The sequence below is a fragment of the Coturnix japonica genome, chromosome 2, assembly GCF_001577835.2.
Source record: "Coturnix japonica isolate 7356 chromosome 2, Coturnix japonica 2.1, whole genome shotgun sequence".
In the NCBI taxonomy this organism is placed as follows: Eukaryota; Metazoa; Chordata; class Aves; order Galliformes; family Phasianidae; genus Coturnix; species Coturnix japonica.
In genome coordinates this window covers 85646150-85912336 of record NC_029517.1, presented here as the reverse complement: position 1 = coordinate 85912336, position 266187 = coordinate 85646150, and the positions used below count along the sequence as shown (strand labels likewise).

Here is a 266187-nt window from a genome sequence, read left to right as displayed (position 1 = left end):
GGAAGGGAGGAAGGGAGGAAGGGAGGAAGGGAGGAAGGGAGGAAGGGAGGAGGGAGGGAGGGATTAACATTTTTCAAATGCAAGCTAATCTCCGTAGCTATAAAACAAGTAAGATGTCCTTATCATTATGCAAATCATTTCACACTATATTATTCTTATTTAGCAAAGCATTGTCTTTTTTATTGTTTTTCTTTTTGAAAGCATGGAGAATGGCACCTCAGATGGGGTAACTTCATCAGTTTGCTTCTTACAAATTATTTCCCGGATCTGTATGCACATCAGTAATTCAGGAGCTATTTAATAGTTCTACTTATCACAACTGCCACAGCCTTGTAGTGTTAACTGAAGTACAGCTACTACTACTAAAGTATAATTCCTACACTTGTCGAGATTAAACAAAACACTTTGAAGATTGTAGCTGTCTACCTTCCTTTCAATAGCAGTGTATCGAGAGTTTAGAGAAGGTTTTGTGCACAAGATTTATGCCATATGACAAAGCAGACCATATTTTCCTAGGAGTTCTGTAAGCATAGCTAAGCACAGAAGCATTAAAGATAAAGAAAAATGCAGCTAGATGGCCCAGAGTGTAATAACGGCTAAATCTCTCAAGAAATAAATTACCCAAATGCCATAGCAGACTATGGGAAACGAGTAGGAGAGAATATATATCAGTAAATCAGCAGAATTTCAAATGGCTTTACACTGCATATCTAGTTGAAACACAAGTATCTGTCTTACCTATCCTTTACTCAGCTTTATTTTCAGTTGGTGCCAAAAAGATCCTCTCTTTGTTGTTGTTGTTTTGTTTTGTTTGTTTGTTTGTGATTTTGTTTTTACAACAATGTTTCTTGTGGCAATAGAGTGACTTAATGGAAAGGTAAGTAGAATTAGGAATTGGATGGAAAAGCAGTTTTATTCTTAACTTAGTAGGCTTCCAGTGTATCCTTGGTAAAATAACTTCCTGTTCCATAACTCTCAATGTTCATCCAAAATCCAGCCTGTGGATGATTACTACAAATTAATTCTGCCCAGCTTAGCAATGGCACAGACAGTAAAGTTTAATTTCAGTAAGAATGTTTGTCGCCTTTGATGATTTCTACTTTATTAATTTCCACATGTTGTAACTTACTGATTTTTAATTATAAGTTTTTCTCAAAAAATATTTTCATCGTTTGGAGAATATTTACAGAACTTCAGTTTTACATCATAAAATTATGTTTGATAAATATTTTGGTAAGTAAAATATACTTCTTCTGGTTTTAGACATTTTACAACCACTACCTTATCTATTTAACTTTCTTCTCTGTGGTAAAGTCTGTGGATGTGTATGGATATATCTCGTAGCTTCAAGGCTATTACCTCACTTTCCCATTTGAAACAACAACAAAATTGTTGTAAATTTTCAACAAACACCTCAGACAATAAATCTATACCTTATTTCATGTTGATAAATTTAATTTAACTGATTTTAATGTTATATGTTATATAATGTAATATAAGTTAACGTTATAGAGCTGCTGAGATCTAGAAAAATTCCATTGAGGTAATACAGAATAGCTGTTCAAATTAGTCCATAAAAACAGCAGCTGAAAACTCCACCATCTTTCAATCAGAAACACTGATGAAAGGCAGGAATCTAATACATACTTATCTTTTCAGATGAAAATAAATAAATAAAAGCCTAGCTCTCAATATTTCATCTTTTAAGTTATCACAGTAGAAATGTTTTTAAATTATCTATGTAGTAAGTGATTCCAACAGAATAATATTTCTTTTCTTATTATTTTCTAGTTTGTTCCTTTGCAGTGTTTAATAAAAAAAAAAACATCTCAAGAACTCATGAGTACTTCACTAAACCTGCCAGTTGTGCTATCATATTTGTAAGGGGAAAAAAAAAAAAAAAAAAAAAGAAAATGCAATGATATCGTCTACTTAGAAACCAGCTTCTCCAGCTGATGGTACTTGTTAAACCTACAGCCAATGTTTTGAACTTTACCCTCTGGGTTAGGATCGTATAATCTGTGATTTTGATCTTTCTGAGAAAACACTGCAAATACTCTGACTTGAGCAAAATGGCATCATCAGAATTTTCCTCTCACTAAGTGGCCTCAGCATGTCATTTCTATCCTGAAGGGAATAGACTGGCTCCCTGTCAAACATCAAATTGATTTTCAAATTGCTTTGATGGCTTATAAGGCAGTGCAGTTTGAGAAGTGTATATTTATCAGAATTGCTTTCTCTGCATGAGCTCAGTCTCTCTTTGAGATCATAAATAGCAAGTAAATTGGCAATTCTGGATGTACATTGGGGTAAAAACTCAGGAACACAAATTCAGCCGTTTCACAACTCAAATATGTAATTGATTCTTTGACCAGAGTCTGTTATGTGTCTAGATCCATTCATATTTATGTAGCATTTCACACAGATGTAAGTGATCAGTAGCACTTCTTTTTCACTTCATATGTACAGTCATCTAAACTAGTAGGCAAGAGCTGCCCCTGCAGCATACTTTTGAAGAAAAGAATTTGAATGGAAGAAGGCCTCATAGCTGAAAAGGACTACACTGTCTGCTGTTTGCACTGGAGCTTCTACTCCTACAGTTGATCTATGACTGTTCAGAAGTTTTTACATTATATCAGTAAGAAAATAAAGACCACTGAATGTGCCATGCAGAGTTCTTCATATATATTTATAATGTTGTATTTTCAGGTAATCACTCTAGTTCAAAATATAACCCTGTTCTAATTAATCTCCTTTTGGTACCCTTCAGTTCACAGGCTTAAAGTCAAAGAAACTAAGTTCAACATTTACACACATTTGAGATACAGAATGTACAAATAAAAAACCTTTTCTTAAAATAAATATATATATATATAAAAATAAATATATATATATTCATTATTGCAGTAACAGTTGAATAACCATTTGCTCTGGCATACTATGCTAGAAGTTGTTGGCTGTACAATAAATGATAATTCAGACATTAAAGAGTATAGAATGAATACAAGATTCAAAGAACAATAATTGAAAATAAATTACTGACATTCTGTCAGAATTTATAAAGCTAAAAGCATTTTCAAACATATGGCCTCCTCTCAATAGGAAAAGGCTGGTTCTTCAAAAAGCTTTTTCTAAGCCTTTTATCAAAGCAGCTATTTGTTCTCAGTTTTGGATCTAGTAGAACTAGATCCCAAATTCTCCTAAAAGTATGTATTTGATAATTTTTTTTCAACAAAATAAAAAAAATTGTGCTCACAAACTCAGTGGGCTTAGGAAATTATAATGAAATACTAACTATACCTAAATTCCAAAAAAAAAAAACAATCTGAGATACTAAGAGATCTTAGAGATGAAAAGCTGATGATGTCTGTTGCCTAAAGGAATATGAGTGAGTGAGAGAGAAAATAATGAAAAAAGGAAAACAATGTTTAGTTTGGATATGTGTTAAAATGTCAGATATTGGAATACGACTATTGCGTACTTCATTTTTATTACACTGCTATTCATTTATTCCAAATCTACACTGATTTTGTTTTGTTTTGTTTTTTTTAAATTTTCACTAGTTCTAAACCATCCATCATACATCCTGTTATTTTAAGGCACCTTGAAAATATCTTTCTATAGAAAAAAATATTAGTATTTTGTAGGATGCATAGAAAGAATATGATAAGTAAATATGAAATGTTTGTGAATAATTTTACATGATAAATCCAGATTTCCCCATTTCTATACATTTTGATGTGACTTGTAGCCTCCACGGCCATATTCATTTTTTCAAGAGAATTTCAGCCAGTTCCAGATGGCGCATATGTGATGTAACCACATCTAACTGGGTTAAACATAGATCAGACAACTTATTAGGCACCAGTGTTCTCACAGGTCAAATATATGGCAAACAAAGAATAAAGATAATCATGTTCAATTTTAATACTACAAAGCAATTAGTGAACATAAACAACCTGACTACAGTACCTCAATTCTGTTGTTTGATTTAGACAAATAATGTAATTGTAACCTTAGAATAGAATTTATTTATTCCTTTTAAAGTAGGACCCACTGGTAAGTATTACGGAACATTAATTCAATTTTTGAAGATTATTACTTTATCTTTCTTGGATACCATTTATTCAGGTGAAGTATGTTTTTGTGGAGAGAGTATAGCATGGTCACTTCCATTCTTTATGTCAAAATAAAGCTCTCAAAATAGAAAACCTCATGTTAAGTATTTAAAATGTGTTTAAAACTGTTAAGGTAAATTAGGTAAATTAATTGTAAAGAATTAGAAAAACATTGAAAAGTTAGATTTATGAATGAAAACATATACCACCTCATTACTTATTCTCTCAACAGCACAGAAGTTCATGTGATCAAATATGTTGAACTGTAGTTTTGCAATTGAGCATATCTTCTCTGTTTCATAATTTCTCTTCCTTCCTTCCTTCATCTCCATCAACTGGTATTTTTAGAATGTAGAAAAATATTATACAGCTAGCACTATACTAGTGAGGGAATCCATTTTCATAAGAAAGCTTTTTCTAGTCTTGTAAGAGGTAAACTAAATGTGGGAAAATATTTCAAACGAGTTGAAAGTGAGCACTAATTTAAAAAAAAAAAAAAAAAAAAAAAAAAAAAAAAAAAAAAAGTTGAATGTGACTGACCTTAGAACTGAGCTCTGTGAAACACTGCTAGTGTCAGGCTGCCATCCAGATTTAGCCCATTCAATACAACTCTTTAAGCACTACAGTCAAGGCAGCTCATCAGCCAGTATAGGGTGAATATACTTAGATCACAGCAGGACAACTTGTCCAGGAGTATGTCATGAGATATAATATATGATCTCACTGATATACAGAAAGATTACACCCACAACCTTCCCTACATCCACCAAGAAGATGACCTGCAATAGAAAATGATCAAATTACAACAGCTGGACTTTCTCTTTAACCTGATGTTGACTTTACCTGATAATATCTTTGTTTTTAATTGCCTTTCAATATCCTTCAAAACAATGATGTCCATAACTTTCCAAGTGAAGTTAAGCAGCACAGCTCTATAATTTAAACAAAATGTCTCAGAGCCTTGGCTTCATGTCCAATCTTTTGAGAGAAATTTTAAAGTCTGAAGAAATATCCATTTGCTAAAACTGTCTATAATTAAAATGTAAAAAGAGCTAAAAATATCAGAATGAAAACAATGAAACAGAACCTGAATAGCACAGATGAATTGATAGAAACTAATATATATTTCTAAATTATTTTCAAAAGAGCTCCTCTGCTTTATAGCAATTTCAAAATAGTAGTAATTTAAAATAATATTTGACGATATTCAATAACAAATATAATATTTCCAATCCTTTAAATAAAAAAATACTACAAGAATATCACAAAATGAGTTGTTTCCCATGTCAAAAGTACTACAATAACTACAATAAAAACACTAAGGAAAAACAGAAAAACAGATTTCCCTATTTAGTCCAAATTTTGTTCTTACACCCTTAAATACATGAAGAATATGTAAGTAAGCAGGAAGAATAGAGTTAATTTTAATGATAAAGGGCTTATTCTTCAGAACATGCTATATGTATATATAGTCATCCCTAACAATATATAATATTTTTTTTTTCCTTTTTTTCAAACTTAACTGGACATCATCTGCTCATTAAATCAGATTAATAAATGAGGGCTCATAGCATTTGTTTGAGGATGACATATCTAGGGCATTTTTGAAAACAATAGTACTACCGACAAAGTAAGCATATGTTAAGTGTTAAGAAGGTTGGAACTGTCCCATTTTAGGAATAGCATGGTTCATAAAACTGCTTAGGGAAATAACAAAAGTAAGATTTTCTTCTATATATATACAATCATCATACATACTACCTTTCTTCCTTAACAGAAAACAGACAAAAGATACAATTTTATTTCCATATTCTCTGATAACAAAACTGCACTTGATTTTAGTGGGGACAGTTTCTATCATGAATGTAAAATCTGATTTAAAATAGTATTAATTTAACTCCGATTAACAGTTATTTATAGTTAACTAATTAGACTTTTTTTTTTACTGCAGCTACAGGAAACGCAAATATTAAAGTCATGCTGAACTTTATTGGTCTTAATTCAGGGTTTAAATGTATTCAGAAATCTTAAAGTATAATTGTTATTTTCCTCATTTTAGTGGCAGATGTCCTTCAGAGGTCTTGCAGTTTACTATGTTCGTAGTCTTGAGCAAACAAACGCTTTCATATGCAATTTTAAGGCAAGATCAAATACCTAGAAGCAGAGGAAACGAATTCAAGTCTCTAGCTATAGAGCAATCTACTCTAGACAAATAACCTTCTGCAGAGGAAACTCTGGAGAAATTTAAAACACAGGTTAAGTTAAGCATATAGATTCAAAAAAAAACTGGTCACCCATGAGTAAGTCTGTGATCTCATTGTGCACTCATGAGTGCTGAGGGAGCTGGCTGATGTCATTACATGGATACTGTCAGTAAACTTTGAACCATCGTGGTGAACAGAAGAGATGCCGGAGAAATCAAGGATCAAGGATCTTATCTGTTTTTTGAGTCTTAAGAAATGACTTTATTGGTTTGTCCGGTGTGTTTTTTTTAGTATACTTAATATGAGATCTTTCTTATCAAATATGTTTTCTTTTTTGCTAAATGTAACTTTGTTGTTTAGATAGGTCAGAATGGAATATCTAATATTAACTTCATGCTGATGATTTTCAGATCCTGAAAGTAATATTTAATTTCATAAAATCATGCAAATTTATACCAACTGAGACAATATCTCAATTGCATTAAATGCCTACTTTCTTCATGTGTCCATATCCGGCTGAGTGGAGAATGTTAACATGTCATTTTCTGGATCATTATTTTTTTTGCTGGCAGATTTTTTAATTCTCTTATGCATAAGTGAGCATGGCAATACAAACTTCTCAACTCTATAACTTCCCATATCAGAATTTCCTACAAACAGCACCTGAAATCAGCATTTTGATTATTTTCCTTGTAGTTGTGTGCCCCAGTGGCGCAGTGGTAGGAATGCCGCGTTGCAGCACCGGAGGCCTTGGGTTCGAATCCCCCCTGTGGCACAAGTGGTAGAAGTGCCGCTCTGCTACACAGGAGGCTCGAATCCAGGGGGGTTGGACTCGATGATCTCTAAGGTCCTTTCCAACCCGCACGAGACTATGATACTGTGATGATGATGATAGTCAGATGATATTGTAGATTCTCACAGCAGCTTCATATCCTTATACATTTTCCACAGATATCTGGCATTTTCTTCTACTTTATGCTATTGTCTCTTGTCTTGTAAACTGTAGCAGGGCTATGCATTTGCATCCACACTTACCAGCCTTCTGACAACAATTAAATTGGCACATAGAAGCATTCTAAGATAAAATCTTATAATTGACAAACTAATGCACCAGCCAAAGGGGCATATGCTTGGGTGGTCCCTAAGCTGAAACACTGCTGGTTTCTTACTCTCTGAAATTATTGGCAATCTCACAGCCCATATCTAGCAGCTGAGAGGATGCTGTGCCAACTGGTGGTAGGCATCAATACATTTATTAAAAAAAAAAACAACACATCAGTGTAATTGTTATCTTTAATACTGAAAAGCGCTTCAGTGCCATTATGATATAGATATAAACTGTGTCAATAGAAGAGAGTCAGAAGATCCTCGGAAAAGGCATTCAGCAGTTACTATCCATTGCTCATCTGTACTACCTTTAACTAGAATGTTTATAACAAGAAACAAATGACTTTTCATCAAGTCCATACCATAATGGGAAACACCACAGTGAATTGTTCTGGTTCCTTGTCCCACACCACTTCAGGTAACTAGGATGAACCAAGAGGTAGCAGAAGCTAGGATACACAGAGGGAAAACTAGAAAGGTGAAAGGCTAGCAAGAACTTAATCTGTCCACCATTGTTAAAGGTGATAAAAAATGGTTTTAGAAATATCTTAGTTTCAATAGGAGGATCAAAGAGAATCTCCATTCATTTATTGGATGCAGTGGGGAACATTATCACTGAAAATGAGGCTGAAATTCTCAGTGACTTCTTTACTTCTGCCTTTAATAGTCAGGCCAGTTATCCTCAGGGTACTCAGCCCCCTGAGCTGGAAGACAGGGATGGGGAGCAGAATAAACCTCCCATAATTCAGGAGGAAACAGTTAGTGACCTGCTACTCCACCTGGACTGTCCCATGTTCATGGGGCCAGATGGGAGCCACCAGTGGGATACTGCCAGAAGTGATTACCAAGCTACATTCTATCATTTTTCTGCAGACCTGTTCAACTGGGGAGTTTCTAGAAATCTGGAAACTTGCCCATCTACAAGAAGGTTCAGAATGATGATTTGGGGATCTACAGAGCTGTACCGGGAAAGGTCATGGAACAGACCATCTTGAGTGTGATCACCTGGCACATGTGGGATAACCAGGGTATCAGGACAAGACAAACTGGATTCATGAAAGTCAGGTCCTGCTTGACCAACGTGATCTTCTATGACAAGATGACCCATCTAGTGGATGAGGAAAAGGCTGTGGATATAATCACCCAGACTTTAACAAAGGTTTTGACACTGTCTCACACAGTATTCTCCTGAAGACCCTGGAATCCGGTCTAGGAAAAAAAAAAAAAAAAAAAAGGCTGAATAGCTGGGCCCAGAAAGCAGTGGTGAATGAAGTTAAATCCAGCTGATGATGAGTCATAAGAACTGGTGCACAGAAGTCAGTATTATGGCCAGTCCTGTTTAATATACTTATTGATTATCTGGAAAACTGGAATGTGTGCATCCTCAGTTAATTTGCAGATGATACAGGGAAGTACTGTTCTGCATGAGGGTTGGAGGGCCTTACAGGGAGACATGGACAGGCTGGATCAATGGACTGAGACCAGTTCTATGAGCTTTAACAAGACTGAACGTGGAGTTCTGCACTTTGACCACAGCCTCATGAAATGCTACAGACTTGGTGCAGAGAGGCTGGAAAGCTAGAAGGAGAAAAAGAATTTGGGGGTATTAGTCAACAGCTGGCTGAACCTGAGCCAGCAGTATGCCCAGATGGGCAAGAAGGCCAACAGCATCCTGTTTGTATTAGAAACAATACAGTCAGTAGAACTGGAAAAGCACTACTGAGGCCACATTTCAAGTTCTCCTTATTTGATTATCTTAAAGAAAACTAACCAAAGAAACAAAAATCCAAGCCACCCATAATTTAAATTTTAAAATGAAACTATAATAAGAAATACAGCTGTTATTGCTCTTCTGGGAAGTCCCAAATAATGATACTCCCTCCAAATGGTGATCTATACTTTCTCAATTTCTTTAGTAGAAATCAGTAACCAAGTATACATGAGGTTACTTAATATCCTGTGCTACAATAAATCATGAGTGTTATTTTCTTCTCCTCAGTTCCATTAATATCTATTATTTCATTTGGAACTATAAGGCAAAAGCACTTAAAATGCATATTAATATCATTGAGTTTTTAATATTTTTTATGTGTGAACTCATCATGTTATAAGGAGTCTGAAAAATTAAATTATCTTAGAAGAATTTTGAAGATAAATCTTCAATAAAAATAAAATCAGTTTGAAATTGTAAGATCTTGATTACAAAAATAAAAAACAAACCAAACAAAAACAAAAGAAAGAAAAAACAAACAAAAAACTAATTCATTGGTCATTTCAAGGATTTTTTTTTACATATAATATGCCTCCGGACTTCTAATAAAAATAATTTTAGTTTACATTTCAGTGTATTTATTCACTTTGGTGGAATAAAACCACCAAAAAAAAATGAGACCTGCCATAATGTAGGCAAGACAGAAGCTCCTGCTAAAAATTTCTAAAATAATAACCTTATGACTATCTCTAACTGGAAAAATAGTGAAAATTAAATGTAATGGAAAAACAGAAGAAACTGCGTAACTGTCCTGCCTAGTTTATGCAAAATTTATGTGCCAAGACTGATTATATGTGTGTATATGTATATACTTATATGTATAGCTTGATGCAGACAGACAGATCGTGAGTTTTAGTGAAAGTTTTGCCCACACTTGTCTAACTCTGTACATGTGTGCAACCTATATACTAAGAAGTCTTTCTCCCAGTTTCCCTATCATTTTGGAGATGCGTGAACAGGAATTTGCTCATAATTAATAACTTTTATTTCTGCAACCTATGTCAACAAAATTATGAATTGCTATTGCAAGGATTGATGCTCTGCCACAGTTGTGGGACTCAAGAGTTATAAATATATAAATAAATAAAAACAGGGCACCTAAATCATGTTAAAAAGAATCATAAAAACACAAAGCACATCTCTACAAAGGTCAGATTCTGATTATAATTTCTAAACTGCTACATGCAAAAGGAGCTCAGTCATGAATGGTCTTCTAGAAAATATGATAACACATTTAAAAACACATAACATGCAATTTCTGCTGCTGCCAAGAGCACACTGAACTGAGAATAAAATGTTGAATATACTGTGTAACATGGATTTAAAGCCACGGCTGTCTATATGCAACACTGTCCTTTCCCCTGAAAAGAAAAAAATGTTTGTGATGAAGTTTAGTTTGATGGGTCTCAATTAGTTGATTCTGCAAATTGAACAAATGGTTTTATAATAAATATAACATTTCAGAATAAACACAGTTTTAAAAGTAGTGAACAGAAAGCTAGAAGTAAACTAACTGGACAGGATTGAAGCAGGCTATTTATGATCTATGGGTTGTTTTCTCATTCTATCATCTAATCATGCAAACAGTATTAGGCAAATATGAACAACCTGAAAATTTCAACATGATGACTGAAAAAGGTGGAGATAAAGAGAAGGAATATTCTTTCAATTAAACCATATTGTAAGACAGTGGCAACAGCAAAAACAAAACTCCACAAAACTCACAGATCCTGTATCTGCTAAAAAGAGCTGTAAGATTAGATTTAGTTTCACAAATTAACTTCAAGTTTTCAAAGTCTGACCTAGCATAGGAAAGCAGTAGTTATTCAGTAAAGATGAACAGGTAAAACAGAACTATATCAAATAGTCTAATTTATTTTACTAGATTGCTTGCAATAGTAGTAACTACAGTTTTAGTTAAAAGTTGTGTGCCCTCTCTGAGTTGGATTCCTTATTATGACTAAAAGCAGAAGAAGAAGTAGGAAGAAATATTCAAATCAGGGATAAAAAAATAAAATATTGAAAAGGTGTTTATAGCTGAAAAGAAGTAGTCTTTTCACTTTTTCATAATTGTTTCTTGTATACCTATAATGAACGAAAGAGCAAAACAGATAGTGAAGCAAGCCTCTTTCATTGATTTTAGATGCTATTTAAGATATTCATAAAGATCAGGAGTGATGCAGACATTCTATGCATTACTGGCATTGCTGGTCTTACATTTGTTTAGCATGATTTCTGTATTAGATTTCAGAGGACTGAGTCAGAAGGTTACATATTATGATCTCCTCCTCCTCTTTAATCACCAAGTGTGTATGTCATGATGTATATGAAATATAAGATGCATATTTTCTGTCTTTTAAAAAATGCTGGAGAACATGCAGTAAACATGTAGCTCTCAATATAGTTTTTAATAACTATGCTGGTTTTTATGTTGATACATAACAAGTATCTTCTTTGTTTTACAACATATATTTTGGACCTGGAAATTGCTTAATATAACAATAAATACTTGGCATCTAACAATAAATACTCAGCATCGGTGAGGCCTCACCTCAAGTACTGTGTTTAGTTTTGGGCACCTTAGTACAAAAAGGACATGGAGGTACTGGAGCAGGTCCAGAGAAGGGCACAAGGCTTGTGAAGGGCTTGGAAAATCAGCCCTATGAGGAGAGGCTGAGGGAGCTGGGGCTGTTTAGTTTGGGGAAAAGGAGGCTGATGGGAGACGTTATTGCTCTCTTCCACTATCTGAAAGGTGCTTACAGTGAGAATGGGGCAAGTCTCTTCTCACTGGTGACAGATGACAGGACGATGGGAAATGGCCTCAAGTTGTGCCAAGGGAAGTTTAGTTTGGATGTTAGGAAACACTTCTCTACAGAAATAGTTGAACACTGGAATAGGTTCCCCAGGGAGGTGGTCGAGTCACTGTCCCTGGATGTGTTTAAGAGCCATCTGGATGTGGTGCTCAGAGATATGATTTAGCAGAGGGTTGTTAGAGTTAGGGTACTATGGTTGGGCTGAGATTGGACTAGATGACCTTTGATGTCTTTTCCAACCTAATAATTCTATGATTCTATAATTCTATGAGAAGGAAGGAAGGAAGGAAGGAAGGAGAAGGAAGAAGAAGGAAGGAAGGAAGGAAGGAAGGAAGGAAGGAAGGAAGGAAGGAAGGAAGGAAGGAAGGAAGGAAGGAAGGAAGGAAGGAAGGAAGGAAGGAAGGAAGGAAGGAAGGAAGGAAGGAAGGAAGGAAGGAAGGAAGGAAGGAAGGAAGGAAGGAAGGAAGGAAGGAAGGAAGGAAGGAAGGAGGGAAGGAAGGAAGGAAGGAAGGAAGAAAGGAGGGAAGGAAGGAGGGAAGGAAGGAGGGAAGGAAGGAAGGAGGGAAGGAAGGAGGGAAGGAGGAGGAAGGAGGAAGGAAGGAAGGAGGGGAAGGAAGGAAGGAGGAAGGAAGGAAGGAAGGAAGGAAGGAAGGAAGGAAGGAAGGAAGGAAGGAAGGAAGGAAGGAAGGAAGGAAGGAAGGAAGGAAGGAAGGAAGAGGAAGGAAGGAAGAAGAAGGAAGGAAGGAAGGAAGGAAGGAAGGAAGGAAGGAAGGAAGGAAGGAAGGAAGAAGGAGGAAGGAAGGAAGGAAGGAAGGAAGGAAGGAAGGAAGGAGGAAGGAAGGAAGGAAGGAAGGAAGGAAGGAAGGAAGGAAGGAAGGAAGGAAGGAAGGAAGGAAGGAAGGAAGGGAGGGAGGGAGGGAGGGATGGGATGGGGGATGATGGGGATGGATGATGGAAGGAAGGAAGGAAGGAAGGAAGGAAGGAAGGAAGGAAGGAAGGAAGGAAGGAAGGAAGGAAGGAAGAAGGAAGGAAGGAAGGAAGGAGGAAGGAAGCGAAGGAAGAAGGAAGGAAGGAAGGAAGGAAGGAAGGAAGGAACGGAAGAGGGAGGGGGAGGGAGGGAGGGAGGGAGGGAGGGAAGGGGGGGGGGGGGGGGGGGGGGGGGGGGGAGGGGGGGGGGGGGGGGGGGCTGGGGGGGGGCGGGGGGGGGGGGGGGGGGGGGGGGGGGGGGGGGGGGGGGGGTGGGGGGGGGGGGGGAGCGGAGGGAGGGAGGGAGGGAGAAAAGTAAATAATACAAAACCATTTATTTCTCAGATAGGTATGCTATTAACCATTACATGTTAACTTTAGATGAGTGAATGAGTATATCTTTAGAGTAATAGCTACTATTACCCTACTCCTTCAAGTGTCAGATGTTATCTATTGCAAGCCAGAGAAACAAAACAACAATAACAGCAGCAAAAGCACTCATTATTTGTAATGGTGTATAGACAAAGATGAAGCACTCCAAAATAGAAAATTCTAGCAGAAGCCAGTATTTGATATGAAATGGGAACATTGACAAACCTTCCATCAAATTAATTATCTGAAATTCATAAATAAATTGCTTGAAATTATGCAGCTTCTCTCCAGATTAATGATGTCACTCCTTGGTTTTCATGTTTGTAATGTGGGGCTAGTGACTCACTGCCAACATGAATTTGGAAGATAGTCTATGAAATAAGTGCCTTTTTAAGTGACTGGAAAGTCCTTTCAATAAATGCCAAGCTAAAGTTAATTACTTTTTCTGTGAAATTCTATAGCATTTTTCGTAAATGCTGTCGAACTTGGAATATGACATTACTAATAGAGCATCTACAGAAAAGTGTACTCTAAATATATTGACATTTTATATTATGCACCATATTAGTATATTTTTGATTCAAATTGAACAATAAACTAATTTATTTTAAGCCTGGTAAAGCCATACAAGTTGTCTCAATGTCTCAGATAATAATAATAATAATAATAATAATAATAATAATAATAATAATAATAATAAAAGTTCTCATACTTTTACCTTTCCCATTCTCTCCTCTGTCCTACCTGGTGAATGTGAATGGGCATCTTTGTGGAATCTATCTGTCTGTTGGGGAAAAACCACTACATATAGACAGCAAAATCAACCAAGACTGTCTCAGACAGAAGTACTCTTACAAAAGTCTGAAAATTCCCTTGAATTATCGATAGCTGGTACTCTTCATCTTGGAGAAGAGGAGACTTAAAGGGATCTGTCTACACATATCAATGTTAATAAATACCCGAATGGAGAGTGTAAGGAAGATGGAAAAAGGCTCTTTACACTGGTGTCCAGTGACAGGACAACAGACAGAAACTGAAGCTCCCTCTAAACACCAGGCAGCACTTGTGTGCTACATGAGTGATGGAGCTGTGGCACAGGCTGCCCAGAGGCTGTGGGGTTACTTCCTTGGTGATCTCCAGAAGCTGGCTAGATGTGGGTCTGGGCAGTCTGCTCTAGGTGGCCCTACTTGAGCGATGGATTTCAACCAATAATCTACGGAGATTCATTTTTTACCATTCTATTGATGTTGACTAAAGGTTGCAGAGGTCCTTAATGGTGGTTTATGAAGAACTGGAGGGAACCTGAGAACTTTTCCCATAAAACATTTTATATGACAATGTAGATCAATGGCTAAATACAAGCAGTGCTTTACATGGTTTTTATTCTGAAGAATTAATTAAATAATTTTCAAGGATATATTTTTTCCCATTTTTCTTAGTATTATTTTAATAAACAAAAATAAGCAGCAAAACAATAAATAATATTTTAGTTGCATTTTGAAATTTTTGATATTTAAATGTTTTGTTCTTAAAATATAAGGTTACTTTTAAAATCTAAGTATCTAATCTCTTTTAAAAAGAAAATGAAATAACTTTACCAACTGTGTCAGCTGCTTCACACAGATGGTTGATAATATATATCAGACCAAAAATATTAATGTCTTTTCAAAGTAATGCTAATAAAGATGATAGACAGACAGGAGGAAGTTAATATTTAAACCAGTGTTTGAAAACTTATGCTGAGTAGGAGAGAAACACAACAAAACATAGATTGAGACTGGCTTGCTCTTCTCTGACCTTGTTCTGTATTCCACCATGCAAGAAAACTTGAATGTCATGTAATTGTCTCAAATTTTCCTTATTAGTTTAAATATATGTATGGACACACACATATTATATATATGGAACTGATATAACAGCTGCATAACCTCTTACACGGTAAACCTCTGCAAAGAGGATTCATTTCAGTGAAACTGAATGAGAAAGTCCCATCATCTGTAATGTCTGGTGATAAAAATCCTATCACATACTGAACATCCACAATTTCTCAGTCCAACCTGGTGCCCACTCGCCATCCTGGGATTGTAGCCAAGCAACCTGATGGACTCAGTGGACCTTTCATGTACAATTTTGTAAAACACATTAAGGGAATAGGATGTCAAGCATGTAGGAGCCACGACTAGAATTGCCTTACAAGGAATTTTGGAATATTTAGCAGTTATTTTGTTGATTTTTTTTTTAATATATTTTTTTATTATTCTCCTTATGTAATCAGTACAGGCAAAGTTTATCACACTTAAAAGCAATTCATTCTGGAATAATGTTCCGTCTTGCTAACTTTTGGAGTATTAGGTTTGGTTGGCTTAGAGTTTTTTGTTTGTTTTGTTTTTGTTTTATTTGTTTGTTTTGTTTTGAATTTCTTTGCTTGCTTTTTTTTCAAATCAATCATCAACTCTAGCTTACTGTTAGCCAGGCAAACTACAGTGTAGGCACTGGGGTTTATTAAGAAGGTCACACAGTTATCAGACAGCTTGAGGTCATTAAGGCTAAATAATCCGTTTTTTTTTTTCCCAAGTAAGAACTGGAAACTGCTTAATTAATGGACAAAATAATATGCAAAAAGAAGCACAAATCTCACTTTGAAAAATAGTATCTCATATTGAAAAATTTGAAAAATATTATCTCATATCTCACTGAAAAATAGTAAAAAAATAAAAAAATAAAAAATAAAAAAAATCACATACTAAGTACAAGGAAAGATAACCAGTGTTTTTCATACAGTGCTTGAATGTCGAAACATGAAAAAAGTGGTTTTCTTTTTCTTCTCCAGAAAGGGTGAAATTCTCTCTACATAATGAGCAGTAACATGTTACTATTGTGTGCCCCCTAGTGATTTAGAACTCGTATTTGCTTTCCAAACAAATGGTGCTGCGGAGGGCAAGACGTTGCATGTAAGATCAGACTTCAACACCAGTAAAGAGGATGAGCTGAGTACTTCCTGCCACTCCTAAACTCTTCCTCCTTTAAGAGGTTATCTCGCCTGATCGTCTCATCTATAGCTCCTATTCTCTGGCCTCTGCATCTTCTACAGAGACCACTGTACTTCCACTACAGGAGAGCTGTTGTGGTAGAGAAGTCACAGTGATGAAAGCTTATTCCATAACCTCTTTTCTATTTTCATTTAATATTATTAAGAATCTTTTTTTAAAAAAATTATTTTATTTTTTAATAATGCTTTTCCTTTGGTTGATTGCTCAATTTGTGTAGAATTACAAATTTCTTCATTTATAGCATTAACATTTCCCTGTTGGCTTAGATCTCTTATTCTTCACTCTTTTTGTTTATAACAACAATAGAGACAATGAATAATTAAATTAATATATTCAGCTGCAGTAAATTATCTGCCTTGCCATGCTCTGTGGTGAGTAAAAATAGCTGAAGTCTATTTCCTAAAGTGAATGTTTTCAGGCTATAGTCTGCCCAACATGACTACTGCTCAAAGGCAGAATTTAACCTTTGTTCTTTTATGGTTGATTTGAAGTACTCAGCCACTCTCCCACAATTTTCTGCAGTTTTTGACCTCATGTTCCTGTAAGCCTTCTACGACCAATTAATTAGAAAACAGAGCACCACTTGGAGAAACAAGTGATTTATAATGGAAAGTCCACTTTTGCAATTTGCAGTATTATTGTATGTTCTTAAAATAGTTAAATCATAAAATACTCATCTGTTCTCTTGAGAAGCTACCTTTTTGAATTTGACTTCTAATATTATAATAATCCTCACATAACAAGTTAGGGCTAGACTAATGTTACTGTACCTATCTGCAGAAAAATGCGGGCAAGTGGACATAGATTTTTCAGGGCGACCACTTGTAAGCAAGTTACAATTTTGAAGCTGCCCTCTGTAGATGGGTTTAGACCAAGTTAGCATACATGCTTATATAAAAGTATATTTATGTGCTAGAGCAGCCTACACAATTCTTTGTGCTGCATTTGGCATAACTTTAAACAGTATTTTTTTGTGAACTTGTCAATCTTTCTCAAGCCCTTGTGCAGATGTCCTTATTGTTGCACATGCATTAAATAATATACAACTGTTTAAACATGTGGATCAGTATCCACAAGTCAATAGTTTGTTCTTGGACTTAGTTTTATCATGACTTTTAGTACTTGGTGGTGAAAGTGGTTCACATGGTAGATACATGCAGCACTTGGATAGATGGAAAGAGGATGTGAGTTTGAGTAAGCTGTAATTCAATAACATTTATGAGTGTTTCTGAGACAGGATAAGTTATGCAGTTTTGGAATAAATAGGTCTTAAGTACTCTACTGTAGAACAGTATCTTTTTCAAGGAGAGTATCACTGGAAAGCTTCACATACTTTAGCATAGTAATAGTAAGGAGAATAAAAAGTAAAATCACTATTTCATAACCGGAGAGCTCTACAGACTGAATAACCCAGGCAGCTGTTGAGCGACAACTAGTTGGTCAGGTGGGATTCAAACATTAACACTTAGAACTAGATCGGTGGGCTTTTTCTGAGCTTGATTGTTCTTATTTCACTAATATCCCAAAATTAATAACAGGTTTTAAGCCAGTTAGGTAGTTTCTAAAACTGTGACAAGACCTTCTCTGACTTTTAGGTCCTCATTATTTATCCCTTTGCTTCTCTTCCCCTACCCCCAAGATAAGCATGTACAGATAGAACACAAACAGGCTTGATTTGTTTAAATGCAGACAGAGCGTTAACAGTTATGTGTGATACAAGACAAAATTCAGTTGGAGAGAAAATAAATTGTGAATACAGAAGTTTAAAACCTTGGGTGAGTTTATTTTGAAACGAACCCCTTAATAAAGGAAATATTTGAAGAAATGGTTTGTGGGAATCTGTAAAAATAAACAGATGTAGAATAAAGACATTTCATGTGGGAGCAGTGCATTTCAAACCAAAGCATTCAACTGATAAATGACATAAACTTATTAAAACCTGGAATTAAAAATCCCATCCTTCTGCCTCTGAAAAGTTAATCACAGTGTGAAGCTAATCCCGGATATCAGGATTTTCCCACCAATAAGGTCTGTGGTATATAAAGTACACCCTACAGTAGCACATTTATACTTTACATGATATGACTTGAAGCCATATTAACCATCTTAAAGTTAAAAAAAAAAAAAANTTAAAAAAAAAAAAAAGAAAGAAAAAAAAAAAAAGAAAATGAAAAAGAACCACAATAATCAGCATTTAAGTTAATATACGAGCATGAAAGGTTCTATATAATCATCTACTTAGTGGAAGCTGCTTGTGCAGTAATTCTCAGTAATCACTAACTCTTCAGGTCCCTTGTAAAGTAATAAGAATTCACTACTTAAGTAGATGAAAAAAATGCTTTCGGCATTCAGCAGAAAAAATAAATAAATAAATAAATAAAAATCCATGAGAAAAATAATAAAAAAACCCTCAACAGACAGTTTATTAGGATTGTTTCAATAACTTTGTAAAATAAATTCAGTCCAAGAGAACTTTCAGTGCTGGGAACAAGCATATGATAACAATGAGCAGAGGTTCAAAAAGATCTTGGTCTTAGGGGTTTACTTTGATTTTTTGCAGTGAAGTACAGAAAACTGATAGCCAACTTACAGGGTCCTCAATAAAGTTTTTAGGCTAGGTCAGTAGTGCAGAATGGCATCAGAATGAATGGGTTGGACAGATTTATAACAGTAGAATACCAGTCTATAAAACTACTTAGTACTGAAGAGTGAATATAATTCTAATGACCCCATGTGCTTCTTAGATATTCAGAATTTCCAGTACTGTAACTGTTTATTGTGTTGTTTGTTTGTTTGTTTTTCAATAGTCTAAGCAAACTTGCATGAAACATTACCGCCAGTAAGTAGCTCCAATCTTCATTAAGAAACCACATTAATATCCCTACAATTGCATTATTTTAAGCACTTTCTTAATATGGTATAGATAATTAATTGCCCTTACCTGACAATCCTATCTCACTAAAAAGGTAAATACTTTCTATGAAAATCTTTAGGCAGCTTATTACTATTGTTATTATTGTTATTATGAATTTATACTTTTTTTACATAGGATAGGGCTAAGAGTGCATTGGGAAAGCAAATAAGTTTCAGATGATGCCATTTAGAATATGTATTGCAAACTGGATTATTAGCTTTTTAATGAGGATTCATATATGCCTTGAAAAAAAAAAAAAATGAAAGAAAGAAAGGAAAGAAAAAAAGAGGACATCTAAGACAAAAAGAAGGAAATTTTTGTAAGCTGTAATGTCAAATTGAGATGAACTGCTGCCTGGAATATGTCACTGCTCAAAGATTAGCTGTAAAAAGACCTGAAGATAGTACTGAAGAAAATTGTTGTCTATCAGAGAATGATGTTTTTCTACATTTACACTATTTCCACATATGTACTTTTGAAAGCTTAGAATATGGGTCAGGGGTGTAGTATCATTTCAAAACAGTCACAGTCAAAAGAAAATTGATGTTTGTGTCTCAAATTCATCTCTAAAGCTTACCTTTGAAAGTGTTTTCTAGATCTGTAAAAAGTTCTTTACTTGTTTATTTTTACTTTTTGTCCTCAAAGATGGCTTGCGACAGTTTCTATTTTTGGTTTTAAGTTGCACACATATCTTCTGTTTCTTTCATCTCTTCCCATAATCCTCTCTAACAAAAGGTTTTAGGGTTTCCCCGTTAATAGCTAATAAGAAATGCATTGTTAAGAATGTAAGAGCACAAAAAGCCCTTCAGATATAGCTGGATCCAGTCTTTTTTAGGTTATGCCAATTTCTGAAAAATGGCTGGAAGCATTAAATTCTCAGCAAGTCTGGAAATTTACATACATTTTGTTACTTCTAACTGTGATTAAAAAAAAAAAAAAGTAAGCAAGAGGAGTTGGTTTTAGGATGACATTTTTTATCTGTGAGAACATTTTGCATGCTTTATCTGTCTACATATACACACTATGGTATTGGCAAAAAAGAATGAAAACAATAATAATAAAAAAATTGTTTGCACTTCTTAAATCACCAGAAACAAACAAACGAACAATCAAACAGAAAGTGTATACTTTGAGCTCATCTGTGTACTAGATAAACAGACAGTTATGTTATTTATTGTGTACCTGCTTTTTCTCCTGGCTAGAATATTTCTGGATGTAACTATTTGGCAAATATTATCCCTAAATTTTCTAAGACATTACTTTCCTTTCTTAGTTAGCTAAGCAAAAGAGATGACTTAAAATTATTTGAGCATGAGAAATTCCACACTCAAACAGTTTTTGAAATTGCTTGCTCCTCAGTTCCATTTATGAGGGTATCCTTGATGATGAGCTAGTTCTTCAGGACCCTTTTAGTCCTCAGAGAAATATCTGAGCACAAAACACTTACCAGTGTACTGAATAACTGAGATCTCCTCTCCTGCACTTCAAGACCTTTCCTTTGCCTCTTGTTTGAGGCAAGAGTTTTTGCCCAAGGATCTTAGAGCTCTCAAATGGTGACATTAAAGTTGTTCTCATGAATCATCAGGTCTCTGAGTAATTCTTCCCTATTAATAAACACCTTGTTTGGCAGAGAATCTCTGCTACTGGTTTGTCCAACTTGTACATCAATGATTTGTCACCTGGCATGCCAGAAATACAGACTGCTTTTCTACTCTACTGTGTCAGAACAGATGTTGGGGTAGTTGAAGAGCTCCCAATGAAAGCAAATAGGATTTCTGTGTTTTTTTTTAGTGTCTTTTTTTTGTTTTGTTTTTTGTGGTTTTTTTTCTGTGTAAACTGGTATAAACATTTGATTACATTTTCCTTAACACTTGCTCTTAGAAGTTAAAAACAAAAAAAACCTAAAAAACAAAAAACCAAAAAAAACCCAAAAAAACAACAAACAAACAAACAAAAAACCCTGTCAGACTTCAACTGAAAAATTATTAAAATTATTAAAAAGGAAATAATCAAAAAGCAGTTATAAGAGAACTGATCATCTGTATCTTAACATTCTGCTAATGTCTATCTCAGAAATATATTTCTCACTGTTAACTCTCAGCTAAGGGTTACAAACTGAGCTTAAGATAATAAGAATATATATAGAAAACATCTCCGATGTTTTAGTCCTCTGTAACATCAGGAAAGTTTTCACTTCTACATGAGTACTTTGTTGTTCCTGCAAAGGGAGAATAAAGATTCAAATTCTTCCTTTACTAGAGCTTAAGTTGTAGAAATCTTGGAAAAAAATCTATTTCAGACTGCGTTTCAAACTGAATTTTACAGTAGCATTTCCAACAGCTTGAAAATGCTCAGACCAAAAAATGCAAAGCTGTCAGAATCCTACAGTCTGGTAGTTCAGTAAGGAAAAGAAATCTGGAAAGCTAAACTTGATCTGTGTGGTCTCTGGAGTAAACCTAAAATTGAGAATTTCACAAGGCATTTCCAAAAAAGATTTGTTTCCGAGATACTGAAAGGGAAAATTAGAAAGTACAAACAGAATGGACTTCTCTGTGTGTGAAAATATTATTCCTATTCATTTGAACTGTTACTTGGATCTCATCCATGACAGCAACATTAGTAATTGCATCCAAATTACCTGCTTCAACTCCAAGGAATGATATGAAACTCCAATATGATCTGCTACAACAGGTGCATTTGCATTGTTCCCAGAATAATTCATGTTGCAAGATTGTGTGCCCTGGTGGTGCAGTGGTAGGAATGCCACATGCAACACTGGAGGCCTGGGTTCGAATCCCCCCTGTGGCGCAAGTGGTAGAAGTGCCGCTCTGCTACACAGGAGGCTCCAATCCCGGGGGCTGGACTTGATGATCTCTAAGGTCCCTTCCAACCTCCACGAGACTATGATACTATGATATGATACTATGATTCTCTTCCTGGACGGTTAAAAAAAAAAAAAAAAAAAAAAAGCAAACAAGAAGGAACTAAACAAGAAGAGTTTTCTCTGATTTCTGCTATTAAAAAATAAAAAAAAAAATAAAAAAATTTAAAAAATGCAAAAACATTCACTTTTTGAATCACTTTTTGAATATTTTCTTTATAACCATCAGATCCTCATTAACTTTCTCTCCAATGACAATGGGAAATAAATAACAGAAACCAGATATACAAAGTATTGCTTGTGATAATTTATTTTTTTGGTTTTGTTGTTTCATTTTGTTTGACAGTTGTCAATGGAGTGTTTTGTGAACATTTAAACTCTCTCATCCATTTTTGTTTTTCCGTGATTAGCTGTGGAATCTTAGTTATGGATTGTTGTTTATGAAGTAGCTGTAAGAAAGGAGAGGCACCTCCATATGCTAAGGCTTTTCATATATTTTACAGCAAAACATGGTAAAAGTAGAACTATATAAGTTATACAAAATGGAGGAGAAAAAATGTACTTTAGCATGTTCAAGATCTGTTCACAATCAATCTGCCCGGGCACTAGTAGACACTGATACCCTGTTTTGGTCTCTGTTATTGGAGATTTTTGAAGCTGTGCTGGCTCCCAGATGTATTTATTAATATTTACTTTCAGTGCTATATATATGTATGTGTGTGTGTATGTATACATATATATACACACATATACATATATATGTATATATATATACACATATGTAAATTTGCCATTTCTTGAGTCTTGTGCATATTTTTGCCTATTGCTACAATCTGTCTGCCATGGGTGAAATGTTAAATACTTATCTAAGTAATCTGTCTGTATATATATTGTATCCTATCTATAGCTTACTGTTCTTTGGACTCTGGATGTGCTGATTTAGACAGAAATATGATTTAATATGATTTTTTTTTTTTTTTTTTTTTTTTTTAGGAGTGAAACTACTGTTACAAAATGCATCAACTTTTTCAAAATATTTATCTATTTTGTGTTACTTCATAAATTTCTGGTAGATAAATCTTTGTAAGTAGCTACTGACATTTTTCATCTAATTTCTTTTGTGTTTGTTTATATGCTGGATCAAGGATCAAAGGTAAATATATCCTTTGTCAGCATGTGAAGTCATGTAATCTCCAACTTCTGCTCCTAAGAGAGCATACATCATATCTGTCTTAAAACAGAATTCACACTGTCTTGTCAAAAATATTTTATACTCATCTGACAGGGTTACCCCCTACAGCTAAGAATGAGCATTAACCACATTTCCAGTGTTAATTTTAAAAGCAAAGCAAGAAATGTAATGACAGTATCTGTGAGAAAAGACTATAAAAATTATGAGAACTAAAGACTGAGCTTGTCTTATGTGGCAAGCAAGGGAGCTTTTCAGTGTTATAATAAAAGAATGCCTGCATTCTGATATACAAAATGAAAATTAAATGAAGCCATTTTATTTTGCATGAACTAATAAGCAACTCCACCCATTTTCCAGTCACAATCATGAGTATGAAACTGCAATCTCCTATCAAGTGATTTTTTTTCTTATGTTCAGACAGATGAACATTATTTATTAAAATATGCATAGATTTCTTTTTTTTTTAATAAACTAATAACACAGAAGAATGAAGATTATCTGATTATCTTTAGTCATGCATTTGTCCAGTTCTTAACCTGTTACATGGAAAACAAAAACAAAAAGTAAAACCAACCACAGCAAAATCTCTCCAGAGACATTCACATAGAAAACAGTTTGTATAATCTCCTCGTATTATCTCCTCTGACCAGATAACACTTGTTTATATTTGCTCAGGCAGGTCAAGAGCAGCTGAATATATATATATATGCCTTTTTTTACCACATTTTCACTCTTCAGCCCATAATGTAGATAATTTTAGCTATTTCTGAATTTTAAAAGGTAGCAGAAGATTCTCTTAGGAACATCATTACATTACATGGTTTAATAAATCTCATCAAATACTCAGGATTATAACTTATTATTTGTTAATTTCATACTCTTAATTGTTGGAGTCTCTCAAATTTTTTCATTTCCTTTAAGTAAACAGAGACTTCTACAAAACTTTTCTGCAAGTTTTGTTGTTGTTGTTGTTGTTTGTTTGTTTGTTTGTTTTTTCCAGATAAATTAAGGTCAAAATATCAAATGAAATATGAAGTTACATGGTCAGTCCAATGATTCTTTTCTCACATGCGGAAATAAATCTACAAGTTTGATTTAGAATATCAGGAAACTAACAGGATGTGGCCCAGTAACAACTAAGAATATTTTCTTCAGAGACAAACACAGTTTCCCTGTTGTATGAATGTGATCTTGGGGCATTTTGGGTAATGATTATTTAAGAGCTATTGTAGGTCATTGCTATCTTTTATATAGAAGTCGCTGTGTTTGACAAAAGTCTACACTGTTTACAAAAATTGTCTATCATTACAGTTCATTACAGACATCAGAGGAAATTACAGTGTCAGAGGAAACATGATTGGGTATTCAAAGCTACTTCTTATCTAAAGAGAGAAACTGTCTGGATTGAAAAAGGATCAGACATTTGTATCCTATTTGTACTAAATACAACATGAAAGTATGAGGAATTCTATTAAGGCCACCATGGCCATCTGTGGATTTTTTTAGGGTAAAATCTGTGTAAATCTATAAACCTAATACTAATACTGTAGTTCTCACCATCTCCAAACAATAAGGGCACTCTGTTTCTCTTTGCTGCTTGGAGCAAATAATTAATATGCACAATATTAAACAAAACAAATACTTGAGAGCTGAGCACAGGAATTAGAATACAGTGGTAGGTTTAGGTTGGATATTAGCAAAAACTACTTTACATGAAGGGTTGTGAAGCATTGGAATCAGCTCCCCAGGATGGTGGTTGAGTCACCATCCCTGGATGTGTTTAAAAACCACTTGGCTGTGGTGCTCAGGGACATGATTTAGTGAAGGGTTGTTAGAATTAGGGTAGTATGGTTATGGTTGGCCTTAATGATCTTTAAGTTCTTTTCCAACCTGAGTAATTCTATGATTCTTTGGTTCTTTGAATGTCTTCAAGGTGTTTGTAACAACTCATTCATACTGGGGGCCTTTCATGAGCGTGGAGAAAAACAGTTTTTCCTTATGATGCTGCTTATGTGCAGCATTAGGTGTTATGATCCTTCAGTATTTTCGTGTAACTAGGATCACTAATATTTTCTGTGCCCTTCGCAGACTTCACGTTTCATCTCTCTCCTGACTTTCAGACTCCTCCATGTTTTATTTTTAGCTGACATTAATTTGAACTCTACACTGGCACATTTCCACTTAACCTATACCTCTTGCTTTTACTTGGTGAACAGCAATTGTAGAAAACACTACAGAGCTTATATGTTACATGTATTTTTTTTCATTCTTTCATATGTTTTGCATGGCTTTTTCTAATTCAAACGTAATTTTTACATAACAGATTAAAAATGTAATATAAGAAAAAAAAATCAAAAATCTATAAAATAAGAAGCTAATGGAAGACAAATAAGTAAAATCCAAGTGAATCCCTTTTTCCAGACAGATCATTTTGAATATTTGTGATTATTTGATGACTCTTAGATCCAAAACTGCTGCTGAGTAGAGTAAGAGTATAGAAACTGTCTGAGACATCTTTGTATTCACTGTAGATTATGTGTAAAAAACACAGTGGGAAATTAATTGTGAAGTTTTATTTGAGCCCAATAGTATGATACATGATCATTTTCAGAAAAAAAAATGGATCAACATTAAAACATTTTACTATCTTATTATCCAATGTTACACATAAATTTTTATAACCATCAGCTTAGAATTTTAAAGATCTGTAGCACTGTTATAGTGAAATCGATTACTTCAGATAATTTTGTATTTAATAATAATAATAATAATAAAATCTATGGTGATATATCAGTTATATTTAAACTCTTAAATACTTATGCTCGGATAATATTTTGTTATAAATACAGTAATATAGCTTGGTCGATTGCAGTATTTATGTTGAATATTGATTCTAACTTGAACAATTATTTATTTATTTATTTGTTATTATTTTTTTTTCCCCACTATCTGTTTTGCTAAAATAAGTATTGGTTTTATGTATTTCCCAATAGCTCCATTATAGAAATTAGTATGCAGTTGTTGTAACAAGTATTTATTTTTACATTTATAGGAAAGGATATTTATTTTTTTTTTATCATCTTACAAACAATAAATAGATTATTAAGTACTTCTGACAATTGTATTCTATTTTGTCACACAAGCTTATTTATATAATGAAGCATTATACAAATGTGAATATTTAATATTGCTTAATGAATATATTCAACTGTGAGAGCAAAATTCTGTCAACTTTGGAAATACATTAAAGCTTGTGGATGACAGAATATTTACAATAACCATTTATGGCTTATATTCCTCCTTCCGGACTTTCAAGACCTGGATTTTCTTTGCCCAGAATGGAGGTCTTGATATCCAAGGCAGCACAATCTTAGTTTATTTATTTATTTATTCAGATGGAGAATGCCCATTCTCTCAACTAGTGATAGGCCTGGTATGATTTTCCAGAAAATCTCCACATCCAAGACTTAGGTCTTTGTTTTTGTGCTTCAATGTGGTACAACGAGTTGATTTTGGTTACTGAAAATTTATGGAAAAAACAAATGATCAAACAATAACTAATCTACAGTATTTCTTTGGGAAGCATACATGCTTGCAAGCTGTTTAAAGTGAGGTCCCCAGCCTACAAGGTAGTCATAATTTTGATCCATGTCTGATGTATTTGAGCCTAAGGAGCTGAGAGATCCTGCCAAAGAGCCAGTCCCCTCAAAAGCATATGTCTGAAGTGAGTCATATGGAGGAGCACTAGGGTCTGTATTGGCTTCTTCAAGCTTTTCTGAAATGAATTGCCTGAAAATAGCACTGTCAGGACCAACCTGCAGAGACTGTCTGTAGAGGCTGTGAATTTCTGTGTTGATTTTCTTTCGCGGTTTGTGTGTTCTCAAGACAGTGCGTGTCCTCAGTGCTGAAATATCAAAAGCTTCTGTGTCCTCCTCACCACCTCCTTCATCATCATACCTGACAATGTTCTCTCTGAATTCTTCCACTTTCTCTGAAAACAGAGTCTTCTTTCTCTGCTGTCTTATGCCTATAATTGCCAAAAAGAACACTGACAAAACAAACAAAACAAAACAAAATGAAAGTGAGGGAAAATATAAATAGAGACAGAAACTTTGAATGTGGCTGGAAAGCCTTTAAAAATAATAATGTTTCTTATTATCACTGCAATTGCAAAGTGAAGCTATCTTATCAGATTTATACAGCTGTGATTTTTACAGATTTTATGGTTTTGAACTAAGTATAGTATGTGGTGGAAAAACTGCTACAGAGGGACTTATAAAATGGGTGAATGAAATGGAGCAATTCTTTGAGCAGATGAGAGTTGGAAGCAGTGATGGAAACAGATTATGTTTTTTGAAACTACTTTGTTTTATCACATAATATATCAATTTTATATTCAAAATTTAAAGTTTTTAATCTCTCCTTTCACATCAGAGCCTCAGGAAGAACAGATGAAGAATGAGGCAATGAGCAAGATATACTCCTCAACTGGTCAAAAATAATTCAGTTCCATAGATAATGTAGGGTGCAGCTCAATTTTTTATATGGCATTGATTTAGAAATTTGAGGACTCACCCAGAGATTCGGTTAGAAAATCAGAAGTAAAATTACAGGAAATAATTAGTTCCAACTTCTATGCCTTGTGCTAAGGTAAAGAAAACCATAAGCTTGTGGACAAAATGCAGCATATGGGTGATGTTTACTTGTTTAGTGTAATTTTTCTCTAACATTAAAATAATTCCAATATCTGTCTGGGACTTCTTCTTTTCTTGTATTGATACTACAGCAAATCAAAATACTATATCAAAATAGAGTTGCCAGAAATCATTTTCAGTCCTGTTTTCTTATGCTTACTGGTTACATGCTTTGTATGTTGTTAATCTTAGATTAGATTAACTGTATAACAAGGGTAGATAAAAGAATGTTCTTCACATACTTATGCTTGGAAAACAAGAAAAAATGTGTTTACTTACAATTATATTGTATTTCTTTCACTGATATAAAAGTCTAAAAATATTAATACTGTATAATAATTGCTCTTATTAAAAAATATACTAAGAGAATATTTCTCTCTTAAAATTTGTTTCATAAGACAATGAGACTTCTCTTTTTCCAGACATTCTATTTGAGCTGTCAGATAGTTTGTTGCAGTTTTCCTGCCTGTTTTGTTTCTGATTACATTTCTTCCTATTTCTTAGAAGTTTCTGAAAAACAAGTTATGTTAGGTTTATGCAATTTTAAATGATGACTTGATAATAGTGAAATATGGCTTCACCTTCACTTTCTGATGTTGGGTATGTTTGTAGAGTTACACAATTAATTGAAAAATTGTTTCCCTAAGATCTGTCAATTATTTGGTGATACTTCTGGGTATGGTATATCCTGTGTTATTTTATTATAAAGCATAATATGGGTATGACATATTATTCCACAAGTAACAGAAGCTGGAGTTGGAGCTGGAAGTCTTTCCCTGCTGCTTTATTCTCATGAGCTTGAATGACAAAGCAAATCTATCCAGCTCAATCACCTTTATTTCTTTCCTGGCCTCAAACTAACATTTCTTAACCATAACTCAGGCATGGATTCAGGAAGGATAGCTAATCTTTGGTAATTCATTTCTACAATGTGCCTGCTGTTGTGGTATGTCAGTATCAAGTCACTCATCAAACACTTCAGGGATATTGTGCTCTATTTCCTTTTGTTGAAAAAGAGAATATGTAGTAGAGATTGTTGCATGCCCTGCCAACAACAGCAACAAAAGCTGTTTATCTGAGTGGTGTTACTCCACTGTGTCTTACAGCAGCCACAGCCCTGAGCAGGGCTGAAAATGCCAGACTAAACCATGCAGGTCTGGTTTTGTGAGTGTCACTTTCTGACTATGCATAATTGAGACTTCACAAACACATCTCCAATTTGTTTAGGGTGCTTCCTTTTCACTTACATACTTTACAAGGGTAGTGAAGGATAATTTTATGTCTCTTGAGAGGAAAAAGATATCATCATATGACTAAAAGGTAATCTGAAGATGCTGTTATTACAGAATTGCAGAATGGCTGAGTTTGGAAGCTTATCTCTGGAGGCCAGCTAGCCCAACTCCTTCTCAAGCAGGCCCACCCAAAGCCATGTCCAGGCAGCTTCTGTCAAATTCCAAGGAGACCCCACAACCTCCCATCTATCTCTGTACAACCTTTGTTAGTGTCAGACACCTGCATAGCACATGAGTTCTCACCAATGAACAGGGAGAACCTCCTGTACTCCAGTTTGTGACCATTGCCTCTTGTCCTAGCACTGTGTATCACTGAAAAGATCCTGGCTCCATCTTCTTTGCACCTTTCCTTCAATTGTTTTAACACACTGATAAGATTTCCCCTAAGTGTCCTCTTCCCTAGGCTGAACAGTCTGGACAGAGAAACATCTCACTTGTTTCTAGAGATAGGCTTGCTTTGAGAGAATTTTCTTTAATTAAATTGCATTTACCTTAGCTACGCATTTGGCATAACTAAGGAAGAATGAGTATTTCTCCACCAAATGAGAGTCTCTTATACTAACCAATCTCCTTTTGTTACTCAGTCTCAGCTTTGCCTGGGCTCAGTACAGACTTTGCCTTTCCAGACCTTTATTGCTGTTAATGCTGGAGAAATAAGTAGAATCATGGATCAACTAAAGCCAGCTTTTATTGCATTGTGTTAGGATTCAAATTTTATGGAAAACTGGAAAAAAATAGCATTGCTTTAAAAAGCAGAAAAGAAACAAAAGGTCTGCATTGTTACATTTTTTTCCTCAATAAGATAGTATTTCTATTTTTTTCCCCAGTCTAGGAGGCACCTTTGCTACATAATCTGAACTATTGGAGAACATAATCATATATCTTACTCATACTTACCCAGGAGTATTAGTAGGCAAGCCAAAACAGCAACTAAAGCTTCTGTGCTGAGGCCTATGGAATACAAGAAAGCTCCATATCGACAGTATAACATGTTCACTTCAGTATCACAGTCACAGACAGTGACAGTGAGTGTGTTTGTGCTTGTAAGTGGTGGAGATCCATTATCCAGAATTAAGATTGGCAAGAAGAAATAAAACTGTTCTTGTCTACTGAAGCCACTTACTGCTGTGAAAATTCCAGCTGTGTTATCTAGAAGATAAATTACGTGTGATATAAATTTCACATTTAGCAACAATAAAAATGCAGTGGTATCCAACCTATTTAAAATAAATGATAAATATGACTGAAGTTAAGAAAGTAAGTCCAGCTATGGACATGTGTCCTTTACTTGTGTGAACTATGAAAAAATGCATTTATTTTGTCATATATTATTTTCCAGGTTCACTAATCTTTTTTTTTTTATTTATTTTTTTTTTTAAAGCTGTGTTTTTCATGTTTAAAGCTAAGTAAATAAATAAATCCCATTGTTCTGGCCAATTATGTGGTTCTTACAATGATTCCATGTAAATAATCCAGCAAGTCTGCAGATGACATATAGAAACTTTACCAGTGAAAGGTCTCCAAAAGTGTGCCTGATAGCCCACAGAGAGAACATGTGGAAACTGAAAGAACTGAAAGCAAAGAAGTCCACTAAAAATAATCTTTTATTTCTTTAATTCAAAACTTGATCTAGCTGAGCTCCTATTATCTAAATGAAGGAAAAGCTGCTAGAGGCTCTCACCTTGCTTTATATTTAACTATAGGCATTCAGAAACCAGTTCTGTATAAAGCCCAATAAGCAGCTTAAGTTCAGCTTCTGCTGCATATTAATGAGCTTGAATCTGAAACTTGAATCTGCTGCATATCAACGAGCTTGGAAAACAAATTAACATTAAAGAAAAAAGTAAAAAATTGTGACATGAATATTTATATCATGGCAGGGTGAATTATTGTGTGTGTGCATGTATGCAGATACAAAGACGGAACAACAACAAAACTTACACTTTTCTTTCTTTCCATCTTCCTTCCTTCCTTCCTTCCTTCCTTCCTTTCTTTTCTTTTTTTTTTTTTTTTAATCATCTCTACAAAATATTTATGCAACCAATCTACTGATGTTCTTTCATGTTTCTCGTCAAATTTTAGGGAGACAAAATGCTCCAGATCTGTTGATCACATTTCTCATAGAATTCTAGAATTCCTTAGGTTGGAAGGGACCTTGAAGATCCTGCTTTGGGCTGGTTTACCACCCACTGAATCAGACTTCTCAGGGCCCCTTCCAACCTGGCCTGGAAGATGGGAAATTCAGGGATGGGGCATCCAAAACTTCTCTGGGCACACTCTCCTGATGCCTGACCACCCTTCCCCTTGTTCTATCACTATTAAACTGTAAAAAGTCAATCATCTCCCTCCTATTTATAAGCTTCCCTCAAGCACAAGAAGGCTGAATTGAGGTGTCCCCAGAGCCTTCTCACTGAAGTGATGAAGTAACAGATTTGTACTAATAGCAATTTCTCCCTGGCAGTCTTGTTACATAGATAAGCAGTAATGGGATGTACTAACTTTCTTGTTAAAATTGTCTCTTACATTAACAGCAAAAACTCAAAGGAATAACTATATTTTTCATCTGAGATTTTTTTCTTTCCTTGACACAAAATCTTCCATTGCTGTTCAATTACAATAACATTTTCGTTTTAAGTGAATAATTTTCCAATTGCTAATGTGAGAAGAGTTAAATCCATGCATCTCCGTATAGTTTTTAATGACTTTACCTTGATTATCTTTGACAGTAAAATGTGAGTTGTTTGTGGCCTCCTGAGCCAACGAGAAGTAAAATTGGTGGCTTTCTGCTGAATCATCTTTATCCACTGCACTGATACTCTGAATTAGCTGGAAAGAGGTAAGCACAGTTGTTTAAGAATTAAAGTGTCTAACACTCCTAAAATTGTAAAAAAAAAACATATCAGATATAGCCTTAAACTGTTATCGCTAGAAATTAGATTTGTAAATGCATATTAAATACATGCTATGTGCTCACAAATATTAAGGTCCCATACCCAAACAATCAAATCAAGACTGGTATTCTGCAAATATTTTACTTTGTGTTTTTTTTGTTTTTGTTTTTGTTTTTGTTTTGTTTTTGTTTTTGTTTTGTTTTTTTCCCATTAGTTTTGGAGAGATGGGCATCAAAATCTTCAGAAAATATAAGATTTCCTGGACCAAAAGACAAGAGGCAAATGAGATTTCCATAAATGAAAAGAAGCACAAAAGAATCATGCAATTGAATGAATTTTTCTATACAAAATACACTTCCTTTGAGCCCACAAACACATTGACATCATTCATCTGATATATTGTAGCAGCAGCAAGGGAGAAGTTTACAAATTCATGAGCTGAATTGTTGATTTTGAATATTATAACAGACTGATAATGGAATTTCTTGAATCAAAACACTTTGTGTTCAATATATTATGTCTCTGTAAGTAACTAAAAACTTTATATCTAAAAAATTCCATGTGTTTCTGCTAATTAAAAAAAAAAAAAGATGTTTGTTTTTTGGTTGGTTTTTTTTTTAGTTTTTGTGGGTTTTTTTTGTTTGTTTTTTGGTTTTTTTTTTAGTTTTTTGTTTCTTCCACTAGTGGAAGCTACTACAGCCTTCCATCTGTGCCTTTGAAAACTCATTCCTGATCAAGCTTTCTTTCAGTGAAAGAGTTAGGAATTTAATGTTTGTTTTCTTCTAAAGCAAGCTAAGTTTGAAATCCACAAATTTTCACAGTGTGAAGGGTAGTGTATACCCCAGAAGCTTTACATTCTTAGTATTCTTCCCTTTTTATATGTGAAATACAATTCAAACCTGTAATTTCAAAATATTTTATTGTTAATAATGAGAGGAGTGATTGCTCATTGATACATCTGGCCACAGTGTACAAAGGCTGTAGCTTGGACTAAAAGCCAATCAGAATACACTGTGCATACATAACTTTACCATGTTTTAATATTATAAAAGATGTCAATGAGGATATCGCCCCAGCGTTACTCATGCACCCCTAGAATTCAGGTAAAAATTTCCCTTATTTTTTTTTCTATGAACATTTCATTATGTAGGAAAATAATATCGAATGAGTAGTTTTCATTTTTACTGTAACTGATGACTAATTTATTATATGTAAAGCAGTAAGTAAATTAATAGGTTTTTTTTTCTTATCTCAAACTCAAAATGCTCTGCATACATAATTAATAATAAAAATTACTAAGCAAGATGCAACACTGAAGTCATTTTGTATGTGATCTCCAAATTATATGAAGTCAGAATTGCCAGAATTAATGTGCTAGAGAAATTAGCATTAATTCAGTTTGTAGGTGCATCTGGTGCAGCTTGTCTTCAGCTGAGTTTTTACAATAATGAGAAAAATGACTGCTAACTCATTCACACTTACCTGACCAGGGATTGCATTTTCACAAACATATGTTTCATAATATTTAGGGAATTCTGGTGCGTGGTCATTTACATCAAGAACTTGAATATATACATTTGCTTCTGAAATTTTTTCAGGATTTCCTAATGATTAAAAAAGGCAGAAATTTGATGTTATTAATTAACTACTTCTTCAAGGTAATGTAGACATGAGGAAACTTCATTACATTTGATGGAGAAGAAAGTCACAACTGAGACATACAGACACATTATGTATGAAATTGTTCTTAATTATTTTGTTCAGATTTAACCTGTAAAATGATTGAGCAAGTTCTTTTGAAGTAAGAATAAAAAATTTAATCTTAATTGCTAAAAAAGAACAGAAGGTGCTGAGATTTGCATATGCAATTGAGAAGGTTTTTGCAGTGCATTGATGGTAACTTCCTTCTCCAAGTGGCTGAGGAATGAATGAGGAGAGACGCTGTACTGGACCTTATTCTCACCAGCGAAGAAGAGCTTGCTAGGAATGTGAAAGTAAAAGACAGTCTTGTCTTCAGTGACCATGAAATGGTCAAGATGCTTAAGGCAGTTAGGAGAGTGCAAGCTCACAGTCCTGGAGTTTGGGAGAAAAGACAATGGCCTTTTCAAAGATCTGCTTCTTTGAGTACTACAGATCAAAGATTTAGATGGAAGAGAGGTCCAAGAAAGCAGGTTAGTATTCAAACACCACTTTCTCCAAGCTCAGGAGAGGAGGTGGAAGAGGAAGTCAGGTGAAAATGCCAGTAGGCCAGCATGAAAGAACAAAGAGATCCTGGTCAAACTCAAAAAAAAAAAAAAAAAAAAAAATGGGTAGAAGAAAGAACAAGTAACCTGGAATGAATACAGAGATGTTTTCTGAGTAGCCAGGAATCAAATTAGGAAAGACAAAACCTAGACACAATAGAATCTTTCCTGGGACAAATAAATGCTACAAGAAAGACTTCTACAAATACATGGGTGAACACCAACTTGAGCGAAAGTCACAAAGAGTCTGTGACTAATGCAGCTCCTCTCAGTTTTGGAAATGGTAGCAAAGCCTGTTCCTGAGAAATGATAGCGAGCCTTGACTAACTCCCCCCATTTTATTGTTCTATATCATATAGTATAGAATATTGTTTTGGTCAGTTTGGGTCAACTGTTGTGGTTCTGTTCCCCCCTCCCCCCCCCAGCTCCCGGTAGATGGACCCTCTGCCTTTTTGCTGGCAGGGCAGTATGAGAAGCAGGACTATACTGATGTATTACCAACATTATTTTCCATCTAGATCCAAGACACAGCATCATACCAGCTACTGTGATGAAAATTGATTCTATCCCTGCTGAAATCAGGACACACCTGAAACCAACAGAACAAAAAGATCTGCACATACCGAATACCTCTTGGAAGACTTTCATCTATCAGCAGGTTCAATCCACACTTAGATGGTACTAATCATCACTTAGCTCTTAGAAAGGTCTGCTTTCACCCCAGTGTAACACATTACTGCAGGAGGCAAGAATTTTCATGGTAACAGTATCATTCACATTAAGTTATCTATACTGTAGGATAAGGGCCATATGTAAGACATTTTCTAGTGAATGCAATTATTTTTAAAAATTCTGTGAGCCCTAAATATCTGTATGCCTAAATACCTAACAATATCACAAACTGTTCTGTCCAAAAGACAGAATGTTACTTTCAAGAATATTCATTATAGCACTTCATGATGTGTGTTAGCATCACTGCTTCTGATGCATTCATAAGACCTGAAGGAATTTTTATTTTTTTTAATAGTTTAATGGACATTAAAGCGAAAACTTTTTTTTGTCATATCTCAAACTGTAGGATTTGGGTGGTTCTTACATTGCTTTTTAAATGTATAATTATACCTCATCGCTTGCCAATAACTTTTGAGTCTTTTGTCAAAGGAAATGGCAGCAAAAACAACTAACACAGAGAAAAAGGGCTAGATGCTCAGCAGTTTCACATTGCTGTTTCTCCTGTGAAATCATTAGATAATATAAAATCAATGAAGCAATGTTTGGTTTACTTTTTAAAACAAATATAAAAAGCAATGCATATCCCTTTTATAAATGATACAGTGTAGGACTGAATGTGTTTTGCATAGGTCAGAATTACATTGCCAGAGATGTGGCTGAACTTGTACCTAAAGGAAAGCTTAGTGATTCTTACTGGGACACAGGAAATACCTTTGGTGGCTTCATACATACACTAAGTATCATGGGAAGAGCCCAACTACCTCGTCTGATTCCTAACTTGCTTGCACACAATATTCATGTATTCCATATTGATCGACTACTGCGAAATACTTGAACAAAACCTTGCAGAATGGTGCTGCCATTCCCATCTGTTTTCTTTCACCAGTTAACCTATGTACTTCTTTCACCTCATCACTATACTTGTTTTCTCTCTCTCTCTCTTTTTTTTTTTTTTAAAATATTTATTTATTTATTTTTTAACCTCACTGTGTGGTAAATAACAAGAAAGAACATTCCCCACATTTCCATTGGAAAATAACAGTGTGGTAGAAGTCTGTTTTTCATGGAACATGGGGAAAACACTTGAAGTTAGTAAAAATATTTGTGCTTCATAACAGATCATTAGCTTTTTGCTGTTGCACTGAAAACTGATTAATAGTTTCTGCTCCATCCCTGGAGGTGTTCAAGGACAGGTTGGATGAGGCCCTGGGCAGTCTGATCTAGTGAGTGGCAGCTGTGTCCACAGCAGGAGGCTGAAACTACGTGATCTTTCAGGTCCCCCCCAGCCTAAACCATTCTATGATTCAAATCCTTCTGAAATCATAGTAGTTCAATAAAAGGCAATACTGATTTTAACTTTTATGCTTTCTAGAGAAAAATAGTTGTCAGAATCTGAATACAGTTGTTAATCCTACATTAATCTAAAGAACTTTGTCACAGTCTCCAAGAAGAGATCACAACTGGAAAATGAAAGTCTGTAAGAACAGAATATGAAATGCAACAGGCTGGATTCGTGTCAAGGATTAATTTGGTGCTCTAATCACTAGGAATCAAAATAATTTACCAACTTATTTTGGAGCTTTGTGGGGGGGGGGGAAATAAATAAATAAATAAAAGAGCAGTAACAGTCCAGTAACAGTCCAGAGGTACAAAATAGAACTCAGTACTTACAGGGTATTAATAAAGTTTGGGATTAGTATCAGCCAGTAAAAGGAAACTTGTATTAATAAATAATAATAATAGTAATAATAATAATAATAATAATAATAATAATAATAATAATAATAATAAAGCAGATTTATTTGGTCCCTACTTTATCATATACAAACAAATAAAAAGGAAAAATAAAAACAAAACAAAAAAAGAAACAGATCTAAAATGTAAGAAGTCTATCAACAAAATTATATGTGGTCAAAGTGGAATGAAAATTAATTACATGCTCCAAGACTGAAACCTTCAAATAGCTGCACTTTCTGCAGTCGTGCAGTAGTTTTGAAACATATTGTAAATGAATATTTGCAGAACTCTACAGACAAATGATTTGTCTCCTTAGGGTAAGTTCAGGTAAATCTAGCACAGACATATAGAAAAATGATGATCAAAGTAAGCTCAAACCAATTGGTATCACTAGGAACTTTTGTCATTCATCCCTAGTTTGACTGAGATGTTGTGACAGATATTACTCTTTCAAATAATAAATCAATTTTAAAAAAGTTTATCAATTATCAACTGACTTAATTAATTACTGTCAAGCAAATCTGATTACTTAAGGATTTTTTGCTCTCATGCATGGCTAGAGTGCTTCTATTCATTTGTGCTTTGCCCTTCTACTCAGTGGAAGCTAAGTAAAAACAAGAAAACCTGATCAAATTTTACTATTCGTCTTGATCTAGAACCACCTTTTACATAAAGTAGAATAAGACACAATACATTGCAGATTCCCAGTGCCTGAGTTTAAGATCCAGTGAATAAGGTCTGCTTCTGGGTACCTTTAAATTATTCTATCTCAACAACATGAGAATAGGATGATGAAGGCACAAATCTTGAAATAGAAGACAAACTCAGTAATCTCTGATCCTTGTTGTCACAACAGAGGCAGAAGGTTTGGGTCCCGTACAAATTCCAGGACATCAATAGGCCCCCAGGGATATTGCTTCCATAATGAAGTTATGAGTTGTATCTCAACTGGAATTAATAGGTAGTACAGATGAAGGCTAATGCCATTTTGATTTGGCTTCAGTGGAGATATAATGTCATCCACAAAATGTCTCATGCACAGAGTGTATTTTATGACTATACTTCAGGGAACAAAATGCTACAAGTTCATAATATAAATCATTTCAGGTATGAGCGTACCAAGGTGACCTAACTTCAATGCTTTTGAACATACTTTTTATAGACAGTGACCTTATCATCATTAAAGAAATAAAGAATAAGTATATGAAAATAATGAGGGCCCAGTTTCTCTACAATAATTTTCATTGCTATGAAAGATCTACTTTCTCCTGCTGCAGAAGAGACATTCATTTCTAACATTTGATTCTTTACTTTTTTATTGTTTAGCTAAACAGAAAAATCCAGACCAAAGTCATCCTGCTGTGTTTCCATAGTGCTATTCAAGACATGACAAAAATATGCCAGAGATCAGTTTTATCATCACCTGCTAGCTGCCCAGCAACATGAAAAGTAAGATATATTTATGTTTTATAAGTCCCCAAGAAGCTGAAAAGGAAGATAATACTATAAATTCCCCCCCCAAAAAAAAGACTTCAGTGAAAATTGCTACCAGCTCTGCTGCATTGAACTTCTAGCAGTACTATTCTGACGTAAATACAGAGGATGCTTCCTTTTGGGAAAAGTGCAACCAATGTATATATGTTTAAAGTAGATTTATCAATACGTAAGTTTTTACTGAGATTCAGGAACAAACAAACATGCTAAAAATATTTAGAAAATCTGTCTAATCTACTGATTAGCCTCCAGTTGTGTATGTTTCTTATCCCTAGGGGAGAATGTGAAGAATTGTTAAATTCTGTCCCAATAAACCCATTAAATCACTTTGTAAGTCAATAGTTGTTAATTTTCTGGGACATTGTCTCAAAGTTAGGGAAGGCAGATAACCAGAAGTGCACACACAGGCAATTTACATTTGACTTTCAAACAAACCGATAGGTGAAACCTATATAAAGGATGTTTCAGAGATTAAATTGGCACTGAAGAGAAGACTAGCTTATTTCGGCCTTACATTAAGAACTAATTTGAGCCATGGGTTTCTGACTGGTGTTAAATTAGACCCTGGCTAATTTCATGGTAGTCAAAAATCTGGTGTGAAATTAACCAGGGTCTAATTTAACATAAGTTCTTTCACTACAGGAGCAATTCATATGCTTCAATCTAACTTGAAAGCATTACAGTTTCAATCCCATTACAGTTTCTTTATACATGTGTGTGTGTGTGTAATAAGGTCGTCTTTTATGAAAGAGCAGAGGACCTTAGAGCTCAAATATATTCTGCTTCTATTTAAGTAATCATTTTAATAATGCTCCTTCAAGAAGCAAGCAATAGTAATATAAAGACAAGGAAGCATATATTCTTCATTTAAAAGAAGGCATATTCAGAGGACAATTACAGTTTGCAGTATACAAAAACAGCATTCCTTAGAATTCTTACTCACTAGTTTCTGTGGCTGTAACAGTTATGTTGTGCCAAGAAGCTTTCTCTCGGTCCAGAGGTTCAGTTGTAATGATTGTTCCATTGTGTTCATTGATGCTGAACAATCTCTTTAAATGCACGCCTTGGACAATAGAATACCTGAATTTGGAAAGGAAAAAAAAAAAAAAAAAAAAAAAAAAGATATTTCCTAATACTGAAAATCTCCATCAGAAACAGGGACATATAAAGCTACTGTCAGATGAGAAAACAGAACTGTGCATATATACATATAAATGTGTGCAGCAACAACTCAGAAATAATGAAAAATGTACACTTATAAACATTTAAAATTCACTGCTGTCAAGATTAAAGCTCTTCTTTTTATAAAACTAAATATATCTCAGATCTATATTAATGTGAACTGAATCTGAATTGTATTAGTCATTCTTCAAGCTCACAGCAGGTGAATGACTTTGCTGAAAAGAAACAGCGAAAGTGCCACTCGTGAAATGAATAACACTAACAGTTAAGTGGATGTATAATGGTAAATCTATTTTATCATTGTTGACATGCTCTGATGCTGAGGGAATGGGCATTATAAAGAAAGAAAGACAACAATCTATAACGAGGTGTCACCTAAGCAGGGTACAAAATTCTAAAGTAGAAAATGAATGCAAATCAGTCCACTGCTCCTGAGCTGTCACTTAAAATGCTCTGCAGGCTACTTCCATATGCAGACATGCACATGCACATATACATACGTACCATTCAAATTGTTAAAGTCTAACCACTGGTCACAAAACAGAGATGGACTGAAAAAAGATACCAAAAGTATTGGTTCAAATGGAAAGAAAATTTGTAGATATTACTCATGACATTGAAAAAGGACTATGTGTCATGCCTGGTAGGCAATTTCAGAGAAGAAAGGTTTTAAGGATTGGTTCTTATCATTACAGTTTGGAATTCACAAGTTTAATTTTATTTATTTATTTATTTTTCACTTTTAATTTTGCATGATAAAACCTTTTATTTTTGTCATAGAGTCATAGAATCATAGCTTTGTTTTAATTGGAAGGGATCCTTAAAGATCTAGACCAACTCCCCTGCAATGAACAGGCACACTAGCAACTACATCATGCTGTTCAGAGACCTATCCAGCATAACCTTGAATTTCTTCACGGACAGGGCTTCTACCACCTCACTGGGCAACTTGTGCCAGTGCTTCATCATCCTTTCTGTAAAAATATCTTCCTTATATCCAATCTGAATCTCCCCTTTTATCTCTTATTGGCATTTAAGAATCTAGCTTACATTATGTGTCAGCATTTTGATGAGTCTTTAACATTTTATTAATAGCTATTTTTTAGCCTGTTTGGAAAATCAGTAAGAGAATAAATTAAGAAATCTCATAACAAAACCAATTATAGTATTTTTCATTTGAGCCAAAGGCTTACCTTTTGGAAAGTTCTTTTTTAGCAGCTCATAATTCAATATTACCATTTCATATATAGACAGAAGTTATATGAGTATTCCTCATTCTCTGCATCCAAAGATGGATATTGTTGGAGGTTTTCTGACATTGCTTCTCTTGGATTTTTGTTTTATTTTTTTTGTTGTTATTAATCTAACTATCAATAATTGTTAGAAAATCCATGTTGGATGAATTTTATTTTTTTTTTACAACTGATGTATTACTTTTACTACAGCTATTTTTTTCCCCCATGACTTTGCTTTCTTTCTTTACTATAAATATAAACTACTGATACAGCATAGACAGTTTCCTATATTTTAAGTACCTGTCATTGTTCATGATATCAATAGTTTCAAAATTAGATTCATGCCTATGTGTTAAGAGTGGAGTGCTGCATTTTAAAGTAATTCAGCAATGCAGTGTATGTTTTGCTGTACTGGGGCTACTCAAACACACTGACTTCATAGTGAGTTTCATAAAAATATTTCAGATTCATAGTTGCACTCTGCACATTTTACTGTAGATGCTGAAATATCATAGAAACAAGCCATGCCTGTTTTCTTTGAATAAAAGTACTTTTTTTAAAATTCTTATTAAATATATCTTGTTTAATAAGTAGCAGTAATATGAATATGAAAAAATAGCAAATGGTTTTGCCTTGACAATACTTCTGAATATATATATGCATATCTGATTTTGCCATTGGGAACCTAATAAGTTTATCTACATGGCATAAATTATTTTGTATGTAATACATTTGTCCCTTTATGCTAACTTCTTTAAACCGCTGAGTACAGTAATGTCAAGTTACTCAATAAGTAATTTTTAATTATATACCCAGTTTTAAAGATTGATTACCTGTTATCTCCCTTAAGAAATATCTTAATTTGAAAATGATAAGCCTGGGGGATTTTTTTAAAAATTATTATTATTTTTTTTACTTATATCTCTTTGTGATTATAGCAGCAGATGTAGAGAACTGGTAAATTTTGATCATGTTGAGGTGAAAGATGCCAGTGGAGATGTTCTATGTTCTCCACACAGCAATGAAACAATCTCTACATAACTCCAGAATTTTGGAAAATCGACTGGAATACCTCCGTGCACTCACAGGTCTGGCTGTAATGCACATCCTCTTCCAGGCCACTGTTTAATCTGTTGCCCCTTCTGAAAATGCTCTTAAAGACGCATGAAGCTGTTTTATTTTTATTTTGGGTAGGGGTTAAGATTCAACCTAGAATAACCCTGCTCATCACAATGGAAGCATGATGAACTGTAAACAGTAGCCAAAATAAGGAACGTAAATAGCCTTGGGGGCTATTTTTGAGACATTTAGATTTTGAATTAGGTACCTGACTGGGCTGTCATCCTTGTCCAGATCTCTTGCAGATACAATTCCTACCAACGAGCCATTTTCAGCTCCTTCAGCAATCTCCATCACATAGCTCTCCAAGGTGAAAACTGGAGCTTCATCAGCATCTACCACACTTATTTGTACAATAGTTATGTCTTCAAATGGTCCTTCTTTCAGAAAACGATCATCAATGTACCTGTTTACAGCTTTTACTCTAACACTATGTTTCCTCTTGCTCTCATAATCCACTCTCTGTTAAGAAAGAAAATGAGAAGAAAAAATTTTTTTTTTTTTCACATAAGAATTAAAATGCAAATCCACAAGGAAAGGGAAATGAAATCTCAGCTTCTGAAATCTCACCTTTTTTAGTATGATAACTCCTTCCTGAGTATCCCTGTCAGTAATGATGCCAAAAGCATCTGAACTGTCTTCTTCAATGAAATAGTTCATGGCTGCATTCTCCCCTACGTCGCTGTCTTCTGCCAGGAGTCTGCCTACAGTAGTGCCCACAGGAGCTTCCTCAGAGACATTCAAATAGTAGAGTCCTAAGGAAACAAATACTGATACAGTTCAGTGATCCATCACAGTTAACAGTTACTGAGACAATGATGGCCTGGGGCTCTCAGAAAACTGGGGAAAGCCCTCAGCTTTTACTAGAGCAATGTACCTAGTCCAACGATGGATGGACATCAGGGGGAGGGTGAGACAACCTGTCCTCCTAGTCCTCCTGAGTTCCATTTTAGTTGTAAATAAAAGGCTTAGGAGAATCAGCTATAGCAAGGTGAATAAAACAGTGGAGGTGCAGCATTTCCCAGCTATATTTTATTAGTTTCTCCTGCTAGCCCATTTAAATGTTTGCAAGAAACTACCTGTACAGTCACATCGTTTGTCAAAAAAGTTACAGGGCTATGGCAAATCTAAATTTCCCCATGCTTTCAACTACTGTAGCCTGTACTTACTCTGCTGAAATTTGGGTGGATTGTCATTGACGTCAGAGAGGTTGATGGTAACAGTGGCTGTTGCTGAAAATGCTCCTGCTTGTCCAACCATATCTTTTGCTTGGATGATAACCAAATACTGATCTTTTGTTTCTCTGTCCATTTGGGAAGCCATTCTGATGACTCCTTAAAATGAAAATGACATTTTTAGGTCCCTGACCTATAATACTCATGTTTGTCCCAATATCTGATAATATAATATGGGTTTAAAATGCATTTTTCGACACGGTTGTGTCTGTTCTAGGCTATCCTAATGGCAACATCTACGGAATGTAAAAGTTTCATTCTGTATGCTTAGAATTCTCAGAAACAGAACACACCATATACCTCCTATATCATATGAAATCATCTTTCTTTCCCAGAAATCATGATTTTGAAGGGAACATCTATGATTTCTCCAATTCAGAGGTAGAAATAGTCACATAATGAATCTTTGAACTGTTAACCCAGAAGTTTTCCTGGGTCTACTTGTTGGATGAAGTATTCATAATCCAGCTCTTTTCCTTAGCAAGGCAATTTCCTAACTAAATTGATGATTGTCTAAAGAGATATAAATATTGTCAGCTTCAGGGAAAGAAAGTGTTAATTTTTTTTAAAATACAGAAATTATGCAAAGATGTAAAAACAAGGTGCTATCAGTTTATATTTTTGGCTGAAATGAGGAAAGAAATATTTCTTTTCATCCATTTTATGTTAGTTTATGATTTTTCAAGGTGACAAGGTTATTCTTTCATACCTGTCTTTGGCTCCACAGAGAAATAAGGCTGACCCTGAATGAGACTGTAAAGCAGCCGGGCATTATTCCCATAGGAAGGATCATCACCATCTGTAGCTGTTACCTGTGTAACAGAAGTACCTCAAAGGAAAAAAAAAAAAAAAAAAAAAAAAAAAGAGAGAGAATATATTATTCTCTATGTAAAAGGCACAGCAGAATCAATCAGCAAAGACTTCATCTTTGACTGAAAGCTCGCTATATCCTGTAGACAAGAATGACAATGAAATTGTGGGGTCATTAGTAACGACTGCCTTTCAAAAGCAAACATTCATTGTACCATCACTTAACCTTTACTTTTCTCTCTTTTTTCATCACCTAACTTCTGCACAAGTACTCAGATAATCATCAAATCATAGAATGGCCTCAAGGATCCCTAAGTTCCAACCCCAATGCCACAGACACAAGTGCCAACTGCTGGATCAAGTTCTAGATCAGATTGCTATCTCCATCAGGTCTCCATCCAGACTGGCCTTATATACCTTCTGGGATGAGGTGCTCACAACATCTCTGAGAAACCTGTCCCAGAACCAGTAAAAAGCTTCTTGTGAGGAAATCAAGAAATCAAGCTTCCTTCTAAAAACTTTCCAGCAATCATCCTTGTGCTTGTTTCTACTTACAGCTGCAATAGAGCTGTACAGTTTCACTAGAGGAGAAAAGAAGAAATGATGGAGTGCAGGGAATTAGATCTGAACCACCTTTTTTGGCATTTTTTTTTTGTTTTTTTAACCAGTAAAACATATAAATTGAATTCTGAACTTACAGTTGAATAATATTTTCAAATAGAAAGGTATGCTGAACATGAAAAATGAAATGTTTTTATTATTTTCAAAAGTATTCATCCTTTCAACTTACTCTTAATTTAGTCAGCATCACTTCAGGTGGCTCAATAATGCCACCTTCATAATAATGTCATCTTCTCTCAGAGTGGAGATATGATGTTATTCATATGCTAATATGTTATTCATTACTACCAACTTTTGGAGTAATATATCCTTCCAGATAGCTATAGCACCAAACTTCTAACATGCATGTGTTAGCCATGTGTCATATATATGTATATCACTCCCTACTGCTTTGGAGAAACATTAAAATGTAAGACTGTTATTTAATTGAGACACATACACACCTTGGAAAGAGCAGTACTTTTTAACAAAACCAACAAATAAAGTAAATAGAAGTACTCAGCTACACAGCTATTATGTGGAAAATTATTCTAACTAATACTGGAAAGTCAACCTCTAAGGCATGTTATCATGGCTATAATACAGTTGTTTTGAAAGACATGGATTGCGAGGAAGGAATCAAGCACTGTGGATAATAAAGAAGGTATTGCCTGTTGTACAGCCTATAAATTCAGTTTTCTGCTAAAAAAACCCTAAGAACAAATAACGTAGTTCAGAAATCTATTTGTTTACAGCACCCTGTTTAACAAATCAAAAATAAGATGGGACAAAATAAATAATGCAAGACTGCAAGATTATAATTACTTGTTGTATCTCATTCATTTAAATATAGATTTACTTCCTATGGCTTGTATTCAAAGAAATGTTGAAACTAAAATGGCTTTTGCTGCTTCTTTTTTGCTTGCCTATTAACTCTTTGATAGCATCACAGAAGGCAGAAGAATGGTATTTCCTCTGGAGGGCTCAGGGAGCAGGAACAGAAAGGTGAAGGAGAGAAGGGCTGTCTGGTAAAGAGGGAGCTGATTTGGAGGGAAGGAAGAAGATAGGTCTCCTGTATTAGGAAGAAGATGATTGTAAACCTGGGGTGACAAGAGGCCATACAAATTAGGGGCTATGATTTCTCATATTGTTTGTAGACAAACAGTTCATAATTAGTACATAAAGCTTTAAATATTAAGCCACATTTTATTTTATTTTTCCCACTTTTTTGATCTTTCATTACCATGAAGCCCATATTTCTTTATGCAGTTAACTCACATCAAACAAAGCCATTTGCTGAATGAAGCTGTTTTCACATAGACATTTTTATATGGGTGACAGAAATTACAGCAGTAATATTATCTGTCTCCCAATAGCCCTAAAAAAAAAAATTGTTCAGCCATTTAATAACTCCATGTGTGGGAGCAAAATAATCAAAATAAATAATTTCTTAGAAAAAGATCAATTATTTTTTTATCTACAAAATAAAAAAGCCAACTCTTGACATCATAGGTATGAAATTACATAAATGAGAATCTAATTATGATAAATATTGTGAAAATGGATACGAGGCCAGAGACAGCAACTAAATATACTTGTAAGTTTTCAAACATGCATTTTCTGAATATTTGTGTTTAACGCTGGTATAAAGTTTAGCTCTAAATAAAAACTGTATCTACGTACAATTGTCTTAAGATACCTAGTAAACATATTTATGCATTCTGTGCTTTTCATCATGTTCTACCTGATGCAAGCAACATTTTTCTGATTGCTGTACAAGATTTTTCTTCCTATTCCTGCATCCTTTTTATGCCTTTTGGGTAAAATATAATTTTGCCACTAATACACTGCAGCTTATTAGGCAAACTAGAGGGCACTAATATAGAATCATAGAGATCATAGAGTCACAGAATCACAGAATCACAGAATCACAGAATTACCCGGGTTGGAAGGGACCTCAAGGATCATGTAGTTCCAACCCCCCTGCCTAGCAGGGCCACCAAACATACACATTTACTAGATCAGGTTGCCAGGGCCCTGTCAAACCTGGTCTGAACACTCCAAGGACGGGCATCCACAACCTCACTGGCAGCCTGTTCCAGGACCTAACCACCCTCTAGTAAAGAAACTTTCCCCCTAACATCCAACCTAAATCTTCCCTCCTTCAAACTTAAAAACCATTTCCCCTAGTCCTGCTATTTATGCCCTTCGAAGAGTTTACTCCCCTCTCCTGGAGTAAGTTCCTTCAGGTATTGAAGGCTGCAATGAGGTCACCCGCAACCTTCTCTTCTCCAGGCTGACAAACCCAACTCCCTCAGCCTGTCCTCATAGGGAGGGCTTAGCCCCCTGATCATCTTTGTGGCCCTCCTCTGGACCCTTTCCAAAAATCTCCATATCTTTTTTGTACTGAGGGCTCCACACCTGGACACAGTACTCCAGATGGGGCCTCACAAGAGCAGAGTAGAGAGGGACGATCACCTCCCTATCCCTGCTGACCACCCCTCTCCTAATGGAGCCCAGGATCCCATTTGCTTTCCGGGCTGCCAGAGCGCACTGCTGGCTCATGTTAAGAATGGTTTGGAAATAAAGGGACCTTTAAGATCATTTAGTTCCAATACCCTGCAATGGGCTACAATGCAATAGTTACTCTTTTTTTTTTTTCTTTTTTTTCTTTTTTTTTTTTTTTCTCCTAAATAGAGCTTGAAATGTACAAAAACACAATGTACTGATAAATTACTGCATCTGACTCAACCATTCCATCAGATATACTGCATTTGTACAAGTTTAACAGCTACATGGGAGGCACTTAATGTAAAATTGTGCCAAATGCCTGAGGAAAACTGCAGATCTATACTCTCAGAAGGGAGTCCATTTGCTGACACACTGTTCATTTACAGTGACACTTGCATTCAAAATCCTAATAAAATTTATTGCTGAAGATAAAATAGAGGTGAGAATGAAGGAAAATGTATTCTAATTTGTTGTCATTTGTGTATATGTACTGATATTTTTACCTAATTTTAGGTAAAATTATCCATGCCTGTTTTCTGCTTTTCTGTGACGAGTAATACCCAGTCAGCTGTGAATTATTTCTTATTGTTTTCTTACTTCCAGATAAAATGCTCAGTAACTATGGACTGTTTTTCAAGTATTGTCTATGTTTTCTTTAAGTAAATCAGTAAGAGATTCCAGGTCAAGTACTACTAAGCTGAATGGCTGCTGGAGACCTCCAAAACAGTGCAAAATCGATACTCTAAAGAGCTATGTAAACTCTTCCCAATCTGTGGACTTACTATACAGGAGATTACATTTTATTGGAAGAAAAACACTGACATAACAAGCCACTGTGTTACTGATGTTGCAAATTTGGTTGGTTATTGTTTCCATCTGTTTACAGGTTAGAAATTTCCTTCTAAGGATTAATGCCTTAGGATGCATGCCAAAAGAGTTTTCATCTCAGAGGTACAGCAGCCGCCCTTGGAGAAGCGGGGAAACTGCACTCAGAGGTGATTTCATGACATGCCTCAACCATTCCACATATTGGATCTGACCACTGTTAAGGTGCATTCCACTATATGTCACTCCACCTATGTGGAGTCTCACTTTGTGAGACCCCACTTGGAGTACTGTACGCAGTTCTGGGGCCCCAAAACACAAGAAGGACTGAACTAACATAGTACTTGTACTTTAGGAATTTAAACATGTAGTAGATGATAGGAAATTGGCTAAATACTGCTGAACCTTCTATTTTTAGGTTTTCAATTTATGGGCAAATCAAGTCAATACAAACTGAGATGTTGTACCAGTAAACAGCTAATTGTTGATTTTAGGTGAAAAACAGAGGTATATGTGAAAAGAACATTACTATTGTTCTTTGCCATACATGCCATCCTGCCTGCCACCCTTTTTTTAAAAACCTATTTTTCTTTCATGTTATCATCCTTTCATCATTAAGAGAGGAAATCATCAGTAAGATGGGAAGGTAGCATAGAAGACCAGAATTGAATTCTTGATGTAGTTGTGTGAGTAGAGATCTGGGTGAGTGTAAGTTGAGCCATATTAAATTATCAGCTACTTTAAAATCAATTTAATAGCAGACCAAATGCCTTATAAATAACTCATAGTCATTTAAACAAACAAAGTAACAAACAAAAAAGAACAAAAGGCATTATCAGAATTATAAAATCTGTGCAATCCCAGATAAAAACACCCAGATAATTCTAGACAGTGAATTATGTTCCCTAATATTATTTAATCATAGAATGGCTTTGGTTGGAAGAGACCTCAGTGATCATCAGGTCCTAATCCCACTGCCACAGGCAGGGTTGCCAGCCACTAGATCAAGTTCTACATCCGATTGCCCAAGGACCCATTTAACCTAGACTTCAACAATTCAGGAACAGAGCACACACAACCTTTCTGGGCAACCTGTTTTGATACCTCACCCCTCTCTCTAAACTTCTCCTTGACATCTAATTTAAATCTCCTTTCCTTTAGTTTAAAAACATTTCCCCTTATCCTATCACTATCTACCCATGTGAAAAGTTGATTTCCCTCATGTTTATAAACACCCTTTAAATGTTGCAATGAGGTCTCCTCACATCCTTTTCCAGACTGGAAAAGCCCAGTTCCTTCAGAGTATCTTCATAGGAGAGATACTCCAGCCCTCTAGTGATCTTTGTGGCCCTCCTTTGGACCCTTTGCAAAATCTCTACATCTTTCCTGTGTTGGAGGCATTCAAGAACTGTAGAGATGTGGCACTGAGGGACATGATCAGTGGGCAGTATTGGTGGTAGGTAGACAGCTGGACAAGATCTTAGAAGTCTTTTCTAATCTTAATGATTCTATGATTCTATGGTTGGAGGACTCAGACTTGGGTGAAGTACTCCAACTGGGGCCTCATGAGGGCAGAATAGAGGGGGATTGTCATTTCCCTTGCCATGCTGTCCACCTCTCTTCCAATAGAACCCAGGATATCATTGGCCCTCCAGGCTGTAAGCAGACACTGCTGGCTCATGTTAAGTTTTTCATATACCAGGACCCCTACGTCCTTCTCTTGCCTTCCTTCTGCTGCGCTTCTCAGCTTGGTGTTGTCAGCAAACTTGCTGAAGGCTTCAACAGATGAAGAGAAAGCTGAGGTGCTGAATGAGTTCTTCACCTCGGTCTTCACTGGTGGCCAGGATTCTAGTCTTTTTCACGTCCCTAAGTCTTGCACCCCCATACCTCTATGTGGGGACCAAGGAGGTAAATCCCTCCCCACTGTAAGGGTAGAGCAAGTCCGAGAGTGCCTCCTTAGACTGAATGAGTATAAGTCTATGGGGCCAGATGGCGTGCATCCTAGGGTCCTGAAGGAGCTGGCTGAGGTGGTTGCTGAGCCGCTCTCCATCATATTTGAGAAGTCATGGCTGTCAGGTGAGGTCCCGGATGATTGGAGGAAGGGTCACATCACTCCCATTTACAAGAAGGGGAGCAGGGAGGACCCAGGTAACTACAGGCCGTTGAGTCTCACCTCTGTGCCTGGGAAGATTATGGAACAGATCCTCCTGGACAACATGCTTGATCACATAAAGAACGAGCATGTGATCCGAGACAGCCAGCATGGCTTCACCAGGGGAGGTCATGCTTAACTAATCTTGTGGCCTTCTATGATGGAGTGACGGCGTTGGTGGATGAAGGGAAGGCGACCGATGTCATTTACCTGGACCTGAGCAAGGCCTTTGACATGGTCCCCCATCACATCCTCATCTCCAAATTGGAGGGAGGTGGATTTGATGGGTGGACAACTAGATGGATAAGCAATTGGTTGAAAGGCCGCAGACAGAGGGTGGTGGTCAATGGCTCTATGTCCAGGTGGAGGCCGGTAACGAGCGGCGTCCCTCAAGGGTCTGTCTTGGGACCGGTGCTCTTTAACATCTTTATTAATGACATCGATGAGGGAATGGAGTGCACCCTCAGCAAGTTTGCTGATGACACCAAGCTGAGTGGTGCAGTTGATACGATGGAGGGAACGGATGCCATTCAGAGGGACCTTGACAGGCTGGAAAGCTGGGCTTGGGAGAACCTAATAAGGTTCAACACGGCAAAGTGCAAGGTTTTGCACTTCGGCCCGAAGAACCCCAGGCACCTGTACAGGCTGGGAGGAGTTGTCCTTGAGAGCAGCTCGGCAGAAAAAGACCTAGGGGTCCTGATAGATGAGAAACTTAACATGAGCCAGCAGTGCGCTCTGGCAGCCCGTAAAGCAAATGGGATCCTGGGCTCCATCAGGAGAAGGGTGGTCAGCAGGGATAGGGAGGTGATCGTCCCTCTCTACTCTGCTCTTGTGAGGCCCCATCTGGAGTACTGTGTCCAGGTGTGGAGCCCTCAGTACAAAAAAGATATGGAGATTTTGGAAAGGGTCCAGAGGAGGGCCACAAAGATGATCAGGGGGCTGGAGCACCTCCCCTATGAGGACAGGCTGAGGGAGTTGGGTTTGTTCAGCCTGGAGAAGAGAAGGTTGCGGGGTGACCTCATTGCAGCCTTTCAATACCTGAAGGGAACTTACTCCCAGGAGGGGAGTAAACTCTTCGAAAGGGCTGATAATAGCAGGACTAGGGGAAATGGTTTTAAGTTGAAGGAGGGAAGATTTAGGTTGGATGTTAGGGGAAAGTTCTTTACTAGAAGGGTGGTTAGGTCCTGGAACAGGCTGCCCAGTGAGGTTGTGGATGCCCCGTCCTTGGAGGTGTTCAAGGCCAGGTTGGACGGTGCCCTGGGCAACCTGATCTAGTAAAGGTGTATATTTGGTGGCCCTGCTAGGCAGGGGGGTTGGAACTACATGATCCTTGAGGTCCCTTCCAACCCGGGCAATTCTGTGATTCTGTGATTCTGTGATTCTGTGAAGGTACAGTTTTACTGTGAGCACATAAAAAACTGCACAGAATTCTGACAAAATATCCATCTTCTTGCCTCTAATCCTGTGGCAGTGAGGCCACAGGTGCTCTCTGAACCACTAACAAATTATGTTAAAAGTAATTTTAGTAAGAGCTCAAATACAGATTTTTTGAGAAAAACAAAGAAACAATTCTGTCTGAAAGTAGCAGTGAAGAAACAATCATACACCCCAAAGTGATTTAACAAATAGCACATGGTGTAAAGCAGGATTAACAGGAAATAAGTTGATTAAATGGACAACTTTTGCAGCTATTGCTGGTAGTAACTGTGAACTACTGCTTTGTAGCAGGATATTAACTTCTCTTTTAATTAAACTCCAAAAGTGAGTATGCCTGACTTGCAAAATCCAAGTATAGCAGAATCCAATCCAGGATAGCAGAAGATGGTTAAGTTTATAGCTCCTTGTGAAAGATTCACTGAATCTACCATAAAAGTTGGATAGTGCTGAATGAAATATGTATTGTTACCCATTGCTATTAAGTTAATGTGCTCATAAATTCATACAATTTTAAGTAATAAAATATGAGAATTTCCTTTCAATTTTATTTGATTTTATTTGTAATAGAAATAACCAAGAGATAGAAGTAGGAATTTAAAAGATTAGTGTGATTTTTTCAGTAACTTATAAAGAAACTATTTTTCATTTGTTTAAGACAATAGTTATCGAGACAGTTATATAATAGCAATCTTCTTTATGTCAGCTGCTTTCACACAAGTTTATAGATACAGACTCCAGATCTTTTTGACATGTAGATGTGTGGAAGAAGTGATCTGGAGTTTAAGTCATTGCTTTTGACATAAAAATTTCAATTATTTTGCTCATGAATTTGAAATACTACTAAGTTGTCCATCATCTAGTCCAAACAAAGGGAAGCTTACCAATTGAGATAGAGGCTTGGCTGTGGAAATAGGTAGGCATCATACATGATACGAAGGTAGTCATCACATCAGCCCACTTCATTCCTGTTCTGAACTCATTACTTACAGGAAGGAAACTATCCCTATATTTGGGGGAAAATCATGAGTGCTTTGATGTAAGTTTGACTCTTCTCCAATTACAGTACAGTATGATTTATACTACACAGTATAATAAATGTCTATTGTTTAATTAGTAAGCAAAAACAGAAGAGACTGATGAAAGATACAGAGTACATTTCAGCTCATCTGAACTTATATTTATGTGCTTAAAGAGTCAAGCGATATCAAAGACCTTTAAAGTTTAAGTGTATGCTATTTTTCCATCACATTAGTAGAAGTCCGAAGAGCAGACAGGTTGTAACAATAGTCATGTGCTGAAAAATTGTGTAGACAGTAGTGTGCTATCTTGATTAAAAAAGCAGTGAAATCTGTCTGACTAAAATATACCCTGCAGTGCCAGCTGGCTATAGTACTCTACCTATTCTCCTATTCTGAAGTGTAATGCTTTTTTTTTTTTTTTTTTTTTTTTTTTCCCCATTTAAATAGGTATCAGTTTCAAGGCTGAGTCATTATGGAAAGAGCAGTTTTCTATATTCAACCCAAGTATGAATTCAAAATCTGTAAAACTACTCTGATTCATGTAGGTACCTAAATATTTAAAGGCAACCATGTTAATTGAAGTTATTCCAAAAAAGCAGTTTAAACATACACCTTTGTAAATTTGCAAGATTGTAAAATAGCATAGCTTTCTTGTCATTGAAAAGTGGTCTATGAAAAATTCTGTTAGGATTTTAAATGAATATAGCTATTGAAATAATAATAATCAGGAAATAAAAGAATTTAGTTTATAGCACATCGTACCTTCAGGTGACATCTCTGGAACAGTAGCCACATAAGGTCCATCTAAGAACTGTGGTTCATGATCATTGATATCTCGAACTTTGATAATAAATTCTGAATCAGGTTCAATAGGAATTCGAGTTTTCCTGTTGATGACTTGTGCTCTTAGAATGTAGAAGGATTTCTTTTCTCTATCCAGCTTTTGCCTCACATAAATTTTGCCATGTTCATTGATGAAAAAAATGCTGTCAGCTCCCTCCCCTGTCAAAATATATTGTAGGCTGCCATCCTCCTTGTCTAAATCTGATTTCAGCTGTAAGTGAAAAGCAGTAAAAAAAATTAAAATTATTATTTAATCCCCATATTCTGGTAGAAATCAAATTTGATATATTAGTTTTCAGCTTTTTATGTCTTCATTCCACAGTGCACCCCCCGCACCCCCCCCCTCCCCCCCTTCCCCCCTTCTCTCCCTCCTGCCTAATATTTGATAGAGGACATTGTCACATTTTTAGCCAGTTGTGTCTCAGTTTTAAAATATTGATATAGCTGACATATAAATATATGGTAAACCTGAAAAAGTGACTGTGACTCCAGTCACTCTGGAGTGAAAAGAATTAATGTTATGTATACACTTAAGCTCATTGCTTTATCAGCTTTTATAGTTTCTGCTTATAGGTCCTTAAAATTTATCCAAATTCTTTGTTATTAAAAATGTCAAGTGCGTCTTATGATTATTACAGATATATATATAATACTAAGTGTACAATACTAAGTGTAATCATGAGGGGGAGTGGTGTTCCAATTTTATTGTAATATAAGGGATGAAATCCATTCTGAGATTTAGGTCTGTATTATTTATTCTGAAATAAATTGACAGGCATTTTCCATTTCCTTCCAGGATGATCTGCATCCTCTCTTATCTTGATAAGATGAACTTTATGATGATGATTCCTTTGATGAAGCTGAGCCCTTGAGACTGTGGTCCAGCTGCATTTTTTTACATCAATAGAATTGTTCTATTAATATTAACGGTATGCAACAGCACTTTTGTGATGGCAGGGACTGAAATAATTGATATTTTTCGCAGCATTGTTTTCCATCATATCATTATTTCCCTGTTATTTTTTGTTTGTTTGTTTGTTTGTTTTTTAAATTTATTTTGGGTTTTGAATAAAACATGTCAAAATATTTAAGAGGTAGGATAAGTACTGAATAATTCAATGTAATATATGTGTATAGATATATTCAATTGCTTATTCTACAATGTAGCATGTTCTGAAAGTGAATTACATGTCTAGATGTTCTTTTAAATAGCATTACTGTTTTGCTTCTTTCTTTCTTTCTTACCTAACCTACACCTCAGTGTAGACTGCATGTTAGAAAAGAAATAACTGAGACACACTTCCGTATTAGATCTACTAAAAATGTTTTGTGATAACTGCTGATCTTGAAAAAGTTCCTGCTTTTCTTTGGAAGCTGTATTTTGAATTGTATATCTGTTCAATTTTATGCATTAAGTTGACAGGGACACTGCTCTGAGGTATGAGGGACACAGTGCTAAGTTCCTATATTGAATCTTTTCTGAATATTCAGGCCCTAAATTTTCAGTTAATTCCCCTCAAAAACTTGAAATATCACTTTTAGGGTTATGATGATAACATTCTTTAAAATACAAACATCTTAAACTCTGAAATTTTCAACATATTTGTTGTGTTCAAAATGTGGGGTGTAAATAAAAACACAATATAATTAAAGTTGTTTAGAGATGAAAATGTATTATATTTATGAAGTTTCTTGCATGGGAAACTGTTCTCCAGCTATGGGAAAAGTAATGATGATTAAAAAATGAGAATGTCTATACATGTTCTTCCAGAAGTAAGACACTTCTGTAGCAGTTACTTTGGAGGGGATGAGAGAAAGTAATTAATAAATTTTGAGCACCCTTTGGGCCCAATTAAATTTTAGTGCTAGTTAATTAGCAGTTAAACTTATTTTGGTTCGTTCACCTAGAAAGTGCCTTAAAGAAATGAAAACTAGATCTCAAGATTACAATTACTTTTAGTTTACAAAAATAAATAATAATAATAAATAATAAGAAGAAGAGTAAGCAAAAATGGAAAATAAGTAGATAAAGTCTCATTAAGACAATTATCTTAAAGAACATTTCTAAAGGAGGGTGAAAAGTAATTGCTCGTTGTGCTAAAGCTACATTTATCTAATGAACCATGCAGATTCCTGTAGTTTCTCAGTTGTAAAAGGATTTAGTATTAATCTGCTTCATTAAAAATTAATGAGGGATGAATCAGCCGCTACTTAGTGTAATAGAAGATCATGCTAAATACTGTTTGTAAACTACACTGTAATCAGTATAGCTGCTTTGATGGAGTGCCAAAAATAGCACAAGCAAATTGCCAGATGTTGATAAATGGGACCTTATCTTTCATTTAGAAGATAAAAAGGAAATTTTCATTTTGGTACCTCTACCTTCTCTATGCAGTTTTAGTTTCAGTACCTGAGTGAGCGCTGTGTTCCCTTGATTGTAGAGCCAGATGATAGAAGGAACTTGACTACTGCCTCTAGTGCCAGTAGTTCTTTGTTCCCCAATCAGATCACAGTAATGTTACAGTGTTGTGCTGCCCAGTAACATCTGTCTTATGTCATCTTCCTATTTTACTTTATATTTCCTGGTCAGGTGCTAATCAGCATGTTAGATATAACCTGGTATCATCCTGCCATAATGACTTGTCATACCTGTCCAACATACGTAGGCATCGTTGAGGTCTGTTCCTCAGTTACAAAAAGTGGCTCCCATACCCAGCCACGCTTCACTCTTTGAATTGTTGTGTAAGACTGATCTGTGTTTTGAGCACTGAAGTTCTGCGTGGTTGGGTAACAATGTCCAAGTTGAACAAGTGACAGCACAAGAGAGAGGATAGTGGAGCAATTCATGCTGAAACCTCTTTTCAAACGATTTTCATCTGCAGAAAAGGAGAAAAAAGTAAAATAAAATGACAAAGCATCCATTCTGTCTTCCCACTTTTACTTATATATTTTGTGCTTATATAGTAACTGATTCATAATCTTATAACCTCCTCCCCTCCCAAAAAGGAAAGAGCTTAAACAGTCTGCTTCTGCTTAAAACAAAGATTCCTTAAGAGACTCTGGCATGAACATCAAGTGTTCAGCTTCCCTTTTTGAATATCCTGCACAGGGACTTTTTAAGCAAAAAAGGAAAATCATCCTCCAATTAATTCATCTTCCAAATTAAGCTGGGCAATTGTATTGTAGCATAGGAATAATTTGATTGGAATAATTGTATACTTCTGCTTAGACAGAGCTCATTTTGTACTGTAGTCACAGAACTACCTGAAGGGTGAAAAGTAGTGAATAGTAGTGAAAAGTACCTTAGTGTCCCCAACGACTAACAACTGAAACTGAGCAGTGCAGATTGTTTAAAATCTTCTCTCCCTCTTTCCCAGGTCAGCAAAAATGCCAAAAAAAAAAAAAAAAAAAAAAAAAAAAAAAGCCTAGGTGCAAAAGTACCTTGAAGAAGTGGTAAAAAGCACATCTTTCTCCTTTCTGATCTATAGGAATTAAATGTTTTATCTGCTTTTAGCAACTTTTTGCCTTTGATTGAACATAGGATAAATGTATCTTAAAGCCGTATGCTCCTGTAGCTAGTTTAATTTGCAGAAAATACTTTTAGAAAACTAAGGCTCAGCACAAACTATCTGCTATTATTCAAGTGATTTTTGGCACAATAATTAAAACACAGAAATTTAAATAATGTGTAATTCTTAGTTGAGAATCACCATCTCCTAAGTGGCAAAGAGAATTTTGAAAATCCTTACCACATGTTCACAAATTACTAACAATTTTCTTCAAATCTTTATCCACCAAGAATAAAATTTCCTATACAGAATTAAAGTCTGGTTTATGAATTTACCTTATGGTAGACAGACTGTGCAACACACTGAGAAAAATGTATGTATTTGTCCGCTTTTAATTTAGGCTTTTAAAAGCCATAGACCATGGACATCCTGAACATGCCTGTTCAAAATAAAATACACACTAATATGTCTTTTAAAATGAGAATTTAATAATACTGCCATCAAAACCCAGTCTTTTGCCAGCAGGTCAAGATAGGTGACCCTTCCTGTTCTAGCATCTATGAGACTGCACTTGGAATACTGTGTCCAGTTTTGGGCCCTGTGAGGTCTGGATATATTGGAAAGAGTCCAACAGAAGGTCACCGATCAGGACACTGGACTTCTCCTGTGAGAAAGACAACTGGGAGAAGAGAAGGCTCAGTGGGAATGTTAAAAAAATGTATAAACACCTGAGGGAGTGGTGCAAAGAAGATGGAATGAGACTCTTCAATGATACCTAGTGGCAGGACAAGAGGCAGTGGGCACAAACTGGAGGTTCTACATAAACATTAGGAAGATATTTACTGTGCGAGTGATCAAGCTCTAGGATTGGTTGCCTAAACAGGTTGTGAAATCTCCTTCATCTGAGGTGCTCAAAAGCTATCTGGATGTGATCCTGAGCAACTTGACCTGTGTGGCCCTTCCTGAGTAGAGGCTTGGATCAAACAATGTAAAGAGGTCCCTTTTAATCTCAGTCATTGTTTGATTGTGTGATGCATGGCAAAGGTAAAACAATCTAAGTGAAGAAACAAATAGTCAGAGACCTTTCTGAGGAATCATAAAGAAGATTATTTCAAGCAGTATTTAAATGAGGAGACAGGCATTCATACTGGCCTGTAGTAACTACTTCTGATTTTTCTGTTTGTTCTGACACTACATACCTATTTCAACAAGGTATTTCAGGCTCGTAGAGTATTATTTCATGAAGAGTGAACAGCAAATGGAGACTCAGCAAGCTCATCTGACAAGACATTGTTTATGCACATCACAGTGAGGATACAGAATATGACTACACTGACCAACTGCTGAACAGCTTTCAACAGTGCTCTCAGCTGTTAGCCACTGATGGCTACATCAGTGGTAAACAATTTAAAGAGCATAATTAGCATTTGGGTCCATTTCCTTGTCTCTTCATTCCTAGTTTATTTCAATAGCCTATGATACATTTATTCAGTCATCACACCTCTGATTTATTAGTAGTAAATAAGCATTTTCAAATTTGGGGATTTTTCACACAATTTGTTACATGTATAAAGTGACATTCACTTGAAAATGCTGAGCACATTATTGTGGAAAAACATAAGGCTATGTAGTGAAACTGAGAGTTATATGTCTTTCTGGTTTGCCCTTCTCTGCTCAGTCAAACGTGTACAATTTGTTTCAAGGTATTTCAAAATAAATTTGCTTCCAACATCTTTGGATGTTGAGACACTGCCTCCAGCTTCTGGTCAGCAAATTCTTTGTATATCTAATATTTGCCTTGTGAAGCAATCACCTTCTTTCTATTCTCCAGAATCAGTATTCGAAGTAACTCTTGCAAAATATCCAGAAACCTAATTGCTTATTCCCTTCTCTATTTCTAGTCTTTAGTAAACAAACAAGCAAACAAATAAATAGAAGTCAGTATTATTTCTTACTTGAAAAAAAGTGCTCGCAGTTGTTAAAATAGCTCTATGCTGAGAGTGACTCCTGTAACAGTGACAAGTATTGCCTCACTATGCCCTTGCATTCTTCTGTCTTCTCCTATCTATCACTTCTCTTTTGTTGTCCCTTAATTTGTAAGGTCACTGAAAATGAAATGACCTTATAGTTTGTGTTATAATATATAGTAGAAGGGATGATTACTAAAAGCACTGAGTTTTTATGTGATATAGTAATGAACAAATAGATAAAATCTTAATAATGTAATCCCTCATTAAAAAGAAGACAAATGTATTTTTAGAGATGAGCAAATGAGCTGCCACTAATAATTTCCCAAGAGTATGAAAGAAATAGGGACCATATTTCTGCTCCTGTTCTACTCTTCAGGAAATAGTACATCTTCCCTCTCACTTGCATTGGATTGAACTGTTTTAATAAAGACTGATACTTAGAGTAATGAGAACATCAATTACAATTGTAATAAGTGGGCTACAGCTCTTAAAGCATTATTTTCCATTTAGCCTTAATGAAAGTCAAGATAGTCTTGTAGACTAGGAAAAGATTTAAATTTTTGGAACAAAGTTGTGAAGTACTTTGCTTTGTTCTAGAATTGTCTCCAAGTTTAAACCTATCGCCATTTGAAACTAGAGATTAATTTGAGGTGTCCTGGTAGTCTGACTTGGTTTTGAATTCTCTCTATTCTAGTAAGAATAATTTATTATTAATTTTGACAAGTTCAGTACATTACAAAGTAGTACCTTTTGCTGCCTAACAGTTTGTGAGTAACAATAGGTAGAGTAAGATGTTCAAAAAATTGGCCTCTGGAATTTAGTGAAGCATATTGAGTGCTGATGGAAAAAAATAAAAGACTAAGGAAAGGCAAAACAGCAGCATTATGAAGTATTTATGGACAGAGATGATGAGGATAGTTTCTGTTCCAGTTCACATATCTGAAGAATAAGGATAAAGTAACCTAATTTTGTAACAAATTAGTAAAAACAAAAACAACACAACTTGAAATAAGCAAAGTCTTACAATTAGGGACTTACAACATTCCAAAACATGTTAACAAGGTACATACTTCTTAAATAGAGACCCTTAAGACCACCTTATGCTTACTTGATGAATTTTTTGGTTTTGTTTTGTTTTGTTTATATTGCAGAACTTTGAAAAAGTGACTCCTGAGGAAAACAATTCTCTTTGTCCTTTAAAATACTATGCTGAACAAAAAAATACAAAAAAGAAATTCCTTTGGTGTAATTAGGTAATGTCTTTGCTTGTGTTAATAAAATCAAGCAAACAATAACAGAAAAGTAGAACAGTTCATGTAAGCTTATCAGATTCATTAACATGAATCTTCTGAAATGCATTTCTTTTCTCAAGCGGAGGCCTAACATGATCATGTGACTTTTGATTTGTGTGCTTGTGTTGTTAATATTGTCATGAAATTTGTCTCCCCTATAAGCTCTTATCTTTAATCTTCCTTTAATCTTCCCCTACCCTTAGCAAGTTTGCTGATGATACAAAGTTGGGAGGATTGGCTGACACACCTGAAGGCTGTGCTGCCATTCAGTGAGACCTGGACAGGCTGGAGAGCTGGGCATTAAGAAACCAGATGAGGTTTAACAAAAGCAAGTGTAGAGCCTTGCATCTAGGGAGGAGTAATTGCGTGCACTAGTACAGGTTGGGGGATGACCTGCTGGAGAGGAGCTCTGTAGAGTGGTACCTGGGTGTCCTGGTGGATGGCTATGAGCCAGCTGTGTGCCCTCGTGGCCAAAAAGGCCAGTGGCATTCTGGGGTGCATTATAAAGAGCGTGACCAGAAGGTCAAGGGAGGTGATCCTCCCCTTCTACTCTGCCCTGGTAAGGCCCCATCTGGAGTACTGTGTCCAGTTCTGGGCTCCCCAGTACAAAAAAATGACAGGGATCTCTTGGAAAGAGTCCAGCGAAGGGCCACAAAGATGGTTAAGGGCCTGGGGCATCTCCCCTATGAAGAAAGGCTAAACTGGGTCATTTTAGCTTTGAGAACAGAAGACTGAGAGCGGACCTGATCCAGGTCTATAAATATCTGAGGCTCAAAGTGGCAAGGCCAGATTCTTTTCAGCTGTGTGTGGAGACAGGACAAGGGGAAACGGGCAGGAACTGGAGTGTAGGAAGTTCTGCATGAATGTGTGGAAGAACTTCATGAACTTTATGGTTAGGGTGACAGAGCACTGGAACAGGCTGCGCTGGGGGGTTTTGGAGTCTCCTTCTCTGGAGATATTCAGTACCCGCTTGGATGCCTACCTGTGTGACCTGGTGTAGGGAGCCTGCTTTGGCAGGGGGGTTAATCTCAATGATCTCTGGAGGTCTGTTCCAACCCCTACGATTCTGTGATTCTGTGATTCTCACGGTAAAGAAAATGTATTTGTAACTAAAAGAGGTGTATCACTGAGTGTTAGATTGACTGAACAGAAATCTTCCTATTTTCAACTACACATTTGTTCATTTGTACTACTATTTTTCTCACTTTATTTTATATAACTGATTACTATAATACTAGTGGGTTACAATGCTGCTGCTCTATCTCCCTTCAAGCAAAGGTTGCATATGCACTCATTTTTATCTCCAGTTCAGGCTCCACCCAATGTGATAGACACATGGTCAAATTTATAACATACAGTGAAATAATTACATGTATGTATGTATGTATGTATTTTATATTTATATGCATATGTGTATATTATATGCATATAGCATAGTCAGTTATTCAGTGTGTATGCTTGTGGGTTTTTTGTTTGTTTGTTTGATCCTGATACTTAAAATTTATTGTTTGTTTTTGTAACATGGATAAAGCAGTGGTAAAATATTCCTACATTTGCAAAATAGCGAACTTAGTCCTATTCTTGCTACTTTTTACAGCTGCAGAATTTCACCTGACTTTAGGCTGCTCCATCTAAAAAATATACCAAATGTAATTACACTCTGGTTACAAGAGCTAATGTCTAAAATGTAATATCTTCATTCAGTTAATGAGAAATATATCAACAATAGTCTTGCTATTCTAATGCATGCCTAACTATTTTAAAAGCTATTACTTGTCCTTGAGAAGTATCTTTAACGTGTCTTGATATGACATTTGACCAAATCATATTGCATATTAATGCATTAACAGCTTCATGTGTCTCAACTAGTCACCCAGAACTTCACTTACATGGAAGACAATTACTTAGATGCTATGAAAGTGACATGAATTTCACTTTATTCTAATTGGGTCATTATTTTCTTCATTTTGTAAATATGCTATTATACCATTAGGGAAAGACTTCAAACTGCTACATAGGATTGCCACAGTAATTATCTGTCAGTTATACATGAACAAAATAGCTTTAGAAAAATAATTTTTTTAGTTATTAGTGCTTTCACCTCTCTGTATTTTGATCAGTGTAGCTGACTGATTAGAAATCCAGCTATTACTATTGTTTTATGATGGTGTACTGATTATTATTTTAGGTCGTGTATTTACACATATCAACTGATTTCAGCATTTTACTAGTGTATGTACTGCTTTATGGAATATTCCCAGATGCCATTTCAGATTGCAAAGACCTGAGCTTTCAAATCCTGGTAAGCTGTTGGCAGAAATTTATAGATACTAAAGAGATGAAACATTTTTTGAGGTATCAAACTGCGATATTTGTTTCTCAAATGCTATCTCTAATATTAAAATCATGTAGGTATATAGAGAAAGGCAGGTCATTTTTTAATGAGAGGAAAGGTCAAAGTTGAATGATGAGATTTCCTACAGTGACTGAAGACTGCAAGTGGAAGAGCCTTGTTTAGCCCTCAAGCCAAAGGAGGTAAGTCAAAAGATGGAAAGACATATCTGTTTTTAAAATCTTAGGCTACAACATACTTTTGATTCACATTCTGCCTCTGAAACTATTCTAATCATCAAAAGACATAAGTAAATGCATGTGGAGAAATACAATCAGTCTTCATTCTGAATTTAAACCAGTGTGACTACTCATCCTCAAATTCCATCTGGATTTTGACACATATGGCTACCTTTAAAAAGCTAATTTGCTAGTGGCTATGAACACACAAGATGAGAAAGTCATCTTTTGCCCTTTTTGTTCCTGGTGCATCAGTATTTTCAGAACTGAGCAATTGGTTATTGATCTGCAGTTTCCCAAATACACATGCATCTGGAGCCAGTTCAATATTTCTAGGTCTAGTTCATCAAGCCTGTTTGTATTCCCTGTGTGCTAAGAGTCTAAGAATTTTGGAAACAGAAAATGATTATTTCACTCACTTCTGTCAGTTGTACTACATGGACCTGAACATGAACCTTCAAATACTTCAGTCATGTCCATTAGGAGACAGAGAACTAATTTTTCCAGTTGAAGTTCTTTGGAGTTACTTTACAGCTGGTAGTGGCATCTATCCCCAAAATCTGTGGGGGCAAAGAGAGCATCACAGGGCATAGCTCTGTGGGGAGGGGAAAATTTCAGATTGTGGGACTCAGCCCCACTGTCTGAAATTGTGGGGCTTTTGTTCTGCGGAAGTGACATTTTGGAGTGCCAGTTAAGATACAGTAGGATTCTGGAAGATTTTTCGTATTTTTTCAGATGGAATCCGAGGAGTATTAAAATTAAATCTGGGACATCAGAAAGGAATAAAGTAAACTTAAAGGAGTCTTTTGGAGTTTACTCAAATACTTAAGTGGTATCATGGATAATGTCACACTGACACACACAAACTCCCACAGGTTCTCCATAGGTGACTAATCCTTTAAAATTTCTCCTAAGTTTGTGTGGCATCTTCTCCACTTGTGAAAGCATAGCTTCTAAACAAGTTATTAACTAAATAGAAGTTGGTGAACATTTCATAAACACGAGGTATTAATATTCCTACTTTTTTTCTCTCTATTTATGGCAAGAAAATGAAGTAGGAATATCTGTCTTGTTTTCTAAATTTTGATTAATTATATTTTGTTCTGTTTTACAAACTATTCTGCTATGCATTTACATCCTACTTCAGCTGCAATATTTCTGAGATAAAGAAAACTTGAAATTTTCTGTCTGAGATATGTTCACTTTCTGCAGTCATTCAGGAACTTCAGCATATGTGTGACAAACAAACAAACAAATAAACAAGCAAATATGCTGAGATGCCAAAATATTGTTGGGCTGATAGTTGTGATGCACTGCTCTATATACAAATAAACAAATGCTTAGTTTTAATAATAGCTTTCTTTAACTATTGCTACTATTTATTTTTAGCATAGTTTGCAGAATTGAAAATTGACTAAAATACATTATTTATGCATAAATATTTTGCTGACTAAAAAGACCAACATATGCACGCAGGAAAAATGGAAATATTTGTCTTCTACTATTTGCTTTTTATTATAGAGAGGTAGCAAATCAAATTACAAGATGTTTGATTCACTGGGCAAATCCTACTGGAACATCTGCTCTGCATGATACCACTTGGTACTGAAGAACCACTTGTCAATTAATGAAACGTTCCAAAATTCTCTTTAGGTTTCTGGTTACTTTTTTGCTTTCATTCATGATTATTTGTTATAGGTATTAATAACTAAATGAATTCCTGTGTCCCACGTTTCTGAGGAGGTTTAAGCCCCTCAAACACAAAATACACAAGGATAATAAATAAATAAATAACTTGTGGTTATGGCTTTGTAGCCAATTTGCCACATAAAATGAGCAAATCAGAAACACACTTAAATGAAATCATCCAGGCTAGAAAAGAGCTGGACAAACAACTGAAGATGGCAAAATATTCTGTTGTTTCACCATGGTTTCTGTTCTGCATCTTTAAATCATCATTCATTTTTTTTTCTTCTGAACAGTTTTTACCTTACTATGACATTATTTTTCCTCCTCTTAGCCTATTTTGAACTTTTCTTTCATAGGAAGGCACTGAGGCTCGCTACCCACTTTTTTCCTGCTCTACTTTTAAAATCTATTCCTCAGTCTGCACCTAATGTTCATGAATTATGTAGTTACCCACCCATCAGTTCTGTCCCCACAACTGCAGCTCATCTGCTATGTTTACTGCATATTCAGGCAAGATTTTACCTCTATTGAATCTTCATTTGTTATTATCACCCCTTCATCTGTGTGAGGAGCCCCTGTTGCTTCTAATGCAGATTATTTTGATATTTGACTTCACAGAAGCCTACTGCAAAAAATTATCAGTCTTGCATTATGTTGTTAAGTCAGAATCACTGTGGGTCATTCAGAAGGTAATTTTGTTTATTTCAAGAATGCCTTAGCTTTTATATTCCAAACTCAGAATGTGTCCTATTAATGTGATATATTACTATAATGTCAAAATACAGAAATCGAAATATGTAGGAACTGAAGAAATTCAGTGCAATACTCCCATGTCTGGCAGAAAGCAGAAGTAAATATTAGGAACTCTCAGTTGTTTCAAAAGAATATAAAACCTCTGGAAGACAGCATTTGTTATTTGACATTTGTACAGTTCATTGCAGGGTAAAAACAGATTCTCCAGAGTAAAGGGGAAAATAAAAGAGAGAGAAAAAAAGAGGATTAAGAAAATTACAGTCAGAATTGTGATCAGGCCTGGCTGATGAAGTGATATAACACATATTATCAAAGAAGTTTTGCTGTCAAGAAAGGAGCAGAGTTTATGGAAGACAGAAGCCATCTGAGAAAATGTAGAAGATAAATAAAAAACTGTGTAGCAAAGCAGAAGGCTCAGGAATTAACCTCAGGAAAAAACATGAAGCCTTTGCAAATAGCAAACTTAGCAACAGATGATGCATGTTTGAATAGGTAACAGTGCCTAGATTTCTGTGTTTCTTTTAAATAATTCCAAAGATTGTGTAAAGGTGAAATACTATGTTCATGAATAAATTTTCTAATTAAAGAATGAAAATGACAAGGCAAAGCTAAAAATAAAAAATAAAAACTCTCAGAGTGAAACTTGAAAATATGAATAAAAAAGACCTTCTCCAACTGATTTTTCATTTCTTCTATAATTTCATTCTTTCTGATATGCATTTATTTTCTTAATTAGATGCAACTATGTGATAACCAAAGCTTGACATTGGAAATTTACCTTTAAAAACTAGAAAACTCTGTTTTTTTAGCAGGCAAAATAGGAACAGGACTATTTCTGCCATGACTATTTCAGTCAGTTTTATACTTATTTAGGCTGTAACTTTCATATGCCACTAAAATTTTGGCTAGAGACTCATAGAGGAAAAAGAAGCAAGGATCTTATTTCTCATCCCTAAATGTATGTTAGTATTTGTGAGAGAAGTCAGGGTGTAGAAGAGTAAATATGAGCAGCACTACAAATCAAATAACTTTTGTTTGGAAGAGGCAAAAACTTTAATATGGGGAAAAAAATATATATATATATATATATATTTGTAATTTTCAAACATTGTTTTTATATGCATTAATTGACAGAAAAATAAATTCTTAAAATCAAGTAAAAAATGTTCTGAAACTTCCTAATGCCCCTTTAATTTTAAAGACTCCGATTTTTGTTTGTTTGTTAGTCTGTTTGCTTTTGATTACATAGATATTCCTTTCTGTGCATTTCTGTCTATTTAGCACATAATAATGTGTGGGCTTTCTGTGATGAACTGTATGAGGTTAAGGTTCTGTGACCAAATTGTAGAAAGCAATTAACTACACAACAGTGTTCTCTGTACTGATTAGAATGATATCTATTTCATGGATATAGCTATATATATTTCTATCTGTGTGTGAAAATGATACATATGACTTCTTTCAAAGTTTATCCTGTCACATGGATCCGCTCATGAAAACTGGTACCAAGGAAGTTCTTCCAATCCACTGAATTGTGAGGATACATTTCAGGGTACGTTTTTGTCCTGGCAACCAGCATTCCTACTTTGTAGTCAATTCCTGTTCTTATTTAGCCTTCCTCAGGTTCTTATGCAGTTGAGTGGATAATTAACTTCAGTCCGTATAAACATGTGCATGAGCCCTAAAAGATGCTCTAATTCACTATAAGATACTGTTGAAAACTGGCCCCAAATTAAGTTCTTACTGAAATTTGTTTGCATGGATACCTCTGTCCTTCAAACTTCGTTTGCACCATTACCCTTCTTTCAGATTCTTTCAGAGCTGCTGACTATTTAATTCATTACAAGCCAGCTGAAACTGGGAAGTCCATAGCATTGCCATAGTAACTGAATGGACAAAGACTTTATTCATTAGTTTATATAAGTGAAAACTCATATCCTGAAGACAGTAATGGTTATAAATTATGTATGCCTATAACGTCCACTGCTAATGGATTATATATATTTAATTAATAGATGGCAATTCCTTAATAGTGAAAAATGGGCTATGACTTCCCCAGACTCACTCAAAACTAGTTTTGTGTTGGACAGTAAGCCAATCAAGAAGCCAAGGGAAATAAAAAGGAACAAGAAACTGTAGTAGAAGTAGTGCTATCCATGTGTGCTTTTTGTGTTACGAGAAACTATGAATCATACTATTAACTTATAAGTGCTTATTTTGAAGAAGACTCTCAATCTCAGCTGCAAAACTCCATAAAGCTGCATAAATTTAGAGTAACATTTCACTTTGAATTCTGCAAACTGTTGAGAACAACTGACCTGAAGTTGTCATTATTCCCATCCTACTAACATACTTTTACATACATAGCTGGTATAAGAAAGAAATGAAGGAGCAAAACTGATGGAAAATTCTCTTGAAAATAGTTTTATGAATTGTATCACTATGTCATAGGCAATATGAGTTATTTAGGGACATCAAAGTCTGTTGTATTAAAAAAAAAAAAGAAAAAAAAAAAGAAAAAAGAAAAAAGAGGGGTTACATAGTCACCAGCGGTACTCAGTGGGATCAAGATTGATTTCAAGAATGAAAATCTGTTGCTTTAAACTGAATGGAGAACTTCTTCCATCTCTGAGAATAACTGTAGTTTGCTCACATATTCTGCTTTATGCAACATCTATCATCCAGGCAGATTAAAACCAGGCTGCTTGCACTGCAACTTCATAAGCAGCACAGGTAAATATTATGAATACCTGAAAAGTTCTCTGGAAACTTTGAGTAAATGGATAGAGCAGACATTTCATTCACTGATCCTGTCTATAGCTTCAACATTTTATAAAAGGTTTATACAATTTAATCTGCTAGATCAGTGGATTTTGTAGCTCCTTTTCATAAGACTCCTGAGTTAATCTGCTATTCATTTTAATCCCACAATTGTGAAAAGAACAGCCAAAATGCTTATTGATAATACAGCCTTGTTTTATCCTGTACTGCTTTGTTTCATTCTGTTCTTACATTTAAATTCCAGCGGTGGCTTTCAGCAGAATCTAGATCCTGAACATTTTCTGTGCACATTTAATTCAGAGAGCAGACTGACACATATATTTCTTTCTGGGTAGAATTCAATTGCTAGTCATGTTTTTAGATTTTATCTTGAGCTTGACATTTTGTTTCATATCATCTATCTCCTATCATACCAGGTGGTTTGGGTGCATTAGTCAATCCTTGCCAAGGACTTGTGGAATATTTAATAAAGGTAATTTATTGAAATGTCCACCTCTTGAGAGAAGGTAAAACTTCCAGGCTGGAATGCATTGGATAATCTATTCAGTGATGGTTCCAAAATCATATAATTATAGTGTCACAGAATGGCTTGGATTGGAAGGGTCCACCAAGACCAGCTAGTTCTAACGCCTCTGCCATGGGCAGGATGGCCAACCATAGAATCATGACAATGATCTAGTATGCTGAATCTAAGAGAAAACAAATACAACAAACAATAACAACAACAACAACAAAACATGGAATGTGGAGCATTCCTGTGGCCAAACTCTGTGATCTTCTTGCAAAGATGGAGACCTGATCCTACCATTGGAACTGATAAAAAACTTGTTTTCCTTAGCTAGCTGTGAGACAGCAGTTAAAAATATGTTTTTCAGTTAACATTGCAAGACCTTTGTATGTTTGACTGTAGTCACTCAAGCTCCAATTGAAAATCAGAAAAAAGTATAAAAATGGCTTAATAAGGAATTTGAGAGCAGGATATAATCAGAGACAAGCAATGAATATATCATCACAGGCAAGCTGGGATCAGCCAACAGGTAGAGCCTCTCTCCCCTGTAGTAAGGATATCTATTGGCTAAGATTCATAGATTCAGTTATACTGAGTGCTTCCCTGCAAAACTTAGAAATCTCTATAGGTTTATTCCATAATTTCAAGCCTTTGTAGTTGGATATATTATTCATGTTCCTAGTTAACCTCACATGCTTTGCAGACAGTGGATTTATCACTGGCAATCCAAAAGAACCTGTAATCTGTTGCTTTAATAAACTGCACTGTTCAGCTATGAGGATTCTCACTGGGCACAGACAAATTCTGTATGAGTTGTCATTAGAGCCAATTTGAATATAATTAGACAAATTGGGCAGTGAGTTATTTGTGAATTTGTAATCGTGATAGTTCATATATTGAATGTGACTGGACTTATAGCACTGAATTGGGCATCACTCAGAATCTAAGCTCAACCATCCCCAGCCCCTCGGAAGCCTGAAGACAACTGGAACACAAGGAATTTTGCTTTCTGCCAAACTTCTCTGCCCTTTTCACATAACACTTCTAACAGTGTATCAGTTGGATGAAAGGGAACAGGATGCGGAAAGCTATTCAGAGAAATAAAAGATTTTTAACAAAAGGGAAAGAAAACAGGAAACAGATATACCACCACCATAAATTTATTTTGCTATCTCATAAAATAATAGAAGTGATTTCTGGTTTTTTATTTGGGATTGGTGGGGTCTTATCTTTGTTGCTGTTGTGGTGGTGGTAGTTTTTTGTGGGTTTTTGTTGGTTTTTTTTTGTTGTTTGTTTGTTTGTTTGTTTTTGTTTTTATTCTGTGTGTGTGATTTTAGGTAAATTAAGTTCTGCATTTTCCAGGAAGCTCTCATTATCTATAAGATTACATAGGCAACTGCTCTAATAGTAACTTTCCTCTTATTTCCTTTCTCTGTCCTTCTCAGTACAGTATAATAATTTTTTATTTTTAGAGATCTCTTCTGGAAAGTGTTGTTATTAAATGACATCCTGCAATAAAAGGTTTCTGAAAGAAAACCAGTTTCTATGTTTCGTTTAATTTCAAAAAGTTTTTTTGAACATTGAATTAAATATGTTAAACTCTCAACAACATTTGATTTTAATAAAAAGTATCTGGCCTGAGGAAGCTTACACTTGAAGGACTGCTCTGCAAATTGGTGCTTCAGTCTTAGGAATGTATTTAACAGCTTGTACCAACATAATGAATGGAAAAAAAAAAATTCTATTCAGAGTATTTACTGAAGGAAAAATACTTTCATAAAAAAAAAAAAAAAAAAAGAAAAAAAGAAAAAAAGAAACAACTGTAAGAAACATGGCACACACATTCTCCAAAGGAAAAGGGACAAAATGCCAATTGGAACAAGGAGCAGATACATTTTAGGTCTTCTGAACTTTGCTTTCAAGATATCTTGCCATCCTCTGTACACAATACCAGCTAAGCTTTCCAAATGCACACAAATATTAAAAAAAATAAAAATAAAAAAAAATGAGCAATAATATTGTTTTAAAATTAAAATTATCTTGGGAAAAATATATTACCTTGAGAAAATGGGGAAAATCTGAACTGTTTCAAAGTTGAGTTATTCCAAGTTGATCAAATTCTCTGAAATGACACAAAAATATAACTTTCTGTATTAAGGAAAATAATTAAGGAAAAACAAACAAACAACTTTTGTCACATAGATAAACAAATATATAATGTAAACAGAATATGAGAGAATATTTAACTGCAGATTATACCACTTTTTTTTTTTTCCTCATATATCAACATCAAACCGGATGCTAAGATATTTACAGCAAAGATCAAGTAGAGATCAAGAAGGTTTTGGACAAAGGCAATCTTAAAGAAAAATATTATCTATTACCAATATTTTAGCAATTTAATCTATTTGGATTTACTGTGTCACTGTTGTGGAAACACCATTCAGTTCAATATACCAGCCATATAATTCATCTGCAATAAAAGTCCTTCATCTTGAATAGCACTTCCTTCACCAACTATCACTACAATATGGTTTTATATTAAAAAAAGAAATATATATAAATATATATATATTTTACTAAATGGTAAATGAATTGTAAATAGGCTCCTTTTAATCCCACAGAGGACTATCCTGCCCATACACAATCCTCCTAAATCTATCATTTAAAATATTTTTTTTATAACAGCACAGATTCTGACTATCTTTTCCTGCTCTTATATCTATCACTGTAGTCATCTCCTCTAAGTTTTTGGACCTGTGAACTAATAGTTTGCTTGCTGTGAACTGAACACATGTAAAATAAATAAATAGATGGATCAAGAGATAAATAGATAATATAAAAACACAGGTTAGTTTGTACTTGCACCAGAACAACTGAGGAGAACGTTTGAAGTGAGAAAATGCATGTGAAGGTAAGAAAGAGATTGGGATGCTTATGGTATGTTTAAGGATTCAGCTCCTTAGGAAGGTTGTTGCTATTTACAGCTGGGCTTAATCTATTCATATCACAGGGCTTTTTCCTGTATAATGTTCAGTTTGTTGAGCACTTTAATACAATATAAGAACTACTTCAGACTTCACAACACTGCACTTCATAACATTCATAGAACGTCTTCCAAAACAGTGCTTGTTTCCTGACCATAAAGGAAAGAAATGAAAAGAACTGAAAGAAAACTGTCTTTTATTTTGGTAAAATTTTCTAGCTGATACTTAAATATTGTGAGTATTGGCTCAATACATGAATAAGCACAAACTAAACAAAGTATCTGAAATTTCTGACTAAGATTCTTCCTGGCTTTTTCATACTTTATAGAAAGAGATCTTTGAATGTATTGAGTTTAATTTAGTAAATTAACTTCTAGATGTTATTATCAGCAAATGGCAAATTAATTTCAAAACTGGTATTCCAGTAAAAATGTACCCATACGATGTTTGTAACTTGCAGGAAGGATGCAAGAGAAAATCTTTAATTTTATTATTATTATTATCATTATTATTAATTTTAATCATTGATCTAGATTTAGAAGAGTTAGTGGACTATTACGACTACAGAAAAACATAGCAGAAGCCAGATATAGTTATTTCATTTTTAATAGTATTTCAGAAGTTTAATATGTCAAATAAGTTTTCACACTAAGAAGTATGTTTCTTTAGTATGTCATTAATATTACTGATGGAATATCCTAGCATGTCCAGGTTGTCGTCTTATACCTGAGTGACTGAGAGCCATTTGCCCAAGGAGACTGTGAAGTCTTGAAAAGTAAACTGAATGTGGGTCTGAGTGCCATCAAATTCTGTTACCTTCTCATATTTGCAGTTTATAAACTCTAATGTGATTTTCTTCAATACATGATAAAAGATTAATAGTGGTTTATTCATACACCTTTGTGCAAAATTACAGATGTACATAAACAGATAGCTATCTACTAGTGAAGACTTCTTAGTAAACTGCTGTTGAGGTATGCCCTCTCAAGGGCTCTAAGACATTGTGTCTGCAGTGCTGGATCCCTGAGTGATGTTTTTATTTCATCTGATTAAGTAGAAAATAGAAATGGTGGAAATTTTTTTGTGTATAAAAGCGATATAGTGTAACTTTTTGGTTTCACAAAACTCAAAGGAACTTGTTTGTTTTTTGTTTGTAGGAGTAGGAGGATATGTCACTTTAAATTTGAGATTTTTGACTGATTTGTAACTAATCATGAACTAATTTTGAACCATTTTTTTAATCTATAGGTTAACTTCATGAAGCAATACAGGCAGGGCAGAACAACTTGTGAATAATAAACTTTCCACAATTTGCCAGCAATGTAGAAGCAGCCTGCATGCCTGATCTTGGTGGTGTGACTGGCAGCAGGGATGGTCTGGCTTATCATCCCCCACTTAGCTCCTTTGCCCAGCTGCGGGAGGCAGCAAGCCATCAGCAGCTGCTGAGACTGTCACCTATGGTTCTCTCTTGCATCAAGAAATCAATGTGTCTGATGGGCAAATACTTTATATTGTCTTTTACTAAAATGAACTTGCCACCACTTGACAGCATTTCAACCTTTTACACCTATTAAGGAAGGAAACAATGATTCTGTTCTCTTCTCTCTAGGTTTCTCCATACACTACCTCTGATCGTGTCCTAAATGAATCAAGAAATCAATTTGCAGCACCTCTGCCTCAGTTAAATCAAGCTTATTCACAGTTTCTGCTGAGTAAAAATAAATTCAGCTCTTCTCCACAGGTATCTGCTGTCACTTTGACAAGATACATCAGAGCCTTGACCTAAGTTATGATGTCCAAAATGTACCATTTCCCTTATATTTTTTTAGCCTTAATTGTAAACCTTTTACTATTGCATCGCTTTTATTACTAATATATAATAAAATAATTCAGCTCCCAGAATTGGTGCCTATGAAACACAACTACTAAATGAGGTGGAAAAATTAATGCCATCACCAAAAGAATAAAACATAACATGAAATAAAGTCCTAGAATGCTTCCCACATGCAAGAAAGCTGTGTTGGTAGACTATATTTGAGGGCATATTCTTGATTTGATTTTCTCTTTTCTGCTGAGACAACTGTTTTAGTTGCAGGAAATTATTTATTATTTAGTACTTTAAGGACTTAGTATAACAAGAATTGATTATTGGTTTTGTGATGTTTTGTTAATACTGAGTCACTGAGAGCAGTTATTCATTTGCATTGTTTGTATGTTGGTATGTTGGTGGTAGAAGAATGCCTGATAGTGGCTTTTCAGTATTTAAAGGGGTGCTATAGAAAGGAAGGGGACAGATTCACTAGCAGGGTCTGTTGTGATAAAACCAGGGGAAATGGTTTCAAAATTAAACATGATAGATTTAGAATATAAGCTTTCTGTATGTAATGGAAAAGCCTTTTAGAGTGAGAATAGTGAGGTACTGGAACATGTTGAGAAAAGATGTGGTAGATGCTCTGTCCCTGGAGATGGCCAAGGTCAGGGCAAACCAAGGCCCTGGGTGACCTGATCTAGCTGTGGATGTTCCTGGTCACTGCAGGGGAATTGTATTAAATTATATTTAGGTTTTCCTTCCAACTCTAAGGCTTCTATGATTCTGTGATTCTATAAGAACTAACAATCTCTGCTTATGAGAAAAAAAGGTCTCAGAATCTGATCTTGGACTGGCATATGTGTAGGGATACTTGCGTACAAGTAGGAATATTGAAGGGGGAAAAAAAGACCCCAGAGACCCCCATGATTATGGGAATACAAGAAGGACTGTACAAAGCAGCAGCTGTGGACCAAGATAAACAGCATGAGAACCAAGGACACCTCTAGAAGAAGAAAGAACAGCTCATGGCTCTGATTGGATAGGTGCCAGCAAGAATGTTTAAAGACAGTTTGTGGAATGTTCTGTTGACATGTAGGGACAAATGGGAAAGCTAGGGAAAGAAAACATATGAAGGTATATATATAGGTGATGTGAGAACTTGTAATAAACTATTTGGATTGTTCACATTTGAGTCCGTGCATCGGTTGCAATATATAATGGCTTCATCTTAGACTCTGCACAACACAGTGGGAGAAACTGCATATCTGCCTGATCCCCCTTTTCAATGGTACGGTCTCTTGCAGCATGGGACAGAGAAGTCATGTTGCTTGTAAAACTGCATATATTAATTGAATGATTAAAAAATTTGCACATCCAAGCCCCTTCAATTTCCACAATGAATATCAACCAACTTGCTCTTAAGCCATGGCAGTTTTCGAGACTGGCCTCTGTTTTCCCGTAATCTCTTCACGAGACTAAAAAATTGCTGAGTTACAGAGCTGAGTGGAATAATATTACAAGTAAGGCACCAGAAAATGGTCTAATTTTACAACATTTGCACAATCCTGAAAATGCTCATATGAAAAGCCGAGCAATCGACATAGTTTATATCCATATGACATTTCTAAATTCTATTTATGTATTTCATGGGTCAGTCTTTTTACAAAAATAGCTTTGTGCACCAGCTATCTAATGATCTGGCATTTGAAACCAGTTCAATTTATATGTTAAATTTGATGTGAGGGGAAAACCAATACACTTACCACTTTTTTGTGATGTAAGTCTGGATGTCATCTTAATTTGTCTGGAAACATCTTTCTATGTTTCAGGGGTACAACAGGGAATGTAAAGTAACATAAATCATTCTGGCTCATCTACCATTGGGATTTACTGCTAAAGGTAAATTTTGACTCAACCAGTATATATTGCAGAGATTCATAAAAATAAGTACTAGCAATCTCCTAATCTTCTCTGACAGTTTTCTGCATCTCACGAAAGATGAAAGAGTGAGAGATCAGTCACTGGAAGATGAACAGGGCAGTAACTTAAACTAGCACTATTTTCCAATTTACTGGAAAAGAGCTGCAAATCCTTAGACTAGAGCATGTGCAGTAGCAGGGCAGCTTACAGCCTCAACAACTTCAGCTTAAAAGAAGTGCTAAAACTATCATATTTTTATGTGTATTAAACAAAAACAAAAAATACCAAACAACAACAACAAAACACCATTTTAAAATGTAATGACTTTAAATAGTTTTTATCTCTGTTGTCCAAAAGAAAAAAAAGCACAGAAGCTGTATCTACTCCTATTACATGCAACACTGAAGGATAAAGATTCCAGCTTTTACTAGTCTAGAAAACATCCTTTGGCTCAAGATTCCTAACACTGTCACAACAGATGTTGAAAACAATCTTGTCTTTCAACACTATACAGGAAATCAATTCTATACAGGAAAATCTCTCTTTTTGTAGAGTTATGTATTTAAAAATTAATTTATTGTGCTGGTCTACTTAAAGTAATGCTGACACCACTGAGATCATTGTACTAACTAATGGGAAGGAATTAAGGGTCCCTTCTAAACTTTAAATAAACAGGTACACGATTCCTGTACCAACCAACAAACAAACAAACAAACACAACCCACCAAGAAGAATTCCAATTGATTTAAAAAAAAAAAAAAAAAAAAGTTGGCAAAACTCCATTAAATATAATTGCAATTCATTCATTTCTCAACTTTCCAAACTAGACAAAGAATTTTTAGAATATTCTAGATTACATAAACCTTAATGGATTCCTAAAATGGAATGTTTATGAACATTTTTGGCTGTTTTTATGTCCAAGCATAATTATGTTCCCATCTCTGTCCCATGTGGTTTTATTGACACTTTTCCATCCTCATTAACTTCCCCTGTAATGGATATCCACCTTGTCTGCTTAGCAGAGCCCAGAATGAAAGCTTCCACAGTACTTATGGTCCTTCTGGAGAGGATAACTGACCAAACAGCACATGCTTGCTTGTTCATCTTCAGAAGCATGCATTTTTCTGGGGTGTGTATGTTGGAAGGATGGATAAGTAAGACATTCTGTTATTTCTTCTGCTTAGCATTGTGTAGGCTCAGAAGCACTTAAGAATATAGTTGAAATAGAGAGAAAATTAAGAGACAGTGATGGAATAATGTTTTACTGTCAGTGGTAGAAATCAAGACTTTCTGTGACTCGTAATATAAATACAACAAAAATGAATTTTTTTTTACCTATAACAGAACTAATACTCAAGCTCAGAATTATGCCTTTTATTGCTAGATCTACTGGTAAAACTACTAGTTTGTAATTAAACAGATTGTAAGAAGAAAAATCTTTCACACTAGTGCTGAACAAGAATTTTCCATGGGTAATTAAAATCAATATGATGCAAAGGCTGTAGAATGAAAAAACAAAGCAAAACAAACAAACAACCCTTCCCTGCACCCTCCCCACCCAACCGCCCCCCCCACCCACACACAGTATTAAAGAGTTATAAAGGATGGGGGAGAGGAAGGAGTGGGGAGGCAACAGTGAAAAGCAACAGGTCGCCTAAAAGATGAGCAGCATGAAAAATCTGCCTTGTAGCATGTTACATACTACCTTATTAATTCAATATAAAAATGTGTTGATATTGCCTGATAGTTTAGGTTACTAATTATAAATCATTCTGAAACAAGGAGGCAATGTCTTGAGTTTGTTTTTAAATATTAAGTGTTCTACATGTTCTGAATGTAAGATATGCATTAAAACACCATAAATTATCTGAAATAAGGCATAAATCTTTCACATTTGTGCTCTAAAAATGTTTGGATTTCCGTGGTAGGTCTGTAATTTTATTCTTTGATTTTAAGCTTCTTGTCACAGTGTACTTTGTGGGCAAGCCACTTTTTCTTCCTCCCTCCTCTTCACTTAAAAATGAATTCAACAGTGGGTTTTCATTGTCTTCTAGCTCTTACGTCAGTGTGTTTTTCAGACTGTAGAAAAGCATAAATTCTAAACTCCAGACACAGCCACTCATTATTCATTTTATGTAACTGCTTGGTTCAACACTTCTAACTGGAAAATACTGAACATTGAAATGTATCTTTATAACTCTCAGAACTGAATCCACAGACCAATTTTTGCACCTTAGTACAAATGTATCCTCCTACAAATCAGGAGTAGTTTGTCTGAAATGTTTTTTCATCTGCAACTGTCTCTAAATTACAATTTATTAAAAAGTAATGACTTAATTCAAATGCCATTTAATTCTATCAGTTTCCTAGCAAGCTAATCTGTAAAAGTGAATGAATTGACAGATATTTAGCATTTTAATAACCAATGAAAAGATATTAAATATTTCTGGGCTATATTTTAATGCATGCATATCAGATAGAGCCTAATCAAAGAGTTTAAGCATGAAAAATAAATTATAACTATAAATTTTAACAACATACTTAAGGAAGAAACATACGATATAAATATTTTGGTAGAATATGTATTGCACTACTCGATGAAAATATTGTTTATTGACAAATAGCCATTTTTTTCATTTAAGATCCAGTAAAAGTAGAAGTTATTATTATTATTATTATTATTATTATTATTATTATTATTACTATTATTATTTTGTTATCTGAAACATTTTGCAGTTTCTAGATGTAGAATTATAAAGAGTAACAAAAAGAATTATTGTAAAGCTAGGGCTAAGCTGTAATTTAAGAAAATTGATTCTTATTTCTACAGTAAAATGGAGAATAGTAAGAGAAGAAGTATTTCTAAAAGTATTTCTAAGTATTCCTGTAAGATAATAAGTGTTTTCACTCTAACCACTGTAAGCACATTTTAATGGCAATTACTGGCATGAGTGCAGATGAAGTCTTCACTGACAATCTGTCAGTGTTGGGGCTCTTGCAGAAACAGCTTTATAAGCAGCATGAACATTTTAATGTGCAAGCAGCACAGGGACTGCAATGTTTTCACCTGGTAAATCCAACTTAGTTAAATTTCAGCAGCTATAGGAACTAAACAACAAATTCAGAGGAAACAGCAAAAGTTGTTTTCTCCTTCTAGAAGTTTTTGGTGGCTCCTGGTTTTGACTTTGTCTGTCATGGAGTTTGCATTGGAGACACACAGATAATTATTTTCAATTTTATTTTTGAATATAATGAAGAAAAAAATATAAAGATCTTACCTATGTAACCACGGGGCCTTCAAGGTTTGCAGAAGTCCTTAATTTAAAGTCAAATTAAACAACTGATGAGGAGAAGTAAGAAGTTCTTTTTAACTTCACAGATCCTTGAAAAGCTTTAGGAGTTACAGCTTCCTGCCAGTATAAGTCACTCCTGCTTTTATTTTTGAAAACTCACAGTACGACACTGCATACTGCATGCTATTTTGGGTGCCCTGAGTAAAACTATGAACACAGGCACTTTTGTGCAAAACATCATAAGGCCTCTCTGATGTTCATTCAGAGTTCAGAATTAAAATGCAGAAGGCTCTTGCAAGCAAAATACAAGCTGATTTTCTTTTTCCTAGTGGAAAAATAAAGTACTCCCTGGCAAGTAACCAAGGTGGTGGGAAGGTAATTCATTTTGTGTGAGAGTATTTTGCAAGTGAAAAGGATATGCCCTCTGTTTAGAGATTAGTCAGGGAAACAAGTGATCAATTTAGAGTAGTCACAAAAGTTAGTGAAAGAAGAGTTTCTGAAATCCACTTTTTTTTTTCTTTCTTTTTTCTTTCTTTCTTTCTTTCTTTCTTTCTTTCTTTCTTTCTTTCTTTCTTTCTTTCTTTCTTTCTTTCTTTCTTTCTTTCTTTCTTTCTGCACTCCAGCCTTTTTTTTTTTCACCCAAATAATTTAGTTTCAAGAATCATAAAATCTAAACAATGAGAAAGAAACTAAAACAGCAATGCCCAACATACAGTTGAATGTGTTTTCTTTTGTATTTTGACCCCCTTTCTTTCATTTGTCTATAAGGGATGTTTTTCTGTTACCTGGAGTTTGTTTCTTTATGATGATTATTATTTTTTAACCATCTGAAAAAGATAGGAATGGTATAAACATTATTAAAATAATTTAAAAACGTTCAATAGGAATATATTTCTTTCATTGAAATGAAATTTTATGTTACTTAAACTTAGTAAATTTTTAAATACAGTTCACATTCTTAATGTATTCTCCTTACACTCTCAACAGACATTAAGGATACTTTGGGACTACACAAGAGATCCAGATTACAGTAACCCTTTTGTAATGATTATGGTAGATAGGTTTATGGTCAGATAATATTACTGCAGTGTAAGTGTTACTCTAGGCCAAGAGGCTTTTCTGAGAAATCTAAAAGTTGAAATAACAAGCATGGTCTTTTCCAGTCTTAATGTATCCTGCTAAGGATAAAACTATCCAAGTAAATGAAAGCAAGCAAGCACAAACAAAATTATAGGACAGTTTTGGAGTTTTCCTTTATGCTCTTTGTGACTTCAGGAATGACTTCTCCTTTCTCCTTCCTTACTAAGACTAATTTTTAGCATCTATTCCTTTGTGGAAATTGAGAAACTTTTACATGATTATTTATCACATATTTTACATATTTATTTCTAAAAAGGAAGAAAAGTAAGTTCAGCTCTGCATATCTTGCTCAGACATTCAGAAATCATGACTAGAACACAAAAGACAGCATATAAGAAATGTGATTCTTCAGAATATGTAATACATTAGTCTGACTTACTAGCACTGCAGAATAGGTGACATATCATTCTCCAGAGCAGTATTAAGTAGAAACAGGTGAAAGAAAAGGATAAAAGCATTGCTGACATTTGTTAAACAAGGTGTGTTCATTTGCTGAGCATGCTGTCTTTTCACATGATGTAATAATGTAAGATGTGCCATCTGAAAGGGAAATAGACAGAGCAGTAGGAAAGAAAGCAAAAGGGAAAGTAAGTGTTTGCTGAAGAGATTATGAGGCAAATTAGACAGCATAGAGAAGGAGACTTTTAGCAGGGTACAGTTAGTGTGCAGTAGTGAGGAAAAAGAAATTTGCTATGTAGTCTGCGCCTTAAAAGAGGCATACAAGAAATTCCAAAAATTGTGGGGAAAAAAGAAAAAAAAAAAAAAAAAATTCTCAACCAAGAGGAAAAGTAGCATTCTCATATGATAAAGTCTCCACTCCTCTTTGTCTAGGCACCTTGTTTGCAATATGCTTTTTAATATTAACATTGAAGGGATATAATTTTGACTGTCCCATACTGCTGAAAACATCTACTCTGTTAGTTGTTGTGTTTGTTTGTTTTCCTGGCCTTGTTAGACCATGTTGTTTCCTGCAGAGAAGAATCAGCAATATGGCAACTTTCAGGAACCAGCATCATTTTGGCTGTTGACACAGCTTCTATCTAAGGTATGTTAAAAGCTTAACATCATCTCACTCCTCTGGGAACATCTGTTGCTCGCTACCAGTGGAATTAGCAATGCAATCAGAACAAATGGACAGCCCAGTTGGAAGGTAACGTGTGATGAGCTTTGTGATCACCTCAGCAAAATCTTGTTGGAGGTTTGGGAATAGTTGAGTGAACATTAATTTATCCAAATAAATGAGTAAGTTAACATAGAGCTCCTGGAAATAAAATTTTCCCACAGATCTGCAGAGAAGATGGCAGCCACTTTAGCTAAACATCATACAGACTGCAAGTCAGAATTCAGTCATAAATTATTATAAGATGGTGAAGAATAACAAGATGTGTATTTTTTCCCATGTGTTAACTGTGTAGCCCTCATCCATTTTCATTATTTTTTTTTTTTTCACATATATGGACAGCCTGCCACAAGAGTTAAAAATAACTGTTCTGTCTCTGCAGTATATAGATCTATACCTATGGTTGATCAACCTATTGTTCTGATCCATTATAATTTCTTGGGATAAGAACTGATATAGACATTAGTTAGAGAATTTGTCAGTTCAACCTAATTTGGAAAAGACATTTGTATATACATTTCAGTGGCCAAAAAATAACCCTACTGGGTTTGTTCTACAAAACTAAATTAAATATTCCAATTTCAGAAATGTCAACATGTTGTTGTTTTCATGTTTGTGTTTTATTTTTTTAATTAATCCCCATGACATTTTCCTTTAAAGATGCATGACATTAAATAAAACAACAAAAAATAAAATAAAGAATTTTCTGTCTGGAGAATCTCAAAATGTCAGTGCTTTATCCTGCGTTTTACTAGCTAAGGATAAATCATACGTTTGAAATTGATGGCTTGAAAGACAATTGTGTAAAGATAAAAGCCTTTGAGGTGAGCCACTTGGTAAGGAAAAGATCCAACTGTCATCCCTGCTGCCAAGCAGAGCTGCATGGGAAGATGAAAGCAAAAGGACAAAATATTTTCTTTTTGTCCATGGGAACCATGAAGCTTGCACCAGACAAAGTGCCCTTACTCTAATCTCTGTGGACCACCCTTGAACTCTAAATTTCTTTGGCTTCCTAGGTATGGGAGAGGGGAAAATAATAAGAAAAAAATTTTTGGAGGTCTCTTTTTTCTAGAATGAAAGCTAGAATTTTCAACTATAGCCTGAGAAAAAGTCGTTTTCCCAACAACAAAGAAACTAAAATAACCATGCTTTCTTTGATATGCCTTATTTTAGTGGGAGGGGGGTGAAAATTCATCCCTCTTTCTTTTTGTTACTTTAATTCAGGGAAGGGGCAGTTGGGAATTTTTTAATTTTTATTTTTATTTTTTTAACTTTGCCACTAAATTTTTCCATTCAGATTCAATGGCAGACATAAGAGAAGTCAATATAAACTTCACAGATCCATTCCTGGTGCAAGTTAACCTGCAGTATCTGAAAATTAATACTAGCTTATTTTTGTTGTTTTATGTTTTCACCATATTCAAACCTATCACAACTAAAAGAATTTCTGGTTTTGGTGGTTTTGGTGGTTTTTCTTTTTCTTTTTCTTTTTTTTCTTTTTTTTGTTTGTTTGTTTATTTTGTTGTTGTTGTTGTTGAATATATGAGCTAATAATTAAAAGCAGAATTTAGAGTATTCCACCTGCCCATCCTCCCAAAAATAAAGCAAGAGGGCCAAATGAATTACTTCAGATGAAATAAACACTCTGTCTTCTGTAAAATATCTGAAGTCAGGCTTACAATGTTATTTAATTTGCTGTAGTTCTGACAATAATACCCACACTGACAGTCTCCTTTTTGTGTCTGTTGATAAATGTAAATATTAACAGCATATTTTGTTGAAAAGCTAGCTTGAAGCTACAGTGAAGTCAGTGGAACTCCTAAGGCTACCAGCAGATCATTTTTTGTGGGCTAAACTTGAGAATCCTAAATTGTGTTCATAAGCAATAACAAATTTTACATTTTTTGTTTGTATTGCTCTGTTTTAGGAAAACAAACAAAAACAAACAAAACAACATGAAAGAATGAATGAAAAAAAAAAAAGAAAAAAAAAAAAAGGCTGACATAACTGTTAACATGGCGCTATCTCTCACAGATTCATAACTGGCATAAGACAAGTTCACCCTTCCTCTAAAAGGCAAAGACAGGTCAGTTAATACTGAATAACTGCTGGCTGTAAAATGCTCCTGTTTTATCTGTAAACAGGATGGGCAGAAGTAAAGCTTCACTGGTGTGTGGTCTACATCAGAGCACCTGAAGAGGCTGACATTAATATCACATGAATAACAGCATACTAATGTGTTATCTTCTAAGAGGCAGAGGCACAGTTCACCAACAAACAAGTACTTCTAAGATAAAATCTAAGAAAAATCAGCCTGCTTACATTTTATTATTTTATAGTAAAAGTATCCACAGAGTCTGTTTAAACCACTGGGTATATGTTTTACAATTTGGCACCAAGGATATAAGATGTTTGTGTGGAATTAATTCTTGTTAATGTACACTGCTGGTCTTTTTGCAACTGAGTGAGAAGAAAGAATATATGTCTATAGTTTGAAGGGATGTATCTAAATTAAGTACTGCTAAACCATTACAATGCTGAAAATAAAAAAAAAAAAAAAAAAAGTAAAAATATAAAGCTGATACTTTTTGGAAGTGTGTGAGAAGGTTATTTTTATAAAGGAGTAGAGAATAAATAGGAAGGCTGCATAAAGATGGTGAAAGAGATTTTGTGTGATTTCTGAGTATCTTTGAAACATTCTGCTAGTTCCTGGCAAACAGAAAAGAAGGACAGAAAAGAGAGAGAGAGAGAGCGAGAGCGGACCTCCTCTCCAGATTACAGAGAAATTAGTGAAAATTAAATATGTTGTAGATGCAGTAAGTAGACTGGGGAGAGAGGGTAGGAAGAGACTTTGTATTCTAAGTTAAGAACAGTTCATTTGCCTTCCCAGTAATAAACCAGATGGAGAAACTGTGACTTGCACAGCTTGGTCACTAGCCAGGCAGAGGACCAGCTTTTCTGGCAGTCAGGAGAAGGAGAAAGCAATGCTCGAGTAGCTTGACAGAGTACTAGTCAAATGGAGACATGGGAAGCCCAGGAGCAAGGTCAGCCATACCATGGGTGCTGGCCAGCTCACTTGCAGCCAGATGGAGAACAGCTCATACAGCAGTTGGGCCACTGCCTTCAGGAGCCATCCCACCTCCCATGTAAGCAGCAGGGTTGTGAGGTTTCACACAGGGAAGAAGGCTGATAGGAAAAGGAATTATCATTGCCATTCAGTGACTCTGATCTTTGGAAAGGGCTGAGGGATTCAGGAAGCTAAATCCAGTAAAGATACAAAACAGGCTTTTGAATTCTATTTAGTACAAAATGCTCTTTTTGACCTTAGTTAAATATCTTGCCTTCCAAAATGGAAAAGAAATATACTATTTATTCCAATTGCCTGATGCTTTTAGGATCACTATGTTTATCATAGGTCCAGACTCAAATCTTAATGTTCCTTAGACAAAATATTATGGCTACTAGACTTATCAAAATGTTTAATCTTTATTTCACAACAGGAAAAAATAAAAAAAAAATAAAAAATATATATCCAATGTTTACTTAAGATTAAGATTCTGATATAGCTTTCCATGCTATAACTTAATGGTGTTACTCTTGTTTTAATACTGGTATAACAGACATAAATGCTGACATTTCAACCCTATAATAGTACTTTGATACTAGCCAAATTTTTTGTCTGTGTCCTGTTTTATCTATGGGAACATGATCAGATTCAAACAATAATATGGGCAGAATCAAACAAGACGATAAAGCCCTGGGAGTGCAAATGAAGAACACTGAAGCCCTATTAATATGGGCACCAAAGAAAAGTAAAGCATACTAGGAAGTCTGAGCATATTAATTTCAATAGTATATATTTGAAATACAACATCTAATAATTGTAAATGTAATTATATCATTAGACTGCCAAGTCTTTTACTAGAGTAACAAATTTTGATTTTGAATAGATGCATTTTATTTCCTTTGTTTACAATAATTTTTTGGAGATGCAGATTTAGGGGGAATCCAAGAAACCTACTCTTGAACTTGGATACATCAAATTGGTAGTGCATGTATTCATGTACCACAGACTTTTCAGCTGAAAAATATTAAATTCTTATGAGTAGTTATTTATATTGTCTTGTTTGGTTTTCTGAACAAAGCAAAAAGCGACTCCATATAAACAATATGGATATTAAATGAAGTTTGGTTAAGGTATCTGAGAGTAAAATGTAAGAAGACATAAGATATTGGATTTTGCATCTCTTTCTAGATTGAAGTATTTAATCTTCATGTAAGAAAAATATAAACTTTGTGAATGTGGTAAAGAATAAGTTGACAAATGATAAAAAAATTAAGTTCTTCAAAGTACAGAATTCAAATAATTACTATAATAAGTTAAAAGAAAAATTATTTTCTCCTGGCTCATAAAACCTACATGGTGGAGATGTTAACAACTAAAATTTTAAAGTATATGTCAACCAGACTATTAAAAAAAAAAAAAAAATTCAATAAAATCAGAAATATTTTTTTCAGTATAATATCGTAAGATACATTAAACAAGATTGTAGTTCTTTCTTATCTTATTTTTCTAGTGTGGTTACATAACATCAAATTTGCATATCATGGTTTAGTACATTTTTACCTTAAAATTTTACAATTACTCTTAGAATAAGCAATTTATAAGGGAATGTAGAATTATTAAAAAAAATGGTGTTAAAGTTAATTTACTCTATTATGAGGAATAATATTCATTCTCTACAGGTCAATGAAGTGACATTTTATATTCAGACACATTTGACTTTCTAATATTTTTGTTTGCTTCTGAGGCCAACATATTGACACAAACCAACTCACTCTTCATTGCTGCTTCTTAACCACTTGATATCATTTCATAAATCCTTAAATCTATTAGAAAAATATATGCAACCCTTACATAATTCTGTTGAATTAGGGGCACAGCTCAAAAAATAAATTCCTTCATATGTGTTAACCACTAGGGTAATGCTATTATTAGTTTTTCACATTATGTGCAGTAATGTCTAGGAGACTCTAACAGCAATTCATTGTGTTAGGAAACATACAGAGAAAATACTAAGTTTCTTTCTCATAAAAAGTACGTAATCTTAAAAAAAAAATCTTGCTTGTTTGCTCTTTTAAAAAAATGATTATATCTGATATTCAATAAAAATATTTTTATCTGATCTGTTCATTTTAAGCATTATTAGGAAAACATCAGAAAATAGATTATTCTATCAACAGTAATAAAAAGCTTGCAAATGTCTTTACTTTCAGAACAGAACATTTCAAGTACAATGGATTCATCTGTGAATTACCCAGCATTTGTGAAAAGATGGAAATTTTAGAAGAGCCTATATTTGTATAAGATTTTGAATCTCCTTCTTAGTGACTCAAGCAGGTCAGAAACGGGGAAAAAACCTGAAACCTTTCACTTTTGCTATTCATGAAATGTAGATATAAGTAAAAATGAAAACTAGATGCTAAGAGTTTTCTGGATTTTTTTTTAATTGAAAAAATAAAGAATATTTATTCACTTTGTGTTCAGTTACTGGTTCATTCAAATGACTTTCCTTGTCTTTAAGTAAAAATATAAATTAGCTGGGAAGGTTATATTTGCAGAATACATGGGAAAAAATAAAAATTAGGACCTACTTAGTCTTAATAAGCAGTAGGAAGCAGTTAATTAGGAGAACTTTTCACTCAATAAATTTATCCAGAAACAGAGAAGGAGTAAATTGTTATAACCTAAGAGTCTAGCATATAAAAAAGAAACAAAATAAGCTACTGAGTAAAATAGTATTTTATAAAATATAACTGAGTATTAAACCATGGGGTGAAAGTGGGAAACTGTTTTTAAATATGGCAACAAATTAAGAAACAGTTGGTATTTGTAGAGAACAGATGTTAAAGATCATCATAGTAACCACTGGCGATATTGTATCTTCTAATAAGCAATATATTAACACAAAATAGTGCAGGAGGAAAATGAAATCTATGGTGAAAATATTCTCATTTTTTGGAGTGAAAAACTATCTTGATTAATGTTAACTGAGATCTTAAAAATACATTAATACCTTAAATTGTGTGACAAAGTCATGGTCTTCCCATTAAAAGATAATGTATAAATTAGCATGCTTTGTGCAGAAAAGGAATCTATGTGGCTAAATCAGTAAGAAAGTTCATTATACTTTGAATAAAGGCTAAAGCATACACAGTGGGAGTCAAGTCTTATTGTAGAGTGCTAAGAGGGAATGAGCTTCTCATATTTGCAATAGAGCAGATGACAAATGTCATTACTGTGATCAATACCAGCATGCAGGTTATATGCACATTGGAACACTACAAAGGTATTATTCCCAAAAGAGAGCAGGTTGCAGCCTGCTGCTAGCCAACCAAGGAAAAGAACTACATTTCCTATACCCTACTGCGAACATATTGTTTTAGAATCAGTGGGCCATTCAATAGATGTGTCAAAGAAACAACATGAAAAATTAAAGTAGTTGATGATCTACCTCATAGTGCAGATAACGAATGAAGTTACATGTCAGGAAAAAGAATGCACAAACAAAACAAGCAGAAAAATTTCAGAGTTAAAAAAAAATAAAAAAATAGTGTTCTTTCTCGCTTCAGTTACACTGGAATAGATCCAAGGATTTTGTTGTTGTTGCTTCTTTCTCTGGAATTAAAAGCCATCAGAAGCTAGATCACTATGACCTTTTGAAAATAACTTCTGAGAATGGTCTGCCTCAATTTTCCTTCCTTCTTTCTCTCTCTCTGTTGTTTGTTTTGTTGGGTTTTTTTTGGTTTTTTTTTTTTTTTGTTTTGTTTTGTTTTTCCTTTTAGTGTTGATGTTCACTTGGTTGTTTGTGTTTTCATATTACTGATTATTATATTTTATTTGTTCCTTTCCTACTTTCTATTAAAGACACTGATTCGTCAAAGATTAAAAAAAAAAAAAAAAAAGGCAGAACGGGAAAGACATAATGCAGTTCGTACAAAAGTGCTGTAAGTGGCTCATTTAGATATAGTTTTGACATATGGGCCAAATTAAGACTTTAAATAGTGCAATACATCTTTTAATGATAAAGAAAGAGTATAAATGGGACTCAATTAATGAGCGGAAAATGTAAAAGACATACTGGAAAAGCTATAAATTGCTTACTAAAATAAACCAGCAAAATTAATAGGTAATGACTCTTGTAGCTTGCTGTCATGTTCTCTTAGCCACAACATCCATCAGAAAAAATACATGCTTACACCCAGTTATTTTACTTACTGAAGTCGCATGGGTGAACACTGATGAGGATAATTGTAAGGCTTTTCAAATTGCCAACAAAGAAGTAAATCAGAACATTGGATAAAAAGAATCTTAATTCTTCCATCCCAATGTATTCATGCCTGGCTGCCTTCTTCTGAAACAAGGCATCTATTGACAAAGACTTGAACCCTCAAGGTGATGGGATTGCTTCTGCAGATGGATGAGCAATGTCAAAGAAGTCAGCCCAACCATGGAAGAAGGGAAAATATAGAGAAGAGGGGAAGAAGAAAGTCTCTGTTGCAGTTCACTGGCACTGATTTTCTTTACAGGACACAAGGCAGTAGAAAGTGTTATTTTCTTTCCCATAACTGTTGATACTACTACATATTACCATCTTGTAAGATAAACAATTCAGTTCAGGCTTTTTCAATATTATTTTTTAAATCTGTTGCTTTTGACCTACTAGCATAAAGATATTTTCCTTGGTACAACATCATTAATTTTTTCTAAGGCAATCTAACCAAACTGCTAACCAATCAATTTTAATATTAACTTAGATTTAATACATCTTTGTAGATATGTGCTGTTTTGTTTTTTTTAATCTGGTTTCTGCCATAACTTTCTGTTTGTTTCTTCTACTTTCTTTCTAGATTACTAGCATACGCATCATACTTTCTGATTTTTATTTTATATGTCGTTTAATACAGCATTGTTTTCAATGGTTGCTAAGATGGCCTCTTAAAATGCCCTACAGAGTACCTTCTTTATGTCCTCAAATGTTTTGAGCTTCTTTTCCCTGTGAGTTCTTTTTTCTATTTGTGCACTTTACAAACTTAAAAATGGTCATACACTGATATTTTAAAGGAGAGAAGAAGACAGAAATTAAATCAACTTAAATGAAATACTAATAAAACCTATATTCATACTGCAGACTATGATTGAAAGGATCCTTATTCTAATATTCAGTAACTGATGAAGGAGGTCTCTATGGAGAGGAACTGTGAACTCTGGTGTCCAGTAAGCTTCTGATCACAGTAGATATTGGTATCCTTCAAAACATTTCAGATTTCATGAATACATCTTTTCGCTAAATAAGTAATAGGAAAGGTTGAGAATCAGGTTTATTTCTTTTATTATAACTGCATAGGACTGAAATGTTCTCTCTAGTTTATCACAACACGTTTACTTGTGTTATCTTGCTTTGGTCACGTTCCATCATATAAAGCAAAACTGCCTTTCTTTGTTCTGGGATCTGTATGCAACCTATCATAAAAAGGGATGAATGGTGTAAAAATGTAGACACAAGTTGGCAGCATGGAAAATATGATAGTGAGCAATCTCTGAATTGAGAGCGAAATATTTGAAATTTTAAATAAAATGAAAATATGATAAAGGCAATGCTTCAGGAATATTGTAGGTAAATAGGTAAAGAGCATTACATCTTAATACTGTTAAATCACAAATGCAATAAGAGCATATAATAGCTAGGGCAATATTTCCACAGAGTCGATAAAAAGCTGATCATATAGAATATTCTGAAAGACCTACACAGCTATTGTGGTGTTTTATAAATACATTAATTGAGGCAAGGCAGTATATTACAGTATATAACTTAAAAACCCATAATACTCTAAAATCTGCTAAGAATGTAGGTAAAACCAAAAGGTGTACATGAAAGAAAGTGAATAAAGTGTTCACAGTGATTATCATGGTAGTAAAAAACAGTATTAGAAGAATATACATATCTTTTGTCCAACAGTGAGAACAGGCAAGTACTATTTCTTTGTTATAAAATAATAGGTACTATGATAGGAATGATTGACATAGTTAACAATTTTATGTAATAAGAACAGGCTTGAGAGTTATAGAGGTCTAGATACAGAGTGGAAGTTCTAGCATTTTAGAACAGATTATTGAGACAACTGCCAATGATGCTTTAAGTTCATTTGATACTGTCTTTGTGCAATGGAAAATCCCAATAACATAGCAAGGTCCAACCCAGCCCTCATTTCCTATGATTTCAGAGTTCTGGGATATGGTCATCCTAATATCAATTATTTTAATATCAGAATGTTGCCAAAACAATTTGTTTCAAAAAACAGTTTTCAAAACTATAGTAATTATCTTCAGTCAGTTCTTCTGCTTATTATTTTATTATCCATCACACTGACACTTAGAGATTGATTTACACTGACAAGATGAAAATCTTCAGTTTTCGGTGGTTTTTACATCAAATAATTGAAACATGGATCAACTTTTTTGTTTTGTTTTGCTTTTATTTATCTCTATTCTTCTCTGAAATCCTTTAAATCTTTTCTCTTCTTGTTCTTCTTCCTTTAGAAGCTCTCATCAACATCAGATAGCCTGCCATCAAAACTAGCAAGGACGATGATTTTGGTTTGTAGTTTTGACTATAGCAGCTGGGCCTCATTTAAAAATCAGAGCTGATTGCAACATCTTTAAAAATGAAATACTTTCTGTCTTTTCTAGAACATGAAAAATGGTCAAGCAAAGGCTGACTTCCACTGTTATGTTTATATCCAATGTTTTTGAAATTCAGTGAAACAGAACAAGTAATAGCTTTTTTTCTTTCAGATAATTTATTTGACTTCTGGATTAGTATTAATTTATAAACATCCCTATGGCTTCAGTCCCTGGTCAGATAAGAAATTACACTTTTAGGAACCTATCAATTAATATGCCATTTACTACTACACAAAATTAACAAACAATGCCAAGCCAACCAAAGAAAAGAACAAGCTGCAAAATTTGCTCCACATATTCACATAAATGCATATATTTTTATATTGAATATTTGAGAGTTAAGTACTGATTCCAGAATATGGGGCTAACTATTAATATGCAGGTTTGTCAATATTAAATAAAGGACACTGCACAACTTTCAAATGCTTGTTTTTCTTGAAGATAAATTGATCCATTTACAGAATATTCAAAAGTGAATCATCATCAAACATCAGCAAAAGTTACTGTCATAGACATTTGAGTGAATTTTTGCTTCACATTGGATTATTGTTTGTGTCATCCCCATAGACTTATAGATATCTACAACATATTTTCATCAAGATTTAATGGATCATTTCTAATTATTTATAATCTTTTTTCTTTGTATTTTTTTCCAGTAGTAGTAGTTCTGACTACTTAAAATCATATTAAAAAAAAATAATGCACCTCAGCGACATATACTAGAATGTTTCTGAACTGTTAGCAAAGCAATACTTAGGAAAGGATGCCATACAGAGATTGGAGTAGTCTCTATTTTTCATGTAGTTGTATAATAAGAAGTAACATGACAGGGAAGGAGGAAGAACCTTGAAGTGGTAGCTACCTGCCTAGAAATGAAAAATTGAGGAAAAGGAGTTGAGTGACCTTGCTCTGTCATACGTGTCATACTCCCAGATCAATGATCAATTCTAGCAGGACACAGGCAATTGCCTTAGTGACCTCAACTTGCAGTTGCTGGTGGGTGTCAGTTAGTGCTGTAAAGAATAAAAAGAAGCAGTGGACTGGTGATAAATAGAAGAGTCTGGATGGGAGGGGGAGGGGAAAAAAAAAAAAAAAAAAAAAGAAGAAGAAGAAAAAAGAAAACAGTTTGAAAGAAATCTCAAAACAGTATGAATCCTTGGAGAAGGACTGCTGGCATAGCATGTGCTATATTTCTCAATTTTATTTTCTTTCTGTGTGTGTGTGTGTGTGTGTGTGTGCATATGTGTAGTTTCACAAAGCTTCAGTCTCATGATGAGAAGTATATTTCACATTAATGTTTGGCCTGCTATCCTTATGAACTGTAATAATAGGAATGAGTCTGATGAAATATTGGATTCAGAACTTAAATGTCTCTAACACAGAAGTCAAACAAAGCTTAGCAGTGAATGAACAACAGTGCTGCACAAAGAAAAGGAATGTTGCTTTGTTAATTGAGAAGATATCGTATCAGATACAAGCTGAAATAGCCAAACTATTTCATTCTTGGTTTGAGTTAATTGTGTTTCTTTTGTACTGCAAAAATCAGACAGAGAAGTGAATTACTAGCTTTATCCTGAGTTCCTTCATCATCTAATCCATTTGTTGTGGTTTTGATCCAAATCAGAAACCCTAACATATCTTTAATTTGCGTTCTATTTAAAAATCAAAATGGAAACCAAAGAACATCTAAAGGTATGCACATTTAATTGCTTCTTCTGTGTAAATTAAAAAGCACCACAGAATGAGTGATCTAGTTTAACAAATTATACTGTATTAGTATTTTTACAAATATATGAAGATGTAACTTTAGCTACAAAGACAAATAAAAAGATGAGACATAAACCCCACATTACTTCTTTAACATAGAAATTTTTCTTTCCCATGTTTACTTGTGCAAAATCTCATGGGGCAAATTAGTAGAACTTAAAAGTCACTGATAAGCCATATTTTAATGTACAAGACATTAATAGGTTAAAATCTTAAAATCCTCTTTAAATGCAGTTATCTTTAACTTGAATCACAAATGCCTCTCCCATTTTTATGGCTTTTGAAAAGATATAGGAAAAAACTTTATTTTAACATAAAGAAAATCTTCCACTTGAATATTTTATACTGAAAAAAAAAAAAAAAGATTATATAACTGTGCTTGCTTGCCTTGAATATATCCGAGCCAGCTAGGGTAAAAGATCACAATCTATATTCTCGCTGCATTGCTACCAGTACTTGCATCCTCACCAAGCTCGCAAAGGATTTCTAATTTTTCATCTTCTTTTTATAATTATTTTTAATAGTCTTTACTCTGCTTGTGAGTATTACAGTCACATCCTCCTCTATATTCAGTGCTGTGGAAAACCATTTTTTGTCTTCTATAAATAAGAGTGATTGAAATAGATTAGCTGCCATAGACTTGTACATTCCATATACATACACATTTGAACACCTATTTACAACTATAAACTAATGCTCCCAAGCCCTATTACTTCTTCCAGTAAACAGGATTTTCAGATTTCCATACAAACATCAGTTAGTTAAAGACATAGTTTGAAGGATAAGACTAATTAATCACGTGGAAGCTGACTGCCTTTGTCATGAATAGACTGTTACCAGTGCAAGAAGGCATCTGGCTACATTCACTTTGATCTACACATCTGGGCTTTTATAAAAATGTAAACCTGTTTTCCCAAGACAAATTGAGTTACAAATACAATAAACCAAACACTCATTGTATGATACAAACACATGGTGTCAGGATCTTGCTGAAGTAAAAGCCCCATAAGCTATATAGCTTTTGCCGTCCCTGAAATATAGACTCCAAAAACTGAAGGGAAAAATAAAAACCTTTTTCTGTCTGAGGAGAAGCAGCAACAGAAGGTGCAGGGGTGGGGGAAAGAGCAAGCCTGCTGGTGTGAAGATTCATTCCCCCACCCCCACAGAAAAAAAAAAAAAAGCTCAGCAAATAGTGGTAGGTGTCACCCTGACAGGGAAAGTGGCAAGTGGCCATCTCAGTTCTGTTTGTAACTTCTTTCAGAAAAGTCAAGCTGTTTTTCCCACTCCATTCAGCATGTTTGTGAGTGCTTGATTTGTTCAGAAGACAAAAAAGAGCAAGAGCTCCAGGATTCAATAGAAGGTCAGAATGGCAATCTCTTTGACTGGTCAGGCTTCCTTCTGTACCATGACATCTGGTGCTAATACCAAAACAAATTAGAGCAATTCAAACCACCAGCAGGGGAAAGAGGACTCTCTGTTTTTCATTTAGCAGAGACACAAATTTGAGGACAGATTACTGGGGTCCCCAACAACTCAGCGCAGCGCAACAATAGATTTGTGACACTTGTTTTACAGATTCTGACTATGACAAACATAATCAGTGATTAAGTTAAAGATGTCCATCCTTCAGTATACCTCCCACAAAAGGAAGAGAAGAAATAATCGTACTGATGAGCCTGTGCTTCATTTTCAGCCTGTTAGAGCATAAAGCACTAATAGAATGGAGGAGGCTCCCTGCAGAATGCATGGAGTGGCTCCCCTTCCCCCATCTGGCATTTTAATATCTTTGGCTAATGGAATTGCCTTTTTTTTTCCCTGTATTCCAGGAAGTAATAATGCATATTTTCCTTACAGATAAGGGCATAGCCTCCTTGGTCTATCTGCCATTTAAGTAGTTACTCATAGCAAGTGATTCGGAATATTTGGCCTTTTTTAGCTATACTGTTCATATTCTTCCCCATTTCCTCTTATACTTTAATAGAGGTAAATTCCTTCTACCACCCACAAATGGGCAAGCTTCACAGTTAATACATCTTCTAGGTACATTAGCTGCAGGCAAAATAGGGTTTTAAACATGTAATCTATACTTGTTAGTGGTACTTTCTTAAACAGTAAAACAATTTGTTGTGTCAGTTTGGACTGAATCTCACTTTCAGGGGAATTCTGCAGCTCTTATTGTTAAAATATTTTCTTTGTAAGAATTCAGATTTCATTTTGATCATACAAGCTTGCTTTACAACACACACCTTACTGTGATCTTTCATTCAAATAGAAAAAATGGATCTTGATAAGGTTGAGTAAAATTTTTATGTGCAACACCAGGATCCCTTCTCCTTTAATAAGAAACATCAGTGTCTTCATTTCTCATAAATTATACAATATTAACTGTTAACACAGCACTTGTAAAAATCTCCCCTTCAGGCATAAATCTCACTTTTAGTCTGATACCCTATGCTTGACCCATATCTCTGGTGCTTAACTTCTGGGCTGATGGCCTTCAGATGGTGTCTTTCACTTGTGGTACTATATGTGGACAACAAATCCATTGTCGATTCTCTCTCAAACTGTAGACTGTTTGACTGACTGTGCCACTGCTGTACATTTATAGAGGGCTCGGTCACAGATTTATGATATAAAATAAGCTCTTTAAAATAGTTCTTTAACAATACAATGAGTACCCTTGAAACAGGGTTAATGGCTTGAAATGGAAAAACTGCACTCCGTGCGCAATGAGGACTGAAGGATTTAAAGTCTGAATTCTAGTGACATTATAAATTAATCCATCACAAATCAAAAACTAACTGTCCTGACTCTACCACTAATAGGAACTTCTATATTTTCTGGGTTTTGTTTTTTTGTTTGTTTTTCTTTTGGTCATTTTCTTTCTTCCTTTCCTTTATAGCCTTGGAGTAATCCTTAATTTTCCAGAATTGTGATCTCATGAAAATAACATCTATTACTGATTTAGTTCATAGGATCATGGTGCAAACTTTCCACCCTCTGTGTATTAGCTGTTATCTACTAGTGTTTTCTCATTACATCATCTGCTTGCAGACATGATGTTGTTTTGCCAGCACAACCCTTGCTACTTGAGGACATCAGTCATGAGAAAGATCAACAGCATTCTGAAAATCTTTTTGGATACTGGAAAATGTTTCCCTATCATCTAGATAGTTAGAAAAAAGTATTTCAGCACTAGTTATGCAGAAGAATTCTTTAAGATGGAAGCAACACTATGGAGAGACTGTATGTAGAAACTGCAATATGAAACACTGTAATTATTTTGCTGTTGTTGTTCTGCTTTGTTTATCTGCTTTTTATGGAAATCGATAGAATTTTGAAAAGATGAATGCTAGACCATCCTGATGGAATTTTATTGTAAATCCACACTTTATAGCATAATTTTAGGTGCCAATCTATAAAACTACCAGAGCTGATATATTAGACCTAATTAACAGAATTTGCGTTGGTTTTTATATAAGCAAACAAGCAGTAACAACAGCAAAATCCACCACAGTCAATGTCAGTGAAGCTAAACCAACACTTCTGCCTTTCAGTATAGTCTAATAATGTTAGGGTAGTATCTTGATAGAATAAGTCATACTGAGCACACACTTGCAAACACAGAGATAAAACATGAGTTTACACAGATATGACCTTTTTATCCATTCATCCAATGCAAAAGATCACACCACCAAGAGTACTTTAAAAACCAATATATATATATTTCAACACATGTGATTAATATGGTGATGCATCTGAATTATCAACAATCATACATTTCTTTCAGAATTTGGCAAGCACCAGTAGATTAACAAATTTTGAAAGGGTACTCTAGTTTCAGCTTGGTAAAACTCTATGTTAAGGAGGGTACATTTCATTTAGTCCAAGATTTACCATAACCAGAGTTAATTTTAAATGAAATCTAAAAGCAAATGCTATGGATTCTAATGATCATCTCAGTCTAAGTAAAATCATCGTAACATAGTTCATATAGTATATTCATTAATTTACGTTTCTTACTTCTCTGGAAGTAAGCATGTAATCTCAGTTTAGGATCAGTGTTAACAGAAATGTAAGTGGAACTTTAAGAGAGCTGCATTTCACAGAACATATTTTTACCTAGAGGCATTTACTTGATTCCTGGAAATAATTAATGTCAGTGGGTCCTGAGGAGAGAAGAAAAAATATCTAGGGTCTTCTTCATGATAAATCATTTATGAATTTTGACAGTAGCAATTTCCTTGGAGAAACAATGTTTTAGGATACTTGTTTTGTGTATTTATTTCACATTATGAATGACATCGATTTTACTTCTGCTACAAAGAAACCTACCTCTTCCTGAATATGCTGACAGAATGTGAATCACATTCAAGGTTGATAATGCACTTTCCTGTTAAAGCTACCTATCAACCAAGATAGAACTTTATTGAGTTCTTTCATCCATCCTTTCTACTATCTATTCCCCTTTTAAAATGTTTTGTAATTAATGTAAAACTGGACTAGTTAGGGCAGAGAAGGAGATTGTGACATGATCGATATCATCATACTCTTTCTACAGAGATGAATCAAATTAACTATGAAAAGCACTTTCCACTTTCTCTTTTTATAGCTTTCCTCCTTCAGATCTGAAGACAATGAGCAGAAACTGTAATGTGGACCTAAAACAAAATAGTATGACCGTCAATATTCAAGGTTGTCAACCTGAATAGTTTATTACAATCAGTAAAACAGAAATACAGTTCAACAACTACTACATAAACTCAGATGCTGATATTCAAAAGCTGAAACTGAAATAAATGATGCAATTTATAAAAAATAATATGATTTTTAATTAACTTTTACATTAATCTCCTACTAACTGTTTTGCAGAGTTTACTGGAACTTTGTATCATAAGTCATTTTTAGATTGCTTTCATTGTTTATAGTGAATATATTGCTAAGAATGTCTTCCACATTTTTGTTGCCATTACTTACTCAGAGTGCAATGATTCTATAAGGAAAAATCAAAGTTATGTGCCTCCACATATGGAAATGCTTTTCTTATTCACTAGGATGGGTAGTCAGTGTTACTGTTGAGGTAAAGGTAAAGCCTTGTAGAAAGGCAAGGTAGAAAACCTCAGCACAGCTGTAGGTTTCAGCTGACAGATGCAGGTCACTGTTCCAAGGGTAGAAATAAATCTCTCACCCTTAGGACTAGAACAGTTGAGTTTCTTAATCTCTAGTGAAGGGAAACACATTTGCCTAAACAGGTTTGTCTAACCATTTGCTGTAGACAATGACAATAGTGGTTACAAATCTGACTTTCAAAGAGAAAAAAAAATAAATTGTATCTGTAATTCTTTGTTCTGCATGTGCAAAGTAGCAGCTATACACTGTCCTCACAACAGTAGTCTGGCACAAAAACAGCTTAGTTTTGCAGTAAGCTTACAGCCAAACATTTTGTGCAGGCTAACAATAGAAAATGATTTCATAGGCACAGGGTCTGCCCTGAGCTCACCCAGAGGTTTGAAGTCATTCACGCGAGCTTTCTGTTCCACTTGGTCCTTTCTCTCTTGTGCCCTTCATTAACATCCAGAACACAAATCTCTTTGACAAAATCTGATGTTTATACAAAGCTCTGGAAAATACTTCAAAACAGACAAAATGATTTTCTGTGTTCTGGGGCAAATATTAATGATTTAACTTTCAGATTTTAAGTGAATAGAATGGAGGCGCTGGGGGTCATAAAAGAACACCACTAATGTTTTATTTTTCACCTGACAACACACAAAGGTGGAAGCAGTTGTCAAACGGGTTGCATTCCTCAAACATGACCTGTGAGATGTTGCTGAAGGAGATTTCCTTGCTTACTAATATGAACTAACAAGAACTAATAGGAAAACTACAATTTCACAGTTGTTAAAGCACTTATGCACTGTGTATTGAAATATGATACCTGAAAGAATCTGATTCTTCCACACAGACCTTTCTTTTTTGAGTCTCCTAACTCTCTGAGAGTTATGCACTACCCACCTCACGCCAAGGTCTCAAGGGAAACTTCTCAATGATTTCTTTGGGATATAGACAGTCATTTGCTATGCCTGTTGTATTTATGCCTTTCAAGTAAAAGGAGAACTTTTCCCCAATAATAGATAGATAGATAGATTGCAATTAAATATTTTTTGAGATTAATAATTGAATAAAAGAGATACCTAATAAACATTTTTTTCTTCAAAGTTCTACATTCTATTTATGGCCTCAAGTTGCACAAGGGTAAGTTTAGGTTGGATATCAGGAAAAACTTCTTTACAGAAAGAGCTGTTAAACACTGCAATAGGCTCCCCACGGAGGTGGTTGAGTCACCTGAATGTGTTTAAAAATCGTTTGGATGTGGTGCTCAGGGACATGATTTAGTGGAGGGTTGTTGGCCTTAAGGTAGTATGGTTAGGTTGCATTTGGACTTGATAATCTTTAGGGTTTTTTCCAGCCTAAGTAGTTCTATGATTCTACAATTAATTGTATTAACAAGGAAAGCAAACACTTGATTTGAACACACTTTATCTAAAACTTTTGTTCAAAGTAGATTAAGTTTGCAGCTATGGATATGATTCTTGGCACAAGAATGAGAAAAATGTCATAGATCTAATTGATCACAGTTTCTTGAACACTGCAGGACTGTTGCATAAGGTTTTATAGTTACATTCTCATAAACAGTGAGCTTTCCAGTACTGCATATAGACATGTTCTCTCCCTGCATGAGGTACATAACACATGAACTTCTGCCAGTGACTCTGAAGGCTGTGATATCCAAGCCCCCTATGTCTTGGAAATAAGGTTTATTGCCTTCCCCAGGCATCTTAAGTGACTCTGACTGAGGATTAAATTTTTTCATCTTCACATTTTATGATTTCAAGGCTATGTGGCAAATACGCATATTATACATATGGGCACTTTGGTCAGACCTTGCTGTCAGACTATATGAGAAGCAGCAGACAAAAGCAGTATATAACAAAATACACTGCATTGCCTTAGTGATCCTGTTGCTCTGAAACACTCCAGGCTACTTTTGGCAGCATACTCTGACATATCCTCTATATTTCAAGGGTTCTTTAAAGAAGCATTTCTTGTATTCTCTCTCTTGTCATGGCTGGTCATATAGTTAAACCAGAGTAGCATTCTGTCTCCTCTGTACCTTAAGACCATAGCATTTAGAACACAAAAATCAATCATTGTCTTTTGTAAAGAAAGATTATGAATTCTGCCTCTTAATCTTATTTCTACATTAATATGTGTTTTTTGTCATTCTGAGTCTTATAGATTTTTATTTCTGAAGTTCTAGCCTTACTAAATATGTATTTCCTCCAAGACAGACACTTTAATTATCCCTTTGGGAGCAAACTGACACTCAAGGGCATCACTACTGTCTTTTGGGAACCCATGCATGCTGTTTTTTTTTTTTGTTCCTGGGCCAAAAAAAGATTTGTTTCGGCTTCTCTCTGCCAATAGGGGCTTCCAGATTTGCAGAAACATTCAATGATTTATCATAAAATCCACTATCTGGAAGAGAAACTTAATGCTAGAAATCAGATTCTCATTTTTTTAAACTGACAATAATTAAACACAGAAACCTTATAATCGATGTTCTGTTGAACTCTGTCTCTGCAACTCTTTAAATTAAGACTCTTTTCAAAATAAATTGTATAGCTCCACCAGATCCAACAATATTAGGTGACGATGTGAAGTTCTATGATATATATAAGAACTGTTGGAAAAAAAACTGTCACCTTTGCAATTCAAAAGGTCAGATTAAGTTACTACAAAGTCTAATCCAGTGTCTGGAAATTGATGACAGAATAAGAGACCTTGTTATCTTCTTTTAACCTGGTCAGTCTTATCTTTGATGAGAGCTATAAAAGAGACTGCAGAAGAAGCTGTATACACCACAGAAAGAAACATTTATTTGGAGATAATCCAAGATACTATTGAGATTGAAGTGTTTTTGCAGCAAGAGTAATAGCTGTAATGCTGAGATATCATTACTGAAAATATAGTATATGTAAGAAGGAATGTTTTAAATTCATCCAGATTTCTTTCCACTATTGATTTCTAGCTTGTTACAATTCTTAGTTGCTTAAATTTATCTTGGTCTTTCCTGACTTCTATAAGTACCTATTTTTAAATATGTGGGTTGGGGTTTCTTCCTTCAGGAAGGCATCACAGTTTTCTCTATATATGCCGCTTTTCTGTGTGTGTTTGGGCCTATTGTAGGTCTCGCTTAAAAGTAAGTAAGCAAAATACTACCAGATACTGCAAAGGAATGTCCTTTATAAAAATCTACTTTTATACAAAACAATAAATCTTTACATTGGATAAAGGAATCATATTTGTACTCAGCACCTTCATCACTGCTTTTGCTGGTCATTTTGGCAAAGCTGAGAGATCTTTGACTTTCATCCCCTCAAGGGATAGAGGATCTCAGAAGGAGGACTCCCAGCAACCATTCAACTGCAGAAAATCTCTTGGAAACCCATATTTCCCTTAACCTGAGGAAAACAATTTTTAATGTGAATGTTGCCCCTTAGGAGAGTTAAAGCAAACAAAACTGCACTTGTGCACATAAGCCGTGTGTTAAGAATGATTAATTTTTAGGAATATGGTAACACTGGCAAATCGGAATCACAGTGAATAAAAAGCTGGAAGAAGCGTGGTGGCATGCAGATGGTATGAAATCCAGTTCTTGATTCTGAGATTGTTGCCTTTTGTGCAGCTTCTCATTCTTCAGAACAAACCCAAATTCTGCAGCTCAAATAATAACACAAAGTATATCAAGGCAGTATTGTACACTCAAGTATTTTAAAAGTCCAAGATTTAGAATCATAGAATCACAAGGTTGGAAAGGACCTACAAGATCATCTAGTCCAACTGTCCTCCCTCTACCATACCTACAGTAAAACCACTAAACCATATCTCCTAGCTCCATATCCAGATGCCTCTTGAACACTGCCAGGGATGGTGACTTCACAACCTCCCTGGGCAGCCATTCCAGTGCCTGACCACTCTCTGAGAGAAAAAGTTCCTTTGAATGTCCAGTCTAAACCTCATCTGATACAACTTGTGGCTATTTCCCTGGGTCCTGTTTGTTGCCTGGGAGAATGCCCCTCCTCATCACAACCTCCCTTCAGGAAGTTGTAATGTGCAAAGAGGTCTCCCCTGAGCCTCCTCTTCTCCAGGCTAAACAATCCCAGCTCCCTGAACCACTCCTCATAAGACTTGTGCTCCAGACCCCTCATATATATCCCTACACTAGCTACTATTTTTATCACACTTAAACAAGTAGAAGCAATAAATAAATAAATAAATAAATGAGAGAGCAGTTGATGCAGTTGGAGTGCAGTCAGTGAAGAATGCAAATCAACTTCTCATATTACTAATTTATTTTGTGTTCATGATTGAGAATTTTCTGATGAATCTTTCTGTCACATCATCCATCATAGGCTGTCACTAGAGAGACAGAAGATAGAAAAATTAAAAACCTGCTTGTTACTGTAAGCTAAACAGCACTAACAACATCCATCAAAGACAAAAAGATGGTAGATAAAGTGCTAGCCGGAATCAAGAGACTGGTGCTGCTTTTCTTTTAAACATTCATTAAAATGCTCTAAAATCTTTCATTTGCTCAATATTTATTGTTATTTATTTTGTTAGAGACTGAAAACTTCAAATGCTGATAAATTAGTTGTAAAGGTCTGTAATTTTACTCTTCCTTTTATAAATACATTTAGATCTACTGCTGAAGTGCCATTTTTTATTTTTTGAATTAGCAGAGATGCATCCTATTTTGCCTGTTAATAAATATGTCACAAGACAAGGCATCTGTAATTAGGAGAGGACAGATACTACATGGAGGACCTGCTGCCTGCGAAAGTCTTTTCATTGATTCAGTAGGTTTTAAACCATACTACAGACCATTTCTTGTATATCCTCAAATCATAAATATCTGAACTCTTATAAACAAATAAATACAGCAATTTACTTATTAAGAAGTAGGTTGCATACCAGTCTGTTTCCATATTATAGCTAATGCATTCACACCCCAAAATTATACAAAATCAAAATATACATCAGAATCACTTTTCTTTGTAGATAAAATTACAATATGTAACATTTATGATAGCCATCCTGGGCCTCGGAAGCGTGAGAAGTGGTGAGAATGTAAATGCTGGACCATGAAATATAACCACGGTGGGAAATATCTAACAAAGGCAACCCAGATGTGAAATAAATAAATAAATAAATAAATAAAAATTAAAGGTCCTTGCAGAGAGGCAACTCACATAGTTCTACCCAGAAATTACACCAATAAAGCCAAAAGGAATGGATAGGACCACTTTTAGCTACAGGGAAAGGAAAAAAAGAAGCATTTTTGAGGAACTTCACAACAAAAGCATAGATAAAAGAGAGTTAGGAGGCTTGTGGAAAGAAAGTTAAAATCAAACAGTTTGTCAGAAGCTTAGCATGGGCAGATGTTAATGAAAAGCAGGGGGACTGCCTGAAAACAAAAACTGAGAAACATGCCAGGCAATATTCATTGTAGTCCAGAGCAATGCAATGCACCTTCAAAGAGGAGAAAATAAATAAACAAATCTATGTGAAATAATATATTTCAAATTAGTTTTCACCTAGCAGGAAAAACATTTGTGTAACAGCACACAAGCAGCACAGTAATCACAGTAAACTTGACTTCTAAAGCTAAGTAGTAAAAAAAAAAATACAAAGCTAATATTTCTTCTATCCCATTATGAGGGGGTAGAAAAAAATATAGGGAAATGTTTTATTATAGGTTTGACCTGATTTTTAGTAAAGGGTTGGTTTGCACTGCATTATTTCAGTTTTGTGTCAGCAAAGCTCTACTAAAATCCTGTATTATCGTAGTATACAGATAGTCAGCCAGCTGTATTACATTTTGCTTGAAGCAAGAGTTCACCTCTCAGCAAAAGTATATTGGTTGCTGGCATAGCATTTTCAGACTCCTACCTCTGCAATTCTTTTCTCTGCAAGGTCAAAAATGATCCCTACGGTTTCTTCATATACTTAAAAACATGGACCCCGTGGGAAATCTCAAGATCCCTGTTTCTCCACTGGGCCATCAGGTTTAGAATGAATATTCATTTATTAACCCTATTTAACTTTGGTCATCTGATTTAGAAGTTGGCAGGCTACTATGTTCCTTACTGAGTATTGTCATCTTCTGACAAATTTATTAATGTACTCAGTGGGTTGGCTCTATTTTAGGTGCTTAAGCTGAATGTATAAAGTTAGACCTTGTGTTAGATCAGTATGTGGTACAACCACATTAAATTTCTCTGTATTATAGTTGCAGCAGACCAACTCATGCTGTCCACCCTTTACTTCCACAGACTCTGATGAGAATTTTCCTTCAGCAGCAGACATGACAGAGCAAATGTGAGAGGAAGGGTAAGATAACAAAAAGAGGAGATCCTGTATGAAATTAGGAAGAGACGTTGGAGAGGAGAGGGAGAAGAGAATGAGTAGAAAGAGAAGTACACCCTTGCAGCAGCAGAGAACAGTTGGGTCTTACCCGTTGTCTTTGATCTGCATCCTGAGAAGGGATTAACTGTTTTTGGATATCAAAATAACTGACTTTTTTTTTTTTTTTTTTTTTTTTTTTTTTAAAGTAACTTCACAGGTCACATGTCAGATTTTCTGTTTAGAGTTACTTTTACTCAGTTTTAAAAACTCTAATCTGTCAATAGAGAGATGTCTACATTGTGTTTATGTTTACTCACTAGTTCTAAACGATAGGACTTAAAGATAAATGTTCTTCTGCATCTCCAAATTAATGGCATTTGCTAGTTTTATTGTAAACTGAGTTTTAGTTCAGTCGTGTTACTGGGATTACACAGATCCCTAACCCAGTGAGACTGCAGTAAACACATTCGTACACATTCGGATCATATCCATATACCAGTAAAATAGAAAAGAAAGTTTCATTTTGCTGCTTAAAAACTTCCCTTTTCTTTGTGAGGTTTGCTTTGTTCACTTCCCTCATTACTTAGTTTAACTGCAAGAAAATTTGGAGGAGTGCTTTTTTTTTTTTTTTTTTTCCCTGCCTGAAGTGTGAACTCAGGCTTTATCATTGATCTCATCTTTATGCATATTCGCAGCTGGAGACACTTCACTAGAATCAATGAGAGCTTTTAGCTAGAGATAGATGTCCCATGTGGTGTTCTGGATTCAAAATCCAGAATTCAGTTACTGCTATTGCAGTTATTCTTTGACTTTGTATAGAAGTTGGTTTAAATGGATAAAGCTTTGGTTGACACCAGAGTGAAGAGTCAAGATAGGTAAAGGACTAATTTTGAGATTGCCCTTAGCTGTTGGAGCTGCTGTGGATTTCATCAGGGCACTGCAGTAGCCAATGACATCTAGATAACTTCATCAAAATGCCTTAATGCAGACTCAAGCCTAACTCCAGAATGAACTTGTCTTTTTGAATGTGTTTAATTCCTTGTTACTTTGATGAAGTTCCCAAATGATGCTAGTTCTAGCAACGTCTTTCCTAATGCATCCAATGACATCAGCCCTTATAATCACTGCAGTCATTTAACATGTTTTATGGAAGAAATACTAAAAGCGGAAAAATTAACTTCTGTGATCTGTTGATAAAAATCTTTCCATATGTTGGAACCAAGTGGAATTTTCATTCAAACAAAATCAACTTTAAATAAAATGCTATTATATTTAAGTATGTACCTTATCTTTGCAAAGACAGAAGACTAGGTACTGAATTTCTAATATTGAATACTGCCAGTAGCCTCTCTACTATTACATATTTTGTTGCGTAAGTTGAAGGCTAAAATCTGTGGCAAGGGGATGTTTGGCACTTTACTGTTCACTGTTTGTAACCAAACTGCATATGGTTATGCAGCTAGAAAAGTATGTTTATAAGAATATAGTTGAGAAAACGCAATCCTGCTTCGGATGTTGCTATGAATATCTGATGAAAACATAAACTGTGTCTGTGAGACTACAGACCATTCTTCAAATTTCAAGAGGTGAATCAAAATCTAGCTTTCCAACTTATAAAAGAAACTGATATGTGTTGTTGACAGATTTTGAATCTGAAGAACATTTTCCACCACTAACAGCATAGGAGTAAATAGGAAATTGGAGCATGGCTCATATAAAAGATAATAAAACTGTAGAACAAGATACAAGGAAATGAGAATAAAGGAAAGAGTATAAATGAGTTCAAGAGATTTCTGGGACAATTGTTTCTCAACAAGGAAGAGACTGATGGATATGATGAAAAGGTAGGTTGAAATGTGGGAATAAGATAAACCTGGGGGGTGGGGAGGAGTGGAAAGTACACATGCTGAGCTGCTTGGGCACTTTATATTTCAAAAGTGTCTCATGTTCACTAACCTCTGATAGAATTCTTTATCACTTTGATTTGATCTTACTGCAGGGTTTTGCCAGAGCTGCCCATTGCTTCAATGAGAGATAGAAAGTGTGATGCGGTCTTTAATTATTTCCCTTGAAATATGGTGCCCTATTGTGTGTATTGCATATTATTTTGAAATAAGACTCTTGAGCCTCCAAGAAAACCACATGTGGCCAAGTTTAGCTGAGGCAGTCCTGGGTTTTAGAGTGATATTTTAGGGGACATTTTCTCTTTTCCTTTTTACAGAACTATTCATATGATTTCCATTTTGATTTCCATTTTGGTAATCAAAATGCCTATGATGTATCAACTATTAAGTACTTGTTTGTTCAAGTCATATCATCACCCTGAAAAAACAGTGTTTCAAAGCCCATTTTCACCATTTGTAAGTTGGGATAGCTATTATGTAAAGAGAAAATTGCCAGGTTGTTATTAGTTCAATGAGTTTGCAAGCTGGCTTAAAAATAATGAAGAAAATAAGAAAAAAATGGTAGAAAACACTTCTTGCTATTTCTTGCTGCCACCGAGAACAGGTAACTGTAAGCACAGCTCCTTCTCTTCTTCCTGAAAATCTGGGTCTTTCGTCTTTTTCTTTCTTTTTTTTTTTTTTTTTTTTTTTTTTTCCAGTAGACTAACTGGATGTTTTCTACACTAGTAAGAGCCAACAGAAGTTCAAAATTTCTGAATCAGACTATGAAGATAATAATCTTAGTATATAATGCCTCGCTTTCACTTTGTTCCTAAGCTCTCTTTCCTGTTGTTTTCAACTGGAAAGCAGCAGACCCAACATACCACTTATGTGTTATTAAATAGACTGTATTATCTGATTTCAATTGGCATGTGTTCTCTGAGGAGAACACATACACTGTTAAACTTAGAGACTGCTTGTTCTTTTCAGTTGAAGAAGTAACAGAGGCTACAGCTAAAATCAAGAGAGAAATTTGGCAAAGAAAAATAGGGGAAGCTGATTGCATCTCTACTCTTTCACTTGATTTCTTCTGCTTTATCTATGACAATGACCATCCTCAGTCTTTATGTTATATGCATAAGTAAATATCTGAACCTGAGGACGTCAAAGAAGATCGTCTTTTTTGTTTATTTGTTTTGTCTTGTTTTGCTTTATTTTGTTTTTATCAGGTTCCTTTTTTGCTTGTTTGTTCACTCCAACACAGTCATTCTAAGGTTTGTGTGCTATCTCATCCTTCTCAACCTATTCAATCTAGCTACTACATTAACTTTGTTTCCTGAAAGGAGCTTGTATGTAGTTTGTGAGCTCTATCTGGAAACATAGCTAGGATGATGGTTCTCTCAGGTTGAACCTGCATTCATCCAGCCCTGAGCTCTGTGGCTGTGATCCAGAAAAGCATTTAAGTTTAGTTTATCTTTAAGCAGTATCCCATTGAAATAAGTGGCATGACCTATATACTTAAATTTAAACACACAGTTGAGTGCTTTGCTGGATTGCAGCCAGTGACCACAGTGCTCAGCACCTTGCAGGACTGAACTCCCTATCATCTTCAACACTGGCCTAAGGCAAGATATGCAGAGATGTGTGAATTGATGCTCTTTATAGCTGGGAGGTTAAACAGAGTATTATTCTCAGGATTACTTCATATTCCATTCAGTAAAAGACATTCTCTTGCCTCTTGCCAGTTGTACTGAAAGTGAGGATATTACAATTCCAAAAGAATCTCACTGAGCCTGTCATTCTTCTATTCTTCTTTCTTTCTTTCTTTTTTTTTTTTTTTTTTTTTGATCATACCGAACTTCATAACTCAAGAGAATCAGGTCAAGCTGGTGTTCTGAATTAAGGTAATTTGTTAACACACGTTTTTTAAATCCCTGCCATATTCTGCTGACAAAGGCTGATTTAATATTTAACAGATTCAACACATCTCTAATGCAAGTTTACATTTTAAATGAATGGGTATTTTACAGCTTGGACTACCTTGAGCCATTTGGATCTGATTGAATGTCAAGAGCTGCAGGCAGACAAAGTTAAATATTTCTGTACCTGAACAAGCTTTTTTTTAAAGCTGTTTTGAATAGTGAGTACTACTACTCCACTTGAAATATCAATATATTTGAACATTTTCACAGCAGAAAACACAGAAACAGTGGTTGAGGTCTCATGAGGTGTGTTATTGATTTGGGGACATATTTAGTACATTGAATATTCGTAGTTGTAAAAGTATGAATTCATTTCAACATAGCGAAAGAGGTTGGAAGTTTTCACAAAATGTAATTTTATTCTTTTATAAAATTCAAATGTATGTCAAAACCACCCACTGCATTGTCTCTGTCAGATAGAAACAAATGTAATGTCTGCAAATGAAGTGAAATTATTGATGCATATATGTATATATATATATACATATGTATATATAATTTGGCTTTATCACAGTGTATTTAAGGGTAATCTCAAATCAGTCTACTGAGAGTAACTTTGACTATAAATGTGGATTCATTGGAGAGATATTTTTCTCCTTTTTTTTTTTTTTCTTTTTCTTTATTTCCCTTAAGCATCCTCATGAAATTTAAGTCCATATCTTTTATCTAAATATCAACCAATCTGACTTTTTGTCTGCACTGACTAATGATACATTCCAAGTATTATTTACTTGATTATAAATTCTAGTTTGATGGGATACAATCACTTTTCTGTTCTCAGCTACCCACTGAATGGTGACATTACTCTGAATTCCATTTAGATGATGCAAATGACCTAATCGACTTGTCTTCTACAGTGGCAATAACTGAACTCAAATGTCAAAGCAATCATCGTAAACAAAATCTCTCTTATGCAACTGAAATTATGCTAGAGGAAATGTAGGAATATTTACCATAGAAACTTTCCTTTATATTACATAGGTGTAATAGGTGAATAAGCATTAACAGAGTATTAGTAGAAATAGCCAAAATAACTTTTATTTTTTCATACTTTACAATATGAGTCACATGCCTATATCCAAATTTACTTTAAACTGTATAGCTTGATATCAGTTTATAATTAACAGCATTCAGATTGCTGGGAAACTGCTGCCTGTTTCAATTAGAAGGCCTGTACACCTATGGCTGGGCTTGTTGTTGTTCTAATAAGTATTAATTACATGTCTTCTTTCATACATTGCTTACTATATAGGCTTTCACAAAACTGCCACATAAAAGATGGACACTGTCTTAAGGTTTACGAGGTTCCTTTTCAAAAAACAATGCTTAAAACTCCAGCCTAGTCCTCACACACACAGTGATTTGGTGGAACCTTGGCAGAACGTAGCAATAAGAACTGGTGATGTGTGGGCTACAAGACTGTCAAACTTGTTTTTCTATTTGGTATAACTCTTGACTAACTGTGAGTGAAATTTTACTGTTTTGGAACAGTTCTGAAACAATGCAAATATGGTATTGCTGCAAGAGTAAAGTGTAGTATATGCAGCTAGCAGTGTTACCCATACTTTATCACAGCTGCTCCCACTGTCCAAGTTGTCTGTACTTTTGATTTCAGGAAGATTCATATGTAATTCCCTTCCTTTCATAAGATTATCTTGGTGACATGTCCTGTGTATTCTTAAGTTGAAGATGAAGGCTGACGTCTGGTGATCTGCAAAATGAATAATATTTGAGAATTTTTTAGGGAAATCAAGAGTATTTGGTACATTACATTTGTGGCATTGTTGTGATAGATTTGTGGATGAGGGACAAAGATAATAAGCCTACACATATCAGTGTCCATAATAAATGTTTTAAATTCTTGTTGATAAAATTCACAACTGCACAGTCTGTAGCTAAGATACACCAAGCTGGTGTTGCAGAGCTCTCTTGCTTGCAAAACATGATTTTTCTGTAAGAAGCAAGAGATTCTTTTAGACATACTATTTACTGCACCCACAATCTGAATCTAAGATGGAGATGAATGCATCACATTTTAATTAATATTATTTCTTCATATAATCGTAGAATGGCCTGGATTGAAAAGGACCATAATGATCAATTAGTTTCGAACCCCCTGCAGGGTTGCCAACCCGCCTGGCAGGGATGGGGCATCCATGACCTCCCTGGGCAACCTGCTCCAGTGCTTCACCACCCTCTGTGTGAAAAACTTTCTCCTAATCTCTAACCTAAACCTCCCATCTTAGTTTTAAAACCATTCCCCCTTGTTCTATCACTATCCACTCTATCCACTCTTGTAAACAACTGTTCCCCTTCCTGGTCATATGAACTTTTCAAATACTAAAAGGCCACAATGAGGTCTCCCCAGAGCCTTCTCATCTCCAGGCTAAACAAGCCCAGTTCCCTCAACCATTCTTCACAGGAGAGGTGCTCCACCCTTCTGATAATCTTAGCAGGCCTTCTCTGGACTCGTTCCAAGAGCTCTGAATCTTTCTTGTACTGGAGGCCCCAGGTCTGGAGGCAGTAGTCCAGATAGGGCCACACAAGAGCTGAATAGAGGGGGGACAATCACATCCCCCTCCCTGTTGGCCACTCCTAATGCAGCCCAGAACACAGTTGGCCTTTTAGGCAGCAAACACACACTACTGGCTCATATCCAGCTTTTTGTCTACCAGGACTTCCAAGCTGTTTTCCACAGGGCTGCTCTCGAGAGGTCCTTCGCTCAGTCTTTTTAAACACCTTTTATTTCCTTGGCCCAGGTGCAACACTATGTGCTTGGCCTTGTTGAATCTCATTAGGTTTATATGGGCCACTTCTCCAGCCTGTCCAGGTCCTTCTGGATGGCTTCCCTTCCCAACAATGTATTGACTGCACCAGTCATCTTGGTGTCATCTGCGAAGTTGCTAAGGGTGCACTCAATTCTTTAGTCAACTCAGAGAACCAGGCACATACAGAAGTCTAATTTTTACAGGAATCAAAGTCTGAGATCTTCTTCAATAAGGATTACAAAAAATAAAGAAGAGAAAATAGTGAGAAAATAAAAAAAGAACCATGTCAGCATTGGCTGCATTTGAATCACAGCAGTAACATCAAATTTGCATTTTTCATGCAGCTATACAAATCAAATATTAAATATTTAATAAAACAATTAATATTTATTAAATTAAATGTTATCCTCCAGCAGTATATGAAGATATTTACTGTAGTCTAGAATTATTCCATAAAATTAGGAGTTGTATATTATTTTAAGTGTTGTATTTATATCTTTGATCTGACCATAGCTTACAGTTACAGCTATCAGCCCAGATTGTTAACTTATATTTATTCTCCGCAGCCCAAATTATATTTATATTTAGAATTAAAAATTCACCCATAAACATTCTGAGGCATGCAAAGTGTGATAAAATCAACTAAAGACAATTCACTTAAATTGTATTTTATCAATTACAGATGAAAATCAGCCTGAGTATTACTTTTTACAGTACCGAGTATCACTATTTACTGCCTCTGCAGTCTTCTGATATGTATTTATCTTCTGCTCATTTTTTTTTCTTTCAGATTTACATGAAATGATTGTAATTTTAAACTTCCAGTGTGCTTGCCACAACACCCTTTGCAATCAGATGCCTACGATTGGTAAGCCGTGTCGTCAACATTATTTCGCTGCAACTCGATGCTTCTTTTGGCCTTGTATTAAAGACCACCGTGTTTCACACGCATAAAACTATACTGATATCCAATCCTACACACTTCAGCATTCTTTCTCCAGTTTTTCTCATTCTGTAAAAAGAAATAAAATTTACAAAAAAAGCCTTAAATACAGAATGAAGAAATCAGTTAATTTATGTCTACTTGCACAAAATCATAGCTGTATTTTCTACATCTTTAATGAATGTTTCCTGAGTGTTTGGACTCCGCCTGCCAAAGCTTAACAGAATAGGACACTGAGAATATAACGAATCTCTTTTCATTAATGAAGTAAGTACATACAAGTATCTTCAAGACTATTCCCTATTTTTGATAAGTGGGATGTGACTAATTAAATGATGATGAGACCATTTATCTACCCAGTTTAGAGGGGAACAACAAACATGACATCACCTTTAAAACCTAGAATCTCAGAAGGGTTCCAGGCAGCAATGTGGTAAATCTGGGTGTGATGAAATGGCAAACAAAAGCATTTATGGTAATAGATTTTTGTGGGTTTGTTGTTGTTTCTTACATGCTGAAGGGTTAAATATATATTAATTTTGACTACGGCATTAGAACAATCTTTCAGGTGATGTGAATATTTACATACAGAATGTACACACTTTCCATATTCAGCCTAGGCATACTGTGATACTGTGTAACTTTTGCCCACATCTGCAGGAGAGATTTCTAACACTTTTAGAAAACAAAACTTTGCATTGAAAAAGCAAAGATTACTCTCTCTGTTAAATGAATAGTTCACACTGTAAAGTGTTTTATTCATTATAACCTCTATACCTGTGCTAGATACTGAAAGGCTTGGCGTAGCATCTGATTTTCTAGTTTAGTGTGATCTTGGTTTTCCAGTTTCCTACATAAACTTCACGAATTTGCAATACACACACAAACAGAAAAGAGTCAGTATTGATTACATTTGTTTAACTAGTAGTCTGAAGGAATGGATGCTTGAACACATTAAAGCTTGCAAGAATTAAACATGCTAGGAGAGGTACTGCTGTAATTTTCTGTACTGTTTAGTGTATCAGTTAGATACTACTGACATTACGTAATGCATGCACACATGCTTTTATACAGATTTACTTCCACTGCTTTGAGAAATAAAATGAACAAACAAACAAACAAAACAGCATTCCTTAAATGTCACTTCATATAACAAAATGAAAGTTCCGTTCTTTGACTAAAGAATATGTATTCCAAGACAATAAAAGAGATCTTTTAAGCAATTTTGTATGTTGCTAATCCTGCTTGTTTCCTTGGGAAAGCTACTTAGCTCTTTTATATCTAAATCATTAAGGTTTTCTGTGCATTTTTTGTCATATTTTGTCACATTATCTCCATGGAGTCTATGTAATTAACAATGAATTGGTAAGTTTTGATTAAGGCACAGACCAGGAAAGATGAATATGAAAACTTACACAAAGAAAAGCACTTCTAGTACAGAAATGTGATTTAATGGTAAACTTAAATAATAGAAGATATCTGGGATAGATATAGGAAATGATTTCATTTAGGATTGATTTTTATTGCATGAAAGATCAAAGATCATGTTTCTCAATGATATTTGAATATGGGAAGATATCACATGACATCTCTTGGCTGTATAAACAGTTTATTCATTTCTCTTTTGCAGCATATAAGAAGGGTTATAACTGTGGAATAATGGATGAAAGATGATATTACATTGTTAATATGTTGGTGGAATTGTAGCAAAGGTCTAAAAAAAAATTTCTGAGTAAATTTTCATATCATTCAGTCTCTGGGAGAGTTATCATTAACACTCTAATGAAAACTGCCATCAAGAATATATCTGTATTCCTTGTTATCTAGTTCTGATGTAGATAGATATACAGCTACACTTTTGTATGTGTGGTAAAATTATGTAGAGAAAATCCAAAACTTCACTTTTCCAGAAGAAAAAAGAAATCACTGTTAAATTTAATGAACTTATCTGATCTTAAGATAAATTTTTTTTTGTGTTTCATGTGGTTGGACTAGACATTAATGTACAAAATTTCATTTACAATAAAGCATTCAAATAATTTAGTGTAAAAATTTAAATACAAGTGTGTATAAAAATGCATTTAATATTTAAAATGCATACATTTGAAATAATTAACAGTCTTCTTTACAACTGTACTGGTATATAAATTATGTGTTTGTATATATTTTTGAACATTTGGGGAAGATAAATTTATTACTAGGAAGAAGCAAAACAAATCAAAACAAAAACTTCAATCAATCCATAAACAGATTTCCTAACAGGCTCCATTTTTCAAGTACATTGAAAACAAAGAAAATAGATTTCCTATCTATTCAGATTCTTGCATGAATTCCTCCTTATTTGTGGATGGTTGACCTGACTGTCCAGAAAGGCATGATTTCTTTATTTTTGATGTTTCACAACAGTTTATTTCTAGGAAAATAGATGAATAGTTCAGAATTATATACAGAGATCAGGCTGAAGTCTGTTGATAGCTGTATTTTGCCTCTGTAGGAGGAGTGGAATTATATCATATCCACTATGTATGCTGAGACCGAATGCATTGTTCATAAATAACATTGTAGGATCAGTTGTACAGTTATTGTGTACAATAATATACAAAAGTTTCTAGACAGATAAAATTTACAGAGGTACAAGTGAGCCATCCTGTACTTTAAAACACTGATAAAGGTAATAAGAGTCTTTACATCTCTGAAGAGGAGCAAAAAATAAATATTTGTGGGTAGTATACACTCCATAAGTAAGAAAATTGAGTAATTCGAAGGCTAAAAGCAGCTAGGCAGGTAGTGTGAAAAAAGACTGCTTTTATTAAGGAAAATGAAACTCTGCTTCCATCAGAGGGATAGTATCATATTCAGGATATGGAAAACCAGTGGCTAGACTATGAATTATACACTATTAGTTGCCCATTCTGACTTGCAATTTTATAGCACAGGAAAATATGCAAACTGCTCTGCCTACGCTGCAGCAGTTTGTATAGGAATACTTCATGCTTCGTGAGGCAGTAAAGATTTCACTGTTGTTGTTGCTGAATTCCCATTGTCATAATCCTTTTTTAGGCCATCATAAAATTTACTGTGATGAAATGGACTATGCACCACCATTGTGAGAAGAAAACATTTAATGCAGTCTGGACACATAAAAATCTTCAAACCTTTAAGCTCTATGTGATGCAAGGATAAAAATGTGATTCCACAGTAACAACAGGAAAAAATAGACAAAGATACTATTACTCCTCCCTGTTGCCTTCATGATCCTTTCCTGGGGGAAATAACTAAGAGGATTTTTTCCTTCCATCTTCTATATTTCATAACACAAGCCTTTCTGCAGTAAGCCAGGATAGGAAGAGTAATTGGACCAGGTTTTCTACCATGTAATGACCCCAAAGCAGAATGCTGAAGCTTTCTCTTGGTTAGTCACCCTTATTACTGCAGCACAAGAAGTAAATGGATGAATATCCAGTACTCTTCTGTCTCAACAAACATTAGAAGAGTGAAGTATGTCAAGCATGATAAAATTGCTATGATATTTTGCAGAAAGGCCTAAAACTTTTGGTAGAAATTGAACAAAAATATCATGCTGATATTTCCAGGCACTCAAGACTGAAAGGAAAAATATAGGAGTTATTGAGTACAATGCTCTGCCATTATATCTTAACTTGAATTAATCAAATATATCAGTGATATATTGGATAACAAGCCATAGAATAATTCTAAACCCTTTAACTTACTCTAAAATAATAAATCAGTTTAATACATAGACTATCTTCTGATTATTAGTATTGTTCTTCTGGTAACCAAATAAATTACTTTCTGGGCAGTTTATACTTAAATATTGCTGTTCTAAACTCAATGTATTGATAATCAGCAGAGAAGGTAATAAAATGACTTGTAATATTCTATTTATTCATTATAAAACTAAGATAAGAAATAAAGTATATGACAAAATCTAGAAACAATCTTGATTAATTTATTCACTTTCCTACTCTTAGCATTAAACTATTAAAATAAAATAAAATCCCTGGTCTATAAAAAATGAGTTCTAGAAAAAATAAAAATTAAGCACCCACACCCATAAAGACTTGCAGTATCTAACATTTTTAATTATTATTTGATTTTAAAATGTAGGTCTTTCTTGTTTTCCAAAAATGAAATAATTTCCAGAAAATAACATCATTGTAATCAAACAGATAAATCTGTAAAAAGTAAATGTGTAAATAGTTTTGTGCCAGCTGTGAAAATGTTTTAAAAAGACATTTTTTGTATTTTTGGAATCTGTGTATCCTCAAGGTTGAAGGCTGCCTCTTCTGATAAAAAAGATCAACCAAATCTGCACTGAAATGACTGTTAAATGTCCTTACTGTCTTGTGTCAGTCTCAGTTTGTCACACGTTTATATTCAGAATTCTTAGGTTTACAACCTAAGAACAGGATTGAGAAAGGTCTATGATTTCCTTCAAAAGGTCCTCCAATTTTCCTGGTATATGATCAGAGCCTAGTCCAAGATATTACAACCCTTATTGATTCCTTCTTTCACACTCTTGTGCCTCAAAGCTAATTATTATTATTTTTAATTTAATGTTTGCCATATGGTAGTCAGTCTAGATCATAATACATGTGTTTCATCATAACTATGATCTGACATAATTCTGGGCCAAAAACCCCCCCAAACCCTGCAGTTCTTACATGAACTACTGAACTTCTCATAGTCAGGATGAGAGGATGATTTCAAAACCAGGTATTAAAGAACAGAGGGAGCCAAGTTTCATAACTGAAAGGTAATGGCAGAGGCATTCATCTGTGAAGTGTATGTGTGTTTTCAATTAGTTGCAAATGTTCTTTATACAGCTCAATCTATGAGACATGTTAGTTTGTAAAACCCACACAACCTTTCAAACAACAGACACTTTTTAGGACAACCTGGAGTATTTGAAACTAAGGAAAACGCGTGAAGTAATAGAAGAGAGAAGAGGAAAACTCAGTGTATGCTAGCTATTATGATGAAAAAAAAAAAACAAAACAGTAAGTTTCAATGAAAAGCAGTTACTTTCCAACTATCAAACTTATTCTATGAATAAGCACAGAACTTTCGCAAAGGTGCAGGACACTTTTACATGTACTGTGTTTGTGATCAACTTTATCTATACTACCCCTTCCTACACACAAGAAAGTTGGTATTCTGCTGCTTTCGAGACCAACCCCATCTTGGCTCCCCTAAGGGAATCAAAAGCAAGTGTTGCAGTTTAGAGAGTAGACATGCCATTGAAAAATAAATCTCATACCTGTTCTCTTTTTAAAATGAGCTGTGCCCCACTGTCAGGGAATTCCTCTTAAGTTCCTTTTCTCTATGTGTGGTTGTGTCTCAGCATTCACTCCTTTTGTACATCATTTACCACTACCAACGCTGTGAGCTTCACCAGCACATGTAGAATATGTAGCCTGTTTTGAATGAAAGCTCTCCCTGTTACTTTTAACAATGCCTATTGTTCTAAAGCCCCAGCACTTGTCTTTGGTAGTTAGAAACATTGCTGGCTTCAGTGAGAAAGGGTTTTGAATAAACAGACAGCAAACTTACTTCTATATATAATCATTACATAAATTCGTATTTTAAACATTGGAAAGTTTTAACATTCTTTACTTCGAGTGTCAAAATTAGAAGCCTACTTTATAAACTGACAGAAATTGTCTAAGTAAACACCATTTTCATCCTAAACTCCAGTAGAAAGAGTCAAGCACTTCTGATTCAAGATATTGCTGCACTACATGGACAAGTTTGAATTCAGGCTTGAGGGCTCACACTCAAAAGGTTCTCACAGTGTGGATACATTGCAGACAACAATTCATCACACTGGCCTTCTGTAGAAGCAATTTTTTTTTTCCTTTAAAATTACATCCTGATATGATAAAACTTCTGGTACAAATCTGCATCACTCAGTCTTAAGAAGTGTTGGGCATGAGGAAACATTCTGATGCATAGAGAGCTCTGAGTCATCTCTCACCATACTGTCCGAGCAAGCTGTCAGTGGCTGATTCAGCAGCAAGAAAAACATCTGAAATCTATAAGAAGGAGACTTCACAGAATCACAGAATCACAGAATTGTAGGGGTTGGAAGGGACCTCTAGAGATCATCGAGTCCAACCCCCCTGTCAAAGCAGGCTCCCTACACCATGTCACACAGGAAGGCGTCCAGGCGGGTCTTGAATATCTCCAGAGAAGGAGACCCCACCACCTCCCTGGGCAGCCTGTTCCAGTGCTCCGTCACCCTCACTGTAAAGAAGTTCTTCCGCACATTTGTGCGGAACTTCCTATGCTGTACTTTCATCCCATTACCCCTAGTCCTGTCCCCACGCACTACTTGTCTAAGGAACTATGTTTGCTTTCTAGGAGTCACATGCTAAGTCACAAAACTAAGATAGCAAAGTAATTCCTCAATTTATGTTCTGTCTTTGATATTAGTTTCTGGAGCCATCCACAGATAGGAAGTAAAAACACTTCTTTTGGAAGACCAGTTCACAGAGCTGCAAGACGCAATTCCTAAAATTAGATGCTCAGAATCACCGTCATCACAGGAGTTGGGAATGTGTTTCTATCTAGACCAATCTAACCCAACATGGGTATGGTGACTATCAATACAATTAGAATATATAATTTATATCCAATTATTGAAATAGCTATACAAATTTCCCCATCTGTAGTATTTCTAAGCTTTATTGCTGTTCACCAATCTCACTTAATCCTAGTAGTACTCCCTAATACACCAATTTTTGCACAGTTAAACAAATTTTCTGTCTTTGCAGTTGTTGATATTAGTTGATAGGATAGTTGAGTAGTTTCCTGTCCATTCTCAGGCATTGTCCTAGTTAAGGACAGAGAGAAACATGATTTTGGGGGTGCATGCACTTCCTTATGAAAACTCTTTTTAATGTTTCGAAGCCTAGAAATTATGGTGAACACAGTTCTTTCTCGAGTGTGTTATTTCTCTGACTTTCACTCAAATGAAGAATGATTAATTCCAGCATATCAGGAAATCACATGAAAATATTCTGATCATTGAAGCTAAAGTCTGTGGGGAGGCTGGGTGTCAACATGAATATTTTCCTGCTTTCTTTATGATCTTTAAAGCTAACCGATGGCTTTGGCTGTTTGTGGCTTTAAATTTGCAGTGCCAGATGAAGCAGTCTGTTTGTTTTTCTTCTTTTTTTCTTCTTGTTCAAACCCAAAATTGTTCTGTGAAATGTTTAGGAACAGAAGACTGAGCACAGCTTTAGCAAAACTAAGATATGATTTCCCTCACTTATTTCTTTAATAGAGAGATCAATCTACTTGTCATTGCTTTTTGTTTTGTTTTGTTTTCAGGGTTATTTATTCTTATTTTACACTGAGGGAAACTAATAAACAAGCAAGCAAGCAAACCAAACTAAAAGAAGTATTAAACAGCAGAAGAGGAATTACAACCTGCTTCTACTGAAGTGAAACAGTAAATGCAAGTTGTCACAGTAGGGAGTATGCTGTATTTAAAGGTACAGTGAACACTGAAATACTCAAATACTCATTTCCTTGTACTATTTTATAAGCATCTTTTTTTTTTTTTTCCTTTTTTCTTTCTTTTTTTTTTCTTTCTTCTTTGTTGTTTTTTGTTTTTGTTTTTTTTCTAAACCCGTTTACTACATTGTATATAAGGTTCTGGAAAAGTTTTCAGTTTTACATTGCATAACATGTGTGAGACTTGCTCCTACAGTCAGTTTAAATACAGTAAAAAACAGAGCTAATGCTGCCTTGGACACAGAAATGGTAAGTAGTTGTCATGTTTAAGCTGAAGTGGCCTTATTAGTATCACAAATGTTTTGATTGTTGCTGAGAATAGGATATACTTAGGGACAGGTGAAGCCACTCAATGTGGAAAAGCATTTGTCTTTATGTTGCTATAGGAAGGGATGGGTTGGAGGCAGGACAGTTCCCTGAATTAGGACAGCGACTGCTCAATACCACATGACATCATGAAGCAGGCCAGTAACTTCAACCTTGACTATTATCTACTTTCAACTCCATGCCATGGGCAGGGCTGCATCCCAGCAGCTCAACTGCCCAGGGCTTAATCCAACCTGGCCTTGAGGGCTCCAGGGGTGGCACACCACAGCTTCTCCGGCCAGCTGTTCCAGTGCCTCACTGTGCTCTGAATGAAAAATTTTATCCTGTAATCTAATATAACTCTCCTCTCCTTTAGTTTAAAAACATTCCCCCCTGTCTTACTCCTCTCTGCCTGTCTAAAAAGTTTATTTTCTTCTGTTTATAAGCTCTCTTCTAGTAGTTGAAGACCATGGTAAAGTGCCCCAGAGCTGTCTCATCTGCAAGCTGAACAAGCCCAGCTTCCTCAGCCTTATTTTGTAGGATAAGTCCTTCAGTCCTGTGATTATCTTTGTGGCCACCCTGTGGATGCACTTCCAGCAGCTCCATATGCCTGTGCTGGGGGCCCCAGGCTTGGATGCAGTATTCCAGATGGAGCCTTAAAAGGACAGAGTAGAGGGGCACCATCACCTCCCTTGCCCTGCAGCCACCTCTTTTTTGATGCACCCTTCTTCTTGGTTGCTCTCAAGGAATTCTTCTCCCAGGGTGCAAAATCTGTGATTGCCAAAGTTCTATTGCTAGCTGGGTGCTGGGACAGCAGGCTGCAAGTAGCTGCATTATGAAAAAGAAATAAAAATTATATATATATATATGCATATATATATATAAAGAGAGAGAGAGAGAGATTATTGCACTTTTTTTTTTTCTTTTGAGTCTGTTTTCTTTTCCTGTCTTATTAAGTGTTTTTATTTTATCCCACAAGTTCTATTTTGTTTCCAGTTCTCTCTCTCTCTTTCTACTTGATGGAGTGTAAGCAAATGGTTGTGTGGTATTAAGCTGCCTACTGGGTTAAACCATAACAGCACTTTGTGCCTAAACTTTCTGTCTTTTCATTTTCATCTTTTATTTTTCTTTTATTTGATTTGTCATTCAAATATCCCAGATTACTCCGGTTATGCATCCACCCTAAGCTAATGCAAAATGAACCTTATGGTTCATAGAATTGTAGAATGGTATGTGTTGAAAAGAACCAATGCCCCTGCCATGGGCAGGGATACTCCCCACTATACCAGGTTGTACAAAACCCCATCCAGTTTGGTTGGTAAAACCTCCAGGGATGAAGCATCCCAGCTTCTCTGGGAAACTTTTCCAGTGCCTCAGAGTGAAGAATTTATTCTTAACATTTAACTAATATCTAGCTTTTTTTTTTATGTTAAAAACACTAACCTGTCCTTTCACTATTGGCCCTTGAAAAAAGTATCACTCTCTCTTAGCTCCTTCCAGATAATGAAAGGCTGAAATTACATTTTAGGGATATCTCAAGATTGAGGAATTCCAGCTATCTTAGCCTCTTTTCATAGGAGTGATCCTTAAAATGTTCTGTTTTAAGCAACGTATTCAATTTTAAGTTCAATTTGAAGGGTTTTGGTGTTGTGTTGTTGTTGTTTTTTGTTTGTTGTTGTTTTGGTTTGGTTTGTTTGTTTGCTTGCTTGATTTCTGTTTCCTTGTTTTCTGATTGAATTCTCATTAATGCTTTTAGAAATGTTTCATCTCTATGTCTTTTTTTTTCTTTCTTTTCTAATCTCTCTTAAATAAGTTTAGAAATGACCTCTGTTTAATATTAAGTAGCAAATAAATTAAAACAATTAACCCTCTACAGTATCCACCTATTTGAAACTTGTATATTAGAAGACTGTTTCAAAGGTGTTTCCTGATAGTTTGACAGTGATTAATAGGATATGCTATTCAACTATTGTGGATATGTTTACACGTATTGTTAAAATTTACAGGTTTGGACCTTAAGGCTCAAATTTGTAAGTGTCTAGGCTATCTTTCAAAAGTGCTGTTGTATTTGCATTAATTTTATTTTCTAAATACTTCATTACAACTTCATGTATTACTTCCCCTAGCCTTCATTCCACATTAGAAGCCAATAAGTGTAACTGTCTACTAAGCTTACTGCGTTATACCATTCATATTTTCCCAAATTTCCAGGTTTTGAGTTTCTTATTTATTCCTACTTTAGGGGCACGTGAGGTTCTCTATAACCTTCCACTTGTTAGTATGTGAAACAGATTCTGAAAGTACTTCCCTTTCCCCGAGCTTCCTACACTTCAGGTCTTTGTTAAATGACAAACACCTCATTTTTCTAGCATTTCTCACATATCTATTCAGCACCTCAGAGTCAGAAGTAAAGTAGGGAAGTAAGCAAACTTGCTTTCATTTTTAGATTATATTTTCTATTTGTTATGTTGCATGACAGTGAATGAGACTGCTATAACTTTTCTGTACAAGTAATGATGTGCACGTAAACAGACCAGATCATGGATCTGGAAATCCAGCTTGAAAGAAAGATTTGTCTATTGCATTTTGTGAATCATTTGTCTAATTGTACCTTTTTATCTGAGCTAATATTTTTTTTAAGTATTAGGCCTTGATAATTCTCATGTAGAAAGAACAGGAAGATTACTTCTTCAGTTGTAGTTGATTTGTCTTTGGGGTAAGAAGAAGTAAAATAGAAAGGTGTTTTCTGTGCTGCAAATATTTTCTGGCCTCACATGGCCTTCCCTGCTAAGTAAAATAGGTCATGTCTAGTTTTTAGTTTATGTTATTATTATTGAATCTATTATTATTTTCTTGAGTTCACATTTTTTCCTCTGCAATCCTGAAGCAAAGGCAGACAGTTATTCTGGGATAGATAAAATACTCAAGTAGATCTGTGTCTTAAGGAAATCTATCATCTCAATAAGCTACAGTCTCTTAGAAGTAAATTATACCATCTGCATAAATGCTGTTAATAACTTTAAACATATGGCTTAAAGGAAGAGAATGTCATAGTCTCATGGATTGACAATGTCTAAGCAACATTTTTCCTTCATATTCAGTCTGATGGATTTTGGTGATTTTGTTTGTTGGTTTGTTTGTTTGCTGTTTTCTTTCTCATGGAATTCTCATTAATGTTTTTGAAAATATTTCATCTCACACATAAAAGCTTCATAACATGTTGGTTTTTTGTTTTTGTTTGTTTGTTTGTTTGTTTTTCTTCTGCATTTCAGAGGCAATTATTACCATTTTCTATTTGACAGGGTTAGGGATGTCTGCATTCTAGATGCATCATGCTTGCATTTTATATTCCTCTTCACCCCTATCATTTATGCTGTCTTCAAGGTAACAAGCAATCTCCTCTCTTTGCTCTGTTTATTGGCAAGTTAGACTGCTAGTGACAATCTCAGAAACAATAATTAGTCAGCTCAGATATTCCACACAATGAGAACTTAGCTTGATGGGTCATAAGTTCTTTATTGCTTTTGAGTGTCAATACAAAAACTGTTGTAAAAGCGTCTTCTTCTGATTTCCCTGAGAAAGAAAAAATAAAGATAAAAATGTACTTATTTCTCTTTCTTGTGCTATGTTCTCTCAAGTGTGCTAGGATTTCAAGCACAGCAGACTTAACTAGCTTTGCAAATCCACTGTTTTATGAAATTTGCAGAACAAGAGCAATGATTTATAAAAAAACTTTGAAAATCCTAAGTTAGTGAAGGATTTTATTTTCCATTAGCCAAGGAGGATATTTCCTAACAAATACAAATGTTATGTTCATACAGATATGTATCAAAAGTAATTCCTTCAGCTGCTAATTACATACCTCCTTGCCTCCCCAGTATTAGGAGGCATGTCTCTGTTATATGAAGCAGTATTTTCAACATCCTAGCATTTTCAGTTATGTTCCCAATAGTTCAAGCTGAGGTCAACAAGCTTGTTTACAGTTATCTCCTCCTGTTAAGATGATACTCATATTTCTGGTAAACTCTCTGACAGAAATTAGTGTTGTCTTGCATAGTCACACACAGGTCATCCTGGAATTTTTTGGAAATGGGTTGTGATGCTCAAAGCTGGTCAAAGTTCTTTGTAGATTTGTAGAGAGAAAAAATACCAACAAATGCAGAGCAAGGTGAACTTCATATGAACCCTATACTTCCCACTGTCAAGTATTTCAAGAGTTTTCTGAAGTTTGAGGTCTCCTGCTACGTAAAAGGAAAATCACTTACTTCTAATTTTCTCATCACATAAAACAGAAAGGCTAGGAAGTGTCATGCAAAAGTTCCAGCAGATGAACTTCAGGAAACGTGAACTTATGATTACAAATACAGACTGAGCTCTTTCTTATAAATCTGATATTTACTCCTGACACATTTTGCATGGAGATGATGGAAGGGAGTGGAAGTGACAAAACATTTTTTTGGTGATCAGAATGTTTTGTTTATAGATTTTCCTGAAATACTCATTCACTTACTCCTGCTAGAAAACTATTTGCATCTAACAAACATTTGTTTGAGCAACTCAGCTGCCTAAAAACATAGAATGATTACAGCCAGCAGTATCCCATAAGTCAGATAATTTTTCTCCTGTATTTTCAATGCACCCATAAAGCAACTTGTAGTTCCTCTTTGTTGAACAGGAGCCAGAATGTAAATACAAACTGAGATTTCAATCCTTCCTAATACATGAAATTTTAGAGGATAAAAATATTTGTAAGATGCTTTATTTCATAAGAATGCTTCAGTGAATGAAAATAACTACAATCAAGAAACAAACGGGGAAATAGGGAGGTGTCCCTTGAATGGCAGAATTCTTCAGAGAGCAAATACAATGAAAGATATTTCTTTTCTTTTTTTTTTTATTTTATTTTTCAGTTCTTCACCCTTTTTTGTCTTTTTATTGTTGTTTTTATTGTTGTTGTTGTGGTTTTCAAATTGCAGCAGCAGGACATATATCTAAATAATCTTAATTTTTAAAATAATTATAAAGCTGATAATCAGCACCAGTTCTGTTTATTGAGCCTAAAGTAAAACAAACTCCTTATTTGCTGATGCCATAACTTTGGTGCAAATTGTTCAGCTTTGAAGGAAAATATAACAGATATTAAACCATTTGATAGTACTGGAGGTGGAGGGACAATTACAAAGAAGAAAAATAAATAGATAAATAAATAAGTAGATTTTCACAATCCCTTCTTCAGATAGTAGGAAGAAAGAGCACAGTGTCCTTGTAACTGTCCAGCATTTGCATCAAAGCTGAGACAGGAAACATGTAGGTCACCTTAGTACAGAACCAGAAATGAAGAACCCAGCATTGTCAGAGTTATGCATTATTAAAAGGCACAAACACACAGTGCAGTAGACAGAACAACTTTTATGCTTTTTTAAATTTTTTTCTTTTTTTACTAGGAAGTCATTGTTATGCCTCCAACACGTGAGCCTATTTGTCTCTTAGTCTTATGGTTTATTCCAGAACAAAATTACAGTCTCATAAAACAGTATACTGGTATTCTAACTATGTAATTAGACTTCAGTATGAAATATTGTAAACTGTTATTAAGAAGTGACTGTTTTGTTTAATTGTTGATTATAAAAAATATTAAATATTCATTGATAAAACCATTATAAGCAAAACATTGTAAAGATATGTGCAAATAACATACATTTTATAATTATTAAACATAAATATGGGCTTCTATGATCTAATAAATCTTGCTAAGTGTTTGGTCTTTTTTCTCTGACTATATCATAGGCTGTTGCAGCTTCATTAAGAAAACTTGTTGTAAGTACTTGAGGTAATCTCATTTTCAGGGCCCTCCTTGGAAAATATTGTGCTTCAGTTTTTTTTATACCAGACTATCCTCTCATATGTTGTGAAGACTTTAAGGCCAGATAACTCTCAGAATGTGAGGAATGAAGCTTAGCTGTTTGAAAAAAAAAATCTCTATATCCAAATATTTCCTTTATGTAAATGAGAATACTCCAAAGTTCACTTAATTATGTTTTTAACCTTCCTAATATTTCTTAAGACTTAATTAGAAAGTAATTATATATTTTTTTATTTCTTAATCCAGAAAATACAGAGACTAAGTGAAGACTGAAACAAAATTTATCTTGGATATTTAATTTATTCTTGTTTTTCCATAAAGAATGAGTCTCCTTCCTCTTCTTTCTTTATTGCTCATCTCCTATTTGTTAAATGCCTTACTTTAAAATTTACTAAAATATATTCCTTTCCCACACCCAAATTTAAATTTTTAACTGTTTATCAGAAAGATCACATGCTAATAATTTGCTGCATTTTCAGTAAACAGTAAATCCTCCTTTTAGATTAAATTTACATTGTAAATATTTAATTATTTTTTTATTATTTTTTTATTAATCACTTAATCTGTTAGATTAAATAACACATTGTATCAGTAATCTGTATTACAGAGTTTTAGAATAAAATTAATGTGTATATCAAGTATGCAGATAAGAAAGCAGTTTTATTAGCAGATATAATAGGAGTTGAACCAATGATATCCAGAACTAAACATACAAACTTATATTTCTATCACAATATTCAACAAAGTATTACTGGGGGCTATGGAATTTTCTTCCTATGTCTGATGGCTCTGAAGAATACTTTTAATTTGCTCTTATCAGTGGATTACATATTTCCATTACCTTAAAAAGCTAAATATAAACGGAAAATATATCTCTAGCAACTATAATTCTTAGGGCATATATAGTAAATTATGTGCTGATGCTCAAATTTATGAGTTTAAATGAGTTTAAACTTGATGTTGAATTCGACCTTAATTTTGTAACTAAATTCTTCAGAGCATAAGAATGTTGTGGGTTCTATAGAGTGTTCAGTGGCCTCTGTACAGTTCTCTAAAGCTGTGAGGTTTCAGGTCATTCATGAAAGAAAAGCTCTCTCTTACTCAAACTAATGTTTCCTGATATAGCTCTGTAAGAGATTTCAGTCAGCTCAATAAAATTTTGTTGTCAGGAAGAAGTAGATTAGGAAGTAATCTACTGCAACTGAGACTAGGTAGATTTAGCTGTTCTACAAGGAAGGTGAGAAAGTAATTTCAGAGAGAAGAAAAATAATTTGACCTAGGAACCGAAGCAAGGACTTAGGAAGACAGAAAAAAAAATGTAGAAACTCTTTATAGAGCTTATTTTTTTTGCTCAGACTTAGGCACAGGGTGATAGCCTGATTGATTTTTTATAGAAAATATCAGTCATTGTAGTGTTTTGTTTATTTGTTTGTTTATTCATTTCACAGAAACACAGAATGGCCTGAGTTGAAAAGGACCTCAAAGATCATGTGATTTCAAGCCCCCTGCTATGTGCAGGTTCGCCAGACCAGGCTGCCCAGAGCCACATCCAGCCTGGCCTTGACTGCCTCCAGGGATGGGGCATTCACAACTTCCTCAGGCAATCTGTTCCAGTGCGACAGTACCATCTGTGTGAAAAACTTCCTCCTAATATCTAACCTAAACCTCCCTTGTCTTAGTTTAAAACCTTTCCTCCTTGTCCTATCACTATCAAGCCATGCAAACAGGGTTTTGTTTGTTTTTGTTTGCTGATTATCCCAACATGAACTTGAAACTTCTTATTTAGTGAAAGATGGAAGAATCTTAGTCTTAGAACAAGCTTATGATGTAGCTTGTAGAACAAGCTTATGATGTCACGCTGTAAAGTTCCTCCCCTTGGTAAAGAAATGTCTCCAACCCTGTCCACAATTCTCTGAAGTGCTACTATTGTTTTTTGTGGTTTTTGTTTGTTTGTGTATTTTTTAATGGCAAGAGTTTTTACTTTCTAAAGAGATAGTACTGTGCACCTAATCTCCTAAGAGTTATCATGGCAGTGAAATACGTTTGTGACTTACTGTGAATAACTGAGTCAAATTTCTGAAGTAAGCATCAATAGATTTCCTTTTATTTGTTAAGCTCATGCAACAGGCTGCCACCACTTTCTTCATGCCAAGCACAAACAACCTTCTGGGGAAGACTATCTTATCTCACTTTCACTGATTTTGACTGAAACAACAATTGTTTCTACCACATTATGAATCTGACTTATCCAGTATGCAGTCAACATAAGCCACCTGTCCCCTCACCTCTCACATTTCAGTAATATTTGAACTCACTGATTAAGTGAAGACTAATTTGAGAGAGTTGGAGCTCTTAATCTCTTAATGCTCTTTTCCTAATCCTGCATCATCTAGGAGATGTGTCTGTGTGTTTCCTGTTAGTTATTGTCCCTCGAACATCAACACCAGAGTCTTAATTTTCTTGCTCTGTGATTCAGGAATAGTGCAGAATCTTCCTTGACTTTTTCTTTACTTCTCCTTATTTTACTTGCATTTTGTTTGTTAAATTAGTGTTATGTAGTGTCTTACTGTAGAATTAAAACAAAATCAGTCTATGAAAAACATAAGTACAAGTACACTGTGTGAACAATAAAGACCTCAGTGCCATTTTCAAATCAATAAACATGACCATGATAATTACATTTAGAAAATAATTTGTGAAGCAAAACTGTTGCCATTTTATTACTTGTGAGTCTGAAGAAATAAAAAGGAACTGCAGCTCAGATGCCAGAGTTCAGGTAGAGCTGGCAAGAGACAAACAGTTTAAAAAGGTTTTTGTCTATACTTTGAGAATGTTTGATATGAAATTTGCTGGGAAAAGCAGTAAAAAATAGGATCCCTTTAAGCCTTTTTTGAGTCTTAAAAAACATCAGTGGGATATATGTCCCATAGGTAATGCCATTTGTAAATGACTTCTGTAAGAAGTATTCATAAATAAAATGAGTAGAGTTCGGAATAAAAATGATAAAGCTGACATTTTTTCTAACTGAACTTGCCAGTTGGAGGGAAGGATCCCCTAGTGGGCCATCTCTAAGAATGAGAATAACAGAGGTAATCACTAATGAGGATAAATGTATTCGGAGCTTTTTGAAGGTTTTAAGTGCCAATAGATAATCTGCAGTCTTCCTTAACTGCAGGGAAAAAGGGATTCAGATCGATGGGGGAAAAAAGGCTTGAAAATGTGGCACTTTGTCCTTGCTTTAAGTTCTTATATGACCATGCTGGAAAAAAGAAAATTGGCACAAAGGATAATTAAAAAAAAAAATACACCCTCAAGAGGGCAGGTATTTATCCTTTATAATAATCAGAAAGTATGGGCAAGAAAATTTCAACAATAAAATTAAATATAGAGCTATTGAAAAATCAAATAAGGCCTTAGAGTTTATGGTAGTGACCCCATTTCTTTTACAATAACATTTGAAAGCTATTCTGTTCTTAAATCTGATAAGTGATTCTTTGTACATTACAAAATTTCAGTATCCACAAGCTGAAGCCCAAAGGGTTGACAGTACTGGGAGGAGTACTATTTTTATAAAGTGAGCTTTATACATATAACAGGTGCAAGGATTTAAATTCTTGTAAAATAAAGCTTTCCAGAGATATGACTTCCTTTCCCCCATCCCCCACCCACACTCCCTTTTTAAAATTTATTTATTTATTTATTTATTTTAATTTATTTTTATTTTTTTTTTCCCTCTATCACACAGTAGGGGAAGTCTGAACTTTGAAAAATTAATCAAGCATGCAGTAAAAAAAAGTTAAGTAGTGTCATATCCACTTGGATGTCAGCTTTGAGAATTTTTTCTCATCAAGAAAACAGAAGAAAGCAGAAAGTTTATATGAAAGCAGCATGCAGGTTAGGAGACACTAGTGGTCATAAATAATGACAGTGTCAAAAATCTCGTTGTTTATTTCCAGAAGCATTTCACTGTCTCATTGACTTCTATTCTGAGTCTTTCTTTCCCCAAGAAATATGTTTAAATTGTAAAAAGTATGTATGTGTATATTTGTATGCAGAGAATTATGCACACCAATGCATTTAAAATGTTGCACAATTTCATAATCATTTAGAATTTAACAGTAACACACTTAAGTATTAGGTCTTATTCCTAAGCTTCCATTATACTTGTAATTTCATTATACATTTATGAGACCTTAAGACTTGGTCTACCTTTCGGGAATAAAGTAGAGAGACAGAAAATAAAAGAAAAATTAAAGAAATACTAAAATGAAGGAAAAGAATACACATCTAAACAGTTTGAGTCACAATCACAAAATCTGATTTCAACAAGTTTAAACTTGCTTCTGCAAAAGAATATACTTAAGATATAATGGTTATGGGAAAGGGAGAATTTTTTTTAATTTTTATACTTCCTTTGTTTTGCTCCACTTTTTGTTCTAATAAATTATATAATACTGAAAATTTTGCCTTGATTTAAAAATTCATTATGTCCATGAAAGGTTTACTTAAATATTTTCAAGTTGCTAAAAATATTACAGATACATTTGTGACTATGGAAAACCTTAATAATATGTTTTAAGTCACTAACAAAGGGCATGTGAAAAGACTGTTAACTGCCCTCTTATTGTCTTATTGTCCATATGGTGGGAAACAGCAATGAGTTTTTAGTTATCTGCAAATATCAATCAATTAGAATGGCTTTGCTGCATTCCTGAATTGTCCGAGTACTTACTCAATTTTGGATATTAAATGCTATGTAACCCAATTCAGTTTTCAGATGTTATTTGATCTCATACAGCCATGAACCCAAGTATTCTTTTCTCCTTGGAGTACAGAAAGGTTTGATAATGCCTACCTTTATTTTTCTGGCTACTCATCAAGCACTTGGGTCACTCAAACTAAAGATAATCATGAATGTCATTCAAGAATTGAAAGGATCTAAAATCAAAGAAAGAGATATTTAGAAAGTCTTTGATGAATAATGGTAGTATAGATTTTATATATGGAATATCAGCTACAGACTAAGGAGATCACTTCAGTAACTGTCTTCTGATCACCTCAAAAGAAGTTAATGTATTTATGTTGGCTAGGAAAGAAACAAAACACATCCAAGTGACATTTCTATGATATTCAAGCATCCAGTAGTAGCCCATGATGGTAAAGCTCCTTTTTCATCAGCCCAACTTAATCTATTCGGTGGGTCTGTAAACAATGGCTCTTATGAATTTAGGTCTCCACTTTTTCTGCAGAAGTCCATAAAGGGTGTTTATCTTGGCCCACTTCTCCTAACAGGTGATTTCAAATAACAATCATCTGTCCCTTGGGCAATTCCAACCAGTGTCAGAGGTCTCACCACAATACCGACTTCAGGGTACATGAGAGTACACCTGTACCTGAGGGAACAGAATTGAGACTTTCTGAAATCTAATAAAAGAACACTGTTCTCCAGCTACCAATGTCTTCTCACACTCATGGCATTGGAAATGGCTACCAGAGGTCATGGATTTTAGAAACCAGGAAGTCTGTGCTAATTTTTTTCTTTTTTTATTTTTAAACAAAACAAAAACAAACAAACAAACAAATCTGTTTATATTTCTATCAAGTTAAAAACTGTAGCAGCTTTCTTTCAGCTGTCATATGTTTCCATATTTTCAGTCTTGTATGGTCTGCCGAACAAGTAAATGCACTGCAACAAATCTCGTCTGCAAACATGATATTTTCAGAGCTCCTTAGGAGACATTTTGGTTTCTGGCACAGTATTATCTGTCTTTCCCTGCTCCTCCTTCTTCATGCAAATGTTATGAAAACGAATATAAATTAAAGAAAATGAAAGCTCTTATCACTTACCATGTTGTTAGCAGTGACAAACAATTATTTTTTTAGTGTTCAACACTATTACTTTTAGAACCATACACAGAAGATTTTCTGAAATGTCACAGCTTCCCTAACTCTCATGGAAAGTTTGGAGTTTTATACTGTGTTATTTGGTCATTAGATTATGATTGTTTTCATTTAGATTTGTAGAAGCACTACATAAATAACACTAACACAAATAGCAGTAAGGTATAATTTGTGTGTAGCTTATTGAAATGTCTGATGTCAAAACAAGTATTAATGCCATGTGTGCTCAGAAGGAACACCATGAAGCCAAGCTCTGTCAGTTTCCTCGACTTTCAGTAATTCTTGTCTTATCTGCCATGCAGTGTATATATTCCATTGAGTGCTCACTGCATTGGTAAAAGCAATCAAGCATCTACCCTTAGTGATTTAACAGTAACGATCCTTACACAGCAAGGGATTTTCTGGTAGTGAAAATTTCTGGTAAAAAATGTTAATAGTGTCTATTGCTTAATAGTGTAACCAAGCATGTGAGACCGGAAGACAGAAGAAAGGCTTAGCTGTCAGATGACTCCATTCTTGATATCTTGTGCATCTCCAAGTCAACACATAGAGAATGACTTGCATTGACAAGTGAGTACTGGCAATCTAAAGAAATCCTGGTGGCAGGACAGAAAAGATAAGTACTGACAGGAAATGGATGTTCTTTAGAATGCCCTAAGTTCTTTAGAATGCCCTAAGCTTTTTCTTTTACACTGCCAGAGCTTCAGATCAAACCAGCACATTAGGACTTAAATGTAACTTGTAGGCCGAATTTATCTGGAAATTATTTATTTGGAAGAAAAATAAACATAACAGAAACCTATAAATCTCTGACACTCATCTCCTTGACTTTCTTCTGAATATCAAAGGAAAGACTACATCTCTAAGTGAACTGGAAATGGTAGGAAATGTTGAATTCAGCATACTCTTTCATTTCCATCACATGTTAAGATTATTCACCTATTTTATCTCTGCATCTTTGTAAGAAAACAATGAAAAGATTTTTCAAAATTTAATGTACACCATATGTACAGTGATTTAAAATCACCTACAAAAGAACAAAGTTTAATATATAAAATGTCCAAGTAGGTATTTGGTAAGCTTTACACAAGCTCCTCCTTCATCTCAAATGGGTCAAACCATCCAAGAAAACTGGCCAGAGCTCACGTCAGTTTTGTTTTTTGTGTATTGTGCAATAGATGAATTAAAATTATAAACAATTAAATTAATATTTTCCTATATATACAGGAGAATGTAATTTCATCTAAAAAAGCTGCAAATATTTAAAATATTTACATATATTTTTAAAATATTTAATTTTTTTTTTTCTTCCGTAGTGTTCTCCTTGTTTTAAAAACATCAGGGGGAAAAAACAAAGCAAAACAAAACAAAAAACCTATTAATGTATAGATGAATATAAACATTTATATCTAGCTTGAATCTAAAGCAGAAAAGGCATCTACAATGTATTCTCCACTTTTTTTTTTTTTTTTTTTTTTTTCCAGTATGCAATCCCGAGAGTTATTGGTATGATTTTTGTTCATTTGAGGTGTGTTCTACTATTTGAAAGAGTGTATAGAAAGTATGCTCAAGACAAGTAGAGGGCACTGATTAAACGTCATCAATACTATTGAGTTCAAAACCAAGGTTCTTTATGAGTTTTATCCATTATCTAGTCTAATAGTGATCCAGAAATATTTTCAGATTGCACATTCTGATGTGGTTTCATGATCATTTCCCTCATTTTTCAGGACAAATTACTAATTAAGAAGTCTCAGTCTCTGAAGACGGAATATTGACATTTAAGTGCTTGCATTAAAAAAAAATAATATTCTTGCAGGATTTTTTTTTTTAAAAAGAAAATTATATAACATGTAAAGTATTTTAATTAAGTCTTTTAAACTGCAGAAGGAAATGCATCTCTTTCCGATTCATTAAAAGAATTTTAATGATGCCTAGAGTAGGCTATTATTCAACACTGTGAGAATACTGAGTATGCTAAATTAATCTGTTTATTTCTACAATGAAATTGCCATCCTTTTAACCATGGAATAAGAAATATCTAGGAGAACTCAGCCTTAAAACTTTTCATAGTTTTCTTTATGTCAACACTTCTTTATATTTCTAATTCCTTTAAATTTTCATTGATTCCTGTCCTATTTACAGTGACTTTAAAGTTCAGGACTTTTAGAGCTGTATTTGAATTTAATAGAACTAAAATATGATGTCAACAACTGCAAAGAATAGTCTTTCTTTCAGTTTTTTTCTATATTTCAGTATTCTTTGTGTTGTTTAATCATGCTGGACAATCTAAGGGCTATTATGCTTCTTAAAAATCTATGAATATGGTAACTGAAGTGTTACAAATAACAGCTCTATTATTTCAATATGTGCTACATTTCTCATTTTAAGAATTTTATTACAAAGGTCACCATTGAATGAAGAACTCAGAAACAAGGTATTTAACAGAACTATGCATAACTGCAGCAGCTTATTCAAATCTAAGGCTATGGAGAATCTGAGAGAGGCAGCAAGGATAATTTGAAGGACAGGCAAAGGAGTTGCTTTCATACAATCTTACTGTTGCAGTTGTTATTCCAGTATCTAACATCACATTCTAATATGTGATACATTATATTAATATGCTGTCTAATATACACTAATAAATGAGGTCTATTATCTTCATAAATGTGAATATTAAATAAAATTATATATTGACAATAACTGGATGCTGACACAGAAAAACATTTTAAATTGGTAGATAGTTTGACAGAACTTCAGATTTAGAAAAAGGTTGACGATTCCATTTTATAGTTATAAGCTTCAGGAGATGAGGGCCATTTCTGTTTATTTCTAAGTAATCCAGAGATGGAATGGTGAAGTAAAATATTTGACTGTGTCTATCTAACTATATAGATCCCCATGGCCTTATAATACTATTTGAATACTATGACTACACTGTATGTGAAAAGTGAAATAATATGTTGAAATGCTAAAAAAAATATAATAAATATTTAATGAGAATAAAGAAAAAAATGAAGAATGAGGGTTCTTCGGTGACTTCTAAGAAAAATAGCGTACAAAAGCACACATTCTCCACTGAAATAAAATTTTAATATCTAAAAACAATTTGAGAGAGAAAGAAAGAGAGGATTTAAAGGACAATAATGTCTTACTGAAAAGAGATCTGAACATAAAGGGAAAAAAATTAGACACTATTTATATTAATTAATTAAAGCTGTAGTAATATTAGAAAAGGTTAAATCACACTCTTGATATGACTTTGAACAAGTTCAAGAATGGAGCATCCACAACTTCTCTTGAGTAGCCTGTTCCAGCATCTCACCACCCTCTGAGTGAAAAATTTCCCTCTAAGATCTAATCTAAATCCCCCTCTCTTTTAGTTTAAAACTGTTTCCCCTTGTCCTATCACTATCAGACTGCGCAAAAAGCATGTCTCCCTCCTGATTATAAATTCATTTTAAGTACTGGAAGATCACAATGAAGTCTCCCTGGAGCATTCTTGTAACCAGGCAGAATAAACCCAGCTCTCTCAGCCTGACCTCATAGAAGGAGTGCTCCAGCCCTCCAAAAGCCTGACATCCTTCTAGAGCTGGAGGACTCAGGCCTGGATTCAAGACTCCAATTCTTTATCCATCAAATAGTCCAACCCTCAAATCCATCTCTATCCTTTTTAGACATAACAGTGTGGTGTGGGATCATGCCAAAGGCCTTACAGACTTCCAGACATACTACATCAGTTGGATACACTTCCTTTGTCCATCAGTGCTGTCACTCCATCATAGAAGGCCATCAAATGTGTCAGGCATGGTCAGCCCTTTATGAAATGAACTTCCTCTCCAGACACATGATATTTTTTCTTCATTACTTGAAGAATGTTGGAGGCAAACTAAAAACTATAATAATTATACTTTATATACGGCTGCGCTGTAGAATAATTTTGTGGATTTTTTTTTTTTTTCATTACTACTTAACTCTTAACAAGATATTGCATTACTTTTATAGTGAAAGGAGATACAGAGTCAAAAGTGGTGGGGCACACCATAGGAGAACATATGTTGTAAACATGTTTTCAGTATAGTACAATTTTTTTCATAGTAACGTTATTCCTTTAATTAAGCAGAACTGAGAAAAAGAAAAAAAAAAAAAAAAAAAAAAAAAGAGGAAAATTCTTTTTTTAAAGACCCTGACTACAAAGCTGAACCAGCTTTTTCTGTACAACATTTCAGTACCTAGATTATTGCAACATCTTCTCTACTCTTTAATTTTAGATTCAGCAAGTAAAATCGCCCAAAATCTTAGCATGACTCTAGACATTGCTGGAAAGAAGTGGTAAACAAAAATAGTTCTCTTCAATAACACAAACATTGATGCATATCAGAAAAAGGGATGATGAGGCCACTGGGCTTCTGTACAATGTTGTATGTGTGCAAAAAAAAAAAAAAAAAAAAAAAAAAAAAAAAAAAAGGTAAAACTGGAAAGCTTCATGTGTATTTAAAAATGTAAAAATGTACAAAGTACTAAGGTGAAAGTCAAGTCTTAAATTAACATGTTAGGATAACAAAAAGTGATGTACTTAACAGAAAACAGAAAAGCAAGGATAAGTCATTTAGTTCTTTCTCTTCTTTAGCAGAAGTACCAGGTTAGCAAATGGATGGCTGTTCATAAATATTGTCAATACTCAGTCCCAGCACAGAGAATGACAGTTTTCAATAAAACATTCATTGTGATGCTTTGAGGTCTTCAGAGGTACATAAAACAGTTCCCAAACTGCACATTACATGCAGTTTTCCATTATACACTGCACAAAATGTCCTTGACATTCAAGAGTTTGCCATACATATTTTAACATGCATCACTCCAGGGTGTATTTGAAAATACCCTCCACTTGCCTTTAATAATAATGACTTGTCAAGTGGAATCCAGATCTTGGTTAATCTAACATAATATGGACTTGATTACTTTTATTAACTGTCAAATGGAGCCCAATAGCCGTCAGAAACATTTTACCCTTCTGTCATGCATTTGTTCCCAGCATGTTTCATTTCTGACCACAACCGTAAAAGGTTAATAAACTGCAGTATTAAAAGTCATTAATATTCAATATGCATGGAAAGTGAATAGTTTTGCAGATTTTTTATTTTAAAGATATTGGGGCATTAGTATGACTATTCAGCAGCATTACAGAAGCATAGTGTGCTGCATGTAACAGCTAACTTGAAAGCTAAAATTTCTGTGAAGTATCAATGCCTTATTAGACTGTACTCAACTCTATTAAAATTCACAGTTTCTTCTGTATTCTGATTGGTTTATTTTTTTCCAATTCTGTCTCCTCCTCCCCACTTTTCTTTTCTTGCTATTACAAGCTATGATTAATCTAATATTATCTCGTAACATTTTATATTTAAGACATAAAATGACCATGGATAATAAACAGAAGGAGACAATTTTTAAACATCAGTTTAGGTTGCTGTTTTTGCAAGGCTGGTTATCAACAATCATTTTCCTCCACAGTTAGGCTTCTCAAACAAGGAAACCAAGTCAAACCTCAACAAATAGCCTGAGCACCAATTAAGATTGTTAAAGATTCACAAGTCTAGGCTTACAAAGATATTTGTGGTGGAACAATCCTATTCTTACATAATTGTCTGAAAATAGCACAAAAATACACTTACAAAAATTGTTCTAGAGGCATGTTAGTGACACAGGGAACAGATTTTGATAAACAGACTTTCAATAAGATCCAAACTAGAATATAAGGCATAACTAGACATTGCTAATCTAATGAAGCTGTTTAGACAGAAAAAGAAAAAAATATTTTTGTTTTTTGTTTGTAAGTTTTGTTTGGTTGTCTTTACATAAATGCAGTGAATCTAATTTCAGATAATCTCTGAGCTATAAAGGATTTTTTTCTTATTTCCATATTCATAGAAGACAGAATCAAATCATTAACATCATCCTTATTGAGATTTCTGAAAGTACACTTAAACATTTAAAAGTTCATTGTATTTGTGGCTTAGTTTAAACACAATGTTTATTTTAAACTGGGTCTGCTGACAAAAATCACCCTATGAAGGAGAGAGCTCTAGAGGTGAATGACAATTGTAGTGCAAGTAATCATGAAAAGGCATACAGTTGTTCTCTTTAATGACATTCCTACTTCTAGCTGTTCCTGTGTCCTGTGAAGATAAAGAATTTCTTAAACCCTATGAACTTTCAACCCAATGTGCAATTTTCACAGGATATGAAACCTTAGTAATTTTAGTAGATATTGATACACTTTATACTGTTTTCCACACTTTCCCACATTATTAAAATTCATACCCATCTTTCTTAAGTATCTCAAAGATGGTTAACTTTAAACAAAACTAGTAGTAATATATATTTACAGGTGTTAATTACACATAAACAATAAAATTCATCTATTTTGCATGGCTATTCAATGAGATAATTGTACATAAAACTTATTTCCTACTTGGATTACTGCTTAACAAAGAGCATTTTTGGCAGATATAGCAACTCCACACTGCCAATTACTTTCTTTCATATACCATATGGAAAAGAAGATCCTGTAATGATGTTTGGAAGAGTCACAGTAATTATTTTGTTACCAGATAGGGTGGTTGTATTGTATGATATCTCATTGTATTTTTAATTGGTTTGCAGTAACATAAAGAAATCTAATCATGCAATGTGCTTCAAATGTACTGTATTTCCATACATTTGGTCTCATAGTATCACGAAAATTGACTTTTTATGATATTGTATCCAGAACTTGTTGCCAATTCATTTTATTAGAACCTATCTCAGTACTAATATGCCCTCTCTGTAATGAAGAATAAGCCAGAAATTCTTTCTTTGGGTAATAATCTGAAAAAAAATGAGAAAAGGAAGAGTGGTAATGAAAGGAACTGTAATTACTATGTAAGTTGTAAATATGTAAGTGGGGATGAAAAAAACAAAAACAAAACCAACAAACTATTTAACACATACATTTGTTCATCTAGTTAATATTTTGTCTGTCAACCTATATCATTAAACTACACTAAATTTACTTTTTTTGGTAAATCATGTCTATATTTTAAAATAAAATATAAGGCTTTTATTGAAAGAGTAATGTGCTTACTTCTGTATTATTAATTATTGTTTCATCGTGTACAGGATAAAGAGTCTTGCACTGCAGTGACAGGACTATAGCACTGTTGGCAGATGCTAGCTGAGGTCTAACTCAGAGTAGGCACAATAGGAGTTTAAGTGTGTTCACAATACATTACACTGTACACCTCACATCTGCAGTAGGTGATGATACGAATAGCTGATCAAGACCCTACAGATTATATATTAGTCATTAGGACAGCATCTTTTCCTACTTGAATACACAACAGCTCTTTGAAGCCAAGAAACTTATCTTACTGTATTGCAAGAGCGTTACTCTGTATTCCTGAAAAAACGATTAACATTCAGAAGCTCTTTGGAGCCAAGAACTTTCAGCTTCCATCGTTTATCTAAATGCATTTACAGTCACTCCCTTTTTTATTTCACAATTCTGATAATTCTGTGTCCAAACTTCCAAGAAGATTCTGAACTTACTGAAATAGCAGAATGGCCAACAAAGCAGTTATTCCTTTCTCCTATTGCCACTTTCTCTTTGTAAACATGCTTTGTGCAGGGAAAGGCAAATTTCGCTTCTGCTAAATAAATGAATACACTTCAAATAAATAAAATGAACAACAACAACAACAACAACAAAACTGCATGGTTTGAAACAAAAATGTATTTGTGCACACCTTTAATTAACAATATAAATATTTCCAAAATAATAACATTTTTACAATGGCTGTAAGACATTCCAAAATACACACTCAGTGGTAGTAATTCATGCCTAAGTTGCACTGATGTTGACTTATCCTTCAGCCTCATAGCTAGCAGCCAGCACACTGACTATGAATTAATGCAGTTACTATTTACATCCTAACATACCTTACTTCTTAATTAAAAATGAACTACTTTATTAAGCTGGAGAAATGAAGCTTCACCCCCCCTACACACCCGAATGAGTCTTTGAGCAGCACAAAAGTTGCTTTCAACTTTCCTCATTTTAAACCTCTCACAGTAACTATTCACACAGAGATTTGTTGACTGCTTTTGAATACACTTGCTTCTTTTGCACTGTGGTAATCCATGTATTTGAGGATAATGAGTTGTGGGAATGCCTAGACTCTGCACCTCTACCTTTCTTCTAAGCTGTCATCCTGCCATAATAAAACTCTCTAGAAATAAAAAAAGTACTTCTGGTACAGCAATATAACTTTCCCTCAGTATTTTGGAACGAAACGGCACTGCCAATGACTCACAGACCCATGATTTCAAAAGAAACAGTTTGGTTGTTGTGTTTTTTGTTGTTTTTTTTTTTTTGTTTGTTTGTTTGTTCCCCACAATGTTGGTTAGGTAAGGTGTGCCTGAGGCTAGAAGATAAAAGCTATGTGTAGCAATAAAGTTTATACACACTCTACAACATTATTTTGAATCTCACATAAGGTGAGCTGATAAAAAATAGTATACTTGCATTAACCTAGTATTTCAAATGGATTGCAAAGATAAATTCATGTAACTAATAAAGATTATGTTACTACTTGTGTTATTGCTTAGTCACGTTTGTATTCTTTTAAAAGCTTACACTCTCCAATTCTATTATCCTGAAACTGGTTCATTGACCATTTAGATTTTCTATTGCTTTTTGTTGAAGAATTATTTTTCCCAACTTACAGAAGTTTTCATTCTCCTCTCTCTATTGTAAGAATATATTACTTATAATAAACTGTGCTTCCTATGCTATGCTATCCCATTATGGAACCCTATGCAATACTATGCTATACTATGCTAAGTTATCCTACCCTGTCCTACCATATTCTTCAGGGTTTCTTCACTCTGATTCTTAGGAACTGTCAAGAAAAGGTTTACTGGAATACTATCCACAGTTGAGGAAATCAGTCACACAATACACCAATACCTTTACCCATCGATTCTTCATAAAGTAGCCAAATATCCACAAGAGATTTGTTATCTGCCAGCTAGTTATCTACAAATGACTAAGTAGCACCGGAACTACAGTTAGCAAGGATGAGAAATATGATAGCCTCAGTGAGGTTACTACCAAAGTGGAAGAGAGTTTTTCAGTATCATTTTAATCTTTCTAACTCACTGCATCTTCCGCATAAACGCATTCTTCCTTCAATGAAAGGGTTATCCAAACCAGTGAGACTGAAATTTTTCAAAATTATTTCCATAATTATTGTTCTAATATGAAACTTATTACTGCTTTTATACAGTTATGAGTTCTGCTTGTTCTCTTACTTTTATGATTCTAAATATCCATTGCTAAAAGTCTGCCACCGAATAACACTCTGAGTACATTATCAAACCTTTTGGTGATTACTCATTTATTTATTTATTTAAAATTTGCCTATTCAATATCACACATTCCAGTTTTCCTAAATCGTTACCCCTTGTGTGTATTAGAATACAACTGAAGTCTATGAATTTAGCCAACAATTTAAAAAAAAAACGATAATAAAAATATATCAAAAACATTATTGTAGGCAAATGGTTCCATTCTGTCTGAAATATTCTGCAAAAACTGAAGAATGGCATTTGACATTATTTATGGTTTCTCTTAATACATATCTTGGCCCTAGATAATATTAGAGTGCTCAAAATAACTGTCCTATTTGTGGGCATGTGAGGGACAAAATATAGAAATAACTGGAATTAGCAAAGGCATCTAGAAAGCCACATAGCTCCTAGTGGTATGAAATTTCTATTCCATAAATTGCAATTATAGTTGGAGCAGATATTGACAGATAGGATGCAGTCTGGCTAATGCTTCTGGTTCTGAAGTTATGTTCATTTGTTAATAATTTTGATAGACTAGACATTTGGAGTGCATGATGCATCACTTTGCTTACAAGTTCTGACATAAAGAAATACACAACTTCCATACATTTTAGAGTGGTTAGGGAAGAACAAAGTACTTTGCATAGAAAGAAGAGTAAGAATTCATGTTTTTAAGTAACCACAATATTTCTATAACTCATATGAGGTCTTTAAAACAAAGTCCCTTCTTTTGGAACCGTGGATGGCCAAGGGCATCAGTAAACACTTTTTCAAATTACTGCCAATTCTGTCTACTAAAATAGGTTACTCCATGCTTCCATCCCACGTTTCAAATGCATCAATATAACTGGCGTATATTCAGGAAAGAACTGTTAAAGATTTGCTGCTAAATTTTGGAGCTGAGTTGCATGGGGTTCAGAGACAAACGTTTTCTACTTTCTGACACACAAGGGATCCCCAAATAAATAAACAGCTGTAGCCATAACTGAGTTGAACTACTGTTTCACATATTGGACTGTTGAACACAGCTCTGAAAAATGAGACATATATTTCTTCATTATTTAATCACTTTCATGAAAGCTTAAGGTCAATAAGGAAAGAATTAAGACTTAGAAGATAGACAATAGGGTAATTGGTGTGAAAATATTTTAAGAGACGGAGGAATTCTTTTCTCAAAGATCATATCTTAACTGAAAAGCAAGTGAAAAAAAAAAAAAAGGAAAAAAGAATGATCATTAAGGAAAAAAAAAAAAAAAAAGTTGAAGAAGATTTAAAGGAACAGTAAGGTATTGAATCAGCAGAAACCAGCCTTTCCTTTTTGTGAAGACAAGCAAATTAAATTCATGATGAAATCCTGATCTATTTTTGATGTGTTTTAAGCCACGTGTGGCCTACTGAAAATATGTTGGGATAAGAACAGCTTCACTTCCCCTTGGAGTAATCAAACTACTTCAACAAAATGTCTGTGAATGCTTTTGACTATCAATAATTACACTCATGTAGAGAGCTACTCTGATTTATAGTTTTGTTTTTTGTTTTTGTTTTTTTCACATTAATTAGTAATATTTGTATAGGCAAAGGCTTTATATTAACAAGATAAAGAGAAAATGAATTAGTGTGATTTAGCTCAAAACATTATTTTTCAGGTGACTTAATTGGTAGCAGTTTGCTGAAATATGTTTTTTGCTTCCTTTCCAGTTTTTCATCCAAGCAAGCAAGCTCCAGGTTAGACTCTAGATACCTAACCATTTTTCAGTTCTAAGACGTCGCCTTTTGGCAACATTTAAGTATTCTTCTAGGAGTGAGAACATGTGTGTTTCAGTTATTAGTCTAGAAGATATTTCAGATTTGGCATTACTCTCCAGGCGCTCAGCCAATCAATTTGCAGCCTGAAGGTATGAACAGACAGGCTATAGAGGGGATTTACAGAAGTACTTGAACTTCAGTATCGTAGAAAATTCAGTATCATAGAAAACAAAGGAGAGCATAAATAGATGGGACAAGAAAGCCCTGCTAATAATCTACATCACGGAATCGATGTTAAAGATCATTTCAATTTTCTTTTTTTCTGTAATTGGTACCTATTCATAGAGGGGAAAAACAAAACAAAACAAACAAACAAAAAAAAAAAAAAAACAACCCACCAAATAATACTATTTTCTTAGGTATTCCTTTATTACAGTTTACAGAGACTATTTCTTGCAGCATTTGGAAGAACATTTCCTTCCTCAGTCAAACAATATAAAAGATGAATCATAAGCAGTAATCATAATGAAAATAATGTTCTCTAATGTTTTTGAAGTGGAGTTGCTAATAACAGAGTGATTATTGATTACTGTTTTCATGTATTTCTGTAAAGTATTTGAAGTAAGACAGTCTCATTTTCAGTCACATTTTAGTACAGCAATAGTAGATAAAATGATCCTTGCTAAGGAAGATCTGATAACAGTTTGAATGGAATTTGAAGTTATTAAAAAAAAATCAAAGAAGTGCTGAGCAAGGAAATAGAAACTATCAAGGGTCATCTGAGATGAGTGAGTGACATCAGGATCTCAATACCACCTCGATGAAAACTAAAACAGCTGAGACTGCAAACACATGCATGCAGAATAATACAGAGCATGGAAGAGCTCAGAAGCAGATAAACACTAGCTGTATACAAAGACTATATATATATAAAAAAAGTGGCTTAACCTTTCAAAGTTCATTTGATTTTATAACTTTGAGTAGTCAGAAATTCCAAGGAAATGCAAACAAATTTTATTGTTAACCAATACTTAATTATTTTGAAAAACTCCATTTTATTACAACAATGTTGGAAGCCAATCAAATGTGGTGTCCCTCTGGGGTCACTCTTGGGACCGGTGCTCTTCAGCATCTTCTTCTGACACATCATTGACACAGACAATGGCTTCGAGTGCACCCTCAGCAAGTTTGCGGATGATACCAAGCTGAGTGGTGCTGTCAGTACTTTGGAAGGAAGGGAAGCCATCCAGAGGGACCTGGACAGGCTGGAGAAGTAGGCCTGAGTAAGCGTAATGAGGTTCAAAAAGGTCAAGTGCAGGGTGCAGCACTTGGGTTGGGGCAACCCCGGGCATTTATACAAACTGGGGGAAGATCTTGAGAGCAGCCCTGCAGAGTGGGACTTGGGGGTCCTGGTGGACAAGAAGATGGATATGAGCCAGCAGTGCATGCTTGCAGCCTGGAAGGCTAACTGTGTTCTGGGCTGCGTTAAAAAAGGGGTGGCCACCAGGAAGAGGAAGGTGACTGTCCCCTTCTACTTGGCTTTTGTGAGGCCCCATCTGGAGTACTGCATGCAGGCCTGGGGCCCCCAGTAGAGGAAGGACGTGGAGCTCTTGGAGCGGGTCCAGAGGAGGGCCACTAAGATGATCAGACGGCTTGAGCACCTCTCCTATGAGGAAAGGTTGAGGGAACTGGGCTTGTTTAGCTTACAGAAGGCTCTGGGAAGACCTCATTGCTGTCTTCCAGTACTTGAAGGGAGCATATAAACAGGAGGGGGAATGACTGTTTACAAGAGTGGATAGTGATAGGACAAGGGGGAATGATTTTAAACTGAGACAGGGGAGGTTTAGGTTAGAGATTAAGAAAAAGTTTTTCACAGAGGGGGTGGTAACACGCAGGAGCAGGTTGCCCAGGGAGATCATGGATGCACCATCCCTGAAGTCATTCAAGGCCAGGCTGGATGTGGCTCTGGGAAGCCTGGTCTAGTGGTTGGCAGCCCTGCATATGGCTGGGAGGGTTGAAACTTGATGATCATTGTGGTCCTTTTCAACCCAGGCCATTGTGCGATTCTATGATAATGTTCTAATCATGTCTGTACGTTTTTTTTGCTCTCATGTACAAAATGATTATCCTAAAATTATTACATCTATTTGAAGTTCCTTGTTATTATTTTTGTCTTGCAAGAATGTCCTAGGGCACTACAAGGTGAGATAATGTGAATGCTTAAAGTAATTTTCAACTGAATCCTCAAGTATTTTATTAATTTGCCTTTAATGTCACGTGCTAGAATTACCAATGTTATGTTGATAGCATGATTTTTTAAGGTAAAAATTGGCTGTATTTCCACAAGTCTGTAAGTTTCTATGTGACTGCATGGCATAAAAAGAATGAAAAGTCTAATAAAAAAACCAATATTATGAACTACATTTGTATTTGTGGAAATGCATACGTGTATACAAGAATATTTTAAGGAACATATGTATGTGTATTACCTGAATTAAACAATTTGGAATTGACTCTTTTTGGATACTAAAATCAGTATGGAGTACTAAAAATAAGATTCTAATATGGCTTTTCTACATTATCTTCCTTAAATGCATTTTCCCAAAGTCTGACAACAGGAATCTTTTGTATTAAAACACATGCATATACTTGGATGAATAAATATTTCTAAAAGCAATCAGTTGGAATTTAGGAGTCTTGGAGAAGGCTAGATAAGTGCACAGAAATAGAAAAACTCGGTTAAACTATTTTAAGAGGGAAAATATCAGTGTTCTTATCTATATATTGTCCTTAATCCTCTGAATTTGCCAAAAGTAGTGAGTTTTATAACAGCTAGGATTGGAATATTTGGTACTAGTATGATAAGAACAGCATTTTACTCAGGGGGTGACTTTCAAAATGTTTCTCAGTTAAATAATCTGTAACACTTTAAGAGAGTGCAAAACAGACAGATAAAGACAGCAAGAGGTTTATTGTAATTTAGAAAATTGTCTACCTTTAAGTTAAATATTTCTATTACTAGGCAGAATACCAACATTAAAATAATCACCTTGAATAGATATGACCAGACAAACTACAAAAAGCCTCAAGATAAAGCCAATTCCACAGCATCTTTTTCTATTTTTACAATCCAAGGACTTTTAAAAGTGTAAGCATTGGACCTGCATTTACAATGGAGATGTTTTGTTACTGAATTCAGTGAACTGAACTCTGACTACATTCCTGAGCAGTGTTTTTGTAAGGATGTTATCTATTTACCAAAAATATATATTTTTTAATATTCTTTATTCAAAATTATACCTACAGACTGTGATTATAATTCTACCATGCTAAGCTACATAAAGGCAGCTTATATTTGATATTTTCTCTTTTTCTCTTTCTTTTTTTCTGTTTTGTTTTTTTTTTCTTTCTTTTTTTCAGCTTTTATACTCCAAATGTATATGAGGAAAAAACTATTAATTGTCTTTAAAAAAAAAAAAAAATTAAAAAAAAATCTACAGAAAGATACACCTTTATTCACATCTAATGCACTGCTCAATATGAGTTAGAACTTGCTATCACACTTTTATTTAAAATGCAATTATAAGGTACTGGAATCTTGCAATGCTTTTATGTAAATACCTTGAAAATATTATGTAGATGGTTTTCTTCACTTTCAGAAGTTTCATATTTCCCCCAGAGTGAATTATGAATCAATTTATGTTCATTATTTAAGAATTACAAACATACAAACACACAAAACACAAACAAACAAACAAACAAAAAACAACCAACCAAACAAAGAACCTGGACCACTATACAATAAACTGTGTGATACTGAATACTGAACATAAATGCCAAGGTGATATCATTTCTCAAATGTAAATAAGAACTAAACATTGAATGTCCTGCATATAAAGTATATAAAAAAGTATATAGTGGTGTGATTCTCATGTAAAAGAAACAAATAAGTCTTCAAACAAGACTGAAATAAATCCCAACTTTTAACTTGTTGTATATTTGCTGACAAAGCATATCAAATCAAATACTGTGTTAGCATGGGGTATATTAGAAAAGAGGCAGGATTATCTAGCAAAGGTTAAGCATTATCAGCATGCAGGCTTGGAATATTTATGGGAGCTTCCTTGCATCTGCTAGCTTGGAATTCATGTGTAGATATATTCATTGCCATTCTTAAAGAATAAGTGGAATAGTATGCCTGTGTTAAAAACCAGGAATTACTGTTCAATCAGACTTACACTCAAACTATGAAATCACAAGCTTGGGTCAGAGCTCTCTGAAGCAAGAATCTTCTCTCAGGACAAACTTGCTCTTAGTTCGTAAAAGGTCAGAATTGAATAGGCTAAGATTTATTTATTTTTAGATTCACAGAATGGTTGAAGTTGGAATGTCAGCTCTGAAGGACATATGGTCCGCCAAGAACTGCCACCCAGAGCAGGTTGCTCAGGTGGTTTTTGAAGGTCTCCAAGTCAGAAGACTCCACAGACTCTCTGTGTAACCTGTGCCAATGATCAGTACTTACAATAAAAAACTCTTCCCTGGTGTACAGAGGTAACCTTCTGTATTTCAGTTTGTACCCACTACTGCCTCTTGTCCTGTCACTGGGCACCACAGAAAAGAGCCCTGCTCTATCTTCTTTGTGGTTTCTTCTGGTATTTGTAAACATTGATGGAATTCCCCATTCCTGCTCTTCTATGTCAGCCTCTTCTCACAGAAGAGTTTCCCCAGGCTCTAGTCTTTCTCACTCTTCTTTGAGCTCTTTTCAGTATGCCCCTGTCTCTTTTGTACTTGTAAGCCAAGACTGAATTGGATATAGTTCACTTCAGACATAGTCTCACCATTGCTGTGCTGAAGAAAGGATCGTCTCCCATAATCAGTTTTATTTATTTATTTGTTTGTTTGTTTGTAGCAAGGGTACCACAAAACTCAGGTCCTTTCCCCCTCACTTCCTTCCTTAACTCTTCAACTTCACAATTTGTCAACCCAGCTCCTCCAAGACTGCACTCCTCCTAAAGGATAGTCAGCTCCTGTTTCTACTATACAAAGCCCTGTCTATTTTGAAGCCTTTGCTCTACCTCCAACACCTGCCAAGGAAGCTTCTCACTGGTGTGCCACCACTGTACCTGAAACCTAGTGAATCAATGAGTGACCGCCTTTCCCTTTCTTCTGCACAAACTACTGTACCTGCTGGCTGAGCTTTGGTCCTTGTCTTTATTTAGCCTTCTTGCAAACACCAGCAAAAAAAGGTGCATCTCTTCAACTGGGGCAGCTGCAGCAACAGCTCCAGGCACCCTGTGTTGCGGGCAGCTAATCATACTCACTAGAGCTTCCTTGAGCTAAGACACTTAACTGTCAGCAGCAGGCACCCTCACACATCTCAGAGAGTTCCCAGACATTTCCCTATGATTCTGGACCTTGTTGCCAGAGACACAAGAACTCTGGAAACAGAACTTGAGTCTGCAATAGAACAGAGACTGCAATAAGGGAGCCTGTTTAATTGCTGTCCATCATTATTAAATATTTACATATAGAATTTTCCCACAGTTCTTGTTAACAAGTTCTTGATAACAAAGTTTTACTTTCCTCTGTTTACTCTAAAGATCTTGTTGTGGTGGTGTCCTAGTTTCAGCTGGGACAGAGTTGATTTCTTTTTCTTTCTTCATAGTGTCCAGTATGATGCTATATTTTGGCTTTGGGAGAAAAACTGTGCTGATAACACACCGATTTGTGGGCTGCTCCTGCAGGGGTATCCATTGACTGTGCCTTCTTCAGGCTTATTTGGCAGTTTCTGGGCTGACCACAGAGCCACCCCTCACCACTACTGAAACTCTGCCATGTAAACCCAATACACCCCAATTCCTAGGCTACTTGAAATGACTAGTGAAGCACAGCAACAACACCATAGTAGAGTTATGCCAGAATAGTAGGAAAAGACAAGCAATAAAGTTTCTACTTTGATTTTGCAAAGGGAGTAATATCTAAGTGAATGTAAGAATCTATTATATGTGACATTAGAAAAAGAATCATATAAAAAAAAAAAATCATAAAATTGCAGCAACTTTGCCTTCACACTTCCACTGAAGAGTATAATACAACAGTCTTGAAAGTCTGCAGGAGTCGGACCATACTAGGTATGCAAATGCAGCTACTGGCCTGCTCATATCTGACAGCCTAATAGAAATGGATTAAGAGTACAGAAAAGCCTGAAATGAGAATGGCTAGTTGCTGGTGTTACTTCTTCAGGCTTTGCTGTACAAAACTGATCACCTTGCTTTACTGCTGCATGCACAAGTAATGTCAGTGAAAGAGCTTAGCATTTGCTATACGGCTGTTAACTGTGTTTGATTGCTTACTTAAGGACTGGCTATTAAAGCTGATGAATAAAGTTCTTTTGATTTCACTTCCTTTATCTATTTCTTTAGCCTTTCCTTGTTTTCAAATGTATATAGTCAGGAATCTGTTACACATCAATTACTTAATGAGAAATATTACCATCAATACATAGTGGTACGAGTATATTGATAAGAACACTAACCATTTACATGTATTTAACAACATTTAGTCTGTCTGTACTTGGGCTTAAATGAAGATAGCTAATCTTTGAAAACAACTCTGGACAGAAACTGAGGGTAATGGTGTCCTGTGGTGAATGGCAGGAGTTAGCAATTAAGTGAAGGAACTGGAAGCAACTTAGTTTTAATTCAAACTCTGTGAAACTCAGCTGTAAATATTCAAACATTTAGTGAAAGAAAATAAAAAAATAAAAAAAACCCACCTTTATTCTATTTTGTTAGTATATATGCTGCCCTGCTGAAGCCACCAGTGTACAATTATATCATTAGCTGAATTACACTTTCTTAATTACAAGCTTGCTTAATTACAAGATTAAGGCTGCAGTGAAGTAGGAAGCCTTGCCAGAAATACACCTGATGAAAACCCAAATCAGTCACCTTTTCTTCTGCATAAAGACACGACTTATTGGAAAGGAAGGGAAAGATTACAGATTTCTGTTCCTTAGCTCTGTGTATGAGTTTTCTAAGTGACAGGACTCCATCAGGACTGAAGTACTGCTGCTGCAATAAAGCATCATACATTCTTCTCACAATGTGGCTTAACATTACTTCATGCTTACAGAACTGATGTACAAATTTAAGGATGCGCACCATAAACGTCCTCATATAGCACAAAAAAGAAAAATTATCAAGAATATCTTTCTTATCTTTCTTATGCTTAAATCTCGATTTCTGCTTGATTCCTGACTGGTACTTGAATGTGTAATTACTTTCAGTAAGATATATGTCTTGGTAGAAGTCTATTAGTATAAAACAACTGCTGAGATAGGAGAGATTTTTTGGTACAAGTGAGACAAATGTCAGTGCGGTGAGGACGCTTAGACACTATTATATGCATACTGAGAGATCACTAAGCATACACATAATATTTATATGTGGACAGATAAAATACATACAATTAAAAAAAAAAATTATTAAGCAAAATTCTTGTGTCCGCACCTAGGGGTGAGTGAACTTTTGTAGTTATCAGGGCATCATGTAATTTTGAGGGACATTATGCTGCCATTATATTAATGACATTCAATAACACATTCAGTAATGGACAGTATAAAGTATAATTTCCTACACTTTTTCTTCTCCTCCTTTCTATTTTCTTTCTTCCTCTCTTTATCCTTCCCTCTATTCTTCCTTTTTTTTCTCCCTTTTTTCTTCTCCCTTCTTCCTTTTCCGTGTCCTTTTTCCCTTCTCCCTTTTTTCCCATTTCCTCCTCTTTGTGAAGTTTTCTGCAATACAAACTATTCCATTATAGTTATTTCCAAGATGTGTTTACTGAAATGATAAAAAAAAAATTAATAAAAAATTAAAAATGTGTAAAATTATTTTCACATGTTCCTAAAACCTGGCCAATTATAAAAACTGAGTACTTTTATACAGTATCTGTATATCTAGTTAGTCAACCAGTTTCAAGAAAGGGCAGGATAAGCTGAAGACCAGATATATATATCTGGTCCCTGCACTGGGGTACTGTTTCTCTGGGGTCTCTTAATGTCTTTACATCATGAATTCTACACAAGTTTCAAATGTCCTTTTTTTGAATTTCTGGCACTATCAGCTCTGTGGATGTGAATTAGAGGAAGAGGGCTGATACAGTCTGTATCACAGACATGGAAATTAATAGACTACTCAGTGAACGGTGAATTCCTAGTTCTGAGAAAAGCTGCAATTTCACAAATACAAGGATGTCCTTACATAAGGAAAAACAAAAAATTATTTAATATTTCAGTGCTTATTGGAAAAGAAATATTGCTGAAGGAATACATAATGATACTTGAGGTTCACAATGTTATATGAGGAAACATAATTCCCTAGAAGGAAATGAAGCAGTTCTGAATTGTCAGCTAAATTTCAGTTGGCAGAAGGTCACTTTAGTATCACTGTGTTTTCTTGCTGAAGTGTAATCAGAGTGACACCTTAGCAGTTGTGGTTGCATACCTTTATGTTTGAAAGTACAAGAAGTTTTTCATGTTTGTAGTACGAATATTATATCATCTTAGTCACAAAGATGTATTCTTGTGAGATAACTAAGAACAGATCATATTAAGCATAGCTAAACATGATGAATTAATGCTGATCCTGCTACTTCCTATGACCAAAATAAATAAAAGCAAATAAACAAACAACAACAAACACATTATAAGTATCATTTGTTTATGAAATGTGCAATAACAGGAAATTTATTTTTAATCGTTTTTCCTTTACATTTTCAACAGCAAAAACTATGTGCTTTATAAGATTTACTGATTTGCATAGTAATTTGTATTCTTTGGCTTTTAAGAAACAGGTTTTTTTCCAAAAGATTTTTCTTTTTACATTTTTTATTTGAAACCAGTGAACATTAAACTGTTTACTTCTTCAGAAAGGATATTTAATTCATACACAGACACTAATCATTGTACAAATAAATACGTGCTCAGAATAGTAAATGTCCATATTTTTCACTGATTTGCACTCATAAAAATTTATTGCAGTGACTTCACTAGTACAAATATAACAGAAACAAGATTTCACTTATATATGATAAATTCTTGTCAGTAAACATTTGCAGATTTGTAAGCACAATTTTAAACAATTCCCACCTAATTATTAGACTGTTTTTGGATTTCTCCCATTTGCCTTCATTATACTGCAGCTTCAATTTATGCATTGTCTTATGTAAATGCTTACAATTATGACTGCAATATCATTGCTATTGAGTTTTGTCTAAACAGCCCACCTACCTAAAAGCAGACCTGGGCTGTAACTCAAGGCAATGGAGGCTGCTAACGACTTCTATAGTAGCAAGTACTCTGCCTGAATAATAACTGAAAGGACAGTTGCTTCAATATCCTAATATTTAATTATTTGAAAGTAGAAACATTAGTACCACAAAAGGAAATGCATGACCCCAAAACTTCTGCATACTTTATTTTTTTTTAATTTTTTTAATTTTTTTTATTATTTTTTAAATTTTTTTTAGTTATTATTTATCTATTTATTTACTTATTTTTCCCAGATCTGGAAGCAATAGAGCTAGAGAGCACTAGACAGCGTAATAGCATAAACTGGCAATTTTAAGCATGAGCTAAAAATTCCTGTGCCACTCACCCGATCAGTACCGCTTCGGGATCTGCTTCTGTGTTGAGTAAGAGACCTAATGCTCTAACTTGAGAAACAGGGTTGCCTCTGTGCAGAAAACACTTGCTTACAGTGATCTGATTGTTCTGAAAAATTGTAAATTCAAAGAAGCAATTCAAATGTTCTGTTAAACAAACAAAACAGCAACAACAATACCAACAACAAAACAAAAACAAAACAAAGTAACACAAACCTGTTTCTGTTTCCTACTCTGTGCTTTAGTCATGTCCCGTGAAAATACGCTTTGAGTATCCAAATCTTGAGCTTCCTGACCAATAGCTGGACTCAAAAATCTTGAAAAAAACATGTCTAGCTGACATATCCTTATCATCAATGACTGTTCTGAATGTTTTATATTCCTTACAACTTTTTATGTAATTTTGCTTAAGCATAAATTCACTTGAATTATTTGCTATTAAAAACTCTTATACAAATACATAAAATTGATAAATAAAATTTAAATCTTGGTTGTCAGAAATAGTTATGTTTTTTTCTCTGAATGAAAGAGAATATAGAGTTGCAAGAAGTTCTTCCATATCTCATTTATTTCCGCTTTTGAGTAATGTGCTATGGATGCAGGAACTAGAGACTACTGGGAGGTAGACAGAATAGGTGGATGAGGAGATACACCCAGTCTGAACTAGAACATCATTTTTATTAAGATGCTCTGTGGAATATAGACTGGATATATAGAGTGGTAAAACGTCTCCTCATTTGCTCTTTTCCCTTCTGTTTCTATGTCATTATGCCCTCCAGAACAAAAATAAACTAGGGATCAGTTTGTACTTTCATCAGTTTGTACTTAGATCAGCAATTTGGAGGTGAAAAAAATAAAGCTTATTTACAGATTACAAATTCAAATTTATTCCTTATTATCTGAGAGTCAACATAAACCATGTGCAAACTCAAGTCTTTCAATATCATATCTATAATATTTTTTCAGATCTTTTTGCTGTTGCAGACAGCAACAGATCTGTATGCAAGCCTCATGGAAGTCTCCAGTTTAGCTTTTGAGAAAAATACAGTTTTTGTGATTACACTTCAAAACAGTAGGGTTCACTTAAAAATAATAATAATAATAAAAAAATTAGAAAATAAGCTTGCATTGAACTTCTGGTCTTCCACATTGCTAAACAGAATCCTCCAGATGTTGTTTGAACCTGTTCCCCTAGTTCTGGTTGCAGGTTTTTCTGACTTCAGACTGTCTTATGATCATCTTGTATGTCATTCATTTTTTATGTCCTGTTTCTATGTTTTGAAGCCATAATTCTGAAGAGAGTTCATTACAAAGTTCATATGCAAAACTTTCACCAGATTTGGCTTCTCCCACAGTCCACAGTGAAAAAATTTGCAGAGTAGAAAGATGAAGGCCTTATCAGTGTTGACAAGAATATGTTACGTGGAATATCAACATGTGTTAACTTGACCTATGTGACAGGGACATATCTCAGGTTATATACATTAATTGTGGTGTTACAGAGCTTGTAATGTCTCCTGTGAGAGCTAAATAAGACTTTTATTTCCTAACAGCTTGTGAGACAGCTGAGATGATTCTTCAAGTACTTATATTAACCTGTCTTTGTATAGCAGCAAATTCTTGCCTTGGTAATAATAACCTTCCTAATATTTTTTCAAGGAAAATTTAATGAATTAGCAAGAATTTTGTAACAGTTAAATCTATGTCCTGAAAGCCTAGACATTATCTGTTTTCCTCACTTTGGTAACTTAATAAATCACTCCTTCAATCAGCCACATCCATATATTGGGCACTATGACTTAGCTCTTTCTCTTCACTTTAGTATGTTCTTTTTCATATGTACAAAATGTTAATCTCTCATTTAATGATTGTAAATTGTAGCAAGTAGAAATGAATTGGTTACCCCCACCAGGGCAAAGATGTATACCCTGACATTTTCCTTACAGTAGTGAATGCACTATGGGAGGGGGGTTGGGGAGAGCCCCTATCTGTAGAACACTAGCTACAAAAATGACTTAGGGTTCAATTAAGGCTATGGGTTATGTACAGCATACACCAACAACTTTTGCCAAGTGATTAATCCACATAGTGAATCACAGTCAACCTCTTTCTTTGGAAAAGCAAAGAAAACTGAACAAAATTTCCCCCCAAAGTTCTGTACGCTACATAGTCTACAGTCTCCCCATTTGGATTACAACATCTAGTTTAATCACAAAACTCCCTCTAAGTGAGAGCAGAAGAGTGGGTAGAGATATGCAACACATTTGTTTACCACAAAGATTAGGAAGCGAGAGATAGAGGGAACGTAAAGCATTACTTGAAAAATTTACTTCAGTCAGAAAAATTATTTTCTATCAGAAAAATCAAACTGAATAGAAAATTTCAGATTTATTTTTTTATATGCTTCTTTTTCTAATCCAGGTGACTTATTCACAATGTGATACCAAAAATCTATTCTCACTGTTCTTCTCACTACTGAATTTTGATGAAACTTCACAAATTAAAATGCTACTTAGTTTGTGTTAAAAAATCAGTGCTTTCCTTGACAGGTTTTAATCACAGAATCGTATGTTATAACACTCTTTAACTTGGTCAGAAGGAACATCTATTGAATGAATCAAAGCATAGGCTGAATTGGACAAAGATCCTAACAAGAGTTTCAGAAAATAAGTTAATAAACTGAAGAAATACTAAAAGGTGGCTTCAGGAAGTGGGTGATCAGCCTTTACTGATCTTCTATGATGATCCAGAAACTGGAGTATAGGATGTTCCGCACGAATGTGTGCAAGAACTTCTTTATGGTGAGGGTGACAGAGCATGGGTGACAGGCTGCCCAGGGAGGTGGAGGAGTCTCCTTCTCTGGAGATATTCAAGACCCACCTGGACGCCTACCTGTGTGACCTGGTGTAGGGAACCTGTTTTGGCAGGGGGGTTGGACTCGATGATCTCTAGAGGTCCCTTCCAACCCCTACTTTCTGTGATTCTGTGATTCTGTGGTTCTGTGATTCTGTGATCCATCTCTCAGAATTATGTGAAATTTTATCTAATCCTTGGGTACAGTTTCATCCTGAGTAGCCACATGCATTCAAGGGGAATTCAGTTCCAGCTACATTCATGATCTGGACACATGCATTCAAAAGAAGCCGATTATTATTATTTTTATGCAGTCTTTGTTATCTTCCTCTATTTCATCTATATTTTATATCCATTGTTATATATAAAACAGTTTTCAAAGCTTATTCCTAACTGTAAAACAGCTGACTCCCTCTGATAAATTATTTTCTGTCATGAGGAGTTAAAAGCTGTTTAGATTTTCACAGTCAGACTTTATCTTAGCTCTCAAAGGCAATGCATTTTCTGGGCCTTTAAAATAAGGAAAAAATGTAAATTTTGGAAAGAGGAGGGGAGACAAAAAAGGTTAAAAAAAAAAGTTTATTTCTGAAAGGAGGAAAATTTGGAGTCTCTGAAACTTTTTTAGTAAAAGACTTTGTACATGAAAAGTATCCAGGCATGATTATCAGTAGTAGATGTTGCCACTGATGCAACTGAACTAATTTTCCAGGCATTTTAATGCCAGTTTTCTTTAATCGTGACATTTGTTTTATCTGTATCATCTTAGCAGTCAGGCCCTCCCATGAGGAACTACAAACTTAGCTTAGATGTTAGAAGGAAAATCTTTACTCATTGAGGCAATGGCACGATCTGCCCAGAGTTGTAGATACCCTGTGCGAGAAAGTGTTCAAGATCATATTAGATGAGGCCCTAGGCAGCCTGATCTACCACCCGATTTAGTGGTTGACAACCCTGGTCAGGGCAGGGGAGCTGGAGCTAAGAGAACTTTAAGGTCCCTTAGAACCCAAGCCATTCAGTGATTCTATTATGAAGACTTCACAATTGTCAGACAGTTCTGACCACTGCTAGTATAAGACTGGCAGAAACTTATTTTAATTCAGAGCTTTCTACCAATTAGCTCCATAAGTGTTTTAGCTATCACAGTATGACATGACTTTGGGTATGTTGTAAGGAAATCTGTAGACTTTAAAAATGTATTCAGTGTTGAGGGGGGGAGGGGGGGGGGGGATCAATAATAATAAAGTTTCCTCTGTTTTCTTTTTTGTGTTTAAAATTTAGGCATGCTTAAAGAATTAAATAACCTCCAATTCTATGACTTTAAGTCTTTGCTAATCCTTCGGTATTCAGCAAGACTTACAACACTTCTTTAAGACTGTGTTTCTATACACAAGCCTTTCACTACTTTTTTTTATCTATACAGCTTCACTGAATTTAAGGAGGTCATGCAAGGGAACAAAGCAATACAGACTTTGGTGTAATGCCCTTATGAGAGAAAAGCTATACCTGTTTCCATTTAGTCATTGGCAATACTTCACAACAGCTTTACTAAGCTAATACCTTCTGTTTTTCAGTGTATTATGTGTAACAGTAGGAAGCATTAACAAAAAGACTCCCGTAGACCTAGCTCATGAATTTGAACAGTAGGAAATGCTTCCTCCTACTAGTTTTATATCAGCACTGCAATTATTGTTGTATGTGTTTCAGTGTGTCCTAAACTATAAAAAGGACTTCAACACCTGCCTGTGAATTTTATATAAAAATGTCAGCATTAAAAGAAACATGGACTAAGTCTATTTCATGCAAGGAGTGATCTAAACAGAGATACAGGATCACTCTTAAGCACTCTCTTTGACATATGAATTTTTAAAGCAGAAACATTTTTCTTGAATAGATTAGATAGCTCCATTACAGTAAGTCTCTATGTCTATACATATTCAAATCCTTTGCAGATTTGTGGGGGTTCGAATTGTACTGGACTGAATACTGCATAATATTCAAGCTGATGGATAAAAGTATTAGGTTGGATGTATCTTCTGTTGGGCACCATCTCTTCCTTTCACATATATTTAATGAAAGTGTTACTTTATCTATACCTTTGTGTTATGTGAGAATATTCACTAGACCAAGATCATAAGTGTGTGGGAAGTGTGGGGCACCTGACTAAACTTAGGTTGTATGGAGGTGTTAAACTTTGATACATTTCTCAAATCTGGGAAAGGTATGAACACATGCAGAAATAGAATACTATGCAAGAGTAGAACTTTAATAAATAATAAAAAAATAAAAAAATGCCTAGAGGCATCTTTGAAGTAAAGGAGATGCTCAAAAAAGAGGCTTTGGATTGCACTGCTGGATCTATGTAATTTGAATTATCCTTTGAGTTGACTAAATCCTGGTACCACATAGCTCAAATAAGGTTTTATTAATATATATATATATGTATTATATTAATATATACATTTATTTATTTATCTATTTATTTATTTATTTATTTATTTATTTATTTATTTATTTTCTTCAGGACATGTATTTTGGACTACTTCCTTAAGGAACGCAGATTTCATCCATTTTTAATCAAAATTGTTTTCTAGTGCTTTTCTTCTTTATTTCTTTTTAGTTTAGTTCAGCTTGTTAGTTGCAAGGGAGGAAAGTGAAAGAGAGACTGCATTATTGTTCATTGTGTTCTGGCAGTACACCAAGGAAGTGTAATTAAATGAACAGTCTTGGAATACAGCTGCAGTAAGCACCTTAGGCAACAACTTCTAGAGGTGAACTGCAGCTCCAAGGGAGGCCAGAGTCTAGCATACATTGTTATGTTATATGACTAAATGCAAACATGAGAGGGTATGTCCTTGTGAAAGGAAAGTAGAATAAAAATACCGAGTTAACCTACAGTATGTTTATTCTTAGTGGTGGATGTCAGAGGAAAAAGTATTGCAACATGAATTTTGATAAAGAACTAAAAACAGCAAAGAGAATCACTCAAGTTCTTGCTGTTTTTGTGCGTCTCTCCCCTTGATCTTCAGTACATTTTCAGAAGAACAGCTTTCTATTTATTTCTATGGACATTACAATAGCTATAAAAAACACCGTAACACTAATGGAAAGAATTCTCAGCTACAAAACACTGTTTTTCAACATACTCACAACCATTAGCTATTCATTTTTACCAGCAATGAACAAGAGCCTACATACCATGCTTGCACAAAACTGCACAAGCAGCAGTGACCCCGTCACTGTTAACACTGCTGAAATGCGCCACTTGCCTCCTCACTGTGCTTAGATCTACTGTTTGATCTCCATAAAAAAGTTCAGCAATCACTAATGAATGCCAGTGGGTGCAATTTTTTTCCACATGGAGAAATTCAATGACACACCTTTGCTTCACACACACTTCCATGTCACACAGCATTCTGTCAGATGCCCCCTATGTTTCTATCTGTTGCAGGGCGACAAAATGTAACAGAATATTGGCAGAAATGTCCGACCTTTACTGTCATATCACCAAAATCTGCCTCTGATGTTGTGGACTGCCATAATAATATGGGAGGCATTGCTTTTGAAGCAGCCTTCATATATAGGACCATGGCCCACAACTTAAAAGAAATAAATAAATTAATGAAAATGCAAGTTAACTGCTTGATAGTCTTTCACCATCATTTCTTCTACTGCATAATAGGTTGTGAAACTCTGATTTTGATACTCCTTAAGCTAATATATGAAGGTTAGTTTCCTACAACTTTGTGAAATAATTAGTGAAAACTGAAAAAAATTCTTCTTTCCAGCCAGAGTAACTACCATCCTTGGTTTTCCATTGAAATCTTTGTAATAGGACAGTGGGTTTTTTGTTTTGTTTTGGTTTGGTTTTGCTTGTTTGTTTGTTTTTGTGTTGTTTTGTTTTTTCTTGTTTTTTGTTCTTTGCAAAAATGCCTTCATGAAAACACCAAGCTATTAAGCCATTTTCTTTCATAGCTTATTCTAGGTCTGTCAACACCATATTTTTAGGAAAAAGAAGTGCTAAATTTGTCATAAGCGTACAATAATTAGTTCAAAGTGACATAGTATATTTTGCCTTTTCTTCATTTTAAAAGCAAATTCTCAAGAACAGTAGAATTCTTTTGCAATTTAGCTAGTACCTTTAAATTTGCTGACTACCTGGCATTGCTTGAAATTCCCCACATTCTTCAGCTAAAGAGTAGACATGCCAAGGTGTCTGTGGTAATCTCCCATATTGCTGCAATCATATAATTGCCTTCTGAATTCTTTCAAAGCAGTGTTCCAAATTGACTATTGATCCATCTTAAGGGTGAACAGTACACATGCTGTTAAGATCGACTTTGCTATTTGGGAACCAGTATTTTCCCTCACTTTGAACTAGCACTGAGCCCACTGTACATCCAGTAAAATCTACTTCTTCATTGCACTGCTGGAGTTGTCATACATGGCACAGTTCTAAGGTCAACACATGCTGATCAAAGTTATTGGTCCATGTAGATACAATTCTTAAGGTCGTGGAATTTTTTCTGAGTATTCTGCATTAGCAATGGCTTCTAAGTAGCTTCTACAAATGACATTTTCAAAGGCATTTTAAGAGAGAAAAAAAAATTGATCTTTTGCACTCCAACAGGATCTCAGTACTTAACTCTTCTATATTCCTCTAAAAATCCCATTTCAAATATTCTTATTTTTATAGAAAGAACGCATCAATTATCCTTTCAACTTGATGACTAAAGGGAAAAAAAGTGCATTTATTTTAGGTGAATTCTATTGGAACTGATAGTCTGTCTCTAATACTGAATATTCAGTTTCATATATTTAACAGTAAGACGCAATAGCTCTCCTGCCTTCTGAACACCAGCTAGCAGATGTTTTGGATTCCCTGACATGAAAAATCTTTCAGAAATTTAAAAGAAAGATCTTGTGGTAAAAATACTTACGTTTTTTTTTCCCTTATCTATGTATTTTTCTACCTTGTGAGTAGTTTCCAGTTTTGAGTCTCAGTGATATTATGTGGCAATTAGAGAACTAAATCACTTTATCTTAGGCAGAAGAATCATCACCAGGGTAGCTAAGTACAATAATGAACAAATAATGACAAGATACACAGAAGACTTCTGCCAGATACAGAAGTAGAGTCATCTCTATTTTTCACATAGAGGACTGGGGCGCATAAATCCTCACTAGTCTAACAGAAATTAATAGAAATTAAACGCCTAAATTTCTTTAGGACCTGAAGAAAAAGAGACTCAATGATTTGCTCAACACCATTGTCCAGTGAGTTTTTCAGTGAAAAACGTAATCCCCCAAATCCACATTCTTTTGTGTTTTTTATCATGGTACTCCTCTATGTTTTTGACTAAGGCAGGATGAACTAAGAGAATACTCTGGTAATGGCATCATGGTTACTTATGCCATTCCTTCATTTAAGAGGTAATGATGACACATCTTCAAATATCTACAGCTGTGAATAAGTTCTTTATCCTGTGGATGTATATTTGAAGAAACTTTTTTTGTCCTTTTTGTATGTCAGTCAAGAACCTTAAAGCCCTTAAAGCTTCATCTTAAAAGTGAACATAATGCAAACAAGCATCAGCTGTAATGTGTACCAGCAGTACTGAACTGAAATCTGGCAGTAAACATACTGGGTGATTAAGCTTTTCCACAAGCAGCCAAGGGAGACCCACAAGAATAATCCACTCATTCTTTAAAATGTAAAGTATTTTAGGTGGGATTTTTCAGAAGCATTAAGTTAGGCACTCGGATTCTACTAAGATACAGTGGAAAATTGGTCTCTTCTATTTTAAAGGAAGTGTCTTTGGAAAAGCTAAGTTGTAGATCTCTATTTGGGAATCTTTATTAAGGCGTGCATGAAAAGTCAAGAATATGGAAGTAGAGCTTTCAGAAAAGAGTTTACTGCAGCAAATCAATTGTTCCTGCCTTTTTACTGACATCTTTTTATCTCTCTAACTTCTTTATTAGTATACTCCATTTAGTATTCACAGACATGATCTCCTTTAGCCTCAAATTTTGCTGCTATTTTTATTGTTATGGCACTTAGATGGAAACTGAGACAACGAGACTCAATGTTTCAAGCTGCTCATGGAATGTGAGCTGAACCATATAGGCACCTGTATCCTGGTCTGATTCCCCATTTTGTTCCTTTAAAATCAGAACTATATTTGTTTTCTAAGGTAACTTATTAAATTATTTTACTTGTGCTCAAAGCAAGTCTTGATTTATGGATGTGCTTTCTGGCACACTATCAAGAACAAGAAAATCATCCATATAATGGAGGATTGTTGGTGACAGATTGAGTTTCTGAACTATCCAATTTAGATGGAAAAATCAGAGATTAAACAGACAAAGAGCAAAGACACATTTCCTCCCCTATGCATCTGCAGGGACACAAACTGAAAAGCTAGAAAAACTTTCAATAATATTTCTGAAGAATATTGTACGTATATTCAGTCAAAGAATGTTTTACATAGTTTAGTCTTTGCATCCACCCTGAAATTTCACTAGTAGTTACTGCTGAATTTCTTTTCCTTGTCTAATTTACTTTTTCATGAAATATTAACTATTATGAAATTGTTAATTAAAAAACAAAAAGAAAAATCAGATTGTACCACACAACTAAATATGACTGCACTATACTGCCTTTGCAAGGATTTGTTGTGTAGCTTCATTTGGTCTTCTGCTCACAAATATTAATAACTGCTAAAATGTTTTATATATATAGTGTGTGTATATAAAAACATGTATTAATGTATTATTATGTCACAGAGAGGAAAAATAAGAATCCTCCTGCTTTAGAAAATTGCAGATCTCTACATAGAATGTAAGGAGTGCTTCTGTCTCTGTGTGCTTACATGAAGTGCATAAAGCAGCACCTGAATGAAGCAATTTCTCAGAGGTTGTAGAGGCTGTTCTTTCAGCCTAACTCAGATAATAGAGGTAACTTACTAACAGGGCATGCCTTAACTGCATTCACTGTTCTCATGACCATCATCATGGCTTATCCCTTATATCCATTATTTCCTGAGAACAGTTCTTCATGAAAAACAGTTTCTGTGAACTACTGCTATAACAGTATTTCTTTTTCCATGATATTATGATAATCTAACCAAGAGCTCTTTTTGAATAAGAAATATTGTTCCTCATGAAAACAAAGAAACAAAGTGAGTAACATTTTCTTTTGAGAAGCAGAAGCAGATTCTTAAGCAGATAATCATCAGCTGGTATAAATAATTTGGTAATCCAAACTCCAAGTTTTATTCCCATCTTCACTGATGATGTCTGTAGCCTCTTTCCAGCTGGCAGTTTTGAGCACCGGTTTTCCAAATTGTACTTTCATCTTCTAGGGCATGTTCTTGCCCTAAATAGCAACATCCTCACATGAACAAATGTGTAATTAAGAGACAGTGAAAGTGGTGAATATATTTTCTCTTGAGAAACAGTCTTTAAAAATGTGATATTGTGGTTGCATTAAAAAAATAAATAAATAAATATAATTTAAAAATATAAACATATCACAGAATAATATAATGGCTTGGGTTGGAAGGGATATTAAAGCACATCTAGCCCAATCACCTGACATGGACAGGGTTGCCACTCACCGTATCAGTCTGCCCAGGCCCCATCCCGCCTGGCCCTGAATGCCTCTAGGGATGGGGCACCACAACTTCTCAGGGCAGCCTGAGCCAGTGACTCATTTCCCTCCAAGTAAAGAATTTCTTCCTAATATCTAATTTAAATTTCTCATTTTCCAGTTTAAAGTCATTATCCTATCACTATCAGCCCATGTTAAAAAGTCAGTCTACATCTCGCTTATATGTTTTGAATACTAAAATGCTGCAATTAAGTCTCTCTGAAGCCTTCTCTTTTCCAGGATGAGCAAGTCCATATCCTTCAGCCTTTTTCTGTCACAGATGTGCTCCAGACTCTGATTATGCACCTAGTCTTCCTCCAGACATGGTCCAAACAGCTCAGATTGGACTGGGAGGGAGCTTTAAAAATAATCTTATTACAACCCCTGTGCCATGGGCAGGTGCGCCTCTCACTAGACCAGGTTGCACTCATCCCATCCAACCAGACATTGAGCACTTCCAGGGATGGGGTTTCTCTACACAACGTGTTCCAGTGCCTTACCTTTCTCAAAGATGTCTTCCTTTTGTCTATTCTAAATCTATCCTGTAGTTCTGAAACCTGATATGAATGCATAAAATTGAAGAAAAACATTGGGAAAAGGTTGCATATTCTAGAATATATTACTATATATGACTTGCTTAGGAACGTCTATTGTCAGCACACTAGCTGATGACCTTCAAATTACCTTCTAGATAATGTAATTACTCAGATAATTTATCAAGTCATAAGTTTCTTTTTAAGAGAACAGAACTTTATTTTAATCTTAGCAATAGCTAGAAGAATGCATATCTATTTCTGGGTGAAACATAAGAATTGTGTAAGTTACAATATATTATATTGCTGGCATTATTACTGAATAATTTTAGGATAATTATTAGTATTCAAGAGTGCCAGATGTAATTTCTCATGGCTTTTCAAATTGACTAAAAATAACTTTTTTAATTCTCATAATCTGTGATGCTGAAGTCAGCAAAAAGTTGTGCTTTATCTTTTCCAATTAAAGCTGTATATTATTTTTTCAGGTTTAGTAGCAAAGTAATGTTAATGAGCAAGATGCACAGAAGTATCATTCAAATTATAAGTGTCTGTTTCACTAGCTCTTTCTCTGGTCTTGTAATCTAATATTAAGCATTAGAAACAGCTTCAGAATTTCTGGTAAGGAGATGAATGTATTGGGCTTATGTGGCAATGTTATGGTAGCAGGAGGCTGCAGAGGTGAACCCTGTGAGTAGAGCCCAGCACTGCTCTATGTCAGATCTGAGCTCCAGCTGCTCCAACAGGGACTCACCACTGCCAGAGGTGAGCCGTGAGCAGCACTGGCTGTGCATCTGGGAAAGCATAAGGAAAAAGAAAAGGCTGCAAAACTGCTGCTGAGTGTGAGGAGTGAGATATATGTAAGAACAGTCCTGCAGGCACCAAGGTCAGTGCAGAAGGAGGGCAGGAGGAGCTCCAGGCACACAGCAGCAGCTCCCTGCAGCCCAGGAGAGGCCCATGGAGGAGCAGGCTGCCCCCCTGCAGCCTGCGGGCACCACGTGAAGCAGATTTCCCCGTGCAGCCACAGAGGAGCCCGCGGGGCAATGGTGGATGAGGTCAGAAGGAGGCACAGTCTGTGGGTACACCCGCAGGAACAACCCAAGGTGGAGCTGCCACCCATGGGGAACTGTGTGGAGCAGTGCCTGAAGAGTGGGCCCTGTGGTATGGAGCCAAGTTGGAGCAGAGCTATTAATGCTGCAGTCTGTGGGAAGCCCATGTGAAATCAGTGCAGGAGGGATGGCACACTGTGGAACGGAACCACTTGGAGTGAGGCAGAAAGATACCATGGAGGAGCAGCAAGTGTTACAGACTGACCACAGCCACATCCTCATTCCTCTGCACCACTTGTAGGAATGGGGTAGGGAAAAAAAAAAAAAAAAAAAAAAAAAAGTCTCAAACAAAAAAAAAAAAAAAAAAAAAAAAAAGTGTATGGGTGAGGAAGGTGTTTTTCATTTGCTTTCAGTTTCTCACTGCTCTAGTGTATAGGTAGTCTGTACGTAGGTAATAACTTATATTAATCTCCCTCAGTCTGAGTCTGTTTTATCTGTGACAGTTCTTGGTGAATGATTTCTTGGTACTAATCTCAACCACTGAGAAACAGACTTATTTATAACCAGCTTTATTTCTGAAGGTCAAAACTGTTCTTTCCAAACCTTAGGGTTTGAATGACTACTTAACACTGACAGACTACTTCCATCTTCCCCACAGAACAATGAGCACAAGAAAATTTCAGTCTTGGGGAGCTTAAAGGGAATGGAGGTGGAAGGAAGAACACAGGCAGACACACTGTAGAAAACAGTAATTTTGAAAGGTGTCACAAAGTCAGTAAGGAACAGTGGTACTTCTGTGATAGAGTGTCAGAAGTCTATCTATAGACAACAGTCTATCCAGAGAATAGATTATCTCTTCAAGACATTAATATAGCACATCAATAAGTTAGGTAGCATAATATGGACAATAAACTGTAAAAGAAGTTTCATATCACTTGAAAACTATACAACCTACAGAAACATCAAGCTAGGCTGTGATTAGCAAAGCATACAGGCTCTACAATTAACACAAGGTAGAATCATGGAAACTGTGTCAATTGTTCATTGCTATTCATTCTTGGTAGATAAAGTCTTTACAAGAGTTAATTCCAGCCTAGCCACAAGGGCAAGAAAGCTCTCCTCAGTTCTTTATTAAACTAGAGTAGGATCATCTTTTCCACTTTTATCTGAGTACTCATTTCACAAACAAAGCTTGTACATAATTTAAACAATGAAGTAACATGCAATCAGTACAATTAAAAGAAATCCTCTCTCAGAGGAATGAAACATGATCAAGTCATAACTCACTGTGGGAACGCCTTATTGAGATATCAGAAGAAAGGCAGGAAGTTAAAAATAAACTTCAAGTCTCATCCTTCTTGTGTGTACAATCCCAAGAATACTCAAATCAGTAAACTGGAGAGTTCAAGATAGCTAAAGTGACCGTGTGGCCAGCATCCTAAATGAATAATTGACTTTATGTTTAGCACTTTAGGATCCTCTCCATTCTTTCTTAGGACTATTTCTTTAAATTTGTTTTTTCTAAACAATTATTCTTGTATGGTAAAAGATAATTTATGGAGCACTTTAAGAGAAACAAAAGAAAATAAAGATCTAATAATTACACTCAAGCATGGCTACTTTCATCAAAATGAACAAATGAGCAATATATTTAATTTCTAGTCATTTCAAAGACTGTAAATCACACAAAACTAAATACATGCTTACAAACTCTTTTACTGATATCCATGCTTAGAAGACAGTAGAAAACCAATTTCAGAATAAAATTGGCTTAGTACAGAAATTTTGAAATTTAGTTTAAATAACATAAAATATTCCAACGTTATCGAAATTATCTCCTTTTTTAAAAGAGATAAAAATAGAAAATTCTAGCATTTATACTGCATCAGTGTCTAAAGATAATACTGGCCAATATAACTTCATTAAGATCTCAGGTGTGATAGCTTGCAAATTTCCACTGCAAGATGAACTTTACTGATCAAGACAACCGTGACAGCAAGATAGGGCAGGAAGATATTATCTGTTTCACTATGTGGAATTGATGTAGTATAGAAAGGAAATTTGTGAAGAGGAGCTGATGAAAGGCCTGAGATGAAGCACTCTATAGAGAGCATTACAGCTTGCTTGAAAATAGAACTTTATGGCCATTGAACGACCTAACCGACATGAGACAGTTTTGTGATCAACAGAAAAGTTTTGTAAGCTGTCAATACACTGAAGAAGTACTTCAGTGAGTCTCCCCTGAGGAATTTGTTCCCAGCAGACTGCGGTATCTCAAGATTTCCCCTAACATCTTTGATGCATACTATTAAACTATGGCAGAAATCTACTGTCACTCTTACCTAGCTAACTTCTTCCTCTAGCTAAAAATGTGTGGTTTTGACTTCCAAAGTGGATCCTTGAGGACAGGAAAGAATTTTGCTGATTTTTGGAAAACTCACAGTCAGTACATATGACAAAGGGAACTTCTAAACTTCTGTACAACAGCTATTCATGCACCTTACATGTTATAAGAAAAAATGTAATTTTTAAAAAAAAAATTTTAATTTTTTTTTAGCAGATACCTTTTATGTAAGAAATAAGATATTGTTTGAAAAATGTAGGGAAATAATGCAAAAAATCAATTTCAAATATTGTCAGGTGGGGATGCCTTTGCAGTGCCACTCCTGAGGAGAATGAGAAGGAGTGATGGCACTCACTGTGTGATACTTACACTCACATGTGATACTTACCTAGTGTAAATGCATTCTTTTGTGACAAAAATAATATCACACCCTCTTATAAATGAACACAATCATACACATACATGTATACATATATTGCTACAGAACTTCAATACATGTATGTATCCAATAAAGGATAAAAAATAAGGAGGCTGCTCATAAGAGGTTGCTCTTACGTAAAGGTTAGATGGGATGGCATATCTTTGAGACAATTTTGAATTAGAAGCAGCTTCCTTGAATCAGAAGTTATGATCTTCTTAAAGATTTAAAAGGATTAGCAAAATGGTTATCAGCATGAGACTAGAAAGCACTGGTCTCAGCTGCAAGGAATACATTGACAAGCAAAGAAAAGTAGTTCAGGTTCTGTAGAAATGGGCTTTTTTAACCTATTCCAAAATTATATAGAGATTTTGAAACACATAAAAACAAAAAGCAAAGCGTCATATTCATCAATATATAAAATCAGTCTAGTCTTGGGTAATCCCTATGGTAGCTGCAGTGGAAAATTAATTGCTTCTGTATGATGGTATATGCTCCATGAGTACTGCATCAAGTCTTATAATGGATTTGTCCATTACTGGGATTTGACTGAGTGGAGGACAGAACTGATTGTTCCTTCTAGTCACTTGGGAGTTTGCTTCGGATAAAGTAGAACGAGATGCATTACTGTACAGCTATTGTGTTGAATTTACTTAATACTGATAGATGATCTTGTGTTAACTAATGGGAATTAGTAGCAAGTAAATTAATCTTTGTTATTCAATTATTCAAAGTTTTATTTATCTATCTATCTATAATTGAAGGAGTGAGTATAACCTGCTAAGTCCATACCTGAGTCTCTATTTTAGAGTGTAGCATAGCAACCAAACTTAATAACTAAGGATACTTCACTATCCTTAAGGGCACAATTAAATTGCCAGCATTTGTGAGAGTGTTGCATTATTCTCTTGGTGAATTGATCTTTCTTATAGTCTGGTTATGTTAGAGCTCTGAATTTCTTGACATCTGACATATTTGGATGCCACAGTAGTGAATCAAAGAGTGCAAGACTTATCTGCTTTGTTTAAACAGGTTTATTAATTAAACAGATTATTAATTTCCATTGTCTTGTGGACATTTAGGTTTATCAATGTATCTGCTCACACTTGTTCAGTGTATGCTGAGCTGAAACCAGATGTCAAATAAACCTTATTTTATAATTCTGCATGTATTCGCTGAGTAATACAGAAATTGTCTCACAGTTTATTTCTTTGTTTTCTGCAGCATGCATCCTAATTTGTATGTAGATGCTGCTACTTAATTAGTTTACAGATTAGTGATGTGGGTATCTACGATATGCAGGTAATAGTTATAATTTGTGGTTAATTTAAAAGTAATATTTATTTTGCTGTCCACATATTGGATTAGTCAAAATCCACTGACCTGTTTGTAACATTCTAGGGATTTTTATTTTCAGTTTATCTTTTCATGGTGTAATATTTGAGTGTGTGAATATTCTGCATTGACAGCTGCAACTAACAATTATTATTATTATTAAGGACTATATGAAACACTGAATCCTTGCAGATTCAGGTCAGAACTGAATTTTATCTTTTATCATGCTTTCACATAAGTAAGTATATAAATAATTTCTGTGTGAATATTTCACCATTATAAACTTGAAGAAGAGGGAATTAATGAATAACTGTTGTCTATTGGTAGAGAATCTGTAATGTTTCTGAATAATTTTCTTCGAGAACATTTAATAGATACAAGATAAAATAGTGTATTTTATTTGTGGTTGTTAGAAAAATAAAGTTCTTCCAGAAGCATTCAATTCACAAACAGGATATTAAAAAGAATTAGATGAATACTTACAGCTAGAATTTAATACTGCACTAGATCATGATTTATTTTCTAATTAACACAGTTTAATTTACTGTTAGCTTTATTTCCAAGAATGAAATATATTTATCCTTGCTTTTTACAGCAGTAGCTGATCGATTACTTTTATTAGATGCCTGTTGTAAGCTATGACTGTTTTTTGTTTGTTTGTTTATAATCGATTACAGTACTGTTAAGTATGAGTTATACAATACTTCATATAATACCATTGTCCACCATACCAACTGGCTCAATTATGTGTACTGAACAGGTTTTTGGAAATGTGTTAATATACAGAAGGAATTGATAGTGCTCAGCAATTCACTGTTTTTCCTTCTATTTCTCTATTTATTTATTTATTTATTTATTCATTCATCTCTTGAGTTTTATATCAAATAGTTGCCAACTCTTACTAAACTGTAGCATCATTTCTGAAATTGTCAGTAACAGAAATTGTGAATTTAGTATAACTATGACTTGCTAATTTGTAGTAGCAGTAGAATTCCTGTACTCTTTATGTTGGACCTCAGTTCAACTCTACAATCCTTTCATTTTATGAATCATGAAATGCATTGTTGAATGTATAGAATTTATAGAAGTACAAATTGGGTTACATTCACCAAAAGGGACATGAGAAATCACAGAGGAGGATGTGAGTGCTTCCCCAAGATTCACCTTCCAAGCAAGTTACCACCAATTATATTAAATTAAATGTGTCTTCTTCAAATTCATGGTATATTTTTGCCATTCAACTGCTTCAGTACCAATAAATAAATAAATAAATAAATAAAGTTGTACTTTATGTTAGTTTGGTGGTACAAGTACAGAAAATGTAACAGAATGGTTTGTGTTGGAAGGTTATCTTGAAATAAGTTTCTTATTTCAGCTCCAGTCTTTAATCGTGTCAGGTTTTTTATGATGTTTTCACATGCATCAGCACACAGAAGATAGAGATGAAATTTATAAACGAGTTTCTCACATTTATTTTCACAACTACTCCTGCAAGTTACCTTCACAAGAGAATCATTGAACTCTTTGCATTAAACTCTCTAGGCTATACCATATTGTGATATAGAGAAAAAAATATATGAGAAAAAAACAAACAAGGGCACACAAGAATTTTCTTGAACATGGACCTATCTATCTATATGGGACAACTTCTTTAGAAAGCAACTTTCTACGTCCTCTACTTCCATGTCCACCCTCTATGGAAAACTGAGCTGTATGCTAGATGTAAAAGCTTAGGAACTAGCGCACCATTATTATTATTATTATTATTTCTATTAAAATTCCTGGACCTAGTAGGAGTGTTTGCATTCCACACTGCAAAGTAGTACTTTAGGTTATGGAGAGACTGAATTTTTTTTTGGCCCGCAGTGTATTTCACCAAAAAATAGGTGGTCTCTCTTAGCTATTTTTAGAAAATTGTTACAAGTTTGACTGTTTAGGACTCCTTAGTTAAGCAATGCTTGATAAATTATTATAGAGGTCTGGCTAGTCCTTTCTCGTGCTCTTAGTTTCGGAGTGGTTCTTTGGTTCACTGCTGTTGCAGGTAAGCAACATATTTGTTGCCTTTAAGCAAGTACACAATGTTACTATACAGAATGTATACCTTAAAGTAAGGCAGACATTTTAATCCTGGCCAGACAGCTTAGCATGTATTTTCAATTAATTGATTTCAAGATGCAAATTACCAGGAAAATAAATAAATAAATAAATAAATAAATAAATGAAAAATCTTGATAATTTATTGAGTAAAATCTTACTTTAAAATAGAAAGCAGAACAATAAATAACCGTAACCTTCGCTTGGCATAGACATTGGTTATGTGAAGGCCAACACCTTCTCATGGGACTAAAGACTATCTTAGTACTAATTACCATTTCTTATATGAAATGTTAACTGTTTAAGAACTAATGAAACAAATCTTTCTTGTTAATCTAATTCTTCAGAAGTTCTATCATTCTCAAACTTTTCAAGTTGTTCTGTTAATAACCAGTACATTCATGGAGACTTTTAGGCCAATCTGAATGTTAAAGACAATTATCAAGGGATGTGTAAAACTCTGTATGCTTCTCTTTGGATTTCATTTTACTGAGGGGGCATTCTCAACTTGTAATGCTTCTGGAGTTTAAGAACTGACTGACATAGCACTATGAAACAGCTTGGTCTTTGCTCTTACTTACTAAGCCATCAATCCTAACACTAAGATGAGGCACTCAGGCAAGCGTGGAAAATGGTACCTTGTTCCTGTCATAGCTTCTGAGAGTGGGTAAGTTTTGGTAGGCCTGAAGTAATATGTCATTCCCTGGACATGGCCAGACTGCCTGGGAAGTAGAAGGGGCACATTGAATATGTTCATCAATCACAGTGGACTCTACCTCCAAATGCTTTATTGCTTAGAAATACCCAAAGCAATCTCTTCCAACTTTTGAACTTTATACACACAATTAGGTGAAATTTAGTGCCATAACCTGACATCCTTAAAAAAATTATAAAACCTGTCTAGGGAAAGCAGTGGATATTATATTCCAAGGAGCATCCCTTGCACTGTTTGGAAAATTCAGCAGAGATTCTGATTTCCATAGCTCTTTGAAATCTTTCTTTTTTTTTCTTTTTTTCTTTTTTCTTTTTCTTTTCTTTTTTTTTTTTTTCCCTCTCAATTTGATTAGAATCTATGGAGAAACAGGTTTTCAAACTAAGCTGTTATCCAAGGTGGCTTGGTTTTGCTAGTTACATTACAACTTTTATGTCATCTCTTCATGAAAAAATATTGCTTTAATATTATTTTCCTACTAAAGTAATTTGGGAACTTGCTTTCTGCTAAAGTAATTTGGGAAGCTGAAGTGATTGAGATCATATTAACTACTTATTTTAAGGGTGGGATTATGAATGAGCATGAGAGAAGGAGCCTGAAAGACAACTCTCTGTTGTCACAAGTAACAGCAATGAAGAAAACAAAATTTCTGCTAACAAAACAGTACAAAATTATTTGGTTTATACTTGTGTTTAAAAACCTGTGTACCTGTCTAAAACACAGACCATACAACCCCCGCTTGTCAAATAACTCACTGTTGAGGGGAAAAGATAGTGAAGAGGCAGGGAAGGGAAAGGAAAAAGAAAGGTGAACTTATCTCCTATGATTTCACTGACTGTTTCTATTTCAGCAGCACTCAAGCTGAAAAATAATGCATTATATTTGAATTGTCTAGGTCTTTTATCTACCCCTAACCTCAGTAAGCTTTGTGATGTGTTACTAGTAAGCACAAATTGCCCATACTTCAACAGATATCATACAGGATTTGCAGGTGCAATGCAAATTTTTAAAGGAACAGGACTTGAGAGTCCTGAGACTTTTAGTTTTGGTATGGGATGATTTAAATGGGGTTGGGATGATTTTTTTCTATTATATTTACTATACTGAACTTTACTGAAAAGATGGATATGCAGAAGTTCCAGGTACATTGTAATGCCTTCCCTGAATAAATATTTCAACTTGTGTACCACATAACTGTAGTTAAATTAATGCATGTTTCTGTACTGTTGAAGATTATCCTGTACTACAGTTTTTAAACAATGCTGTTTGCAATTTGCCTGAGGCTAGTGATGAAATTTATCCTTTCCTGTGGCATACATGACTATAAAAAGAGAGAAAACAAAACTGTGAGGACAAGAACTATAAAATCCTTCTAAAGAGAGAGAGAGAAAAAAAAATAGAAAATATAATGATCACATAGAAAAGTAAACAAAACAAACAAATGAGGGGGGGAAAAAAAACACACCACAAAGCACATGTTAATTCTTCTGTTTACTAATTTGCCTGTATTTCTTAATGACTTTTCATTGAGAAGTGAGTAGCTAAAGAAGCCCACGAAAGATGGAGCAAAAATACTGGAGGAGAGAGAAGGGAGTTATGGCAAGCATCAGGCTTCATGGGGAGAAAAATCTTGTGCAGAGGATTTTCATTCAGACTAGCAGTCAACAAATAGGAGGCAATAATCAAGTGACAGCTGCTTTATCAGAGTTCAGTTCCATCAGAAAACCTCTTGGAACAGCTTTCCAGCCTACCCTCTCTGGCTTCAGAGGACCTTCACCTTGGGAACAGAGGAAGATAATTCTAGGTCAGAGGTATAAGCCCAACAGAACAATAGAGTACAGTGACTATTCCTACTGCTGCTTCTTGTGTTTTTAAAAGTTAGAGGAGGACACTTTTAGACACCTCCACACCAAGAACAAGATGGGAGATGATGCCCTGTCTTTCCTGTCTCTATGCCTTCCTTGCCAGCTGCTTCTTCAGCTCTTCCAACATGTTCAGATTGCCCGTTTCTTTGGCAATTTATTCAGATGACACCCTGTAACGTAGCTTTAATCCAATAATAAATGGCTGCAAATTAATGGGAATGTATAACTATTTACGTTCATATTTGCATATGAATATGGAACAATCATAAAGACACACCAAAAGAACTACCTCAAATTATCAAACAAGTGAGGTTAGGGTAAGTACTGACACAGTAAGAGGATTAATAATTAGATTTAGGAAGGCAGAAAAAAAGCACTGAGGAAGCATGTCAAGGTGTAATTTGCAAGTAGTCTGGCATAACTATGGTAAAACTGTCATAAAAATGATTTTTTATAAATTGTTTTGAAGACTTACTATGTCTACTTTTTAAAACTGTAGTTAAGATTATTTTGGTACCCACTGAGGTAGAAACTTCCAAAAGTTGCTATTTAAATTCCTGCTGGCTGATGTTAATCACTTGTTGTGTGGATATTTCTCATCTGAAAAGTATCTTTCCAAAAGTTGGGATTTTTCAGCCAACCATTGTATTATGAACAAAATCTAGGAAACATGGAAATTAAATTAGATATTAAGAAAATACTTCAAAGAGCAAGGTCAATTAGAAAGTGACAGACTTTGCCAAGGGAAATTGGTGAAGCAGTCACTGAAGATATTCAAGGCTATCCTAGTAATATATGGGACTAATTATATTGCACTGAGTGCTTCCAGAGTGCTGTACAGACATGAACTAATTAATCTGCTCAATACCCCTCAGAGATGGCAGAAGAAGTATTGCCAGTTTTAGTATCACCTGCCACAGCCTCTGTTAAAAGATAGAAAAAAATGTCTGTCAAATAATCACCCTGTCTTGGACTCTTTGTTTAGCTATGTGCACATGCGTGTATACAAAGTGAAGGGATTGAAGACATCTACAAGGGTTTTTGTTTGTTTGTTTGTTTTTTTTAAAAAATAAAAAATTAAAAAGGAAAATAAGAAAAGGAAGGAAGGAAGGGAGGAAGGGAGGAAGGGAGGAAGGGAGGAAGGGAGGAAGGGAGGAAGGGAGGAAGGGAGGAAGGGAGGAAGGGAGGTGGAAGAGGCAAGGAAGGAAGGAAGGAAGGAAGGAAGGAAACGGAAGGAAGGAGGAAGGAAGGAAGGAAGGAAGGAAAGGAAGGACGGAAGGAAGGAAGGAAGGAAGGAAGGAAGGAAGGAAGGAAAGCGTGTTTTAGGTAAGGAAGGGAAGGAAGAAGGGGGGGAGGAGGAAGGGAGGGATGGGAGGGAGGAAGGAAACAAAGATCCAGTTGTAAGATTTTCATATATTATTATATATTATATATATATATATATATATATATATATATATATATATAATTAGAGAAAAGACAGCAGAAGAATATGCACAGAGCGTATTGATCGTCTCACTGTACTCAGCTCTATTGAGGCCACTGTGTACTGTGTTCTGTTTTGGGAGAAGGGGAAGATTGGGGGAGATCTTACTGCTCTCTAAAAACACCTGGAGGGAAGTTGTGGCAAGGTGGGGATCAGCCTTTTCTTCAGCACAACTAGCAATAGGATGAAAGGGAATAACCTCAAGTTGAGCCAGGTGATATTCAGATTGGATATTAGGAAAAAACTTATTTAAAATAATGATCAGCTACCGGAATGGGCTGCCCAGGGAGGTGGTGGAGTCGCTGTCCCTGGATTTGTTAAAGAAACATGTAGATGTGGTACTAAGGAACATGGGAGCAGGGAGCTGGACTGTTTAGCCTGGAGAAGAGGAGGCTCAGGGGAGACCTGTTTGAACTTTACAGTTTCCTGAAGGGAGGTTGTGATGAGGAGGGGCTTGGCCTCTTCTGCCAGGCAACAAACAGGACACGAGGAAATGGCCACAAGTTGTATCAGATGAGGTTTAGACTAGACTTAAGAAGGAGCTTTTTTTCTCAGAGAGTGGTCAGACACTGGAGTGGCCTGCCAAGGGAGGTGGTGGAGTCGCCATCCCTGGCAGTGTTCAAGAAGCATCTGGATAAGGAGCTAGGAAATATGGTCTAGTAGTTTTCTGTAGGTATGGTAGAGGGAGGACGGTTGGACTAGATGATCTTGTAGGTCTTTTCCAGCCTTGTGATTCTATGGTTTAGTTGCCCACGTTGGTGATAGGTGGACAATTGAATTATATGAGATTAGAAGTCTTTTCCATTCTTAATGTTTCTGTTATTCAGTTATATCTAGATATTGTTCTCATAATTGGCTGTGATCCAAGCATATCCTAAATTCTCAACATTTGAACAAAATAGCATTATTTATGTACTCTCATAGAAGCTACAAAAATGATAGCTCTTGCCCTAAATATGCAGAAGGTACAGTAAATTTTCAGCATCAGAGTTCAACTAGTGTTTGTCTTCTTTCAAATACCACAGAGCACAGAACCTTAGAGAGTTCAGCAGTGATGTACTTGTAATACAGACATAGTAATGATTTTGTCCAGTAAAGAGGATGAGTAGTAGGACTGAACTTAACTGGGGAAGTTATTGGAACTTAACCAGAAGTTATTATAGAGATGTTATATCTGTACATATGTACAATAACATTTTGAATTGTCAGTAGATTAAATTAAGAACAGTTTGACCATTTTGTTCCTGGTTTAGGAAGCCTAATTTATGTGCCATACTTCCTATGGAAGCCTTGAGGAAAGGTTAATCAGAAAGCTTAAGTTGAGCTCTGTCAAGGCTTTTACAATGGATACACTCATCCTTTTAATCTCTGAAGATATGAATCACAAAAGAACAGAGTACTGTTGGTTTGAATTTTGATTTTAGAACCCTAAAGAGAAAGGATGACAGTATCACACCTTTGCTTACAGTGGCTGTCACCAATTTTTTATATATATTTTTAATTGATTTATTGCAGGCCAGTAATTTTACATTATTCAATAAAGAGAATTCACAAATTTCCAAACTTGGTGTTTTTCCATACAGTGTGATTACTGTGTCTAGCAACTAGCTAGTCATGCAATTAGTATGAATCCGAGGAAGTCTCAGAGTATAGTTAATGAGGATTCACAGAAAGATTTTCATTTTCTTTTAAACAAATTTAAAAAGAAAAAGAAAAAAGTAAAAAAAAAAATAAATAATTTTTTTTAAAAAATCACCTAATGCATAATAAAACCATTGAATTTATTGCCCCAAGCTGTATGAGAGGCCAAAAGCTAAGTAGAAGCAAAGTTGCATTAGTTTAGATTAAAAAGTGAATGCTATAAATCTTCTTGCTAGGCACTATCTAATAAGAATTCAGAAGAAATTTTCCCTGTAGGCAGATTTTCAATAGAGATTTTAGTATATTTTTCTGATGTATCCAGTCTTGACTACTGAAGATTAAATAAATGGACAGAGGCTTGACTCGTTATAGCAAATTCTGTATATTTACATGTTCTGAAAGACTATTTGGGCCTTGAAAGTTCAGTCAGACTGGAGGCATTTCAAAATTGCTATTGATGTGAAGAAGGCTACACTTCAACATTTCAAAATGTAAAATAGAAAAATAGAAATAGGGCATATATCCACATTAAAAGTAGGCTAAGTTTGAATGAGAGTATGCTGGCTGCATTCCCTCTTTTTTTTTCTATTTTTTTTTCTCTGCTATATTCTTGATGGATTGTTGTCTGAGTGCTCTAGACGTAACGCATACAGAGGTATTTGATATCCATCATTTGGTCTACTGTAGCCTGCAAAACATTTTACCCTAGAAAGCCTTAGAATAAAGCTTTAGCACATAATGTCAGATCATAGATCTGTCAAAGCAAATCTGTAGTACATGTGGAAATCTGTGTTGTGGAAAATGCTTTTTAAAAAACTTTTCATTTGCATAGCGCTAAAATTTGATCAGCTAAATGGTGTTTTATTTGTTTCCAATTGAAGAGTTAATCATTTTCACGAAGAATATAAAAGTTCAAGTAAATATTATAGAAGCTGTTCATTCTGCTCTGGTTTTTATATTTGCTATTTTTCAAGTAAGAAAGTCCTACTTCCAAATGCATATCAACCAAAGAATTTTCTGACAGTGTATAACTTGGAAAAACAAAACAAAATAAAACAAAAAACGAAAACCCAGTAGGGAAAAAAAAATCAATTTTCTTTATGTGTAATAATGACTGTTTATGTTAATACATACATGCAGGAGTTAGATGTTAAGACGCGCTTTGCAGAGACTTAGGTGGGGAGTATAAGAGTAAAAGCTGCAAGTGATATTCAGAATTATCTGGAGCTTGAGAATGTCTTTCTCCTGTGAAATCTCATGTTCACAAATGTTTTCCTAAAGAAAAAGATGTACTTTTCCACTAAAATGAGTAAGAGATTCTCTCTATAGACAAACTAACCTTCATCCTATTATTAATTCTTCTGAGCATTCTAGGCCCAAATGTAAAATCCCTGCAATGTGAGATTTTCTGGGAGATTCAATGATTTTTTTTTTTTCTTTTTTTTCTTTTTTTTTTTCCCCTGTACCTGAAGGCTTATGTTAATCCAGTCGGCAAAGCCAGGAATTTATTGAGCACACAAGGATGGTAGTCATTTGGGTCGTCTGTGTTTATTCTGCTTTTGTAAACTACATTTAATGGAGAGTGATTTCCTGTGACAGCAACTGTATCTCACTGTAGGAAGTGTGCCATGAAAATCCTCCAGTTTCTTCTGCACAGAAAGGGACAAAGTTACTTCTTAATTGCAGGCTTTTTTCTGCTTATGCTGCATTATATCCAGTCAAAGAAAACACCACATCCATAATGTAAAGCTCTTGAGGGAACATATCCTGGTTTAGAAGAAATATCAACATTATACAGAGAAGGAGGAAGAAAATCTGGTTTGAGAGATGGTGTTTAATAATCAAAAGGTGCTAGTGGTGCTCTGGCAGAGGATGCTAAGTATTTATACTTATTTTCTCAGTCAGTACAGGAGAAGCAGCTAAGACAACTGCAGATAATCCTCTACTTCAGGGACAGAATTCCCATTTTTGAGCTGATGATGAGCTGAAAGATTCACCTAGTGTGGGGTTTTTTTGTGTTTTTTTTTTTTTTCTTTTTTTATCAAGGATTCTGGATGTACAAGGAAAACTAACAAACAGCACACTGTTTGTAAACACTGAGTTTCCATGGAAGGTTAGTGCACATTTCTAATAAGGAGCAAAAAAAATACAATTGTGAATAAAGTGGAAGAGACAAAATAATGTGCAAATACTAATGTCATTATTGTCTGATATGGAGCCTTGGATATCATAAAACATATGTTTACTTATTGCCTAAAAGAAACTGATGTTTAGGATACATGGATGCAAATTAAACCCTGAAATTTCATGAAATATTATCTCAGAAAGTAATGCATTTCTCTAGACAGACTGATAGTAAGGGTGGCAGTCCAAGAAAACTACAGACAAAGTTGTTCAACTTTGACAAAGTGAAGACTTGTAAAAGGTTTTGGAAAATAATTAATAGAACTTCAGTTTCTTTGGAGAAATGCAGTCCTGCAGAAAGGAACCTTAAATGAATCAAGTTCATAGACATTTTCACCTTTCCTGCTTGATGAGTTTATTGGCACAGCTCCAACAGGAAAAACTAAGGCAGAATAACTATTCACAAACTAAATTTCCTAACTAACTTTGATTTATTTTAGACCCAAATCTTAGGATTTATTTCCTGATTAGAGATCTGTTCTGTTGAAGGTACACATTTATTCATAAATACCTTGAAGGAGAGTTTCTGAAAGATTTGTGTAGCAACAGAAAATGGTAAATGAGAAAGTCTTGATCGTGATAATAATTTAATTTTACAGTGTTATGTGTGGGTTATTGCACCCCTGGGAAATACAAAAACAAAACAACAGAACAAAACAAAACAAAAATAAACCACTACAGAGGACGCAAACAAGCAAACAAATAAATAAGCTTGAGGGAAGATGTTTTAGACCCTTAATAAAACTTTTTCAAAGTCTTTCTCATCCAGTAGGTTATATCACACATACTGAGCATTTGTCATACAGTACATAGGTGTGATCTCATGGTGGGTGATGAATGCATCACTTAAGTTCTGCTCTCAGAAATGAGTGATTCTATTCCTTTGCCTGGAAGATGACGGAAGAAGGGATTTTCAACAATACTGTTTTTGCAGACTGAGGTGAGGGTTTATCCAGTAGGATCCAAAGGTTATACATCAAATTGATGATAAGCAATAAAGAAAGTTAGCATTTTGGCAGGGCTAGTTGAAATGGGAAAAGAGGGAAGGGAAGGGAAGGGAAGGGAAGGGAAGGGAAGGGAAGGCGAAGGGAAAGGGAAGGAAGGGAAGGAAGGAAGGGAGGGAAGGGAAGGGAAGGGAAGGGAAGGGAAGGGAAGGGAAGGGAAGGGAAGAGGGATGGAAGGGAAGGGACAGGAAGGGAAAGGGAAAGGGAAGGGAAGGGAAGGAGACGGAAGGGTCAGGGAGGAAGGGAAGGGAAGGGAAGAAGGGAAGGAAGGGAGGGGAGGTGAAGGGAGGGGGAGGGAGGGGAGGGGAGGGGAGGGGTGGGAGAGGGAGGGGAGGCGGAGGGGAGGTTAGGGAGGGGAAGGGGGAGGGGATGGGTGAGGGAGTGTGGTTAGGGGAATGGAGGGGTAGGGGAGGGGTAGGGGAAGGGAGGGGGAAGGGAAGGGGGATAAGGTGAGGGGAAGTGGAGGGTGATAGGGGTAGTGGAAGGAGGGGATAGTGAGGGAAGAAAAAGAAGAAAAGGGAAAGAAAATTAAATAATTAAAAGGGAGCAGAGAACTTTTCCTTTCTTAACTGCATGCTTATCCTGTAAACGAGGGATAGAATCACTTTAAAAATAATGGAATGCTCACTCCTCAACATGCGGTTCTGGGTTCCACCTAGAGATTTAAAACAGAGTTTGAATAAAAGTCCATTTGGTAATCAAATAATAATAACAAAAAAGAAATGATACTGTCTGCTCTTTTCTTAGAGCTTTTTCATGGAAGAATCATATTTTTGGCACACTGGTAGGACACTTGTCTGTACATCTTACTTTGGCAGATCACTGATCTGCTGTTTTGGGCAGATTTAAGCAAGCCATTATGAAATTCAGTTTCTTCTGGTATTTCACATTACTTAAACTTCATTACTCTGCCCTCCTTAGTACTATTTTTCTTTAGTTACTGGATTATTTATTTATTTATTTATTTTAGCTTTATGTAGTGAATCTGCACGAAATTCCATATCCTCTTTCTGGCTAACCTTTGAAGGCAAGCTGTCTTACAGTGATAGCCTTTCTTCAGGCTTGGAGTTCTTTCCTTGAATTTATCGACCTTAGTTGGTAATGTTCAGAGTTACAGTTTTACTGCCATCTAGTGACAGATTTGGAAAAAAAAAAGTCTTTGTAAAAATCCTTTATGTTGTGGTTTGGAAGAGAGGTTAATGCCTGAAAGTGATTCCTGTGTGGGAAGAAAGGAAAGGAAAAAAAGAAAGAAAAGAAAAGAAAAGAAAAGAAAAGAAAAGAAAAGAAAAGAAAAGAAAAGAAAAGAAAAGAAAAGAAAAGAAAAGAAAAGAAAAGAAAAGAAAAGAAAAAAGAAAAGAAGAGAAAAGAAGAGAAAAGAAAAGAAAAAAAGAAAAGAAAAGAAAAGAAAAGAAAAGAAAGGAAAAGAAATAAAAGGTAATATAGTGTGTTTAATAAAGGAAATTCTCAGGCTTTTATTAAACGTTAAGGACAATCAACTACAAAATAAATTACATAATGGAAAAAGATATACAGGATGTGCTAAACTGGCATGTACTTAAACCTGCATTATCTGTTGTTTGCTCATATGCAAATACAACAGTTACTTAATCTGCTAGTAAAATGACAGATGTATGTATTTGGCACAGAAAAACAAACAACAACAGTAAAGAAGAAGATGAATAAAGCTATAACTTTATATAAACACTGTGGAATTTTTAGTTAGAAAAAGCAAGTGAATCTCAGGTGGTAACAAACCATATTATCCCATAAGAGAAAAAAGAGGAAAGAATGAGATAAAATGTTAATTCCAAAACTAAAATGATATGAGCATCTACCTTTACCATAAGCTCTAGGCCCTAAGATCACAGGACCATTAAGGTTAGAAAATACTTCTGATATAATCTAATCCAACCATTCACCTACCACCAAACTAAATCTTGTTCCTAAGTACCACATCTCCACATTTCTTGAAGGCCGCTAGGGATGCTGACTCCACCACTTCCCTGGGCAGCCTGTCCAATGCCTAAACACTTTCTGAGAAGAAATTCTTCCAAAAGATGAATGATGGAACAAAATTCACTACAAATAAAAAGAGAAGAAAAAAACAGAGTTGTGTGTATTTAGCATTTAATAAGAAGGAAATATCAGGGACATTAGCAAACACTGTTAAACTAGTTAAGAAATTTATTTTCATGCCTAGAAAACATATATCACAGCCTATTTTTCGTGTGCTCCTCCTCTGTTATTGGTAGCTAGACTTTGCAAAGCTCTACATAGGTTGTTGTAATGTCATAGAGTGTTGCACTGCAGAAATGCAACGTTCTCACAAATTTCTTTTAGTACTATTGATGGGATCATAATTTCATCTCACTGATACATCAAGTTTATGGTAGCCATAGTGCAGGCAATTTTGATGGCAGCACAAATGGCATTAACAGTAGAAGTGTATTATTTCTGCTTTGACTATAAAATTTACTTTAGAAATACACAAAGCCAGTCTGTGAAAACTGTTGAGGCTCAGCTATTTATGAAAAGCTTGCAAACTTTCAGTGGTAAAGTTAGGGGAATATTGGATAAAATATTCCCATCTATACCAAGAAAATTATTCCTGGCATGAATAGATAAGGTAACAAAATTAAAGAACATGAACTTACTTTGCATACACTGTTACGACACTGTGCATTCTCTAGTGTGAATTTTCAGATGGTTATTGAGAAATACAAAATATATCTGGAAACAAAAACTACTACAACAAATTTTCTGGTTTGTACTGCACAGTAGTCTTGCTGAAAAGTTGTCTTTTTCTTGTTCTACTGTATATTGGCTCTATATTACCTTACATTGCTGGAAAGAATTTCAGAATAACTCATGCCAGATGAATCAATGCTCAAATGAAATTTGATTTGTTAGTATAGAAAAATAAATAGAAAATACAAGGAAAAGTAGAGAAAAGTATTGCTGGTCAGAAGTATAATGATTTACATTGGCTTCGCTGTTTGTAAAGTTCAGAGCAGCTTGGTTTTGTGGTATATTCTGTTTTGAAGCTTAACACTCACAAAGTAATTGACTCAATATATCTATTAACATATATGCATTAACATTTTATTTCCCCAACAGTCTGGTTCTGGAATTAGATTGCAGATCATGATGAATGCAATTAAACAATATGAATATAAAGCATGCAAAGCTTTAGAAGATAGTATTTGTAATTGAGTTACATGTGTGATTTTTTTCTATACTTAAGTTCCAATAAGAAAACAGTAATATGCTTAAGAAAGTTTAAAAACTAAAATTAATCTCTCCCATCTCTGCTAATAATTTAGCATTCTTTCCTAAATTTTCACTGAGATAACCAACACTTTAACATGGTACTGTATTTCTTCTGTGTTGATGCAAAGGTGATAGGAAGAAAGAAGGTCAATGGATATCAAATATGGGGAAAAATAAATTTTCAGAGGAAAAGGAATATGTTTCCATTAGACTCAGCTTATCAAATGCACTTTTCTCTATTTCTGTCCTGGACCCTCATTCAACTCCTCATAAAGGTACAGGGTTGTAAAATGTAACATTCTTTGTCCATATGTCTTTCTCCTTCAGCAAATGCTGTAAGAAGACAGAAGGTATTCCTGTGTTTGTTGTAGTTTTATTTTATTTTATTTTGGGTATTCAAAACACAACTATTCTTCAAGGATTTCAGATTCCATGACACAAACAGTTTAAGTCAAATTGTCAACATGTGTACTAGACTGTCAGCTTCAGTAAATATTGATTGTAGAATTGTACTGCACAGGCATATTAAGAACAAATTTTACACTCATGCAGTGTCCCACTTCACCCTTTCATCAGCTCAGATTAATCCTAATTTCATGATAAGGTTACTTATGGTGAGAACTGATCGGACATGATCTGGCTTCTGATAAGCTAGCATATGTACTGGCTGCAATGTAGAAAGACAGAGATGTCATAACTGACCTTCTACTTACTATACAATTATATAGGAGCTCACAGAAAACAGGTTGTCTGTATCTTTGTTTCATTTATTACTTGAATACATCAGTTTAACAGCTTTCAGTAAAATAGATAGAAAAATGTAAAATGATAGAAATAAATATATTTTCTTAATTTAACTGTATATATTTATCATTAAAATTATCAAGTCCATGTCCATTATTGAGACTTAGACTAATCACACACTGTTAAAAGTTTAAATGATGAAAAGCTAAGGGTTGCTTTCTTTGGATTTCTTTAGACACAGATAACATTACGAAAGACTAAAAGGAAGGAAGATATGGCAAATGATTTCTGGACTGTTAATTTTTTTGTTATAGTGTCATCAATATGTGGTCAAGATGATTCCATCATCTCTTTGAACTGACCTTGGCACTATTGTGAAATAATAGATTACTCATGTATAATTATTTATAAAAAAATATTGCAGTAAACATTGAGTTTAATTTCATTCAATTAAAAAAAAAATGAAATACAAATAAAGGAAACAGGAATATGAAATTTTACAATAGTGAATTTGTATTTTATCTAAAAGAAAAGATAAAGCTTAGAGAACATTCGTGAACTGTGTTTTTTGTTTGATTCCTTGTTGGTTTTTTTCAGAACTTCCTAGATGTATTGAAGTGTTTCATAATCTGCTGTGCTCTTGTATCTCTTCTTTCTTCTATATCATACTGAAACAAAATTGGAATCTAGAAACTTGAAATGGACAACTATACCCTTAAACAATTTCTAATATTTATCTCTATTTAAAGTTAAATATGAGGAAATAGGATCTTCCAACTAGGAATTTGAATTTCATCTTTTAAAACAAAGTTCTAATTTTAATATAACTTAATATACACATTACAAACTCTAAAACCATTAATTTAACTTATAGTTACAGAAAAACTACTGACTACTGATCCTCAGCAACAGAAACGTAACACTGCTTAACAGATTAATTGAAATTATGATGTGACTCAGTTATATATTATTTCTTGTCTACAAATCTTAGGTTTTCAGTTTTACATTCTGTGCTATGACCTGGTTTTGAGGTTCTTTGTTGTTTTTGTTTGTTTCTTTTTCTTTATTCTTCTCCACAGTTGTGGTGTGTTTGCTTGTTTGTTTTGTTTTGCTTTGCTTTGTTTCTAACTAGAGAATAAAGGATGAGCAAAAGGTAGAATAATAAAAAATAAAAATAAAAAAATAAAAAAAAAATACTGGTAACAACTAACTATTATGTTATAACAGTTCTTCAAATCTTACCAGCATGGAAGGGCTTTTTAGAAGGATGTTGAAATGCTGTAATACATTAAGACAACAGGTATGTGAATTGCAGTATTTTACAATAAAATGTGCTTATCCATAGGAAATAAGTATTTGACTATTGGTATTTTTGCAAACGTTTGCAAGGTAAATTTACATGCTCCTGTAAAGCATGACACAACTTATTTATTATGTCATTTAGATAAAAAAATTCACAGTGGAGCTTTTCACCGCACTGAGAATCACATGACTATAAAGAAGGTAGGAGCCAAATCAAGTTTGGAACATGTAAGTTAAGTATTGATCTAGATGCAGCACTCTTTTTCTCTTTCCCCCCAGATATGCAAAATAACAACAGTTATTCCTCTAGATCTACTAGTAGTAGTAGTAAAATAAATTAATAAATAATAATCATTTTTAAAAAAGACAAATAAAGACAAATAATGCCTTTCAAATGGTATGCCAGGGCAGGGTTAATATCCACAATATTCTATTCTTGTTGTATATTCCTCATGTGTGGGGATTCCACGGGACTCATAAGAATATGTTTAAACTGGATTCTTATCATCTTTTTGTCACAGAATGGTGTTCCCAGTACAAATTATTTTTAGAATCTTCTAAAATGCCTATATGGAAATCTGTACTTCATGGCATGATTTTAGAACACTATCTCTAAGGTTCTCAACTTCATTCCTCTTTGTATTGTCTATCAGAATTTTCCAGTAATGACCTAGTGACTGTCAAAAAAAAAAAAACTGAGTATAGTTTTCTTCATATCCTGAAAATGACAAACTCTTCACTAGCACACTAAAAGTTCTGTTTCAAGGTTGAAGTCCCATCAAAGTCAGAGGAGCTATGCCATCTTATATCAACTGTATATTTAAGTAATGATTTCCTCATCTTCTCTGGTACTAGCATTGCCTTGAGACAGTTTAGCTCAGCAATGTCTCATAAGATTCCTGTGAGATCTAAGCTATCATTAAATGAACACATATGTGTATAATTTAAGGCTCATTGTATTTTTTTTATTTTTTTTTCCAACTGTTCCTTAAATGTACGAAGCACTCATCAAGACTGTGCCTTCTTTTTCTTCTATTTAAAATCCATTTCACTGTGAAGTATTTTTCAAGTAATTGTCTTCTTGCAAACCACATACAATGTTGACAAGACATGAGTGATTTTAGGTTTAGCTGAGGTTTGTAAACAATTTATGTCAGAAGAACTATTTCACTTTGTTGACAACAGAGTTAATTGTCAACAAAGAGTGAAATGTGCAAACAGGGACAGCATATTGAAAAACAGACTGTAAACACAGGCAAAGACAGACTTAAATCATGGGAAATAAAATGTGTTGGCAGAGTAAATTGCTGGTGAACAAACATGATTTAAAAAAAAAAAAATGCAAACACAACCCCCTCCACACACACATACACACAAACCACAAACTTGTTTATAATCTTACACCTATAATATCAGAGCAGCTCCAAATGTAATGCTTCATATTTTATTATGTCAGCCCACAATGTAAAAGGTGGATGTTGGTGATATGGTAGTAGAGGGTGAATCTTCCCACCAGTATTCTGCTACGTGTTGTTGCTGTGTGACAGATTGCAGCACAGGGGCAGTCTGACAAATGGTGTCTGACATGGAATTACATGTGAAGCAAAGGTGTGGAACTGAATTCCTCAGTGCGGACAAAATGGCACCCACTGACTGTCATTGATGCTGTGAACGTTTATGAAGACCAAACATTGGATGTGAGCTCAGTGAGATGCTGGGTGGTGTGTTTCAGCAGTGGCAAGAATGAAATGAACAGCAAGCAACATTCCAGACAGTCATGCGCAGCTGTCACACCATGAAATGAAGAGCAACTCAGTCGACTCATCTTTGTAATTGATGCAATAGCATCAGGTTCCGTATGAGTTTGACAGCCATGGAGCACATTGCCAAACATGGCTGAGTGTCCTGCCGTACTCACTATATAGTTGGGATTTGGTGCCTTCTGATTTCCTTCTGTTTGGGCTCATGAACAATGGACCATGCAGGCAACATTTTCCTTGCACTGACACCATCACAGCATCTGTGAAACAGTGTTTTACCTCCACTGATGCAGATTTGTGTGAGTGTAGCATGCAGGCTCTTGTTCATCATTGGCAAAAATGCGTAGCTGCTGGTGGTGACTGTTTGAAAACTGGTATTCTGTATCTAAGAATTTGCTTTCTCAAATAGTGTTATTGTGCTCTTTGTATCTGTTGTAATTTCCATGGATATAAATATTTTTATATTTATATAAATATATATAAGCATTATTTTCAGCTTGACCAATGTATATGACAAAGTAAGCATCAGTATCAAAATGGCATTAAGGTGACAAGAAAAATACTTAGAAAAATAAGCATGAGTCCATTCAGGCTATCTGAGTAAATCTAATCATCTGTGATGGTTAAGATGCTGCAGTGAACTGATATAACCTAAGGAAAAATGTAACAGAAACAAATAAATTCAAATATTAAGAAAAATTGGAAGCTTAATAGGATCCCGGGGCTGTATTTTACTGATATGCACATTCTTATGGCTCTGCTTTGTTACCATTAAGTTTCATATCTCCAACACAGTTTGTCAGATAAATATTCCTCCTGTGAGAGCTGTAAACACCAGTCTTTCTGAGTGATAGCAACTATGGAAAGTGTTTGAAATGAAGCGGTCACATCAGTTAATACATAGTGTGTAAGTCGTTTCATCCAAAGCATATTGCACTGTAGAAGATAATTCATTAGGGCGATTCCCCTTGCTTAGTCAGACATGCACAGCTCTCATCCATCACTCATGTAGGATTCAATAAGAGCCTAAGAGAAACAAAAGCCCTTGTCAAGGTGGCATAAGATTCTTGTCTAATATCTAGCTAATAGGAATGAACAAGGTCACAACAGAAGCTAATTTGGCATGCCAATTTGAAAAAGTGTCAGCATACTCCCAGAGTTAAAAGTAAGACACATTATTTTTCCTGTGTACTGACGTGTGCACCCGCATGAAACCCTTCAAATAATGTGCATTCTTTAATGCTCTTGCTGAAAAGGCAGCTGTCATTTCAGCTGTAGGGCTCGAAAACAATGTTTTCTGGTTTGTCAGTCGAAGAACTGGTTGATCCTGTCAGCAGTTATTGTTGGAAGAAATGGGGTATATACCTGCACTATATACAGTAACTGCTTCCAAATGAGATGCTGTCACCTGAATACCAGGCAATTGCTTTGGCTGTTGTCATCTACCTTCTGTAACATTCAAATCCATCACAACTCATGAAAAAGCAAAGAGGTTGCCATGGTAACTTTGTATCATTAAACTTAAAAAGAAACAGCAAAACATACGTGGTTTTGTCTTTATGCCTTTACAGATTTATTTATTTTTCTCTTAGCAGATGAGAGATAAAGAAAGGATGTCCTTTAGACACAAAAATAATTAGAAAGTATTTGGAACCAGATTACATTTTCCTTTGTTCACAATGGAAATCTTTACTGTCTTTCTCACCTACTAGAACTTAGTATACATGTATATTATATGTACATATAAATCATCAACTATTTTGAGAAAGACGATGAGGAAAGGAACGTGAAAAATTCTTGCCATAGAATATCAATAGGTTAAGAGTTATACTTAGATAGAGGATTAAACTTTAAAAAAGTTGGCCTTTTCAAAGGGTCTATAGGTATTAGACACCCGTATTTAATTGAATTCAGCTCCTTTAGGCTATTCGTAAAACTTCAGCCAAAAGAGTTAACATAAACACAAAATTAAGATAATAAGAATAAAGAATCAAGGCTTTAGAGCACAATGCAGCTGATAACTGATTAGGTTAGTAAAACGTTTTCCTTTTCTGAATATACCATAGGTACTCCTGATTCCCATTACCTGTGACACATACATCAAAGGGATTTCAGTAATTAAGAAACATTCGAATTTCAAGTGCATCTAAGTATCTTAGGTCTTTGGTACATTGCACTCATTTTCAGTGAGAACTGGTTAAAGTTTTCAGAAGCACCTCCAGAGATTATGTTTCTATCCCCTTTTGACAGCATGTGGCAGGTAGATAGACACAGCACTTGCATTTGATATTTGAAAGCTTCTATGTCAGTAAGTGAAATTTCAGAAAATAATGAAAAGGTTTTCAAATAAGATCAGTGTGAATGCTAGTGGTCATACCCCCTGAGTTATCCTCAGTCAGCAGAACAATGGCTAGCATTTTCCTTCTTTTGTGAGCATATCATTTAACAGTGGTTTTAGCAAAAGCATTTTATCAGAAAGTCTATTTGTTGCAATTGCTGTTTTAGATATTGCTTTAACAAATCCATATAAACTGGCATGAATTTTCACAATTTTAAAATTGAAGTTTTATTTTTCATAATGTAAACTGCTTATACTTGTATGAGTAAATAGATATTTTGCATTCTACACTTTTATTATTTTTATTAGAAGCATTTTTCAGAATTGAACAGGACTGCACATGCATTTGGACTGTGATCACAGAATCAAAGAATCATAGAATCTGAGTAGAAAGGGACCTTTGAAGGTCACCTATTACAACTCCCCTGCAATGGACAGGGACAGATACAGATACATTAGGCTGCTCACAGCCCAGTCCAGCTTAACCTTGTATTTCTTTATGGACAGTGCTTCCACCACATCTCTGATCAACCAGTTTGAACTTATTTAGGATAAGAAGTTGATAACACACTGATGTTTTGTCTGTTCCTGAGTGTTGCTTACAGAGGACCAAGCACTTTTCAAATTCTTATGCAGCCCTACCAGCGAGAGGCTGGAAGTGCACAAGGAGCTGGAAGGGAAAACAGCCAGGACAGCTGACCCAGACTGGTCAAATTGATGTCCCATACTATACAGTGTCATGTGGAACACTAAAAGTGGGGGCTGTTGCTTAGGGTATGGCTGGTCATCAGTCAGCAGGTGGTGAGCCATTGCATTGCACATCATTTGCTTTGTATATTCTGTTATCATTTTTATAATTTTCCCTTTTCTATTAAACCCATGAGTTTTATCTTTTACTGATTCTATTCCCTAGTCCCAGAATGAACAGAGAGCTGTGTGGTGTCCTCAGCTGCCTGCTGGGTTCAGCCTCCAGAATATATTTATTTTATTAAAAGTATTTTGGCACTCTACTAATAAAACAATGTTTAGCATATGGTAATTCTACTGGCAAGTATCATGATTATACTTCTGAAAGCTAAGAAATTTAATAAAACTTACAGATTTTCATAGTCAGCTGTGTAGGCCAGTAATATAGAACAGACTTTTTTTAGAACATATACATTACATTTGATGTCAGGAAGGATCTAAAGGTTTTCAGCTGTCAGTGGTAAAATTCCCTGCTATATCACAAATACAACTGATCTCTTGGAAAAGTTTCAAAGATTCAGGAACTGAGCTTCTTAGTCTGCACAGCTGTTTTGCTGTGTAGAAAAAAAAAAAAGAGAGAGAGAGAAAGGTAGTCTATACTTGTATTAACAAAAAAAGCATTTTAGGAAAATATATAGAATTTAAACAAGCTCTGATTCTGTTTCAAATTTAATTTTAGCTTCATCTATATTCAAAATATTGTAAAAATAAGGCCAGATTTTTTAATACCATCAATATAATTTAGACTGGCAGAAACTGGACCACAGTAAATTAAAGAAGAGATACATGAAATATTGAATAGATTTTGATCCTGATATGAAATAGATATTTTATTTATGAAATAACTTAATTAATTCACTAAGAACTCACTAATGAGTCTGGATGCAAGGCCAGATGAAACTTCTTTGCTTGCCTGAAATTATTTGCATCACTAGGTAGGGTAAAAATGGGTGGATGGATGGATGGATGGATGGATGGATGGATGGATGGATGGATGAACAGATGAATGGATTGAGAGATGAATGAAGAATAATAAATAAATAGATGATAAATAGATATCTAGATAGATAGGTAGATAGATAGATAGATAGATAGATAGATAGATAGATAGATAGATAGATAGATAGATGATAGATTGATAGATAGGTAGATAGATAGGTAGATAGATAGACAGACAGACAGCACTGATGACAATCTGTAATTTTTCTTCCTATCCTACTAAGAATTTCATTGATAGACAAAAACAGGATCTCTGCCACTGTCCTAATTTTAATTTTTAGTTAGCTGAATAGAGTTGATTTACACCTAATTTCAGCAGCTCAGAAGGCACGTAATGTCTCCTCCTTATCCACCAGAGAGCACCCTCTTTTCTCCAGGTAATTTGGTGCAGATTATTTCATATTCTCATAGGAGGATACATCCTTGAAGATGAAACAATCTTTGCTCAGAGCATTCTTTGTTTGCTCTGTGTTGGAGCCTATGGGTAAACCATGGCTAGAACAGAAAGCATTGAGATTTTCATCTGCACTTTTTTTTTTTAATTATCACACTAACAATTAGTAAGCAGTGAAGAGATGGAATGCAAGAGATAGACCAAGGGAAGGGCCATGGCATATTACTTCCTTTCTGAAGCTGCAACTAAATTTTTGAAACCATATGGCCTGGAATTGAATGGACTGCATGGAATCAGGTGTGATAATTAAATTCAGTGAGACTGCAGGACAACCTGAGGATCAGGCCTAGCCAGCATGAGTTCATGAAAGGCGGGTCCTCCTTGACCATCTTGATCTCCTTTTATGACCAGCTAACCTGTCTAGTGGGTGAGGGAAAGGCTGTGTATGTAATTTACCTAAACTTTAGCAAAGCCACTGTTTCCCACAGTATTCTCTTGTAGAAGCTGGCAGCCCGTGGCTTGGGCAGGAAGGCTCTTCAGAGGGATCTGGACAGGCTGAATTGATGGTCTGAGGCCAATTGTATGAGCTTTAAAAGCAAAGCAAAACAAACAAACAAACAAAAAAAACCCAACAACAACAACAAAAAAAACAAGTGCCAGGTTCTGCATTTTGATCACAAGAGCCCTTGCATATCTACCAGCCTGGGGCAAAGTGGCTGGAAATCTGCATGGAGGAAAAATATCTGTGGGTATTAGTCAATGGGTGGCTGAAAATGAGCCAACATCATATCCAGGCAGCCATGAAAGCCAATGACATCCTGGCTTGAAGCATAAATAGTGTAGCCATGTAGCCAGCAAGACAAAGGGAGTGATCGTCTTCCCATAGTTAACTGTGGTGAGGCTGTACCTCAAGTACTGTGCTCAGTTTTGGGGCCCTCACTACAAAATAAATAAATAAATAAATAAATTGGAGTGTCTGAGTGTCTCCAGAGATGGCAATGAAGCTGGTGGTGAGGGGTCTGGAACACAACTCCTGTGGAGAACAGCTGAGGGAACTCGGCTTGTTCAGTCTGGAGAGGAAGAGGCTTAGGAGTGATGTTATTACTGTCTACAACTGCCTTGAAGGAGGTTGCAGTGAATTGGGTTCCGCCTCTTCTCCCAGGTAACAGTGATAGGACAAGAGGCAGTGAACTCAGATTTTACGAGGGGAGGTTCAAGTTGAATATTAGAAAAAACTGCAGGAGTGGTGAGGCACTAGAACAGGCTGCTCGGGGAGGTATAGAAATGTGTAGATGTGGTACTTAGGGACATGGTTTTATGGGCATGCTGATGAAGAGTTGATAGCTAGAAAAAGATGGTCTTTTAGGTCTTTTCCAACTTTAATGATTCTGTGATTCTGTTTCTAATAAGTAATTTCACAGTTGCAATGCAGTTAGGGGTCCTGAGAATTATGACAGATGTATCCAAGAAAATTGCATTACATATTAGCTAATGCAGAGTATGTGGGGACAGTGTATGCAAATACAGTTTAAAAGTTGCTGACATATTTGTAAAGTTGTAAAATTAATGTCCTGAATTTTCAGTCTTTGCACTAAGGAAAATATTTTGTTATATCTTTCTGGGTAGTTTACACAGCTTAAGCTTATTGCATGTATGAAGATTTGTAAGGAATTTATTTTCACTTATCAAGATACATCAAAGATGGCAAGCAAAAATACTGATGTTTCTTCTTCAAAAGTAATGCTTTGTTTCTTGTATTAGGTTTCTAGCAGTTACACAAAATTTGTCTAATCTGAATTGTCTCTATGGAAGGTCAACAGTCTTGTAAGAAATGTAGCAAATTTAGGAAAAAAAGTTTATTTCTAAGAGTATATAGAGACAAATATACATACAGATACATATAGATATGTATATACATATACCTATATATACATGTCTGTATGTATACAGATACGTACAGCATATGTAAACAAAGCATTTCTATTTGTTAATACACATTAAGTTTCCTAAGTAAAAGCAAGTGAGTAATGAGTATGGCAATTTTTTGAAAAGCTAGCACATAGTAGCAACAATTTCAAAAATTCTTTGAAATATTCTCATATTTATGAAAACATGGATAGAATATTATATAATAATATTTGTCATTTTGAATCAGTAACTGAAATCTTCATATGTATGTGCTTCTTGACTTACCAACAAAAATAACTTACTACTGATCATGAAATATTTTTTACCGTTGATTTTCTTGCAGTCACAGTTGTTGTTTTCTTAAGTACATTCATTTAGGGTACTTCTTCACAGTACAAATATCTGCCAACAATTTTCTTATGTTCAGCTAGCAAAGATTCTTACTTAAAAAATTCCAAAAGTTCTTCCATCTCCTGTCAGAATTTAGGAGATAACAAGTTTGAAGACACATTCTGTATATATTTGTGCATGACTTTGTGAATGTTAAGATATGTTTCAGTTTAGAACATGATGGTTTCCTTGGAAGTACAAAAATATAGACAGAAGATCATTATTCAGTCTCTAAAGTTGGTATCTTGACTAAGGATGGTATGAAAACTCATTGTGGTATGAATAACCTGTAAGTGATGCAGAAGTTGTATCTATCTGAAATTGTCACTTACATGTGAGTGAGAGGTCAGAGAGGTTAAAAACTAAAACAAAAACAAACTATATGTTTCTTAACTTTTCTTCTATCTCTCTGTCTACAGCATACTAAAGCAGTTCTAACATTTCTTCTCAGCAGTCCAGCCTGGTTCCTCCCTCAGCAACAAAATAAGTTTCCATGCTTTATGTAATAGAAAGAAAGGAGAATATCATTCTATTTTACAGTCCCAGCTTTCTTCAAGACATTTGCAAAGCTATAGGTAGTTATTTAAAAAAACAAAACAAAACAAAAAACAAAACAAAACAAACAAAAAACATAGAAACACAAAATTGTGTAGATGCAACAAAAGTTTCTTTAGAATAATAAGACGAGAAAGTTTTGCTAGAGAAAAAGTAAATAAATAAATAAATAAATGGGGCAATTTTATGTACTGACCAAACCATTAATGTACACTGTATAATTCAAACTTGTAGGTAAATGGGAAGGTAAAAACAAGTAGAATCGTAACACAGTCTGGGCAGTGAGCCAGATTCTAAATCAGTACTGGGTCACTGATAATAAACTGTTATAGCTGTAAAATGAGAGCGTTGATTCATATGCATGGAACACAGTGATGTTCATAATATATTTGTTTCAATTGAAAAAGGTCATATATAATAAACAAATATTATTCTCTAAATTGGATAGCAAGTAAAATGTCAGGGGTTCAGAGCGTCCCCAGTAAAATGACTGGCTTCTCCACGTAGTAAAGGTCCGAGGGGGTGAGGAGAGGAAAGGGGAATGAAACCTCATTGCTTTCACAGTGTGGTTCCAATTAATTGGCCAATTGTTAATTGGCTTCCCTCTATTAAAAGTGTGAAAGTCCTTATGAATTAAAAGTAAATGAGCAGAAATAGGATATCTAATCTCCTGTTGTTTTCCAAAACTCTGCTGTGAAGAAAATCTTACCCAGTGTCTTACAAGAGAAATGGCATTTCTATGTAATCCCACTTCTTGTATCTTGTCTGGCATACTGTGGAATGTATATTTGAACAGTGCTTTGTTCTAGATAAAATAAAAGATATTGTTTACTTTTCAAATATCTGGTCTCCCTTTGTGTCCCACTGAGCTTCTATCAGTCTAACCTGTAGGCTTTGATGGTTAATTCCATGGCTTAATTATATAGTCCAAAAAGGAATATTTTCATTTTTCAGTTTGAGATTATTTACCTTTATATCTCCTAACTACATTAATATCTGTTATCCCACTGTGTCATGTCCCTCCTTTAACACCAATGGATCAGTGAATACTCAACACATTGCTCATTGACTTAGATTTTGTTTCCTTTTTTCTTTTTTCCCTTTTCTTATTTATTTATTTATTTACTTATTTTTTCAAACATTCTGAAGTTTCCAAGGGTTATTTAGTCCTAAATTCAATGGGCACTTTTATCAGACTTCCTCTACAGGGTGGGAGGATTGTAATAGTTTAAGACTTTCAAAATTTAGTTTGAGACTGGTGGAACTGTCCCAGAATTTATGGTGCGAGTCTGGAATAAAAAGGCTCAGTCATTGACTGTTCTGCCATAGGTGGACCATGCACTCGATCCTGTTAATCCTTACATTAAATTTTCAGACCTGTGCTCTGTGTGCCAATTTTCTGTTTTGATGGAAAATATAAACTCTTGGTAATTTCATGTTGCCATTAAATCAAAATGTAAACAAATTTCAGAAATGCGCTGTTTTCGATTTCTTTTTTTTTCTTCACAATGTAAAAGGCTTATTTTTGTCAGTTGTGAAGTTCATCATGACTGAAATATTTTGTGCCAGCAAATCCTGATTTCACGTTCCTGCTCTGTATTATTGTTTGTGTCTGTATTCTTCATGGTGACTTAGTTAGGACTATATTTCAAATTCAAGTAAATATAACAAATCCATGCATTTTCCACTAGCTGGAGACCTGAGTGCAGGTCTCAGAGGGCAACAGCAGAAGAAAGAAAATACTTTTCTCATTAAAGAAATGAGGAAATTAAGACAAGAACATATACTATTGCATCAAAGAAAATCATTTTAAGATGTGAAATATTTTGCTGCTGCAGGAAAAAAAAAAAAAGTTGTCATTTTTAGACGTTAACTGTAGAAATTATTCTAAAAGGGAAGTACACCTTATATGGAGTCTACTGAAAATGCCACCAACTGATTTTTATTTACAAAACAGTATAGGACTGGGCTGGAATATGACATCATGCTGGAATTCCATTATTCTATCAACTGATATATGTACAATGTGATATTTTATTTCCTATTTTCACCCAGTGTAATCATTGATTTTCCATAGCATAAAAATGGGATACTAGAATAAAAATAATTATTGCTTGGTTGCATTGAAAACATTTCCCAGTTTTAATATGGTAAGAATGCAGGTCCTTATAGACTCATTTAGTCTGCATAGAAATAAAAGGTCAGTTACTGCAACTAACAACTTAATCTAGATTGATTCCAAATTGAATCTAAGTATTCAATGACATAAGATGATAAAACATTCATAAATTAATTACAAATTAAATGCCACTGAGCATTTAGCTAAAAGGTCTGTTTGAATAGTTAGTTAAAAATAATTTTGCACTAGAGATTACTCAATTTTCACATCAGAATTGACAAAAGTGATGTATATCATACAGAAAACTGAACACTGACCAATGTCATAAATTTCTAAATTCAATATCATATTTTTAAGCAATTAAGTGCTGCCAATTTATGGTGATTTCAATTAGAACAATTGGTAGAAAATTGATTTATTCCTAAATTCTGAAAATGTCTTCCTTTAACTTTTAAAAAAAATTACTAAATGTAACAGTCTGCTATGCATCACCTGGTACTGTAAATGTCAAAAGAAATAGTATCTATGTAATGATACAAGAGAGAGTGAGAAATATCTCTGAAAGAGAAATTTGTGTCTATGATAAAATATACTCAATGCAGAGAGTGTGATATCTTTCTTTTGGTTTACAAGGAAGTTATATACTGCAACACATTTCAGTAGCGAGTATGAAAAGAGAATCAAAACATAATTTATAACTCAGATCTTCAGTACTTTTTCAAGCAATGTGTTTTTGTTGTTGTTTTCTTTCCTTGTTTTATTTTTTTGTTTTGGTTTGGTTTTGTTTGTTGAACAGTTATATCATGGGACATTGTAGAACACAGCTGAGTGAGAAAAGTGATAAGCAGAGAGGGATTTAGTATGGCTTGAGAGCCAACAAGGAGAAATATCATAGTCAACTACAAAACACTTCTAGATTTAAACTAAGCTCTTAATTATTTTTAAGAAGTGGGCCTTCAGTGTCTGGAAAATGCCAGCGTGAATGAGAACTCCCTTTCATTTTAGAATGTGCTCTTGTCAAGCCAGTCACCTTATCTTAGGGGTTCAGGCAACAGGATGACAATGTATGGCTCCTGTGATTAGGGTGAAATACAAGAATCAGAAACTCAGTGTGGTTTCCTTGTAGGAAACTCAGAGATACTTCAGAATGTCTATAGTCACCCAAAACATTTTATTTTACTTGAACTACAACATATTTTCTTTTAGGTTTAGCTTGTTTAATCTTTTAATCTGTTTGGTTTTTTGTTTGTTTGTTTGTTTTTTAACAAAATAACACTCTTTTCCAATATTTTTCAAATTCATAAATTTTTCCAGTTTAATGACAACTAATTTCCTTTGAAATTGTGCTATTTAACAGATTTTTTTTCCTCTCTCTCTTTATGTTGGGCTTGATTCTTGCAGGAAGGATCCTTGTGATAGATTCAGAAAATAGATTCCATGTACCTCAGATGAAAACAAATCCCAGTCTTGTAAAATCACCCTGCCTCCTTCTCTTCAGTTACAGATGTTGTTACTTCACTGTTACTTCTCTCGTTGTTCTTCAACATTTATGCAGTGAATTGACTCTACTGTGTCTTCCTACATCAATCTTCACTTAAATAACATATTAAGAAACATCACATTTTGTTTACTCCTTTTAAGTGCTTTCCATTTGTGTTACCCTTAAAGGCAGAAGTACCTCATGCTTCATTTTTAATTTATAGTCTGTCATTTATAGATGAGTAATATTGAAATTTAAAAATGCAAAGGCATGCTAATTGTCCAGATATTTTAGTGCAAGTCTTCACTTTTATTTCTAGGTGATTTAAAACAAAATATATAACTAGATCTAGTGAAGAAACATCTGTTCGAAGAAAGTAAACCTGGGAAGTTCAAGTTAGTAATCACTAGAGATACATAAGGAAGAGCTGCTAGCAATCATTTGAAGAGCAAATATTTAATTTCTGTTGCTTTCCTCCTCCTTAAATTGTTTTCCAAAGCTATCTGTTAGTCATATTTCAGTTTAACTGCTGTTATGGATATGATATGCTGTAGCTTACTGACAGGTCACAATTTTCAAAGATCAACATTTAACTCTACGTCTGTATGCATTTCTTTTAATCTTTTATTTCTTTTAATCTTCTTGGTCATGGTGATTCTGTGATTGGAAAAAAAAATAACCCCATAATTTTGCAAGAAGATCACAAGCAGCTCCTTATAGAGACATGATTATATATATATGCTTCTTACTTTAGATACTTTCAAAAAGTGATGTTAGAACTTCCAGAAAGTTTTTTTAAAAAACACAGATGATGTATATTTAAAAATGCTCAACTGTTTTCTTCACTAGTTCTTACCATTCACAGAAAAACAAAAACTGTGTAAAATGTTTTATGATGATTTATTGTGTTACATTTGTTAGATAGTATATATATATTATATATCTGATACCTTATTATCTTCTAAGAAATTTATACACTTGTTTGTAACTTTTCAACTTTCATTATCACAGTATCACACAGTATCACAGTCTCGTGCGGGTTGGAAGGGACCTTAGAGATCATCGAGTCCAACCCCCGGGATTCGAGCTTCCTGTGTAGCAGAGCGGCACTTCTACTCCTTGCGCCACAGGGGGGATTCGAACCCGGGCCTCCGGTGTTGCAAAGCGGCATTCTTAACCACTGTGCCACTGGAGGCACACCATTTATTTTTTTCCTCATTATATTTGATGAGGAATGGAAAAAGGTTCAAGGTATGACAAAATCACAAATAAGCAAAAGATGTATGTAGATCTGTTTCTATTACACAAATTATCTGCTTTGTTTTTGTCTGTATCAAGACGATTTGAAGATGCTATAAAGATTCAAGTTTACACGGTAAGATGCATGGTGATGATGATAAAATACCTGGTTTTTAATTTTCAAACATGTATTAGGGAATTTGATATTTGATAATCTTCGAGATTTTCACCCGGATCATTTCACTGAACATAGTAAGGAAGTTACAGAAACTAGATCTGCCTAATGGAGTCTAAATTGGTCACAGAGATTTGTCTATCATTTCTTAATGTTACAAACACGCATAAATAAATAAATAAAAATTTAAAAAAAGCATATTGAGGAATTTTTTAATTATAAATAAGAAATTTAGAAGTTCTTCAAGTTAATCTTGTACAGAAGTCCCAATGTGCTGTTAAGAATTTCTGAATTATAATTTCCTGAGCAGATTTGAAAGATCACAGACCTTGAAATTTACCCCATCCTTTCTATTCTTGTTTTGTCCCCTCGTTTTTCCTCCTGTCACCTACAGTTATGCAAGTCTGAATATAGTTGCAGTTAGTCTTCCATACTTCCTTTTAATGTTCTTCAGCATTTAAGCAGTGCATTGACTGTACTGTAGATTCCTAGTTAAGTTCTCACTGAATCTTTTACTCATACTAAGAAGTATAAAGTTTACTTGAATGCAAATGCAATCTTCTATTTTCCATTCATCTTTTCTAAACAGAAATGTTCCACGTTGATGATTCAATTTGAATGTTGATAAATACCCTCCTTTTCCAAGCTATGCAGCAGTAAGTACAAATACAAGGTAACTTTGTACCTTAGTAGAACTTCATAGGCTCTATACATCATGACAGAGTTAACCAAACATCACTAGGAACATACTGAAAATGCTTATCAGTAGCAGATGAAACCTACAAACTGTTTTTTGTTTGTTTTGTTTTGTTTTTTGTTGTTGTTTTGTTGTTGTTGTTGTTTTGTTTTGTTTTAACGTAGTAAAAGAAGGCGGGCATAGAGATTAAGAAGTTCTAATTAGATGGATGCAGAGATCAACTGAATGATTTAGAATTTTTGCATGAGTTTACTACTAAACCATTTGCACTGCTGCAAATCATGTACACCAGGAAGTTGCAATTGAAAATACTTTTGAATTCTGTGCTGATCAATGTATTTCAGTAGTGAGATATACAGCAAAAAATGCATTTAGTTCACAGCTTTATTTTATAAATTCAGGTATCTTACTAACTGATGAAATCAATACCCTAAATAATCATACCTAGAACAGCACAATTTGCAAACAATACGTAGCTTGAAACCTGTGTCTTCAAAGACAAAAGAATTATAACAGCCATACCCACCATATAATTTTTATTTGTATGGCTTGCCTAGGTACAGTGAGTTATATTAAAATCATAGAATCACAGAATCATAGAATGACCTGGGTTGGAAGGGACCTCAGGGATCATGTAGTTCCAACCCCCCTGCCTGGCAGGGCCACCAAACTTCCACAATTACTAGATCAGGTTGCCCAGGGCCCCTTCCCTTGAACTCCTCCAAGGACAGGGAATCCACAACCTCCCTGGGCAGCCTATTCTAGGACCTCACCACTCTCCTAGTAAAGAACTTCCCCCTAACATCCTACCTAAATCTACCCTTTTTCAACTTAAATCCATTTCCCTTTGTCCTGGTATTATCAGCCCTTTTGAAGAGTTTACTTCCCTCCTGGATATAGGTTCCCTTCAGATACTGAAAGGCTGCAATGAGGTCACCCCACAGCCTTCTTTTCTCCAGGCTGAACAAGTCCTGCTCCCTCAGCCTGTCTTCATAGGGGAGGTGCTCCAGCCCCGTGATCATCTTTGTCACTCTCCTCTGGACCCTTTCCAGCAGTTCCATGTCTTTCTTGTACTGGGGGCCCCATACCTGGACACAATACTCCAGATGGGGCCTCACAAGAGCAGAGTAAAGAGGTAGAATCACCTCCGTGTCCCTGCTGGCCACCCCTCCCCTGATGGAGCCCATCATTTCAATCATTTTAAATTGATTTTTTTTTTCTTTAATTAACTAGTTATTATTTAATTAAAAAAAAATAGAAAAAAAGGCCAACTTCATAACATTGCTTCTTTAACCAGACTGATTTAAAAAATATTACTATTAATTGTTTGATGAAGCAATGCTGAAGTCAGGTGTACTAGAAAATAAAATAAACATTTATTTTGTCAAAAAAAGCAATCAGGGGCACTTCAGTTTTGGGGACATTTCATTTTTTGATTATCACAAATTATACCTCACTTCCTTTCAAATATCCTTGTAAACATGCTAATAAATGTGCCATTTTTCCTTCAGGGTTATCTTTCTGGCCACTTTTTATCATTCATTTTAGCTGTTCTCTTTAAAATTAAAACTGTTGATGACAGATAGATACATACCCACATATAGATATTATTACATATTTCAGCATAAAGTAACAAAATATGCATCAGTTTAATTTCTTATTGCAAAAGACTATCTTTCCCCTCATTCCTCAACTGTTAACACTCCTCTTCTGAACAGGAATGAGTACATTTACATTAGGTTAATTTTCATTCTTTGTTTTGAGGCACGATGAAGTACACATCTGAGAAAAAGTGTTCCTTAAATAACGCTGAAGACTGAAGTTAATCAAACCTACAGTTCTCAGGAGAGATAAAGGGTAGATGACAAAGTTTCCCTGCTTATATAAGAAAAAGTTTGGAGACAAAGATTTGTTTCAGAAGAGAAAGTCACAGGCTGTCCAATTAATTCCTGTAGGAGATGCAAGCTGCTTCAAACCATGGCACATTTGCACTGTTGCAAAAGATATACCTTCATCTTCTTTTCATAAGCAGAAGTATGAATGTGACGTGTATTCAGTAAACAGTGACACAGATCCATAGTGACTGTTTCCTCCACTACATTTTTCTCCTAATTTGAATATAAGAGAGAAATCACACATGGCATATACACACTTCAACTGTAGTGGTTAACAGCCTTTTTTGTTCTTGCAGCTGGCAAAGGAAGTAGCATGCATTCAAGCCAACACAGTCTTGGAAGCTCAGGAAACATCTCAGCATCAGTACCTCAGTAAAATCAGTGTAACAGCTCATAAAATTCCTGGATGTTCCCCATAACTCCTGTGTTGAGAGCAGAGCATGCTATTAAAGGATTAATTCCTGAAGGAACTGAGGAAATTCCCTAACTAAATATTATTGGATCTGGAAGGTAATGTAGCTACACTGTTGACCCAGAACAGATTTTGGCATACTGGATAATAGAGGTTCTTTTTCTGGAAACAGAGAGCAGATGATTGAAATTTCATATGGAATAACTTATCTAACTCTATGGATGAGCAGTGCCAAAAGACAGTGTAATGGTTTTGGTTTGTGTGGGAAAAGTGAGCTGAGCTGTCTGCCCAGATTCAATGACAACAAATAGGGAAATAATTGGTAATTTAATAGTTAAAGTATCTTTCTAGGTTAAAGAAAACTGTTAATCAAATTCTTACTGTAACATATTCATAATTCTTTAGACAATTACTTGTCTAAAGGTTCTCCTAAAATAACCAATAATTCATGGTTTGAAAACATTGGTTTTCTCAACCTGGAAAATAGAGCTTTAAGTCCTGTTTCCTGGAAGATGAACAAAGAGGAGTATCCATACTAAAAATTTTCCCAAGTGATTTTCAGTTTAGCAAAAAAATGCTCAGGGTGCCCTGGAGGATGACAAGCTGACTGTGAGGTGACATGGGTTCACTGGAGGCTGAGGTGAATGAACCTTTCCACTACTGTGAGTACTACAAGGAGTCATATAAATGAGAATGAGGTGTATGTATCATAACAGTAAAGACTGAGAGAGCCAGGACTTCAATGTGGAGAAGGCTCTTATCAATCAATATGCTTGATGGGAAGGAGAAAATAAGACAAACCAGACTCTTCTCCGCAATGATCAGTGACAGGGGTAATGGGCACGAGGCTATTCCTGTAAAATAGACCCAGACATCTGCAATCACAGAGTGAAATGATTAGGAGTAGTGAGCTAGAGTGACTTGACGCTTCATTTGGTCCGGGATATAATTTACCTATGAAAATACCTGTCAAGAATATGTTTGAAATTTTGAAGATTCTCACACTGCAGAAAGTCACATAAAAATTTTCATATTTACAATATTATTTGAAGGTGTATGTACATTTCCATGTTTTGCTGTAAAGTTCTCAGTAGATAGTCACTCCTCAGTTCACTGGATGCCAGTGCTCACTACTGAAAGAAATAAAAACACATTATACAATTTCCTGCTTCAAGAGAATCAGATTTTGGCCACTAGCCACAGGAAGCCACAGTAGTTTATAGTGGCTTGATGTTTTTTCTAGGTAGCTATAGTTGCTGCATCTGTTTTGCTTGATGTTGAATCAGCAGGTTAGAAGAACTGTATAGATAGTATAAACCACTTAACTAGAAAATGTACTTTATGCATTCTCTGAGTATATCACCATTGCTGAACAGTGACTTTACAAGGAATGTTTTAAGAGAAATGGCACAGAAAGACATGTTACTGACAGCTTCCAAAAGGGAAGAAGTCTTAATTAGAAATAAAGAGACATTGAGAACATAAAACTTAGAGCTGCTTTGAGGATATTTCTGCTGAGAGGAGAAGATAGCAGGTGAATCTGTATTTAATTTTCTGTCATTCTTCTGACCTGTGCTAAGAGAAATTGTAGAGATTTGTTTTAGCTCATTCCTGTATTTTTTTGAGTCACCACCTTTGAAGCTCTCATTCTTCTGGCACTGCCTCCAGCAGTCAATTTTCTACAAAACTTCACATAGGAAAAGCTCAAAGTGTGATTTGAGGACACTCCCACTTCAAATCACAGGTCAAAAAACACAGATTCTCTGTGGTCTTCCAGTTCAGAGAACAGCTTGAAAAAGCAAATATAAATGAACCTTCTCACAGTGAAGCATTTTAGCTTCAGCAGACCAATATAGGTCTGTCATCCACCCAGCATGGCAGCTGTACTTGGATAACAGAAGTAGTAAAGAAAGATTTTAGCACTGTGTGTTCCCATTTTCAGCATGTGCTAACATAACTCGAGCCAAAGATGTAAGTGCATCTTTTTCCTTCTGATCTTGAAACCATAAAGAAAAATGGTAAAAAAAAAAAGCATGAAAAAAACCCAAAACAACAACAAAATAAATAAATAAAAAATCTGTGCACAACTGCACTCTTAGTCCTAACAGGAAGATAAGTAAAAACAGGATTAATAGTAAAAACAAAGAGGGGGAAAGATAAAAACTAAAACAAACAACAACAAAAACAGTACAAACAGGGAACCAATCACTGTGAGAAAACAAGTATCTTGTTAGAAAGCTTGTTTTTCAAGTGCACCTCTGAACTAGCTGAATTTCCATTATTGTTCAGAAGTCGTCCTAGTGTTAAGGCTAAAATTGAATCATTAATAAACTCAATTGACACTGCTGGCAAGAGCAAATATGGTAACATGTAATGTATTCAGAATTTTATTCAGACCACTCTAGAACAGCACGTGTATTTTGCCCACAATTAACTGATTAGGCTGAAAATGAACATCAAAACATATTTAAATCATCTGTTAATGAACAGGTGGATGTACTTATGCACATGTGTTGGGTAAACACAGATGTGTATCAAATGAAATCTGCAGCCATGTATTAAGGGGCAATAAATAAATAAATAAATAAATAAAATCACAGCATAACAGGAAAAACCCTTTCATAGAATTACAATTTTCAGAACCAAAATCTTTCCTGAAGCTCATAGATGCAAAGAAAATTGTCACAGCATTTCTTAAGCTAAGGCTTTGTGCTACTCATGCATAGCACCTCATCTCCTTCAACTTCAAAGAAAAAGGCACATATAAGAATATGATTATGAAGAAATTTCTTGTGCACCAAAAACAATGGTTTTCCTCTTGTCCTTCAGAATAGTCTTGGAGGAGGACTCATTCACTTCCATGCGTATCCAGGGGAACATTTTTTTTAGCTACAGTCTTATGATCAGACGTGCAAAGTTGTACCCTCGGCAAATTCATTGATGAACATTATTATTGTAGAATATCTGACATTGATACCTGGAATTTTCTAGCAACATCCTTTCCACAGGGAAGCTATATGAGGCTAAGTTAGTTAATGTTTTCACATGTCTTTAAGATCTTTGGATAGAAATGGATTCACAACTGTAAGTTTGATTGCTTACAGGTACAATTACCCCTTTCAAATTAAAAAATACTGTGATTTGTCTTATTACTGATTTTTGTATATGACCAAACTGATGAGATAGTCATTATTTACAGTGATAAAATAAAGTGGAGGTTTTTAAAGTATGAGCTAAAGCAGACCGGAAATTTCACAGAGTAGGTTCTCAATATGTTCTCGATATATTATTATTCATTTTGGTGTTCAGTCATGAGGGAGTAAGCTGTATTTTCCAAGAACTGAAAGGTGTATTGTATGGACATGAAGATTACTTCTCTTGCAGTCATAAAATCTTCCAATAGATATGTTCTTCGTAAAAAGTAATAATAATAATATTAAATAAATAAATAAATTCAACAAAGTTAATTTTTTTCACAAGAATATACTGATTTTATCACATGTGAAAGTTTTTCAATAGAGCTTGCCCATGTAGGAATCAAATACTGCCCCTTATTAAGAAAGGTAGAAAGGATGAGATCATCTTTTCTATTTTATCAAAAGTAATTGTTTTCTTACAATCAAAATATACAGTGTCCTTGATGTGTTTTGATATTTTGCTTTTGGTTGTCATTTCCCAAGATTATCTTTGTAGTTTCTTACCAGAATAAAGGTTTCTACACAGGAGATCTGCCCTTACATTTTCTCCTGCTTATCCAGATGATGGTATTGAAATTAGTCCCATTCTCTAATGACTCTATCTGCTTTTTTCTCTCTCTTATTCAGGAATGTCCAACCTGCCTGTCTTTTACTTGCAGATTAAAATAGGTTTATTTGGTGGTGTTGGTGGTGGTTTTTTGGTTTTTGGTTTTTTGTTGCTTTTTTACTTTTATACATGAATTATATTACATATTTTATGAGGTCTTCTCCAAAAGTAATGCCTGCTATTTTATTATATTGGCCCATGGTGTCAGAAGCAGATGTTGGTGATATGGCAGCAGAGGGTGAACCTTCCAACCATAATTCCATTACTTTTTGTTGCTGTGTTACAGATGGCAGCAGAGGGGCAGTCTGACATAATGGCAACTGACACATGAGTACATATGAAGCAAAAGTGCATTAATTAATGAATTCCTCCACAAGTTAAAAATTGCAACATCCATCCACACAGTGGATCACCTCTGCTTTTTGAATCTGTTGAGGTTTTTTTTGTTTACTTTTTTTAAAGAAAACAAAAACCCAAAGCTAGTAAAGACAGGTTTTTGTTTCTTTGTTTGTTTTGTTTTGTTTTGTTTTGTTTCTGTTTGTGTATGTTTCTGTTTCTTGGTTGTTTTCTATTTGATACATATTTAATTTGGTAGTAAATGTAACATAATTGTAATTAAATCATTCACTCTATTTAAGTGTCACTTCACTGACACTTCTGGAACATTTATGGAAGTCCAACCACTGGATGTGAGGGAGGCAGTGGATGGTACCATTCATCAGCAGGAACAGTGACAGTGTGCCACCTCCTTTGCTATAGATTTTGATAAGAGCAGAATCCTGTCCATTTGTAGCAAAAATGTATAGCAAATAGCAGTGAATGTGTTAAAGAAATAGTGTTTTGTAGCTGAGAATTTGCTCCATGAAATAGTGCTATTGTGCTCTGTGTATCTGTTGTAGTTCAATGGAAACATATGAGGCATGAGTTTTGAAGCGACCCTTGTGTTACAAGAAAATTCCTACCTACTCAAGCCAAAAAAGTGGATACCCATGGAGGAAGCAAAACATAGGTAGGAAGAATTTTGTGATAATCTTTATCCACTCATGCCTCCCTAAGTGTTATTTGACCACTACTGTGGCTACAATACATTTGTTCTGATTCGTACATAACCAAATGAGGACAAAATGAGAAATGTTTTTATTTTCTAGCATTCCTTGATAGTATGGGGTAAATTGCAAATCTTCAGGCTTTTAATGATAACTTAACAATTTGTGCCTCCTTGTGAACCTAGGTCATTGTTATTTTGTTTCATTTTTTCTTCTTTTATTTTTGTTTACCTTAGAAAATTACAGATGTGTGTATTAAGTGTGCGTATGTTTTTGAGTGCGTATGTGTGAAAGTTGTTTACAAGATGCTTGTTCAAAGAAATAATTTTATAGCGGAGTTCTTAAAAATAGAGGTTTGTAATGGAAAAGCTGGCAGACCTTTAACTAGATCCACACTACCAGTCACCTCTGTAATATTACAATTTTTATAGTAGAAGTAATAGCAATCTACAGACAGTGTCTCAAACAATACCATAAAAACTGAAATACCATGAAATTAATTTTTATTTACTATATAGTGCTATAGCAATGGACTGTGAGCTGAATCTGTTTTCCACACACATAGCATTTCAAACATAACCCCTTCATCTGTTTATACATATTAGTAGATTTGGAACTCCTATATTTATATCTGTTATGTAATTGCATACTAAAGACTACATTTCAAATTTAGCTACTAAAACAGCAGATGTTTCATTGAACAGAATCAAAGTATTAAGATGTTTTCTTTTGAGAGGAATCCCAGAGTTTTAAATCAGATAACCCATGAGAATAAAGCTATGCATCTCTCTTAAGAGTATTTAGGATCAAAGACTTATGAGGCTAAATTTAGAGACAGAGATAAAAACAAAAGTTCAAGGTGATCAAATACTGATTTCCATTATCTAAGTTAGTTACTGGCTTACTAGTTACTGCCTGGTCAAGACTTGTTAGGCCTCTGCTCTTCGAAAGTGCTTCAAGACTAAAATGCATTCTATCAGAGTTCTTTCAATCCAAATGTTGTCAGATCTGCCTTTATGGATAGTTTCCATCTGATTTTGTGTGGAATTTTGTAGGTCAAGTTCTAAGAACTCTCTCAAGTGTTCAGTTCTCCTAGCTAGTTATATGTAGCTACTGTTTCTATAATAACATCATCAAAAGCATGGCAAAATGCCTACCTGTGGCAGCTCAACAGATGGAAATTACTGACATAATTTACTTACATATAAACTTTCTGGAGAAATGTGTTTTAACGAAGACTTCATTCATCAGTACCAAACGATCTAGGTATCTGTTAGTCATCTGATTCTACATAATCAGAGGGCTGGAGCACCTCTCCCACAAAGATAGGCTGAGGTGCTGCATTTGTTGAGCATGAAGAGGACTCCAGGGTGACCTCATTGTGGCTTTCCAGTACTTAAAGGGAGCTTAACAGGAGGGAGAGCAACATTTACCACTGTCAGACAGAGACAAGACAAGGGATAAAATATTTAAATGAAAAAAGAGGAGTTGTTTCAGGTTAAATATTAGGAGGAATTTTTTTACTTAGGTATTGAAACAGTTGCCAAGAGAAGATGTGGATGCCTTATCCTTGGAGGTGTTCAAGGCCAGGTTGGGTGGGGCCCTAGCAGTCTGGTCTTGTAGGTGGTTCTAGGGTCCTTTCTAATCCCAGACACTCAGTATTTCATGATTCTATGATTCTGTGATCTGGGCTTCTGATGTAGTAACTGGATAAAGATGATGTTCTGACAAATAAAACTATCTAACATGATGGGATAGGATAGAAAAAGCTGTTTTAAAATTGCTGTTAGCATAATTATCTTTAGGATAGATAAGATGAAATGTGAGGAACCGATAGTTTTAATACAGAAGAGTTCTGCAAGTAATTTAGCATGATAGCTTCAACAATAATGATAATAACAAAATTATTTCTTTATTATATAACTTTACTGAGTGAGGTAACTAAGGGTACAACTATATAATATTACTTACTACTTAAAGATCAATAGTTTTAAATCACGGTCTTTTATTGTTGATTGTGATTTCTTTTTAATTTCGTTTTTACTTTGCTAAGTGTACTTTTTAATAATAATAATAATAAATAAAATAATAATTAACTTTTTTTATTTAATAAGTATCACATTGTATCCTTTCCTACCCTATGCATTGTTATTTTGTTTTGTTTTGTTTTTTATATATGTTGATCATGTCAATAGCAACCATGTAAGATTAAATGAATCTGCATAGCATGTGATGGAAGATGTTTATGAGAACACTTGTGTAAATTAACAAAAAAATCCTTGTCTTACTGAGGCCACTGGGAGTTTTGCAGCAGGCAGAAGAATGTATCCTATAATTAATAATGAGTTATGTTTTTAATAAGGAAGACAGATTGTATGTTCATTCCAGTATTTCTGACTATTTCTTTAGATTAACTGTTAAGCATTAAAAGTGATATCACTGGTTAAATACTACTGGCTCAGCTCCATGTCTTATATGAAAACTGCTTTATTAAATAAACTGTACATATATATTGCATTTTGAATTGTGTTGTTCTTTGAAAGAAAAATAATATCCTTTATTAGTATTTTTTGTCTTTTTAATGCATCTTGTTAATATATGATAATCTCAGAGGTATTTGTTTCACAGTAATTTCTCTTTGGAAACCATAAAGCTTTGATATTTCCATCCACTTGATGATTGGCTAATGTAATCGAGCTTATCTCTGTACCATTAAAAAGCACATACGTACAAATGCACAAATATAGTTTAATACCAGTTCCACTACATCCAAACCACCTCGTACTGATACATATTGAGTGTATGTTTGTGTGTGTGTGCAACTATGCTTCATGTTACTGACAAAAAAAAGCAAACAACAGAACTCTGTACTATTTTAAATTAAAATATGTATTAACCAAATTTCTTTCTGTTTTAATCAACGTAGGTCCTTAATAAATATCTCTGATGGACACGTGTACTACATGCACATTATTTAAATTCTCCTATCTTGAAAATGAAATTATAAAAATTCATTTCACAAGGAAGACAAAAGTGTAGAAAATAAATAAATAAATAAATAAATAAATAAATAGATAAATAAATAAATAAATAAATAGTAGCCACAGGTTGTTTATGTGAAATGAGAAAATTTTTAAAAGGATGGGTGAAACTATTTTGCAGTCTAAAGTAGTCTATGGGGTTGAATTTAGGTCATTGATGCTGTAGGAGATTTGTAATTTTTAAGAGAAATAAATGGAAATCCATGTGATTTGCACAAATGAAAGTGAAAGTTGCTGAGTTTATTAAATAATAACAAACAATTATTTGTATAAAATACTGCACTGTTGAATTTCAAAACAGATGCTTCTGTGCATCTATTAAGTACTTTGTTTGGAACTCATAATTCTAGGAGACTATGAAGGAAAAAAAAAAAAGAGAGAACTACAGACTTTAGTAGCATTTGTGTGATAGCAATTATGTGTATGTGGGGGGGAGGTGGTTAAAATCACTCATCAGAAGGAAAAAAAGAAATGCAGTTTAGATTATTTTTAAAGGGGAAATAATTTATTTTGAAATAATTTATTTTACTAATATTCCAATGGGAACATTTCAACATGAAACTGTTTTTCACTGAATAGTGATGATATGTCAAGAGAGATAAATGGAACATTCATTAAAAATGCTGTAGGATTTTTTCTTTTTTAACTTATCTTTTGTAGTCTTATTTTTCTGCTGTCCTCTTTCTCATTTTCAACTTTATGCAATATCTCACTGCAGTTTTGTTCTCTTGCATGTATGATTCTTAACATGCATAGTCATTCTGAGTACAGGATGGCAAATCTAACATTCAACTTTTTTTTTCCAAAAGAGATTTGTAATAATAAAAGCTTGATATTATAATATTAATAGCTTCTATTCCAAAAGGAATGAAAGTTTTTCAGAACTACTGAATCAATCTAGCTATCTTTCATTTCTGTCATTAACTGATCTTTTGCTTCTTAACTTCTTACTGAGTTACTTTCCCCATGAGAATTAAACACATACATGTGTCTGTAAATATAGGTGTACACACTTTTTATAGTGCTGCAGAAATAAGTCAAGTCACAGTAGATATGAAATTAGGCTAGAAACAGCACAGCATGAAATAGAAATGCATATACATATTCATTTTGAAAAGTCAGACAATCAAAAAAAAATCTATGTTTTCTGTTATAAAACATTCATTACCATCATCAGAAAAAATAACTAAGGTTTCGCATGAGTTTTCAGAGAGTTTTGCTTGACTTCACTATTGAAATTAGGCTAGAGATATGTTTTATGTAAATACATCATTAGGGATTGCTCTGTGATTATACAGAACAGATGAAAGCTTAGACTATACTGTACAATATCAAAGTGGTGTCTTTCTAACTACAGAATGCACATGGTAATAGAGTACATAAATACGAACTCTGGGTTGGGTAGCAGAAGTCAAAGGTTAGGCATGCAAAGCATTAATATTTCATCTCTATTTTCCACCCTTGATATCTTACTGTGAACAGATATTACCTTTTGATGAAAGAATGTCTATGTAATAATACTATCACTGATTCACTCTTCTTACATTAGCTTTACCTAGTGACCAGCTTCTGCTGTCTACCAACATTTAGTAAACATTTACCACCATTATATTTCCACCTAATTTTTCATTATTTTAAATTGTCTTTTTTTGCATCCTGAGTATATTCTTTGAACTCACATTGGATAGGCTTTATCCAGTCTAAAAGGCATCTAAAAGTTGGGTGGAAGTATGAACAAGATATTAAGGCTGCCTTTATTTAAGTTTGTACTCCTTTCCATTTACTGTAAAGTATTTCTAGGATGACTTGCCTAGAAATTTATCACTTGCCTCAAAAAATTATAAATATTATATGAACTACAGTGTTTGTTTCCATTCTAGACACCTTAATTTAGCCCATATTTGCTTCAGCAATCTAATTGCAACAACTGAAAACATAAAACATTTCACCAAAGAACTAATCTATAAAACTTTTTGTAGTTTTGTGAAACTTCTATGTTAATTTTGACTCCAATATCACAAAAGTATACCTTAAACATATAGCATACTTAGTAGTTTCAGTTAGTTGAAAGATTGAAAAAAACCTAGAAAATAGTATCATCTCACAATTTCATTTAAGTGAATTAATAAAAGTTTGTTATGATAATGCAGACATAGGATATAGACAGATAAATAAATTCCTTCAGTATTATATTCAACTACAGTTTTACCAAGGGCTTACATTTGAATCATTTCACAATTAATGCACAATGAAGACACAATGTGGATGCACTTTCCCATTGACTTTAGTTTATCATTTTGATTTTGAATGAAACTTTCCCTCTATTCATCTTTAGTTAATGCCCATTTCTGCTGCTAACAGAATTTAACCTTCTGCTTCAGTGCCCTGGAAACTGATTCATAATTTCTTGCAACATTAACTCAAAATCATTATGTTCTTCATCACACTGTCCAGAATACTGTGCTAAATATTGTGAAATAAATAAAATCACACAAGCATTTGGTTCATACTTTCTGTTAAGGTAGATATGTTTTGATCTTTCTGAGGCAACCACAGTGCCACAGAAAAACCCTGTCATTTTTGCTCACATAAGCATTCTTATTTCCATCTCTTAAACGTGTCTTATGCCATCTGAGTACATTTTGAATATTTGAATAATATTTTATTTTGCCTTGTAAATTCCAAATGTGTATAACTTTCGTGCTTATGATACAGTGTGTCACAATAAATACCTAAGATCAATCTCAACTAGACAAAAGAGACAATATTTTAATAGATTAACTGAGATAAAATCCAGTATTTATGAATTTATATACATACATACATATACATATATATACGTATATATATATATATATATAATATATTATATATATATTCTTCCTGCAGATTGCCAGGCAACAAAATTTAAGAGACATTTGTCTTCATATTACTTGGCATCTGTGTGAGATGACAGCTTCCTAAACTACTGAAGATAAGCATGGTTAGATATTTTATTTCCTTATCCAAAGAAAGGATTTAAGAATATGGTCACATGCTTACACATGTATGTGCAAACTTTGGCTGGACTAGTCTATTAATTTTTTTCTCTGAATAAACAAGCTTAGCATAAACATTGATGATAAATTCTTAAGGAAATGCATGTGCTAATGCAAGTTCTGTATGCAACATTAAGTTTAATCCAGATTCGGCAGTGTTCACTGCGTTCTGACACTTTCAAGAATAATAAGAATTCAACTCAATATTGTTTATTTTTGTAGAAGCAGTTATGTCATATATTTATGTCATTCTGTTATCCTTGAAACACTGATATATTGGAAAACGGAAAGTAACATAAAACTTACTGATCCAGCAAAGATAAGAAAGGTGGTGGTTTGTTTTTTTGTCTTTTTTTGTTTGTTTGTTTTGTTTTGTTTATTGTTTATTGTTTTTGTTTTTTGTTTTTGTTTCTGTTTTTTTTTTCACATTAATATTCTTTAAAAGTCTTACAAATTGCAAAGCAATTAAATTTTTTTTTTAAAAAAGAACAAAAAAAACCCTCTTTAACACTTGAAAAACAGCAGCCAGGCTTGTTCCACATTTTTATTTTATGTCTAGCCATGCAGTGTCACTGATTGGAATCCCTGGACTCAATAGGGAAAAATAAATAAATAAATAGTTTATCGTTTTAGGGAAAAACTTCTCTCATTACATATTTCAAACAAAATCAGACCTGCAGAGGTTTATTGATTTACCAGTAACACATAATTAATCTGCAGACAGCAAACTATGCAGAATCAATGCCAGAAGTACAGCAGTTAAAGCATGAGACCAACATTATAAAATATTTAAAAACATCTACAAACAGCAGGCAGAGCTTGTCCCTGCACTTTTCCTGTGAGAGTGGAGATGTCAATGCCAGCTGGGCACCTTCAGGCAGTGCTCAGCCTGGTGTGCCCATGTTCCTGACTTGCCCATGTTGTCTCCCTGCCTCTTGTAAATTATCATGCTTCTGCTGCACTTATTTTTAAGCCTGCTCCTTGGTGATCCTTGGTAAATATCTGGCCATTCTCTAACATTGTTGCTGGTCATTTTATTCTTCAGGGTGATATCCTCCCAGTCAGTTTTACATATGCAATCTACCAATGTTGTTTATGTTCACATTTTCATCTTCACAGGTGCTGTTGTCCTTAAGGCACCTTCCCCTTAGAAAAGGTATGTGGTGTTTGTATTTGTAATGTAAGTTATAGAATCACAAGGTTGGAAAAGACCTACAAGATCATCTAGTCCAACCGTCCTCCCTTTACCATACCTACAGAAAACCCCTAAACCATATCTCCTAGCTCCCTGTCCAGACGCTTCTTGAACACTGCCAGTGATGGCAACTCCACCACTTCCATGGGTAGGCTATTAAAGTGCCTAATCACTGTCTTAGAAAAAAAGTTCCTTCTTATGTCCAGTCTAGACCTCATCTGATACAACTCGTGGCCATTTCCTCGGATCCTGCTTGTTGCCTGGCAGAAGAGGCCAAGCCCCTCCTCATCACAACCTCCCTTCAGGAAGTTGTAATGTGCAAAGAGGTCTCCCCTGAGCCTCCTCTTCTCCAAGCTAAACAATCCCAGTTCCCTGAGCCACTCCTCATAAGACTTGTGCTCCAGACACCTCACAAGTTTTGTTGCCCTTCTCTGAAAATGTTCCAGGGCCTCAATGTCTTTCTTCTAGTGAGGAGCCCAAAACTGAACACAGTACTCAAGATGCAGCCTCACCAGAGCTGAGTACAGAGGGATGATCACCTCTCTGCTCCTGCTGCCCACACTATTTGTGTGTTCAAATTTACCTGTTTGCACCCATGCTAAAACCCTTATACTGATCACTAAGCTAAAAAGAAAAATACAACACTTTAAATGTTGGAAAATAATAATCTTGCATTAAAGATGTCTTGGGCTCCTCATCCAATTATTTCCTTTCTTTGGTAATCTTTTATTCAAATGATTCAAGTTATTCATTAAAAACAAACAAACTTAAATCCTATCAAAACTGTAGATTCTGTCAAAATGCAATTATATTGTTATCTTTTGTTATATTGTTGACTTTTGTTATGCAACTTTTAATTTATTAAAACACAATTTTTAGTAGATATTTTAGAAATTATTTTACGCTTCTTAGATATTATGGATGTCTTAAATGTGGTTATGAATATCTAACTTTTGCTTAGTTTTTTTATAAAGCATAATTAAACATATAAAAGTAATGCACAGGAAGATGATTTTCATACCCAATGTTTTTAATTCATTAAAATATTTTTTTTTTTTTTTCAAATGAAGCTCTAATTAAATATTTATTTGGTGTTTGGGGTTTTTGTTTGTTTGTTTGTTTAAGTATAATTATTTATAATTATAATTTATATAATTTATATAATTATTGGCTAAAGATACTAAGAATACCATTCTTGTAATTCAGCTCATTCTAAATTCAGATGAAAGCAAACAAAAGTCTTTTGATGCCATGATGAAGTAAATATTTATTATCGGTAGTGTGGTGGCTTTTTTAAAATCTCAGCTTACATATTTAATCTCTTTCTCTCTTTTCTTTTTCATCTGTTTCTTTTTTCCTTACTGCTGTTTGTGTATTATTCTTCTGTACTAGCTTCTAGACTGCTCTGAGCTAGTTTGTGTTGTTTGGAATGAACACTACTCCTTTCAAACAGTTTTAGTGCTTCTGCAAAATATCAAAACTAGTTCAAGCAATTAGGTTGTTCAAATGAACTGACAAACCTTCTGTTTACTCTAAAGGACAATGGTTTTTAAGTTCTTTCTCACAGTAATTCAAAGAGTGTTTTTGATGTGTTGATCATCAGATCCTGAAACTCTTTCTCTTTTGCCTAGGAAGTCAAAAGAACTTCCAAGTAGCAGTTGTACTACAGAAACAATTATCCTTTCCTCCTTGAAATATTCACTTCCTCTAGTCATTCTATCATTTTCTGACTAACAGTTATGCATGTATTTTATCTGTTGCTCAGAGAGCCCTTTCTACGATCTGACTTGACCCTTAAAATATGTTATTAATATCTTCACTTCTGTAGGAACCTTATAAGTGAGGAAAAGGGATGGAGAGTTTTCTCCTTCCTCCTCCATATTCACATCATTTACTTTCAGATATCATGAACATTTATGGGTCTCCAGGGCTGAAACTAATTTTCTTCCAAGGTAAAAATACATTAAAATACTTCATAATAAAATGAGGAGGAAAGCCTGGAGGACCTCTTTGCATACTTTTGTACTCAATTGCATGAAAATATAAATAAGGAGAAAGGAAAACTGTGTTCCGGTTACTTTCAAATAGACTATGAGAAATGTGCAGAAAGACCTCATGTGAAGCTTAGATGAAAAACTGCATAGTTTTGAGAAGATGAAGAGCAAGGGACAGAGAGGCTGTGGAGTCAAAAGCCTGTGGCAGGACATGCTGACACTCAGCATGAGGCTTTCTCTTTCTGTTTTTTTGGAAGTAAGGAAATAAGACTAGCCATATGTTCTTTGTTAGAATTCTGTTTAAGCATCAGTGAATACTAAGTGAAAGAAAGATGTCTGGAAGCAAATATTTCAGGCTCAATATACAAATACTTTCACAGAAAAATTCTAAATGAAACTACTTTTAAGAGAGCTTAGTATTGTATTTTCATGTTGTTCCAAAATAAAACATAATTAAAAAAAAAAGAAAACAAGATATATTAAAGATTAAAATCAAAATAAAACAAACAAAATATTCCAAATATTCTTCAACATTCCTGTCTTACAAACTGGAGATGGGGAATACTGTTATACTCTGTTTATACTCTGATCTACTTTTGATTTATTCTTTCAGGATAATCTGAACAAAGAAGCACCATAACATTTATTACCAGTCTGAGCTTCTGCCTACTTTCTGATGCCTACTTTTTGATTCTGCATAGCAGTAAGAGGCAGAAGTTCTTGTATGCAATACTTCCATGTGATTTGATGGCTATTAACATGAGTAATAAAGCATGTTTTAGTTACATATTCCCTAAGTGTAGACATTATTTCTACAGCATAATTTGCATGTCAGTAGTATGAAATTCAATGAACTGCAGGTAGGAAAAACACTGCTTTATTTTTGCAGCATATAGCCTGAAATGAGCTGCTGAAGAGAAGAACATATTACTACTAAAATCAGAAAGGGAAATACTGGATTACATTTAACATCTGCCATCCTGGGAAAATATGATGAGTATAAAATGGAGCTTAGCTACTTTCAATATCTGAACATCACTTGTACATGAATATTTTGGATCAAGTATTTCTAACAGCAAGATAGCTAAGTTGAATTGATCTTGATAAAGGAACAAGAGAATTTTGAGAAGCAAGAAATAAAACTAAGCAGTCAGAAAGTAATCTCTCTCCATATCAAGAAAAGTATCTTTCTCTTTGGTTTTCCATGAAAGCAGATCAGATACCTGTCTTTCTTATAACTGCCATGTTTTTCAACAGCTGCTGAGTATTTGTTCCAGTTTCATTCATACTTTACCTCATAAAAGGTTTTCTCTGTTTTTATTTTATCTATTCATTCCATATGGCATCTTACCAGATATTGTCTATTTGCCTACGCCTATATAAAAAGAAGTTATTCCTCCCTTCACTGCCTTCATTTCTTCCTTGCTGCTGATTCCATCTTCTTGGCAACAGTTCCCCATTTCTACCACTTTGCTATATAGTAAAATCGTGCTGTTTTAAGTTCATTGATATCCAACACATAGCAACTTCTTACACTGTGCTACTTGACCCATTGTTTTCCTTCCTCTGTTTCTGCAGCTTGTTCTTCCCACAGAGGCACAACAGCATTCCTATTGTCTCTTTCCTATATTTCAGCACATATGGGCTTATTTGAAACTTAGAACCTGTCATCTCATGTCCCTACAGTCCCCCCAAGATTTTATTTTTATCAGTAAGCTCAATAATATGCATTCTGTTTTTCGTTAACTCTATCATTAAAGACTAGTAGTTAGGGTAAGACATATTCTGGTGGAATTGCATTCAATAAATAGTCCTATGTTGATAAAAAAATTATTGATAATTATCATTAAAAAGGGGTTTGCCAAACCAGCTTTCTACACATAGTGTTAAAGTTTTATCTCTTTCATGCGTGATTATCAGAATATTATGTGTGATTTTCGTAAGCTTTGGAACATCAAAATAAGACATTTGTTAAATCTTTTATTCTTACACAACAATTTATTGTTGTTGTTGTTGTTATTATTATTATTATTATTGCCTTTCCTTTCTGCTTCTGGTAAGCACATACCATACGTCTGGTTGTATACTCTATAGTAAGGTCTGCTTTCACTGTCTGATTCCAGTTAGCTCTAATAACTCATATTAACTGAGGTCTGTGCTGGTTTTCCATCCCAACTTATAGACCCAAAAAGAATTGCAAAGCCAATCTTAGAGATCCAGATTCATTCTTTCTGCCTTCTGAAATGATAGCTGAATTCTAAACCAGTGCATCTCCCAGGATCAGTATTTAAAAAGATGCTTAGAAGCTTAGAGTCCTGAGTGCTTCTGCTGCTCATGTGAGAGAGGTGAGTATTGCCTTCCTGAAGAAATGACTACTGCAACACAATAATAGCAACTGGCAGAACTGAACCAGAACTAACATGCAAGTTCAATTAACATCAAATTATCATTACAGAGGAGCATAGATACAGGTAACATGTTGTATAAATAAAGCATGCTACTTTAGTAAATCAATACAAGAATAACAGGCCTTCCTGTAGTGAAAATGCTGCCAATTTTCAAAGTAGGCTATGCAAGATCATTTGTAATTAGACTCCCTCCAGCTTCTTAACATTGGCCTCAGAATTATCCAGTATGAGTAGTGATAAATAGCATGTTTTCAGAAAACAGCAAACCATTGTGATAAAATCTATTTTAAAGCTCTCTGACAAATGCATTTAATTATTCAGAAAGCAAATCAAACTGATCTCATATGAATCTATACTGAAGCATTTCTTTTACTAGGAAAACTCACGGGTTAACTCCTACACATCCTTGAAAGACTGTGGGTGAACAGTATCTCTCCAGTTGGCCCTCATATCAAAAACCCAAAGTTGTAACGTCATTTCAGAAGCTGTTTGGATTCCAGAGAGAGGGGTGAGACCTGGCATTATCCTTGTACCACATATACGAACTGACTATTATTGAGACTTTTATCAATTATGTCATTGTCTTGTATTAATAGTTACACTTTATTGGAACTCAGTAGACTTCCAATACATTCACCCCCTGTCAAATTTTTGGGCCGGTTTAAAACTTCTAAAAACCCTGTTTAAAACTAGAGATGAATCGTAATTCCCGTATGCAACTGGTTAAATAAGACACAGTGAAAGCTTCATAATTCACAAAGATTTGCTAAGAGCACTGTGCTCTTAGAAAATAAAACAGAAGTTATCCCATTTTTTCTTTATAGCAGGAGACATTTTGAGATCTCTCCTTGAGATCTTCTCCTTGCATCTACAGGAAACAGCAATGATTCACCTTGCTCACACTTTTACAATCTGTGAGTGCAATTCATAAAGAAGTTATGATTTTTGTTTTTTGGTTTTTGCTTCTTTGTTTTTTCCCCTGAAGTTACTTGTTTTTTGTTGTTGTTTTCTGACTCACCAGAAGAACCCAGCATGGACATTTTAAATGCTTATTTCAAAATAAGATTGCAAGACATTGTCTGAGGTTGCTAGCTGCATCGAAGAAGTTGATTCAGGATGCTAAACTAACTACAGAGAAGGTTGTGTATAACAAAGTGTTAATATAGCTTTGTCCACAGTATATCATGCTTGTCATTGTACAAGAACAGCTGGTCATTTGGCCAAGGGAGATTATATATTACTTGTGCTGAATAGCAGAGTTAAATAAGTGTTATGTAAGAGCTGTCTTGATGCAGCAAAGTTTAGTTAGTGAATCAAAAGTAGGATTTGGACTCCATTCTTGAGACTTGAAATATCTGCTGCAGACCAGCCCGGAGAATAAAAATTAAAGGACTGCTCTATTAGTACTATTTACTTACCTCTGCTCACCAATATGTGATAAGATTTATAGAAAAGAGCTGCATTAAAGAGAAACCACAACTGAAATCCTAATTTGCTGATTTCTAATTTATCTATATAAGTATTATGTGGAGATCATTCTTGCAAATATCTTTAGTTTATACCAAAGGAACTTCTGTTTAAAAAAAAAAAAAAAAAAAAAAAAAAAAAAGTCAAAGGAGATTTTTTTCTGTTTTTTATCAAGTTGCCCTGTATGGGAGAAAAATGTCTTATGTTAGATATGCCTGCAGGAGAAAAAGAGATCAACTTAGAAAATACAGACAAAGACTGAAAGGGTTTTAGTAAAAGGTTCTCCTGATATTCTCTGCTCTAGAATGCTTCAGAATGGGTAAAATACTACAAAAATAGTCAGTCATTGCATCAGCCTAACAAAAGGCTGGAGGTAATTATATCTAACTCTCTCTCTATATATATAATTTGTTATCCTTTTACTGGGAAACTAATAAGAAAAAAATTAGGCAAGCCTTAGTAAACTCATCATTTATCGTTAATCAGTGCTTTCTGTGAGGATTCAGACAAACCTCAGAGTTTATATGCTCTAGGTTGCCATTTGCATTTTCCTAACTTGCAGTATTACATTTAAAACCTGTCCACACAAATACCATGGAGGTTTGAAACGGACAGGAGACAACCTCACTGCCAAGAGTTGGTCATTTTCCGAAGAAAAGCATCGTTAATGGAGTTAATGAAATTGTCCATAATATCTTATGTAGTTTGAAGCAGTGAGTGTATGTAATCAAAAGTGAACAATGTGGTTTAACCCCAGCAGACAGCTGAGCTGCCTGCTCACTCTGCCACAATGAGATGGGGAAAAGTGGACAGAAAGGTAGAACTAAGAGTTCATGGGTCAGGTAAAGACAATTTAATAGAAGTTCCTACTCTAACCCAGCCTTCTAAGTTGTCTCAGAATGATAAAATCTCATTCTTACTAATCTTTTCTAAGTATAATATGCAACCATAAAGAATCTGAGCTGAATGGAGTATTTTCAGTGCATAGATTACGCTGAGAACAATAGTATACAGAATGAGCAAAGATTTGTAAATACCAAATTTGAATAAACTGAAAGACTGAGAAGGGACAAAAGAGGGTAAATGAAAATAATCACTAGGGTATCACTTTGAAACGTGGGGCTTTTAATTAACTATTGGCTTAAGTTTTGAGTATCTGTGTTTAGAATATGTCACTTTTAGGCCAAAACATCTGTCTGATTTGAGACACTGTTTAGTTTTTTTATGGTTTTCCTTTACACAGGTTGGCCAAAGATTCTATTCATGTGTCAGATTATGTTTTTTGTTTGTTCTTTTTTTTTGTTTTGTTGTGTTTTTTGTTTGTTTGTTTGTTTGTTTAATTACCTTAGATACTCATAACTTATCTTTATTTGATTTTAAAGTGATTTAGCTATTAGCTGTCATTTAACCTGTCTAATGCTGCAATGAATTGCTTTCCAGATTTAGTGATTTCCACACTGCCAGTTTTAAGACCAAGTTATGTAAAATCATGTTTGTCTTACTAGAAAATTAAAGGTATAGCCTGCTGGGAAATGTATTGTTCATTAGAGGAGTAGTCGTTAAACTACTTTTAATTTACCTGTGCCTGTTAGAGAAAATGGCATAGAGTTTTTTTTTCCCAGGACAAAAAGAACTACAATAACAACAATAAAAAGCAACAAAATCATTGGTTCAGACTTAACTGTAATCTAATCCTTTGTTTTACAGCTGCTGGTTGTGTTTGTTTGTTTGTTTGTTTGTTTTGGTTGGTTGGTTGGTTAGTTGGTTGTATTTTTTGTTTGCTTGTTTGTTTTTCCCCCTGCATAGAACTTTTCTACTTAGATGGGGTTTTTTTGTTTGTTTTTTTTTTGTTGTTGTTTTTTTTTTTTTTTTTTCTACTTTTCTACTTAGTAGGTTTGAATATAAATGATTTAACATTTCTGTGTCCTGCCCTGCCTCCAGCACTTAAATGAAGATCAGAGGAGATGTTCTGGGCACAATCAGAAGAAAATTACTTCTGTAAAGCAATGCTGAAGCTTACTTGGATGTAGGAAATAGGAAGTACAAATCCATATATAATCCATGCATGCTGTGAAAGGCATGTTTAACTATTTATTGCTATATACAACAATCTGCCCCCTGGGCAAAAATCATGTCAGCACCAAGCTCCCCATTTGTAATGAACAGGTTTGTTTCTCCCACTCCTTTTTTAAAACAAACAAACAAACTCCAAACCACAGGTCAAAAACGTTTCAGACTGTACTGAACTACTACATGGCTTATTTGGGGAAATAACTGCAGACAGCACAATGATATTCATGTATTCAAGAGTAAAATAAAGACTTGTTACATTTACAATTACTGCTGTAATACCTTCAGAAGTATCTGTTTTGTAGAAACAAAGTTGTGGGTGATATTTTTCAACTAAACTTCTCATAATTGTGGTGTTTGGCAGTAACTGCTAGTTAGTTCTTCACTATAATTTATGAGTGCTGTTTGCTCTGTCCATGGATCTCTGCACGAACTCCAAGAAAACCCATTACTGTCCATGGGGATTTCCTCTGTTGCAGATGAAACACTTCAGTGTTTAGTGAGATAATCTCAGAATACTTTATGCTAGTGTAGATAGCAGCTGTCACAGATGAAACACAAGATGAAACCTACAAATTTCTAAGCATTCTCATAACTAATCTGAAGGTCTAATGCCATGCACAGTTGCGTGCATGCCCTCCCTGACCCCAGGACATCTGGAATGCAGAAACACACCCTCAGGTACATCCCCCATTCCCCCCACCCCCCCAACCCCCCAAACTCAACACCCACTAAATAAAACAAGCAAACAAATGAACAAACAAACATGGAGTAAGTTGTGTCTTCTTGCACTTCTTTATTAGGTCTTAAACATACTGCAACAAAATTTAAGTAATTCTCCTCAGAATATAATTAATAGAAAGAAGACTACTTTTATTCTCAGCATTCCAAATAGTACTGAAAAAAATTTGGTTGTTTTTGTTTTTTGGGTTTTTTTTCCATACAGGTATTTTACATTAACATTTCAGAAAGATCATGTCCTGCTTTGCTATTATAACTCTGGAATATAAGCTTTCCCATTCTCTCTTCTGGGTGGGGAAAGCTGAAAGGTGCTTGAGCATCATTCAAGCCCTGACCTAATAGTTCTTGTGCAGCACTAGAAGTTATATTTGCCAGGTAATTTTAGAGCTGTAAATGATTTCTGCAGTGCAAAACAATGCTAGAGGCCAAAAGAGGCCATACCCACTACATGAGGAAACATTCAGACTTAGTTTATGCTATCTTTTCTATGAATAACTTGATGTTAATGCTCTTGTTCTAAACAGGGCTGCAACAGAGATTCAGTCCAACAAGAATTGATAAGTACAGATGAGAGCTGGAATAAAACAGTCACCAGCCTAGTTCATAAGGAATGTTTGGATATGCTTAGATCTCAGATGTGTAGAAGTTCCTAAGACAGATATGAACTGGGCTAAGGATTGGTAGTGATGAAAAAAAGTGCCCCATACAAATTTGTATGCAAGTACCATTCCCAGCTGTTCTGGAGCCTACTGGAGTAGCTACCTATTGTAATCACTTCAGACTCCTCAGACACCTCTTCACCCTCCTTTGGATGCACTATAGGTTATCTGTGCTTTGGACACATAATGGTATCTTTCTTATTTATGATGGTGGTTTATTGAAGTGATTTCTTTCACTTCTGTACCCTTGTGGGTCAGTCAACACGCACAACCTCAACAGACTTTTGTGTTATGAATCTTCATGCCAAGTTGAGAATTAACACAGGGCAAATATTTTCTCAGAAATCTTATCATAATGAATAGAAGCAAAATGAAGCTAAATATATGCGGTACGATAAGAGAACAACACACTGACATTTTTACTTTCAGTAACTGCCTGTGTGCTTTCTTTCACTACAACTATACAATCTGTATAGTAGTAAACAAGGTTCAGAAAAGAATTAAACTTTTTTCCTACTTTATGTTTCTACACCACATATCCTTCCCTTTTCAATGTAGTAAACAGTTAAAAGAAGCAAGGAACCCACCTGTGATAGTGTAAATATTATCATTGCTTGCCAATAGGTTAGTTTTCTTTCTTTTTTACTCCCAATTCAGTAAGCAAAATGAATGAAAGTACACTAAATCATCCACTCAGCAAATTCTGTTAGTGTCCTGAGTGACAAAGATCTTCTGAATAATTCATTTCATGATCAACATATCAGAGCAGAATTTCTTCCTGGAGAAATACCTTACCAAGCATCCTGGACCTTTGAATTGAACCTGTCTGTGTATATTGTAGTATTACTAATTTTTGTTGGGCTACTAGGATTAACACAGAAAAAAGAGACGTTATTTCAAAATTATTTAATTGTGTAGTTTTTTACTATGCAAGCAGAAGGCTGAAAAGAAATCCGTGAAGAATCATAGAATCATTTGAGATGTGAGGGACCATTAAAGGTCATCTAAGTCCAGCTCTTCTGCAGTGAACAGGGACATCCACAGCTAGATCAGTTTTCTCAGAGCATGGGTGAACCTGACCTTGAATGCCTCCAGTGACAAGGTATTCACTTCATCTTTGGATAGTCTGTTCCAGTGTCTCACCACCCTTATTACAAAAACCTTCTCCCTTGCATCCAGTCTTAACCTCCCATCTTTTAGTTTGAAACCATGTCCCCTTGTCCTGTCACAACAGACACTGCTGAAGTGTCTGTCCCCTTCTTTATTATAGCCCCCTTTTAGATACTGAATCATCCAAGCAAAGCTTTTCTTTCATTCTCCTTTCATTTGTAAAATAGTGAGCTTGAACAATAACTTGTTATGAGCTGATGGAATTTTGTTGTGATGGTGATTTTTTTTGTTTTGTTTTATCAGCAGCAATTTCATGGCTTGATATATAGCTTTCTGATCAAAACTGCATGAAAGTGGTATTGATAGAATCAAACTTTCAAGACAACCCAAGATGTCAGTGAATTAAACTGTTAATAAAATAAAAATGATCCTGAGACTTCAGAAGAGGAACCATCCCTTCATGGTGATGGTTGATAATCTCTGTATTTAACAATCAGTCAAGCTTTCTGTTATGAATACTCACATTTTTTCATCAGAGTGTTCAGAGCAGAACATCTCAGTCTAAGTAAGGTAAATGCCATTGCTTTATGCATGAAATATAGTTATGGTTGTCAGCACAAATAAATACTTTTTTCATCAAAATCAAAAGGCATTCAGGGTTATTTTTCAATTTATTAGAATGCTGATGACAAAATTGTGTAGATTAAATAGTTGGTATTTTCTGAGTCCTCTTATCCACCTGAAGCAAAAAATAAAATAAAAAAAAAAAATAAAATTTAAAAAAGAGCATTATAGGAGTATAGCCCTGTTAGCAAAGATACTAAAATGTGTTTAAATTCCTAGCAGCATTTATTTATGTAGAAAAATAGCCATTCAGATAAGACACGACACTTCAAAAGTATCTGCTTCTATACTTACTGCCAGAGTCCTGCTGTACATGAAATTGGCTGTGGTATATTGTTACATTCAATGAAAGGAGAGAGAATGAGTCACCCCAGTGACCGAGATGGATCAGAGCACTGTATTCACATTGGAAAGCTAAAAAACAGTCACAGAGATGATAACAGATTTGTGAAATAAATTAGACAGCTGAAAACTGTTTGTGACTAGGAAAAATAAATCTCCAATTTGCCATTAATAAAGGACAGAGGGAAGGATTAGGATGAATGGGAGAGCCCTAGTTTTGCTCTGACAAGCAAGGTGTCCTATGAGGTTTTCCTACTGGAATGCTTCATTTTACACAAAATAGAGGAGATTCAGAAGAACAACTCCATTCCTAAGGGTAACACGGAAACCTGTGAGACAGTGACTCACTGTAAGCTATGTTTCACAGTGTCTTTATTTTTTCCCTAATGAAGAAAATATTTGATGTTGAAAACATGAAGTGTTAAGCAATTTCCCTTACTCTTCAAGTTTGATAGTCTGAAACGAGGTGAAAAGCTTTAGAGGCTGTTAGGATATTGTGAAAAGGGGAATGGGGGAGGGAATCACCTTGCAATCAAATATTCCCTATGCATCAGCTAAAACAGCTAATAATGAAGATCAGGAAGTGCTCTAGTGCCTGCAGTGCTAGCTATTCAGTGGTAAAAAGGGAGGAACATGAATCTCTTACTTTTTTAACAAAAACAGTAAAAAAAATACATATGGAGTTAATCTGTATGCTATTCTAGTTTCATTGTTTTGTGAACTTTATTTTTTATTTCATTTTCTTATTTTTACTAAACCAAAAATCTTGTTTTATACTGAAAAGAAATAAAAGAAATAAACATATACCTATACAGCAGAAACACTATGTATATAATGGGAAAGTAAATTCTTGCTTCTGTTTGTAATTAAGCTTTCATTTCCTCATTATATATACTCTATTAACATTTGTCAGTCATCCTTCATTAACCATAAACACTATGAATATTATTATTTGAAACATGAAATACAGTTTATGTTACATGTATAAATCTCCGGAGAGCTGAAGTACAAGACAGTAAATTCATTCCTGTATCTGAAAGAACCTGATGTAGAAGAAATGTCTGAACAGTATATAAATCTACTTTTTTGACTGTTAATTTGTTTATCCTCTAAGTGGTAGCTAAGAATTCAAGACACAAAAAAGACCACATCTCTTTTTATTTTAAGGCTTTCCATTTTCTGTAAATCTTCCTTTCTTCCAACAAATAATTGTTCAATCAGCACATCTCAGTGGTTGTTCTCCAGTGAACCAAGAACATGCCTAGTAGATGTAAGAGTACTGTACTTGTAAGTTACTTTTGTAACTTTGCAATTTTTTTTTCTGTTGCCATTAAATAGTGTGTTCAGTTTTGGGCCCCTCTCTAAAGGAAAGACAGTGAGGCCCTGGAGAGTGTCCAAAGAACGGAAACGTAGCTGAGGAGGGGTCTGGAGCACAAGTATTATCAGGAGCAGCTGAGGGAGCTGGGATTGTTTAATGTGGGAAGAAGAGGCTCATTGCTCTCTACTACAACCTGAAAGGAGGTTCTGAGGATATGGGGGTCAGCCTCCTATTCTCCATATCTAGCACTAGAACTAAGTTGTTCCAGAGCAGATTCAGGTTGGGGGTTAGGAAATATTTTTCCCAGAGTAGTCAAGTGCTGGAATGAGCTGCCCAGGGAAGTAGTTCAGTCACTGTCCCTGGAGGCATTCAAGAAGTGTTCAGATGCTGTACCAAGGGACATGATTTAGCGGAAAATAGTGGTGATAGGCAGACGGTCAGACTGGACAATCTTGGAGGTCTTTCCAATCTTGGTGATTCTATGGTTCTAAATAACTTCATATATAAGAACAGTACAACATTCTGGTATCTCTCTGGATATTTTCTACATTACTTGCATTTAATAGTTTGTTTTTAGAGCTAATCAAAGCATATATTTTAATCTCATTCAAACTTTATATAATACAGTTTTGTAATAACTGTTTAAATAATTAAGTATTTACACAGGTTTTAGAATTTTTCTTTACCTGGAATCGGAAGTTGAATAAATCTTTAAAAATGATGTTTGTGAAGCACGGAACACAGTTCTGTAAAGTAACATTGGAACTACTGCATTCCATCTGATCTAGTCTGTTGAAAGCAATATCAGTTCTTGAATGCTGCCAATATACTATTTCTGGATCTTTCTGCATCACGGATATCAAGTATGAAATAGTCATGTTAATACTGACCTTTTGCTGAGAATTGATAAAAGTTTTGAAATCTGAGTTCAGGTCCAGTAACATATTTCCTCTTTGATATGAAGATTATCCATCTCAAAGAGGAATTCATATAATAGAATTTGTGGGACATAACTGTCCTGTAAGGTTGAATTTATCCTCCTCTTATCTGGAACACTGAAAAAGTACCCATTTAACAGATGGAGATTGCACAAAGTCAGAAAGTCTCTTAAGACATATCCAAAATAGAACTGAGTCTGGATTATTCAATCAGTGTAGCACCATATATCCAAGCACCAACAGCTCTTTCTTTCTGTAGTATGATTAGGGAAGTATGAGTTTCTATCACTGTTTCCCCCAAGATGATACTATGGAATAAATATGAGCAAGGCAATATGAGCTATATTATCTACATACATTTTTAGCTTTAATTGTTAAGAGGTTAGACTGAAAGAGTGCATTTATTTATCATTTTACCATGGAAAATACAATTTCAAATTCTGAAAGAATTTTAAACAATATTAAAATGTTTCTTTAATAAATGCTTTCTGATTAATCATTGAATAAACTTGCCATGCACAAAGAGAATTGAGATTTCTAGCAAGAAAGCTCTTTTAGAATGAAAAATGTCCTAGTGAAATAACTTACATCAATACTACATATTTTCTAAGATAACTCTCTTGATTGTGATATAAGGTAACATGCAAGAGTAAGTCCATGATGCAAACATTTTCAGTTTATTTGATTACTCTCTTTGGGCCTTGCTACCTCTGTGGGAAACGTCTTTCAATTGTGTCTCTGAGATCTGTACCAAATTATGAGATTTGCCAGGTTCAGTTGAATTTAGACACTGGTTTTAAAGGCTGGAAGAGACAGTTGGAGAGCTAGCAAAACTGTATACATTCTGTCAAATTAAAAATCAAAAAATAAAAGAAAGTTAAGGATCTTAAAACAAAAATCTCACATCTGATGAGATCATAAGTGATAATTTCTGAAATATGTTTCATCAAAAAATGATTTGTTTGACATCTTTCCTTTTCCTGACCAAAGTTTTCACTGAGATGGCCTTGATGCCAGCAGCTCCCATTACTGTAGATCTTCTACTGTTCATTTGAAAAAGTAAGCCTTTCCAATTATTTGCAAATTATAAAATAGCAACAACTCTATAAAAAACATACCTAAAATTTATTATAACTGAATTTGTAGGCTGAGCAGTTATATAGTTGATGATCTTGTTAATATGCATACTCACTACTTCCTTTTAGAAACAAAATTTTAGGATGAATAAGTGAAGTATCTATTTTGCTAAAAAAAAAAAAAAAAAGGAGAATGTAGGAGAAAATGACATTTTTCATTTCATTGCAAACAATGAAGTGTAAAATATAATAACTGCAAAGTCATCAACTGCAATTTTCAGCTCTTCAGGATGTTATTGTTTGCCAAATTTTTGAAAGGCCTCACTGCAGTAGCTGTGGGGCTTTTTTCTAAGTTTAGCCATAAGTATTAAAGTGGGAGTAATGATATGCTGAGTTCTATTGAAAATCCTGTTGGTGCAGAACAATTGAGTGAAAAAAAATTGGCTCTGAGCCCCTTAGAATAACAAATCACACATTGCCAAGCTCATGGTTATAGTTTATAGCACTTAACTATGCTCTTATGCAATAAATAAATAAATAAATAAATAAATAGAATAGAATAGAATAGAATAGAATAGAATATTGGTCAGGAATACAAGCAAGCATTGAATCATATCATTCATCTTAGATATATCCTGAGGGAGAAAAAAAAAATCCCTGAGGCCAACTTTTTGATAACATCAACATGTTACTATAAACTATCATAAAAATAAATATAAAATCTGGCATATTATTAGCTACTGCATAGTATTTTTATTATATTTTCTTAGTTTTTAATTTTAATTTCACATGGCTTGTGAAATGATTTATTAGTACTGAAACAAGATTGCAAAGGAATTTCATGACTTGCTTTTCTGTCAAAGATGATGGAAGACAACAAATAATTTTTTTGTGTGATTACTTTAGGTTTTCAAGAACATATTGCTACACTAGAATTACATATTACATCCCCCTGGAAAAAAAACAAATAAATAGATAAGATAAAATAAAATAAAATAAATAATAAAATCAAATCTGGTACAAGCTTTGTAGACAGTTCAATGCAACCATTCAGTGCTTAGATTTGGGAACTTGTATAGCCAGTGCCACAAAACAACTGGCCTGTGCTGAAAAGCTGTGATGTCCTGGTTTTCTCCTTACCCAGCATCAAGAACATGAAAATATGGCTGATTTTAGCTTCTGTTGAAAGTAGCCTGAAATTGAAAGGATAAAGGGGGATATATTCACAACCATGCATTAAAGGAGATGAATGCTATTGACATGCCTTTAAGTAGGATGCATGGCACTGAAAATATTGCTTATGCAATCTAATCCTACTGCTTTAGGCTGTTGACTGAATTGGAAAGATCATTCTTATTCTTTTAGTAGTTTTATTCCATGCTATCAATATTAATCCAATTACAATAATCTTTTCTTACACAAAGATAAATTTAGAATAATAAGAGAGAATGTATACGGTGTTAATGTATGCGTACAGAAAAGCATGGTATCCAACAGGCCAAGAAAAATGTATAGAATAAGAATATAATATTGAATGCTAAGCATGGCTGGGCAATGTTTTTGTTTTGTTTTGTTTTGTTTTTGTTTTCTTTTGTTTTGTTTTAATAATTTATACATAATCAAAAAATTCCAGTGTTATGATTAATCTTTCTAATTTAGGAACTGTTAATTTAGATAGACAAAACAACTCATAATTTTTGTTAATACATTAAATTGGGCCAGCTTTTCACCTTCTGGACAATGATTTTGAAAGACGACCTTGGGAAAATGAAAAGTCCTACTACCTAAACCATACATTAATTCTGATATTGGCCCATAATGAAGAAATGTATTACTAATCTGGTAGCTACCTGATTCTAATGACTGCCTAAACAAATACATGAACAAGTAAATTACCTTTAGGAAAGATTAGTTGGACAAAGTCTTAATGAAAACTTAATTTCTCACACTCTCTGCAGAGAATAATGAAGTCTCAGAATCCCATAGACCTGAGCATAATTGAAAGCTGAATTAATATGAGTTATCTTTGTAAATATGTCTAAGACAGAAATCATTTCAAAGATCAGTGGTTTATGATGGCTTGCGACATCCCAGTAATATTTTTTATCTCTGGATCTTAATATGATTTTATGTGATTTTTAATCATTAGTTAAATTCATAGATATACTGGGGAATGTTTTAATGCTTTTTTGGTTTTTTTTTGCTCATTTGTTTGTTTGTGAAACATTAGTAAATTCAAATAAATTTTCAAGGAAGGAGAATCTGGCCAATTAATATATGCAGAGCTTACTTACCTGCTATGGTAGATTTCAACAACTTTTTCAATTCTTAAATAATCAGTGTTCCTTTTATCTTTTCCTGGGTCATCTCTTCATTTTAAAGAATGTGTTTTTCTGCTTGTATTGCTTTTGGAAGCAGTATCTTTTGCTTTCTTCTCTCTCTTGTTAATTGGCAGGGGTGACCATTAAAAGTTCCAATTGAGTGTCCTGCTATAGTTTAATTATTGTAGAAACCTCTCTTGAGAAGTAAAAGCCTTTAGGGGATTCTCATATGCACAGCTCAGTAATCCTAATCAATCTAATTAAATTTCTGTGAAACAAGCATTTTAAAAAGACTTCTGGAAGTCCAGTAAGTTTGGTTTATTGTTCAGTATTACAGACTTTATCTTAAATCTGGGAGGGTTTATCACATGCTGCAATTAATTATGCATTAGATTTGAATGGAAAAGTCTTAGTAGAAAACCACTGAAATAGCATAGCAGTGCATACTTTCCTTTTCAGGACAAGCTTGCTGCTGTAATTTCCTGCTTCCTAAATGGCCAAACTGCTTAAATTACAAGATTATTGTAAATGTCAGCAGAGTATTTTCATGGGTAGAAGTACTTCTAATGCTAACAGAAAGCAAAGTGGAGGAAATTGCTATTTACACCAATGTCTTTACAGTATAAATGTCTGAACTTGCAATTCAGCAATCCTGGTAACCACTCATTTTGCTAAAAATTGCAATCTTGACAGTTTCTTAAAAGAACAGAACTTTCACCTGGATCTCAAAATGTTGTTTCAGCTGAGATCTACTGTCTGTGTATTACAGTCACATCAGTGTACACAGTTATCACTTGATCACTATTTTCATGTTTTGTTAATGGAATGCTGTAAGAGGCCATGCTTTTTACATTACTGTCTCAAAGTTTGCTGAAATGGACAAGTTCAGGCAAGTCCTGGCCAAGGTTCCAGGACTCCCTTTGTCTGAGACACACAGGAACCAAGGTTCGAGAAATCCCTTTGTTCAAGAGATGGACAAGTCCGGGAGCTACGAAAGGGAGATAAGATGCAGATTAATGGCCCTAAAGTGGTCTTTTTGTGTGGGCCTATCTCAAGGAAGATGGCCATCTCTGAGGAATTTACATGACTCTGACCCGTGCCTTCCAGAAATGTCACGAAGGCTGGGAAGAAGTAGGATAAAAAGGGCATGTTCAAACCCCGAATTTAGGTTTTCTGACACCAGATGCCTCACTACGGAAACAAGGAGGTTTTCTGACACCAGATGCCTCACTACGGAAACAAGGAGGTTTTCTGTCATCAGATGCCTCTCTACGTGAACGCCTGCATGCTGAAGAACCTTTTAGGTTTTCTAGGTATCTGACCTCAGATTCCTCCACCGTTGTCCTACTGCTGCCTACTGTCTCTTCTGGGATTGCTGCTCGAGACTCTGCTCCGTGGGACCTCGCTGCCCGAGACTCTGCTTCTTGAGACCTCGCTACTCTGACCGTCTTCTCTGCGTTTCACCGATCTGCTGCCTGCGGCCTGCTACTCCGCTGCTGCTCTCCCCTACGCTTATTTTGCCCCGGACCAACGTTAACAACGTGCTACGGGATGCTGCTGCATCCAGGAGGTGACTATTCCCCGCTTTAACATAATTCTTGCTCTTTTCTACCTTTTTCTATCGCCTACTTTCCCTTCCCTATCACCCTAATTTTGATATTCGTCGCTCTCCCTTCCCCATCCCCTCAATTGTCTATCATTTCTAATAAACTGGTCGGATCAACATTTGAATGCTCTTCTTCTTAATCTCACGCCGGGCATAACATTATCAAAAGAACCTTTGCCTCACTCCTAAATTGGAGCGAGACAAATGCATTCCTCTCTAAATAGCTGTTCTAAACATGTCTTGAAGAAAAAAATATAGCTACAGTCAATGTTGTATATGCAATGTAGGAATCTTAAGTTATTTCTCTCTCAGGACAAAGCCATAGATTAATCTCACAGTTCTTGGTTACATCCCTGTGTAATCGCATTATTCACATTCCACCATGATTGCTGAGACAAAATATTTGTATTCCCAGAAACATAAATCTCTCAAAAAGATTATTTCAGCTGTATAGAAAGTAGGTAGTCTTTGTTTTCTTAGTGTACCATCTGATCTTATTACCTAGCTGAGCATGCTGTCCTGCATTTAGGCTGATAGGGTCATAGGGTAATTCAGGATGGAAGGGATCTCAGAAGATTTCCAGTCCAACCTCCTGCTCACAGGAGCATCAGCTCTGTAGTCAGGCCATGTTGTTCAGAACATTATCCAGTCAGATCTTGAAAATCTCCATTGATGGAGGATGCAGAGACTCTCTGGGTAACCTGTTCTATTGTTGAACTGTCCTCCTGAGTAAAATGTTCCTCCTCAAATCCAGTATGGACTTCTTCACTTTTATGTTTCTTGTCTCATGTTTCCTTGCAATGCAAACTGTTAGCTCCACCTTACCAAAGACTTCACTGCAGACAGTGACACGATGCTGTTAGGTGCCCTTGAGTTCATTGCTTCTCCAGATTAAGTCATCCTTGGTTTCTCAGCCTTTCCTCACAGGGCAAGTGCTCAGGCTTTTTGGGGGCCCTCCATCAAACTTTCTTCGGATTGTCAATCTATTTTTGAATAGGTGTGCTGGAAAACTGGACATAGCATTGCAGGTGAGCTTTAACAAGTGCTGGTTGGAAGGGTAAACAAGGACCTGTTTGCTTCTCAGGGGTAACTGAAGAAGACATCAGAGAGGAAGGGTCCATGCAGACAGTCCTGAAGTACTTCCTTTGTTACCAGCCTCCAAGTAGAGTGCAACCCATCAACTATGACCTTGACAGCCCCAGCATCTAACTAGCTTTTTAACTGCTCGGTTTTTCATTCATCCAAACTCTAATCACCCCAAATTGCATATCAGATGTTGTAGAAGACAGAACTGAACACCTCACTGAAGTTGAAATAATATCATTAACTGCTCTGTCTTTGTCTATATATCTAGTCATTTTGTCATGCAATCAAGTTCATGATTTACCCATAGACAATCCATGCTGACAGTTTCCAGTTCCCTTCTGGGGGAAGCCCCAGATAGTCAGAAATATGCTCCAGGAAGAATTACTACATGTTTTTTTTCCAGGATCAAAAATCACAGTGATCTGTGGTTCACCAGATCATCCATCTTTGAAAATGAGTGCAACATCTTTTCCTTTTCCAATTTGTCAGGGATTCTGTCTGCTCTCTAAGACCTTTTGAAAATGACAGAGAACATTCAGCTCTCACGATCTTTGGATGCAGTCCATCAGATAAGATGAGCTTGTAAGGGTCACATTTCTCCATTAATCCCTGAGTCATTTTATGTCCACTGTTGGTTCTCATTCTTGAACCTTCTCAGTATTTTCCTTAAGAATACCTTAAGAATTCTCATAAACCTTGCAAAAGGAATGTGGAGCAAAGAAGAAACTGAAAACCTCAGCCTTATCTTTGCCATTAGTCACTGTATCAGCTGCCCCATGCAGCAACTGTCCTACGTTTTTCTAACATACTCTTTTATTACTGGTATAGTGGTGGAAGCTTTTCGTATCCTGTGCTGCATTTTTACCTTCATTTAATGTTTTCTCAGAGACAGCACCAGCTGTTGGGCATTTGTATCCTGCAATGGGTTGAATGGAGCTAATTCAATCTATGTCTGGCATGAAGACAAAGAGACTCTGCTGTAGCTCCCCACCTGCTGGCACCTTCCCAGCTATAGCCAGTGAACTTCAGTTCCTCCTTGTTACCCCTCCAGGATCTGGCAGGGTGGTAAATAAGTCCCTGTGAGAATCAGGGCTTGTGGTACAAAAGCTTCTGTGAGTTGTTGTCATGTGACATCCTCCTGTAAAAGGAAGGGAGGGTTGACCAAATCTGCAGATGCCCCTGGTTAGATTAAGGTGAAATGACACTTGAGGTCAATTACCAGGTGATTTCTACAAAATGGCTATCCTGCATGCATCGTCCATCCCACAATTATATCTATCTAATCTGTGTGGTTTTATAGTAAATTCAAGCAGGCCTAGAGTTCCTTAACAACTTTAAGAGAAAGAGAGGAAAAGGGAAAAATAAAAGGAAATGAAAGCAAGAGAGAGATCAGTAGTCCTAGATCCAGTGTTAGGTCTGCTGACAAGGGTGCTCCACTTCTGCACCTGGTGCAGAATCAAGGAGGGCAGCAATAGCAAAACATAGTGATTGGGTCTCCCCCATCTAATCCCCATTTGGAACTGTAGTTAGCTGCAGTCCAGGACTGGCTTAGACACCAGCCAAGCCAAGAAATGGCATCAGATCCCCTCCTGTGACTGTTCTGGACTGTTCCAGGAGTGACTGACACATCATCTCCTGCAGCATTGTTCTGTCTTGTCCTTTACATATCAGGGCTTGTCCCTTTGTTTAAGGAAGTCTTTGGTCATTTTTTCATCCTGACTATGTGTTCTATAATAAATTGCTCTACTTGTGTGAACTGCCCCATAGTATCAAAACTATTCGAGTGATGTTGCAGATTTGTGACTATTTGTTCTAGTATCTCCTGCTCATTTCTCCGGTTATACTTCCTCATGTACATAAAGTGGGCTACATTCACACCTACTATGACATTTCAGAGGTCCCTCTGTCCCTCTTTTTCCTGGTGCTCTATATGGTTTGCTTTCTGGCTTTTGTTGTTGTTGTTGTTGTTGTGAAATTTATCCCCCTTCCACACTGTTCATGGTTGAAAGCTGTCCTCACAGGGTTTACTCTGTCATTTTCGAAAGATGCGTTGACCACTTAGGCACAGTAAAAGTCTCTAGTCAGTTCTGGCTCATGTTTGGCTGGCTTGTACACGCACTAGCATTTAGACAGGCTTTTTCCCTTTAGCTCCATACTGCAAAATGAGTGTTTTACAAGGTCTAAGTCTGGGGCCCCTTTCGTATCTTTGTTCCTTCCTGGCAGAGTGTCTCCTGCCCTGTTAGCCCTTTGTCTGTTACTTATGACATTTGTCTTACATGTTTTTGATCGTGCTCTTGGTTTCCGTATGCTGATCTTGTTTGAAAATGTCTGGTGCAGTCCTTTTTCTTTTTCATTTTCTTTTATTTTTTTTTTTTTTTTTTTTTTTTTTTTTTCATTTTCTTGAGCCTTTGACCTGTGATAAGAAAAGGGCAAATGATCCCTCTGAAACAAAAGTTCTGCCTTGGTAACTACAAAGCTGTGAGTGAAAACTAAGAAGCACTGGCTGAAGAACTGCTTTGTCCTCAAGTTCCAGAGGTAGACAAATTTCTTTGCATATCTTGCACATTTTCCTGTCTGCCTAGTTCGATCAAACGGCTCTCATTTTCTGTTTAAAAAGCAATATATATAAATCAATATATAAAAATCATATTAAATATATAAATATGTATATTCATAAAGAGTAGTTTGAAGAAATATCCTCAACATTTCCTACACTTTTCTGGACTTAGCTTTACCCTAAACTCTGTGATTATAATGTGTGCATGTTGGGATACAAGGAAAGAGCGATAAAGCATAACAATTTTAAAACAAATATTTTAAAATTTGTTTTCTAAGTTTCTAATTAGTCTTCTTAAATTTTCTGGAGGCTCAGAAACTTGTATGAGACCAAATTTAAATTGCTGAAAACTTCAAAAAATGTCAACAGAAGTAAAGTTCAGTGTTATATGCACTGGCAAAATCACACCTGTTTATTAGTCTTTAGTAAAGCCAACAGGGGTTGAAGAGGAGAAAAGCTGACATCCAGGATGACATCTAGATTTTTTCTACAAATGAAAACTTATTTTTGATACAGCCTGTGAATCAAATGATCTACTTATGCTCTACATCAGTTATTTTATTTATATATTTAAAAAAGAATAAAATGAGAAAGTTTCTGATACCTACAGTGATGGGGGAAAAAAAAATCCAAAGCAACCATAGACTGGATTTTATTGGATAGATGATAGGGAAATTCAGAAAAAAAATTGTATAAATATAGGAATGTAAAACTACACTGGTGGGGGTGAATTTCGCATACAGAAACCTGCCAGCATATTCAATATGACAAATGACAATATTATTATTCACATCAAAATGATATAGGCTCTAAACTTGAGAAATTTGGAATATTTGTATTCCAAAATATGTATTCAAGTTGTATCTCCTCTCTTCCTTCTTTTCCTCACTTCCATTCTCAGCTAGGTGTCTCTTTTATAGTTTTTTTTAATCAAATCTCCTCAGTGAAACTCAGAAATTAAAAATAAAACTTGGATTTTAGAACTAAAGTTCCTAGTGTGAATCATATTCCTATTATTCCAATGAGGATTGATTTCTATTAAAATTCCAGCCCATTTTAGTCTTTGTAATGAGCTTAAAATAGCTGCCAGCTTGCAGTGCTGGAATTAATGATAATTAAATGTAACACAAAATGTATTTCCATATTTTGTATTGCTTAAATGATTTCATCTCATACGTAGTATGATTCTTTTTAGAGATGACTACTTCTATTTAATCTCTTCCCCAATTTTAATTTGAATTTCATATTGTTCCTGACTGTTTAATGAATATTTTGGGAGATGGCCATAGTGTTGTTAATTATACTGGAGACTGAGTATAATTAATTCTTTTGGACCCAAAGTCAGCTAGTTAATCGATTTCTGATGAAACTGAAGATTAAACACAGATAGTTCACTTCTTCCTTCATTCATTTTAATTTTTCCCTCTCTGAATTCAATCAGATTACTTTGGGAAGTCATTGCTAGCAAATCAATTTGTGGGCCCAGTTTGGATACTATCCAGATGTTAATTGATAGATGATCCGCTCAGATCAGTCAAATTTCTGCCTATTTTTTCAAATTTACTTTTTAAAGAAAATGCTTCAGCTCTTTTGAGTAGATTTACCAGCAGTATTTGTAATTCATATTTAAATTATTTTTAACCGCTTATGACCAGTAACTTCATTTACCAAGCATGGGGTACAATGGAGACTTCAAATGAGTTCTCTGAAGACCAAACAATTCACATAGTAAAGGAACAGTGGTGATGTGGAAGACAATTACTCATATTAGTGAGGCATTAACTCATGTAGCTATATTTGATATTAAGAAATGGTTTGAAAAGGCTTAGATGAAAAAGAGAAAAAATGTACTAGTATGCCCAGGAGTTCCTGTCACTTTTTTTTTTTTTTTTTTTTAATGCTATAAATAATGGGATATTTGGCAGCAGGAAAAGCCCTAAAGGCTGTAAGGAGATAATAAAAAGAGGGGCAAGGAAAAGATTACAAAGAACAGGATGAGAACATTCTTCTAGTCAGTGTGAAGAACTCTGTGTACTTTTTTCATTTATTACTTCGCAGACAGTAATAGCTCTAGATTTCCCACCGCAATGGTTCACAGTCCAAGTATATTGTTACTGTATTCAGTATCCTTCTGTGAACAGATTTAAGATAGCTTTCAATGTTATTTCTTCATGGCTGAATAAGAGAAAAGTGTGCCAAGTGAATCATTATTTACACTTTCTGGAGAATTAGGGATAACATTTAACAGTGAGGTGTTTTAATTGTTAATTTTATATTAAATACATTATTCAATTAAAGACTAGGCATTAATTAAGAAATTTTCTCTTTTTCAGGTGAAGATCTGATATGCATGGTCTTTGTCAGCATTTGTAACATTCAAACAGTGACTTTGTAGAAGAAAAGACTTCATCAATTTAAAAGCTATTACAATTTTCTGACAAATATTCTTATACATTTGGCCACATTTCTTCATATTGATAGCTGTCAGTGGTAAATGGATTATATAACTTTGATTTTCATTCCAAGAACCATTACTTTTGCATTTTAAATGAAAGAAGCAGAAAGTGAAATGTTTGTATTTTGTTATGATATTATATCATCTTTTTACATTAGGTGTTGGTTTATTTTCTTTTGTTTGTTATTTTTTGTTATTAAAAAAACTGTTGTGTTTTTTTTTTTTGTTTTTTTTTGGGGGGGGGGGGGGAAGAGGGAATGGAAGTAAGTATTAAACAGACACTATATCTATAACATTTTAAAAATATATATCTTTACATCTACTGTTGAAATTTAGATTGCTAGCTAAGGAATATGCTTGTTCTCAACATTATCACAAGAGAAGCTCGCAAGAGTTCCACTTTCATTTCCACTTCTGAAGAAGTTTCTCTTTAAGTTCTCTTGTACTTTTAGAAATCATGAAGAAAACTAACAAAAAACTTCTTAAATTTTCATGCTGTCTCAGCTACCTGAATCACAGAATCACAGAATCACAGAATTGTAGGGGTTGGAAGGGACCTCTAGAGATCATCGAGTCCAACCCCCCTGCCAAAGCAGGCTCCCTACACCACGTCACACAGGTAGGCGTCCAGGCGGGTCTTGAATATCTCCAGAGAAGGAGACTCCACCACCTCCCTGGGCAGCCTGTTCCAGTGCTCCGTCACCCTCACTGTAAAGAAGTTCTTGTGCACATTCGTGCAGAACTTCCTATGCTGTACTTTCATCCCATTACCCCTAGTTCTATCCCCACGCACTACTGAAAAGAGACCAGACTCACCACTATGGCTCCCACACCTCAGGTATTTATAAACCTGGATCAAGTCTCCTCTCAGCCTTCTTTTCTCAAGGCTAAACAGACCCAGTTCCCTAAGTCTCTCCTCACAGGGGAGATGCTCCAGGCCCTTCACCATCTTAGTGGCCTTCCGCTGGACTCTTTCCAAGAGATCCCTGTCTTTTTTGTACTGGGGAGCCCAAAACTGGACACAATATTCCAGATGAGGCCTCACCAGGGCAGAGTAGAGGGGGAGGATCACCTCCCTCGACCTGCTGGACACGCTCTTTTTAATACACCCCAGTATGCCATTGGCTTTTTTGGCTACAAGGGCACACTGATGGTTCATGGTCAATCTGTCGTCCACCAGGACGCCCAGGTCCCTCTCAGCAGAGCTCCTCTCCAGCAGGTCTTCCCCCAGCCTGTACTGGTGCATGCAATTATTTCTATCTAGGTGCAAGACTCTACTCTGAATTTGGAAATGGAAGATGACTGTCTCTTTACAACCTTCTAGCCCCTACATCTAAACACAGAGTAAATTGGAAACTGGGTTTTCAAACTCATTAATTTACATTAATCATAACATATCATGAAATGTTGGCTTAGTCCTCCATTACAACACAAGCCTGTATTTCCAAAGCATTTTGGTGCTTTTATTGCACACTATTCCCTCAATTGGACTTAAGGAATATTCATTAAAGATTAAAGGGTTGTGGGTGTTGTTGTTCTTCTGAATTTTATTTCAATATATTTTATGTTTCTTAATAGTAGTAGGGGTAAAGTGGCAGGGAAATTTAAATGAAATCATTACAAATATGTCTTATTAATGTAGAATTTTGTGTGATCAAATAGATAGCAGCAGCATTCCTGATATTTTTGAAGTTTACAAAAGTAATAATTGTTCTAATATTTTTTCTTCAGAATTACAATATTTTCTAATACTTTCTATTTCTAATATTTTCTACAGAATTACAAATATTCCGTGTGCTTTTTTTTTTTTTTTTCCAATTAGCAGAAATTTATCTTAATATTCATGTTTCATATGAAGATAATTTGTGAAGATAATTAGAATCAGGGAGTCAGACTTTGAGTTTTAGTAAACTCACATTTGCAGTGACATTTAAACCCAGAAATTCAGAGATGTGAATTTCAATGATGCTCTGGTTTTGTAGACTTTCACATTACCTAGCTATATATAGATGGCTAATTATATACATATACTTACTGGATAGATGGAGAAGAATAGATTACAATACTAACATTTTCCCCTTCTTTTCCCAAACTACACTTCTCTCCCAATCTAGTGTTGTGTTACTGTTAATTCAGCTGGATACCTAACCTCAAATGGTAATCAAACAAAATTACTGGATCTCGTATTTCAGAAATAGCCAATTAGTATTCACTGGGATAGAGTGTCTTTATCTATTTCTATATTTGGTTTTTAATGTATATTTACCTAGACAAATTACATGGAAATAACAGGAGGATCTGCTACATTTCAGGTGCTCCCTTTTTAATGAAATAAACTTATTCAATGAGAGCACTTACATAATCAAAACAAATTCCTTACTTCATGTAAAAAATATCAACAAATAATTAGAAGTTGTTTATTTACACCTTTCATAACAAATCACCATCAAATCCAGTAAATATAATCAAAGGGAACTGAATAACATTCTGAAGTAAACTGCCCCAATATAGGCTGCAAAGGACAGCTCCATGTCCTGGCACTAAATCTTTTCAGTGCTGCGTTTCGTTGATTTATCCTCCTAAATATAATTATAGTTATGTTGATAATGGTGATCATAGCGGTGATAACAGTAACAGCTGGTGTGGTAGAAGTTACTTCAAGCAAAATCAGTTTCATTCATTTAAAAAATAATTTGATCCATCAAACTGCTGGATATTACTGAATGAAGTTATTGATTACAGTATGTGCCAAAAGACTAAAACAAAAGCATTGAACAATTTTATGATGAAAATGCTGCAAATATCTTCATATTTTTCAGATTCTTGTCTTGCCTATAGCCAGATTCAGCTTTTGTCACATTTGAGCACAATGCTATGAGTACGGAATCTTTTCAGTGGGCCTTAATTTTGCCTATTGATATATTCTTTTTTTTTACAGAAAATAACAATAGTCATAAATCTTCTAAACATCAGATAATCCTTTATTGTCTATGTTTTATTTCCCTGTTAATAAATTATTATCATTCAGTGAGTTTGTTATGCTACTATTATTTGTATTTCATAAGAAAGACAAACTTCAATATTTTTTTTGTTCTAATAGTCAGCACTTCCATACATTTACAACATCTGATTTCTGATTGGCTTCAGATGTGCATAAAAAAGATTATGATCACACTTTCTCAGTCTAAACTACAGTTCAGGCTACCAAAGTTACATAATGAAAAACCCTTGAATGAAAACTTTTCTTAAAAAGAAGAATACACAAAAAGTACCAAAATAACAGAATTACTACTAGTACTGATAATAATAGTTAATGTACACTCTTAAAATTTACTAGTCCTTGAGATTCATTTTTGGGCTTGTATCAGTTTTCCCTACGCTTAGTTCTTCAGAAAAATTGCTCTACTATGATTATAATATCAAAGAATTGTATGAGTTGGAAGGGTCCCTGAAAGGTTACCTTTTCTAATTCCCTTGCAATGAATAGGGACATCTACATCTAGATCAGGTTGCTCAGAGCCCCATGCGGCCTTACCTTAAGTGTCTCCAGGGATGGGACATTCACCACATCTCTGAGCAACCTGGGCTAGTGCTTCTACCCTTATTGTAAAAAACTTCTTCCTTATATTCAATCTAAATCTCCTCTCTTTTAGTTTGAAACTATTTCCCCTTGTCCTGTTCCCAGTAGTCCCTGCTAATTAGTTAGTTCCCTTCTTTCTTATAGCCCTCCTTTAGATACTGAAAGGACTCCATCAGGTCTCCCTGGAACCTTCTCTTCTCCAGGCCAAACAGCCCCAGCTCTTTCAGCCTGTCTTCACAGGACAGATGTTCCATCCCTTGGATCATTTCTTTGGCCTTCATCTGGATTTGCTCCAACAGGTCCACATCTCTCCTGTACTGAGGACTCCATATCTGGATGTTATATACCAATTGAGGCCTCACCAGTGCAGAGCACAGGGGCAGAATCACCTCCCTCAACCTGAAATGAGGTTAACACATTGATGGTTCCCTGAGCGATCCTTGACACTCTTCTTAAAAATGGGTGCTATATTGCCTTCTTTCCAGCCACCAGGGACTTTACCTGACTACCGTAATCACTCGTCCAGTTCACACCTTCTGAACCATCTGCTCAAGGGCTGTGTGTACAGCAGTTGCTAGTGAAGACTGAGGTAAAAAAGTTGTTGAGTACCTCAGTCTTCCCCTTGTCCATAGTATTAGCCTGCCTGTATTGCTCACTAGGGGCTGTATGCCCTCCTTGACTTTCCTTTTCAAGTTGATTTACATGACATAGCCTTTTGTATCTTTCTTTGCACTCCTTTCCACTTCCAGATGGGCTTTGGCTTTATTGTTCTCAACCCTACATAGCTTAGCAGCATCTCTATACTCCCAGGTTACCTGTCCCTACTTCCACTGCCTGTGTGTTTCTCGTCTTGCTCTCCAAGTTTGATCAGAAGTTCTCGCTTCAGCCATTCTTTTCTCTTGCCTTCCTTTCCTGGCTTCCAGTGCCTGGGAACAGTGCCCTATGGAAAGCTTCCTTAATGATCTGCCAGATCTGCTCAACTCCCTTGTCTCTGAGGGCAGATTCCCAGGGGCTTATTATTGACTAACTCCCTGAAGAGCTGGAAATTTTCTTTCCTAAAATTTATCTTCCTGATTTTACTCTTTGCCTATCCAGTATCCCTCAGGAGTGTGAACTCCACCACTGCATGGTCACTACAGCCCAGGCAGCCTCCAATCCTGATGTCACCAATCAGTTCACTAGTTTTGGTGAGCAAGAGGTCCAGAACTGCATCTCCCCTGGCTCAGGAAGTTATCTTCAATAGATTCCAAGAGCCTCCCTGATCACTGTGCAGGGTGGTTGAAGTCCCCCAGCAGGACAAAAGCCCGTGGATGCGATGCCTCCTGTAGCTAGAGGAAGGCTTCATCAACAGATTCCACTTAATCAGGAAGCCTGCAGTAGACCCAAACCACAAAGTTCCCTTTGTTGCCTCTGTCTCTAACTCTCACCAGTAGGCTTTTGAGTTGTTCATGTCCATTTCTTTGGGTACAGCTCTTCACACTCTACTCCTTAATTGACATAGAGGGCAATGTCTCCTCTTCTCCTTCCTCACCTGTCCCTTCTGTTAATCTTGTAGCCATTAATTATCACATTCAAGTCACGGGAATCATCCTACCAGGTTTTGGTGACAACAGCAGCATTATGGTTTTCCAGTAGCATAGGGGCTTCCAGTTCTTCCTGTTTGTTTCCTAAACTGTATGCTTAAAAGGTGCAAAGGCACTTCAGCTGGGCAGCTGGTCTTGTCACCTTCTTGGAGGATAACTCCTTAATTCCTTTGAAGTATCTACCTTTAGTCTCCCTGTTGCCTTCATCATCATGAGATGCAGCAGGTTAAGGGTCCCCCCAGCACTTCATCCCTTTAACTCCTCTATGCTACCCTAACCCTGTCATCTGACAGGCTTGCTTCTCCCTTCAAACCTAGTTTAAAGCCCTGTCAGTGAGCCCAGACAGTTCCTGGGCCAGAATTCTTTTCCCTTCTATTTTCCCCCTTTGTTAGATTTCTCATTTGTCTGATAGAGATTGATGTCATTTCAAAGATGAAGGTTTCTTATGTAAAGACATTTTCACTGAAAGGTTAAGCTGAAGAAGGAGCATGATTCCATAATAAGTAAGCTCCTCACTTCAAAGGGAAAAAATTGCCTGGAGATCCAATACCTTCTCCCAAAATTACTCATGGATTTAAACTGTCACTGTCCAGAAACCCAGAAACAGTTCTAACAGAATAATGTTGAACTCCATGATCCCAGCTTCACTTAACCAGAGAGTTTCTTGATTGCTCTTATTCTTTGGATCTGTTCTTATTTGCAGCATCTGTTTCAGCACACACCCCAGTTCCACAAAGAGTCTCACTAAAAGATCAGATTATAGACTGGAGAAGACAGCTCTGTCCTGGAGGGAATTATCTCGCCAGGTTTAATGTGACTGTGAGTTAGTTAGTGATTACAGCAAAGCCCATAATATGCTGCTTAAAAGAATACCACGAAAAACTTTTTCTAGGAAAAAATTTGAGCTCTGGATCACAGTTGTTTAAAGACAGCTGTATTCAAAACAAGGAAAGTTCAGAATAGCCCTTACTTTTCCTGCTGATTCATTGTAGATGACCTTCTAATTACCATATGATTCTTTTGAGGAAATTCTTCCTGCTTACTTCAAAGTCTGGTAGTGCTTATGGCTGCCTGATCCAACTGTCTTCCTGCAGGGGGGAAAAAAAAAGACTTTAAAACAAGTATTAAGAAAAGTTGTATTTCACTGAGGACCACATTTACAAGCAAATATAGACTTGTTAATATAACTTTATTTATTTATTTATTAAAATAATGGAAGGTGTTCCTTATCTGAATATATTTTATAGCTAGCTCTTATTCAAAAATTATCCTATTGTAGAGATCATGGTCATTTCATACAGAAAACATGTAAAAATATTTTTTCCATCCCAATCAAATTGTGAAGAAAATATTTACGGACAGAAAGCATGATGATGATAAAGGAAGCTATTTTAATGTGATATTTGAATATTTATATATAATTTTTGAGGATAAATATTAAACACCTGATGCTTCACAAAATTAACTGTCTGATGCTGACAGACCAGCTAATATCCTTATGGAAATAATTCTAAGTGTGATACTTACAACTGCCATGCATACTGCAACACGGCAGTGCACTGGGAACTCTTATTTGCCATGGCAACCATTAATTGGATATGCAGGAGGTAGTGTTTTGCTTTAAATAAATATGACTGGGTCAGCAATTGAATGTTTCAAATAAATGATTTATATTATACACATTTTTTCACACTTTTTCTAGGCTTTTTTTTTTTTTTTAATTTTTTTTTCTTCATGTTTATGTGTTTCCCAAAAAGGAATGGAATAAAATTAAATGAAACCCTGGGAAATTATATTTTATGACTATTTTTGTGAATGTACATTTTGTATTTTTAAGTCTGACAAATATAAGCTGATTGTAATTGCATTTGTGTTCCTGCCATGTGTTCTCAGGCCTCTTTCTCTGTTATTTCTTTCTCATGTGACTATATTTTGGATCAAATAGCTGTTTTACATAAATCATTTCCATAAAAATGTGTAGTTGTTTTTTTATTTACAGATAGCTTGACATTGGAGACAGTCTTTATATGTATCCGACTTGGATTCTGATTAAAAATATGTTTAGATTAATATATGCAAAACTTCTAAATAAATGAATCCTAAGCAAATACTGAGAGAAATTAATAACATTTGAAGGCAATAGATATTTCCATCAGGAAATGTGAAGTGAAACAAAAAGATTCTATGCTGAGTTACAGATTCCATAGCAATGCCATATCCAGTAATAATTTTTTTTAGAACAAACATGACTAGTCTTTCATTGCGTCCCATGGTCTCAAATTTCTGCTTGCACATGCTGTTAAAGACAGACAGATGCAACTTGAAAGCACTTTTGAATATGATTAATTTTATGAAAGTGAATAACTGTGCATATGTCCAGGAAGATGAAGTTCTTATTTTCCTTGCTTATCTGTGAACACTTTTTATGAAACTAATAAAGCAATGTTTATATTATCCCATAATAGATTAATATTTTCCTTGTTAGGGAATATATATTCAATTATATATTCTATATTCAATACAGGGCAGAATCTCCTTAATGTTCTCGATTGCAACTTGAGACTGAATGACTGGAGTTGTTGCTCATGGCTAAACCCAGACCCAGAACAGCACCACATGTTTTTTTGTGGAAGAATACATGAACAGTGTAGCCTGGGGAAGACTTGTCTCTAATATACCACAGCCCTGAATAATTTTCAGAAGCATCCCCACCACCCACAATATCTATTTTAAAGATCTGATCAAGGAGTTTGGTTTTTTTGCTTGTTTTGTTGCTTTGGTTGTTTGTTTTGCTCTTTAAATAAAAAGATTGTGATGCAATATTTTAAATATAATAATTATGTAAGTAGATTCTTGGAACCTTGCTTACGTGATAGAAACATGCAAGGGAGCTAGAATACCATCATATATTCTCACTGAGTCTAAGCTTATTGTGGAACCCACATCACAGCATTCCAACCAAAAGATTTCTATATAAAAGTTTCAATTCCTTCTTCTTCTGCACATATAATTCAGTCTTCTTTATGCTGTGCAGCTCATGGGTCTAGCACATATCAGTATATATAAATGTCTTTTGGATTTGGGCTTCTCTGGAACATACAGTAAAATCTGCATTTAGCATTTAATGTCTTTATTACTTGTTCTCAATGGTTCTTTGGAGTACAATTCTAACAAATATTTGAATAAATATGAATTTAGGTGGTCTCCAGATTCTTTCCATACTCAAGACAATCATATTTTTATACACTGAGGAAAGCTTCCTTTATCTGCATGAACATTGTCTGAAAATACGTCTGGATTTTTTGTTGTTTTGTTTGTTTGTTTGTTTGTTTTGTTTGTTTGTTTGTTAGTTATTGGTTTTGTTGTTGTTTTTTCAAAGATGATTGCTGGCTTCCAGATTAAGAAAAATGCTTAAGTGAATTTGGTCTTTCTACACTAGAAACTGTTTGTGACAGCTTTGTTCTAAACATAATGAGGACATGTATAAATTTTAATTGAGGTCATCACTAAGAGGCACCGAGCTGAAGTGCTGATGCACAGCTACAACAGTTCAAAAGTCATGATGTTTATCTGTTTTTATGATATGCTGCTAAGAAAGCAGTCTATCAGTATAAGCACAAACTTCTAAATTGCTTTGTTACATTAACCCTGAGTTATCCTTTTTTTTTTGTCCATGATAGCAAAAATAATAATAGAGTCAGAATCATAGGATGGCTTGGGTTAGAAGGGACCTCAAGAATCATCAAGCAGGGTTGCCAATTGCTAGATCAAGTACTTGATTAGATTGTACAGGGCCCCATCCAAACTGGCCTTGACCTCCAGGAATGGGACACTCACAGCATATCTGGGTAACCTGTTCCAGCACCTGACCACTCTCTCACTGAAAAACTTCCCCCTAACATCCAATCTAAATTTTCCCACCTTCAGTCTGAAACCATTCCTCCTTGTCCTGTCACTACCTACCCATGTAAAAGGTTGATTTTTCCCCAGTTTATAATTTCCCCTTAAGTACTGCAAGGCTGTAATAGGGTCTCCTAACAGCCTTCTCCATACAGAACAAGCTCAGCTCCTTCACTCTGTCATCATAGGAGGGATGCTGCAGCTCTCTAATCAACTAGCCCTATTCACAGCCCTCCTCTGGACCCTTTCCAGAAGCTCCAAATCTTTCCTGTGTTGGGGGCCCCAGATTTGGATGCGGCACTCCAGATGGGGCCTCACAAGGGCAGAGTAGAGAGGTGCAATCACCTTCGCCCTGCTTGTCACCCCTCTTCTGATGCAGTCCAGGTTACCTCTGGCCTTTTGGGCTGCAAACACACACTTCTGGCTCATGTCCACCAGAAACCCCAAGTCCTTCTCCACAGTCCTTCTCCTTTTGAATTTATGAAGGTCTCTCTGGATGACACCCCTTACTTCTGCCCTATCAATCACAGTGATCAGCTCAAAGTCATAAAGAAACTTGCTGGGGGTACACTCCATCCTAACATCTATACCACTGACAAAGATGTTAATGAGTATTTATCATAAGACAGATCCTAGGGGAGCACTGTCTGTCAATAGGCTCCACCTGAAAATAGAGCCATTGACTAAAACCCTCTGGCTGCAACCATCCAACCAATTCTGTATTCACTGAGTAGTCCACCCTTCATATCTATATATCTCTCTCCAATTTGGATATAAGGATGTGCTGAGGTACTCTATCAGAAGCCATGCAAAATTCCAGGTAGATGACAACAGTTACCTTCCCTTCATTCACCAATTCCATCATTCCATCATAGAAAACCACTAGATTGGCTATGCACAACCCTCCCTTGGTGAAGCTGCCCTGACTGTCTCAGATCACCTTCTCATACCTCATCTGCTCTAACATGTCTTCCTGGAGGATCTGTTCCACAATCTTGCCAGGTACAGGGGTGAGGCTCACCAGTCTGTTGTTCCCTTGATATTTTTCTTCTATCTCTCACAAAAGAGTGATGTTTTCCTGTTTCTAGTCTCTGAGGACTTCACCTGACAGCAGGTGAATGGAGATATGATGGAAAGCAGCTCAGCAACCATGTCAGCCAGCTCCCTGAGGAACCTGGTATGCATGATGTTCAGCTCCATAGACTCGTACACGTTCAGTATTATGTCGTGGTCTTGAACTTACTCTGCCACAGGTGTGTTACCCTGTTCTCCTATGGTTCTCCTATTACAACACAGGTGTGGGGAGGTGTCTCACTCAGTTTCCACCAAGACGTTCAGGGATGTGAGGTTCAGGAATGCCAGCAATATGAGAATCCTGCTGGTTTTGTGCCTCCTCTCCTTGCTTTCTTATTCTGAAGGATTTTGTGCTCTCAGAAAAGCATTCTTAAAGTGTAGCCAGCTTTTCTCCACTCTATTGTCACTGAGGACAGCATCTCAAAGGAGTGACCTCAATGAATTGTAGAAAGAAATCAGGTAACAAGTAAAATAATATTTTGTAAGACCATTTTCAGTTGATGGAACAAATACTTTATTTGTATTCTATTTTTAGAAAACAAAATATCTACAATCATTAAATGGCATCATATTTTACTTCAGCAAACACCACACAGTTCAGAAGTGCTAACAAATATCCTGAGTTGGAAGAAACTCTCAAGAATTATTGAGTCTGACTTCTGATTCCATAAAAGATCACCCAAATTTCAAACCCTGAGAGCATTGTCCAAATGCTTCTTGAAATATAGCAACTTGGAGCAGTGACCACTGACCTGGGGAGACTATTACAGAGCCCATCACCCTCTAGTGAAGAATCTCTTTGTAACATCAAACCTGAAGCATGAGGATTCCCCTCAGTCTCCTCTTCTCTAGGCTGAATGAACCAAATGACCTCAGCCGCTCTTCATGCACCTTGCTCTCTAGACCTTTCATCATCTTCATAGCCCACCTTTGTATGCTAAGTGGGAAAAAAAAATGTAATTATTTTACAAAGTTTTGTAATTGTAAATCATGGTGAAGGTTTACATAAAAATAAATGGGAGGGTTTCTTGTGAACTACACATTCATAGATGACTGAGCAATAGCAAGAGATTAAGCTGGATGATCTCCTTCTGTCCATTCCAACCCTATGATCCTATGCACCTATTTTTGAGGTGAGAGTGAATACTCTAGATACAGTGCTTGAGGAAACATCGGTATTTAGGAGAAATTCATCATATGCTTCTTTTTTCTTGCATAGATTCACTTTTACAAAAATACTTTTTGTATTCTTTTTTGTTATCAGATACTACAAAAGACCACAATTGTTTCATTTGGTAAGCTAAATCACCCGCCAGTCTTTGGTTTACAGTCAAATTGTTGAATTTACACAGAAGATAAAAAGTTAACCCTACCCTATTCTCATGCTTCAACTCCCCAGAAACCCTATATAAAACTACAGTAACTTGATTTATGGAATCTTACTCTCTTCTAATTATTTGGCCTCTTTCTGTTCTCTGACTTTTGGAACTGTCTTCCTTCCCTGCCATATTCTGAATACTGACCATACTGGCGCCCCATGCTGCTCTTTGAATGCCCATGCTACACACTGCACTCTGAATGGTGGCCATGCCATTCTCCAAATGGCAGACACAATTCATTTCCAGACTGTTTTCTGAAAGGTGGACATGACTTAGTTTTATGGCATTCTCTGAATGATGGCCATGCCTGTGCCCCATGTTGTTGTCTCTTCAGTGACAATGCACATTCCCTATCTTATTTGCTGAATGATGACCATATCTGTGCTACTTGTTGTTCTCCAGTCAGTCAGCATGTTTTGTCTCCACACTGTTCTCTAGATATTTGTCTCCCAGGTGCTGAATCCAGCATTTTTTCTAAATTTCATGTTCCAGTTCTCTAATTTATCAAGGTCTCTCTGAAAGTTTTCTCTGCCCTCAGGGGAGTCAATAGCTCCTTCTAATTTAGTATCATCTATATTGTAGATGTTTTGTCCAGAAGGATATTGTGAAAGACAGCATCAAATACTATGGTGCTTCACCTATAGTGCTACATTTCCTTTACTTCCATTGTGATTGTTATAATTCCTCAGAAAATAAATTATAATAGAAAAGCTGATAGAAAACCTATGACTAATTCTTGAAAGTCAGGCTACAACTGAAAATAGACAATAAAAGAAACATCAGTCTATTTTCCACTCTTTCAGTTATCTTGCAGACTGCACAGTCACCAGGCTTTGAACTCTTCTCTCTCCTTCGAGGAATGAAGGTCTAGATGGCCCTAAGGTCTGCCTGACTTTCCTTCTGATCAGACTTTCCCACACTGAGCTGTATTACATATGAAACTTGGACTCATACACAAGAGAGCACTCGGAGACAGATTGAAATTCAGTTCTGAAGTACATAGAAAAAGCCACTAGTAACAGGACCTTCTGAACAGTACACTAAAGCATTTGAAAAAAACATAGCAAAACATCAAACCTTTCTGAAACATCCTCAGGCTTGGTTAAAAATATGGCAACTCCAGTTTTTTAGCCACAAGAAACTGCGAAGAGAAAAAAAAAGTTCTGAAATGCAATAGCTTAAATACATCATAGTTAATAGTGTATATACTTTGTATAAGAGTTTACATTATATATATGTATGTGGATAGATAGATAGATAGATAGATAGATAGATAGATAGATAGATAGATAGATAGATAATATAGATTTGCTTAGCAAGTGTTCAATCTCCCGGAAACAGGTCATGGTGATCTCACTTGTAAAGTAGTAAACCTAAACACATAGATAAACGCTACATTGGATGCTGCTGCTGAATGTGTTCCTTTATATCTACTCTCATTTGCACACCTCCAGTGCCAGTTTGTGATGCAAAGTAAACAGGAGAGTATCAAAGTATTTATCTGAATCTAAGTAAAAAAGTACTAGTGTAGAAGTTTTCCAGCAGCTCTTCAATGGAATAGTTAAAGTGGACAATCTGTGCACAACATAAGTAGTAAAACTGTGTATCTCTAATTGTATATCTTCTATTCCAAAACAGAAACAAAAACCAAAACAAACAAACAAACAAACAAACAAAAAACTTACTCTCCAATTAATATCAAATATTCACAAAACAATGTAAAATGTTTAAAAGCATGCTTCCCATTATAGTTTGGCTGTACATTTTCACATCACTGCACAGACACATTTTGCAAGGTTAAGAGTAGAACTTCCCTCTGAGAACCTTAAAAAAAGGCCTCTGAGAATATATAGTCAGAATTGGATTTACCTGAAGGTTTTCCTAACTTCTTGAATCAGCAGTACTGAATGCTCATTTACTTTTTCTTACTACTTTTTTCCTCGTTGTAAACATCATGAAAAATAACTTCTTTTTTTTTTTTTTTTTTTCTTCTTTTTCACCAGAAATGTCAAGTTTCCTTGGTTTTGGGCCACTTATTCCATCTCTAAATTCAAACAGCGCTCTTGCTTATTCTCTCTATCCCCAAAGGAAACAAAAACAAGGGGGAATGGTTTTAAACTGAGACAGAGGAGGTTTAGGTTAGATATTAGGAGGAAATTTTTCACACAAAAGGTGGTGACACACTGGAACATTCAAGACCAAGCTGGATGTGACTCTGGGCATCCTGGTGTACCGGTTGGTGACCCTACACATAGCAGGGGAGTTGAAACTAGATGACCTCTGAGGTCCTTTTCAACTCAGGCCTTACTATGATTCCATGAACACTGAAATTAGTAATCTTCTTCTAACACTTGTGCTGTGCTCTAATATGATACTCTCTCATGGTGTTCCTAGCAGTACTCTCTTCCAGTGAAGCAGTACTCTCTTCCAGTGAATTCTGCCATACGAAAACTCCCAAAGTTACAACTACATATACAGCTTGAAGCTCTATTCTGTTTTATATATCTTTAATTTATTTTGCTCTGTTCAAAATAATGTGGTTAATGTTACAGAAGGGAAAGAAAATCAATCAAATGCATATTAGAATCCACAATACTTTTGTCAAGGCATCCCCATACTGCAATTATTGAAACACACAAACATACAAAGAAATAAGCACTATTTTGCTGCTCACTGTTCTTTAAAATTCTACTAGCAAGACTAGGAAAGTCCAAGATATTTGGCTGTTTTCAGCTTTTGGTACTCCTGATCCAGAACAATCCTCTGGTTATTTATGAACAAAAGATCTGGAGAACTATAAATAACTTATTTTTCTTGATTAGGTAGAACATATAGGCAAAACTGTGTTTTCAGACAATGTAGCATTCTGATGGTCTGAACTTCAAAAGCATTGTATTACAGTGCCCCTATGGCAGCTCTTCATTCCAAGGAAGAAGCTGTTTCAAATAGCAGTATTCTCATTTGCAACACGCAAAAATTCTACTAATTAAAGATAAGACTTAAAATATATATATAAATCTGTTTACTATTGTTATCAAAATAACTTAGAATACTACATTCCTTTTATGCTTGGGCTATAGTTTATATCCTAAGAAGTATTAGTTGAACAGTGGAAAACCCTTCGGAAATAGCCTATGAGTCCTTGAGGCTGGGAAAAAGCGAGAATTCAGAATAATTCAGCCTACACTCAATATTTGAAAGTACACTTTTAAAAGATACCTACTTTCTTCTTGTAAAAGAATGATGTATCTGAGAGAAAAATGAAGTGATAGGTTAACAGTTTATTTGCAGGAGTAACACAATCATATCTGTGAGCTTACCCACTACTCTATAAACCCTCAGTCCACAAAGGGCTGGAATCACCTCTAGTTCTATCAAAGATCATAATGTGAAGGGCAAAGAGATGTACCCTAATGTGAGAATGAAGTGAAGAGCACTGACCTATCTAAAAAAATTTACCCTCGGAACTGTGCATTTTCCCCAGTATTTATTATTATTATTATTATTGTTGTTGTTGTTGTTTCTTCTTTTCTCCCTTACCTAGCTAGGAAAAAATAATAATAACAATCAAGGAGAAAACAAAAAAGAACACTGCACAGATACTTAAAACATGTGGCTAATACAAGGAATGTCCATCTCTGAGGAAAAAATAAAGGAAAACTAAAAATTTAAAGTGACTAAAAATGTTTAACTGGAAAATAAATATTTTCTTTTATCAATTCTTAGGTTTTGGCAGCATAAGTAACTGTTTTCGCCTTGCACTACTCAGAAATGTATGTCTATCATTGTCTGTAGAACTTATGTTAAGTTTCAGTTGAATTAATTATGGAATTTTGAGTGACTGAAGGAACTGGAACTATTTAGTCTGAGGAAAAGGAGGTAGAAAGGAGACCTTATTGATCTCCTCCATTATCTGATAGATGCTTAAAGTGTGAGCAGGTTTTGTCTCTTCTCACTGGTGATAGGTGACAGGACAAGGGGAAATAGCCTCAAGTAGCACCAGGGTAGGTTTAGGTTGGATATCAGGAAAAACTTCTTTACAGAAAGGGTTGTTAAGCACTGGAATAGGCTCCCCAGGGAGGTGGTTGAGTCACCATCCCTGGATGTGTTTAAAAACCATTTGGATGTGGTGCTCAGGGACATGATTTAGCAGAAGGTTGTTAGTTAGGGTACTATGGTTAGGTCATGGTTGGACTTGATGATCTTTAAGGTCTTTTCCAACCTGTGTCATTCTATGATTCTGTGACATTTGTTGGTTTTAAATTTCTCAGACTGAAAAGAATACTTAGTCTTCCTTACCAGTCTTGTTAAATTCCCTGTGGGAGATACTGGTTTTAAAGATTTAATTATTATTCATCTGTGTAGAGGATGTTAACTGTTTCTGGCATTTAGTTCCCAGCGCATGGCTCTTTTTTTTTTTTTTTTCTCTCCTATTTCCACTTATTTTTTATTTTAATTCCTTCTATACCAAAATCAGTGAACAGTACTAATGTCCTTGAGGGTTTTGTTAAAGAAACTTTTCCTTGCCATTTTCCTATTACTTAGGTGAGAGTGGAAGGCAGTTATTTGGTCTCATTTCTCAGAGAAAGTGAATTTCAAGTTTCCTGATAAAATTGGATTGTAAAACACTTTTAAAAGTCAGTGAGTTGTATGACTTATTCCTTTAAGACTATTATTTATTTCTCTTGTATCTCCAAATCCCAAAAGATTTGTATAGATAATTGCTTTCTTCAGGCATGACAATAAGCAATCAGTCAATTCTATTACTGTGAGGGTGATACTAAGAGGGCTATGCCCAATGTCATCTGCTTCTCTGTAACACATGCCCAACACAGTCTGAGTACCAGTGTCTCCTTGTTATTACATATTATATCATACAGCTAACAATAGATTTACAGTGACTTTGGGGCAGGTCTACTGTGAATACAGATACTGTGAGACTAATAATTCTGTTTAAAAAGCTTGATTTCTAAAAGAAAAATTAGGTAGGAACATATATTTTTATTCCTTTCATCCAAAATAATAACATTTTACTATTATTATTAATATTTTAATTATAGAATATCGTAAAGAGGAATTATGTATATATGGTCAGAATGTTTTTGTTTGTTTGCTTTGTTTTTTTTATTCTTGGTTTTTGTTTTTTTATCCCCCCTCCATTTATTTGTACATCAAAATTAAATGAAAGGACAAGAAAGTAATGTTTAGAAGCTGTTCTCTTTTATAATGTCAAATCTCTTAATTTTTAATGCTATTATTCAAAGAAAGCTCTGTAACTTACTTAGAAATTTGTCTTGACATAACACCAGAATTGTAAAAAACATCTAAATATTTTTGTGTAAAAAGATACACAAGTATCAGAAAGGAAAGAAATTTTATTTCAGCTGAGAGGTAAGAGCTGTAATCAAATTAATCACGGCCAGTCAGAACAATGCAAAATGCAAGGAGAAAGGTGGAGGATAAGGAAGAAAGAAACTGAATGATTGCACTCTACTGACAATTTCCTATTATCCAATAAAAAACTGACAGTTAATAGAAAGCACAGATGTACTATCACAGACAAAAATATGATGTATTTTTAGGAAAAAAAAAACATGCCAGGTAAGTTGTCACTGAACATTACTAAGCTGCCAGTTTGAGTGGTTAGGCATGCCTGTTTTGTGAGACATGGAGTTTGGTCTGAGAAGATCATTGTTACTTTTCACTTTCCTTACCCCATCTTGTCTTCCACTTATAATTCAGTTTTTTTTTAATTTAGGTTTCAACTTGCACTGATGACAGCAGGAGAAACTAGAAAAAAAAATTGTATAGTCATGATTTAGGGTTGCAGCAATAACTTCAGTTTCCTATATGCACTTTCAGGCCTCGATTCAGAGATTAAGGGTGGCTTAAGAAAACATGGGAAGGATTACTGTGAGTAAAGGAGAATGTGTTAGAGGGTAATGTAAAACTTTTGGCTACAATCTGCAAAAATTGTAGTGCTTTAATGAATGAGACTGGAATGATACCACCATAGGATATATAAGCAGATCACATGTGAGGACAACTCCTGATAACTGAAAAATATATTTATGAAGGTGTGAATTCTCTGTTTAGATTATCATTTTATTCTAACAACAGAAGATTTAGCATTTTATTCAGGTTGGAAGGAGTTTTCCTAGAAATTCATGGGAAGTCATTGGAACACAGATATGGCTTGTCTTTAGAAAGTCTAAAGCTTATACACTATAGTGAGTGTCAGGAAAAAGAATGAATTACTTAAACTGTAAATGAACAGACAATGTTGTACAGAATATGACACCAATTACTAACACTACAAATGTGACATTGTAAGCATCTGCATGACAGATATGACAAAATATGTGCATATACAAACTACTCACAAATAATTTATTTATTAATTGAGTGGATCAGAAAATCCAATTGAGCTTGGTTTGTTACTTGTGTCTTCTTTGAATATATTTTCTATAAGTGAATGGATAAGAAAGAATATCAGCATCACTGAGATATATCTTTGAATTACAAGAAAATAAATTTCTAAATAAATGGTATAAAACTCTGTAAGTGCTTAAACTGGCCCATTTGAGAGCAGCATTTTCTTTTTAATGCCAAGATTACAGAAATGCAATGAACACAATGATGTCTCTGACTTGCACTTTAAGAACTGCCAGTATCTCTACCACTGCTTATATGACATATTCTTCATATAACCGATAAAAATGCTGCATAAAAGCAATTTTCTACAATCAGTCCTTAAAGGCAATATGCACATAGACCCTGAAAAGCTCAGCACAGGTAGGTATATTATACAGCATTAAATCTCCAAGTGTCTTTTTACTTTCCAAGTAAAACTACAAGAACAGCTGTACTCTCTTAGCACACATTAATTCCAGGAGAGGAAAAAGAAGAAAAAAAAATCAACAAACTGCAACAGCAAAGACACAGGTAAATTATCACTGGACTTGGCCAAGTATATTTAATAAACGCTTGGATGAAAAATTAAAACTGCCTTGTATCTTAATGGGAAACTGTGTTTGGAAGAATAAAACATGCATTAGAGCAATACAGTCACCAGTAGCTGTCAGTTCAGCCAAATGACTTAGCAGTAGGATGCCTTCTGTGCGTCACAGAGCCTCCTCAAACTGAGGAACATTCTGCCACTTGCTGCAGTTGCACGACTGTTTTTGCACAGCAAGTACCACATATGTCAGTACAACCCGACATATCCCTAATTTGTATTGTCATGTGAGAGCTCAAACCTGGAATGAGGCCCTGAAGGCACAAGAACTAATGAACTCTTCCTGGCATTACAAGAGTAATCCATCACCTACGTGCAGTGGACCTTTTCTTTAGACTATGCCGATGAAATTTCTCTAATCTCTCCCATTGAGTGACATTATCTTTACTGTGTAAGACAGAATTTTCTCCTACCATTAGCTTTCTATCATGAAATACATTGTGGTTGGTATATTTTAATTTGAAGTACTTCTCATTAAAACAGGGAAGAAGATGGAGAAAGAACAGAAAGAAAATGCCTAGCTTAGTCTTCTCTTCTTAGCTATGGACTTAAAAGATAAATACAGAATTAAACAAACACTGATGTAACATTAGCATTTATCAGAAACCTAATAGATATATGCATGGATTTCAGTAGCTGTCCAGTTTCATTAACATTAACACTAACATAAAGGAGCTGACATTATGCTAGCCTACTAAACTATTTTTTCAAGTCCTAATTAATTTTGTATTAAGGCTTTCTGACTGCCAGTTTTATGCAGAAGATACTTTCTCCCAGCACAGCAAAGTTTGGAAATAATTTCTACCAATATTTTTCAGTAAGTACAACATATCCTATTACTATTATTGTTATATAGTAACTATATACTTGTATTTCTAAAAGAGGTGGTCATTGAGAAAAGGAGTCAGAGGTCAGCGGGAGAGCAGCTAACGAGCAGCACAAGGGAATGCCAACCACTCCAGCCAATAAAACAATTTCACCAGAGGCTTCTACACAAATACATATAGCACGGGGAATAAACAGGAATCAGAGACATGTACACATGCAGGATTATGTTCTTATTGGCTTTATTAAAAACTTAAAAATTTATTTTAGTCTGAATGTGTCAATGAAGACAAGCCTGTTGCAAAATCATAATGACCTCTTCAATGTAAACCTAATTTATGAAGATTGAAGAAACCAAAAGCATCTAGACCAAGAATAGCTATTAATATTTAGAATGAGTTGGTAAATAAAATCCTTCTGTCTTGATTCTGAACTGAAGGCAGCCTAGATCGTAACAGTGATTCATTCTGCCTTAAAGTTACAAAAATGGAACCAAATTTTATTGAATTAGTGCATTTATGTTAAAATAGGATTCTATAAGACATTCCTTTAATTTAGATTCCGTAAGGAGCTATGTGTGTTACTCACTTTCCTTATCAAGTTAGGAAGACATGCCTTCTTGATAGTAATAGGTTCTATGAAAAGAGAAAGGGACAGAATGTGATGTTCAGTTCTAGTTATAGTTTGGCAAAAGTATTTAGGCAGAAAATCCCATCAAGTACTGTAGTATACTAAAGCACAGACCTAGGACTACTGAACTGCAGCCATGGCTTCCAGGCTTTTTGCAATGGAGAAGCCTGCTTCTCTGGGAGCAGTGAGTCACTGGCTAAATCGCTCAATACAGCTGCAGTAATAAGCTAGAATGACATGCACATGACCTTCAAAATCCAGCCTGAGTGCCCTCCTGCTACACTGCTCCTGAACAGAGGAAGCTAAGCCTGCACTTCATTATTTCACTGTTCCACTTTGCCTGATTTTTTTTTAATCTAACCATTTGGCTTATATTTAATATCTTTTCTCGACCCTCTTAACGATCATCACTAATGCACTGATACTCAGCACCTTCAATTCCACTACTTAAAGTGCTGTTAAACCAAGTGCTATAATGAGACCCTCCAAGGAGACTATTCTATGGAAATTGATAAATTATGCTCTCATGTTTTTATGGTGTTGTGTTGAATGATCAATTCACACTGCAAAAGACAAGTATTGCCTGTGGACCTATACTTCAGCTTGGCAGCAGTTTAATCCAAATAAATTCAGTTCAACTACATTTTTGGAAAACTGTTCTTGGAATATTGAGCTTTTATTAAGCAGATTCATGTGAATTTTCCTTTGCATTCTCATTTTTTTTTTCAATTTGTTTACAATATGTATTATTCAAAACAGAAGATTATTATTGATTCCCTCAATAATGAAATGAGAAATAACTTCTTATTTAAAGACTTTTAGAAAAATATTTCCTTTCTCCAAAAAAAGGAAAAAAAAAAAAAAAAAAAAAAAAAAAAGAAGAAGAAATTGTGTTTTTGCAATTTCTAAGTGAATAGCAAATATTTCCATATAATTTTTTAATATTACAATGATAAAATATCAAGGGAAAATTAGCTGGAATCTTGTTTGAATTAATATTACATAATTTTAATAAAGAGGAAAAAATAGCATTGGCAGACACACAAATGAGACAAAATCATTAATCTACACAAGGTACAGATTTCTAAGAAACTTCATTTTGATCAACTAAGAACCCCAGTGGTCATTTTTAACCACTTTGACTTACAGCCCAGGAAATGATTGATTTTCTGAGATGCAAGCATGCATTGCCAGTTCATCAGTGCTTCATCAACCAACACCCCCATGTTGTTCTCTGCGAGGCTGCTGTCAGCTTGTTTCCCACTCATATTCATGTTTACAATTGTCCCAAACAATGTGCAAAACCTTGCATTTGTCCTTGTTGAACTTCCTAAGGTTTGCACGGACCCACCTCTCAAGCCTGACAAGTTCTCTTTGAATGGCATCTCTTTTGTCCATTTTGTCAAGTAAAAGTATTTATTTTATCTTTTAGAATTAGTTTGACAACTTAATCTTTTTTTATATTACTGTATAAAATAATCTCTCTCGTCTGAAATGTTTTTAGGCTTGCAAAAGCATGGGGGTTTTTTGGTTTGTTTTTTTCTTATTGTTTTGTCGTTGTTTGTTTGTTTGTTTTTTGTTGTTGTTTGTTTGTTTTTTGATTGTTTTGTTTTTAAAGCAGGGAGATCCCTACAATTTTCCAAAATGTATTTGTATACTGTCAGAACAGATACTCACCATTATCTATTCAGCTCAGTCCCATATGGACAGTATAAACCATGATTTGATCTCTACCGTTGATTATACCATTATGACTTTGTGAATGTTCTAGTTTTGGCTTAATTAATTTGCTTTTGTGTTGCTTTAGGAAGAAAATGTAAAGAAGTTGATATTGGTAGTCCTTTCCTATTACTCTTATAACCACTCCTATCAGTGTTGTTTTAATATATCCTAAGATATGCTTAATATATTCTGAGATACTCTAAAGGAAAAATTGTCTATGGTTGTATGTCTGGATATTATATTGGAGACAAGGAAAATACGCAAGCTAGAAATGTGCCTTGCTCAAGTCTAGTAGAAAAACGCAACTCCTAAGCAAAAACACTAAGAAAAAATACTTTGCCTCTTAAATCTTTTGAAGAAACCTGTTCTAGCTCAATAAATGTTTAAATTACTTGCAATGAATGTTTATCCCAATGGGAATGCTTCTTAAAAAAATACAATAAAAGGCTGAATAGAGATAAGTTAAAACTGCATGAATGAATATGGAGCATTTAATCTTCTTTTCATCCTGAAGTGTTCATCACATATTCTTTTTTCTTTATTTTCAATCTTTACAGCTGTTTTATCAGAAGTAAAATAATGATTTTGTTGACAAAGCACAGCAATACAAAACAGTATTGAGTTCCGACTGATACCTTTAATTCTTAGTAATAGAAGATACACATGCCAGACATAACAACACCCTCTTGTGTTTGTTTGTTTTGCATCTAAAACAATGTCTGCTGCAATAATTAAAGGGAATAATTTCTATTATGTTTCTCAAAATTCCAAATACTAATCTCTTAATCATGATTTCTATCTTCTTTTATATGTGTTGCCAGATGCCGACCTTCAGTTCCTAGTAATTATACTTTTCTCTATTTTCTCTCAATCATGGGAGAGGTTCTTCCTCATCAAGTGCTGGTCCCAGCCCCAGGCACACACCATCTCTATAAAACAAGCAAAACATAGGTGTTGTTCAGTTTTGTCTGAAACCAGGACACTGATGTTCACTTATTTTCGTAACAAACCCTTTCATTTCCTGTGCACTCTGACATGGTACTTTGTTGAAGCTAAGAATTTAAGAAATTATTATAGACTGTTACTTTAACGGAGGATGACTGAGGATTCCGGCTAAAAATAATACATAAACTTAAAATAATGACATTCATGCCAACATGAACCTCATGAACATCAATGAGACCAAGAGCAAGGTCCTGCAACATCATTACAGCCTGTGAGATGAATGAATTAAGAGCTGCCATGCCAGGAAGGACTCAGAAAAACTGTGGGATAAAAACTTGGGCATGAGGCAGCAGTGTGCACTTGCAGCTCAGAAAACCAACTGTATTCTGGGCTGCATCAAAAGAAGCATGACTAGCAGGTCAAGTAACGTGTTTTCCTCTAGTAAGCTCTTGTGAGATCTCACCTGCAGCACTGTGCTCAGCTTTGGTATCTCCTGCGTAAGAATATGGTCCTGTTGGAGCAACTCCAAGTGAGATCCCCAGAGATGATCAGAAGGCTGAAGCATCTTCCCTGCAAAGAAAGGCTGAGGGAGCTGAAGTTGTGTAGCCAGGGAGATCTTATAGCAGCCTGAAAGATAGGAAGTGACTTCAAAATAATGGAGGTGAGGTTAAGATAGACATTAAGAAGGTTAGTGAGGCACTGGAACTTACCCAGAGAAGTGGTGGGTGCCTTATCCCTGGAAGTGTTCAGGGTCCAACTGGACAGAGCTTTAGGAAATGTGATGTAGTGAAAGATGTCTGTCCCAACAACAGGTTAGAAGCAGATAAGCGTTAACAGTCCCTTCCAACACAAAGTATTCTAAGACCCACTTAGCAGGCCAGCCCCAATTGTGTATATTTATAATTATAAATATATATTTTTATTATAAATTTATTAAAAAATTAAGCATGTTATATCTTTTATATACAGCTCAAGACAATTCATCTTCATTCAGTGTGGCCCAGACAAGCCCGTGGACACCTATGAACCGTTACAAGGGTTAAACAACAACAGGCACCTATGCTCTATATTCTTTTCACTGAAGTCAAGAAGTAGGAGCTACATGAATACTTGTACTCTGTGAAACTAAAATATGTTTTTATTACCTTGCTCTGGGAAAGGTACTACATTTTACATTCTGCTATAGAATCATAGAATCATTTGAGTTGTAAGAGACCTTTAAAGGTCATCTAGGTCCAGCTCACCTGAACAGGGACATCATCAGTTAGATCAGGTCCCTCTGAGCCTGATCCAGCCTGACGATAAACATCTCCAAGGATGGAGCTTCTACCATCTCTCTGGGCAACCTGTGCCAGTTCTTCACCATTCTCACCACATAAAGTTTTTCCTTATATCTTATTCAAATCTCCGCTCTCCCCTCTTTTAGTGTGAAAACTATTTCCCCCTGCCTAACACAACAGATGCTGATAAAGAGTCTCTCCCCTTCCTTCTTGTAACTTCCCTTCAGGTACTGAAAGGCCACTATCCAGTCTTTCCAGAGCCTGCTCTTCTCTAGGCTGAACCACTCCAACTGCCTGTCAGTGCTGTTCAAAAAGTCAATATTGTTACTAAGAAAATATGGGGGAAAAAAATTTACTCACTCTTCTCCTCAAATGTCACAGTTCAAACTACTGCAGCCTGAGGATGAGTCAGCCTCTATCTAAATTCCTCAGTAGAAGTCATTTTGTTTTCTTACGAAAACTTGCTAAAGCTGCCTCATTGAAAGTCATTGCTCATACCACCTACTAGGGTATTATGTAGTTGTGAGGTAATCCAGATCAATTCAGATAAAATTTGCTTCATGTATTATGGGGTGTTGTGATAGAAAGTTCTGGATTGTTTTTAATCTTTAAGGTGAATAAATAACCTGCTGTACAAATAGATGTTTTTTCCTTTTTCATTTGGGTACTAAGTATAGTATCATTTTTTTTAGACTACTGACTTTAGTCCTTTGAGAATGTTATTATTTAGTCTAAGCTCAATCCAATTCTGGCAAGTGGATTTTCTGACATTGTAAGCCTCTGATACCACACTCTTTCCAAATTTAATAAATGAAAATCGAATTTCAAAGTGACTGTATAATCACAATGCATAGTTTTCCATCACATCTTGTACTGGGACAGTGCTCAAATGTTATGCAAACTAAATGCAAGTTTAAAATACAGACATTGGAAAGAATGAAGTCGGGACACCTGTCAAAACTTCTCACCCCTAATGACAGCAAAATAATTGCCTGTTGTTCGGATGACAGCACAAAAAAATTGCTGTGTGGGTTGACTTTCTAACCATAACTGCAGTCTCATTAGCCACTTTTGTACAATTTTAGGAGGATAAAAATTAAAACACATAGAATAAGCTCTTTGAAAATCGGGTTTCGATCAGAATGTGAGTTTTTGGCAGCTCTGGTAAAAATCCTGTTTCATGTACTGAATTCATATGCCAGTTTTAATACACTTCATTGAACCTAATAGTTGGAAAAGAACTGGAAATTAAAAATAGCTGTATGCAGTTTTGTTTTTGACTGATACAAATATGCATTGATTATAAGACAGTTCAAATTTTAGATATGTTTAAGATTTATTTATTCCATTACGAAAATTGAAAGCCCCATGAACACTGCATACAATAACGAACTAGTGCTCAGCTGAGAGAAGAACAAAAACCCTCACACGTTGACCAATAATCATGTACAGAAAGAAGACCAGAATTCACCACACAGATAAAGGGATTCTCCAATCATAAAGCACTTCATCTCACAAAACAGCCTAGATCCAAGAGATTCATTCCCTTCAGTGGCTGCTCTTATATGAGCCCAGCATGGCTTCACCTTGGGTCCACCTTTTCTGGGCACATTGAGAGTACAGGTATAAAGAGTGTGCCTGTGCAACCTGGGCCAGCCACACTCCTTTACAGGCGCCCAAGCCCTGACCTAGCAGTTCCACTACAACAATGAAGTATTGTTAGTTTTAAAACAAGAACAAGAAAATATAATAATAATTATGGAAAATGAATTACTACCTTCTTGCCTCTGACTTTCTGATTTACACAAGTATGGAATTCTATGGATACTTGGCTTAATAGAATTGAGTGTATTAAGTGCATGGAATACAAGAATATCAATTTCTTTAAGTCAAAGAGTAAGTATTGCAAAATAAATTAGATTATCCACTCTAATTCCCTTCATGGTATTAGAGACTTGAACATCTGCCTTTTTTCTATTTCTTTTTCTTTTCTTTTCTTTTTCTTTTTCTTTTTCTTTTTCTTTTTCTTTTCTTTTTCTTTTTCTTTTTCTTTTTCTTTTTTTTTTTTTTTTTTTTTTTTTTTTGTTTTTTTTTTTTTTCCACTTTCCCATGTTAACATGAAGTTTTGTGCTTTGTTAACATGAAATATGGTGTTGCTCAGTTCCAGCTCTCTGGATTTCAGAGAACTGTGATTGCAAACTCTGAATTTTTTGAGAAAGATGTGAAATTAAAGAATCTCCAAGAACATCTTTAAATGTAAAATTCCATATAAGTCAGAAGAGAGAGAAACAACAAAACTAGGTACAAGGAATTCCCAGAAAATGTTTTGTTATTCAGAATACTATCCACAGTTACATTTTGAAGTTCCTGAATGTTTCAGAATTGCATACAGGGAAAAATAAAAATATATAATAATATATCATATATAATAATAAATATTAATATATTTATTTTTATATATTATTATATATAATAATAATGTATAATATACAATAATAATATGATATTATATATATATATAAATGGGGCTCATTCAAATCAGACTGAGTTTTTTTTCCTCATGTTTCTGTATCACTGATCAACTGGGTTGGGCTAGGTTTATAAGGGTTTGGTGTAAGATGGAGTGATAGAACTAAATAAAACATGCAACTAGTATTTACTTCTCAATGAGATCACCTCTTTACTTGAAAAATTTATATCATTAGATTAACTCAACAGAAATTGGCAGTGAACCGGCATATACAAACAAGCCTTGAAACACAGTATTATATGAAGAAAAAAAAAAGCTTTCAGAAACACCTGCTTCTAAATCAAGCCATTCCCTGTGTTTTTCAGATCAGTGAATATTTGATAGATGGTCCTTTAGGTTCACTGACCATCTGGGCCTGGAGAAAGATTTTGATTTGAACATACTTTAAAGTTGAACTTTTTTTGGGGGGAAAGGAGGGCATTAGTGGTTGATTACTACTCTGTTCCCTTCTCTATGACCATTATCACAATAATTATCTTTACTTTCTGTGTTGTGTACTATCTCTCACGTTAAACCAAGATCATTAACCGTTTTAAATAGAAGCTATTATGCCTTCATGGAATTCCATATGTTGTTGAAATAACAGCACACTGAATTATAAAACCTGATCCAAAATTGCAAAGTACTTATAGAGCACTTTATTCCAACCTATCTTTAATAAACTGGATGTTGTAAATATCATTTGGTATTTGTATGCACACACATACACATTTCTTGGTTTAGTTTTCCTCTCAATGAGTATCAGTCTTTATTGGTTTGATCCTGTATTGGAACTGTTGAATCACGGCCTGAACCTCTGATTGACCACCTGAGGTGAGCAATGAGTCAGCCATGGGAGCACAGGTGAAGGCAAATCATCTGCGTGACCAGAAGGGGTGGAGTCTGGCTGCACCTCTCCTAGACCCCATTTAAGGACTGACTGCTTCAGAGGAAGTGGTTCTTCCTTCTTTTGGAGTTTTTCCTGTGAGCCTATGCAGGTGAGCATTTTTCATTTATTTCCAATTATCTCTTTCTAACCACACCACTCTATTTTTGTTGATTATATAGATCCAATAGCCACTTGATGGTAAACAGAGAGGAAGAATCTGCTGGTGCGGATTTTTATAAGCGTGCCATGTGGGCTCATGTTCATCTTTGTTTCAGATGCACAGCTAATGGTGGTGTCTGAAAAAACAGCATTTTGTAGCTAAAAATTTGCTCTATCAAACGATGTGCTCTTTGTATCAATTTTCACTTTCAGGGAAATGACTTGATGGCATTACATTTAGAGTGATTATGTTATTAGGTGGACATTTTCTTTATTTCTCCAGGGATGTTATCTGGTAATATTAACTTCAAGAAACCAAAGTAATTGCTGTCATGCTCTTTTAAAGGTATAGTACACAGTGCAGCAGTGGCCATGAAAACTTGCAATCCCACTTATCACTGTGTGTTCTGGCCAAAGTCAGTAATTCCTGTAGTGATAAAGAGTGAAATGGA

General features: G+C 35.0%; 1 protein-coding gene across 7 annotated transcripts; it reads right to left on the bottom strand.

The window, feature by feature from the left end:
• Positions 1-23161: 23161 nt before the first annotated feature.
• CDH19 (cadherin 19) lies at positions 23162-151831 on the bottom strand. 7 transcript variants are annotated; one of them, XM_015855200.2, is made up of 14 exons: positions 151750-151831; positions 109197-109342; positions 70571-70634; positions 56089-56315; positions 53359-53650; positions 43952-44071; positions 43177-43341; positions 42578-42762; positions 42216-42469; positions 39415-39551; positions 33748-33869; positions 32083-32200; positions 30272-30523; positions 23162-27436 (listed from the first exon to the last, which is right to left on the bottom strand). In XM_015855200.2, the coding sequence occupies exons 4-14, from the start codon at positions 56284-56286 to the stop codon at positions 26946-26948; spliced, it is 2334 nt and encodes a 777-aa protein (XP_015710686.1). In that variant the 5' UTR covers positions 56287-56315; positions 70571-70634; positions 109197-109342; positions 151750-151831; the 3' UTR covers positions 23162-26945. The 7 variants fall into 7 exon arrangements, with proteins under 7 accessions (XP_015710686.1, XP_015710684.1, XP_015710687.1 ...); XM_015855198.2 differs by lacking the exon at positions 151750-151831 and adding an exon at positions 116624-116756; XM_015855201.2 differs by lacking the exon at positions 109197-109342 and having other exon boundaries at positions 151750-151798.
• Positions 151832-266187: the final 114356 nt, after the last annotated feature.

Coding starts and splice junctions, on each gene's coding strand:
- CDH19 (XM_015855200.2), bottom strand. CDS start 56,286: ATGAATTGCTCCACTATCCTCTCTCTTGTGCTGTCACTTGTTCAACTT. Junction 43,342..43,951: donor CTCTGTGGAGCCAAAGACAG/GTATGAAAGAAT, acceptor TTTCATTTTAAG/GAGTCATCAGAATGGCTTCC. Junction 27,437..30,271: donor TTGCCTACTAATACTCCTGG/GTAAGTATGAGT, acceptor TTGTTTTGTCAG/TGTTCTTTTTGGCAATTATA.